Source organism: Gasterosteus aculeatus, chromosome 15 (genome assembly GCF_964276395.1).
Source record: "Gasterosteus aculeatus chromosome 15, fGasAcu3.hap1.1, whole genome shotgun sequence".
Classification (NCBI taxonomy): Eukaryota; Metazoa; Chordata; class Actinopteri; order Perciformes; family Gasterosteidae; genus Gasterosteus; species Gasterosteus aculeatus.
In genome coordinates, this window is record NC_135703.1 from 15,454,390 (window position 1) to 15,741,765 (window position 287,376).

Genomic DNA, 287,376 nt, shown 5'->3' on the forward strand with positions numbered 1-287,376 from the left:
ATAAATGAGGCCCCTGGGTCCTCATTTAGAAAACCTTGCGTAGGATTTACGCCAGAAGTGGCGTACGGATGAAACATAGGACTTGCGTGTCTATTACCAACGACCACAGAAATAACGAGTGCCACACACAACATATCCAGCCCTGTGTCTTTATTGGATTCTTCCTGAATTTCTGCACAAAAATGTCAGAACGTTTTAAGCGGAGCCATTGCATTATTTGTGGTCCTTTTGACAGGAAGGAATTTTGTTGAAGTGCAAAAACGCTTCAGGAGCCAAGTACATACAGTAACACTTTAAAACCATATTCGGAAGAAGTATTGAAGGAAAGGGTTCTAGGATGGAGTAGCAGCCGGTAATCCCTGAGATAGAACAGAAAAGGCCCTGAAGCAAGAGGTGATGAGGCCTACAGATGGGGAAATGCAGGCGTAGCAGAGAACAATACTTTAAGCTACAAGAAAGATGCAATTCTTTTCATTTCAAAGGGTGCCGTTTATTGACAATTATAGTTGAGTACTTTTGACAGCGAGCTAGAAGCAACTTCCAATCCAAATATGTACTCGTCACAAACAAACATAATGCTTCACATCATTCAAAACATTAGAGTCTTGGCTACAATGATCATTTATCCATTTGAAAATGCTCCAAAAAGCTCCCACAAGCACTAACAGTTCAAAAATATACATACGGTGGTGAATAACAATCGATCAAAGCTAAACCTTAACAACGAAAATGATGCGTCCGATCACCAGCACATTCAACGCTGAATACAATGATATCTTTAACATTTTTCTCAGACAAAAAAAAACACCAAGCACTCAATTGTATCAATCATAAATGCCCCTCACCTATGTCGTTTCAACAAAACTATGGATCCAACGTCTAGCAGCCATCTTGCATGATTTGCAAAGCTCTTTGTTGCTTTTAAATGGCATTTAGGAGGTCGGGGGGGGAAATTTCACAGCCAGATGCCACTCTCGAGCATTCTACCCGTTTTGGCTTCTGAGTGGCTAAGGGAGCTGTCGCTCTTTTCCTCGTCATACTAGACGTGCCTACCACAGACGAAAAAATTCCCTATTTTCACTCCTCCCGTTTCTCTGCCGTGAGTCCTCGACTAAAGTCTCTCTAGATTAGTTCAGCTTCACCCTATCATCGTAAAACTCCAGGTTTACTGTCCACGCACTAGGCTATTGCTTGGATGCGTTTTAGCCTGGTATCTCCATGTGTTATAGGGCTGGATACTCTGATTTCTCTTCAGCAAATTTTCAAAATTTGTGCCATTTTATCATGGGTATGCCATGTTTAGAGTAGAGGCCAAAAGCAGCGTTTGGGCTGAACAGTTAAAAAACAAAGGAACCACGGGAACATTTGTGCTTACAAAATGCTTCATGTTCTGTGTAAACAATGTAGAACCCCGACAACTTTATCACGCACACCCAGTACAGCACTAAACACTCCCATAGGTAATGGGACAAAAAATACCCCATATGAATACTAGTACACATCTACATTATATTACATGTCATAATAGCTGACGCTCTTATCCAAAACGACTTACATTGTATTTTTAACCCGTGGCTTTTTACATTTTTGCCCGGGAAGCAATTAGGGGTTAGCTGTCTTGCTCAGGGACATTTGAAAATGTCATATATATATATATATATATATATATATATATATATATATATATATATATATATATATATATATATATAAGTTCAAAAGGGAAGGCCTTTATAACCAAAGCAGAGAAAGGCAATATTTGGATAAATGTTAGTGTACTGGCATATATTCCTGCCTGAGGCAGCAGTTTGAGAGAGCGCACTCTTATTTCCTCCCCAGACCTTTCCGTTCGCTCAGCTGATGGCTATGCATCATTTAAGGAGCACTTTTTATATTAAACCGTTGCCTTAACTTTCTTCCCCGGCTTCCAGAGAAGATGTTATGGCATCTACTGCTTTATTATCTCCTCCCATACATAACTTTGTGGTGCCCCATACGACCACCGATACATTTTCCCCTCAGCTGAACTAAGTGTTTTCACATTGTGGAATTTTTCTTTATTAACTCCATAAAGCATTATGATAATTTCATGTTAATTAAAGTCCTGTGCACGCCATTGCCATTTACAGGGAATCGGGTTTCATCAACATTTGCATGTATATGGGACTTTTGCATAATTACATAGAATGTATCACAGTCTGAACATCTCACGTGCAAACTCGGGATTGTTCCACTTATTTAACGTGTTTGTCTCACTATGGACACAACCCCAAGATATCTGCTGTACTGTTACTGTACATGTTGACCTGTGATCAATATCAGTATCTCATTAACTTGCAGATTTCACGTAGGTCCTTTAGCAAGTTGCAGTGGACCTCATTAGTACTTTAGTTAGCGCTACATTGAATGAAAAAGCACTAGCACCTCCATCTTATAACTTTAATAATCTACTACCCTTATAGTATCTGGTTGGATGTTAAACTGCATTTCGTTGCCTCAGTACTTGTACCCTGTGCAATGACAATAAAGTTGAATCTAATCTAATCTAATTCACTCAAAAATGACAATTATTATCAAAAAACCTGAAAATTAAGATGCAATTGTTTGAAATTCTAATTTATACTTTGTTGTCATAGATCTTCCCACTGAGGCTTACATTGTTGATCTGGGTTTACGTTCCATCCATTGTCAAACTGCTTATCCTGCACACAGCGGGGGCTGAAGTCTATCCCAGCCAACTTCAGGCAAGAGACGGGGTACACCCTGGATTGGTCGCCAGCCAATCGCAGGGCTAACACAGAGACATACAACCATTCACACTCACATTCATACACCTACAGGCAATTTAAACCTGATCCCCAGAGCATGTCTTTGGACTGTGGAAGGAAGCCGGAGAACCCAGAGAGAACCCACGCAGACACGGGGAGAACATGCAGACTCCACAGAAAGGCCACTGGGCGGAGTCAAGCCCAGGACCTTCTTGCTGTGAGGTGACAGTGCTAACCACCACACCACCGTGCTGCCCTTGGGTTTACGTTACCACCTGCAATATAACTTATATTGCTGTGTTGTGTGATATTATAATATCACACAACATTGCAGTCCTTTTCTACTTAGGGATAAACAACTGCACATGAAATCCATGCAAATTAATAGAAGTTACTAGGGCACTTAAAGTGAATAGAAGAAGATGCCAATATTACTCTGCGTTGTAATTTGTGAATCTATTCCATTGAGTCATCATCACCAGTATGTATGTACAGCATGAGAACCCCTTGTGATGTATTTGCATAATAAAATGACAATAAATGCTGTCACCTGAGACATTATTTACAGCATTCGATAGCTTCCGTTTTTCTAATTCACTTTTGCAGCGCAGTAAAATGTTCCCTCCCTCGTCCCAGGCATTTTGTGCAAACATCACACCTCTCACTTAATTAATACAGCAAGTCGACAATTCCAAATGCTAATCGGTATAAAAGCTCTGTGTTTAAATGACTAAACTGGTTGAGATATATATTCTGGAATTACAAGATATTGATATATAAATTGCTGAAGCACTGAACAACTGTGGGAGTTGTTTCTTATCTTGCTTGCTTTAACAAGTAGTAGAACATTCCAAGCAATCTGCTGAAGGCAGATAGGAGCTCGTCCTTTTCAAGTGGAACAGGCATGACATGTTCATACTGCATCTATATGGATGATTCAACACAATCCTGGCATGTTATTGACGGCCCCGTCTTTGATGGCAGTCGTATGACTCATTGTGAGTTCATGGTGAGTTGCTTTGAATCAAAATCAAACGACGCATCCAATAGTATGTCAGGTTCCATTATGGTTTCTCATTGTGAGGATTAGAACTGGAGCAGGGAGGAGAAGGTGGCTGATTAGTGCCCATATGTTCTCATATGTGCCGTCCAGTTACAGGAGATTATTTACAGTGCATCCGGAAAGTATTCACAGCGCTTCACTTTTTCCACATTTTGGTATGTTACAGCCAACAGCAAATCTGTTATGAAAACATAACATGTACATAAGCATTCACAGCCTTTGCCATGACACTCAAAATTGAGCTCAGGTGCATCCTGTTTCCACTGATCATCCTTGAGATGTTTATACAACTTGATTGGAGTCCACCTGTGCTAAATTCAGTTGATTGGAGATGATTGAGAAACGCCTGTCTATATAAGGTATCACAGTTGACAGTGCATATCAGAGCATAAACCAAGCCATGAAGTCCAAGGAATTATCTGTAGACCGCCGAGACAGAATTGTATCGAGGCACAGATGTGGCGAAGGGTACAGAAAGATTTCTGCAGCATTGAAAGTCCCAATGAGCACAGTGGCCTCCATCATCCGGAAATGGAAGAAGTTTGGAACCACCAGGACTCTTCCTAGAGTTGGCCGCCCAAGCAGACTGAGCGTTCGGGGGAGAAGGGCCTTAGTCAGGGAGGTGACCAGGAACCCGATGGTCACTCTGACAGAGCTCCAGCGTTGTTCTATGAAGAGAGGAGAACCTTCCAGAAGGACAACCATCTCTGCAGCACTCCACAAATCAGGCCTGTTTGGTAGAGTGGCCAGACAGAAGCCACTCCTCAGTAAAAAGCACATGACAGCCCGCCTGGAGTTTGCAAAAAAGCACCTGAAGGGACCCCCCTGGCGGGCCGTGTATTTGACACCCCTGCCGTGGAATATGATGTTGTGTTGCTGACAATGAATCGCTGTAGACTCTGCACTATACCGTTAATGTATATTTCATGTATAACAAGATGATCCCTTATTTTAAGGGGATTTCATGCCCATCAGAGATGCGGAGCTGGTCGGCCAGATGTAGATGACTCAGACTGAAATAGATCAGATTGAATCAAATGAAATAAAGCAGAGGACCCTGTTCCAGGGGTAGGAGTTGAACATGAGGCTGTATTGACAGTCTTGCTGGTTCTCTTCCACCTGTTGGTTTCAGCATGAAGCGGTCTTCTTCCTAAATGCCCACTACTGTCTGTTCACAAGCTCGCATATGTGTCACATATTCATGACAAGATCTGCCAAATGTTTGGAGTTCCAAAATGAGTGTTGCAATATATAACAATATAAACAAAGTTGTTTTACGATTGTGCCATCATCATACAACTGTCAGCTTTCTTCTCGCAGGAATTGAGTTTGGGGAAGGCACCACAATTTTACATAATCTCCTTTCACAGCTGCATTTATGTACAGACACTACACTTTTTTTTGCAGGTGGGAATGTGAAAACCAATAAAAACCTGGTAAACCAAGCTGTAGGTGACGTGATCGTGACTTTGTCACCAGGAGGCTGAGTAGGGGAGATGTAGGCGACTTGCAGACGCGCTTCCTTCAATGATTCCAGGATCCAGTTACTGCGTTCTTCTTGTTTTCATTTTGATAGATTTGGCGTCATTTTAGCGGTCAACAAAATATGTGACTCCGTCTCTCAGCCCCTCTCTTTCCATTTCCCCAAACTAAACTGTGGACACACCTTTATCCCCATTGATACCAAACACCAAGAAAAGAAAAGGGGCGTACCAGGTGGCACCAAGAATACCTGGCTCCTACACAAGCCTATATTTCACATGTGGGTTTAGAAGAATAAGTCACTGGGCAGTTGTGTGCGGATGGAATCCCATAGGCCTAAGGGTTTTCATCATCCCGTATTCATATTTCCTAGATATCGTGTAAGGATCCTTCCACAGACATCCTGATCAGTGCTGATGATTTAAAGATTCCTATTTGCTTCCCTTTCAACCGCAATTAAGCGCTACATATGTAATAATTTATGAAAAGGAGTCAAATGTTCATATTATTAAATTATGCATTTTTGTATTTGGTGAGAGCAATTAGTCTAATATCTCTGCAACAGCTAGTGACTCATCTTAGGGCTTTGGAGAGAGAAAGCTGAAGTAGTGCTTGTGTTTCGTAGCACCCTTAATGTTGCATTGGATTAAGAGGTTTTGTATCCACCCCAGATTACTTTATGCCAATATAAAAATCCTCTGTAATCTTTTTGGCCTTTTTATTGTCTCTCCCTTTGAAAGTGTCCTCTAGTGTTGGATCACTAAATTACCTGAATGAGCATATTCCATTGAGTGTTTATTGTTATTATGCACATCTTTTGCGCGGATGACCCAATTGAATTACTCTCTATGGCTTTTTGCTCAAGGTACTTTTGTTCCGCAGACCGTGCTGCACACAATTGTGTTACTGTGCATGAATTTAGAGGCTCAGCTCAGACTCAGTCTCACGTTCAAGTTTATTGTCTCTTCCATCCAAATAAAAAGTAGGTTCAATGTATCCTGCCTCCTGAGCATCGTGCAGAACATATTATCTGAGAATTAAAATTAGATAATAAAAACAAGCATCTGGAAAATAGAACATTAAAATGAGAAATCATAACAGACCAACAAAATTATGCACAAAACAATAGGAGCTGAGAACTTGGAAACTACATTTTAGATTTGAGCGCAGAAACACCAACATGTTAGACTGCTAAGGTGCAATAAATCAGACAGCACTTATAGAGTAATCGAGAGTTACAGAACAGAAAAATAAGGCATTTGGATTTGGAATCTTCATTCAACTTTAGGAAAATAATATTCTTTAAATAGGCCTTTTAGGCTTCGATCTAGATTGCTAGTTAGTACGGTTTCAAGCTCAGCTCTATTTTACTTTGTACCTTTTGAGGTAAATAGGCTTGAAACATTTAGGGCTTGGGTACCTCATTCTGCAAATGGTTATTGAACTTTCTTCCAAACAGACCTCAGACCGTTTGGATTGGCAGCCAAATCTCCTCAACTGACTCCCTCCTGTTCACACTGTACACCCACAAATACTCCAGACATGAAGAGAACTCTGCTGTGAACCTTGAAGATGAAACAACACTGAGACTCGCAGAGTGCTACTCAGAGAACAACCTACTTCCCAATGTCCGTGAAACCAATGAGCCCATTGTTGAACTTAGGAAAAAGGTACTCCGCCCAGTTGACATCAATGGAGCTTTAGCAATGTGAGTGCATTATTTTAGGTGACTGGGAACAAGCATCAGCAATGACCTGATATAGTAATCACACATTCTAGCGTCAAGATCTTGTTAATAAATGTGAACGCAGGGTTAAAAGCACCCAGAACGTTATTGACACCCACCGTGCCTCGGTCATTCGTGCCTGCAAAACAGCAAAAGGGTATTAATGGACATATACAGAAGTATCAATAGCATGCATTATAGTAAGCATGCACACTGGAAAGTACGCAAATAAGTCAGCAATGTGATCTTCCAAATAGCTTACATTATCCACTAACTACAGTTATTAGAATTATAGTAAAGGCCCACACACACTTAAAGCAAAAAGTGTGTGTCTCATTTGACATGAATCAGTGCTGCTATGGAGCAATGGAGTAATGGCTACATTACATTTGAAATACCGATAAAACCGCACTAGCATTATTTTGGGGAAAAGGTTGCCATTTAGGCAATATTTGTCATCTTAAAACTTGTTTTAGATAATAGGTCTTGTTTCATGGACTGAATTATTCACCTAGAACTCTTTGTGGCCGAACACCTTGGGGAAGAGATACCAGTATTGCAGATTCAGCTTCCAGTTTTGTGGGAATTTACCGGTTCTGACGCTGAGGTTTATCAAATGAGTGATTGATCAGTGGGGACTGGTAAGTTGGTTAGTGACCAATTAGGTATATATGTAGTTTTCTAGTCTTGTCGGGGAGGGTGTGTGCTGATGACTCCGGGCAACAGCTCTCACATAAAAATTACATGATATAAAAAAATATATAATAAGAGAGCAGAACTAAAATGTATCCATTAACAGCTGGCATGGCCTTCAACATCTACACTAAACAATCCATTCACTCTTTATTACACTGCCAAATTTGAAGAGGCGGTTTGGCACGTCACGAATGGAGAAACCTTACCAGCTGCATTCACCCAGAGAATCCATGCACCTACAGTGGGAACCAGCTTTAGATGTGGGTGAGTTAGTGGCATGCTTGACAGGCCACTTCGCCCTGGTCGCTCTACCTTCCCTCTACCACAATATGCCATGCATGAATAGGCAGGAAAAGAATTGCTGGAGGCTTTTTTAAAATTAAATCACAGAGCTGGAACTCTGCTCTGCTTCCTCTGACATTGTTTACAGCTCCTATTTTCTCTCGCCTCCTGCAGCATCACCTGTAGTAACACATAAGCAGATGCTCTGACAGAATGGTCTCTTTTTGTCAAACTGTATAGACAGTGATGTGCGACAAAGGAAAAAGCCAACCCAAGGCCAGTCACGTCCCTACAGCATAGTTTCTTTGCCTTTAGAAACGTTAAGGGGAGTGAAGCAGTGCAGGCACCTGCTTTCTCCAGTCTCCCTGATGTGTTTATCAGGTGATGTCCTGGAGAAAAACTCAAGATCAATAAGGCAATTAGTGACTCCTCCAGGGAGGATTTATTGGTTGCGACAGCAGCCGCAGCACAGGGACCACATCCTTCCTACATGGCTGGCTGGATACGGAGAGCCACAAAGGTCTGTTGGCTTGGCACCGCCATATGGCACAGGAGATAGGGGCAGATGACGCGGGCTGAAATATCAGGTTCTGTCCCCATGTTAGAGAGGACTGACCTTTACCAGACGTCACATTAAGAAACCTCCAGATCTGCAAGCTCTGGTGAGGAATGCCCATTCTTTATCAATAGTGACAATAGTTTATCTTCAATGGAATTTGGATGCAATTCTTTATATTCCTTCTTCATGGTAGAGAACCTTCCACAACTGCAATTATGTTATTTAATGCAGCTGTCTAATGCATTATTAACAAATCCAGTAAGTAATCTAGTAACACAAATTCAATGGGTACATTTCAAACTGGACCGGATTGGAATTTGGTTCGCCAATTTGTCAAAATCCATACAAACATGGAATTATAGGGTCTACTCGCTGAATCCATGGAAATGTTTTACAATTTGTTTACACAACCCTGCCTACTCTCATCCCTTGGAAATTGTCAGTTAAATGATTAAAAATAAAATATTAGTCCACTGATCTGTGATATAAATGTCATTATTGTATGATTCCAATCATACCAACCATTGCTTTTTATACTCTGAATTTGTGTATTTTCCCTTTGAGGGGAATAAAAGTCTCTGCACGTCCCCTCAACCCAACACTCCCCAACAGGTTTCACAATTTAGGGTTCAACAGGATGTTTCTGAATGATTTGATGAATGCAATCCTAGCCGGGACGTGGACTTCATATATTAAATGAATCCAGTGTTTCTCCTACCAAAGCGTGGTACCGGCACCCCTGCTCGTTTTACAATTATCCACCGATGGCTGTGCACGAAGGAGTTAGGTCCTGAAGTGCACAGAGACATGTGCAAGACTACAACCTAGGGGAAACACTGTAACCCATTTTGTTCTTGAGCCTGGGAGGTGATGTAGAGAATTATGCAAAACTGTGTTGGTGGAATGTGGTGTGGGGGGTAGAGGGAGCGCCAAGACCAGGTAAGTAAGACTCCCACTCCCCGCAAAACCGGGATAATTTCTAATGAAGGAATCATTAAAAAACACACAAGTTTGGGGGGTTGGTAGACACACCAGACAGCCACATTAACATGTAGAAGACCTATAAAAGGGGTATTTTTATAATATAACCCCTTTTAGAAAAGAAGCAAATCAAGAGGCAGCATTAGTCCATGGCTGACACGTTGTTAGCCTGGTAATGATGCACCGTCTTTGATCAAAAAACCCTCTGCTTTAATGCCGTTCCTGTGCCCAAACCTGCAAATTAGCTTTCATCCCCTCCTGCTCTTACTTGTCCCACTATTTGTTCTAGTTGATTGTATTAAAGATCCCCACTGGCAGTAATGATTTCTTTGAAATTATTTGATTAGAATGTTGTCATTTCAATCAATATTTTCAGCAGATGATCTTTATTTGCTGTGAACTTGGCAGGCGATGGTGGCGTGCACCTGAGGATTATCTATTGGATGGTGAATTAATGCGTATCACGCCGCCGCCTCCTTTGAGAAATCACTGCAAACACTGTACAATGAGTCAGGCATCTTTAATTAAGTCCAGCTGAATGAATAACATGTGTTTGTTGCTGACCCTGGAGACAGCTGCATTCTTGCTGTGAGAACAGCAGCGTCAATCTGACCTTTCCTTTTGGGAGTTGTGGATACTGTCGCATGAGTCTCTCCATTTTCAATTTAATAACCTTTTGTATTTGTTGCTTTGTCATCTGTCGTGACTTGTGTCAGCGAGTCCTGCTGTTCACTGCACTCGTCTCTCCATTAGTGAAACAAGTACAACATACCCAGACAGCACAGTCTCATCTGCAGTAAAATATGTCTCCTCTGAAACTTGTGCATTGTTTTTAAAAGCTTGAGCTAGTGTCCCAATCCCGCCATTTGTTTTTTTTGTGTTTGCAAGTTGTACTTCAAAGCAGCATTTTTACAGCACGCTGTAGTAGAGGTGATGTCTGGCCGTCCTGCTGTTTGTGAGAGGGCACTAAGGACATCCATCAGCGAAGCCTGTCGATATTCTGTGGAAATAAAGCCATGACTCCCTCCTCCCTGGCTTTAGCATTGGGCTGCGGCCTTTCATCTAGTTCAATGCCACAGACAGTGGCCAGTGCGTCTCTTGTTGCAGTAACATGTTGCGACAAAGTACTCAGTAAAAGTGTCTGTGCATCTGAGCCGGCACAATTGTCGTTGCATGGAAGAAGACAAGCGGAGGGGATGACGGCAGAGGGAATAGATGGTATGGGGAGATTGGCAGACAGTAAAACCATGGAAAAGATCGAAGACAGGCAGGAAAGCAGGTACTATATCTCCGGGCACCTTGGAACAAACAATAAAAGAGCTTTTTTTTAAACATACAAGTGCTTTGCCTGAGGGGGGCTATCGCTGATTGTGGGTTTGGAATGGGTTGATTGCAGTCTCATTTCTGTATTTTCAGCAAATTATAGAAATTCATATCAGATTTTCTAATTTCTGTATTTTTTTTTCTGCAATTCTTTTAACTAATCTCAGCTCTCAGCTTTCTGAATGAAATGCATCTTCTAGTAATGTATTGTTTTATAGGCTTATTCTTTGGATATGTTTGTGCTAGCTGCATAGATTGTTGGTCAATTGGGGGAATCCACTGCTTTGGTCCAGGCACATATTTCTGTGTAGTTTGGATTACATGTTGGCCTGACTTTTATCTCCACTAGTAGGCTTAAATGGAAACATTACTATTAAGCAGACAATTCATGGGAATGCTGAAAGCCTAACGCTGAAATTAATTTTTAAAAATTGTTGAAAATACAGAAGTGACAAACGCTGAAATGAAATTCAAGATATGTCAGCAGCCTCCTTCCCTCTCTGGTTCCTCCACCTTGTCCTCCGTCAGCTCTCCTCATGCTCAGGTCTCTCCTGATTCAAAGATTCAAAGATTTTTATTGTCAGTAACACACGCCCTGTGTATTGAAATTCTTGTGCTTGCCTGCCATATGGAAACAAGCCTGAGAAGTCCACTGCAGGTGTCGCCGTCATTCCAGGACCTCAGACTGGTGAATCCGGAGGAGCACAGCATGTGTGCTCCTGTCTCACCCCTAACCTTCAGAACCAGCTTCTTCATTCTGAAGATCTCCCGATCTGTGAGACCTCCTCTGCCTGCACTGCTCATATGAGACCTGACAGACTCGGAGAAGGCCTCTTTGTCAGAGAAGTAGTCTTCCAATCAAACTCCTTATGTATTTAGAGACTTTCAGAAATCGCTTGATGTTCTCCACACTGTAGCATCCAGAGCTCCTACAGCTGCCAGCCCGGCATTCAGGGGACTCACTTTCAGCAGCAGAGTCCTCTCCATGCTCTCCTTGCATGTAGACATTGTAAATATTAGTTTATGGTCTCAATTTCTATTTTCAAGTCTTCTTAGATAATAGAGCGTGATGTTCATTTAGTAAATGATGGTCCATTTAGTGCTAAACAGAGCATAAAGCAGGGGATGCGTTAGGCCGGGGATACACGCTGATTGACAGGTCTCTAATAGACCATAAATCAGGGAATACTTAGAGCGAGGCTTACTGTGACTGACATGTTGGTTGCAAAACGCAATAACATGGCGACAGCAAAATCACAGAACTCAAGGCTACAAAACATCCGTCCTCAAGCAAAGAAGGGACATCGCCATGACAACGGATATGGTTGCACCGCCGTGTTTCTACAACAGCCCAGAATAGGAAAAAATACAAACAAACATTTGAGTTCTTGTTGTTTAAACACCCAGAACAGAAGTATTTCTTCTTTTATAAACTAGCCATAGCTCATATCGCAGTAAGCTTCTCCAGTCAGCCTCGTTACAGGAGGCACAAAGACTACAGCGTCCTCCCACTTTTGTTTATTACATTTTCATGGGTGCTAAGTTGCTAAGCAACAACAGCAGTACTTTCAGTGAAAGAACAGGGCAAGAAACAACAGACGCGCTGAGTGGGTTTTGATTAAAAGGGAATAGATCTTTGATATTTTTTCTGTTTAAATGTGAGATTTTTTTTTTAATTATCGAATGAGAAGTTCGAGGAGGAAACTAATAAGGGTTCACATAAAGGATGCTGATGTCGGAAGAGGGCTGACACAAACATACAGACTGAGCTTTTGTTACTTAAATATATCTCAGTAACTTTTTGTATTTTTTTGTAATTTGTATTCATTCAATCATCTGAGAAGCTAGTATTTTGTTGTTCAAACTCCAAACTTTTTAGAGCGGCCTCATGATCAGCATAATAATTAATTTGGCCTAATCTAGTTTTATTGAGGTGAGAGTATGAAATTATTTCTCACACAACCTTTAACGAACATCGGAGAATGTTGACGTTTTGAGAAAATGCAGTTAAACTAGCAAGCAGATATTCTATTCTCCAGTAAGCTTTGTGTCTGTTTGAGTAAAAACTATACTAGATGTAGGGTTGACAATGCAATATAACTCTGAGACTATAATCAGACACGAGGCCCTGAATTGCAGACATGGTACGTTTTGGTGAGTATGGGGTTGAATCAGGAGACTGGTCACGTGTTAAATCCAAAATAGCATTCATGTCAGCGCCAATTACAACTGAAAACCCTTCTAACTTGGCTAAGAGATCATTGATATTATTAAAGAAAATAGGATCAAATTGATTCGGTGCGTAAAGTGCAACAAAGGCCATTTGCGTCATGCAAAGTTTGTTTTAATATCAGCCATGCAGTGCTTCCATGGGTGAATTCTCCATCTTATTAGTTTTCTCTCCTGCCTGCCTGCTTGTCAATTAACTCTGTCATTACTGTCATTCCAGATCCTGTCATCAACAAGAAATCATCTCATTCTCTTCCCCTGGTCCTCATGCCCTGTGTGGGGACCTATTTAGGTCCCCACACTCGCACTTGTCCTCTGCCAGAGTGTCTTGTGTGTATACCAAGTTTTCCCAGCGTTTCTCGATTAGCCTGATATCCTGTTCTGACTTAGCCTGGCTTTTTGGATTTGTTCGTCTGTCTGATTGCCATCCTGGTTCTAAACCCCGCCTGTTCTCGTTTACGGGTTCCCTGCCTGCCCTTCTGAATTTGATTTCCTGTTGGACTGAAACCCTGGTTTTGACCCTGACTGTACTAGTAAAGACTAGTAAAGGAACTTTGATTGGATTTCTGTGTCCGAGTTGTGCTTTTGGGTTCTAATACCTGTAACCCTTACAATAGGTTTTTATAATGCTTAAGGAAAGATTACGTTTGAGAACACAATAACACAACTCAGCTCTTAGACTTCGATGAGGATATATTCCCATGTCGTTTGGAAGTAAAATTGCTTCAATACTCAAAGCGTATTTCCGTATCTGCGACAGTAACGGGTTCTCCTGGACACCTTAAGAAGTTTATCTTTGCTACAAGTTTAAAAACTGTTCTTCAATAAGAGAACAATGTTGTCGTGGAGGTTAAGGTTTCATTGTTAACGCCTTTGGACAGTTCTTGAGACATCTTACTACTCACACTGTTAGGGCTCGGAAAGCCCTCGAGGGAGGCCTCACTCCTTTGTTCTCGTCCCGGCCGGAAACGAAGATACAAAAGAGTCAGCTTGCTTAAATTCAAAAATCAAAAAGTATTTAACAACTAAACAATCGGCTGTCTTACATTCAGTTGCTCATTTACTACCTGACAGGAGAAAAAACTCAAAAACCCAAAAACCCTCTTTGGGGATAAAATTGGGAGAAATCCATAAAGGACGGCAATAAGCATCCGTCCCCAGGTTTTAACATCACATTGTGACAGAATGTTAATGTGTACAGTGTTTATATGATTTAAATGACTATACATTGTGTTGATTCAAATTGCATTCACTTCATCTAACATGCTTTTGTACTAACTAATATATAATAACACACAAACTACAATTCTAACACTAAACATTATTACACGTATTATAATTTCCACCACTAGGGGTGCACTTCTGGCTTAAATCCCTAACAACACCAACAGCTATTCCAGTCCGGATCGGATCCTTGTATATTGGAAAAAATGTAAGTTAGAGGTTAATTAGGGGATGCGAGTGAGAGCTAAAGTCTTAATTGGCCTTCTCATGTGGTCATGTGTACCGATCAATGTTTCAGTTGAATTCTCCTTCGTCGAGTCAAATGACCTCTCTCAAATATCTGTGAGCTCATGTGCTTCATGAGTATAATTTTGGCCAAAAAAGCATATATTCACTGCCTGGTGAGCATTCTCCCAGCACTGACGACATGCTAAATCCCTTTGAGGTGGAAGATTGTACAAATGTCAACTACCACATTTGGCTCATAATCCATCTCTTTGTATGAGTGCAAGGCAACGGGGTCAGCCACATTTCTCTGATAAAGTCAGCCGCACAGTGCTTGTCTGTTAATCCCCCTGTATCATAAGATTTAAAGACAACAGAGTGGATTCTGAGCCTTTTTGCTGTGGACTGCATGAAGATGTCAAATCAGTAGTGTAACAATGTGCATGAGCTTGGCAGAGTAAGTCCATCAATGGGACATTGACGGTCACTTGAGTCAGAGATACTGCAATCGTTGTTAATCGTATGTAGCATCCCAACCTTCTAGGACAGCGATTCCCAAAGTGTGGGCCGCGAAGGTACTGAAGGTGGGCCGCGAGAGGTCATTTACAATAAATAAATAAATAAAGTTTTTCATTTTCAATTTTGAAAAGTTTGAAATTAATATAAACGTATTTATGATGCAGCACATTAGTCATGTGAAACATTCATTGATGAAGCACAAACAATTTAAACGAACAGATTAATAAAACAATAAGGCTCTTGCTCGAAACTGCTGCTCTTGTCCGCCTGTCGTTGTTAAACAAATCGGGCGCCCTCATGTAGTAATAAAGTAAATATACCGCATAGGCGCACTTGAGTTCAAATTACTGACCCAAGACAATGCGTTTACTTTCAAAAAGAAATACAGGTTTGCTGACTGCACTCTCCAATTCCTATTTAACCTTTCGGGGGACAATACAAATATCAGTCTTCTGAACGAAGAAGAGGACGTAACAATAATAATAACAATTCTTCTAAACGGGGCCACACATACATTCATGCATTCACACAACTCAGAACTTTTCTTTGCCACAGGACCGTGTAGCTCGCGTGCGAATCCCAAACCTTGGCAGAGCAAGACCGTAGGGTAAAAAGAAAGTCTAACTCACTGTTCAGCTGTCCGGTCCGTATTAAAACTTTGGGAAGGTGACAACCACCTGACAACGACTGCGGTCAACTCAATTTTAGGGCACCTATAGGCTGAAATTTACGGTATTAAACATGTAACCGGAATTAAAGCTATTTAATTAATAATTCCAGATAATGACTGAGGTATGTGTGTTCAGGAGCTTGACTACTCTTGTTTTAAAAAATGAAATATTTTTGCTGTACAAATATAGAGAATTATCCAAGATAAAAGTCCTATATTTGCAGGTTCAAAAAGACTGTTTCTCAATATTAGAGCAGAACAATACTAATGTACATTTTTCGATATAAATTTCTCCAATGTAAAAGTCACAAATTAAAAATCACACTAAGCCTGCATCCACACATCTTGATGGCATACATATTTTGTTAAGGAGATGGATTGGTTGTGTGCTTACGTCCAACCGAGAAATCATGTGGCAGATTCTGCCTTTCGGGAAGGTCTTTTTCCCCCCACAGTGCCAACAATTTCACGGCCGCCTGCTGAAATGGTCATTAAATGAGCGTCCACCATTTTGTGATCCGTTTTAATTGGAAGCTAATGGACCGGGTGGACCTTGCCTGCACCGGTCCAGTGAAGCATGAGGTGAATGATAGCGTAATAAGGTTACTACGAACTGCTGTGTAACTTCCACTGGGACTGTGGAGTGAGCAGCACTGGCAGCAGCATTGAAAGAACTGCACGAAAATATGAATGAGTCTTGGGCGCACTTACTTGTAGCCATAATGCCAGCCTGGTTTCAGCTGAGCTGCCGGTTTGTGGAAGCAGACAGGCAGAGAGAGAATTGCGACCGTGGAGCCATGCTCTCATAATAAAAACATTAAAAAAGTTGAAAGAACACATGGAATGAGCAGAAGAGGGGGTGGTCAACCTACTAAATACATTTCTGTAGAATGAACTGTTTTCTTGGTTTGCAAACAATTTACTCTTGGGACAATTTTTTCCTCCAAACTGGACATCTCTCACAAGCTATTTCACTGTGATCAGCCATGCCCCAAATTGACATTCAGTGGCTTGGACTGTGGAAATTGGGGCCTAAGCAGAGCAAATAGCCATGCTATTACGACATGGACTGTTTTTCCGTCGCAGCCAAAATTTATATCATCCTTTCCTCCTGGTTCAAATATCTTTTCTTTTTTTTTTTGCTTGTCACTCCCTGCAGGCCAGGAATCCAATTTAATGGATGTATTCACCCAAACCTGTTGCCAGCGTTGAGGGGAGGCCAGGAGGCAGTGATGTAAGAAACAGGAGCCATCTCCTCATTTTAATGAAGACCTTGAGTCCCTCTAGGTGCACGTGGGTGGTGACGCCGATGCCTGGCCGTCGACCAAAGGGCAATGCGACCATATCTACCCTGGTGTCGAGGCAATAATTGTTGTACTCACCAGAGCAGAGTCCACAGATCTCATTGGCAAGTCTGAAGCCTCTTTATCTAAGCGGAAACTATAAAAGAGATGAGAAGAAAAAGAAAAAAGAAAAGTAGATCATCTTTGCATTTAAGAAGCAGTTACCAGAGAAAAACCTTGTCCAAGCAATATATTTTATATTATATTAATAAACTTTCAAATGTTGCAGCATCAATGACTGTTCTAAATCCAATCTTAGCGACCCAGCAAAAGGAATGACTGCAAAACAGGTCAGCGTGTTTTACATGCCAGAGATGTTGATGCTTTTCCAACTAAAAATAATTAGGCAATTATATTTTGTTTATTTTCTTACCGTGATGACATTTACATTGGAGCAATCTAATCAGTCAGAGAAAAGTTGCCACCAGCTGCAAAGAGCAAGTCGTGCACAAACATGACAAAATAACAGCCCAGAGGGGAGAGAAAAAGGCCCCGGTGATTCAGAGATCTTGAGCTCATCTGTTTACAAGGTATTTATCTCTGTTTTGACCTCCAGATTGTATGCACTTTTTGTGCATGCAATGTGCTTTCACCATTGTACTGTTTTGATTTCCTGTTGATGAAGTTTGAGCTTCAGCCGGTGTTGTTTTCTCAGATCGGCATCAGAGGTAACTGTCCCTAAACCAAGAGAGGGAGAGAGAGGGTGCAATCATTTCCACCACTGCAGGACTTTTCCTCTAACTCCCGTTTCATCAGGCCTGGGGGAATGTGGCCATATCTCCACTGTGCTCAAAGAGACAATAATGATGCTGTCATTTCAGCGCCGCAGACAGCGACAATGGGGAGGATGATCATTGGAACTGACTGTGCATAAAATCCCACAAATTTCCTCCCTGGCTGCACAATGCGTCAGTGATTAGATGCGACGGGGGCTTTTTGAGGAACCTTGCAGGCTCTTTTATATCAGAGCTCTGAATAAAGTGTTGTGCCCCCAAGGTTGATTCATATTTGCTGTTTTCATATTTTGTTGCTTGAAGATAATGTTCGAGTTGACCTCCTTTTTAAAAGGACTGGCATCACCTAGGATGAACCTTTCAAACATACGTTCTGGTTTAAACGCAGCACTGAAGGCGATTGGCTTTTTAGTCTCTTTTTCACAAAACTCTTGGAAAGATGATTCATGTGACCCAGAGGATAAACTTTTTTATCGAGCACCTCAAGTATCTCTTAGGAAATTCTGTCAGATTTAACAGGATAGAGATTTTAAGTTTTACCATAAAAATTACTAATTTCGGGGATTTATCAAATCATAAACGCTCAGCAGACATGTTGTGTGAAATAAATCAAACCCCGTTTGGGGATCAGATTTCATGGTCGGGGGGGGGGGGGCTTCCTATGTCATAGAGACATAGATAGAAATAAACTGAATTGATACTTATCAGGCAATGAATAATACACTACAGTGTTTCCCCTGGGTTAAGACCTTTGCCCCCCTACGATATAATGGAGGGGCAAACACTGCACTAGCAACAAAAAATATCTTCAAAATGAACATCATAAATTCATGTTTTAGTGAAGCAATTAATTGCTTTGTAATACTGTTAATGGTTGATAGGCCCTTAATGTGCCACACAATCCACAGAACTGCTCCCATAAGGCAGATAGTCCACATTCAGGAGAACTAATCATTCCCTGCATGTCCACGATACATTTGTCTTGTCCTGAACCTACTCTACTGCCGCCAACACCGGCAATTTTTAATAGCTTCTTCTTCCTTCACAGACAGGTCCCGCCTACCTATTTTTCACCCCGGTAGTGAACAACATGGCAGCATTTCACACTTAATCAATAAATCTGCAGGAACATACGGTGACAGTTTCGATTTCTTTTTGCGGAGGCTGCCACCAGAGACTCGTAATGCACTGGTCGGAAGACAGTTAAATGGGAGTTTTTCAAAGGAGGGAGTGAAAGCAACAGACACTGCAGAGGCTATGGCTGTAGATGATAAATAATATTCAAGTGATTGAAAGAAGAGGGAAATAGAGGAAATCCAGGCATTCACAAGGATCAATCCATATCTTTTTGTGGGCACTTTGAAGACACTTCAGAGAGTTTTCCTCCCCTGACAGTCACAGATCTGAGCTAGCTCTGTTTCGCTTACTTGATTGCTAGTTAATTGGTCCCAAAAATACATCAGTACCATCAGTTATCTTTACAAGACCCACTTTTTTTCCAATGGTCAAAAATACACCGTTTACCATTGCAAGAAGCTGAAGAAGCAAGAAGAAACACCCTACAAACACGTGGAAGTGACAATTTACTTTTTTAATGGTGGATGTTGTCTGGTAGTAAACAATATAGTTGTCATCAACAAGACCTGTTCATGAACACGCTCCGTCACACAGGACAGTGCGGACCTTTTAAGTGAGTTTTCAATCTTTATTCATGAACCATTATGAGTTTTTCCAAGCAGGTTTTTCTTGCTGTTGAATGCCTGCCATGAATTTCCTACTGAACCATTGTTTGTTCATCTGCTGCATTTGGAAATTAGAGAAGTATGTTATTTACAAATCCATTCCTTCTGCTGTGGGCGACAGGTATTTTTATCAGCATTATCATATTGATTTTGGCCAAACATTCTCATTCTTGGCGCTGTGGTAAAAGAGTAATTACACAAAGAAATCCTCCCCATGATATCCAAGTCTGCAGCTTAATGACAAAGAAATGATGACAAAGTAGATCATTCTGTTTCTCCTCTCATTCTAGCCAGACAAAACACATCATTTTGCAGCATTAGGCTTCATTTGGTGGAAGGTTTTCGGGCCCTGGTGTGTGTGTGTGTGTTGGAGGGAAAAGGTGCATGGGCATAGTCTCTGCCTAAGCTGTCCAGCTCATAGCAGGGTTGAATTAGAGGATGAATTTTTTTTTTCTTGGCACGCCATCATCAAGCCAGCAGCTGCCACTAGCTGAAGTCTGTAATTTCGTTATTCAGTACTTGCGTATCTGCCCTCGCACATTTCATATTGGAAATACAAGTTGTTGGTCATTGCATAGAAGTGATTAAGCATGTTTCTATCCCAATAGCTAAATATTTTGTATATTTTACAACACAAGTGAATGTCTTTTTGCATCCTGGAGCAATTGGCTGTAAGCCGACTTGCAATATAGAAGAGTTATTCAACTGCCGGCTCCCCGGCAACACTACCGACCAGAAGGAGCCTTGAATCCTTCAAACTTGTTTTGAAGGATTCAAGTACCACTAAACCTGTATTTCCTCTGTGGCCTTTTCTTGTACATAGTCCTTAAAAATAAAGTGGAAGTAAATGGAATTGTAACAGCAGAAAGTTCAAACTCTACACGCTGTATACGGTATATCATGTACGGTAGAAGAAAAGGTATGCTCATGATTGTATACAGGCTTACAGGTTGAATCAGATAGGTCTGAGAGCACAACCCACAGGTCTACAGAGGTGGATTTGTTACACAAAGCAAAAGGGGATTGATGATCTGCTCCGTGATACTTAGCAGAGCACAGGAGTGTATTACCACACAATATTCATAACCTTACCTCGGTAACCCAGGTTATCCATATAAGGAGTTTTAGGGATCAATGCAAACATTCCTATTATCATGTACGTAGTTATTACGGTTATAGTGGCTATTCTGTCTGTATATGTAACATTTCATTTCATTTTCACTGTAGACTCGTGTTTTATTACTGCTTATTTATAATACTTGTACGTGATCTTGTTTCTTTTAAGTCTCTTCTCTGCACCTTAACTGTTGTTGCTGTAAACCTATTTTGCGTCCTCGAAGAAGCATCATAGACTGGCCTGAGAGCATAAATATTTCGCTGTGTGAATTGCTCTCACATCCTCTCATAGGGGTTTGTCATATTTCTCACAGTTCGGGGGGAGAGCCCAAAATTGTAATGAGTAATGAGCAAACAATGCTTTGTGTAAGCGAGCCCCCACGACATCACACTGTATCATGCTGTTACGTCCCCTGTTCAGGTGGTACTGATCATCCATGATCTCCATTCATCTTGGCTCCACCCCCGCTCGTTACCCGGTTCAGCTGTTTCCACTCATCTCCAATCCCATCATGCCCTTCTGTCGGTATATGTACCCCTGTGTTTGTTTCACCCGGGTGGGTGTCACTCTGGTTGTGTGTATGTGAATGCTGGTGTATGGTGGGGTAGTTATTAGTTCTGTTGATTTGCTGTACTGTGTTTTCGATTAATTGTTTTTTCTTTGTTCCTTTTCTTACAGGGGGATGAGGAGTAGTTTAGCCCTGCTCCGGAGTTTACATACCTGCACGTAGGGTTACTCTCCTGTCTAACAACACTAGCTACACCCGGCTAGGCCACCTACTGTAAGTTTGGGTAGGGGGCCTTGTTAGTGTGCCAGTTAGTTAGTGGTTTTCGTTGGGAGATAGGACGGGTAAGGGGGTGGGAGACATTTTGTTCTCTTCTTTGCTTTGGTACTGCCAGCCCTCCTCATTTCCCCTGTTAACTGCGCTTAAATAAAAACCTGCTTACCCCAACTTCAGGTGATGTTTTTTCTTGCATCTACGACGCCATAGACGTTTACTGGCCACAGGGCGTCCTCGGGCAGTGGTGTGAATCCCACTCCCCTCCTGGGGAGTCAGAACGTAACACATGCAGAAACGTATAAACCCATACATGCTATCTGTCAGCACGCATCCTGTGAATCTACCCTGAGAATAAGTGAACCACAGCTGCGATGAAAGCACACTCCAAAACCTCTTTCAGAGCGTTCCTGTCATCAGTACGTGGACGCAGAACTGGCTCTGTACCGTGTGACCTGGTGTTAACTGCCCGTCCGTGGCCTCCCCACAACGCTGAATTACCTTTCCCCACATTGGTTGCACATAGCTGAAGCCCCTGCAGGAGATTCAAGCTGGAAATATTCCCCCCTGTGGGTTCGCCCCATTAGGATAAATGGGCACTGTAAAACACATGCTTCTATATAAAGGCTTTTCCCTACAGCCACAACCTGCCTGCGCCCGGCTACGTATTAACTCTGGCACCCGTTCATGCGACAGACACATTTTCCAGCTGTTGTACAGTACTCATTAAAAAGAACGTGCATTTCCCGGAGGAGATCCGCCGGGGATCACAGGGAAAAATGATAGCAGGATAGAAGCCTGGTTTCTAATGTCAGATATTCTTTTATTCCACTGACTCAATCCTAAATGTTGTTTTTAACACCAGGTAATGTATTATATATAAGTATTATTCTTTTATTAAAAAAGTTAAATAATATATGCATTTCTTTCTGAAAGTGTATGGGCATCTACAGTGAAGGAGAAAAAAGGAGTTTTTATCCATTTGCACCATAAATCCATCATAAAAATGTGCACAGAACATTCCCTGTAAACAAACCTGTGGTATTAAAATAAGCGTGAGTTTACTGATAACGCTGCTTTGTGGAACAGCCCTCCAGTGTAATGTTTATCACTCCCACTGTTGACAGGCCAGTCTTTTCCCCCTTTTTCTGGCTAAAGGCACAGCTGTGAAAATTCCATTTTAGTCACTCATGGAGATCAATTGATTTTCTTAATGGGGATCAGTCGCTGCATCACAGCATTCATCGTGTTTCCAGAGTCAAGAAATAAAGTAGCTTCTGTTCCGTAGAACTGGACAAAGTGAGTGGAAAACTCGGTTTCTTCGTATTGGCGTTCACTTTGATGTTTCTCACCTCCTTTCTGATATCTCACAGCAATGAAAACTCCACGAGACGGCAGCTATTAATACACACACTTCACCCTCGCTCTGTGTGTGTCTGTGTCTGATGGCTCAGCTCTCATGTTTTATATTTTTTGCCAACCAGCGAGCAACTGACTGACAATTACTGGAGGCTTTTTGCCAAAACTGGGAATTTTTCCAACGGTCTACTGAACACAAAAATTGTGTGGATATTTGTGAAACATATATCACAAAGAAAATGTGAATAACTGGTGCGAAAACAGATTTTAAATAACTGCACAGAGACAGAAGTTACTGTTTGAATGGAAAGTGAGTCTGAGAAGTCAAATCTCAGTGATAAAGTATTGATATATGTATATATGAACTGAAGTATTCAATATTTATTTGAACTTTGAACTTTAATTCAATTGATATGACAAATTACAACCATATTGTAACACATCACAGGAGACAGAAGTAGACCCAAGCACAGAGCGCAGATTTAATGAATAACAGGTACACAGGGATTAGGTTTAGTCGTATCCAGAAGACGCACGTAAACGCCGTTTACGCACCTCTAGAATTTTGGAAATAGCGTTTACGCACCTATAAATAGCGCTTACGCACCTCTAAGTGGCGTTTACGCACCTCAAAGTTCCCTGCGCCTTGTATTCTTCCGTTGGAATAATCCGAAATAAACTTGGTGTAATTTTAAAACAGCTAAGACTACGTTTCCTATTGTTGAACATATAAACGCCGTAGTCTGAATCATGTTCATCTGCGCTGTATTACGGTCTGTGAGCATCCAATCAGTGCCTTGCGGCTGCAGCAGCGACACCAATCAGGATCCAGGAGGTATGTAAACACACGTTGTGGATCAGCCCAGTGGTCCCCAACCTTTTTTACCTCACGGACCGGTTTCATGTCAGACAATGTTTCGCGGACCGGTCGAGAAGGACCGGCGTGGGGGGGGTAGTAGTCGTTGCGGGCGGAACGGGGGGTAGTAGTCGTTGCGGGCGGAACGACCAACGGAGGGGTAGTAGTCGTTGCGGGCGGAACGGGGGGGTAGTAGTCGTTGCGGGCGGAATGACTGACGAGGGGGAGTAGTAGTCGCGCGCTCTAAAAGGACAAGAAAAACGCCTGGTGACGCGTAGATTAGAAAACAAGTCAGTTCTCAATGTGAAAAAAAACCCTGCTGTATAGGCTATTTATGATGACATAGGTAGTACATGAGTGTTCCTTTAACTTATGTTGTCAGTGTAATTGACAGGCTGCTTAACTCTTAAATTCAACATATTTTTTCAGGCAGTGAGAGGACAGGCAATGATGCAGAGAGCACAGGGAGAGGAGAAACACCAGGTCCAATAGAGAGGAGAAGCACAGAGGAGCCATGAACCCCAGAACGCGTGTTTGGGGGTTCATGGCTCCTCTGTGCAAGGCAGGACCTGACGTGGAGGACAAGAAGGCCCTCTGGGCACTACTGTGAAAAGGAGACTCCATATGTAGATAGTTCTTAATCTGCAATTGTGTTGTTGTGTTGTGTTGACATACTTTTCTTTACTGTTTTCTTAAATTTAATAAACTACTAACACATGTATTCATTAGCATTGATTGTATATGACTTTTACTGATAACATAATGCAATATAGCCAGGACAGCCTTACAGAGTCGTGACACTTTGTGTTGCGTTGCTTCGCATCGCGTCGAGGTCTGTATGATCACAAAATTCAGAGTTTACCCACCTCTAATTTTACCACTACAGCACTGGATAAGGGGTATATATACAGACCAGCTTGATGGGAAACCAGACACAGGTGTGTAGGGATGAGTGGGCGTGCACAACAGACAGACACACAGTGGAACAAACCAACACAAAACGGGACAGACCAACCGGACAGCAAACAGCGGGGGAGTTTGGGGACCAGACATCGAAGGCCTCAGTACTCCGGGGAAGGGGAGCGCTGGATCATGACACATATTTACACATTCATCCCCATTTTCAGAGGATCAATCGAAGTAACATGTTTTTAGCCTAGTACTTCCAGATTTTAGAGCTTATAGGTATGGAAGTCATTTTTTTGTTTGTGTTATATCGATTTATTTATAGTATAAACTGATTTTTACACATTAGAACACTCACAGATGTTCCTCTTTATCCCATCACAAAATAAAAGATGGATAAAGTAGTTACACTTTTTATCATGGGTTTGCCATTTTCAGAGCAGAGGCCTAAAAACAGCTCTGGGTTCAACAGGTTTATAAACCAAATAAAAAAGCCCGGGCCGCATCTACCCTTCACCTGCAGCATGCTTATCAGCACCGCAGAGCCCTGGATCACCCATGTGTAAGCAACTATGACCGTGACGGACTGCCCGGGGCCAATGGTTGTGGGGTTGCACAACGCCACCCCAGGCCCATGATCATCGGTGTGTGAACGGCCACCGACCCGCACCAGAGAAGAGAGCGAGGGGTCATGTGGTTGGCAACTTCAGTGTTGTCAGTAGCCAATCATGTTTCCTTTTTTTCAAATATATATTTGTCAATATGTTTTAAGATAAGCACGCGCGCACACAGTAGCAGCATGCACCGTTTGGCGTTGCTGAGCACACTCGCCGCCCGCTTTACCTTCTACAATACGGCATGAAGTACAAGCAGCCCTGTTACTGCAGAGCACATTGCAACTTAAAGAGGAGAACCGATTTGCAGGGTCAGCATCAGGCTACATTTGTCTGCATCCCAAGACTCCCACCTGCAAACACTCAGCACCTGAACCGGAATCTCGGCTCTTCCTGACACGGCGGCTGATTTTGTTTGTTTGCTCCAGATATTTTTCACACATCCCCCCCATGCTGCTGGCCGTCTGTGTTTGTTTTGTTTAGGAATTCTTAAAAATAAACGTGTTCACTAATGACTTTTACACCCATGTGGTCTTCCACTCATGTTTATAAGAGTGAATAGACAACAGGTAAAATACGTTTGATATTTGTAACCAACCTCGGGTCGATGCTGTCACTTGTGTGTTGCTGAAGTAGACTTTTGACTTTTAACACATTTCACTCAGCTCCAGTTTCAAACTAAAAAAGGGAACAAAACCGCAAGTGCCCAGCACTGGGCAAAGAACAGTGTAAAGCAAAGACATGAGCTAACATCGATATGTGATGGTTTCGGGACCGGGGCGGACGGGAGAGTCTGAGGATGGATGCTGATTGAAGAAACCATGTCAGCTGTCAGTATGTTCTGTATCAAGACGCTGAAAGAAAAGACCCGAAGAAGTTAACTCTGCCTCCAAGGCAGAGAAAAGAAGATGCAAAAAGTTGTTAGAAGGGTATTTCTCTGCGAATGGATCCAGGGAGGTACACTGAAAAAACGAACTTGGTGGTGTAGTAAAATATACTAATTAAACTGTCCTAATGTCTACAATTAAATTTTTCGTTTCTGCGGGAACTAGATTTTGTCAAGTAAAATTACATGTATGTACACAATTTATATATGTATTTAAAATGGCTGTGTGGAAGGAGTAAGTCTTATTATGGATGTTTTCATAACATTTAAATGTTTTTTAGTCTCTGCTAGAAACACTAAAATACTGAGTAAATTTTACGACACTGTTTTAGAGTGCGTTTGAATCAGCGCATGCGCATTGGGACAAACGAAAGTACCGCGCAGATGTCCATTGTCCGTCCGTTCGTTGGCGGCAGACAGAGTTGTGAATATCTCCGGAATCTCTCAGGTAAGTAACAGCTTTATCCATTAAATAATTTATTATCAGTTTAAAACGCGTTTTGGTGATTAGTTTGAAGCACTGTATGGACTGCATACTGAGCGGTCTACACCAAGGTTTGTGTGATGTAGCTTGATGCTAGCTAGCTAGCTAGTTATTAGCCAGTTCATTCCACCAGAGTCGCACACCGCGCGGTTAATTTGCGAGATACTATATCTTATTCAGAGCTATTGTATTTTGTCTCATGTACTGTCCCGTGTAGTGCGAATATAACACAACGCTACGCCAAAGTTTTTCGTTTTTTTAGTTATTGTCTATGTGCTTTCACCTCGAAACATCATCTCAACTTTTAGCATGGCGGCCGCGTTGCGGTGTATCGTTGAAGCTGCGTGCCACGGTCAAGAGACAAACACAACATGAAAATGGCTGTAAATTAATCTATAAATTATAAGTTGCCCTTAAAAATATGTGTTTTCATTCACAGGCGACTGTTTTTGTATTTAGCCGGCTGGGACATGAGGTGACCAGAGAGAGTCAGGAGCGCTGGGCTGTTCAGTGACTAATCAAATACTGCACCGTTGTGATTAGGCAAGTACAAATACACTGCATGTATGCATGACACAATATTGCTGTTTTTATTGTTCATCCATTCTACAGTTCAGATCAAGATCTACAGATCAAGGAGGAGTTTTGGAGAATAACTACAATTTCTCTAGAGCAAAGCTTCATGTACAAACTAGACCACTATACACCAAAGCTTACTGCCCTGATGAAAGCCAAGGGAGGTGTTGGAGGCAGGCTGAGGCCCCATCTGGATAAACTGAGTCAGGTATGTTTGATGTATCTTCTGCAGGAAGACAGATCTACTGTGTGTCACAGTTTCACACACATTCTGCCCCTGTCCTAGACAACACAAATTCTCACTCTGTAACATACTTCTCCTTTCCACACATGGAAACAAACCACTGCTCCTTGCAAGTACAGTAATCCCTCGTTTATCGCGGGGGTTACGTTCCGAAAATGACCCGCGATAAGTGAAATCCGCGAAATAGAATTTTTTTTTTTTTTTTTACAATTAGCAACTATTACATGTATACAAATACAGTGACTCGCGTGTAGGCCGTTTCACTGCTCTTCAGACTGGGCCGCTGCATCCTGACTGCGCTCTGCAGTGTTCTCTTCTTCTGAAGCCCGCGGTGCAGGTGTGTTTGTTCGGGAGAAGAACATAGTGATAGGCAGCTGTTGTCGCTCTTTTTTCTTCTTTGCAAAAAGATCCTTGTACACCGACATGCCACCATCGATTACGTTGGAGAACTGTAATGAACGGCTCGGGAGTGAGTTTTTAGCGAATCAGAATGCAGAGCACAATGCACCAAAAAAAAAAAAAATGCATTATGAAAATCCGCGAAATAGCGAATCCGCGATAAATGAACCGCGAAGTGGCGAGGGATCACTGTATTCATATCTTCTGACATGATAGTATATTGTGTACAAATTATTGTTTGCAACTGATGCTATTACTCCTTTCACAGAACCCAAGCACTGACATGTGACGTGACGCAATTATCAGTGGCCTCATACTATTCCTTGGTGAAAAAGAAGAGAAACTTTTCGAAGATTGCCTGGTAAACCACGTTTTCTTTCTAAAATAATTTTTTGTCTCTTTACTTGAGTACGATATCTATGGGTGATTTTAATATATTTTTTTGCACCAAAGTAGTATTTAACCACCAAATTTAATTTTTTTTACTTAGGCATAACTTTTAAATACGTTTTACAACACTTCTTGTAATAGTCTATAGAAGGCTGGTATTCCTACTCTTGAATTGTTGTCAACTAAATAGTTTTCTTTTTTCTTGTGAATTTCATGCAGGAGGACAATCGCAGTGATGCCACTCAACACATAGTCAAGATCCTGGTTGTCCATGGTACTGATGGAGAAGAACCAGTAGATGTTTCCATCATTCTTGAAGGGAAGGAGGTATTGACACGATGCAACAGCACAGCCAAAGCTTGCACGTTGCTAATGGGACTGATTTATTCCCTGAACCTTGCCTACCCCTCGACTCTGCGCTACACCTTTGAGGTGTTTCAAAAACTTTTCCTGGAACTGAATGGGATAAAGTTGTCACCAAAAGTACATCTTTAAAGTTGAAGTTGCTGTCTGAAAGGAGTTTTCTTTCTTAAATGTTCCTAATGTTGTCAACAAAGGCAACTGCTGTCATTCATGCTCACAAGGTAAAAAAAAAGTTAAAAATAACCTTTGTTTTAAAGGTTTTAACAGAGGATTTGATGTTGTCCTCAAACTTTAATGTTTTAACCGAATGCTAATATAAATATGTTAATGGATGTTGTTGTTTAGAATGTTGTTCATGTCAGTACAGCATATTTTGTCAGGTCAAACCCTCAATCTGTTTTGTCACCTGATGTGCCCTGTTTAGTTTAATGCGTCCAGGAGTCAAAAACATTTTGATTTTCCAGTGATATGCTTTTTTTCTGTATAGCGTAATGATCACTCAGTAAAGGTAAACTTTTTTATTTATTGATGCTTGATTGATGCTTTATTGATTTACTGCTGCTGAGATTTCATTTAATTTTTTGTCATGTGAAATGTTGACTGCTGTTTCATGTACAGTTCTACATAGCTGTATAAAATGAGGTGTTACGTAAGGTACCTGACAAAGGTTTATGAATAAATAATGGAATTGTATTTTAGCCGTGTGATTATTAATAGTATTTGGTAATATTTATCAAAAGAGAATTTGCAACATTTACATAAATGAATTAGGTAATATAACTTCAAACAACCAAGTAATTAAAATGATCAAACAGGATAAAAAGTACTTGATAATTTTACGACAGTAAATATCAAAGATAAATAAAATCTACTCAATATTTTGATGTTGTAAATGTATATGTATACAAAAAATATAGTATATTGTACTTAATTTGTGTGTGTAATAAAAATTGAAACATCAGTTAAACTAAGTAACACTTACCTAATATTTTCACAAATGTTACCATCAGAAATAAGTAGATTTTACTTAATACTATTAAGGAACTTTTACTGGATATCACAGCAGTAAAATTTACTCAAAAATTTTGAGTGCAAATTGTTACGAGGATTTTTTTAAGTAAATGTTAATTGTCGTTTTTTTCAGTGTAGATGCGCAGTGAGGAACGAGTCAGACTGACCTTGTGCTGCTGGTGCTGCTGGCAGAGACTAGAGAACAGGGTCGACTGAGGCTGCAGTACTGACGCTTTGAATGCGTGTTGCTCTACAACAAAATGAATAAATAAATGACGCAAGGGGCGGGGTTAAGGGTCAGTGACATGCGGTCACTGGAGGCAGTGCCTCCCCTTGTGTCATCATGAAATGTGGAAAAAGAATAATGATTAATAATATATGTTTGTCCACTGATCTGTTATAGAAGTGTAATTATTAGGTTCCAATCAATCCGATGACTTATAGTCAAAATCGCTGAATTTGTGTATTTTCCTGTTCAAATACAGGTAGCGGCAGCGACGAGCTGCAGCTTCCTGCTTGTCACTGCTGCGGAGGCGGAGTCAGTACCTCTGCCTGCCTGAAGGGGGCGTGTGTGAGCACACGGGCTCGTTCCGCTGTTGTTTTTCTTCACGTATTACAGACTGATAGCATAGTTAGCATGCGCTAGCAAAAACAGTCAAGTAGTGAACGTCAAGTGCACATTATCAGTCCTTGAAAACTGAAAAATACAGTCTAAATCGGACCAACCAAGGACGACTTTCACCCTGAGCAATAATGTCTATTGAGACAAAGAGACTGAAGAAACTAAAAAGAAGATTAAGAGGACTTTTACACCAAAGTCAGAGATGTTTTTGCAGAAGTGGGGCACACCCAAAGATGTAAACACATCAATATGTATCTGTAATTTAGGTAGATATGTAAAACAGTGAGAGTAGTTATTGCAGGGTGGAATTTGAGCAGGTGGACCATACAGACGGAGTGTTGCATTCCCTCGGGGGGTGGGGGAGAACTAGGGGCACTACCAGTTGCACCCGGGTTGTTTGTGGCCGCTCGCTCTGCAGAAACAACGTGCATGTCGAACTGAATGCCTGGTGTCGTTTCTGCTGTTCAACTGTATCTGTCCTACAAGTTAATCACTTTTCTGCTGTGGTCCCAGGAATGGGACCACAGAAGGATAGGCGTATGGACTTAATGTAATATACAAGTAAAGGTAAGAGCATGCACACACTGCTGTACACGACAAAAATAAAAGAACAGCCCTATTTTTAATAATATTTAAAAAATATAAAAGAACATTTAAGCAATAAGGTGCGAGATGCTGGACTTCGTCAACAATGTTGTGTTGTTGGCAAACCTTATTGCTTTGGTTTGTCCATGACATTATTAGTAAGTAAATAGCTGCCTTTCAGCACAAAACAAGTTGTATCCACCAAATGTTGTGTGTCGCATTTCAGCAGCCTACAGAAAATCCCCGTACTGCTGTTACTATGCAACAGACAAAGAGCATTGGGAACTTCACGTTTGCTAGCTTAGCACCAGAAGTTGGTTGATGATTAACAAGGAGATCGACATTAATTTGTGCGTCTCATTCATTCACTTCGCTCATGACGTCCACCTGAATGTTGCTCTTTGGCAACAATGTGCCTTAAATCGGTTGCGAAAGCTCGCTTTTCACAAAACTGCTCATTTGCGCCGTTTCTGGGCTGTTTTTAGGTGATCGGCACCAAGCTAAAAACTTAGATGACAACCAACGGTCACGCAAAATCTAACTGTTATTTCACCGCACTGATATGAACGCTCAGGTCAATGTAGGTAACAGGTAACATTACATTATGGCTCAAATCAGTACACCCTGTGACTCACTCTCAACCAATCAGAACGCTTGATTTCATCTTCCCCGTATTATAAAAGAATATACGATACGGGATATGAAACATAACCAGTAGTCGAAGTGCAAGCAGCCAGTTGAATGGTTTATGCTACTTTGTTAAACTCATATATTTGTGAATCTGAAGGAGTCCGTGCCTCCCAGTCACGAGCGATCACCACACGTCACTGTTCAGGGTTGGTCAGGGCCTTTTGGCCACGCAGAACGCACTTCTCTCTCCTCTCAGTTTGGAAAAGCAAATCATGGCACTGCTCGCTAGCTGCTAAATGATGCAGCGACACCGCTTCGGGGAGGAGATACAATTCTGCCGAATGCATTTGAATTCACACAGCATCTCTTCTCCATTTGTAAGACAACGCAGGTCGGCCCTCTCGCTCGCAAAGGCAGTGAGGATATCAAGAGTGGGCTCGAGGGCGACTGGAAGCTACTGATCCTGTTAAACGGATAACTGGACGCTGGTATGGCAGATTCTGCATGGTCCGTGACAGTTACTGCAACTGGACAAAGACATACGAAACAGAATGAAAACAAATAGTTGCATTTTCTGGGAGATTGTATTTTCTAATGCATTGCATTAGTGCATTGCAGAGTGTGCTAGCATTATTACTTCTTTCTATTATCAACAGCTCTGACATTCCTCTCAGCTCTGCAAAGGCTTTTTGACTTCCTGTCCATCACCAAATGACTTATAATACGGGGGGCTAAAGAGACAGAAATTTTCCTAAAAGGAAATGGAAATGGAGAAAAAATATTCGACAACATCTACGTCACTTCTCCACATTCCAAACAAAGTAACTTTGTTCACGACATCCTGCCTGGTTGAGAGACTATTGCAGTTACAAAATCTATCTGCGGATATAACACCTTCGGCGCCATGCTGACACACACACACATACACACACACACACACACACACACACAGGCTCGCTTCAACGTCTGCGGATATGATTTGAAGTTAAGTAGTGCTGTCCTGAGGAAACAAAACTTGAGCCATACAACTTCAGTGAAGGTCAGCGTAGTCTCTGAGAGAGAGAGTGGGGGAAAAGATTTTCCACTGCACAGACAAACACACGCGCACCTGCAAAACAAGCTGCTGGAAGACGTTTGGAAGGAAGCCCAGTGCAAACTGAGTCCGCTTTAGGTCGGACAGCCTCAGTGCCTCTTTGCACACAAGGGCACAAACTCTTGTGTCATATTAAGCATGTACATATTAAGTACAAACATCATTTTTTAAATTAAATATTAAATTGACAATAATGAACAGCTGGCTGACACTCTAGTGGCAAGTGGGAAATGACGTGTTAATTATGTTTTTAATTCATTAATCACATGTTTTCTCAAGCTGTGGAAGTGAATGTTGTTTTCCAGAAGCCTCAGCACTGAACTGCAAAGTGAAGTGCAAATGCTTTCTTGGCTGCTTCAGTTGCTCAGACGTTCAATGTCAGGCTGACTGAGCCAAAACAGGATGGAAAAGCATTTGCTGAGCGATTTCTCCCACAGCTGATCCAAGAGGGGAGTTAAGATTCACATTTCCAAATGCCAAGAAGTAAGTATTTTTTTTTTGTAAATGTCAGGAGGAGAAAAAGAAGGCTGTAATTTTGTAGAATTCGATGCATCAGAGTTTCAAAATAGTTTTCCCACCTTGAACGAGATAAATATTTAATGCCAGTATAAATATGAATGCGTATGCCGAGCTGTGACGTTTTCCAGCTTGAATTACAGTGCATGCATTCAAACTTTACTGCAGGAACGAGCATCTGATTTGAGTTGTTTCTGCACAACCACTACATGCGTTCAGAGCCATTGGTCTATGTGTATTTGCTTGAAAATGAATGATAACTAAGTTATTCTCTGGTAAAAGTAGGACGTGCTGATGAGGCTTACGCCGTTTGCATAAGGGGTAACCGCTGCAGGATGACGCCCACTTTTACTCTAAGTTTGTTGATAACTGTTGTCATGAGTCAACAAAATAAACATTCGCCAGGTAAAAAATGCAAAACTGGTGATTAAGCTTGACGTGCTGAATGACTTTCCTGAGCCGCTCTCTCCAGAGTTTTTGCCTGAGAAGTTTTGCTACACACTCTAGCAACATATGCTGATGCCAGCGTGTGCAAGTGAATCACAGCAGCAGGCGGGGGGCAGAGAGCTGTGAATAAAACTAGCGGTGAGGTCGACGATGGTCCAAACCGTTCCAACACGCCAATGCAAAATCAACGGCGCCACCAGATGTGGCAGAGAAAGAAAAATAACTTCTTTTCACCCAAAAACTACTTTCACAGATGTAATTGTCAATAACATTGTCATGTAGCCTCAGTGGAACTAACTTAAGTTACTTACTATACATTCTTTACATTTGGGTTTAATTTTCATAGCAAGAGATGCTCCATAGTTGTGTAGCCTGTTACCTTCCAGCAAGGTATTTGTTCAGTCTTTGTCACCTTTTTCAGCCCTAATGAGTTTCCATTCCTGTTTATTTCATTTGAAGGGACTTCAATAAAAAAGGTTTGTATGAGCCTCGCCTTGCTTGCCTTGTTTTCCCCCCAGCACATTGTCAGTGCTCCTCCTGGTTATATATTGGTAGATATTAAGTAAGCAGCAGTTTGCTCACTTTCCCCTGGGTGTCTATTGTGATACAGCTCGCTCTTCTTTTATGCGTGTGTTTTTCCCGTACCTGCCATCCACCATCCAGCAGAGGATTTGATTAGCATTTATTTTGGCTCCCAGTGGTTTTCCAGCTCAGTTGTGCATCCCAGGCACATCCTTTCCTCTTAAAGAGAGCAAGCAGGGGAGAAAGTGAAGGAGAGCGATGGCGCCCTGTAGGAGGGTTGACAGATGATCTGTCCCTGCCTCACAGTTGGTTGTCAGTGTAAAAATGGCCTCGCCCTCACATATTTTCAATCTAAACTATAGCGAGCAGGCGGGGAGCTCGCGCCAACTCTGAATGCCATGCAGTTGCATGCGTCTGGTTTCAGCGGAATCCAAGTGACGGAGGCCAACAGAGAGGGTGATGGATGTTCCCCGTCACCTCCACTGGATGACGTAAAGACTAAATTACATTCCCCATTCCCTGTTTTGATGTAAATATGGCTTTAATTATCTAGTGGTACCCATAATTCAGTCTTCTGAAGGCTGTAGGAAGAATTTATCCTCCCATTTCTAGTGGGCACTTGATTTGCATTTGCCTCAAGACTTTTTGTGTGTGTGTGTGTGTGTGTGTGTGTGTGTGTGTGTGTGTGTGTGTGTTTTTAAAGGGAAATGCCGGTGTTCATTAACAGGGAAAAAAGGAAAAATGCACCACCCTTGATTTGACACATATTCCAATGTCTCATTAGGAATTCACGTCAACAGGTGCGGTCGACGTCGGCGCGGTGAATACCCCAATTATTAATGTTGAATCCTCCCTGCTAGGCTACAGTGCCTTTCGAGGAATAATCAGATTTGGCAGACGGAAGACCACGGGGGAGGCATTGAAACCAAATGAGGTAAAAAAAAATGATGGAGTGGGGGGGGGGACACAGGGATCAATAGAACTACAGGAATTTTACAGGCTTAAAAGAACGGATGTATGTGACAGCTCAAACTCAAAGGAAAGCTTTACAACAGCTTATGGTACAACAACAGAGCCCTTAGGAAGCATAGAATATACTAGTGTGTAACAGACCATTAAAGAGTACATATGCATGTGCAGTATATTCCTTACAACTCTCTCTTCATTTCAACAATCAAAAGTCTCCTCCTGTCAGTTCGTTATGACGATTAAATGTAATCGTGTTCATCCACTTTCCTCGGCAGACCATTGTTTATTTTGTTTAACAGATTTCTCAAAGGGATCGCTTTACAGTACAGATGCCGCGGGGTCGTGACACCCACTCTGGATTACCCACAGTGACGGGTGTTTTGTCTGTCTGTCACTTCATATGTCCTGCCGAATGAGACTCTCCGGCATCGGCGGCAACTAGAAGGAAGGATCTTGATTCTAGGGGGGTGAAATGGTGTAAGGGGGGTTGCCATAGCAACTGCTCATGCCCCCGTCTGCAATCTGATCTTGTTTATCGAGTTCCTCTTCTTGTCAGGGCAGCTGCATAGAGACAACCCCCGTTGTACAAAGGAACAGCGTCGGATTGGCATAGGAATTGATCACAAAGGCAAAGAAAAATGCAACGTCTGAAAGATCCCTGAGAAACTCCAGCCACAGTGTTAATAAGGTCAGTCATTTGTGGAGTCCACACCTATTGTAGGGCCACACAGACAGACTTGTGAAATTCCTCGTGCTCAAAGTAGTTAACTGTATTTTCTCTTTCAGTGCAGAGCGGGTAATGATCTTGTACCATTAACCTCCCTGGCCTGAGACACCTCATTTCCCTTTACCTCAGGCTGAAGTCAACCTTTTTGTCAACAGCTCTGAGATCAATTGAAATAATAAGTGTGCCATTAGAAAATCCATACCATGTCGGGCCCCATTGATAACATACGTATGTGTGTCTGTATATTTGATATGTAATAAAACAGTCTGCATGACAGTAGAAGCATGTTTCAGCATTTTACCCGTAGGCAGTAACTGAACGTGATGTTCCAAAGCTACCTGCGTACTACAGTGCAATAACCGTGTCTACCAATGTAGACATTGTGAGTCTGTCAATAACAGCGATGGCCGATATTGCCTGCCAGGCAGATGAGTGTAGGATGGGGTTGAAATCAAAGTTTTGAGGAGACCGGTCAATTTTGTGCACACCAATAATTGAAAAAAGGAAAAGATAATTGGAGCTTCCCCAGTCGCCTTTAAAGTTGACGGTAAACTATTGTTTAAAATACTGGATCGCATACATTTTTGTCCAACACAGCACTACGGTCGTATTAGCTGTGCTCAGGTGCCCAGTTATTACACCCCATTCATAGATGGAATAATTCAATAGCATGTCACTGATGAGAAAACATAACTGCTGTTGTGGACCGCTGCCTGTCCATGTGAATCACTGCAAAACCTGTTGGATTGAGTGAGCCATTTTTTAGCTCTGCTACCAACCATCTTTGCCTAATAAATGCAGAAGTACAAGTGACTAAAATAGCATTGTAGGCTGTAGCCGAAAAGGATTTATTTTAATTGGCAAAACAATTGGCTCTATACACTAAAATACAGTAATATTTAATTGATTCATAGCAGTAAAGGCAGTCCCTCGCCGCCCAGCATAGAAAAACCTCCAGAAAATACAGAAATTGTGTTGGCATCGTGTGGTCCAGATGGAGTTAGAGACTAATAATTCATGCATACTGTACATCTGAATTTATTGAAACAGAGAGAATAATTGAGAGAACGCTGCGGAGGGATTCACTGACTTTTAAGCTGAGGGTGCAGTAACAAAGTAACAGAAGTAACAAAATATACTTACATGCACTGAACAAATTTAATCAATTTCCAATGTCATCCTATTTCATTGGTTATTACTGTAATAAATCACAGCGTGTAGTGACAACCCTTGAATTCATTATGTATTTTCTATACCAATATGCTGAATATGTCATTATTTACTTGCTTTCGTCCTTCCGAAAAAGAGAAAACATTTTCAATTTGTAAGTAATTACCATGTTATCGGTTTGATTGGTGTAAAAAGCTCTTTTTAATAGGTATTTCACAGCATCCAGTGCCTCCCTGTCAGCAGGTCTTCCACTTGACTGTTTACCTGAACACAAACAAAAATGAGTTTGCCTAAATGCTGGAACTCTTCTCTTGTACAAGGACTGAATTCATTACTGAAAAGATATGGTTTTAATAGAAAGTCATAATACAAGTGTTGAGGGCACAGAGAGTTAGCCGAGGTTAATTTCATTCCTTCCACTCTCTCTGGCTGCAAACCGCTATCTCTGCTAAAACATTTAATAGGAGGAGTAATTGAATCATTTATGTAGCAGAGGCATTTAAGGCCCCACATTTCCAGACCAGAGTAGCAGAACGTAGGAACTTCTCAGGGACACAGGGGTTCAATAAGCTGCATTTTAAGGCAACGTCCAAGAAGTTAATTGAGCTCAAGTAACCGTGACTACCGCTTTTAAACAGCATGCTGGTTTGCATGTAACTTACGAGCAAAGGCTGAATCAACAGTTGGTCATGTTGAAAGCGGTAGGTCAGAGAATTACAATATCATGGTGCTTATTCATCTGGACCTGACTGAGTTACCATGACAACCCTAGGAAAATCCTTGCCGTGAATAGGAATTCCGATGATAATAGAAAGTCTCTATTGCAGTCTGGACCAACCCAGACGACACCCGAATAATGTGTTTGAATACACATTCATGCACTGATGGTCAGGGCGACCAATAAGGGGGCTTTCTGCCCATCCAGACACTTACACGTCGGGAAAATTACCTAAAACTGTCAAATACATGTTTTAGAGTAAAAGGTAGAATATTTGCCTCTGATGTGCTGGTGGAAAGAAAAGCAGCACTGTATGGGAACAATAACGTTAAGTAGAAAAGCGTTTTTTGAACACTCATTTAATTCTTGAAAAGAAAGCCCATTATTTTCCGAGCTGTTTCCTGAACTGCTGCCAGTGATGTCAGCACAGTCCGGTCCTGCCCTCCGTTAACTCACTGTTAGACAGTCGCGTGGCAAACAAGAAGAAGCAACATGAATTCACTTCCTGAAAGCACTTCAACAGCGAACAATGCTGTCTCAATGTCAGCAATACGAGGCGACAGCAAAAGGAGTGTGATTTGTCCGTAAAAGGAGGAAAAGACGGCGTGCTTGAGGGACTACTGCCATTTGTATCAGATTGCTTCACAGTCCACCACAAATCAGTGAGATCAGAGGTAATGTTCTGAGGCTGAAAAACACTGAGTTCTTCTTTACATCTATCAGAGGGATGACGACATGATTCCTCCTATCGTGTGTCTGTTTGAGATGATAATTAGCTTTGAATAATAAAATATAATACATGTATGTGAGAAAGCGTGAAAACTACTGAAAAACACACATTTCAAAGAATCTGTGAAATGTGAATATAATCAGCTTTTGTATGTGAAAAGTAATCTATAGTATCTGGGGTTGTGCTGTTTTTTCCCTTTTTGATTGGAAACACACCTGATCGTTTACAACTAACGGTGCTTCATCCTCAATAGGGGATTTTATGGACAGATCATGTTTTCAACACCACCTTGAGCTCGAGTGAGTGAACAAACCTCAATTTTTGCCTGGAGTTCTTCCGCACATCTAAATTCCGCGGCACTTGGCTGTGTATCAAAAGAGGCCGTGCCTCCTTTCCCCGGGAACGCCATCTTCCTGTCAGCCGCAGCTGCTATTTCCCGCACCATCTCAAGAAGGCTTCTGACAGCTCCAGAGAATGTGGCGACTGATAGCAGACGGTGACGGGATGGTGTCACACACTCAAACAAGCCAACACTAAAGACTCATCAAAGTGTCACAGCTCCACAGTGTGACAAACCCCGTGAGGCCTCGTCACAGCGTGTCACACTTTGACGAATCCGCTCCCCAGGAATAGGCCGCGACCCCATTTGCCCCAGACGATCGTGTTGTTGTTGTTGTTTTGGTTTTAGGGTGTGCTAATACCTGCTTTCATTTCCAGGCGGCCTCCTCGGGGTTACGTGGGAAACTCGGAGGGGGCGCAGGAGGGTCGAGAGGCACAGGCCTCACTCGTCATGGATGAAAACCATTAAAGCGCGATATGGCCACAAAAAAAAATCATACTCTCTCACAAATTGAAGCCTACAGACATATTTTTAGATTCATTGACTTACACGTAAAAGGTTATAGGACCTGCAATGTCTCAACTCACATAAATCTGTTTGAGAAGTTTTGAGCTATCCTTTAATACAGCGGTTTGTGATGAACACAAACTGCTAAAAGCTATTTGGCACACAAATAACGGCTGCAAACAAACAGGAAAAAAAAAAGAAAAAGGCTCTTTTTGCACATGAAAGAGCAAATCAGAACCACCATAGTCCTGCTACAAAAGCAATTTTCAGACTTGCTTCAATTGAAGTTGCGTTGTACATGATATGGTGGTCTTTATGATATTTATACCATCATCTAAAGTGCTCTAAGGTGCCTGATGTGAATACATTACCTTGCAGACGTATCACTTGTGGAGGACTGGAACGGGAAAATGGTGGTTCTTTTGTGCGCATTGCTGCCAGCCTTGTGTAGGCGAGCTCCCCTTAATTAGCCTTTTCGCTCGCAAAGGCATATGTGAGGAAACACTGAACTCATCTAGTTTGCTGCTGCAGACCGACACGCAATTAGGGATCCCAAAACCACATCTCTTCCCAGTCTCACCTTTTAGTGAAATTAAATGCACAGTGAAATAACCGTGCATAACAAATCTTAAATGTATTTTATTTTGTCTATCATGATGAGGAACAAATCCAACAGTTAATTTCTGATTATTGGTTCTGATGCAACATAACACGCTTGGTTTGTCAGATACATCCAAATCCAGACATTCAGAGGAACACGCGGTTGCAACAGCGAGCTGATTACCGCTGTGTAGAGTAAATTAAACCATTTAGTGAAGTCTCCACACTGCTCTGAAACACTCTGATGCCTTAAAAAATGTATTGCTCACTTAGTAGGCTTGGGAATGCCCGGGTCTCTGGTGGTAACTGGAAGAACGCTAAATCTAAATCATTTGAAGAGGAGGCCACAGTCCTGCTACAATTTGTGTAGCACAGCACTGCCCTCTGATGGAGGACTGCTGGACTGCCGCTACATGCATCGGACAACCCTACCGGAGAAATGTGTCAAGTCAAAAGGCCAATATTGTTTCCAGTTGCCTCACCACCAGGAGCCAGAAAGGTCACACGCACAACTCAGACAACTGGACCGGCAATAAATAAAAAGAAGCTGGAGACTACAGCGGGTGCAACAAACACAAATGAAATAGCCACACACTTCATATGGACTCAATGGCAGAATAAAATAACCATTAACGTAGATGACACAGACATGAATGTACTAACAATATAAACGCCACAGCTCAAAGTTTGTTAATTCTAGTCACGTCTTATTGCTGTAAAGGGTCACAAAATGGCTGAAAGGGTCTCATCATAACTAATTTTTACCTACGCCAAGGTACAATAATACAAAGCACAACTAAAGCCTATAATTGCTATTGTGAATTTCCCTGCATCATTGTGCTTTTCTCGTGCTGGCTCAGTGGATGTAAACCTCTACGCCATGCATGTCTTTGGGGGAGTTAGTTAGCTCTGCCCTCCTGCAACTTCTCAACACACCTGCAGCTTCTTCGCTGCTGGACATTGTTGATCTGTCTTGGCTGTCACGCCTTTTCAATGTTTCATAGGGGTTGGGAACATTGCCGATGGTCTCGCAGACCGGGGTGGTTCCCATTTTTAAAAAGGGGGACCGGAGAGTGTGCTCGAACTTTTAGGATGAAAAAATATTTTTCAACCCGGGTGTAAAATCATTAAACAGGACATTTACGAAATAATACTTACTAGGAGCAGAGTTGAAACACATACAAGTCATGCGTCAAGTTGCTGCTCGGAGGTCTGCGTCCCTTCCCTCGTTGGGTGGCCGAGCTCAGTCTCAGAGAGGGTGAGGAGTTCTGACATCAGGAGGGAACTTGGAGCTGAAGCAAGTCAGGTGGTTTGAGCATCTACTGTAAGTCTGATGCCTCCTGGACGCCTCCAGGAGGTTATTAGGGCACGACCGAGTGGTAGGAGACCCCGGGGAAGACCTAAGACACGCTGGAGGGACGCTGAAGGAGGATCCGAGCTCATTGCGTACAGTTGTTCTTCATTCCGCTCGCTAACTTTAAAAATTAAAGTTCACGAGGTAAGGGTAATTAATCACGTGTTGAGTCCTTTCTCTGTCCCCTCTTAACAAACACCTTGACATCTTTTCTCCCCAGCGCAAAGAAACTTGGTAGCTGTTGACAAACTATAACAAAAGTATAACACCAGATTGTATGTTAAAACGTTCAATCTCCATCACAATTTTTTTCAGCCGAAACGTTTACTTTTAAAAGATTTAATCCACAACTGTTGATCATTATTTTAATACAAAATATTTCCTTGAGAAAAAATAAATGATAATTTTGGAAGTGGTGGGATGTATTTACAGTGTTACAGTCAACATTTCAGAAGGGAATTTGGTCCTTTTTTGTCGGAATGTATTTGACAGTCATGCAAATCAACCAATTTCAAATTAAGACTCACTCAAGCCTAAAAAATGTATAAAAAATGCAATGCATTGTTGAAGATTATCACAATGATTTTTAAGCAGGGATCAGCTACCAAAAAAGGGCAGACATTTTAGGTGTCAGATTTGTTAGGATTTCCGAGGACAATGGCTACGTATTAAGTTTAGTCGGTTAAAACATTAGTATTATTATGATTATACTTATGTCTGTGAAAGTAAATTTGTTTTTCAAGCTGTTCCACATCACACATTTTTAAAGGTGCGTCTCAAACGAAGACTAAACTAAAACTATTAACTCAGTTTATTGAATGTCAATACGTGAGCCCCATCCGCCCGCTCCTTAAGGCACCGACCGTTATCTGCCTTATTGCCAACCCGGAGGAGGCGGCCACACTAAAAAAAATCCCATGGATTCAAACAGGGTCTACTCGTTTAGTGTGCAGAATTAAACATGCCGTAATTAATTTGCCATTAAGACGGGATTGATGTAGCCGTCACGATACACACAAGCAAGACATAATTGCTTCTGGTGTTGCATTTCGCAGCTTTGCCTCATTACTGAAACAGATGCTAATTTAGCAGAGCGGTTTCAGGCAGACAGGTGTGTGTGTGTGTGTGTCGTTCCACCACATTGGGCCACATGTGCTACTGAAAGGGAATGTGTCATAATATGCACGGCATCTCCATAAGGGGGAAAATAAATATTTTGAAGCATCTTCTATTACTAATGAATGGCACAGGACGGAATGTTTATGTGAGGTAAAAGGGACTTAACAGCCAAAACCAACCCAGTGCAGTTTTTGGACCCCGTAGTTTTTCCTGTTGTCCAATTCAGTAGGCCAACTGTCATCATCTACCAACATTTTCTGAAAAGCACTTAATAAAACTTGAAGCAAAACGGATATTCTTAAAGATGTTTTATTCTTTTCACAATAAACCCTATCATGAATTAAACGGCAAAGCCTTCCGCTAATTTGAGAGAAACTGTACACTGAAACTGTACCCCTCGTCACAGCAGTCCAGTCCGTTCATGACATTTACGTAAGCTTATGAAGTGGCTGTTCATGTTGGCAGCAGAACAGCTGGTGGGTTTCACCGTCAGCTTTTGTGTTCAGAGTTCAGTTATCAGCAGTTCCAGCTTCCTTGAACGCATCCTCACATCTTCCTCGTTCGCTTCTTGGGCCTTTGGTTGAAAACGGGCGACGCGCCCATCAAGGAATCGGGCGAATGGGACGCGTAGCTGGCGTCTGACGCCACTCCCCCAGGAGAGGCTGCCATGGCTCCCCCGGACTCACTCATGGTGGACATGGGCCCCCCCTCCTCAAACACGTCACCACCCAAGACGGCGTGGTGGTGGTGCTGATGGTTGCCGGCGCCCTGGCCCTCCTCAGCATCCTGCGGCTCCATTTTTACTTGAGGCCACAGAGGGGAGCTGTTGGTCCCAACACCACCTGAGAAGAGAGCAGCACCAATTTAGCAAAGGGGATTTTTCACAAAAAATAATAATAATATCCAGACCATTTAAAGAGAGGAGGCCTGCATACAAACGCATGTTAAAATTGCCCTCATAGGATACTTCCCAACAACATTGATCTAGCATGTTTGAGCTGCACCTAGTGAAGCCTTTTCCTATAGTGAGAAGTCCGACTGGTGTTAACCAGAGTAGGTCAAATGTCTCATGTTTAAAAAAGAAGGAATCACCGGATCCAATCAGTGGTGACAGCATGCTGTGTTTCTAACAGTCAAGGGTGGACGCAACCACAGATGCTACAACGGTCAGGGCCACGGAGATGATGGAGATCTACGATTGGTCGGCACGGGCCACTTACGTTTCTTTTAGAAATCCGTGATGGTAAATACGACGTGCAGAATGTTGCGCAAATGCCCAGCCATGCACTCCTTTACGGGACCACAGATTTAGGCCACATAATGGAAGCAGCCTTTTCACAAGCAGTCCAAGAGATTTTTATTAGGAAGACAACAAGGACCGTTAAGAAGGCTTAGAGCTACTTATTGAACGAGACACATCCAGCGATGAGCTGTGATACAACAATATCAAGCGGTACCTCTGGGGGTTGAGAAACCGGTTGGTGACGTTACGGTTACGCCGCTCACGTTTGTATAAAGTCGACCTCACCTGAGGTGTGAGGAGAATGGTCACCAACCAGCGCCGACGCCAGCCTTTCAGCGTGGGCCCCGAGGACCCCCATGGGCAGAGCTTGGTCCCCAGAGGCCAGGTCAGCCTCCAGCTCCTCGCTAACGGGGAACGAGATGTCATTCATGGGCTCCTCCTTAATCCTTGGGGGCTTGGAGTCCTCCAAAGCCTTTTCTGGGTTCACCAATCGTTCATATTCTTCTGACAGATCTTTGCTCACCTGGAAGAAGAAAATATTTTATTTGTCAAACCTTTCAGATGGAGGCTCGCAGGTAAAAATGTATACCTCTAGAAGCCCTGTTGGCACCAGACAGATTGAATCTCTCAGGCCACGTGCCCACTTCTCCCTTTCTATTTGAGAATGCATGTTTCCGCACTATACCGGGTGTTAGTAAAGGCACTATTTATTTCAGCTGAGGTGGGACATCTCCACTATAAGATACTGCCAAGAACCCTTTTCAAATGTCTTGTACAGTGCATCCGGAAAGTATTCACAGAGCTTCACTTTTTTCACATTTTGTTATGTTACAGCCTTAATCCAAAATGGATTAAATGTATTATTTTCCTCAACATTCTACACACAACAACCCATAATGACGAAGTGAAAATTGTTTTTTGCACATTTTTGCAAATCTGTTAAAAATAAAGAACGAAAACATAACATGTACATACATGTAAGTATTCACAGCCTTTGCTCAATACTTTGTTGAAGCACCTTTGGCAGCAATTACAGCCTCAAGTCTTCTTGGGTATGACTCCACAAGCGTGGCACACCTATTTCTGGGCAGTTTCTCCCATTCTTCTTTGCAGAACCTCTCAAGTTCCATCAGGTTGGATGGGGAGCGTCGGTGCACAGCCATTTTCAGATCTCTCCAGAGATGTTCAATCAGGTTCAAGTCAGGGCTCTGGCTGGGCCACTCAAGGACATTCACAGAGTTGTGCCGAAGCCACTCCTTTGTTATCTTGGCTGTGTGCTTCGGGTCGTTGTCCTGTTGGAAGATGAACCGTCGCCCCAGTCTGAGGTCCAGAGCGCTTTGGAGCATGTTTTCATTGAGGAGGTCTCTGTACATTGCTGCATTCATCTTTCCCTCAATCCTGACTAGTCTCCCCGTTCCTCCCGCTGAAAACATCCCCACAGCATGATGCTGCCACCACCATGCTTCACTGTAGGGATGGTATTGGCCAGGTGATGAGCAGTGCCTGGTTTCCTCCAGACATGACGCTTGGCATTCAGGCCAAAGAGTTCAATCTTTGTTTCATCAGACCAGAGAATTTTTGTTTCTCATGGTCTGAGAGTCCTTCAGGGGCTCTTTTGCAAACTCCAGGCGGGCTGTCATGTGCTTTTTACTGAGGAGTTGCTTCTGTCTGGCCACTCTACCAAACAGGCCTGATTTGTGGAGTGCTGCAGCGATGGTTGTCCTTCTGGAAGGTTCTCCTCTCTTCATAGAACAACGCTGCAGCTCTGTCAGAGTGACCATCGGGTTCCTGGTCACCTCCCTGACTAAGGCCCTTCTCCCCCAATCGCTCAGTCTGGCTGGGTGGAGTCCTGGTGGTTCCAAACTTCTTCCATTTCCGGATGATGGAGGCCACTGTGCTCATTGGGACTTTCAATGCTGCAGAAATATTTCTGTACCCTTCGCCAGATCTGTGCCTTGATACAATTCTGTCTCGGAGGTCTACAGAGAATTCCTTGGACTTCATGGCTTGGTTTATGCTCTGATATGCACTGTCAACTGTGATACCTTATATAGACAGGTGTGTCTATATATACCGTTACATATATATTTACTGACATGACACATTCATGACAGCTTTCAACAAATCCAGTGGATTAAATACCACCTCATCACATTTCTACACAAATAATTTTCAACGCTATGAAAACTTGATTTGAAACATTGCCACAAAAATCTAATACAATTACACAATAAAATAGATAAAACTGAGATAAAACAAATTGACTGTCTAATGGCAGAACCCCCGTTACCAACCTCACCTGCAGCATGTAGTTGTGATAGTCCTTGATCCTCACTTGCCAGAAGCGCTGCAGGGCCAGCACGCTGCCAATGCCCACCTCGTGGAACACTTGCTCCACCACGTCTGGGAAGGGACTCGCTCCCAGTCGGGCCTCGCGGTCCACCGCCACGCGGAGCATGCGGGAGAGCCGCATGTAGTGCTCATGGACCAGGTCCGTCAGGGTTTCCAGCACGCTCTCCTGGGCCGACTCAAAGCCAGCGTGGGCCAAGATGGTGGCCACTGACTGATAGAGAAGTGGCCTGCAAGAAGGCCAACTCAGCTCTGTGACAGGCTCGCCTTTACCCCTTAAGAAGACGATTGATAAATTGTGTGACATTAAATGTGTGAATATATTCACTTGGCACTAGTATTCATTCATAATATTCATCTTGGCTCAGCCACGTCAATCGGATCCACTCACTTGTAGAAGTCACTTTCAGGGTCACTGTGGCGGAGGAGGAAGGGCTGTCGCGGCGCTTTGCTGTCAACGGGCAGCAGGTCGTCTGGCATGACAGGTGGGGTGGGAGGACACAGGGGCAGGTTTGCCTCCGCCTCCTCCAGCTTGCTGCCCCCCTCGGAGGGTGCCAAGCTCTGACCCTGAGCCGCCGACAGGAGGCTACGGAGGCGGCGGGCGTGTTGACACAGCTGCACGGTGTGGATGGTGAGGCTACAGGGCTCCGAGGGGATGTCCAACATGGTGGTGGGTCGTGGACGCTGGGCCGAGGGCTGATGCAGGGGAGGGTCCTGCATCTCCACGGAGCGAAACTCCCGCTGGAGCAAGTCGAAGGAGCTGCGACTGGGCGGAGCCCCTGCAGGCCCAGGGATCTCGCCCCAGTAACGCATCATGGTGGGGGATCAAAGCCGAAAAGACAGACTCAGACTGTAATTAGATCTGGAGAAAGAGTGGATATTAGTGACCACCACAATCAGGGATGAAGTGGAAAAAAGGAACGGCCTTATTTATTTTTAATAAGAATAAATAAATAAAATTAACCTAAACTTAATTGCCATGGGACGATGACGCCAATCGAATAACTGATGACATGGTGGCAAATGTGCACAAGATTCATTCGTTTTCAAGAGACAATGCACTTGTCGGCACAATTACACACACACAAAATACATACATACAGTAGATTAGCATCGATTCGCGCGGGCACTGAAGTTACGGTTTAACACGTAACTTGTCTCCCGAACACCAAGTAAACAACGTGTGGCAGGTGTCTGCAGTTTGGTGCAACATGAGCATTAAAGAAAACATTAAAGTCCTTCACGGAGGAGAAACGACTAACGACCACGTTATGAAGGAGTAAGCTGAGCACGTTTAGACAGTTCAATTATACACAAATTAAAAAGTACACAACCACTCACACTGTACATGGATAGATAAAGCGCCTGCAATATTTGAAAGCAATGTCCGTTGTTGTATTTATGAAGGAAGTTGCACAGGAACTAATCACTTTAGTCCTTCTTATTAAAAGACTCGGCGAGCAGCTGGACCAGGTATTTAGTTCCGCAATAAACTATTTATTTAGACTTGCATAACACGAGAATTATAGTCACATGCCGTTTTTCATATTTTAAATAGAAAATACATTTTCAAATAATTTCTTAACTGCAATTTCTCGGAAACAAATTCTCCAGCGGTGCTTATAGAGGCTTCGACAACCCGGAGACACTTTGCAGTTGCGCCAGATAAACATGGACGCCTCCCCGCCGTCAGACGTGTGTGTGGGAACCTCGGAAGGAGGCTTGAACTCCGCGATGGAAACGGACGCGCACTCAGCCCCAGAGAACGAAGGCGACCAGGAAACAATGACTGAACCAGAAAAAAAAGACAATTTTAAAAAACCGGCCATTTTCGCGGTGCCTTCTCTCGCCAGCAAACGCGGTAACGACACCGCTGCGTCCAAATCCACGGCGGCAAAACCCGTGAAGGAACGCGGCCGAGCCGAGGCTGGACACGCCGCCGCGGAGGACTCCCCGGGTCCTGGAGATGACAACAGCACCACGGGAGCGGATCGAGAGAAGGACGGGGACGGTGGTGACGTTAAAAACAAGAACGTGGCTCCCTTTAAAATCAAGCCAGCGGCTATACGCACGGTGCTCCCATCTAAAGGCCCCCCGGTGGGTAAGTCGCCCCCCATCCCATACACTGAGCCGTCATGGGGGGGCAAGGCCACGGATGTCCCCTATGCTCTGGAAATTCTTAAAAACGGCACCATCGTGGACACGGTACCCCTCGCGCAGAAAAGCTACTTCGTGGTCGGACGCCTGCCCGTGTGTGACGTCTCTCTGGAGCACCCGTCCATCTCCCGGTATCACGCCGTGCTTCAGTACCGGGCACAGGCCGGGGAGGGGGACTCCGCGGGGGAGCAGAGGGGGTTTTACGTCCACGACCTGGGAAGCACGCACGGCACCGTGGTGAACAAGAACAAGGTCCCCCCGAAGACCTACATGCGGCTCCGGGTTGGACACGTCCTGAAGTTCGGGGGCAGCACGAGGCTCTTTATCCTGCAGGTGAGAACCTGACGCGGACGTCTACACCTGCACGTAAACCCCGTCGGAGGTCACACCACAACGTGACATTTATTCCACTCAGGGCAATGTTTCAGAGCTCATTTTGTATTTGTGCTGTGCAAAAGTATGTGTCCCTCGTACTTCTTAGTTACTCATGTACACACACAGGCAGGAATGGGGGGCCGTTAGGGGAGTCTGGGGGCCCGGCGAGCCGGTTTAAGATGACAAATGAGATCATTTAAAAACTACATTGTCTTATAAAAATGTTAAATCATTAGTTTGATCTGAAACCTCTGTGACACATATGCAAAAAAAATAAAGCAGGAAGAGCGTTAATACTTATTCACAGCACTGTATATATTTGATTATTAAGTGGAAATAATTTATCAAGACGTTTAACGTTCTGACCTTTCTCCTAAGGTTTTAGATTTGTAGGTGTTCTTCAAAACAAAACCGTTGAGCATCTAGATCGGTTATTTGTGAATCTTGATTCTACAAGAAAAATAAGCAGAAATCAGCAATTTACCAAACTTAACATAAACAACAGTAAACAGAGTATTTAAAAAAAGTTAATTAAGTAGTCCCCCCCAAGTGGAGCACAGAGCCACCGCACAATAGCGTGACCTGAAACTAACTTTTAGCCCCTTTCACATCTCACCGGACTCTCAGTGCTGCGTTGCATGCTGGGTCGTAGGCAAGCAAAATAAATAGTTGAGTTTCCTCGTCCCACAGGGTCCAGAGTTTGACGAAGAAGAGGAGTCTGAGCTGACGGTGACGGAGCTGAGGGAGAAGGCCCGAAAGCAGAAGGAAGAACTTGAGAAGAGGATGATGGGAGATGGTTCTGATGATGACGACGATGATGGGGGGCATAAGGAGGAGGAGGAGGCAGGAGACTGCCTAGGGGAAATCAACAAGAGCCAGAACAAAGACTCGGGCTGCTCGTGGGGAATGGGTGAGATGTTTGTTCCGCATCACGCAACAGTATGAACTGTGTGGACAGATTCTTGTGTCGCCGTCACAACCTGGTGTTAACCCCTTTTCTCGTCTCCTTTTTTAATTCCATCTGTCTTTGTTCATCCAACCATCAGCCGAAGAGGTCGTTCCGGAGGACGACGAGAACGAGGAAAACCCTTTTTCAACAGAGTTCCAAGAGGACCAGGAAGCGGCCTACCTGAAGGACCCAAAGAAGGCCTTGCAGGGCTTCTACGACAGGGAAGGTAAGAAGATTTCCTGTTAATCCGCCGCCATACGCGTTCCTCTTTTTCATTGTTTCTCCTTCTTGCTGCTCTTGAATTTCTTGACTCGGGCATCTTTCAATTTCAGGAGAGGAGCTAGAGTTTGAGTATGAAGACCAAAGTCACGGCACGTGGCTCTGCAGGATAAAGTGAGTGAAGTGAAAATGCGTACGTTTTAAAACCTTGCTGTCAGAAAGCTCGAATGGGATCACAGAGTTGACCTTTCTGTCAGGCTCCCGGTAGACGACGCCGCGGGCCGGCAGCTGGTCGCCGAGGCGACCCACACCGGCAAGAAGAAAGATGTGGCCGTCCAGTGCTGCCTGGAGGCATGTCGAATGCTGGAAGCCAGAGGGCTGCTCCGCCAGGAAGCAGGTGGCGAGCAGGATTATGGACCACCGTCTGCACTGCTTCCAGCTCGTACTTATGTTTACATGTTCTTCATTTTTGTCTCCTGCTGGCCTTCCTACGCGTAGTGTCTCGCAAGCGCAAGAAGAAGAACTGGGAAGACGAGGACTACTACGACAGCGATGACGACACCTTCCTGGATCGAACTGGCACCGTGGAGAGGAAGAGGCAGGAGAGAATGAAAAAGGCAGGAAAGGTCGAGGAGCGGCCCCAGACCTACGAGTCACTGGTAAATGAGACTCTGCCGCTATTTGTGCACCCGACTCGGGGATACTACTGAATTCTGCTCAATGCTCTCACTGAAAACGCCGACCCGCTGCTGTGGAGCCGGCGTGATGTTTTACCGTCGCAAATTGTCACACGACACAAAATACCTCCCAAACTAATAAGAATGTGTATTCCTGCAAACTGCACCACTACTGAGAGGTTTCTGTTCTCCTCATGCAGGTGGCCAAACTATCGGAGGTGGAGACTGAGCTGGCGGAGGCTCAGAGAAAGCTCAGCGGCGGGAGGGGCGGTGAGTCACGGTCGGAGTTCACCGCCGGCGCCACGGCTACAGCTGCCTGTTTTTAAACGCGCGTGTTCTCATCTTCTCCTCCTCAAGACTCCTCCGGCTCCTCGGCCGAAGACCCGCTGGACGCCTTCATGACCGCGGTGCGGAGTGAGGCGGCGATTGACGCCGTGGAGCGCAGGAAGCTCCACGTGCGCGTGGCCGACCTTCGCAAAGACGCGCAGAGGCTGCGCAAGCTGGTGGAGCTCACGCGGCCCGCCCGGATGCCCTCGCTGCTGCCGAGGTCAGACGCGCTGCTGGGAATGTTTCAGAGTGAACACAAACACATTATTCCCATACAGATATGAATGTGAAGCACAAGCACACCATGTAATCGGTGCCAGAACAGGATTATTGTGGTCAAATACAATACTTCACACCGATCAAAACATTAGAGTCTTACAAGCTGCAATCAGCACTTATCTGTTTGAAAACTCCAAGTTATAAAATATGATGTGCAAATTAGTCCACAATTTGCACATGGCGGTGCGTTTGTAACATTTCTCAGCAAGGAAAGGAGTGAACAAAGAAAACTGCACCCAGAAGAGCAAGACAAGCCACTTTGATATAAGTGTAATTTCTCTCTGACAACCCCAAAAATCACCAAACATCCAGCATATGAATCTGAAATAAATGAAAATGATTAAATGAATCTGCCGTTTCTTCAGTGCAGTACGGCCACCTGCCGTCTTGCACACCTCACACAGCTTCTTATCTCTTTTAAATTACGTTAGGAGGAGTTAGGGGGTCGAATTTCACAGGGAGACATTATCATTCTCGAGGGTCATTTACGCTCTACCCAGTTTGGCTGGTGAGGGGCTCGGAGCTGTGGATCATTTCCACGTGGGTTTAGTTGTATCCAATGGGACCAACACAGGCAGAGCGAGAGTAAAATCATGAGTTTGACTGTTTCTGTTTCACAAAAGCCTGTTCCTGAGTATTAATCCTCAACGTAAAACTCAAAGGGTTTTTTAGGGTGTTGTATCAATTTATTTCTTCACCAGTAACTTATAAACAGATTTTTACACCTCAGACGCCCCCCTTTATTCCCACATAAAGAGAGTTGTCCAGATAGACAAAGTAGTTACACAGTTATTACACTTGTTATGGGTATGCCATTTTCAGAGCAGAGGCCACAGAACAGGTTGGGCTCAGTCTCTAGCTTCTTCTAAGCGTTCGGCGGGTCAGCCTGTAAAATACAGACTTGAACACTATTTTGATGTGTGTTGGTGTGACAGTGGTAGCTCGGAGCCAGAGACGCCCAAAAAGACCTTACCGCTGTTCGGAGCCATGAAGGGGGGAAGCAAATTCAAACTGAAGACCGGCACCATTGGGGTATGTGTTGGTCGCTGGGCCTCTTTTCTTGCCAGGTTCTCTCTTTTTCATTGATGTTTCTTCATCTCTTGTAGAAGTTGCCTCCGAAGCGGCCCAACTTGCCCGCCGAGCTCTTCAACATGAAAGAACTTCCACCCAGTGGAGAAGAAGAGGAAGAGGAAGAGGGGGAGGAAGGGGCCGAGGGAAATGAGGATAAGGAGTATGCGGCTATTACTGAAACCAACTCTGAGGAGTCTGGCGTGTCTCTGTCGGTGCAGCAAAGACGGGAACCCCCGCGCTCACAAGAGCCCAAAGGTACAAGAAATGAAGGAAATAATCTGGTCCCACAAGTCTGCACTGCATCTCTTCTGCCACTGGGTGGCAGTAGATCATTGTGTGTTCACAATAGCATTTCTCACCCTGTGGCAGTTGTAGAAAGAAAAATGCACAAATCAAACACTCAGGAATGTGTAACCGTATGCGTGTGCTAATGGTTAGTCTTTGTTTATTTTTGTTTGTCTGACTTGAAATCAGAGCGCAGCGGCACACCGACAGAAGGCGAGGAGTCCGCTGAGGGAGTGGAGCAGGACTCTCAACGCAAGGAGGGCCCCTCGCTGGCTCCAGGTGGTTCCCTTGTTTTAACCGTTTCCATATCAATCTGCGCATGTTGGTTTTTGTTCCGAGCGTGGTGCCGGGTCACCACCTCTAATGCCATATGCATACCGACGTCCCCCACAGAGTCCAAAGCGGGAGGCGATGGAGGTCCAGCAGCAGAGCCCAGCCCCAGAAAGAAGGTGAAGAAGAAAGTGATGGGCCCCAGCAGGGTACGCAAGTCCCTCTCTCTCATTCATATATATTTATATTGTGCATAAATGCTTACCGCACAATTTGTCTCCACAGCCCCCAAAGCAGCCCTCGGGACCGTATCCAGAGGACGACCCTGATTACTGCGTCTGGGTGCCTCCCACAGGTAAAACCACCCGACTGTTTGCACAAAACCTGTTGACAATTGATGCAGGTCAGAGTCAACCGGTGTGACCGTAAACCCACCGCTCTTTGTCAGTTGAGGATGAGCAGGCGTGGACTCAAATGTCCGATTAACCCGATGATTGAAGTCAGGCTGTCACGGTTCCTCAAAGGCTGATCCGCACTCAAACAAAGTGTTGTTAATTTGAACCAGACGTCAGTCATCATGGTAATTGCACATGGCCGTCTTACTTCAAAAGGGGGAAGAGTCGATCACCGAAAACATGATTTTTAAACTCAAAGGAAAATGAGCATTAAGGCATATGTAAACGTAATATGTATATTTGAAACATTTCTGTACATCTTTTAAGTTGTTCATTCTGTACACGTGACATCCATCGCAGTGTGTCCATCCCAGGAAGCCTGGTGCCGATGTGAGGGTTTGGGGACAGAGGATGACTCATGTGGACCGACTGTAAAGCCCTCTGAGGCTAATATGCAATTTTGAGCTATACAAAATAAAATGAATAAAATTGAATATTTATGGCAATATGTAACCGCGCCACCGCTTCGAGGGCGAGACAAGAAGCATGGCTAAATATCGCAGAAATGTTCTACGCATAAGTGTTGGGAAACTGTAGGCTCATTTTAAGAGCCTCATCACAATAAATCAGATTCTATTTCTATGTGCCTGCTGGCAGTGGGCACCATGAAATGCATCATCCAATGAGATCCGGCTGGCGAAAATAATTAACACAAATAATAGTTATGAGGATATATGTACATACATGTAAATGACCATATAGAACTACTGAAAATGTGTGTGAGAATATGTTTCTGGGCGGGCCAATATGTACGTGATATTCATAATCTGAAATTCAATCAATTGAAGCAGTGAAACATGGAACATCGAGAAGTTTCTTAAGCGCTTAATAAACTTTACAAAGAGCACGGCATGCAGCGGCTTTCCAGATGCTGTCTGTACACTGGACATACATGTACCACTTGGAAAAAAGCTCAAGGCTATGCATCCAGTGTGTGGGACAGTCTGTGGGACAGTGACTGCTCGGAGTTGTGTGGGGTTCACCATGTACGGCTTGAGACGGTCTTCTTGTAAATGTTTCCTTGTCGGCAGCATCGACGGCGCTCGTACAGTACGTCATTGTGATGTGTGGAACTGAAAAACCTGACCTATGTGATATTGTCCTGAAAATGATCCGGCTAACTCCGGTTAGCCGTGTACAAGGAACCATGCCAGGTCTATAAGTTGACCAACACTCGTTGACACTCCCAAGACGGTTTGTTTCTGGCCAACTGTGGACAGGGATGAAGGAGGGGGACTTTTAGAGGACACGGGGAAAGGAATGAGGACTCGTGCAGCTGACGTGCAGCGATGCTTATGAGTCAGCGGCAACTCTGCTCGCTGAATTTGCTCTAGTGGGACATAAATGTATTTACTTCTATATGGGCTTCTTTTCTTTTAGCTTGTTAGATGAGTAGAAAGCTTTTGGATATATAAAAGCCATGTTTTTTTCTTCACTTTTAGATCAGAGTGGAGACGGACGAACACACCTGAACGACAAGTACGGCTACTGAGGGAAAACCTGAGGGAGGGAGCTTGTGTCTCTGCTCCACCAGCTCTTATCTGAAGATAAATCCTCCTGGGCTCTGACGGCCCGGCTCAGTCCTCATGTGTCGTTCAGCCTAGAAAAAAACCTAATTGCCGCAACTTTCATTCTTTCTTTTTTTTGTTGGGAGTGGGAGCGTTGGCCTTCTCCGCTCTGGGATCAACAAAGAGCACAGCGTTTTGATCCACATTAAACCGACCGCGGCGTTCCGCCTTCCGCTGGCACCTTTTCACCCATAACAGTGATAGAGATGGGCTGTTTTAAAAAAAATACATTAAATCTCACTTCGTCCAAGCAGAAAATAGAGAAGGGACAGAAGAGGAACTGTTCGTAATTCAGCTTTCTGCTGTGCAGCTGCTCCTCCTGCAGTTAAACCCACCTGACATCTGATCCATATCCCTCCCCTGGTTTGGCTTCCTTTTTTATTCCTCAGAAGGCGTGTGTGAGGGAGAGAGTTGAAGCCATTTTTATGACCATCTGGACACTTGGATGGGTTACTGGATCAAACGCAAGCTGATGAGGACTCTCGCTAAGTGGAGTGTGTGTGTGTGTGTGTGTGTGTGTGTGTGTGTGTGTCCACGCACGCCCACACACACCTTTTCAGAGTTCTTTTTAACAGGATTGTCTTTGTGAGGGAGCCAGCCATTGTGGTGTTTGCCTAGAGCAGGATTTCTCGCTGTGAGATCCCACTCAGTGCTCTTCTGTTTGCTTTACCACTCTCCTCTTTCCTGTTGGGAAGGTAAATAAACAGTTTTGTTATATAAGTGTAAAATAAAAATTGTCAGTACAAAGCCCCGGGACTCGCACTGATTTTGTATCCTCTCGGTTGAACACTTTTTGGTGTTCTAGTTTTGACATCGGACCCCTTTCTTCTATTTCCCGCTCGCTCGCTCACTCACATAGAAAACAAATACCTCCGTGTACCCAATAACTTGGCTGGTGGACAAACATCCAAGCTGGCTGGAAAGTATCTTGAATTGTATTAAAGGAAAGTGATTTGTAGGGGAAACCACACCATTGGCATGGAGCGGTTTAGATGGATAGTGGAGAATGCTATTCATTCATCGGGTTCCCCCTTGGTCACAACATGAATGGCATACTTATCAGAATTGACAATCTTCTAATCAAGAGGCCACAGGGTATTTATTGATTGATTCATGCCACAACGTTACATTCTTGGTTACAGTGGTGACATTGACCAGCTTTACACCGTTCAAGTGTGTTTAGTGTGCAGATTGTATGATTTCTGCGTCCCTCTGGAAGCCTCTGGGCTGTGAAGGAGGCACAATGCATTTCCTCCACAGGCTGTTAAAGGGGTTGTTGCGTTTATCGGACTGATTGGCTCGTCGGGAGCCCAGAACTCAAGTTTCATTCCGAGCGACAGGAATGTGATTTCAAGGCATTAAGATATCTCTAGAAAAACACTATCTCTGATACAACCAGTGTGGTTTTCTACCTGAAAAAAGCAATGAGGTACAATATTGAAAAAAAGAAATGGCACACAACAAGTCGGCTACGCGGAACAGAACCCCTGTAACTTTTTGCCAGATGTGCAGCGAACTATTCACAAACATCACTTCCTCTTTCTGATGAGCAGTGGAATGCATGCGAGGAGAGAAGATACGAGCACTTCACTCTGACCTGGACTAAAGTGACTAATTCATTGAGAACACCTACATGGCCACAGAGCTCGGCAGGTCATGCGTGTTTCACGATCGTGACCTGCATAGTCAGTGACCAATCCAAAGAACTATTTTCAGATTGACCACCACGTTTGTCTCAGTAACACAATATCCAATGACTCACGGTACCATGTTTAAAGTATGAAGTTACCAAGAACCTTACAGGACGTCCAGTGGCCACATCAACGGAGGAAACACCAGGACCGCTTGATTGTCTCACGTGCATTGTAACCCAGAAGTAATGTTTCAGAACACGTCTCTGTGCATGAGTGTTTCTGGATGCTCCAATCACAGCATCTTCTTCAGAGGCCAACGCGGAAGTATTGTGTTTGGGTCCGTTTTTATCCCCCCAATGGTCCCGTAGATTTCACGGGGGGAGAACGGTGATTAAAAGGGATAAAGTGGGATTACCTGAGTGTGCAATAGTTTGACCAGTCTTAGCGGTCGGTTTCATAAATGGTTGCTTCTCTGTCTCGCCACGGAGGCCGGAAAAAAAGAAATTCCCGTCTGGGAATGGAAAGACAAGGAGGACGAGAGCGGATGAACTAGCGCTGAGAGAACTTCCTTTACGAGCAGGGAGGGTCCTCAGACGGGGCCAGTGGGCTGCAGGGGGGCACCACGCTCAAGGAGCGGAAGGCGAAGATGGAGGGATCGTAGGTGTACCTGGGTGGAGGTCGACCGCCGGTCACATTCTGTATGCCGAGAGAGAGAGAGAGAGAGAGAGAGAAGTCAGGAGGAGGAGCGCTGTGGAAATGGCATTGATCACCTGATGACCTTCAGGTAAGATGTCACAGTTCAACAGCAGTGGAGTTGGGAGTTGAGCACTAACCATCACAGTGTGCCTGATCAGTAACATATGCAATCAGGACATGCTTCTCTGGCATGTGAACATGTGACATTGTGAACACCCAACAGGAGTTTAAATTGACAGGAGAGCTAGTAGCGTTAGCAAGACTGCCAATGGTTCAGTTTGGTTTCCTTATGGTCAAGCTCTGCTCAATGAAAATGAGTATACGGCTCAAAGTATAAGATTAATTATAACTATGTGTTCATATGCTATCCATATGCAAGCTCATAAAATGTAGCGTTATAAAAAACTTGACGTTTATATAATGTAATGGATATTAGAGATGAATTTACATTAACTCCAAACAGCTTATAATACGTCATTAAGCTACTAATGACAAGATTTCTTTTAACCCTCCCTTTTCTACTGTTTGAATTGTGTGTTTTTATGACAAAGGTCAGCCGCTACAATCAAACAGAAAATGGATCATGAATCAATGATCACCAAATACGATCCGTGTCCTTTGTGCTGATCCAGTCCATGAATGTGACCCAGACAATGAGCTGGATGATCGGTTGCACCACAAGTGAATAGTTTGTGTGGCCGTGTCACGACATCGGGATTGAAAATCAAACATGTACATGTTCACGCAGATTTGTTTTTTTTACTACATTCCCAGTAAATGGCTTTTCCCCCCGCCTCCTCAGAGCAGAATCTCGCTCCTCGTGGCTCTACAAGTCCGCTTTCTAAACTTGGCCGTCGTCATTTCTTTTTTTTTCTCCCTCCAGGAAATGGCAGGAAATTACTTTGTTGGATTTGGCAGTGAGGCAGCACTTTCTGCAGTGTTTGTGTGTGGGGGGGGGGGCATTTTTGAGGAGGTGGATTGGGACCTTGGATGTATTCACAGTAATTAGGAGCTGGTCCCAGGAGGGGGGGATGTGTGTCTGTATGGATACGTGTGGTTTCTCATTGTCAAACACCTCTCAGAGACGTGAGACATCCCTCTGCTCCTGGAAAAGTACCAAGTGCCACCAATGCATTTGAAACGGGGCCCTGTGAACAGTGCATGGGAGGACCCGGGCGTTGCCATGACTCCAGCCGACATCTCTAGGGATTCAGTGGTGACAACTGAGCAGCAGTAACACGGCAACAATTCCCAAGACCACTTAGTGCTCTTTTATCCACCAAAGTCTGTATAGACAGGCAAAAAGTGAGTGGAGGAAAATAGAAATGGTGGAGCCAAGAACGAGTTGCAGTAAACTTGATAGATGTGGTGGAGTCGGCCCCACTGCAGGAGGTGGAGGCGAACCATCAGTCATCCTGTGGTCACCTCTCCAGTATGGTGGACCTTTAGGGCCTGGAGGGCTCAAACTACGTAGAGGTCCAGAAAGTATCGCCATCCCCATGGGGTAAACATGTTAGTACACAGCATGTTGTCATGTGGATATAGATATGCTACCTATGTCTTATTCAGCACCTTTGAACCTGTCCGGTAGGTAGTATGTTAGTGGTGACTGTGCCACTGAGCTCTAGGAAGAAGTTGCCTTTCAACATCTCCACTATGAACAGAATATGTCGGACGGGTTTTACATGCACAGCATATCTGGCTGTAGCTTAATATTTAACACTAGTCGTATTGATCTTCTCAATCTAGCCGCTGCAAAAAAGCTCCCAAAGCGTCCGACTACACTTGTCTGCCATGGCGCCAAGGCCCCAAAACGTAGTTTACTTGAATCAAAAATCAAAGAGGTATGTGGCACGTTCCACCCCGCCCCCATTGCCCTCACTCAATCAATCTTTACTTTCCATTCTGCCCGGCTCTGCCGCCCCCCCCCCCCCCCCCACCAAGCACTTCCACACAACCACCGACCCCCTCAGCACCTCTAACTACGCCCATGCTTGAACCCAGCCTCAAAGCCGGGGGCCATCTAGATGCAGAGTCTCTTCTGGATCTGGGCCAGGAGACCCAGGACTCACTAATTGAGGGAGGGGGGGGTCTCGGTGTGCTCGGTGGAACCACGCGTAGAGAGAGTCACGACGAGCCTCCAAATGGTTCATCAATTCAAAGAACTCTCACTTCAAGAAAAATAATAATACAAACCCAGGAACTGGAACACACCCAGTGTGCACAGCCGTGCGGATGGGGAAGCAACGCTACAGAGTACACGCACGGGAACGGAGGATAATGAGCAATATCTCCATGTATCAGCCGGCCAGGCTATAAATGGAAAATGACTTCATCCCTGGAAATACAGCATAGAACCGACAGCGCTGCGCCTCCTCCCCTTCCCCCTCAGCTCTTTCTCAGCAACACTCGCAAATTCCTCCTCAAAACACTCGCAAAAGATCAGTTTTTACTTTGTTTGCACCGCTCATTCGTACTTTGACATGGAGCAATAGGGCAACTATGCGTTGCTGTGTGTGTGTGTGTGTGTGTGTGTGTGCGTGCGCATAAACGCGTTGTGTGACGAGGCTCCGTTGACACCAACCCACACAATGTGATACCAACGTCACTTCTCTCGGCACACTGCGCATCCTTCTGGAGAGCTCAGCTCTGTGCCAAGACGGCCAGGCTCTTCCCCGTCCCCTCCACCCGCCGGCCTCCCTGAACCCACCGCCAACCAGTTCAGCGCACGCAATGCTCACTCGTGTTCCAAGGGGAGGGAAGAGAAGGCAGTTTTACGGGAAGATCAGTCGGGAAAATAACTTTGTTTACAAAGCCACTTAAGCGGGTGAATGTGCGATTCCCAGAACACGATTGGGAGCAGTGGAAAGATCGGCTATTAAAGAGTCGTTAGGATCAAGAGATGAACCAAACTTGGAGAAAAAAATAGAACATGTTTTCTTCTTGTTTCATTTCCTTAGGCATCACAGTGTTGTTGTTTTTTAAAAAGAGCTAATGGTGCCATCAGGTTTTTTTCCCAGACGGCTCAGGCCACAAACGCCGTCGCTAGATGCCGTCCCAGGGTGCACTTGGATGGACATCAAGGTTTTGTTGACAAAGCGGGCCAGGCTGTTCACCGGGGCAAACCTGGCACCCTTATCTCGGCTGTAATGAACACCCCACCCTGATCCAGAGCATCTACTGTGTGTCTGCATTCAAGTGGTAAAAATCTGAATTCACACGCATACACGGCTGTGAAATGAATTCATCGCGCTAAATACTTGGTTCTTTTACTGTTAAAAACTCACCCGAATCTTTATGGTCCGTGTTTTCCCTCCACAGTTCTTTTTCAGCAGCATTTTCTGTGGACAAGAATGCACAGTGATCAACATGTAACAACAACACTTTTATGAACATTCATGCAAATCCAACAACCCCCCATAGCACAACTCATCAAGTTATGCTGTGTTCATGTTCATGTGCATGGTCACCCGGCCCTTTTGTGAAATTCAACCATCATTTGAAGAGAGCCCTTTACAGTAAGGACAGGTCTGATAGCGTGCCTCAGCAGTCACTGGACATTAGGCCAGGATGATGGAGGAAGTGAGGCACATCCAGCTGTCTCGCTCAACCAGTCAGTGGCGTTTATGCAATATCCTGTCTCCCACTCCACTATAAAAATAAAAAACACACACACACACACACACAGTGGGGGTGGAGGGATCACACAATCATTTGAATTGTCTGGAGTTTGGGGAGGTAGCTTCTGTAAAAGGGGGAAGGGAGCACGGGAGAGAATGGAGGCACGAGCCCCCTGCTGTTCTGAGAGTGAGCTGGTGTGCCCTCATGCTCTTATCTTTTTGGGGGGAGGGTGGGAGTCGTGTCAGCGAGACAACGGTACATGTGGGCACAAGCTGCTTGAAAGATGATTCAAAAACTAATGTTTGTACTTGAAAAGTTGTTGGAGATGCATTTCTTTTTGAAGTGACAATGCAAAAGGTCATATCTGCAGTTCCTTGAATGGCCACTTGAGGCTGGAGTCAATCCAGCGAGACCCTTCCAACACCCCATGTTAAGATCTCTAGAGCTAATATCCTCGTTCATGACAGCTGTACAGTGAAGTTGAAAGGATGGTATGCTAACGTCAGATATCATTTGAACCGTTTGTTAAGGTTCCAAATTTACACAGATATTTGGGCGCGGCCCTTTGGGGTGAGTGCCGTAGTGAGCCGCTACGTGCTACCTGTCTCTTCTGCTGCGTCAACATCCCCCCCAGCTCCTCCAGCGCTCCACCTCTTCGCCCATCTGCCGTGATGGCAACGGGACGAGCCACCCACCGAAGGGTGACGTCAAGGAGGCTACTTCCAAATCTTACACAGTGAGAAATCCCTTTAAAAAAGGCCATAAATGGGGCTGTAAGTGTAATTCGCTACAAACAACGAGCCGACACTATTCCACCCACTACCCAAACGAACACGTCCTTTTTGTTTTTCATCCTACACGTCCACCACTCTGACGGCAGCGCAATCATTCTGTCCACCCCACATTAACAACACTCTTTATGGTGGCTTTAGGGGGACTGATTTTAGAAATGTCTCAGTGACCATTAACCATGTGTCACTTTTCTTCATTCTACACTCCTGAATACATTACTACACAATCTGTTGTAGTAGCAGATGTTTACTAATACCTCTGAATTTGAGGGAAGCAGCTCAGTCAGCTTTGAAACTCATGGACAGCACGTGTGACAGGCATGACGTGGTCGAGGCTGAGGGAGACTTGTCGCTGGAAGCTGTCCAGCTAAAGGGTTAAAGGGAGACGGGAGCGGAGTCTGCAGGCTACCTCCTAGGCCCCCTATTGTATTCCCAGCAGCACCTCCCATTCCACTTCACTGGGTGTGTACACTCTCACATACATACAGACGCACTGTGACACACACATGGATACAGCAACAAACAGGACAGGAGGACGCACACATGCAGACAGAAATAGACGATACACACACACTCTACCTCTCCTTTTCTGCACCCCTGTCTTTGCTGCCCGCTGTCTCTCATCTGTTCCTTCCCTCTAAAAACCCCATGGACATATGGACCCCTGAAAACTGCAGTTTCAAACTGCAAACACATAAACACACACGTGCGCACACACAGTTTCCAATCTATTGGTGTGGGCCAGCAAGTCTATTGGATTTGAATGATTAGTGGACCAGCTTTACCATGACTCATTAGTGGCCGCCGTCTTTCTGTTGTGTGTTTAATCCTCTCCTTCTGCCTCCACCCCTTCGTCGTTTCCCCTCGCTCGCCGGCCTTTGTGAGAAACGGGGGCAGACATCTGCCGTCCGAGCCTCCCTCTCCTTCATCCCTCCCCTGCCAGACCACCGTGGCAGCGCGTGTCCGCCTATCAAAAGGGAACCCGTGTGTGTGTGTGTGTGTGCGTGTGTGTGTGCGGGCGGGGGGTAGCTAGTTAATAGTAGTCTTGGCAGTGCATCATTGTATTGTTGGGCCAAATCCTTGGCTCCACAATGACTGATTGAATTGGTTGGGGAGATAAACAGCTTGCTACAGTGACGAGTTAAATATCACTTCACATGCAGCAACTAGTTTCATATGCTAAGAAATGCACTTTATTTAATAGTGTTTTTCGAAAGGGGATACTCTTGGGTTTTTATTATGGGGAAGGAAAGGACCAAAAAGCGGATATCGCCCTGCCACCTTGCCGGTTGGTGTGTCATATCGTGTATCAGACGCTAATACAAATAGAGCAACAACATTTTATGGTGACTTTGGAGAACTATGGCGCTAACCCAGCTAAGCACCCCTCTGAGGGAGGAGTGAGCGACAATATGATGTATATTATAATTACTACTTTATCATAGCCCTGGTCAAAGAGATGGGACAAACAACTTTGGGATTATTTGTGATAATAATATTTTTAAATGGTGCGGCTCTATGCTAATGAGCTACTAACCTGTTGCATTTTCTCCAGATCCAGACTCGGCCTCCCCGGCTCCCCACCATAACTGTGCCGATACTTCCTATATGGTGCTGACTGGTCAAAGTGGGTCAAAATGATGGGCCGCGCCACCGGCTGCACCACCTGCAGCTGAAAGCGCATGGGGGGGGGCTTGACGCTACGCGGTGGACTGGAGCTGAAGAGCACGGGGCTCGGGGAGGCGGCCAGGCGCCCGGCCGGCTCGCCCAGCGCCCTGGCGGAGGCAGAGGGTGACCTGCAACCACAGAGGTCGCGCACCTCCTCGTCGCTGGAGGGGCTGCTGTGGTGGTCGCCGTGGCGCCGGGGAAGCGCCGACAGCCACTTCCTGTTGTCGCCGCGGCTAATCCGCTCAAGCTCTTCCTCCTCGGAGGAGTGGCGATCCACATTGGCGTCTAAGAGGAGGCGAAGGCGTCGTAACCGGGCTGGAGAGAGGAGCCCCTGGTTGTGCTGCTGGCTGGTCGCCAAGGGTGTGAGGCAACAGTTTCTCCATCTCTCTGGGGGAGTCGGTGAACAAGGAGAACGTGGTTTACAAATGTCATATTATCTGTTGACTTAAAACCTCTCATTTCCATGTGGAAGGAACAATAAGCGACGGGGAGGATCATTATCTATTTACATCAAAAATGATTTGGTTTGGGCCTACCTCTGTCAATCTGTGCAAGCTCCTGGTTCTCCCCCTCGGAGTCGTCACTCTCCCCTCCCTCTCCACGGCCATGGTAAGAAATCTGAGAAATGTTTAGAATATATGTCAAATACTGAAGGGAGTTTCAATTTCAGTATCTAACAAAATAAAGCAAGTAAAACCTAAACCATCGGATCGATTTAATAATAAAATAAGGTAAAATAAGGTCAACTGAATCCTAATTCAGAGTTCTGTATCATTTGGCCATTTCACACTCACCAACAGCGCAGATGATGGACGATTTGACAACATTGTCTGCATTGTTGTCTGATTGTTTTGCGTACAGATGATTTAAATGATGAGTTGAGTCACGTTTCGGTCTAAGTCCTGGCTACTTCCTGTCGCCAACAACCTGAACCAGCGAGGCTCTTTAAAATCTAATTCTAGACCACAAGCAACGATACAGACACCCTGCAGACCACACCACTAACAGTTAAGTAATTACCACCCAGAGGCCTCGCTGAGGAGTGGCCATCTGTGCTTGTGTGCATGTGCTTACACACATGTATCCACACTAACACAGTGTCAACGGTCCGCCTCTCTGACACACACACACACACACACAAAACATTTCATTGTAGCTCAGACATTCAAATTGTTTTTAATGTATGTCTCATGACATCAGAGATCATGAAAGAAGGCTAAGCAAAAAAAACACTGCAAAAAGTCCCAGTTCCCGTCCTGTGATCCAGTACAGATAGCAACAAAAAAAAATTTTGGCTCTCGAGCTAGCGTCACTTTGTGAAATCCGTCGGAAAAGATTACACCGAAGGAAAACTGTGGGAAGGAAATGTATTTTGGCAAGCCGTTCGCTCGGGGGTTTGGCTACACCGGCTAACCAGTGAATCACTGTGAAGCAGCATGGTTAAAAGTCACTGCCGCGGTACGCTAAGAAGGAAGGGATCGTTTGGAAACCTCGAGTCCCGTTCACAACTAAACTGCAGGACATTTACCTCTTCAGGACAATCGCTCATTACCCTGCATATTTTCCCTTTTAAAACGCTGGATCGAGCAGCTTTGCTTTGTCTCCACAGTCATTGGCATCATTGTCCGTGCAGTAACTGCGTGGCCTCTCCACTACTCGCACACTCATAAGGGGTGAAAAAGGTGATGATGGGGAGAGTTCAATTTAATCCAAAAAGTGAGAATGTAGAATGTAGAATAATCTATCATACATATTGGGTTCGGTGAAGTTTGATCCACATTGCGGCAAACCATGTTTGGCCGCCGCCCCTAATTCACTGTGGTGTGATGAAACCTCCAGCTTTTATAACTACGGTCTTCTGATCTGACCAAGATTCTAAACTGACATGATTAAGGTCAGAGATTGTACCGAAACGTGTATGGTGATAATAATAATTAATTATCGGCGCGGTAACTTCAATTTGAAGTGAAAGAATGACATTGCAAAGATCTTAATGCCGATTGGACTCAACACGTCACATGATTACAAAGATCAGGAGGACATCACCTTTTCTCCTTGTCTCACTCCACCTCAGAACTCTTCAGATCTATACGATTCCGGGATAAGATATTTTGTTTTCAAAGCGCCAGATATTGCCGCAAAGCGACCAGTTTGGGTTTCAGGCTGTGTCACAGTGTGAAGTAATCACGCCGTGCCTCAGCTCCGGGCCTGCACATTACACCACAAGGCACCACTCGCAGCGACTTCCTTCCTCCTTTGCCACCCAGATCCACCATTATCACTGTGACACCAACCACCACTCAGCCGGGTGGTACGCGACCCGAGACGAAACAGGTCGGGGTCAATGACCGAACATAAACATTTAACCATGCAAATCGATATAATGGGAGGGGAAACACTGCACTTGAAGGCGTTACACAGCGTTGATGCAGCCAACGAGCTACACAAACAACTAGTGGAGCCAAACCTCGGCAAATTACTTCGGGTGCGGCATGCGGGTCAACTGTCGACAAACCGACGCAAGAAAAATTTGGAGGAAGGGTTTCCCTTCCTCCAAATGTTTTCTTTCTCGATGTTAAGTTGATTTTGTCCTGTCACTGAAAGTGTTTTTTCTTTCTTTGACTGAGAATCCCAGTCGGTAATCCACAGGCTTCACAGACTGCATCGGTAAACTCTTGCTACTGAACACGCTACGCTGTTCCCTGATAGAAGACAAATGTTTCTTCTGGTAGATGTTCAGAAAAAAGGAAACAGCTGTATTTACTGCATGTTAACTTGCTGTTACACCAATAATATTATAATATATAATATAAAACAATTACGCGATTACTTGAGTTAAATTTCAGATTTAAATTCCATATATGCCAGGCACTATTTATTAATAATATAAATAATTATGCCAGTGTCATGTGGTGTCTAAGGTATTTAATTCTAGTATCGTATTGTAAGTATCAGGGATATTTAGGGCAACAATGGTACTAAAGTCATGATTTTTGTATCGTGACAAACCCTCCTTCCTCAATATTGTGCTAGATTTTTGTTACCATTCTTTGACCCATGTTAGATGTTAAGAGTCTCACACCGGTGTCTATTAAGACGGTGATTACAGACAGATCATTAGACAGGCATGAAAACGGGTCAAGGGTGAAAAAGGTGAGACGGAAATTACCCCTCTAGGGGTTTTCAAGTGGTTTTGTCCCAGGAATCATTTTTTGCGTACCGCCGAGGGGGGGGTGGGAATTGACAACAACTAATAGGGGACATATCATTAAATACTCGTCATGCATTATATTGCATTGCATATAATGTGTGCTGGTCAACTAGTCTAAAATACATTTTAGACAAATTTTTGCGTAGTTTAGAGTGACAAATCGTACCAGCGTACTTTGAAGTCAAAATGCGTATCAGGTTGGCAGGTCTGCTTATTGATAGAACGGTGGACCACTTTACCTTCTGCCTCGTCAGTCCCCTCACCTCAAAATCTACCTCCTCAAAAACGGTAGTGTCAACTAATCATTTTCCACGTGAGCTTTAGCTAGCTGGCCAACGTCGCGTCCTCTCCTGCTGTGTTAAATGACTCAATTCATCAAGCTGTAGCTAACGTTAGCTAAGTCTATGTCAACAAAGCTACTGGGTAACTTAACTTATACTTAACTTATATACCAGCAAATATTTAAATTATTGAAACCATCACTCACCTTGTTCGCAATTCACTCAATCTCACGTTCCCTTCTGACACGCGCACCTGTTCGCAGTTCACTGAATATGAATACCCCCCCCCCCAAAAAAACTCATTGAATCTACACGATTCACGTAGGTCACCTATTTGGTTACAAAACGGCGAATTTCGCCGAAAGGTGAGGGATTTTCATGCCTGATTAGAGCTGCGGCACGTTGTGAGAGTGCTTTTGTGCATGCATGAGATGGCACACAAAGACCGTGTGTGTCACAAACGTCTGAATGAAATCCTTGTCTGTCGTTCACGTCACTGAGCGGCTCGCTAAGCCGGATCCACGCCGATGTCACAGCGTACGCACACGGACCAGCTTTGCTCCGGACTTCCTCGCCAACACGGACCCCTCCGTCTCATGAAAACACACCAGCCGAGGTCCGCAGGAGGTCTTTTTCTCTAGCTCACAGTCCAGGGGATCCTCCTCAGAGCCGAGTAGAAGTAGCCTATGAGATGGGCCTTTTGTTGATTATCCCAAAATAGTCGTTTGAGCCCTCGGCCCCCAAGTGAGCCCTGGGGAGTGCATGTGGAACAGGAGCTACGGACCTGCTGTGGACCTTTACACACCGAGTAAAAGTGCAGTGTTGTAAATAATGATGCTGCTTTAATCCTCAAGCTCCATCCACCAGAACGACAATTCTACCTCACAAAAGGCGAGCACTGGACGCCTTTTGCAATCCCACTTCGAACACTGATCTTCCTGAGGATGGACACTATGCTACTCAAGCAGACTTCCAGAAAAAACAATCAGATGGCCAACAGCACCTTTCCTTTTTTTTGCCCGAGTCTTTAAACCAGATCAAAAAGCTGGTGGTTCATTTTCAAACAAGAGACACGGCAAAAACCTATTTGCTTGCCAAGACGAGGACTATTCAACCATTAAAATAAGATGGAAAAAATGTCCGTGGCTCGCACGTTGGATCGCTAAACTCCCCGTTTTGATCACCTGCAGTTTTTGAAGTTATTGAACTGATGATCAGAAACAAAAGGGAGCCAACATCATTTTAAGACCCCAATCCCAAACTTGTGCCGCTGTTACAGATTCATCACAAATGAGCCCCATTCACCAATACAGTCATTTATCTATGTTGTCTTATCTGTCTTGTTGTCCATTGTCTCACTGTCTGCTGCTACGCACCAATCACCAAGTCAAATTCCTTGTATGTCTGACATGTTTTGGTAATAAATGTTTCCTGATTCCTGATCACAATCAGTCTCAGTCTTGAACACACGACTGATATAAGTGGATTTATCCTTTGAGTTTCCTTCATAACCTTCAAAACTTGATGTGCGGGCTGATCCAAGATGGATCCATTGGACCGTGTGGATGCAGGTGCCTCCCACACCACGTGTCTTTGAAGCAGGCACACTGGCAACTGTCTCAAAAAATAAATACATGTCCTTTTTTTTATCTTGATCATTCCTTGGAAGCGGTACCAGTGACGCAGTCAGTCTGTGAGCACCAGGGCCCAGTTACTATTCTCAATTCCTTCTCCCCGTCACACACACACGCAACTTTTTCACTGAGCAAAGCAACACACACACAAAAGCAGACAACAGAGACGGCACACTTTAGCCCTGCACCCTCCAAACGAGGCCTTTGAACGCCGTCAGCTCTTTTGCTCAAAATGGCTGCCATGCGACCATGCAGTCGGTTGACACCCACACACACACAACATTGTTGTAGATGGAGCAAGTTGGTGACCCATGGTGGATACAATTGGACCCCCCCCAAAGAGCCATTATGCAAATCCAAGTGGGCAACAGGAGGGTAAAGACGTGGATGTCGGGACAGTTTTATGGCCCCCGACAATAAGGTTCTTTACAGAAAAGTCTAAATAAGCATGCCTCGCTCCCTGCTTGCACACCACACACACACACACACACACACACACACACAGAGCTAATTCCAGCCTTTTCTCTGTATAATCTTTGTATAAGAACCTGGAGTAGTTTTGCGCCTATCCTCTCACGTGCACACAAACAAACACACACCCACGAAGGGAGAATGAGGGTAGAGTTTCTCACTGCCTGCTAATGACACTCCAGTGCCAATGTCATAGTCAAAGAGAGTGGGAGACTTTGTTAACACACATGTTTGCTGGCGTGTTTGGTAGCAGCGTGGATCCCCATGGTTGTAGTTTTTTCCCGTCTTGTCGTTAGTTATCCCCTCTGACATTGTAATGAACAGGGTCGAGGTGTTTGGAAGCTAAAAAAAAAAAAAAAAAAGACTGCAAGCAACACATGCTTGAAATATCAGGACAAGGAGGCTGGCTGTTCCTCCTGTTCTCTGTGTCATGGTCTGTGTGAGTGAGACAGTGTGTTTGTGCGTGCGCTGCGTGCGTGAAACAGAAAGGGACGGAGTGTTAATGAGCTCACTGTAAATCCCAATCGGCTCTGAGCTCATTTAAGCTGCGCAGAAAACTGGCCCACGAGAGGAAGGAATTACAAGACAGAAGTAGAGACCCGCTGTGGACCAGCGGGACGCAGCCTGTCTGTAGCGGCCACGCGGTGGGACTCGCTGACAGCCTGTCTCTGCAGACTGAGCGGTCAGAAGGACGTCACATTACAGGAGACAGTGTTACACTACAGGGGACAGTGTTATACTACAGGAGACATTGTTACACTACAGGAGACTGTGTTACGCTACACGGGAGAATGTACAGTGTTACACTACAGGAGACAGTGTTACACTACAGGAGACAGTGTTATACTACAGTGTTACACTACAGGAGACAGTGTTACACTACAGTGTTACACTACAGGAGACAGTGTTACACTACAGTGTTACACTACAGGAGACAGCGTTACACTACAGGGGACAGTGTTATACTACAGGAGACATTGTTACACTACAGGAGACTGTGTTACGCTACAGGGGAGAATGTACAGTGTTACACTACAGGAGACAGTGTTACACTACAGTGTTACACTACAGGAGACAGCGTTACACTACAGTGTTACACTACAGGAGACAGCGTTACACTACAGGAGACAGTGTTATACTACAGTGTTACACTACAGGAGACAGTGTTATACTACAGGAGACAGTGGTATACTGCAGGAGACAGTGTTATACTGCAGGAGACATTGTTATACTGCAGGAGACAGTGTTATACTACAGGAGACAGTGTTACACTACAGGAGACAGTGTTACACTACAGGAGACAGTGTTATACTACAGTGTTACACTACAGGAGACAGTGTTATACTACAGGAGACAGTGGTATACTGCAGGAGACAGTGTTATACTGCAGGAGACATTGTTATACTGCAGGAGACATTGTTATACTGCAGGAGACAGTGTTATACTACAGGAGACAGTGTTACACTACAGGAGACAGTGTTACACTACAGGAGACAGTGTTATACTTCAGGAGACAGTGTTATACTTCAGGAGACAATGTTACGCTACAGGAGACAGTGTTACACTACAGGAGACAGTGTTATACTTCAGGAGACAGTGTTATACTTCAGGAGACAATGTTACGCTACAGGAGACAGTGTTATACTACAGGAGACAGTGGTTTCCAGTAGTTAGGGGACTCGAGTCAAACTCACCTTCAGTTGGAAAGGATGCATCTCGTTGAGCGAGTGTCTTCTTAGCTTCTTGGTCAGTGTCTTCAGCATGTCCCCTCTCTCACGTACTGCTTGTCAACGACGGTTTTAACATGAGCCTGACACGTTTAGAAAGAAGGCGCACGGGACTCTGACTGCCGACCACGACAAGGACACGAGCAGCGGGACACTTTAGCTCCTGTTAGCTGTTGTCACAGAAAGACACGCCGACATTCGTCGAGATGCGGCTTTGCTTTCAAAGGCTGCGCGGAGCAAACTTGTTATTTTCGACTTCATCGGAGTTCCGTTGTTGTGGAAAGTCTTTTTCATTTCCTCTGAAAAGATGCTTCACTCGCCGCAGCCTCGGCTTACTCCCGCAGCGCAATACTAAATGCGTTTGGAGGAAATTAAATAAAAAATATTAGCAACTTGTTGGTGACACGCAGGGACGCACACTCCCACATACATACACTCACGCAATTGCACGCCACCTGCACGAGCAGCACGGAGTTGCTCCTCCAGCCTCAGCGAGCCGCCCGCTGATTGGCTGCTCTGCCCAGTGACGTCACGTTTCTCTCCGGAGGAGGAGGTGCTGAGAGTTAAAGCCACATTATCTTGTCTGTTTTCTTCCTGTTTTCCTGACGGGATAATCATTTCTGATATGATAAAAGAATGTCCAAAAATGTGGGTGATTTAAAAAGTAGCCCCGCCTTTTGATTAAGTTAATTGCTAATCAACTGACTTTTTCACAGCACCTGTAGACAGATATAAAGAAAAGCAGAAGTTTATTAGATGATTGGAATACTTTCCACAAAATGAGTTATTAGATCATATGCAACAAAAGCAAATAGTATATTGGAACTGTCTATTAAGAAGGAAATATGAATCAGACCATGCTTTTTATGAGGTAAGATTAGGTTATTTACTCCCTCTTGGGATAAAGGTCTCAAACTGTACATTACCTAGTTGTGGGAAAGTTTTAATCCACATGACAGAAAATATACAATCACAATGAAAATATTTCAGCAAGTAAATTAGTTGAGGTGGAATAAATGTTTTTTTGCTGATTGACTTTTTTCACCAGTGCATCAAATTTGATTGTATTACATTTGATTAGCTATTCCAAATAGCAGCCAATTAGACTGGAGTCAAAGGTAAAAGGTAAAATATTCTCAACTAAATTGTACTATCAGTATCAATTCGCACCTTCTCTTAGATCCTCAGGTCTGAGCAAAATCGTTACAATGTTAGAATTAAGAGCCATTACCCCAGTAAGCAAATACATAAAGAAATACTAAGAATATGTGTATGTTGTGGGGGACATTTTTAACATCTGCACATTTGGGGAGCATCACGTCCATTCACTCTGGCCATTCCCACAGCCAGTAATAACCAGACTCTGTCTTGAAACTAGAGAGACAGAGACAGAGAGAGGGAGATGTGAAGATGAAGCGCATGCCAGGTATAATTGGTGTAAGAGGGGCATCCAGTTTCAATGATGTCATTCTTTGCAACCCCTGCTTGCTATTCTAAGATGTTCCATGCATTTCCTCCAATGTAGCAGCATTTGTTGTCTCAATTTGATTTGGTTTAGAAAACGCTTGTCTGATCTCTAAATTCTGCATTTCATTACACAGACACGGTCTTAAACTAGAGTAAGATTTCTTAATCGTTTCGACTTACCTTGTCAAACATGCATGCCAGAATGCTATGTCTTTAAAAAGCTTCCGGCTCACTTGTTTGTGTTGGAGCGGCGTTCTCACTTAACATCTCCAGTCAACTACCCGGTTAACTTTCCAGGCAACCTGTGGCTCGGCTCCAGGTCAAGCTCAGTTCGAATCAAAATACAAATACAAAATTGTGTTTTCTAATAATGTCCAATCAACATAAGAAAAGGGGCATCATGGTCATGTCAAGGTGTGGTCCTTGACAAATTACAAAATAGATTAAAAGGCTCCTTGAATTATATTGTGTGTTCTTTTCATGGCCACAAGAGGGCAGCAATCCAGTACATAGGAAGACTACAGTACATGGATAAGATTGGATCAGATACAAATATCTCAAAGACATACAGCATTGTGTAGGAATGGTGGAGGCAGGTGGTGTAAGTGGTTCCATCCTGCCCTCCATCTTGGATTCCTACACTTCCACAGTAAGGAAAACGGCAAAAAAGATGACTGCAGACCCTTCATTTTCTGGGCACAAACCTTTGCAATGCCTCCCCTCTGGTAGGCGCTACAGAGCACTCTAGGCCCAAACCACAGGAACCTGACAGGAACAGCTTCTTCCCTCAGGCCCTCAATTCCCGTGATTATGAATGGTTGTTTGTCTGTGTGGCAACTAATCCAGGGTGTACCCCATCTCTCGCCCGATGTTAGCTAAGATTGACTCCAGCCCCCCTAAAACTCTGAATGCAGGATACGCAGCTTTGAAGATGGATGGATGCACTCATCTCAGTGTTTTATTCACATACGTCCTTTTGGGGTATATATTATAGTTGTTGAACATCTATCTGTTCTACTTCTTAATCTTGTCTTTGTCTTAAAACTGATTCTTGTTTCCCAGTGCCTGCCACAGCAAGCTACCCACTACAGTGCAAGCAGCAGCCTGCTGGTAACTCCCAGACACGCCACAGACCACGTGGAGTGTAGGTCTGAGCAGGTCCTACGTCTTAAGAGGCGTTTGCACATGGGAGGGATGTGAGAGGTGTTTGTTTGTTCTTCTGTGACATTTAAAGAAAAAAAAAAAACGAATTAATTTATTAGGCACTGGTACTCTATCACTGAATCACATAGTGGTAAGATCGACCCTGTTCATTACAATGTCAGAGGGGATAACTAACGACAAGACGGGAAAAAACTACAACCATGGGGATCCACGCTGCTACCAAACACGCCAGCAAATATGTGTGTTAACAAAGTCTCCCACTCTCTTTGACTATGACATTGGCACTGGAGTGTCATTAGCAGGCAGTGAGAAACTCTACCCTCATTCTCCCTTCGTGGGTGTGTGTTTGTTTGTGTGCACGTGAGAGGATAGGCGCAAAACTACTCCAGGTTCTTTTACCTTTGTGTCAAACTTATTCCCAGTTATTCCATGAGGTGTTCAGAGTTCATCGTTGGCTAATCGGGGGAATTCATCGTTTATTTATGAGCTTTGGATGGAAAGTCTGTCATGACTCAGAGGGGAACAGTTCAAAGGTCAGACAGCAGAGGACAGCAGAGGAGAGGAGAGGTCGGTTGACACTCTCCACTCAGCAGCAGGACCAGAAAGCACCTAAAGGTGATGCTGTGACACAAGCATCTAGACGCGCTGTAGTGTCCTGCCTACCAGGTATGGCAGAGCCTTAAATCCGGGAAACAGCGTTAGATTTCTCTGGCCTTGATGATTGCACAATTTGAAGGATGCGGGGGCAAGAAAGGGATGTGAGCATGCACCAGTGATGTCAACACTTCTCCATCTCCCTCGTCAGTTGCTGTTAACAATGTCGAAATAGCTGATGACAAATCAGCCGGCTGACCTCTGAACGTCATCGCGTCTGTTTTTAGCAGAACCACGGCCCACTTGGCCTCGGAAGTCCTTGTCTTTCTCTCTCTTGCCGCCCACGCCGCCCACACTCTCCCCTGGATAGCGGCATACGGCCACATGCCTCTCCTCTCGCCTCCACTTCCCTCCACTCTTCCCTCACCCACTGACCCACTGGCGGAAAGCGTGGGTGCCATCAGTGGCGGAGATGTTACTTTTAGTCTACCGTGCTGCTATTTTCTCCTCACAGATCTTTAAATGTATTATTACGGCACAAAGCGAGGCTTGCTTAAACAACGCCTGTTTCTCTCTCTCTCTCTCTCTTTCATTTCTTTACAGGTCTTGTTTACACAACAGTGTGCACTTCGCCCCTTTGCAATACACCCTTACAGGAAAGAATGGCTAGTGACAAAGTTGGACCTGGGATGTTTTTATTTCCCTGGCGGAGGGAAGGTATTCATGTTTTTTAAAATTGCAGTCTCTGCACTGCAGAGGCATATTTCTATTCATATTTGGGGCATAGAAGCTGTCATAGAAGCTATGACCAAATGAAATCAACCAAATCTGCATATTTCTATCAGTTTGGAACTCAAGTTCATATGTGCCACATGTAAAGCAGTAGGGGGGAGCGGGAATGGTCGTCACACGGGTTGGTTATCACTCATTCATTATCTTCCGAAGGTGCTTTTTCTCAAATGCTGAATCATAAATTAGAATCAGAGCATACATAGTCTTCTCTGGAGTAAGTCACGGTAACTGAGATAGTAAATGTGTTAAGCCTATGAGTAAGCTTTCATAGTAAGACATGTTTGTTTTGATCTTAATGTTATTTATGCTGGCCAACAGATGAGTTTCCTGTTCAGGTTACTTGCTCATTCTGTGTTAAGAAGTATTAAGTTATTTATTTGTCCCCGTGATGGAGTAGTTTCAGTGTCTTTGACACTCTCAACACAATGAGCTTTAATTGAATGTCTATCCATTAACAAATAATAACAAACATTTAACCTCATGATTGTACTCGTCAAGAGATCACCAAAACTGTGAGATTCATCTTCTGGGGGCCTCAAATGTCTTTTCTAAATTGTAGCAATCGCTTTTGCTGAAACGCTCTGGATTAAAGTGGTGGAACGAGCAACAGACAAACCGTTGGGTTATCGCTGGAGCAATGCACCTTGCACAGCCAGTAAAAATATGGATTATGACTGTTTAAAATAGCTAACATTTGGAGAGTCTTAGAGGGAAAATATACCAGATTCATACAATATAACAAACTATATAATCAGAATATGCACATAAATTCCCTTAAGGTATTTGAAAGAAGCTCTCAGCATTTTAAATATCAAATGCATAGTGCAATGTTAAAAGGTAAAAATGTGGACTTGGCCAGAAATACTGGTCTGTAAACTGAAGCTGCGAAAGGGTCGTTTTACAGACTGAAGCATTTACATTTATTTAGGCTGCTTCCAGTCTGCAGTGTTATGTATCTGCTCTTCAAACTCTCTGCAAGAAACCCCAAAGAACATCTTTTCGAAATACGTCAAAGCCATATTTCAAACCACAACATATGATAATGACTACTGATAATATATTAAAATGCAACATATGTCAAATCAAGAAGCAACACCATGTGTTGACCCAAAACGAACTCCCAGATGTTCTAAGAACAGCAGTTTTTTATAAAAATTGATTTTTCAGAAGGAAATGTCCCTGTATGCTGTAGCACAGCGGCTTAAAAGGATGACAAAGTGCAGGAATGTATCGTACGAAGAAATTAAGTCTTAGTTTTAGTAACTGAATGGCTAAAGAAACGATACAAATTGCGCAAGGTAATACCGCTGATAGAGACTCTGTTGCTAAAGATAGCTTCTTGGTCTTTTCCATAAACTATAAATAAGGAACAAAATTATTCTTCTATATCTGAACAGTAACATTTTACAGTTTACTTCTGTGATTTCAGTTTATTTTACTCTGTTTTGACTAAGAAAGCTAATATTTACCTTCAGTAATACCTTGGTAGAAATCTCTCTCCGGGGGTTTAAATATACATGTGAGCCTTTTCCATAACATGTAACCTTAAGCCCTGCTGGCCTTTGGAAGCACATTTTCCTCCCAATCATGTTTCCATTTGAGTATTATTGGTTGTGTTCACTCTTGTGTGGGGACACTCTGAATTGCAATTAGAGCATCTCTCTCTGTCGACACAGTCTGGATTCATGTCCTGCACTCGGTTTGCAGTCAAATTAGTGTGGAATTCTGATCTGTCTGATTGCATTAACAGAGAGGACCATTGTGTGTGTGCGTGTGTGTGCGTGTGTGTTTCTATGTCTCCGCTAAGAATTGCAATTGCTGGTTTAGGCCGTGCTTTGTGAAAAAGCCCTTGAATGTCTGATTATGCAAAGTCTTTCTTTGGTAAAAGAGTATTATCTCTGATAACAATGTGTGTGAACATTTTACTGTTTCCAATGGGCAAAAGGGAAAATGGCAAAAGAATATATTGTGACGAGAAAAACATGGCTTCCATTAAATGCAAAACAACAACAGTTTATTCATTTTATTCATCAGCAAGAGGTACCTTTAAGGTGTTTAGATCACAAAGTTGATTTGATTTTTATGATGGTGATCTCAAATATGCAGATTAAAAAACGTCCCTGTATGTAAAAAAAAAAAAAAAAAAACAGGTTCTGCTTCGATATTAAAATGCTCCTGACAGTTGGTTCTGTCATTAACCATTTTCCATTATTCTAATATGATATGGAGCCATTCTGTTACATAATGGATGGATGACATACTGTGTAAAACTGCATTGAAAATTAAAGATTAAATCAATAATAAAGGTCCTTTTTTTTCTTTTGCACTTTTCAGTTCGTCCACTCAGTTATTCATTATTTTACCGAAGGTAACAACAGAGGGCAGTAGAGTGTTTTGGTGCGAGTCCCTCATGCAAGTCCTCAGCAGACAAATTCATTCCTGCAACACAAGAGAGCTGATTTAATGAGAGCAGTAGGAAGCGCAGCATGCTGCCGCGTGCTCTCGTCACTGTCTTGGTATGGGGGCACTGCACTTAGAGATGAGGGATGAAGCATGAGTGGCCACGGCCAAGAATAATGGTGGCAAGGGGCCTCGGGGTGCAACTTCCTCTACTCCCTCTCTTGGCAGTGGCATAATTGCTGACGTTGCCTAGCGACCGGAAGCATGGAAACAGAAGGTGTCACATGTTACCTCAGAGCTTGATTTAGCCAAAGTGTAAAATAGCCACCGATGGACCACGAGGGGCAACGGATTACTGAAAAGAAGCAGCAGAAGGTGGGAGGAGAGGGAGGGATCTAGAAATAGATGGAGGTCACTATGAGGGACATTCATTCATGACAGTGTTGTTTCTACAGGAACCTTTTATATTAGTCTGAAAAAGATAACTGTATATTGGGCAATAACGTGAATAAGAAAACACCATAATAATTCAATTTATTTAAAAAAATGGTATATGACCTTTGATTTTGTTCATCTTTCAAGACACTAAAGACTGATGAACTAACTATATACCAGCCACAGTTAATTACAGCATTTAACTAAAGAGCTAATATTTTGTCTCTTTAGGGAGGAGACCACAACAAAGTTGTAAAAGTCAATATTCCCTTACATTAATCAAGTGGTACACAACTCCAAATGGATTATACTGTTGCTCTTATTTGGTGAGATGGCTTAAATGTTTGCTAAGATGTTTGCTCTATTGACTTCAGCTTTTTAAAGCTCTTTTTTGTGCTGCACTAATGAGGGGAGAAGAATAAAAATATAAAAGGAAGTTTGTTTACTCAAAGAGATTCTTGGAGTTTACTGGACTTTATCTCACTGACATTCAATACTGTTGGTTATATTTTAGCCGATGCATATTACTCAGAAGGTAAACGGTGTGTTCCAAATATCAATGTTATTCATACTTGTTTTGCTAAAACTGATGAATTCTTTATGAACATTTGTTAGAGTTTGGCCTCAAACAGAAATAAATAAACGTTTTCTACATTTTACCAGAGCTAATATGCTATCTGCAGCTAACCGTTGTTCATCCATTGTAATCATTAAAACACTACTGACGATGCCCACGGGTCACAAATAATTAGCTTAAATCAATTCATGGTATTTCTATGTCCAGAAATTTATGTCAGAGGGCTTTATGCTGAGAGGGATTGGACAATTACAGTCCGAGGATTATTCCTAAATACATTGAGTATAACATTACGTAAATGAGCAAAAATATGCTGCGGTTTTAATTCAACTAATCATCTAATCAACTGAATTACACTGTTTTGAATACTGGCCACATTTGCATAGTGATGTGCAACTCCATGATACCATTGACTGGACCCCCCAGCCTTGGCATCAATTTCAAATGCATTTGTTCTGAGAATCATCATTCTGGTTCCTGTTTTTTTTTTCGAGCCATTCCTTTCCTGTCTGTCTTCCGCTTGCTTCCGCCCTCGCATCCTTATCTCCCCATTATTAGCATCTCATCCCCTCACCCCCCCCCCCCAACCCCACCCCTTCTCTTTCTATCTACATTTCCTCACTCTTCCACATCTCCTTCCAACAAACCCATTCGACAAGCTGTACTGACACTCCCACGGTACTGACACTCTCTCCTTTCCTATTCACCATTCATCCCCATTATTTACTTCTTTGCATCAATTATCATCACCTTCTCTGAGGCTTCCACTGGTGCCGTTCAAATTTCTCCCCTTCCCATCCATCTATGCCTCCGTTTCTGTTGCGCACGGAGCGGATGGCGTCGGCCCACTCAGTCCTCTCAGGGAGCAGAAGGTTTGTCCACTCCCACTCAGGCTTTGCGTCATGGAACACAGAGAAATAGAGACAGAGGAGAGAGAACAGATGGGAGGAGGACACACTTGCTGCCTGTTTTATAACATTACTCTTAACAACGCTGAGGTCTTCAGCATGACTGTGTACAGATGCAGGCTATTGTAAACTCATCAAGCAGGCCTATTTATAGGACTGAGCTCACTATAGTGCAGTAGGAATGTTTTGGTGTGAACAAAATATTTTGTCCCACTTTTTGGGAAAAGGTTTGATGGCTAACTTACTGATTTGAGAAGATACATTCATGGTGGTATTTTGTGAAAAAAGTGAGAAACACTGAAAGTGCTCCAACATGTGCTTTATTTCATATACACATTATGAAGTTATGTATTCCTTATGGACTAGATACAGCTTCTCAGATCATAAGTGCACCCCCACATGCCCGTTTCCTGTGGATTTCCAATGTGATGGGCTCCACGATCACACACATTGGTGTAACCATAGCAACCTGATGCATCAGCGCGTGACATCATAACTGACACAATCATTCCTGTTTACGCAAGCGGAGAGACAATTCAAGTTCAGACCCTCCTGCTCTTATTGTTTGTGTCTGGTCCATGTCCTAGCTATGACTTCAAACGAGCATTGCATAAGACCATAATAATACAAATTGTATAAACAGCACACAGAATGCTGTTATCAAAGCATGTTGAAATGCAAATGCTGTTCACTGGATTTACACAAGAACAAAACAAAAATTAGATTGTTGGCGTTTTGTAAACAAGAGAATAGATCTTCTCATTGCAAGCCGGACATGAACAGTCAAATCTGGGTCACACTGACAGAAGAAATCCACCCTGGGAGAAAATTCTAAATGATCTTGGACAGCTATATTGCAGTAAGATAAACATGCAAGTTGCTTGAAAAGCTCCAGCATAGACTTGCGTGTCATGTGATCAAGCAGCATTTTCTGGAACAGCCTCACTGATCATGAAATACAGACAGAATGTGAGGAAACGCTTTTCCACAGCGCTTTGATCAGCACTCAAATGTTAGTAAAGAACTCTGTGTAAAAGCAGCATGAAACATTCTAAAATTCCTGAAATTAACCAGCTAAAACTGGTGCATATTAACAGTTTGTTTTGATTTTCGGGACCCAGGAGCCGAGACTCAGATGTTTGATTCTGCCATTAATTTATTGAAACCAAAATGGTTAAAGAATCGGAATGTTACTTTAAAGACAAGGCTGGAATCCCCAAAGTGGCTAATGACAGACACACAAATCAGTGTGTCCATTGCTGCACTTTCAATTTATGATAGAGTAAAATTATTTGAGGTCATAGAAGTTATTATGCCAGGCAAAAAGCATATTAGCATTAATTCCAATGGCCCTAAAAGCCATTTAAGCCATTGGTTCCATTTTCAAGTTATTTGGCTACATACTGTAAAGATAATTGTTTAAATGCTGCCTATCATTTTAGCTGATTCCCCTCAAGAATAGACCATATGTCATTCTACAAAGGATGCTCCTTTGATCAGCTCCTTTACGCCGGCCTGATTGACAATCAAAAACATTTAACATTTTCGAGGTCTTTCCAGGTTTAATTCTACAAAACAAGTTTCATCAAACTAAAACCAGGCCATTTTACAAATAGTTCTGCTATTGTTGCTACTGAGATGCAAACAATCAATCCATGACTCATGTTGTTTCAATAGAGGTTATAGCAATATCTCAAAGGTATTTACAAATGGTTAGTTAGTAGGAAATGAAATAACAAAGACAATGTTCAGAAATGTTAAAACTACAAATAAAGTATAAAAAGAACATAAACACCACAACAGAAAATTTTGATCTTTATTTTTCAGGTGAGTTGATACTTAAATAGATTTTGCTTGTATTTTTGGTAGAGCTGTTTTGTGTCATCCGACCCTTGACATCTAAACACGGTTAAAAAGTGAGTGGAATGGCCTCAAACAGCATTATGTCATCAGCGTAGAAAGACATGCCTGTCGTCCCCGGAGGTCACCTCACGGTGCTCCGAGGAGGAGTCATCTACAGATACAGAATTGAAGCTGAGCATATATGATATTAGGTTATATCAGAGTGATTTAGTCTTTTAAGTTTTGACTTGATTTTCAGGAGTTTTAAATTATTTGTTACATAGCATTAAATAATATGCATGTCTTTACATTAATGATGAAGTCCAAACCCTTAAGGCCTATCATCTTTGGACAATTCCTCTGGTCCTTTTAAGCGGGGTATTCCTTTTTTAAAGGATCAAACCAGATTATTTGTTGGCAGTGGGAAAGATACGGACATGAGGTGGAGGGGAATAAAACAGGTTTTACAGTTCATCAGCATTGAACGGATGCAAGCTACGGAGTTGTGAACCAGTGTTGCCTCTGACTCTGAGTCTCGTGATCCGGCTGTTAGGTCAAAAGAGCAGCAAACCGCTGTTGTGGCAGCTGATAACGTGCCAGTTGCGGATTGTTTGGAGGCGGTGTTCTGTGTCTTTGTACGGGTGTGAGTGCAGGTGTGCTGTCAAGCTGCGCATGCTGCTTAATAATATGTTTTATTAATATCAATTTGGTTATAAAGATTTATCCATCATCTAAAATATTTGTTATATTTATCTTTATTTCTGTTTTTCATTTAAAAAAGGATCAACTATTTAATGTAAATAATTTTCCCTCCTGGTGAACTTCTGTCCGCTCCAATATACATCCCGTACACAAATTATTGTTGGCCATGAAATGTTAATGATAGTATTTTTTGCCTGAAGATGGTCAAGTTGAACTTTAACGTAATTCAACTTTTTATTTATTCTATCAAAATGTACGATTTGATGTTTGTCCTTCAATGACTTTCATAGGTATAAATCATAATTCTAAGTATAGAATTATACGGAGCGAGGGAGACAGTATCTGAGAAACGGTGAGTGTTTCAGGGTCAAAATGTAAGTGTCTTCAAAAGTAGCGTGTGCCTATTCAACGTTTAAAGGTCAGGTAGACTGACGAGTGCATGACATCTTTGAGTTGGCCCTGTTTCCTGTTGGGTGAAGCAGAATGTGAATTCTTTAGATCGTGACTATAGAGAGGCATTTGATTCTGCATTTACAGAACAAGTTTTGAGTTCTGTCCTTGAACTCTCTTGGATCTTTACTTATAAATACATTTCTGCTCCAATTTCATTTTTGTTCCCTTGGTTGTTTTCTTATAATAAACTGCCAAACATCGGGACACCATAGTCTTACTGTAAGGTCATTGGCCAATTAGAACTTGAGCTTCAGTTTTTAAACAGAATATAGCACATAAGTGAAACAGAAGCTGGGACATCATAGGTTGTGATAGAAAAGAACAGGATGCAGAGGGAAGAGCATAAGTGCAATAAAGCGGGAGAAGAATAGAGTAGCTAGCGTCCGGAGTGGCTGTGCTGAGTGGGTGGGGTGGCTGGTGGAGGAAGACGAGGAGGAGGAGGATGAGGAAGAGAGCTGAAGCTGGAGCTACTGGTCTCTGCCCCCTTCTCAGAATCATCCCTTGGTGACGTAAGCTCCTCCACTCACATCCTGACAGCTGCTCCCTGCCTGGTTACAGCGCTCCTGGGCCTGTCCAATAACATTTGTGTTGATTTCCGCTTTAATGCATGACTTCCCCCCACCGGGTTTACCAATGCAACTCCATTTAGGCTCATTAGCACATAATCACACACCTTTTTTGTGTTCGTCTAATCTATGCACTAGAGGGACCTCAGTGTCGCATCGGATCTGCTTTCTTTTGACGAAGGGAAGCTGTGAAGGAAATAAGACGTTATTCCTTATCCACTCGTCTCTGGCATTGAGACGGAAAACACCAAAATAAACCAAAAGGTCGATGGTAACCCAACGGCCTTCAGTGGTTTTATGTTGGTTCTCTTCTTCTCTATGTACGGTGGCAATGCAGTAATTACGTAATTACTAAAAGATTAGTGGAACGGTCTATAAGAAGTGACGTAAAAATGAGGCACTACAATTATAAAACTGACTAAAGAATACAACAGGTCCAAGAGTAGTTCAAATAAAAAGACTGTATTAAAACTTAATACAGACCGAATATTTGCAGTATAATATATAATTATTGAATTGATAATATATAGAATATATATATATATATATATATTGTATATTATTGTTTTGTAGGAGCTGTATTTTTCTGCCATCAAACAGGTTTGGCTCTTCTGCAGGTGGAGGTGTATTTGGGCCCAGCCTCACCAACCCTTGCACACAGCCATGACGGAAAAAAGAGAGGAAAAAACAAAGCGAAACCGACATGAGAACTTGACATGCGTTGCATTCGAACCGCGTCCCCCAAAGCGGCGCAAGGTACAAAGAGGGAGATAGAAGGAGGTGCAGCATCAGAAGTACAGCAAAAAAGACACTGGGCAACATAGAACCAACAATGGTTTGAAAAGCATCCTGTTAAATGTGGAGATATACGTTTTTGCACTGTTTCCAACTTCAAATTGATATTTTATGTAAATTTACTTGTATATATAAATAAAACGGTTAGGTGGAAAAGTTAAGTGATTATTTTATAACTAAAAACACATTTTAATAAATTATAATGCAATTAGTTAAAAACAAAGAAGGTAGGGGGAGGGGTAGTGGATCTTACAATGTCCTCAGGGTTAAGGGACCTTCTAAAATGGCATTATTGTTATGTCACCAATTCATTAGTATTTTAAGTGGGGGGATATGTTCTCCAATGAAATCTGAGTTGTTATGACCAGCAACAACAAGTGACATTATAATCTTTTACAATGCAAGCTGTTCTTAATTCTGTTATTCAACCGACTAAATCTACAGTAAATCAATCAGATGAAGATGTGTAAATTAAAAACCTCATCGGTTACAGTGAGACAGTTTGATAGCAAAGGGAAAAAGATGATGGGCACATCCTCCGCTGAGTTATTTGACGAGCCCATTTTGGTCTTACATTCTCAATAGGTGCTTGTTTGCTCTCATGATAACCTCTGATATTGTACCACAAAACAACAAGAAAGATGAGCCCCATTGTCTGTTTAATTTTTTTTTTAAACAGAGTCCTCTATTGGCTCTAGGAGCCAAAATACAACAACATCTTCCTGCCTCGACTCTCAATCATCACCATAGTCTTGTTCATGGTCTAAGCGTAGGATTTAAGTAGCTTTAGTGTTAAGAAACTCACTCTCTGCAATGTCTCCTGAACCCTTAACCAGGCAGTCTACATTTCAGATACACAATGCTGTAGGAACTGCCTTCAGCCGGGGAAAGGGTCATTTTGCTCAGTGGTTGTAAATTAAAAAATACGGGAAAAAGACAATAAACGATCAAAACAGGCAATATAAGAGTGAAAGGATCCTCATTCTATATTGTGGGTTTCGATCTTGGAGTCAGAAACAAGTGTTGTTAATGAACTTCTCCTTTAAGGCGACCCGGAAGTGATGATCGACAACCCGGAAGTGCATCCTTCCCAATGTGTCTCACCTTGGCAGATATTGTTATGTTTTAATGCTGTCTGCGTCTAGTGGCTTAAAGGCAACAATATGTTTCTTACCACCGCAAATTGTGGGTATTTAAGTTTATATCGTTGTTTAAAGAGTCGGCTGCATGCGTGAGCAGTGGAGTCTAAACGTTGCTAACTAAAAGTAGCATGTCGGTTTGCTAACCTTAGCTTAGCTAACGTCAGCTAACTTCGTGGCAGATGTTGTCTGTTAGTGTTGTTAACCTTTAGCTAACGTGGCATGCTCGTAACTTTCAAGTGTCGTGAAATACGTATGTTGCGTAACGTGGTTGTGTAATATTAACCAGTGGTTCATTTGAGTTACAGTAGTGAGCTAACTATCTTATCCATATTACTTGCTGTTAAATGTGTTCCGTTTGTCTAGTTTTCTATTAATCCTCTGCTCTTTTTAATGTTTCAGTGGCCAAGGCGAAATCAAAGTAAGTGAAAATAGTAACGTTATGATGCATTATCGGTGTCTTCGCTAGTGTCCCTGAGAAGGTTATAGCGACCGCTGTCTGCCGGCTGACATGTTCAATGTGCTTGTGTGTCAGAACCATCTTGGTTCAGATGATGAGCGCAGCCGGGACGGGCTACTTCTTCAACACCAAGAGGAACCGCCTCAGAGAGAAGATGGTGCTGCGCAAACATGACCCATTTGGTGAGACATGAATGCTCCATGATGCAATGTGTGAAAAATAACAATAGGAGCAAACGCACGTTCACGGTCATTTTACCAGTTCATGATTTCGACCGTGTTATTTAAAACGGCCCCGTTCCTCGTACGTGGCTAAATTAGCCGGATCATTTTTACATAGGTCAGGCTTGTCGGTTCCACAAAGCAAGTTATACAAAATCACCATAGTAACACACCCATGAACTTGAACCTGCTCCAGTGCAGGCTAACTTAAGTTAGCTGGATAAGCTTGCAGTGTTGCGGTGTGGAGAACATCTGGAAAGCCGCTGCATGCCGTGCTCTATGTAAAGTTTATTTGGCGCTTAAGAAACTTCTGGATGTTTCACTGCTTCAATTGAATTTCTGATTATGAATAATACATTCATACTGATCCGCCCATGTACATAGTCAGACATTCGTATTCTAACTCTAAATACAATACTCTTTGGCCTTGTTTGTATCTACTTATTCTGAAAGGCTTGAGGGCTGAGTTTTTTTATTTAACTATTAATATTGGATGATGCATTCCATGAAGCCTACTGCTAGCAGGCACATTTAAGGAAATAGAATCAGATTTCTTGGGGTGATGACGCTCTTAAAATGAGCCTAAACAGCTTCCCAACACTTACGCATGTAACTTGTCTGCGATATTTAGCGGTGCTTCGTGTCTCGCCCTTGCAGCGCTGGTGGTGTTGGATTTTCCCATGAATATTCATTTTATTTTGTATAGCACAAAATTGCCTATTAGCCTCAGAGGGCTTTACGGTTTGTACACATGCTACATCCTCTGTCCCCAAACCCTCACATCAGCACGGGAACAACTCCTAAAATTACGTTAAACTTTTGAGTTTATTTGCCGTAGTATTGTTAGAAAATCATAGTTTCGGTGATCGACTCTTCCCCCTTCTTGAAGTAGGACGGTGACGCGTGACTGTCATGATGACGGACGTCTGGTTTGAATGAACAAGATCGTTTGATCAGCCTTAGAGAAACCGAGAGAGCTTGACTTTAATCATCAAGCTCATAGGACATTTGATCAACTTAGTTGAACCACATACGAGGAACGGGGCCCTGGACTCTCAACACGTCAACAGAGACACGTGTGCACGTCTGTCCTGTAGCAGGAAACTTTCTTTCAAACGAATCACTGTGACAGGTCTCTATGACAACGTTGAGAAACACATGTCTGGTTTTACTTTTGCAGAGATGGGAAATACTGCTACTACTCTGGTGCTCGTAACTCATTATCCAAATTCAATGTAACATACAGACAAGTTGATATTTGAAATGTCTATTTTCAGACTGTTGGGTCGATGGGTATTCATTCATTTTTTGTATGGTGTAAATGTTTAGTGGGGAAAAACACTAAAGTAGGAAACTCTTTGATAATCTTTGTGTATACAATAAACTTAAGTAAATGTCATAAATCAAACATGTACCATGAATCTTTCAAAAATATTTATTTGTAGTCTTAATATTTTCCTTCCTAAATCACATCAGTCGCATGCACACAATCTTCATGGTATATATTGTGTCCAGGATCTAGAATTGAATTTAAAGTCGACTCTTTTGTCTTTGCAGTGAACAAGCACGTTTTGTTTTTTGAAAAGAGGAAGATCAAATCAATATGACAATGGACCAAAGTACATGGACAAATACCGGCTCAGTTTGAACCTTTTTTTTTTTGGCAAGGATTATACAAGCCGTTCCATTCAACGCTTCTGTTTGGCTACTTGAGGCGATTTCTACTGTGATCTACAAAATAAGGCCTCTACTCTGCCCACTGCCCCAGAACGACGTGACACTTGCCGCATCGTTATTGTTGTTGCTTCAGTCAACTGTTCCAACTTGTATTTAAACTGGATACCTGTTGTGAAACACAATTTATTTTAAGGGTAATAATTCTAACAGTTTGTTAATTATTAAACCGTTCAAACCATCAAGACTGTCTCTAAGAATGCTCATGACCGCATGGGCACCATTAATGTCTTATTTTCAGTCAAATTGGGATCAGCTTTCTATTCAACTAGCATTGACTAAACCATAAACTATCCACACGAGTTTGATTCTATTCAATCTGGGATTTCTCAGAAGCAGTTCATTTCATAAGACCGTTGTGTTCGTGTCCTGGAGAGCCACTCTGGGATCGCGGGCGTCTGCTCGTTGCTTTGCTGCTCTCAGAACAGCTCAGCTGGTAGGTCCCTTCTGAAGGGGTAAGACGACTGCGTGCCAACAGCCTGCACGCTCACTGCTGCCACCCGATTGGCTCTGCTGGCCATCTCCTCCAGAGGCATTGTGGGATAATGAGCCGTGTAAAATGCCAGCGCTCCAATAAAACTGTCTCCAGCACCCTGAGAAGAAACAGCATTACATAAACGCTTGATTAGATTCCACCTGTAGTTCAAGCCGTTCCACTGTAACGCTGCAGCTGTGAACGACTGCAGAATCCTGATTCTGATTCCAACAAACATTGTGACAAGCCCGAACGTTACCATTGGAAAATGGTTCATACTGATTTTGAGTTTAAGAACAAGGTAAATGTACAGATTGAGACTACTTTTTTTAAAGTATGTTTTTGTCTTTGTTCAATAAGTGGTCAACAGTAGGGGGTGCTATGGCATTTGGGCTGAGTTCCTTCCTGAAGTCTCTTCCTTTTCAATGTTACTGAAATGTTGTCTTAAGTGAAAGTGTCTCATTCAGAGCAACATCTGTACTAGAGGCCCTACACGCCCTCCTACAAAGCCAGCAGAATGTGTCCTTTAATATTTAGAGTACTTTTAACGAAAAACAAACTAAGTCTTCAATGCATTATCTGTTTAAATGATGTTTCAAAACACAACAACCCAAATGGTTGCTAAGGACAAATTAGACATTTCAATTTTTTGGACGAGGAACACAAACCCACAGAAATCCTCACTGAGTTTCAGTCACCTGAAAGGCACATTGCTTCTTTTATTAATTGTCAATTATTACTCTGTTTAAATGGATAAACCATTGGAATGGAGGAATGTGCCTTCGACTTCCGAGGGGGTAGTGTGGTTGGCTGGAACGTGATGGAGGGAGGAGGATCCCGTTGATGGGAAGATGCACAACGGTATGTGGCGACACGTCGCCCCCCCCTCCCCCCGATGCTGGTTCTCACAAGCCCGCTGCATTACTAATTGCTGCGCCTCTCAATCGAGTTCTTTGCGTCCTCTCTGCACCTCTACAAACGTAACCCTTTAAGTCGGGGGTAGGGTCGTCTGTGGAGCGATGATTCAGTGACATGGGGCCAAAAAAAAGGAGAGCCACGACCCCGATCCAGGGTATGCAGAAAACAAAGGGGCCAAACGAGATAGCCAGGGGCAGATGGGGGACGCGACAACACGTTCCGAAACTGGAATCATTCAAGGCAGCCTATGTTCAACCAGGCGATGGATAGGAGCAATGTAGGGAGGAAAACGAGTGCTCAGATTTGACATTTCCAAGGCCATTATTGCACCCCCGTCCCACGCAACTGCTGTGACTCCCGGGGAGACGCTGGAGAGAGTGGGATCAGAGCCGAAACATTTGACAGGCCTGGTGCATTTCCACGTCTAAAGCCACGGTGTGTTTATGTCTCCTGTCTGCGCCGGCCCACAATGCAAGGCCACCGCCGGGAATAAGGCTTCGGGGCTGCCCAACCGGTTTGGTTCTGGCCCGTCTCCCAGTTTGCACCGATGACTGGTGAGGTTGATGCTTGGAAACCCATAACCACTGCAGTATGGCTAATACCAGCATTAAGGGCTGAGCTGGGTAATAGTCATAACTTGTTTGTGCTTGAATTGGGTCTGTATACAAGAGGCGAAAAAAAGGATGTAACGTTTAACCTCAACTGAATATTTAATGATCTTACTATGAAAACCTAATAATCTATTTGAATATATTACCAGAAGGCTTTTTAGAACGGTGACATTTTAATGCAATTTCCAAGTATGTTATTTACAGTTATATCATTTAAGTTTAATTAAATTTCTGCTATATATGTATGCATACAGTTATTTTGTGTCTATTCCTGCTCAAACAAGCCACAAAAAGATGCAGATTTATGAGGTGCAATGTTTTGGAAAAATGTCCTCAAAAATGATCCTCAACTAAAAGCCTGGCAAGTATTACAACGAAAAAAATGATTAATTTGTGAATATACACTATAATTTGACAAAATAATTATAAGGCACAATTCATACTTTGAACATGCTGCATAGGCTGGTTTCCAGTACGTGGGGGCAACATATCACATCCACTGATTTGGTGAACACGTTGGCAAGGTTGCCTATAGAATACATTATTACGCCATTTGTCCATCAGAAGTACCAAGTCCTCAGGTACCCGCTCTGAACCTCAGGCCACTTGACTGCGCAGGGCCCCCCTCCGCCCTTTCTCTCTATCTTACTAACGTCTCCTCCGCTGAGACTGGCATGTGACGCTACCGGATCCAGTGGATGAAGCTCAACGAGGCTGACAAGCGCTACCCCCTTCAGCCCCCACCACCGCTGCCCTCAACACAGTTTGTTGAAGGTTAGATCTGGGGGCCTGTCAATCAAGTGACACAAGCGCTTGCCGTGGACGAACTGTGATGCTCTTGCCGGATCGGCTCCGTCCGCCGCTTCTTGACCTCCGCGCCGTTCCACCGCCTCTTCCCCTCTGGTACTCAGACGGGAGTTAGGAATCGAAACGGCAGGTGAGAGGCTCACCAAATTATGTTCTCTGCAGTAGCAACCCATCAGAGAGATGCTGAACTGTTTGCTCTGTGCAAATTCAACAACTTCCAAAAAGATAGCACTGGCATGTACGGCTTCTAGTTCAGTTTGATTCAATTGATCAGAAGCATTATTTCTTTCCCCGCCTAAAAAGTTGGGTTGGTTTAACACAACAAGCACGAGCCAGTAGAGATCGAAAGCTTTCCTTTTGCTTGGAACTCTGCATGAGACATTCATTTTTTTACTAGGGGACCTTTTTTTTTATTCTTCTGACAACAGCTTTAGTGGCACGTGTTTAGAAGAAAAATGACAGAAACGCAAGCAGCAATAGTCTCCGCGGCTGTGCAGACAAACAAAAGAAGCGCACACAGAAACTCACAAGTTCGTCAACGCTAAAAAGCCTGAGGACAAAAGATGACGACAGCACCCCCAGGCTGGGATTGAGAAGTGATCTTTGGCAAGTGCAGCGCAGAAACCCCACAGCCACGAGCGCTCGGCGGCAGAGACAAAAAACACGGGGAAAATTTGGATCTATTTTATTTCATCAATCTGCCTGCTAAATCTCCTGAGCCCCTGAAAAGCTGTGGCTGTGATTTGTCACCCGGAGGCCTCCTGGGACTCTGACTCCCATGTTAACTCCCGAAGCCTGCGGCCTACCGATGCGGTCGATGAAAGGCGTCCCAGGGGAGAGCAAACACCAACTGACGGGCAGCGGGTGACTAAAGAGGGACTTTGCGAACAGCAGGGGAAGAGTTGTCTGAATCAGCTACAGGGAAACCATACAGAGATCAGAAAGGCATTTAATTGGACCAATCAGGGCGCTTTGTCTATGTCCTCTTCTGTACTCTTGTCTGTGATTGAGGACTTGAGGACCAGGCCTAACATCTGTGTTACCAAACAGCAGCTGCTTTGGTATGTGCAGTTCATTAAAACCACCTCACCTTTGGGCTTCTGGGAAAGAACCAAGCATTTGGTTCTTGCACGTCTGCAGTCACAGGAGCAGACTTGGACCGTACAGACCGAGCTGTAATGTCTGGCTTGGTCACCACTGTCTGCCTTACTTCGTCCTCCAGAGGGGACCGCCCGGGGCAGTGAAACCAAGGCCACCCAAGTCCCGCTGTCTAACAGGCGCTGCCTGCACGTGTGTGTGTGTGTTTGTGTGTGTGTGTGTGTGTGTGTGTGTGTGTGTGTGTCTGTGTGCGCGCGTTATACCCTCTCCTAACCGTCCAATCCCACACACTCTCAGCAAGTGAAGCCTGAACTCAATTTAAGACAAAAGGGAGACAAATGGATGAAAGGGGAAGAGAACAGCCCCACAGTAGAGGATCTACTTTGTTGTTGCAGGGTGCAAGCTAAACGGTTTCGCCATGTCGCTGAGCCGAGCTTTCTACCGAGCTGGCGCGGTAGAAAAGGCGATCAAAGCAGTGAGTAACTTGAGAGGTGTTGCCAGAACGAGCACACAGAGTTGGGAAATTGTCTTGATAACAACCTGCCCCCCCCCCTCTCTCTCCAGTAAAAAAAGGAAAGAAAGGGCCTTACTGGAAGAGAGGATTATGATGTCCAAAAGAGTTAAACACTTCAGAATTTATGGGCCCTTCAAAGAACCGAGGGGGTGGGGGACACGCAGCAGGCCCCACCACAGCTTTCTGCTGACTGATGCAAGCCCGGGAGGTGAGTCACGGGAGGGGCGGAGGGGGAAGGGCAGGGGTGGCGGTTAAGTGCTGCTGGGGGGCTGCCGGGGAGGTGAATGAGGCTGGCGATGTGTGTCCACTCTGAAATGTGTTGCGGAGGGGGGGGCACGCTCGGGAAGGTCACAGGGAGGCAAATCCTTTAGTATCTGAAGCCAAAGTGAGACCCTGCTGTGTAGTTCAGCTGAAGTGGCTCTGGAGACACACACACACACACACACACACACACACATTCAACACTCACCGTCTTTACCGGTTGTCTCCTCTGCTTTTTCCCCAACCTCTGCAATGTCTCATGCGGCTTTCATGTAAAAACTAAGAGTGCGGAGCATAGAATTGTTTTCCTCCAGTTTTTACAATGATGGAAGACGAAAAGACATCAGAGACAATAAAAAGTCCAGAGCGGAACCATTCAGTAAAATAATCCATTACCCACTTAAAGCGATTTTTAATCAAACCGGGTAGCCAGCGTAAGTTGTGATTAACCGCTCGGTGTGATGACGTCGTTCGGCCCCACAAAAAAGCAACAACTCAAGGGACAGGAAACGCAAACTTCAAGCCGAGGCTTTTCTGTGACAAAGACAAGCCGCAGAGGCCGTTGTGAAATGAGTCAACTCTTTTAAAAGATTCAAATCCTCCTTTGAGGAGGGGAAACAGCCGCTGGTCACCACATCCACCGTGTTGTGGAAGCATTCCGATTCAGCGACACAAAGATCGCAGCACCCTAGTCAAAAGGTTCCTTGTGACAACGTTTTGTTATGAGGAGAAATATGTTCCTTTGTTATTGCAAAAATATCTATTTCTAAGATGTTCCCTTCAATGAGAGATGGGCAGGTTAAAATAATTTTCCATTTAAAACATTTTCCTTTTTCACTAACACCGTGAGTGCCGTCAGCCTTCCCATCAGTCAATTGAAAAAGGGGACCTTTTTCAATTTTTTAAACCATCTTCAAATAATTATCACATTTAAATGATTCTATGATCATTAACAATTATATATTGTGAATTTTAAGTATTACAAAAAGATGGCATAAGATTATTGTTTTGTATTGAATTTAAATGTTTGTAATATTCTATATATATATATATATATATATATATTTTTAAATGACATTTTCGACTTAATCCATTTGGAGGTGTGCTGCATTCCATACATCTTTCAAAATTAAGTTTTTATTGCTCAGCCTTTTATTTGTAATTACTTTTATTAATGATAAATCACCCAACTCGACTTTGTGATGGACTCCAACAGCCGGGAATAATGGGGTGATGATATACTTCAGTGTGGATATACATACATCCTACTCCCACTAATTTACTGAATACAAATAAACTCGGTATAAATATGGCTTGGTAATGACAAAGACGTTCAGAAACAACCCAACGTTTTGTGTTTATATTTTCTCATTTTCAACAAGCTGCATCTAGGGTCGAGTCTTGCACAGTCTTGTTCTCATTCTCAATTAAATTAAAGTTCCCTGTTATATGCTTTTGCAAAAAAAACCTTTGCAAAGAAAAAATGGTCAAAATTGTTAAAATTCCTGAACTTGCCGTGGCGATCCCTAAGGCCACGTCGCTAGCGTGAAACCTGATGATGTGCATATTACACTACCGTATGGCATCTTTCAAAGCAAAAAGTATTCCAACATGTATCATGTCACGCTCACCGTAGTGTCCACAGTTGCACAAGCGGTAGTTTGAACATGTGTTGAGGTCAACCCCTGTGCCTTGACAACCACACAGCCTTGGGGTCCCAAAGTGATGATGACTGAACCACAGCCACGCTTCAGCAGCTGCTGGCCGGCCTGATGTGCTTCCTCCACGTTAGCCACCGAGGAACCAGTCAGCAGCTCCGCCTGTATTGAGACCACAGGAGCACAGGTAAGACACTAAAGACAAACTATTCTGTGTAATCACATCTAGAGCACACACAGGTGCTTATTAGGATCGGAACTCTTTGCTTCTGGGTCAGGCAGCTAGATTAATCGAAACCAGCAGCATAGTGGGATACCAGGAGAATGCATTTTAGAGACTTGTGCCTTAAAAAAACAATTAACTAAAAAAAATGACCATGTCCAAGGATCGCAAATGAATAGTCAAACACAAGTCTTTAGCCTATTAGCTTTAGTTCACTGTCTTGAATTAACAGCCCTGTGATGAGTCAGCTCTTAATTACACACCAACTGTAGTCCGACGGACTCCAACACATTGTGTTGAGGCTTCGATGGATCCGTCTGTGGGCCAAACATTTACAAAGAGTCGCTGACCACGCCGGTCCATCTGGCTCCAGATGACTTGACACTGACAAAGCAGGAGCCCTTGGCTGATGTTTGAGGGATCTTCAATGCAAACTGGAGAATCACAGAGGTTCTCTTCAGAGTAAGTAACACCTTTAATAGAGATGAGCCAGCAAGCATGACTGAGAGAAAATTATGGGATACACCATTTATGTCACGCCAAACCCTGTGAAACTAAAATACTGTATAATAATGTATTAAAAACAACAAATATTTCTAATTTGTATTTATTCTTTTTATTTTATTTGCAAGGGGGGCAACTGACTATCTATTTACTCCGGCTCAGTTTTCACAAGTTTTGATGTGCTAAATTATTCTCCTTATTCATAGAAATGCACACAGCTCATTTACATTTCAGTGTGCATTGCTGTGGAGCTCTAAATAATAAAGGTCCATGGTTAATCCAGAACAGAAAAATATATATATCATATTATAAATATAATTTGTGTCTTGTTTCCTTTCCTAAAAACCGATAAACCTAATGTGTGATATTTTATTAAATTGATTCTATGTTTTATTTTGTGCACAATCTGGATACATTGAGAGCCTAATTAGGAGTGAACTATTTTGCATTAAAAGCTTTGCAAATTGTAGCTGAAAATTGATCTAAAAAAATGTGATATACTGCTATGTATCGTTTTTCATCTTTCACCATTTTATGATTTATTCCTATTATTTTAATAATTTAATAATTTTGTTTCCTTGTGTTATTGTTAGGGTATCTCCAATGATTGCATTTCAAAGGAATTTAATACAGCATCTTAAGATCTCTCTTCTCAGCATCTAAGTTCTCTTATCTGAAATCCAAACAATGACGTTAACCCATTCCTTCCATACTTGGTCAATTTATTTTCTTTTGGCTCACAGGATACACCTAACTATAGTCTTTATTCCTTAGTTTTAGTTTAGGTTCAACGTGTAGAAGTTGAAAATGTAAATCTTATAAATTCGTTATACCATCTGTAACATCTGTTCCAAAAATCATTGTTGTATTGCACAAATCAAAAAATAGATTACACTTATACATAAGAAAGACAATTTATGCTATAAACAATAATTCTAATAATAATTGATAACTGAATGATAATAAATACATTTCAGCAAGAGAAAACACAAAACCACAGGCAAAAAAAAGTAATTTGATTACTGCTCCTGTGAACAAAAAAAAAAGAAATAGATTGAAACACACTGTGAAATCCACTTTAGGGCAGACGTCTCCTTTGATCTGCTGCAGCAACTACACGTCTGAAATTGTCCCGTCTATGAATACTGGCAGTAGGGAAACACAGGAGCTGGTCTCTTAACGCGCTCATTAAAACAAGCGTGTATGATCCCTGTCTGATCTGTGCAGGATAGCGACATGGTTCCATTCGGGCAGGCGGCCCGGACATCAAACATAATTCCCCTCACTATGAAGCACTTGAGCGGAGAATGTGGGCTGAGGATCAAAGACTACTTGAACTTTGTCATCCCCCTACCTCCCCCTCGACCCCTCCTCTCCCCCCCTCTTCAGCTTGAGCTTGTGAGACCACCCTCACACACCTGTACGGAAGGTGTGCCAGCCATGACCCCCACAGGGGGCACAGCCCGACTCCCGCTTGTGTTGAATAGGGGTCTAAGTATCAGACACCCTCCCGCCCCCCTTTTGTGATCCGTCAAAGTAAACAATGACCTTGGACAGTTGAAGCATAACCCGTGTGTGCAGAGCCCGCAGCGCACCCCGCTGCTGTCGGATGCCAAGAGAGAAAAAACAAAAAAAGAGCCGTTTTGTTAGTCATCAGCTTCGCACCGGGGCAGGGAATCAATCTACCTCCCTCTGTTTACACCGATATGAGAAAGTTGAGTTCTGTCTCTCACGACGTGTGTGTGCTTATCTCACACACGTACTGCACATAGCATATGCAGCAGAAAGCTGTCGACACGGTGGGTGTAGGCATAGGTGGGAAGAATGGGTCACCATTACAGTCATTTTGTATATGTGCTAATCTGGGATTGGGATATTTTACTGCTCTTTCCAACACATACCACGACCGTACCTCCGTGACCTGGCACTGTTGGCGCTTTCGTCAACTCTCCCTTTCATGTCCCCACACCTGGCTAAGCTACTCTCCGCTCTGCATCACCACATGAAATACAGACTCCCGGTGCAAACTAGCACCACTTCACTCCACTTTACCCCCGAGCGGGTGGCTGACTGAGCCAAAGAACACATCTGCCTTGATGTCTTTTACTACCATTCACATCCGACCCTGCCCCCCTCGCCCTCTTACCCGTCGCTCGTCTGTCATCACCTGACGGTCGAGACACAAGGAGCCACACAATGTTTGAGAGCTGTAAAAAGGTGGAGAGATGCCGCCCCGACATACCAGAGGTGTGGCTAGAGGCTACAGTGGGGCTATTGATGTGCCGGCAGGGGTCATAACCCAGTGTAATCTCTGTGAAAATGTGTGCGTATGTGTGGGCGCGCGTTAACATTGCACACCTACTGATGCATTTGCTTTTATGGAGAAGATGAAAAGATATATTTCTAACTACCCGACAGGTCCTCCAATGTTTCTGTTCAACAAGCATCAATACATCCAAATAGCAGCTTCTGTTGAATGGAACAATCGGGACTTGGGTTTGCTATTTGCTAAGACAAAGGTTGTGTCTTTATTTCAAGCATTAGCCGGAAAGAAAAGTTAGTATGTACGGCTGGCTTACTACTAGTAGAGCCCGCAATTTATTTAGGTCGGCTGGTGGTGTTACAGGTTAGTTCAATGACCAGCACATTACTCACAATGGGTTAACCAGACTCATACTCCTCATCCTAGAAAGCCTTTTCTCTTGTCATAATAAAAAGGGAACTGCTTGAAATCAGCATAATGAAAGGCTGCAGTCGTTGTCTCGTCCCTCACTGGTTTGTGGACTGCTGTTTTAAAGCCCCTAGAGAGGCATTTGGTAAATATGGCTCTGGGAGAACCAGCCATTGAGACCATAAACGCATCAACTTCTAATCTGCAATGCCAAAACAATGCTGTTCCTTCATTTCAACGTTTTCTACACACATCTAGCTATAAACCTTTTAGAATAAATGTCAATTTAAGTGTCTTTTTGAACAAAAGATAAATCACTGTAAACTGCGTGAGAACAGTGCGACAACAGAAAGCTGCTGAACTTAGTACCAACAATTGTGTTGCGTAGGAGCGGTTTTATTTTTGTGTATACATGCTTGAGGACGAAGAGTTAATGTGTGAGAAAGCATAAATTCTGCTCTGGCAAAAACTGTGCTATGTGTGTATTTGTGTGTGAGTGTGATTCATCACCTCGGACTCATTACAGCAAAACACGTCGGAGGCTCTGTAGAATTCTGCATCCAAGTTGGCGATGGCCGGCGCTGGGTTGAATATTGTCTTCACTGCAACAAGAAACCGGGAGGCAATTTCATTTCATTGACTGAATTGCAAAACATTACAATTTACAGGATGCTCAGGATGACGGCGATCATTAACAGGCGTTTAAAAAACATAATTGTTCTCAGTTACAGTTGCCAGCTTGCATTTTAAGGAACACAATTGTGACAATGTCCCTTTGCTGAGAAATTCACATAATTGTCTTTCCATTTGCTAAGCTTTACTGTCAAGGTCTGACACTATACCTTAATTAAACTTCCAGTGTGAACAAAGACCAGTGGGCTGCCACTGGGGATTTCTCTCTCAGGCGACGCCCAAGTGGATGAGCTTCAATAAAAGGACACTTTTTTAAACGATTAAATTAGCGTTTCCCGGAAAAGAGGAGAATATATCAAACCCCGGTGGAAATGGCGTGTGTATAACCCTGCACATGCGTGTCAGTGTGTGGGTGAGCTGAGTTGTGACCCTTTCTCTGCGCGCCAGAAAGGGTGAGCGCGAAAGAGTGTTTGTCAGAAGTAATCCTCCGTACGGGTTGCACATCACTGTCTCGTGCATATTCATGAGCAGAGGGCATTAATGCGTCTAATACCATGATTTCTGTGTATGTGTGAGGATAAGCCCAGCTTGACGAAGCGATTCATTCTCATATCTCTGTGTACAAAATAAAGCCTCGTGCAAGTGTGTGCGAGAGTGTGCGTGTGTGTGTGTGAGGGAAATATATGTTCAACGTTGGTGACATCAAAGTCTGTTTTGCAGAAGAGTGTGCCTAGTTGCTGAGTGTGTGTGTGTGTGTGTGTGTGTGTGTGTGTGTGTGTGTGTGTGTGTGTGTGTGTGTTTGCGTGGGCACATGAGAGAGCAGCTGCGTGGGTTTGTGCAGGGCTTTGGCCACCTGGTGCTTTGAGGTGGATGCCGGGGTGCTCGCTAGTAAAAGTGGATATAGCGTCTCTCTCTTTCTCTTTTTAAACTCACACACACAGACACGCACACATATACTGTTTGTATACCCTACATGAGACAAGCCTGTGTCACAAAGGAAAATTGATGTAAGGTCGTTTCTTGCTCCTCCTCTTTTTTGTCCTCTCTCTCTCTGGACCGAATTGCACCTCAGTTTCCATCACTTTGGTTTCCAAGGCAAGTGCGAGATCTCTGAAATGACGCCTCTGTTTTTGCATAAAAGAAATGGGATCTCTGTCTTCCCCCCTCGCTGTTTGCGGCCCTCATCTCCTCCTCTTCCTCCCCAAATGCTGTAAAAGGGTATAATAATAATAAGCTTGTCATTATTCTAGTCAGTTCTTATTACCGACAAAGGCAAAACATGGGTCTCTTTCTCAATACCTTCCATCTACCCTCAGTTAGTGGCGCCCCGTTCAGAACCAGTTGGTTGGTTACAAACTGTGCATCACTTGCAACCTGCTACCTGCCCCAGTCACTAAACGTCTTTTAAGGGCCAATAATGTGTTGATCCGTATAAAGTGTATTCTTCATAAGACGGATAAAAGAGTTTGAGCCGAGCATGGCGATGCCATTTCACAGCTACGGTCACTGCTGACATGATCGCTGCATGTCTGGTGGAGACAGCCTTTCTGAATAACCTCCAATCCTCTGGAGACCCTAAAGTTTCCGTTGGAACCCACGCTCGGACATCAGCGGGGTTTTTTTTGCGTTGAAAGAGATGAAATTCAGGCCAAAAGTCTCCATATTAGCAAATCAAAATATGAGCAAATAGCAGTGAGGGGCCGTTTGTTTGCCAGCGCAGTCATGGTACGTTGTAAACTCTGGAAGTACTGTCATGAACTTGCCACTTACAACAACCCTCTAACAACAGTAAAACATTTTCTTTTTAAAGGGCTCACTTATCTCTGATTGAGAGCTGGTGCGGACCAGGGGAATCCCACTAATTAATTAAAACAAAGGAGGATCAATGGAGCTCTATGGTTCTTGTTAGTTAAATTAATTTCAAACATCTGTTCCAACAAGCTTAGATTTAGTTTTTTTCTCCTTGCCTAAGGAACGTTTCCTTTCTACAACTATTGTGTCCTCTTTTGCAAAATGGAACTGCATCCTGAAACATCAACAACCACGAATCTTGATGAATGCCTCCCCATAGAAGCCTGTTTATTATTATTTACATATGAACAAAACTCTATCCCTATCTTAAACCCAGGAGCACAAATCAGCACTTTTCTCCAACATTACTGAGGCGTTCGCCTGCATATTGAAACATGTGATGCTGAGTTGTACTGTTAATTGGGATTACTTTCACTTTGGTAGCATTAACAGACACTGATCAGTCGGTCCTGCATACTGTGTGAACAGGATGAAGACAGTATCCCTGAATCTTCAAAAAGGCTTACTCGTGCGTTGCTCTGTCGACTGTCAGCTGCGGTGGGAAGCACAGAGGCACTCTTCCACTCACTGCTCCCTCATCATTAACGGCATGATTCAGGCACTGATGTCCAATGCACAGGCCCCGACAATCATTAAGTATGCACACAAAGGGACTGCCGAGGACGGAGGCTTATCAATATGTGCACCAGAGCAGCTTGTGTGAAATCCCTCATACTCTGATTCATGAAGTAATCGGACTCTCCAATGCAAAGGACCTGCTACTGTGGACGTCACGGTAACCGGTGCGCCGTGATCAGGTTGCTTTTTTTTTTTTTGCTCTCCAGGTGTTAGTGAAACTGCACACACAATCTCACACAGACGCACACACACACAGCTACTGGGACAGATGTGGTAATACTGGGATGTGAGTCACGTCTGGCAGGAGAATGTGTGTGCATGTGTCATGACTGGGCTTTTTCATATTCGCACAGAGGTTCTGGTCGTGCGTGGACTGCAAGAAGCAGCCGGAACAGTTCGGAAAGTACAGAATTACTAAGGTCAATTTCGGAGGAAAGGAGGATGGAAAACAAGGGCGGGAGGGTGGGGAACAAGGCAATCACAAATACACACACACACAAAATAAATGAGTCATAAGTGAGTGTGTGAAAGGGCTTTAAGGGGCTCTAATTGCATCTGGTGAGAAATATAAAAGCGGCTTTTTGCTTAGACAAGGAGGGGAGGAAGACGGAAGCGTGTAACTGCACAACCACTATTTCCTCATTTATCAGTATTAAAGAATTGCATTCAACTCCTCAATATAAAATGGCAGATAGCATTAAATCCATATATGCATAGGTTTCTCTCTCAAAGATTCAGACGTAGAGGAAAATAAACTCATCCTGTGAGGGTTTTTCTGAGAGGTGGCATCTGTGCTGCGTGTGGCTCAATGGTGACATTTGCGTAATTCGAGCGGCACTTCACCCCCGCGCCATTAAAATTATATCACCGCCGCCAAACCCATTAACACCCAGTTCTCTCCGGAGAACTCCATTTACGCAATAAGCTTGGGCGGCAGCGTCGAGGCGGCATCTTTGCCAAGGCGTCTTTGCCCGCTCTGCCTCTCTCTCCTGGTGCCACATGCAGAGCCTGATCCCGTGGTGCGGTCGACGTAGTGACGGAAGGGCGGGGGGGGGGCCTCGGCGTGGCCATCTGGGCGTCCCATCTGCAACGCGGTTGTGGCTGCGACTTTCAGTTCTGGCAGCCTGCGGCGAGCGATTACCAGGCGACAGGCCCCGATGACAAGGGGCGGGAGGCTCCCCAGACGCACCCAATGACGCGGACGCTCGCTAATAATAGGACGCTGCTGGGGATGATAAGCTCAGTAACCTGGTTAGCACCAGAAAGGTGGCTGGAGTAAGGGACGTGGGGGGGGGGGTGGTGTCAAAATGGGCATTGTATGCTGTTAGCTTTTATTACTGTTTGTGCAGACGTGGTGGATGACGTAGAATGTGAGTTAACAGGGACCAAACAAACTCGCTCTTTGCTTGGTGTGTGTGGTGAGTGATACGAGTCAGTGGGAGGCCGCTCATTGGAGGACAGTGTAAACAGGGCTTACAAACAGAAAAGTCCTATACGTGATTAAGATAGATCATTTGGTCCTCTACGGTATTCAACGTGATTACGCTCTGCAGCTTGGGCGTACACCCAACAGTGTTGAAATTGGGATGGCAAAGGAAAACAAAAGAGATCTCAAGGCAGAAGTTACCATCTCATCTTCAGGCATCATTGCTTCTCGGTCTTACCAAGAAAACCTTTGATTAGAGGCGGAGGGGAGCGTGTTAAGACAATCCAGCGAGGCTCACCAGGATGGGATCACCACGTGAAAAACACGTCTGCGATTAAATAGTTCTGAAATACTCTATGCATCTGACATTAACCCCCATCAGCTACCTATCAGACAGAACCAAGGGAGGCTACTGTGTCAAGCTACTGGATGAGTAAGCTTGGCCAGAGAAGAGCATGCTCATCAGGGTTGTGCAAGTGGGAAATAATAGGCATGTAGTCATATTTTGGCAAAACATAATAACGTTTTGGATCCTGAGCACACAGATGGCGGTGGATAACGAATGGAACTGGATAGAGAAGTTTCCATAGAGTTGACACTGTTTCATCTGTTGTCGCTGCACGGATCCATTGCAACAAGAGGAATCCACACAGCTCTCAAACATTGTGTGGTTACTATTCCGCCAACATGGGGTGATTTTTTCAAAAAAGACTTTGGTTGTTGTATCACGTTAAGATGATCAAAAAGTTGAAACAAGTTCTGCCTTGACCTGTATACCTGTAACTTCTATGGTGAAACAAGGAGTCTTGGAAGACCACGGTTGGTTATTTTATCTCTTTTCTCCCAACACCTCACCGTGGCGTCCAGTACGCGACACCCACAGACCTTTGTTTTCCTGCGCCATGCGTAGCGCCCGCAAGGACGTCTGCGGGCAGATCTCCAGCTGGCACACCAGAACTTTTGCACGACTGACGGCTGGACGAGCTCCCTGCAGCTCCTCGACGCCCAGCAGCATGTTGGCACCGGCCACGATCACGATGGCGTTCTCGCCTGTCCAGTGTCACATGGGACGTCAAAAGTCCAGCTTCCATCAAAACTGTCATTCCATATAGTAAATATGTAGAATATCAAATAAACCCACTTGAGAACACGGAAACCCTTAAGTTTGGACAACCATTGGTTTAGTTTTCTGCTTTGGATGTTGTTTTTGTCACTTAAAGAAATAATACGTTTCAATGTACTGTACTGGCTACAGGACAGAAATTGCTCGCCTACGTGGAACACCTCGGATTGCTCCACTTTGGAACCTGTGGATCCTCAGCATGCTGGATGCATTAAGTATTGGTGAGTGTGTCCAGGGATTATAGTCACTGAAACAGCGGTGGAGCAACAACTGTATGCGTTGGTACACATGCATGTGTGCGTTAGTAAGAAAGAGTGTGCCGCTAGCACCCTTGGTTGTACGTGTATGACGGCCGTTACTTCAACTCAGAAGAGCTTTTAGGATCCGAGCGACAGAAGCATTCACCTGCATCGTTGACAACAATGGAGGCAGTTCCTGTGGCTGCGTCAGAGGTCTGGCCTACAAAGTCTGAGATGGAGAGAGAAGACAAGAAGCACCCGTTACCTGCCTTTCATTGAAAACTCCTCTGACAAACTGCTCAACACCAGAGTAACGAATCGCTTCTGACTGCTTGGAGTGCATTCGGCTCTCATCGCGGTTTCTCAGCTACGAAAGGGACAGACCTTAGAAGTCGGATTTATGCGTTGAACATAACTTTTGAAAAGAAACTTCCCAGAAAGTTTCCACAAATCCATGTTTTGCCATTGGCCATAACAACAGAGAGGCCTTGAGCCTCGAGTAACTAAAAGAACTAACAAATATAGATTATAAAGAAATCATTGCTCGGTATGTGAACTTTCTATCATTCGACCCAGAAATGTTGAAACCAAAAAACAACAACTGTACCTGTGTGTACGCCATTGTCTTTGAAATTGTGAATGTAATTGTCTCCAAAGAAGTCTTCACCAACCTAAAAAAGATTGAAAGAAAAAACGATTACAACAAAGAGAGTGTCAAGCAGGGTCAGACTTGGTTAGCGGCAACTTTTTGAAAAGTGGTATAGTCAAACCTCAGTTGGGTTGGATCTTTGTGTGGCCTGCCGGCTTACTGGCATGGTGCCGCCGGCGAAAATGTGCAAACACAAAAAGTCAACAAACGCATTTACGCGCAAACACACACAACCAGCTGCGCCAAGCCTCGAAGACACGATAACCCCGCCTTCACGCCTCTTCATGCCAACCTCGCCTTCGTTTCCTTTCTCTCCTCTTCCCCTGATCCGCATAGGGATGTCCACATCTGTAGCTACTTTGGGTTGTGGAAGGGTTCCCCACCTTGCCCCAAGGCGTCTACTTCGAACCCACGCTCTCCAAAAAACGTGCCAAAACACGGGCACTTCTAGCTGTCTGTGATAATGGGTTGGGCTGGTATTGGCTGCTTGGCCCCATTCTCTTTGAAGAGTGGCCTTCCGTCTTGGATGTTTTTTGACAAGACCGGGTGTCTATTTTTGGGTTCTCCCCATGCCCGGAGAGCTCCTCCCGCACTGGGTTGTTATCGATCGGGCCTCTTTGTTCTGACAGAGGTGGGGCTTCGGTGCTTTAGTGTTCAGGTTGAAAGGCCATGCTGAGCCTTCTGATTGGAGACTCGGGGTTGTATGGTATGGGAATTTGCCTGTTTGAAGGCGCGCAAGTGTGGGTGGGCGTATGCATGCTGTATAGTATTGATCAAGAGAAAATGAAGCATGCAGAGTTGATGTGCTGAAGTGTGAACGAAGCTATAAGGTTTTCGGGAGTCGTTTAGCTAGTTGGTGGTATGTGGTGGCTGACAGCTGATTATTTTTACTGGGTGAGATGTAGCTGAACCAAAGGTTGGGCAAGCAAGAGTGAATCTTTTCAACTGAATGGCAGAGATTCATGCTCGGATCCACGCCCAACAAACACTACAACAAAGACTGGATCCAGCGTCCTACCTTGCAAACCATGGCGGTTTTGGCCCCCAGTCTTGCCGCCTGTATGCACTGGTTGGCCCCTTTCCCTCCGAAGCCTATGAAGAACTTCTGACCATGGATGGTCTCCCCAGCTTTGGGTAGCCGTGGTGCCTGGCTGAGGGGCAAAATGAAACAGGCACAAGTACATCTAAAGTAACTGTAAAGTAACAACCATTGTTTACTTATGATTTGAATTTAATTTCACTTTTCTTCCAGTCTCTTCACTGTGCAGCTAAAAGTTGCCAAAATGCATCCTTGAAACTTTGGAAAGTGTTTTATTTACCAAGAGTGTTTTATGCTGGAAATCGGAGCGCAAAACAAGAGTCTAAAATGTAAAGATAACCTTTCATGGTGGAACCATTTAATGGTTAAGATATTCATTTATCAAGGAAAATGTGCAAGAAAATCCCAGACTGATGGTTTTGGTGGTAGCTGCTGAGGATTATATGTTTTGTTCTTGTGAAGGTGGCTGAACCAAATACAATCATAAGACCTCCCTCCCAGAGTGAACATAGTTTGCAATTGGCTCATCACTCCGAAAAGCTCTAGATATTTTACCTACAGTAGACATTGTCAGATTGGAGGTTTCTCCAAATTTGCAAATGGCACATTTAGCCAAAACCCATCGATGTCTCAGCTTGACACTGGCCGCACCACGAATGCCTGACTCATCGGGGTTGGGTTAAAGTCCTACCCCTTCTCCCTTTCTCCCTTCCTCCTCCTTCTTCTTCTTGATGCGCCACAGGTGGGTGTCTTCAAGAGGAGCAGCCTGTTCCCACTGATTCCCCCAATCAAGGAGCTAGGGAGGGCAGTGAGTAACATGGGTGAGAGACAGTAGACGGCTTCATTCTGTACGTCAGGGCGCTGTGGTCTGGTCCCGGGCCAGGGCTGCGAGGGTTTGCGGATGGCAAAATGTTGTCATAAACCTGTTTCTCACCCTGTTGTTGCTCTTTTTTTCACTGTGTGTGTGTGTTTATGCCAGGTGTGCTATTACAGTAAACCCACTCAATCCCAGGATTTCCAGTAACTGAGACGCTGGCGGCAAACACTGGAGGTTGCTATAAACGCTGCTGTTTTTGCACCAGCGTGTGAAAACAGTCAAATGCCTGAGGCAACAGGATGTGAGGTCAGCGAGACTGAATTGTGGTGAGAAGCAAACGACACAAAGGTCGGACATATGTAAATATGCCAACACACACGTACGCACACTTATGCCAAATCTACTTGAATATGTGCATTTTGTTGGGGAAAAGCTCTTTTATCATTGTTAAACCTCCATATAGACTGTAAAGGAATAGTTCATGTGCAACAGGTGAACTAAACACAAAAAACTACAATGTGTAATCTGAGTAGCAAATATATATTAAAAAAGGAATACATTCTTCATGAAACATTTAAGACCAGGCCTTGGTGTTACACCACTGTATTGTCTGAATGCCAAACATGACTGCTGTCTGTAGCTGGCTAGCTTAGCTTAGCATACTGACTCAACAGTTGGCCTGTTCCCAAAGGACAAAATACACCTGCTTCTATAAAGCTCACTGAATAACACATTTGATCTTGTGTGTTTAACTAAAACTCAAGGAGGACAGTAAAAGAAATAACCACTCAGCATTGCTTATACACACCTAGGTTTTGAGTTCAGATTATAGAGGGACAGCATGTTTACAGAGGTGTACATAAGCAGATTGTGTTTGGACAGTCTTCTCCCAGTGTCAGTCAGGGAGAAACAGCTACAGATGACAATGAGAACCACGCCTGGTGGAATGTTGTACTTAATCTAGTAGATATTCCAGTTTATCTGCTAGTCTATACATCTTTCTTCAGAGGAGTGCACCATGCCGACAGACAGGGTGGCTATTTGTCAGGGAGAGGGTGAAGGAATTGTACCAAGAGGCATTGATACGACTCACTTTCTCTTGAACATTTGGTACTATTGGTAAAACAATTATCACAACACATTGTAAAATATTGTATTATTACTCAAAGGGACCATACTCATTTCATAACTTCTGTAGTTTTGCAAGCATCATTGTGTACCATAGTTCCCATAGGTGTTTTTTCATTATAATCAGTTACTCTATGTAAAGTATAAAATATCCTGTTCCCTTAACAACCATGCGACATACGAAACCTTATCTTCCTTAAATGTGTACTTTACAAACTTTACACACCCTATCCAATTAGGGCAGTTTATATTCACATCACAATACATTGTAAAAATGTATTTAAATATCATGTGATACATTGAAATTATGTGAACTATAATACCCGGAGTATTGTATTCTTGATTGTGTATAATATGGTTGACTTTGTAAAATACTTCATATAACTATGACTGTGTTCAGATTATTTAAAAAAGCATTCTATGTTATCTAAAGCATGTTTTTTTGTTATTCAATGTTGTAACTTTGAATATAAAGGGCTATAAGCAGATTATAAAACATCTTAAGCATGTTTTAATGCATGGGTCACTAATCAGTTTTTTGCCTTAAACTGATTTGTTTTGTGTTATATTTTATATTTTTATTACATTTATTGAGGTATTCCTACAATTGTAACAAACAAAGAGCACAACCTTTGTAAAACTACATAACATTTGGCCAACAGCCAGCTCAAGCCGGATAACTGAAGGTAAAATAATCATATTTCCACGTTCTTAAATAAACCCACCCACACATTGTGATGCCCGGAGAGACACTCGACTATTGTTGTCTGTGGTGACTACGCCAAACCAACAGAGCAGTTACGTGCTAAAGTGCAACCTCGGTGCGTTTTCTCCCATGGAACCCAAAAGGCAGCGAAGCAGGTGTTTCGATGACGTGGTTTATTTGCTCCCATTTCCCTCTCCGCCGTCACTATGAAAGTCCCTCCTCAGCTGTCGGCTGAGCAGTGGACAGAAACAAAATTGAAATACTGGTTGTTGGAAAACTTTAAACGTAAGCTCCCTTCCAGTTCCAAACACACAAGCTCCGAAGTGAACATACAGATACACAAAGTGTGCTGATAGATGAGCACGAATACACTATGTTTTTCAAACCTGTATGCATCACTCATACAAACCTTCATCGTCTGCGATGGTCCCTTTGACGGAAGCTCCAGGAAATCAAGGCAAGGGGGAGGCCCCTTCACGCGGAGACAGCATGCGGTCATGTTAAGCCGTGCTTTCTAACAAGAAGTTGGATTACGACGTGCGTGGTTATTTTTGCGTGGTCCAACCGCTCAATTGGAGACACGTGCGTGTTGCTATTTTCTACTTGGCAGTCAGAAGTGGCCTCTATCAGCGGGTATAATAACAGGCCACCTGTCAAACTGTTCTGTGTCTGAATTGGTCTGCGCTGATGGAAACCGTCCCAGCTTACATTCAAAAGTCGGCACGCAGATCGGTATAGAGTACAGAATAAGGGATGTTTGTAATTTTAATTTATTAGAATCCCACAGCACATCACTGAGTTGAAAATGGCCAGGGGGCAGTTAGGGGCAGAAAAAACCTACATTTGAAAAGATATAAATAATATTTTTGCTTAAAAATGTGTTGATTTGCAGAAGAATTTTCTATCAGTGGACAAATTTGGGGCCGTCCTCTGTAGGTGCATGCATGGAGCTTCAGTCTAAAAACACGAGGTAAAGTGTTCCCTGTGCTTCGGCAGAAATGCTCCTGTGGTGCATCTGCTGGGAAACTGAGCAGGTGAACCGTGTCTCGGTGGAGTGAGGCAGCAGGGGGCACTCTATGGCTTTGACAATGGGTTAAAAGCCGCAGAGGCTGTGCCGCTCCTCCTCTCTGTGCACTGTAGACAGCAGGCAGACGGCCGGCCGTCTTACAGCAGCGTAGTACAAGCCTGACTGTTACATGTGTCGCACAAATGCCAAAGGGATGCCAGTTACACTTGTGTGTTTGTGGGGGTCTGGATGGAAGCGGGCAAGAGAATGTGAGATTTGTGTTTTTTGTGTTTGTTTGTCACTGAACTCGTGCTGCCGAAACAAACACTGCCATGCATGTCACTTTGAAGGCCTGCTAAAGTATTACAACTACCCGCCCCTACATGCATTCTGACCCCTGTCCAAAAAGCCCCATTCCACAAACACACACAGTCTTACACACACATTTCCCGTCAGCTCATTAGGGTCTTAATTCAACGCCTGCCTTTCAAAGCAGAAAGTCACTGCTTGAATTGCTAATGATCAACAAATCAAAAAGCTCAAATCAACCTTCCATCCCCCCCAAAAAAAACAATAGGAGAAGGCATATGTTTTTGATGAGTTGTACAACGGTGTGGTGACACCTTGAGATAGAGCACACGCACACATAACTTTTCTCCCGCCAGCACATTTTCTGCTGTTGTTCGGTTGAGACTCCAGGTGTTGGCAGCTGGTTTACAGTTATTTTTCTCACAAAAACATATAATACAAGATGTATGACACAATTGTCACACAGGCTGCAGCAGCCCACTCCAGAGGCTGTGACAACGAGGCCCAGCGCAGACACAACACTGCACCGTAAATGCATTCCACTCATCCATCTAGATTGTGTCACTCCTCACAGCGGTTACAGTAAATGAGGCTGACGAATTGTTTTTTGACTAACCCGTTGTGTTGCTGCTGATGACTAATGATTTGTGGGAATGGATGCTACTAGGTTCGGCAAATCTCACCACCTACGATGGTGATGCAACGCTAACATTTCTATGAGCGGCAGCCAGATCGTCTGCACACTTTGGGGCTTTTAAAACCGGGGTCCGATTTGCTTTGTGAGGGTCACACTTCCTAGAGCAATAAATACCTGCTGGAACATTGTATCTGTTGTTCTGACAGAAAACATTAGAAGAAAGATGGACAGATGCCTCTATATTTAAACAAGAAGTCTTCATGCTGTTATGGCCTAATGGTCTGAAAGCTGTTGTACCACACAAGGTTTTAGATGAGGGACGTTGGGCGTTTAGAACAAGTATTGAAAAGGCAGCCAGTGCCATCAACTAAGTTTAGACCACTTCCTATATTCTCATTACTGTGCAGACCATTTCAGTAATGGAAAATACCATTCAGCCTGTAGGGCTTTTTTCCACAAGCTTTAAATTTTAAAATAGAATACCCGATGGAAAATGGTGGTAAATAGGAAATACGTTTAAAGCAAAAGGCAACTGAGCGTTTGTTGGTTATTGTTGCTATGCCTGACGGATGGAGACATAAGACAAGGTGGCTGACCTGTAGACCAACCTGGAAGTGAGCATTGCATTGGTTCCCTTGACAAAAAGTCATTTGAAATTTTAGATTGGATTCATGAATATTCTGTCTGAATTAAACTGCTAATTAAACTAACATTAGCGCTACAGATTGGCTGAAATCACTCGTCTCCGGCTGACTTTCAACAGATTAAAAATAAATATACACGTGCGGATTTATTGCAGTACACATTTTCACGCTATTGAGCTGGGCTTGGTAATGATTGCAGCTCTGGCTAAACACTATTGCTCTTTGGTTTTCATCAAAAAGTTGATTTTTCAGATGAATGCTGGTACTAGCTAAATGCACACCTTTTCGGCATATGGAAATGTTGTTGGTAAGACACTTGCAAGTGAAGCACTGCTTACCTTTGTAACATTTATCCACAGATTATGGTCTTCATGTGAACATAATGAGAGATTTAGTCTAACTGATGAGTTACATTTTCCACAGTTGCAGGATTTTTTGTGACTCAGAGAGGCGAAAGTGCCCATAATTTCACAGACAAAACAGAAGTTGAAGTCAGACAGCAAGAAGTAAATATAATTGTGCTCTTCATACTTATCTTGTGACGTCTTTGAGGGGGTCCAAAACCACTGCCTTTAAATGCATATGGTAAGCCCTATACCTGTTTTTGAAATACTAGTCCCAATACTAAAATAAGTGTTTTACCTTTACCTACAGGTGTGCAAGCCGGTCGTAAGACATGTAATGCATTCACATTTGGTTTTCAGTATTAAAAACTATACATATTCAAAAAACGTGTCTTAGTTCCTGTTGGGCCGACCTGAGGAAGCACGTTTCCTGAACTCTGATTTAACTGGCGATTCTGTGCTCGGCCGCCTTGTGAAACATTGGGAGTATTTACAGTCAACTTGTGAAACAACTACTAGTGCGTTAGAGGAGTAAAGTTACTCACCTTACCAAGTCAGTCATACAGGAGCCGACCACCATCACGTCAAAAGCCTCCTCCGACATCTGATTGAGACACAAACAAGTTATTTATACAGCAGTAACACGCATTTATTGACCTGAAATCTTTAAGGATTCTTCTATTAAATGACACTGTGATGATTCTTGAATTCCTCAGTCTTTGTCCAGTTTTTTACTTACTTTACTGTTTTACAGTACAAGCTATTCATAAACAACAACAAAATATATAGCATGGCCTCCTCTTTTCAGGCAAAATATGTAAATTTGTTTTCTCAAAAGCCCAAACCAAAAATTCACTTGATATTATTTATCTCCCACATTAGCATTAGCTTGACTGAACAAGGAAGAATGTAAAAATAGCGCATTCATCGCTGGCTGAGTTGGATGGGTTCCAATCTTATTGGGGAATGAGGGAGGTGGGGGGCATTTCTATGCTACTCCACGTGACTGCACCGCGGCCCAGCAAAAGTCTATAATTAATTCAATCCTCGGCTTGTATCGCAGCTAATGCGAGTGCGTTAATCTCCTCAAATCTCTGCCGAGGCAGTGAAGGACTTGGAAAGCCTGGCCGCTGGCTGCACGATGGCTCAATTCTCTCTTCCCACACCTCGCAGCATATTGTCTTCCCTCAGCAGGCACCAAGAGCTCGCCCAGAAAACTCCACTGCGGGAGAATATTTTGCGATCTGCATTGTTCAATCACTTAAAATGAGCAAATTCCACCCGTCTTGTGAAATTTGAGTGTGGATTCACAATGAAGCAGATTGACCTCAATCTGTGTTTATAGACACAGAAATTAGTACAAATGCATGAAAAAATACATCATTAAAAGGTTCAGGTTCACATTTTGGGGGGAATGAAGAAAGCATTCTCTCCAAAGGCCGCATTCATGTGTTTAAAACCATTTAGTCTGAATGCTTGTGCAGAGTGGTTTAAACTATTTAGACTGAGCCATGAGCTGAATCCACAAGAAAATGGCATGTAAGATTACATATTTCGGCCATATCTGATTCGGCTGGATAATGATTGTTATAACAATGATTTGACCATTTAAGGTTGAAAAAAAAGTAAAGGAGTTTAGATAATGGCTATAATGATAGAAATACTCCTTATATACTCGGTCCACCCAAACACACACACTGAGTTTGCAAAGGCTCTTTTATCCACATTGTTCTAACCATTGCAGTAGACTCAGAAGACAACTGTAGCTAAACATTGTACCAATAACACAACATCATCGAATGAATTACTCCCCACCAGTAATTGCTAGACAATAATGAGCTTTACATTTATCTTGCCAGCCGTTTCCAATGAATACTTCATCATTCCGGGGTATTCTTACTTAATCTGAATCAGCCCAATGAGTCAAATTTCCCAGTTGTAAATCTGCTCCATTGCACTGTTGTGGAAATAGCACTGATCATATTGCAATACCTCTATGTGCTAATTTGATCCAGTTTAAAACGAAAACTAAAGTCAAATCAGGTTCGTCGAGACCAATTGTTGTTCAGATATGCAGCATAATAATTACCTTGCATTTATGTTCTTGTCGCGTTATAACCGGTTATAAGTCAAACAGCCAACAGAAAAGTGACGGTCAAAGTGCAACATGCCAGCTCCCTGACGTCACAGCTGTTGCCAGATCCATTGTTGCCACCAAATGAATGCAGTAGGAATTTATTTTTGCTTATACTCATTTATTCATAATTTAAAAAAATAAACAGATGTGTACGAGTTCTATATAACAGGAATATATGGCGCAGGTAGTGAAAACACTCTCTGTGCTAACAGGCATTATTATAGACTGCTGAGTCCACGGCTACCGAAAGGACCCAAACAACATGTACCGGAAATGTGAGAGCTTGAAGTAAACATTGGAGTTAATTCTTGAATTGTATGATTTACAGGTGTTTCAGGTACTGTAACTCACACTACGTGTTGTATCTAAATGGACAATAATTAATACTTTATTCTTTTGCCAAGCTATTTTCTCAAATTGCGGGAATTTGACGCTCTTTTCCGGGGAAAGCTAACAGAGGCTAACCACTGCAGTATCGTACACGTCGTACGATGGTGAAATGCTATTTTATAATCACCGTTTGTCACTTACGTTGACGTTAGATGAGACATTAGTTAACGTCCTTTTGAATTGTCTACGCAAATGCACGGTTCCATTGTGTCACATGCTACGTAAAGCATCTCCTCGAACGGTCGCATCTCTCCACAGACCCCGCAGCAGTGGATAAAATGAACAGCGTGTCCCCTGAGGTCGCGCTGCACCGCATCTCACCCGAGCTGCGGCCCTTGCTGTCCAGCGTCGTGCGGAATGGACGCGTGGGACTCGACTCCACGAGCCTGCTCCGTGTCACAGACCTCAAAACTGGGTGAGGAGCAGTTTGAGAGCAGGACTTAAACACGTGAAACAAACGCAGAGGTGTCCACCCGGTAGCCCTGAGCTTTACACTGCTGTGATGTTGCATTTTTATTATTATATAAAATAATAGTTTACATTTTCAATATTTGGTCCTGTTTTTTTCTTTTCTTCTTCAGCTCTTTGGAAAAATTTAAACACTGCATTCATGTAAGATTGGTTCAATACATCTAAGCGACATAGTTCGACTGTATTTTCAAAGTTTGTGCTTCGAAACTAAACGCTTCGGCGCGTTCTGTGTTGACTCTGGGGACAGAAAGCAGACCAATTCAGGAAGACACCAGAGGTGTGTGACTGAAGAGAAGTGCTTAAAAATCAACAGTATTATTGTGAAATCGATTCACTTGTAAATACGGCAGCACTGCGGTCTTGTGATCCATTTCATTGGTCTTCATGAGGACTGAAGCAGCAGCAGCACTCAAATTGATTTCTTAGTAAAGACACCGTTGCAGTGGTCTAGTAAAGCTTTTACAAACAATGCTGAACCATGAGTCCTTTCATCCTTGATATTTCTTAAGGTGTAAATAGGTTGACTTAGTGATTGTCTTAATGTGGCATTTGAAATTCAGTTCTGACTCCACGATCTCTGGTTTGGTTTCATTTGAATTGTTCCTCCTTTGATCCAAAGACAACTATCTCAGTTTTATCTCTATACCGAAATGCTCCTTAAAGTTATGTTTTTTCATCAACACAGGCTTGTACATTTATTTATTTATATATATATATATATATATATATATATATATAATTTTTTTAAATTGAAGTACTAACTAGATATTAGCATATTTCCTACAACATCTCTGATATTTCCTGTTATCTGACTGCTCACACTTACAATGGTGATTAAAGACTACTAAAATGATTCTGATATCATAATGTATGCTCTTGTATGCCAGGAAAATAGACAATCCCTGAGAAACACGATGCAGTCTTTGCTCTCTTAAAAAAGACAAAAAAAGGGTCAAACCACCACCATTGCTTTGTGCTAAAGGTAAACATTTTATTTACAATGCTTATTTACAGCTTTAATGGCTGTTCATACTTTGTCCATTTTTGTCCTAAGTGATTTGTACAGAAATATACAAAAATAATGATTGTCTCTTCAAAGTTTGGAATCTGTTCCACCTGCCCTCTTCAACACAAACCTCACCCGTTACAACAACCCTAACCCTAATAAAAACTAAATCCTAGAAAGAGACATTAATGGCATGAATACAAATGAATATTTTTTTCTGCTACAGAATGGGAATCTTCAGATTCTTTGAATTCACAAAAAATAAAATGTTCTCACTACCAGATGTCTCAGCAATACACCTTCATTCTATTATTCATGATTTTACATTTGAAAAAATGAAAATGAGAAATCTTGTTAATTCTAACCCCCAAGACGTTGCATGCAGGCTTAGTGGGAGAAAATAAATGGGCATAACCTAAATCCTTTTAAAACGTCAGTCATGAAGTTGATTTTGAAAAGTTGAATGCATTAAAAGTTTAGGTCGATACATTTTTCCTTTGTGTGTACCGCCGTGTTCTCGTATGAAGTGAACGTTGAGTTACAGAAGGCACATCAGTTAAAAAGGGACTCGTCTACACAAAAGAGTTTTACATGAAAAAGAAAGTGGAGCAGCTGTTAAGAACACGGTTTTTAGTTTGCACCGGTACAGTCAGAAAAACAATGTGCTTTGAATTATTCCTGGACTTTCAGGTTGCCCACTGCCCTCCGGCTTTTACATTAATTATGTCTTCTGTTGTTTCCGTTACCTCCCGTGTTCAGTTGTACGTCTCTGACCCCCGGCCCCTGCTGCGATCGCTTCAAGCTCCACATCCCCTACGCTGGAGAAACCCTCAAGTGTGAGTAAATGAGCCGATGAATCCGAGCAGTTTGGTGTGGGTATTTTATCGGAAGTAGCATAAACAACTATAATGGATGTAACCCCAATGTAAATAAATGAGGCAAATTAACATGATGACGGTTATGTTGATTAAAAAAAACACAATTTACAAATGAAATAAGTAGAAGAACCTGGTTTGTTCGTGGCCAGCATCGGAGCGGCAGTCTGAAACGCTGCCCTTGGACAGCCTCTCACCCTTTCAGAGGAATCACATCTGTTGGTGCACTTCTGTCGTCCAAAGGAGTTCTGATTCCTGTCCGATTCTGATTATTGGTGGAAATGAATATTTTGAACTTCTCTGTGGGAAATATCCATGATGGTTTGGAGGTCTGACATCCCCAATGATCTCCTCCTCCGTCTGCTCAGGCATCCACAAGGCTGAGATCAAAACATTGTTATGGTCTCTATAATAGATGTTTTTTTTCAGTTTGGAGTTTGGATGACCAGACCTATTGTGCATTTGTTCAGAGTTCAAGTTATTGAATAAGTACAATATAAATCCCCCCACAACCAGCACATGGGCTTCAGGTCAGCTGATTGTGCACAGCGCTCACATTTTCATCTACCAAGGCAGAAACCTGTTTGATGGTTTGACACAAATGAAATAACCATAACTGATTGAACAATTTAGTTCATTTGGATTCCATTTCTTTGTTCCCTAAAAGTGCTAACAGCATTTCAATTTGCCGGTCTCCGACTGCTCAGGTTAATTGATTCATTGTGTAGGCGAACAATGTGGATGTTATTCGAAAAAAAGAAAAAGACCACTGCTGAATTTGATTTCAAATACAACATTTCAATCAATCCAGCCTTGATTATTTTCAAGAGATCCACTTAGAAGATGACGGGTGGTTTCAATCTCGAACCCTGGTGCATAAATGAATAAATTCATTTTTCAAAAGAACCTTTATATAACCACAACAGAGATGAATGAAGACTGTGGAGACATCCTGACCTGTCGTGGTACCTTAACTCGAGGGATGAAAATGTAAACACACTGTACCACTGGAACCAAATGTACAATTAACCAAACAGCAACATGGGAATGTTTAGCATTTTAATAAGCAAGAAGTAGGACCTAAAGCACCCACAGGAATCTTACAAGCACAAAAACAACAACAATAGTTTTGTTATTATGGTGACGCTTCATTGGAACATCGTCCTCAAGTGCCCGATGGGCAGCATTGAAACAATGTTAAGTGATTCTACTTGTGGTTTTCAATGTTTTCTATTTGATTCTTTCTGAAATGACGTTGATGCTCGACAGCCAGCTCTGACATGTACGCACACATGTGCTACATCAGGGCCCCGTTGCGTGGTCCAACTTAGCCGATCAAATGTCCTATAAGCCAGTTTACATTAACCCGATGATAGACTTCAGGCTGATCCGCTCTCAAACAAACAGTCTCGTTAATCTGAACCAGACGTCAGCCATCAGGATCATTGAGCGTGGCCGTCCAACTTCAAAAGGGGGGAGAGTTGATCACCGAAACCATGATTTTCTGGCAAATAAACTCAAAGGAAGACATGCAGAGGATGATCATGAACGCATATGAGGAGTTAAAGACCATAATGTCTATACTTGAGACATTTCTGTTGTAGGAATTGAATGACAAAATAATGTTTGATATCAAGGCTTTTAAAACGTTAAGGCCAACGAATATAAAAGCACCCACTATATCAAATATTATCACGCGCAGTAGCAGTAGGGGAAACGCTGGGTCTGCAGTTTGGGAACATTCTGAAATGTAAGAGTACGTGTGTGACGTTTCCTTTAACTGTCGTTGAAGTTATTGTGGTCTTGGTTAGGGGGGAAAAATCAACTTTTTTAGCAAAAGGGAAGTATGCTTTGCTTATTTTGCAAAAAATCTGTCTGGGCAGATATGATCAAAACGTCAAGATGTAGCCAAACTTGAATCATAGATGTAAGGTTTAGGAATATGCAGCAAAGGAAAAATGCAGAGAGTCCTCCAATGAACATCGGACACTGAGAATAAAAATATCCAATAACTTTTTATTGCTTTTCAATGTCATTGCCAGTGTTACTTTCTTTACTGAATCGTATTTTCTATATTTACCTCACTCTTATTGCAATTATATTTTTCTATTTGATTTTTCTTACGCCTTTATATTGCCTCTTTTATTGCTTTTTGTTATTGTCAGTTAGAATCTTTGACTAATGTCTGGCACAAAAAATTCCCTGGGGACTGATACACTGTGATCTAACCTCGTGTGAAATTAGGGTTTTTACACGTACATCATGATGAAGCCATGTGATCTATCTTTGGTTTACCCACCCGCTGTTTTAATCAGGGATGCCGCTTTGCTGTCAGCCCGTCTCTGGACCAGCCCTCCCACTTCACCACTGTGACTGGCACTGCTAAACAACAATTTGTGGCCTTTGTTGTTGTTGTTCATATTAAGCCCTTATGACCTCAATAAGAGAAAAATGCTCTCGCTGAATTGGAAAGGCCCGGCATGCGGCGACCAGACGATACTTCTCTTTGCCGTCTGTATGAACAAAGCGGTGTTTAAATGTAACCTGGAATGGTTGCACTTCTAAGACCTCCCTTTTTTTTCCCTCTGGAGCCGAGCCAGCATGTCTCTGACAGACTGCCAGTGGTTTGAAACCGATCTACAAGCCCGTCCTCTCGTCTCCTCGTTTGACTCCTTTGTCCACTGGGAGGGATAAAACTATTTCCATGTGTGTGTGCTTTACCTCGTCGCGCTGGGGCTGGAGCGGTGAGAAAGGGGAACAGATCAGTCTTGCAGCACACAAACAGACTTGTGTAACGTTATATCAGAACATTGTGTACCAGCAAAAGCAGCATGTTATGTGATTGGATTATATGAGGATGTTGTTGGTTTCTCCATCCAAGGACAGTTGCTGTCTGTAGTTATATTTCTTTATTTTGTTTTCCTCTCGATGCATCCTTCAATTGTGGTGTTTTAGCACCTTAATAGGTTTTTGCATTGCCGAATACTTGCCATTTTAAAAGTATCTGCAGTTATCTTTACCAGATAGACTTGTTCAGCAGGATTTGAGTGGCTTCAATGGTAAATATGTAGTTGGCTCATTACTATACTCATACTACTAGTACAAATGGCTGGCTTCAGATCAAAGACTAGCCGGGTTAATATAAGGCCACTAAAAAAAAAAAAACCTCTCCATATCCTGAAACCACATGGAATGAGGCAGATTGCCATATTAATGAAAGAAAAAGATTACACTTTTTTTTCTCTGGTTGAAAGAAAATGACATTTTGAGGCTCACCGGAGACAAAATGATCTTCTTCTGCTGAGAGGGTGAAAATAATGCTGAAATTATGATTAGCTCATATGAGATTCATCTTGTATTGCACAATGGCAAGAAAGTAAAGTAAACTTTTTGAATTCAGGTTCTGCATATTAGTGTCCAATCAGCTGATGATTCCTCTCTTCTTTCCTCCCAGGGGATATCATATTCAATGCACAGTATCCTGAATTGCCGCCAGATTTTATTTTTGGAGAGGATGCCGAGTTTCTCCCCGAACCCTCTGAACTGCCGGTGAGTATCTGCACTCGTAGGAGAATCAATAATTACCAAGGGAGGACTTCAAATGTATTCGATATGTAGATCATTTTACAGTTGCTCCGATCGGAAACCTGTCATTAAACGGGACAAACTTTGGACGCGCCGCAATGCCATGGCAACTCTTTGTCGTCAAGTTGCGGCACGTGACACATCATACAGTTCTGCCAAACACGAGATTAAACTCATTAAGCTGTCTGGTCAATTGGCAGCAGCTAAAGTGTGTATTGGGAATGTTGTTAGCTGCCGGCAGTAAGCCCAACACTTACAGAACAGTGAGAGGGAGTTGCCTATTTTTACCTTTAGTTTACCTTTAGTTTACTAAAGGTAAAAGTTTAGGTTTTTAGTTTAATCGTTTTGGGGTTGGAAATGAGAATTTCTTGAATCAAACTAGACATCGTGTGCACTGTTTATTTATCTGCAATTACCGGTCAATCCATGATTCCCACACAAACCAGCCGAAACGAGATCAAGGGACTGTAGTACTTTGTGTAAGACCTGCACAAGTGTTGCAGAACTCAACTTCGTCTTGAGGCCTCAGGATCCTTTCTCAAGAGAGAAGAATAACAACGAAACTGATTCATTTTTGATTTAATTACTACCATAGCGCTTAGGAAACCAATGGAACACAAAACATGTGCCCCTGCAATGGCTTTTGATTGTTCTAGGATTTCACATGGTACATTTCATATCACGCATATTCAGTTTATATTTCAATCAAAGAGGTGAATAAAGAGGTGAATCTGTTTTTTATGATAATGTGGATCTTTCCGTTTAATTTGAGATGTGTTTTGCACGTTTTACATCGCTATATGATTCAAGGAGTGTAGAACTATAACTTTTTAAATATTATCATATTTGGTGTACTTTCTTAAAATGTTCGCTTAACTTTTAACTTACCAGAAAACATTGAGATAAAACCATCCAGAATCTCATACAGTAATTGCCTGTGTGGTATGAGAACTGGTTTTGTAGGACTGATTGCATCACAGCTGTCTAGCTTCAAATGGGGTGTGGTTTGAATGTTTGGCATTAGCCCCCAGCCGCAAAAAGTGGTTTCAACATGACACTTCCGTGAAGTTCCAGATACATTTTTTTCTATAACTAAACAAACAATGTGACGGTTATTTACTAAGACTTTGAGACTTCTATAAACCCAGGATTGCAATGCAGAGTCATGCAGACAAGTGAGATCTAATACAATTATTTATACGATCATTAAAAGTCTCCCACTGATGTCCATAAGAAGGAATGCACGTTTAAGTAACTTTCATTGTCTCGTGGCTCTAAACCAATCAATCAAATTCCGCTGTGTCATGACGAGGACGTACTGTCCACTGGCTCTAATGGAATCAGTGCACTGTTGACCAGGGAGATTATTGGGCCTTAATGAGAGCTGCAGTCTACTGAGTACTTCCTTGTTGTTACGATACTACCATGTAGTTATGTAGAGCTATATTTGAAGCCCCACAGCACGTAGAAGCTAAATTCCCCTGCTTGTGTCAGAGTCTGGGAGTAGAGAGGGGAGTATTGCTCACCGTCTCGCAAAATCCAGCTGTTCCCATAAGGGGAAGCACCTCTGCCGAGCCAGTGCTCGGCCGCCCAGACACATGTTTATTTTCCTCAATCTCCTGGCTGTTTTTTGCCGGTTATGCTCTCATAATCCTCCCTCGTCTGTCTCTCAGCCTGAGGTCATCCTCTTCTCATTCTTTCTTTTCTGTGCATTTTCAGTAAGTACATCCCCCTCCTTAAAACGCTTAGTTCCCAGCAGGTCCTTCATTTACCCTTTTATCCCCAGGGAAATGTTTACCGTCCAAATACAAAAAGAATCAAGCGATCAAATGTGTTTGTACAATGACTCGTCTTTTAATGGCAGTATGAACTGCATTGTGTGCCACCTCTGATGAGCGTGCTGTTGGTTCAGATCCGTGGAGAAGGACTTCTCTTTGGGAGCTGTGCGATCCGTCGGGGTAAACATTAGGCTAATTTTAGGTCCCTCTGTCAGCAGCTGGTTGGATTCTCGATGTCTCAGCAACACACAACTCTTGTTTACAGCCGGCCGAGGGTATCATTAGCCGCTCTGCATGGCCCCGTGGTTTTTCCCTGCTGTCACCGGGCCTCGAGTGGGTTAGTTATCCGTGTTTCTGTTTAGACAGAGAAATGTGAAATATGACAGGATTTAAACAATTCATGCAGTCAACTCTACATGGTATGATCGCCTTACAAATGTGGTTACAAATGTTCAATGTTCAGTTTGGGTTTGAGCCGGATCAAAGCTGTATATAACATAACATAGCTCTGCATAATCGTTTTTTTGGGGAGTGATATTCCACACTATATAATTTGTAGATAGCGAGGATGGCCTGTTTTTGACTGTTAAGTGTGGCAGTCAGTAGCAGTCTGTAAGCGTGTACATTACATTACAGGTCATTTAGCTGACGCTTTTATCCAAAGCGACTTACATTGCATTCTAACCCATGGTTTTACATTTTCGCCCGGGGAGCAATTAGGCAATTTGTACGTGTCCTTTTCCAGCCGTGCACCCTGTACTTAGATACCTGCTGAGTACTGGCCAACCGCTGAGGCTAGTGGATGATTGGCAACTGTCACACTATCAAGATCATTCAAATGATGTCAAACAGCAAATTATTTTATGTTAGCTAATAGTAGCCAGAGACCTCCCAAAAATCTGAAAGCTTTCCATTCCAAAATCTTGGCGTCTGCAGTCTAATGGGTTTATCTTGGGCTGAGAGGGAGCCATTGTTTTCTTTGTTTTTTACATGGAAGTAAATCTTGATTTGGAGCTGTGATCATTACTTAACCACTCTGACACATCAACTGCTGTCCAACCTAAAGATTTAATTGCTTCCAGTCAGCAGTTAAAAGGCGGCGTGTGAGGTATTACTGAACAGTGGTGATCCTGCAGAGACCGTAAAGTTTTAAATAGTATAGAACATGCCATGTTTATCATGGGAACTGAGTACATGATGTTGGACTGGCGTAGTCTGGGCTTAGAACAGGACAGCTATACGTACATGCACGTGTCCAACTCGGTTTCGAGTCAGGGCTTGTCGTCTAGTACAGCAGCCTTTCAAGACGAGCATGAACCTGAAACTGCTAACTCGTTTTTACAAAATGCCTTCCAGCCTTATCTAAAGGGAAAAGATTTATACGTCTTGGGAATCGGCACATTATAAGTGTGAGAAAAGGCCTGTACATTAAGTGGTCTGCTGTGAGGAACAATGAGGAAATTATGTCATGGTTGTGTTGTGGCATGTTTATAAAGACATTTTATTCAGAGCAATTGCAAAGTATAAACCGTGTTTAAATGAGATGCTGGTGTGATATCTGTGCTAATGTACAGAAGCTTGCTGGAAGTAGAAGAGCACCATGAAGGGTAGACGTCCACCAAGCCGCGCACCGCCTTGACTTACTTAAAACTTCAAATCCAATTGTGTATCTGCCCTGTGATTTTAAAAGGGTAGTGGGGTCCTCCGTGTTCCCGTGCTACACCCTTTAACCGAGTTCCATAAAAAAATTGGGCCTGACAAAGGATCATGGTCTTGAGTTAGTTATAAACTTCTCCATCAACAAGCGGTGGTCTACAAGGGACAAAGAAACACTTGATAAGTTCGTCCTATAATATTTTACATCAAGCAGCGATTAAAAACATTTCTGAACCCTCCCTCCCTCCCTACCCCCCCCTCTTGATTTTCTATCGTAGAGATCCACTGCATGGTGTTTTCTTTCCAGCTGGCAAAATCCTCCTCTCATATTCACTACTAGTGAAGCTCAGAGGCTTTTTGCCTCAAATTTTTTCTCACAAATACAGTTGATTGAAATGCTCAATTTTTTTTCAAAGTTTGCTTAAAACAGGCTCCATATGTCAATGGTTTCAGATATTTACCCTTTAGCAATAGCCAGCTTGACACAAGATTTCTGGAAGATTTCAGGACAACATTGATGCCTTATGATGTGATGAGTGTTTGTTTGACTGGGAGGCAGATAAACAAGACATGCATGGAAAATAACATCAGAAGTGTATTATTATAAATTATATGAATAATATAATAAGAGATTTTTCAACTGCGATATATTACCCCCAGTTATGAGACTATTATTATATTTATTTAAAAATAGATTACATGCAAACATTTCATGTAAAACAGACTGTACTACAAACGTATGGAGAAACTGTGCAGCCCTTTGTGATTCTTCTTTGATACAGAATTACTGTTGACAGCACAAACACAAATATTTACCGTGAGATAAGAGTGCATATGCCTTGTTACTTTACACACCTAATACCCTCACCGTCTCTGCGTAATACGTTATTCGTCTGGTCTAGACGTGTCCGGTCATGCGTGCGGGCACTAAACATTTGGGGAGTTCCCCAGTGTTAAGCACCTTTGTCAGTGGGTGTGTGTATGCACCTGGGACCCGAGCTTCGCCTCCATGGCCTCCACATCCAGCAGCAACATGTTTCTCAGCACTCCTCTGTGTGCAATAGGGACAGGCTCTGTCTAGTTACGCCGGGAACAGTAATGCTCTCTATTGGGGGTTTGATTGGTGTACAAGGCTATTTTGAACGTTAATCCAGCCCTCTAATCTAGTGAAGGCTTTTTATTTGTGGGTGGGGGGCATGTCCCACAATTTCAGAAGTATTGACTGGTTGTCTTGTAAAATCTGGGATGTGACTGTTCCTACGCTAACAGCTTTGTATTAAAGCATTAAACTTGTGCTTTAGTATTGTCAGAAAGCCCAACATTCTGAAGTAATTACTAATGTACGAGAGTTCTTTTACACATCAGTAAGCCCCACTGTGTACTAGAGGAACATTTGCCTCCATGACCAGTTAGTTTATATTTCACAGTTCCAAATGGTGTATCAATCTGCCACTGAAAATAGTCCAATGCTAACGACAAATTCCTCCTGTTTGAGTAACTTTCGTTTAAAGTTGCAACCCGAGCTGTTTTCTAAAAAGATTAAGCTTTTTAAAAAAACGTTAACTATATATTTGTGACCCATCTTTTAATGTTAACGTGTAGAGCAGGAGCCAGTGTGTTGTGTGCCGAGGACCATAAGTAGACTAAGGATGCTAGAAAGGGAGATAGTGGGACGGCAAAATGCATCATTTTGTATTTTCGTTGGACTTGCACTCACTGGCCAGTCACTCCTGCTCTCAAAGACCAAAAGATTATTTGCCCTTGCACTATTTTTAGAAGATTAAAACTCCTCAGAGAAATCCTGCCCTCAGACAATGAGACGTTGTCTAAAGTTTAGATATCAGGACCACTCCCACCCGTTCAAGCACTATTCCCGTTTAGGAAAAGGAAATATTCCCGTCCTCACGTTACGAGCGTCAGTGAGCGCTTCCTATCTGGTGCTCCAGCTCGTCCCCTGTTACCTTTTAACAATAGACCGCAGAAGACTCATAAAGCAAGATTATGTCAACCTGGGCACAGCGTACCAACTGTTGCTCCTGTTTCCTTCCCGCTGTGTGGAATAATGCATTCCAGCTTTTATTAGAGTTGATTATTGGCAGGGCCCACTGACAGCTCTGTGAATGCTTTCAGCAGACAGGCTATTGTTTGCTACCAGGACTGACTGGTAGACAAGAGACGTAAGAGCCGGACTAAGATGGGAGCACAGTATCGGTCCTCTTAGTGTCCGGTCCCAGGCTGGAGAAGTTACAGAACCACATTCAAAGTAGTCCGACAAGAGCTCATTCTGTCAACAAGTTGCACTGTGTTGGACACAAATCGCACAGCTCACAGTAAAAATATATATATATATTTCTTTTTTTTTTTTTAAACACACCGGGCTGAGAATGCCAAGTGTCTTAAACACATGACAAGAGCAATTTAGCATGATCTTAGACTTGGCACTCTCCAGGGGCAAATAGGGTGTGAGCCCACACTTGAATTAAAGACTAACAGAGATTAATTTAATACTTTGGAGTTTTTAATGCCTCACACTTTCAAGTCGACAGCGATTTATTGGATCTGGTTGCCAGCATCTATAAAAATCATATTTAAGACATAAAAACAAATATCTTCTCTTGGCCTATATAATTATCTTGCATTTTCAGATGCCAGTCCCTCTCTCATTGGCCTACGATAAATATTGGATCAGAGATGGTACAGACGGATGGCACAAGAAGACATAATTCTGTCAACTTGGGTCTATTCAGTGTGAAGAGTGCCCGATTTAGGTGTACATTTTGTTCTTAAAGGAAAACCCTGTTTTTTTGTTGAGTTCTTCTTTTATCGCCAACACGTTTCACAATACTTCAGGGTAGAATTGTTACCACGCAGTGATTCCACTAACCCACAAATGTCTGTCAATTTAGTGCAATAAATTGAACACTTAGTAGTTTTGTCTTTATTCAAACAAGACTACATGGTTGTCTTGAATTAGCAGTGCTGGCAGATTTCCCGTGCTACCAGTCTGTTAATCCGTAGTATCGATTGGCCTTTGGTGATCCTCTTTGGGGGGACCATGGCACATGGAGTAGAGAGGTTGTGCCGGTGACGGTAGGGTTGGCGGTTTGAATCCCAGCTGTTACAGGACCCATGTCAAAGTGTCCCTGAGCAAGACACCCAACCTCTAACTGCTCGCCGGGCGCCATCACAACAGCCCACTGCTCCCACTGTATGGGTGGGGTTAAATGCAGAGAATTGATAAGGGATACTTTCTATTTCTTGCTTTTGATTTCAAAGTAAACAGTTTTATTTGTCCATTGTGGGTGAGTTTCTGAACACAGAGTGGAGTGAACGCGTTCTGAACTGCAGAAGATGACGGGCTGTAGTCAATATCTCATGTTCATAACTGACTATAAGTAGTTCCCTGAAGGTTATCGGGCCTAGTTGGCTAATTAGACTTCATTTTTTTAAAATATCTGGCTCGAGTATTACGTGCATTCACTTTTTACACATTTCATTGCTTTTATTAATTGTCCTTGAAGACTAAACAATTTGATCAATTCTTTGTAATTTATTTACATTTTTAATAAGATATGAGTAAATCCGTGAGTAGTCTGTATGTGTTTTTAAAGACATTCATGTCAACCATCTATGCTATTCTGACTGTTTTCAACATTGGCTCGGACACACTGCTACAGGAATAGATGCTAAATGGTAATCCAATATTTTGGTGCAGTTTTTAACATTGATATTGAATCAATAATAATAATAGTATCTAAAGGTAATACGATTATACGTGGCTTCTTTTACAGATATGTGCTCTTTTCAAATAAGGAAAATATCAGTGATTTAAGAATTAGAGACGACAGGTTTTATCATAAGCCAAGTTTAGGCTTAATCAATTGACACAGGTTTAACCAGTGTGTTGTGTCAAAATAATTGGATTACAAGGTCCAGATTGAACCGGGGACTTTTGTTGAGAGCTACGTTATCTACCCCCTGTGGATAAAGCCTTAAGAAAGATGTTCCTTCCTTACAGAGGGATCGAGAGGGCATGTAGAAGGAATGTATTCCAGTTCTTTTCTTCAAACGCAACATTTTTACTCTCAAATAGCTTAGATTGCGACTATTGGGTCTTTTGTTTTTTATGTATCGAATGTGTACGTTTTCCACAGAGCTTATTCTATTCATAAAAAACACAGATTTCTTTTGGCACACACAGCCTTCAGCAGAGCGTATTAAATCAATTCAGCGAAGAGTCTGTATACAGACTCGCATGTCTGCACACATGCGCGGACATCGCTCTTTTGGTTCAGTGCTTTTCACAATATTTGCCTCTGTGTTCGACCAATGGTTTTCTGCAGCTTTACAGTGCTACCTTGTTAACTCCGAGTCACAAAATCCAGTACAATGCAATCCAGTCCAGTGGTGGGCTCTTTGTCTTTCTCCCCCGATAGAGATGGCAACGCTGACATGGGTCTGTCTGTCTGTCGCAGATCTTTCAAGGCCACTTTATCGGCCAATGTCAAGAGCTGATCGTGTTGTTTCATATATCCAAAAGGATACCTTCACTGTGCACACTTGAGGGACTGTTCCTTCTGCCCATCTCTCCCAAACACACAGGAAAACGTCACATGCTTTACCTTACAGAAAGCATCCGGTATGTGCCGTTGCTTTTGTCCAGTAATAAAACCGTACGCTTCACCAAAGTTGGGTTTGTGTTGGGCCTTCACCTTTTTCTTCATATTGGTGCTGCAGACGGTTCTCAAACCTCGAGCGTACACGAAAGGTGTGAAAGCCCACCGCGCTGATGTCGTGTTATTGTCCGAAATGGGCGCTCAAACAAAATGTGCTGTGAAGAAGTAAGAAGACCGCCATAAACCAACCTTCACAATGCCACGGAGGAATAATTATCTGGAAAATCAAATTTCATATTAATAAACGACTTTATAGCCTTCCTACAGGCCCTGTAAGAAATAAAATTGAGCCTAGTGTTACATGCATTATAAAGAAATGAAGGTTGAATATGCCGTCAACTATGTGATTTGGCTTCAAATGTTGAGATAAAGCGCTTGGAGACGGCTTGGCCTATTTGTATATCCGGACATGTGAGTGGGGCAAAGAGTCATGAAAAGCTTCACCACGTCGCGAGGACACTCACAGTAGCTTTCCCTCCCACTGGAAAAAGTCTCAAAGCCTGTTATCTTTGGCCTTGGCCTACTTGCCTGAGCTCTGCAACCCCCCCCCCCCCACACCCCCACTCTCCCATTTCAGATCTCTCCTCCTTGATTCTCCTCCTGTGGAGTCTGGCTGATATTTTCTGTCACAATCCTGACGCAGCACTTCTTCAGTCCCTCCTCGCTTTCAGCTGGCTCCTGCCCTGCAGCGCTGGCTGCCTCTTTTGGACAAAGCCTACCCTTGTTTGCGTTTGGCCCCTTGTTTCGGGAATCCCGACATTGCTGGTAACCGCCGGTTGGTTAGGAACGATGAAGTCACTGTCTGTGTTTAGACCCCACTCCCCTTCCCCCCAAGGCGGGCGTTTCTCTAAAACAATGGAGGCTTTCTCCATCAGTGGTACAATATGGGCAGCCAGACAGGAAGACGGGCGAACAAAAAGACAGAGAGTCAGGGAGACGAGCTAATGCAAGTCAAAGTCGTCTCGCCTTCGATTTGACACCTCTGTGTAATGCTTAGTAGTGGTTACGGTCTAATCCTCCCTCCCACTCATCACTCGGGTTGATCTGTGCTCAGTTGTCCCGAGGGCTGCGGGGGGGGGAGAAGGCAGCTACGCGCTCCCTTCGGCTTCACAGTTCTGTCAACAGGTCGCAACCGTTTGAGCCTGCAGAGCGGTGGTCCGCTGTGCCAGTAGATTGCCTTCCATTGGAAGAAAATCACGTCGGGTCACAAGTCATGCGCGGTCGACCGCGGGAAAAACTTGGTAGTGCTAATGACTAGCGATCCTAGCTAATGGACATTTAATTTCATTCAAAAGCAACTCTGGATGACTCCAATCAGTCATCAGAGTGAGGTAACGACCAAGAATGTGTGGAATGCTTGTGACGGCTCCCTACTTCTGACAGACGAGAGGCTCGTTGTTCGATTTGTTTTGCACTCACGGTTGTTGTTCCGTTTGGTGGGGGGATGGGAGGTGTAGATCGCCATGACTTGGTCGATTGAAAAGTAGCTTGCGAGACGAAAAAGTATGGGCGCCCCCTCCGTAATCTTTCTTCCCGTACATTTAATCTTTCCCCAAATTGATGCGAATCAAATCATATTCTTGTGAAAATATGGGGTTAAAAAAAAGAAAAACTAAGGCCAGTTCTTCAAAGAGCTCATTTAAAAGAGACGCTTCTCTTTTAAATGAACAAGCCCAGTCATTTCAAAGACCAAACAGTGGAACAAACTCATTAAGACATTTTCTTTTTTTTATGTTGTTGTATTATATTTAATCTTAGTTTTTTGCCTTGCTTTTGATTTGCGTGCTGAACTCCCCCATTATCAAGCTCTCATTCATTACCCAGGAACCGGGCCATCCATTCGTCTTCATTAGACCTGAGATGTTGCCTGCAATAATTTTTCCTACACGGTGCTGTTCCCATTAATTATATGCGATTTATTCCTCGCGCCTCGATGGACGGGTTCCCCTTAGAGTGGAAAAGGTTCCGTGTGGTAGAATGAATCCGGTAGAGAATTACTCGTCGTAGGTTCTGCTTACTCATATGTGACAAGTGCATATGATTATTTTTTTGATTGTTGTTTTTTTCCCTCAAATTTGCATATTGCTTCCTGTTTTTTCCCCTCAAATTTGCATATTGCTTACGGGCTACGGTTGGTCGGTCAAGTGCTGTCGGGGATTCCCGAAGTGGAGAGTGTGGAAGTCTGTGTGCGTGGTAGAGCTTTTCGGCATGCTTTTTTAAAATGATATCACCACGTGTGTAATGTATATCCATCCACATGCTGCAAACAACTCAAAGCACCCTATATCTGTTAATCAAAATGGCAGCAGAGGACAGAAAAGGCTCAGTACTTTTCCTCAAATCTCTAAATCTCCGTGGAAACAGGACTTCCTTTAGTACAACCCTTTTCCAAGTACCGCTTGTCAGGATTAGGCTACTGTGACATCTTTTTTCTTTCTCTTCTAAGCACAATCCTTTTATTCTTCTGCCATGTTCTTCCCAACTCCCCCTAGTACTCTTGTGTTCTGTCTGCCACACCACTAGTATTTATGAATTGCCAACTATTTCCACATGTTGTTCAAATTGATCAGGACTTTGGAAAAGTCACATAACCATCATGTATGCCGTTGAATTGAGATGACATGTTTGAGTGCTGTGTTCCTTTCAATCGTGCAGGAAACAAATGACTCGTCTACGGTCAAGAGAATCAGCTAAAACATTACGGATGTGACTCTCCACTGTCCTTTTTTATCAGGATGTCAGTGACATTTTGAAAGCTTAAAGTAAAAAACACATTTGTTTCTTTTCTCTCTGTTGGGGATTTTAATCCCTTTTGGATAATCATCATTTTTAATTATTGAGAACATTAATATCAGTATTCATGTCCTGGTTACTCCTGTTAGTCGACACCTTGTTGTGAGCAGTTTAATGAAGAAACTACATTTTTTCACCTGTCTCACATCAATAGCATCTAATACAAATGGCGGAAATAAAGCTCTTTGGCAAAGAAACATTCAAATACTTTCACGTTTTGCTCGGTAAAATGAGCGTGAATGCAAAAGGCCTAAGTAGGCCACATTCCGTTTTGAGGATTTTTTGCCCACGAGCCACAACGTAAAAAGGAGTAAATGCCTCCCGAGGCTCTCACAATAACCCATGTGTTGATTGGACACCCTGCCGTGTTGTCCGGATGATGAGTTGCCCGTCTCGTGTTTGTCTTCATGTCTCCGCAGCACTTGGTCCGCTGGGACGCTGGGGATCCGGAATGCTTGCTGCAGCTGGTGAAGGAGCTTCTGCAGCAATACCACCTCTACCAGTGCCAGCGTCTGCGCGAGAGCTCCAGGCTGCTCTTCGAGTACGACAGTCTGCTGGACGATCCCAACTACGGCCGCAACATGGAGATCTATGCCGGGCGCAAGAACAGCTGGGTAGGCGACCGCTGAAGCCATTCTGTTGGTGCTGACAGGCGTCGGGACAGTTTCACTGTAGAAGCTCTGTTCTCATGCTATTCCTGTAGCCGTGTCGGTTTGCAACATAAATACTTGTCATGTGTCAGGAACCACGGCAGCTAGGATTGACATGTCCTCGTTCTACTGTGCGACTATTCAATAAGCATCTTTTTATAGAATCCAGTTATAGTACATGATTGCACATTTTGTATGGAGCCCTCAGAAGACAATTTCAGAGGAAATAGAATGGAATAAAAACTTCCCGTTTGCTTGTAGAAAATAACTAGTGTCAGACGAGTCAGAATCATGTGTTCTGTTCTTTTTATTTTGGCCGCTCCTAATAAGCACATGATTTTCGGATCATTTTTCCATCATGTTGTGATCCGTGTGGCTCGGTGAGGACACGTTCCCAAGGACACGATCACGGTACTCATGGACATGTCCAAACACAATAGTGTGCTACGTTGTAGGTTGCCAGCACATTATTTGGTTTGGAGCTGGTTTGTGTCTGAAATAAATGTGCATATTGTTAAAGAAAGCGGCACTTGTGGTCGTTCGGAAGGGATTGCATTATTTCAAATCGTGTGTATTCAAACACAAACATGTTGGCATAAAAGGAAGCGGGAAGCAAATGAAAGTGATAATAAACCCAACTGCCTTGTGGCATGTTTTTTTGCTCAATATGTCACAGCTGGACATTGAGCATATCAGGTAGGATGTTTGAATTCAAACAAGCAGGACTCCAGCTGATGCTGTTCACAGGGAGTTATTTTCAGTACAAGCCTAGTTGAGTTCCTATGTGTTCCCTATTGTATTTGGCGAGAATTTGGAATTTCAGCCCTATGGTTTTTGACTGTGATTATACCTGCACATTTCCATATATTCTTCAACATCAAAACAGATTTTTTGTCAATGTATGAGCATGTATGTTCAAACCCCTGTTCCTCTTTCTGCAGACAGGAGAGTTTTCAGCCCGTTTCCTTCTAAAGCTACCCGGGGACTTCAGCAACATCCCTGTCTATCTCCTGAAGGTAATTAAACCCCCCGATTATTATTATTATTATCGATCAGTTTTTTAAAACGTGTTTGCATGTTTATATGTGTTTTTTCATGCATGCAACGGTAATGGCAGGGTCTATGAACCGCACAGCAAGTGTGTGTGTGTGTGTGTGTGTGTGTGTGTGTGTGTGTTCGTCTTGGGGGGCTGTGAGTTGACTAATCAGCAAGCCGTCACTCTCGATCTGCTCTGAGCCGCGTGTTGTCTGGAGGCAGCTTAGCCTCTCTCCCTCTCTCTCATCAGCGATTGCCTTAACCCCCCTTCTCCCACTCCCTCCCTTATCTCCAGTTCTCCTTTCACCCCTCCCCGTCTTCTACTGCCCGCATGCTGGAGGCACTGGCTCTCTGGCCTTTTCCAGCCCGACCTCGTGTTTGTGGAGGGAAATGATGGTAAACATAAGGGGAACGGCAACCGTCGTCAGCCTCACATCAGCCTCCAGTGTCCCTGTGCTTCTTCAAAAATCTTGAAGCAACACGACCCGTCTCCCTCTCTGCAGCCTTTGAGTGCGCTCATGCAGCGTTTAAGTTCTATTTTGTTGCCGCACTGGTGGTTGCGAAATAAAACTTTTACATGTTTCTTAACGTGTGTGTGCAGAGGAAGGAACGGTTCTACACAAGCGTGTTGCCACTTGGTGACGGTTCTCAAAGGAAAGTCTTTCAAAGTGGAGGCAGACTGACTGGGACTGTTAACTAGTGGGGGGGGAGATTTCATTAGAGACAAAGTCTCGGATAAGGCTGTACATTTTTGCCATCCTGATCACATCATGTGTCCGTTGCCACACAAACACACACAGGCATTCACAGTATTGTGCTGCATCTGGCAGCTTGGGTATACATAGTATCACCACGGGAGCACTGGAAGACTCAGAAAGAGTATTGACGCGCAGAGAGGAAAGTAATGAACATCAGCCCACACCTTGTCCTCCTACGCATTACAGGGGAACGGGATAAAGCAGCATACAGGCTGGACTCTAAGAACACAAATGTGCAGCGCGCCAAACCGCTGTGAAATTTTCAGTTTCACAGTCATTGTGCAATTAATTCTGCCAGTGACGACGCTTGTCTCAAGTGCATCCTTCTCCTGCATCTTCTGTTTCTGCACAAGACATAATTCCATATTGGTGAAGTGCAATATGTTCTCTCCTGACTGAGCAGACATACTGCATACATATACATACATACATAGTTTGCAGATTGGGGCTGCGAACATGAAAACAGCCTTGCACTACAATGCAATATGCAAAAAAGAAATCTGGTTCTTGGTACATCGCATGGAGGCATAATAGGTACTGTAGGTAGAGGTCAGACTGTTGACCCTGATTTGAATCAACCTCCTCATCAAGTCCATGGATGTCCTTGCTTGAGGAAGGGGGGGGGTTGGCAGTGAAGCGGAAATCTGTTCAGACGCGGTCGACTCTGCACTGCTCGTGGAAAGCCGAGATGTTGCTGGTGGGCGCAGAGCTGTGGAGGACAACTGTTACCTGGAGCGAGGCATCCGCGTGGTCTGAGCTCACCACAGTGGACATGTTTACCTTCCTGCGTTCACTGGCCAGCCTCGGGACGGGGGGGGGGGATGGGAGTTTATTCATTATTTTCCTTTTCTTTTTGTTTTTTTTAAAGGGGGCAGCCCCCCACCCTCCCTGTAAAAGGATGTGCGATCCTCTCTGGCACCGCTCGGGCCACTGATCGTACCTTGACCTCTGGGCTGTAACCCGTTTGAAGTTGCTTTCACTCTTACCTTCTCGTTCAGCATCGGCCTTTGACCTCACACTGTAGGATATTTGCTCCTGTCACTTCTTTTCCACCCGTTTGGTTGCAGTACAGTGTTAATCACAGTGCTATCGTCTACTTGACACTTCAGAGATGAAGGGAACATATACGATACTCATGATGTTTTATGACAGGACAATAGGGCAAAACGTTTTATAGATTTATTCAAATTAATTTTTTATATTTAAAAATGGAAATAGATTTTCCCGAAATGGGTTATTACTCGGTGCCCCAGCGGGGATATAAACATGGGTTCTCTTCAGACCACAGACTGTATAAAAGTGGACCCAGTCTTTGTGATGGTTTGTGGACTGCCACGGGGGAGCCTTGAGACTTTTTTTTATTTGCAAACACTCAGTGACACAGGAGGGTGGGGCTATAAGTGCAGCCGAATGCTGAACAAGACATTTTTACTATTAACATTCAAGTGAAAACACGCCGTGAAAGGGTTAAAGTTCTATGGTGTACAATGCTGTCATGGCAACCTGTCAATCAAAAACTAATTTTCTCATAGACTTCTACAGGACCAGAGGGGTCACCGCCTGATAGACGGTGCAAGTCTACTGCAGCCTTCTTCAGAAAATAAGCTGTTGCTGCACAAAAGTTGTTGGCTCAACTTTTGTTGCTGGTTCCAGGTCAGCTGCAGCAGCAAGAGAGAGCTGTGTATTAGAACAGCGCGGTGTGTTTGAGGTGGAGACGCATCCAACATGTTGAAGCACATTTACCATCACGCGGCCAGGAATTACCTCTCCATCGCCATAGGGCTGACACAAAAACACGTGCATCTTGTTTTCAAAATCTTTTTTAAGCACAACATTCACTTATTTCAAGAGGCATCCTTCATTTATTTTTGAAAAAGTAATCATTTATATTTTCTTTTGTGTTTTCCTATACTACTATTACTACTATATATAGGAATACATTATATATTATGATATTAATATATGAATATATTAACTTATATGGCATATCGCCCAACTCTAATTCTACTAAACATTTATCACCCAGCTTCTTGCAATTCCAGTATTCTTAACAGAACAACAACAAAAAAGCCTTATTACAGAAGAAGAAGATCCCCCTATTTGCGTCTCACGTAGCCATCGTCCGTGGGTCGGTCCTCGCTCAGGAGCGTGCGTAGATCTGCAGCGGTGGGTTGCCTCTAAGTCCCCCCTGATCAGGCCGGAGTGACGCCACCTTCATGACTGAGCCCATGCCGTGTGTGTTTGTGTGTGTGTGTGTGTGTGTGTGTGTGTGTGTGTTTGAGGTGCCTCAAGCAGCTGTCATTGATCTAACAGGGTGTTTCAGGTGACCTGTCTTGTGGACAAACTAATATCTGCTATATTCCGTTGCTGTGTGTGAGATAACCACACATGGAGCTGTTTCCCTCCAGCTTAAAGATTCCCTGATGATTCCCTGTAGATTCACAACATGACGGATGAACAGAGTTGTATGAGCTGCAAGCTGAACATCTAGTTAACTAATCAAGTAATACGACAATGGACACAGATCCTGTTGCAAAGAGGGTAAAAAAAGATCTAATCAGTTTGAAGATGTTAGTTTGTCGAGCTAGCCGTTCCCGGTCTTTGTGCTAAGCTAAGTGGCTGCTGAATGTGAGCTGAGCCTTCATGTGTCCTGGGTTTGTCTGCAAGCTGTGCATGCTTCAACGAGAGCACCCTGCATCTCTAATTATTTTATAAATAAATACAAATAATTATTTTTACTCTAATTATTTTGGGTAACACTTCCTACACACACACACACACACACACACACAGACTTTGAGGCTGGGGAGTGTCAGGGTTAAGCAGAGCATCAGGGTTCTGGTTACGCTTTCATCGTTTCGGCGCTCCCTTTTAATTTTCCTTCTTTTTTTCTATAATTTATTCTTTCATTCGAATACAAAATCTTGAATGGATCTCTAGCTAATACCCCGTTCCCCAAAACTCTTCATCAATTTTACTTTTCACACAGAACACTGGAATTAACATGAGAAATGTTTTTCACATACTGTCTCTTCCATACGTCGCTGTCATTGCAAGTTCATATCTTAATTGTAATTAAATCTTGCTTAGTGGTGGAGGCCTCTGGGTTCCCGACTTCCCATTTTAACACCACTTCCTTCTACCATTAAAAGAGATTGTTAAACGCATCACGGGGGGGGGCAAACATACATATTTCCTTAATTCCTTAAAACCTGCTGACCCCAGGGGCCGTGCTCAATAATGGCACTCTGTTCCACCTCAGCAGGGCGAGAGCACAGATACAAACAGTGAATGTGATGTAAGAAGTACGAATCAATAATGCTAATAGTAAAACCAACAGCACAGAAAAACACAGTGTTCATTGACCCCCCAGAGCTTAGCAATTCAAGCACAACTTGTTATGGAAATGCATCCGACCAATAATACACCGCACATTGCAATCATTTCCTATAAACATTGCTAAAGTCCTGTATTCATATTTCATTGTTTTACTTAGTTTATCTCCCCAAGTATTACAAAAGTATTTTGTTTTTCTGCAAGAATTGAATTAGGGGAACTAGTTGCTTTTCATTGAAGTTCTCACAGGGTTCACAGAAAAATGTCAACTTATGCACAGATTTTCAATATATATAATTTAAAAAATCACCAATCAACCTCCTGTTCATAAGGATATGGAGCACTAGTTGAAATTAATCAAGTAATCAAATGTTATCACGACATTCAAAAGCACAATCACCTTTATTGATTGTTGGTGACTCATTATAGAAATGATCACGTGCAGCAGTGTTTGAAATCGGAGGACCAGAGGGACTGTAGATCCGTCCTTTCTTTCATAATGGAGATTTCAATTGACTATACATTTAAACCACACAAGAATATATTAAATATGTTTTCGATGACACGTGCATGAAAATTCTACTACTTGTTACACTACTGATGGTTTGGTCAGGGTGGTTAGTCCTTTTTTAGAAAGCGGTAGAGGCATCTGTAGAGCGCTGTGCTAGCGTTCGCTGCACAGAATGAGCTGCATCACGTCCTCCTTTCACATTTGGAAACTGCACTGAGATAGCAGATTAGATATAATAACAATTCACTGGTCAGGACCCATGTTGTTTACATTGCTAAGTTGCTCAAAGTCACTCAGCACTACGGAGTTAAAAATATAATTTCAATGATTAACCTTTTCTCAAGCAGCGCCTCTTGGCACCGTGGCCTTTTATCCGCATTATTTCAGTTTGTACGGCCCGCAATGAATAAAAAAACTGAGAAAAATCCATCCCCAGCACCTACAGCCAGTTGAAGTGTTTTTGATGGTTTCCTGTTTAATCAGTTATGAAAGGATCAAACATGAAGGGTCACTTATAGCTTGGGGTCGGCTTCTGATTACTTCAGTGGGCTGATTAGGTAGGTGTTGTTTTTTCTAATCAATAGATTTCACCATCCCACTCTTCACCTCTGTTTCTTTATTTGCAATTGTTTTTGGTCTCAAAAAGAGGTTTTAGAATAAAATGAGAGTGTTGACAGCAGTCAGCCATGAGCATGTATTTAACTGGTTTTTTTTACTCATATTCTGGGCTTATTCTACCCAGATGTTGTTATTCTACACAGATCTGGTCTGGTTCGACAAGGTTACAAAGTTATTCATTTGTCATTGCAAAATAGATTTAATATGGAGTGCAAAGGTGCAGCAGATCAGAAGAACCAGTACTTTTTTCTCCACATCTGGTCCGGTCTAGATCAGGTCTACTTTACCCAGGTCTTATATATTTTATGTCCATGTGATCCTATTTTCACTCTACCCAGATCTGTTTTTTTTCCCCCGATCTGGTCAGAACAGCACCCAAACCTGTTTACAGCATCTGCGGTTCCCTTACCTTTCCGGTTGCCACATAATTGTCCCTCCTTTCTCAACCGCTGTAGAGCTTTTTGTTGTTGCGGTTTTTTGTCCAGCTTACGTCCTCCACTTGGAAGGCAGTTGAGCTTTTGGAGAAGTCGTGGCTGAAGACATTCGCTGCGTCACATGAGGATTCTTTCACAACCCCTGAGGCAGACCTTGAAAACCATACTGTGGTCACTACACACACACACACACGCATGCATGTAAGGACACACAACAGTACCTGTGATTACAGATCCATCAGTGCTATCTAATACAGACCATTTGTGTATTTTGCTGTGTCATGACTAGGGAACTACTGCCTCGTTCTTCTGTTGATTTGACCTGCTGGTTATGGCTTTAACCACATTGCTTCACATCCGGTTAAAAGAGCTGTTGTTGTGAGGGAGTTCAGTACAATTAGACGTTACTGGATTATGCAGACTCTAGTGTGACCAATTGTGGAAACATATAATGGAAAGAAGACAAAACAAAAAAGTGACCCACTGGCCACCGTGCACCCGTCACCTTTGTGTCTTTCTATTCTCGGCCCGTCAGCTTCTTTGAGCGCTCTCGCGTGTGCGTGACTGCTGAGTATTTGGTGCCAGAGCAAGTGGTTGTAATTTGTGGCCTTGCCGTGCCCTTGCACGGTAAACACTGACTAAGAGCTCAGGAATCTTAAGAGCTATAAAATAATTGCAGGTTACTCCCATAATGCCTAGAGTGTTGTGCTTGTTGCCTCAGCCTTGACTCTTCTGTCTCATCTGTTCTTTTGGCTGGTGCTCTGCACACAAGTGGTTCTTCTCCTGCTGCAGCTGTGCATGTTCTTGTTGCACGGCAGCTCCCCGATGACACAAAGGGGACACAAGGCGCCATTGAGGTTCCACTATTCTTTTATATTAAAAAAGTGTTAAACCCAACATTTTATGACAATCTGCAGTAATTTAGAATTTGTGGAAATGGGTAGAATGTTGAAAATAAATCCATATTAGCGTTTTTGATGAATCTGATAAAATAGTAAAGGTTACTGTATTGCTTGAAATATTTAATCAGCGGTTACTGTCATCCAACATTTGTTCCTGTGTAAAAGCCAAGACCACATCTGTCAGAACCAGCCCGCTGTTATCGGGTCGTCTACCATTTGTTTAATGGGTCCATTGGAAAAAACATTTGTTACTTTCAGCGTTAAAAATGCAGTGTCAATCTGCAGCAATATTTTTAAATACATTCAGGGTCAAAGCAAAGCATGTATTTAGTTTTTGGAAAGTCCTGCTGCTGAGTGATAGCTTATCTGTATAGTATTGAGACATGGCATTTTGTAGGGAAGCAAGTTGCCCAAAAGACATCGTCAAGTAATTGCCAGTTTGGGCTTCACTAATGCAGTGTTCCACTGGAATGGGAAAAGGCCAGCCAATGCTTCCACTCAGATAAACAATTATGTGGCTTTTAAATGGTGGATGTACTGTGGCTTGCTATGCTGGTGAAGATGACTTTAAATGTCAGGCGTAACAGCTCTAAAACGGAAGTATTAAGTGTTCACATATAAAAAATGTAGCATGATAGTATTTTTGGTTCCGTATTATAATACTGTAGCAATATCACAATTACAGACTGTCATTAGCAGATGTGTATTTTCAATTAGTGATTACCTAAGTACCAGCACTTGATGATATGACCATACATAATGATACCATATATGGGTATATTCTGATGGCAGGAAATGCGCACTCCTCCCCTGAATTTGCTTGCACAGCAAACTGAAACCTTTCTGTTGCAAGAGTTCTGGATGCAGTTGCAAAAGACAGGGGGTCAGGGGGTCAGTGGGTTGCGAGTTATTAACTGACCCTACTGCTGTTTTAAAAAGAAAAAAAGGGTCCTATGTTATTTAAGCTAATTAAAAGGTAAAAATGGATTACAAATGAAAGGCTAGTTAATAGACTGACCATTGTCTGTAATGTTTTCCTATATTAGTAGAAAGCAGGACATTGTGCTGGTGGCTTATCAGAAGATGTCTGTATAGTCAGTCATTGGGCCTTCTTGTTGGAGGTCCTGACCTTTGTATCTGGTTTGTCTTCTTCACAAGCTCTGTGGATTTGAGAACCCTGCTGCGATTACTACCAGGTGGGTTGACATCTGCTACTCCATTGCTTTGAGCTCTGAGTAAAATGTCACACAAAGTTAAAGGGAGTCTGGATGAAGTTGCCCGCACAGTCATACTTTCCCATTGTGAGCATAGCGCTGAAATTAAAGAACACCTGTGTACTAGCGTGTTAGCAAATAATGTTTGGGGCTCACTATCACAGGCGCATACTTTATATAATGTTTTTAATCATAAGTGCATGTGACTGGTCTCTTAGGCCTCCGTGAAAAAGCACCTGTTGTAGTCAAAGCGTTTGATTCATGTTGCAGCTGCGTCTGTGAGGCTTTCTCTCCAAAAGATAAAAGGTAAGTTGTGCAATAGCCTTCGTGTCCCTGTGCTCTCTTAGGTGTCCAGGGTCTCCACTTGGTTGAATCAGCCCAAAGCAGATGCCTGTCAAACGACATGTATGACATGTAATTAACTTCCCCTTAAATTCTGTGCTTTTTCCTCCTTCTGCAACCGCTGACGTTTTTGTTAAAGTTTCTATATACGGAATTCATGGCGTATCTATTGCCCCCACGCCTCTGAGGGGGGCACCATTATTCGCTCTAACTGCAGTATGAGTGCATTGCAGAGCGCTGGCCGTTAGCAGGCAAGTTAGGCGTGCTTTGGGGCGACTGTGGGTGAGTGGGGAGCACGGTCGTCCTCCAATCAGAGGGTTGTGGGTTCAATCCCAGGCCCGGCTAACCCGCATGCCGTTGTGTCCTTGGGCAAGACACTTAACCCAACATTGCTCCTGTAGCTGCGACTACAGTGTATGAATGGTAGTTACTGATGGCAGGTGTCACTGTGTATGGTTCTCCTGTCATCAGTGTATGAATGGGTGTGAATGGGTGAATGATGTCATGTAGTGTTAAAGCGCTTTGAGTGGTCGGAAGACTAGAAAAGCGCTATACAAGTACAGTCCATTTACCATTTACCATTTGAGAGCACTAACGTGGCTTCTATAGGGGTTTCTGGTCAACTATAAAATTGCTTTATAGTTCATTTTAGCTGAAAGTCTAAAGTTTTTGGCTGAAAAAAGTATTCAGTAATAGCATGCTGACAATATGTGCAAAAGTGACTGTGAAAAGAGTGTGATGTCATTATAAATTATTGAATTGGCCTGGAATAGGTCATGACTCCACATGTCAACAGCTGGATATACTGAAGGCTTCATCTGAATCCTAAACATAGAAAGCCTGTGAGAAACCAGAGCGTATCAATGCTCGAGTAAATATCAATTTGTGGTCAGTCATGCCCACACCCAGAAAAACCCAGTAGAGCCAATGTAAATATTTGACTTGACCTTTGAGTTACGATATAGCCGTTACCATTAATCTCAGGTGGCACCCTGTGGGCACAACAAGGAGGCCACCAATGTCAATATTGAATGGCAAATCAGAGTATTTTTTAATTTTTTTAATTTGTAAACTTCAAGCTGTTTGCCATTTACCCCTTTGGTAAGTCACGTTTAAAGAATGTACACAATGAACTGGAACATTACAGGACATGGCACATAATACAGCAGTATATCACTTCTGCTTCATCAGAAATAAGTGCGTGGGCATGTGCATTCTCTGCCTAATTCACATGATCACTTGTGCACCGGGCCAGACGGCTTTTCCTTCTTATGAGTGGATCCTTGTTTGGTTTGTTCTCAAACACTCACGCAAGGAGACACAACATTCCAGCCTTTACTGGAACGTCCACATAACAGCCGAAATGGGGTCGCATCGTTGGTCGCAGCTCTGCTTTTCCTGCTTTTTACGTCAGAATTCCCTTCATGATGGAGAGGGATAATGATGGGACATTGTATATTTGCAGGTCCGAGTCCAACAAAGGTCACCTTTGGCCTTCATTACAGCTTGAGCAGAGCTCACGTCTAAACCAGACGAACATTCTTACATACAGCATGTCAGTCATAAAACAGGAACAAGTGTATGATTGGGGACTTTATCATTCTTGTTTTATTAGATGGCAACCTCCTGTTTTGGAAAGTGAAGCCTATACAGTTAGTTAGAAAGTTAATTGTGACATTTTTGTTTGCCTAAAGTTCAGCATTCATTTGTACTTAGCTCCTCCCCTCTTGCCGCTTCTGGTTCTTTAAAACCACGATGGCAACGGTCACAAAACCAACAAAAACACGTTTGCATTGGCGTCAGGGGGTCTTCATCCACTTGTTATTTACATTCTGAGGTTGGTAAATAATGTCCAGAGATGTCCTGTAATTTACAGCATCACTGCACCCAATTTCAACCTGAGCAGAAGCCTTAACTAAAACTAATAGCTGGAAACATTTATGCAGATAAATCAGGTGCCATGATGATTTGATGAAGGTTATTGAGATTTTACAGTTTGCATTCAGGAGATTAAAATGTAAATAAAAAAGGTGGTTTGGATGTTGCATGTCTTCCCCTCTGTCAGTGCGCTTCCATCCACTGAGCCGTCACCTGCGGCAACGACCCCTGGTGCTGCATTGGCCGGCCGGTTGTCAGAAAGGTCGTGCCCCGGGGTAGAGGAGTCAGGCATTCTCCTTCATCCCTTGTTGTGACACATGACTAGTGGCACCAGACCCCGGCCGCAAGACGTGGTGGTTTCCGACAACGTGAGCTCCTCGACCTTTTCATTTCTTTCACCTTCACTCGGCTTTGTGACAGCTCCCGTCTCCTCGCCGCCTCACTCCTGTATTTTTGTTTTCCACTCTTACATACGGCGCTGCTGTATTAGGCGTGTAATTCTCTTTATCAGAGACACCTCTGAAAAACTCCCATCCCACCCCTGATGACGCACGCTGGGCCCATCGAGTTGCCTCATCATATCATGACTAGGTGTGGGACCATATGCAGTGAGTAATGCCACAGAATGCCTCTGACGCCGATGAATTGTTGAACATGATAAACAACTTATTTCTCACTGTGGCTGAGTCATCCTTCACCTCATGATGTCATGGCAATCAGGAAGCATATTTCCACCATGAGAGTCAATGTTTTTTATTGAATTGAGGTTTTTTAATTAGTAGTTTTGTTCATTTTGGCTAGCTTTTGTTTCCACGGTTGTGTGGATATGCTGAAAACGTAGAATAAAGGCAGTGGCTGTTGGTTTTTCTTGCACTTTAAGGATTGGGTGGGATTTTGGGGGTCTATGGTCATTTAAATGATTACGAATTTGTACATATATATGTGTATATATATATATATATATATAGAGAGAGAGAGAGAGAGAGAGAGAGAGAGAGAGAGAGAGAGAGAGATTTACAAAAAAACAACAGTTCATCGATTAGATTATAATCCAACATTCTCTTTAATGATCAAAATCCTGCAAATATACTTAATACATGTCTTACATCAACAACACATACTCGTCTTGTATTGTTTGTCTTTAATTACTACAAGGAACATACATTTCTGCTGTCTATTTAAGGAGCTGCCTGTTGGGGAGAAAAAGAAAGAGAAAATAGTCCACCATCCCCCCTAACTAATGTTCTTTACATCCCTATGAAATCATATAAATAAAACACCACAGGATGAAATGTCAGGTGCCTTTTATAGAAGACGTTTTTTTTTAAGTGTAGAAGTAAATGCCCAAAGATTGTTTGAGGAGATGAAGGATAGCGCCTCGGCATACTCTCTGGAGTCTGACTCAAACCTACTCCCTAATGCTCCAATGACCCCAACGTGACTCCCTGATACCAAAGGTCACTCCGCCTCTTTTTCCGCATCGGCTAATCTGCAATCCGCAATCACCTAACACCCAAAAACTCGCCCACACCCTCCCTGATAACCATCCACATCGCGTCTCCAAACAGGAGATTCGCGCCCACCTGCTTGTACCCCCAGCTGAGCATCAGAGGGTTCCAGCTTTACATTCTCAGGAGAACACCCCTCTCCCCCCTCTCCAACTATTCCTCCGCCGCCCCCACACTCCTCCAACGCCTCCATGGAATTACTTCTCTCTGGCCTAGTTTCCGCCTTCGCTTTACATCAAGTTGTACACAATCTATATGTGATGTTTTTGTTTCTGTAACGAATTATGTTTTTCCTAATCCTTTTTTTTTTTCTGACTTCAAGCCTGATGTAATCAACTTCCATTTGACGCTCAATTCCTTGTCCTCCTGCACGCCTTATTTTGTCTTCTCTTGGCTTTTTATTAACACATTGGTAGCTTGGGGGGGAAATTGTGTCTCTCTATGTTGCCTGTCTGTGCTCATTTGTCTTGGCCTTTATTTACCCTTGGCTTACCGATAACTTGAAAAGAACAAAGAATCTGACTTTTTATGTGTGTTTCTTCTGTCTCCTTTTCATTTCTCCAAAGAAATGTACAAAAGCGCAAAGAGAACGCATCATGCCAGGTTGATATTTGTATTTTGGGTTTCTACTAGAAAAAGGTTTGTATGAAATAGGCTTCGAGCCTTATGGGCGACACGGTGGCATGGTGGTTAACACTGTCGCCTCACAGCAATAAGGTCTTGGGTTGGACTCCGCCCAGTGGCCTTTCTGTGTGGAGTCTGCATGTTCTCCCCGTGTCTGCGTGGGTTCTCTCCGGGTACTCCGGCTTCCTCCCACAGTCCAAAGACATGCTCTGGGGATCAGGTTAATTGGTGACTCTAAATTGCGACCAATCCAGGGTGTACCCCGTCTCTCGCCCGAAGTTGGCTGGGATAGACTCCAGCCGCCCCGCGACCCTGTGTGCAGGATAAGCGGTTTGACGAACGATGATGGAGGCTTCGAGCCATGCATCTCGCTGTATTGAGAAAACAACATGACATGATTCTAACCAGTAAAATGTGTAAGATACCCAATCAATCTTCTTGGACTAACTTTAGGGAGGATACTGTTTTTGGGAATGTTTTGACTTGCATAGCTCCCTCGTGGTATCACATGTTACTGTTATCAGCAACTAAGATAACAGTAAATCCTATACTGTCAGCAATTCATCGTAATAGATATCAAACTTAGTGTTGTATTCACACAGCTTTTTTCGCATGTGAGATACTAGAAAGACTTTTATCTAAGATTGATTGTGAATTGCTTATTATAAGGGAAATTGTACCTTTCAATGGAGAACATTTTCGGGCTAGAAGAGCATTATCTTTTTTTCATCCAATAGCATGGACCAATAGGCATTGCGTGCATGTTGAAATGCAGTAAATGCCTTTATTTCACGGCTATTTAAGCCCAACATCTCATCAGTCCCAAATGGGGTAAAGGGCTGCAGTGGTTCAAATGACCGGATTAGTCTCATTAACGGCGCAGTGGGACAAAAACACCCTGCAACACTGCCAGTGAAGCAATATTAATCCAATTACAATTATCACCCCCATAAAATGCCACAACCCAGTGTGCTCGGCTCTCCACCCGAATGTCCGCCCTTTTTTTTAGTGGAAAGTTTGCAACGAGTGCTCTCGTTGTTTTTACAAACGATCTGAAGCACAGAACTAGTAGGAAAAATAGTTCTAGTTTTTTCCCACAATGCCGTCACCACAAGGTCTACCATTCGGATGGCACTTGACTTAAAAGTCACCCCGCGTTGTGCCGTCAGCACGAACATATGTGTATTTGCTCATTTCTCGAAACACGCAGGCATGCTCATGCAAACCCACACTTGAGTCACACACACCCTCTCTTGATGTTCGTACAGCGAAGGCCAGATCGCTGCGGTGACATGCTATCAGTGACACACTGTCGCTGACACTTGGCCACGGACACGCACATGACTCCCGTGGTGGTGTCCGTATTGGTCATCCGCCAGTTAATGACGAAAGCCATTGCAGAGTGGAGCACTGAAATTATCAAAAGGTAGTATAGTGTACTCCGCCCTATTGCAAAAAGCTGTGCTCTAAAAATGTTAGCATCTTTTCCCATTTGATTCTATGCATTTTCGTGGTATCTAATGGCTGTTATTGAGTTTACAGTTGACCCAGCACGATGTTTTGAGATATATTTCGTCCATAGTTACGACTCAGTAATAGGTATCTCCTTCCATCTCATTTCCAAGCAGCGGAGTCTGTGTGTGGTTTGTTGGTGTGGAGACCCCACTCGTGAGGCATTTTGCTACACACTCTTTCTACACAATCTTTGGTCCATGGTCTTTCAATGTCAATGTTAATTAAATAAACATGGGCACATAACACCAGTGCTTTCCTCTCTCCATTGGCTTCCGGTTAGGTTCAGAATTGATTTTAAGAGTCTTTTATTTGTTTTTAAGTCTCTGCATGGACTGGTCCCAGAATATTTATCCAGCCTTATTAATGTACATCAACCCCAGAGCCCTGAGGTCAGCTGTCCAGTTGCTTCTGAACATTCCTAGGTCGTTCCTTAAAACGAAAGGAGATCGAGCCTTCGCAGTAGCGGCTCCCACACTGTGGAATGCTTTGCCGTTTTCTGTGCGGTCTGCGAAGACCCTTTCTACTTTTTAAACACGCCTTAAGACCCACTTGGTTACCTTGGCCTTTGGATGAGTTAAGTCACCTGTTTTGGATCTTTTATTTGTTTGCCTTTTACTATTTTAATGTTTTTTGCTTGTTTGTTGTTTTACTTTTGCTTGTATTGTTTATTGCTGCTGATTATTTTTTATCCTATAAAGCTATATAAATAAAATTGACATTGACATTAATGGTCCTCACTCAATTTCCCAAATCTTACATTGTATTTAAGATGACCTAATAGAAGGACCTTTTACTCTATAGTGTGCTTCAGGCTGCAGACGTTATGGATGCAGTTAACTTGGGAACTTTCTGTTTCCACGCCCTGTCGCTCTAACTGACTTGCACGCTCATGGGTGTACTCCCATTCTTCAGTTTGCAAACACACCCCGTCCACAAAGCCTTTGTGGCTGCAGCAACAGGGCAGTGTTTAGGTGTGTTTGGGTCCTGTTCCACCACCACACTTGCAGGTGGAGCATGTGTGCTCTGTAATCTCTTGCCTATTGTCCTCCTGCTAAAATAAAGCCCTTGGACTCGGGGAAACTATGCGGTTAACAAGCAAAGTTGCCTAGTTAATCATCCACCATCGCTGTCTTAGATCAGTTTAAACGTGAGCTGAGAAAAGAGAGTTGGAGAAAGAGAGGGAAAGGCGTGGGACGGGTCCGACATTGCAGAAGAGGACGTTCGGTCCTCTTGGACATGCGTGCCGAATTAGGTTGCGGGACTTGTGCTTACGCTTGCATGTTGTATATTTGAGATGAAGTGAGCGGGATCATCATTGCCCTTGGAGTACCACACATCTCCACTCACCCCCCTCCCCACAAGCAGCAGCAGCAGCTCCACATCATTAGGAACAATATCCTCAACTCTCTCTCTCAATCAGAACGTTTCATGTCATGCAATAAGACATTTTGGCAGCGGCCACCTTGACCCTGTGCTTTACCGCCCTCGGGTGAGTCTCTGTCAAACGTATAATTCAGTACGTGAGATCTCCATTCATCTAACTCTGTAGAGCTCAGTATTGTTTAGTATGTTGTACGGAAGGGAGCGTAAACACAACCATTGGCTCCCTTCCGTGCTCTTGACGTTGAGCAGGGAATATACATTTTAGTGCTGCTATGTGACTCTTGCACAACATTGACGTTTTTTGTCAATGGAAGAATGGCAAAAATATCTGGAAGTGATGGTGTAATAATAGGGCTTGACTTTGTCGCTGCAGCCATTATTTGAGGGAACAAAGGAAACAGAAAGGAATTTCTGCAATTTAAAAAATAATTTGTAAATGTATGTAGCAGAATGTAGCAGCAGAAATTTGGGGTTGTGTCTTGCCCAAGGACACATTGACATGGAGGCTAGAGGGATTGAACCAATGACCCTTTGATTGAAGGAGGACATTGTCCCCCAGTTAGCCACAGTTCCCCCTGAGGTAGAAGAACAATGGTGTGCCCATCCAAATGCTAATTTTACCAGTGCTAAGTAAGTCGCTCTACCTAAACTCCCAGTCATTGGTTCGGTTTGCTTTCACACCACAAGCAAACTGCATCAGAGTCCACTGGAAAGCGGACTGAGACACGTATTTTCCAGTTGCCTGGTCCATGTCAAGACAGCTTTCAAATGAACGCAAGATAATCATATAAACAGGGTGAACGCACCAATGTTTGCTGCAATGTATCCAAGCAAGCTCTGATCACCAAGTGAAGATCCAGAGTTGCTCAAATGTTACTACCTGAATGGCAGCCACTGACCTGAACTCATTGTGTGTCCAGCACATGTACAAGGGCCCTTGAAGCTGCTCGCCTAAAAGCTGGACATGTCCTTGCACAACAACCCTGCTGTCAGTCAAGTCGCCCCATTACGTCGGGCATGACATTTAAAGTTGGTCGAAGAAGGCGGACAAAGTGCCCTTACCTCCTTCGTACCAGCCCTGCAGTGGAGCCCCCGTGTAGCTTTTGCAGATGAGTGTGTTTGTGTGTGTTGCGACTTTGGCCAGACTTGGTCTGGCATAAGGACAGCTGTCACATCTCCAACCTGTCACATGCCACACAGAGGATATGCCAGAGGCCGGGGCATAGGAAGACACAAGGGCGGACACAAGGAAGAAGGGCCCTGTGCGTGCACCCATGACTGAAGAAGTAAGGAGGCTGGAAGAAGCAGGGTGGCAGCGGCCACGTGAAAGTGTTTGACTCGGAGGCACCCTCTAACCTTGATGTCCACGCACACGTGCGCGCGCACACTCCTCGCCTGCTTCCTTAAATACAGTCCTTGAGCAGTTGAGTCAGATCCCCCCCAGGGCCATGTAGTAAATACTGCTTTAACATCTAACCATCACCCCTGCAGGAGCCTCCTCTGACCCAAGCCATTTTTAGTGCTCATTACTTACCAATGAAGAAGTCTCTTCATTAAGGTCCTGCCTGTGGCCTGTTGAGCAGAAGCTTTTTTTGAAGCTGCTTCTCTACTAACTCTTTACATAAGCAAGCAGCAGTTGCCCTCAAGTGTATTTGGTTGAAAGGGCTTAAGATGTGTATATGTGCACGGAAACATTAGCGGACATTTGGGGATTTTTATTTTATTACAAAGGGAAGAGCTTGTCCGTTCAATTTAAATAATGGTTTCAAGGCATGCAGGTTATAAGGTCATTTTTTATCTTTACACAACTTCCTGTAGTGGATTTGGAGTTTTTTTTACAGAGGATAATCATGAGAGTTTTTAAATGCCTTTAAATTACCATTGCGCTGCTAAGAACTAGCACACTGTGTATTCCATAACAAAAAACAGCTGTCAAATAAAGCATTTGTATTGGCCCTCTACACTTTAATTTACTTTAAACATGCCACTTCAAGGACAGCAAGAACATTTTGCCCATAAAATGGGATCATGAAATTTGAGCAGTGCAAGAGCTTCAGAGACAAAAACATTTGTTTTTACTTATCAAGCGTTTGTTTACAAATCGCAGCAAATGGTCAACAGCAAATTTCTCTATTACAACCCTAATTTTTGGTCTCTCACTGACTGATGTTCTATCCCCAATTCAGAATTTACAATAACCAAAATGACTGCAGTTAGTCGTTTCACAATTTTGGTCCGAACTGAAATATATGAAGTGCCGTTGGATGCATCGCCATCACATCTGGCCCAGATATCAATGGCCCACAGAATAAAAAGTCATGGGGCCCCATTTCTTTGATGAATTGATATAACTTTGCTTCAACTCTCGACCAATCATCAGGTTATGTCTTGATATTCACGGTTATGGTTCAATGCTAAACCTTAATAACTAAAGGGTAATGCTTCACCTTAGCCTTTAGAGGTCAATGCCTGACCTTCACCATCAGAGGTCAATTCTTCTAAGCTGCACTTTTTCGTGCTAATTAGCACATAAGTGTGCTAAACGCAAAGGTTCAAGATTGTGAACACAGTAAATGTTAGGGATGGTGAACACCATACAGCACTCATCTCCAGGCATACACGTAGCTTTGTGACTGTACCAGGACTACTTAAAGTGCAGCCTTACAGAGCCAATAATGTGACTGTAGATTGTTTAAATGCTGATATGTTTTAACTGGAGATCATACCTGGCTGACACGGTTTTAGTGTTACTTACCAGTTTTATAGAAAAGTTAAGTTTATGAAACAAACATGTCAAGTTTGGAGGCCAAAAATAATATTTTCCTGTACATAGCCGTAGCAACTGCGTCTAGCACATTTGATTCAAATTGGCATTGGCTAGAAGTTAAAGGCTCTGCCTTTAGTTTGTGTTTCTTTGTTCCTTTGATGCAATATGTCTTGTGACAGCCCTTTGCTGTCTGCTGAGATGAGATGAGTCTGAATCATTCCACAAAAAGGCTCTCTTCAATAGCGCCCATAGTCTGACCGAATTGGGGGATTGGTCAGCTACAGCCCGTACAGAGCAGCCCTCTGTTCCTCCCCTTGCCCTCTTACCTTCCTGTTGGGTCTCATCTGTCTGTTTACTCCATCGTGGTCCTAAGGGAGCACCATTAAATCACCTTTAAAGATGAGAACGGGACTTGACAGCGACGAACTGGAGCAAAACAATCCTTACCCAAACCCCCCACCTCCATCCCAGCGTTGCATCTCCACGCCTGTTCCTATCTGTCCCATATTGTCAGCGGCAGAAGCCGCGAGCGCTGCTGTAGGACAGAGGGCAGTTCCTGTGTACTGATACACACTATAATGATGTGAGCTGATTCCGTCAGGCAACACTTTTGGATGCCACACACCCCGCTGTCTTTCATAGCCTCCCATCTACTCTATGTCTTACCCCCTAATGCATCTGCCACGACAAGTCCTACTGCATGATAGTCAGCAGAGCTGCTGCCATTGTTGTGACTGTCGCTATCTGCATGTTCCTTTGCAGTAATGCACTGCGCATTCACGATCTGTTTATTAAGGTCCAATACATTGTATCCCATGTTCATGTTGTGTTTTCTTTTTATTAAAGTTATTAGATTGCATGCAGAAAAATTAATTCCACTCCACTTGGAGAGGAAATGTGCAGTGAAGGAATTTATTTTTCCACCCACTCAGACGTATTTTTCTTAAACCAATGGTCAGTGTGGTTTGGTGGTCAGCAGAGTGTGTGTGATCAGCTAATGAGCACGATCACGTTTGAGGCGGCCGTGCTGCAAACTGGTTGCTCTGCGCCTCTGTCCATCATGTGTGGTGGTTAGCTTCCCTCTCACCACGGCAAGGAGCAATTATAACAAATGGATGACTTCAAACCATCTGTAAGACATTTGATTAATGCCGCCGAGCCTCTGTCGGGAGAGAGAGCCCGGAATGGTACTTGATGTGGAATTGCACTAATGGCAGTGCCTGCGAAGTAGCCCTGCTCGAGGAAAAACATCACAGAATGAGAAATTAGAACCTTGGAGAGGCAGACGATGTTTGCAGCAAGCAGCTCCGGGTGGCCTCTGCATCCATCTCACACATGATTTGATTGGTGCTCCCAGTCATCATCTCAGCCACGTAGTGCAGCTGCTGAAGCTAATGTGGCATGAAACAAAACAGATGTTTCATCTGGTGTCTTTCCTCTTCTCTTTTCCATCTCCCTCCAGATTTTGGGACTTGCCCACATGTTGTGCACACATTGGAGTGTGTGATCCCTGGGGCCGGGTTTAAATCAAATCATAATCTGTTTTTTAATCTGAATTCTTTCAGATGTCTGATTAAATAAGGCTTTCATTTGAAATGTGGATTTTCCCAAAGTTCAATATACTTTTAGGAACTATATTGATTCTCTAAATGCTGCCGCAAAACCCCAAATGTCTGCTACATAAATAGCTTGTTTTATGTACTCGTGACTACCTTGAAACTTTTAACTGGAACCCAAAATAAACAGTGTGCCTGAAAAATCTACTCGATTGAAGTCCCACCGTCCCATCCCCTACACCATAGACTGCAGTAGTATATATAAAACATTTTTGTCTGACGTCACCCATTGGTTTGTTGACTGGGGCTTTGAACTTTCCAGTTGGTCATTTTGTCCGGCGTCATATTCAAGGTCGTCCGTTGCCATCTTGTTTTTCTGTAATCAGTGAATGAAAGTGACCAAATATTTACTGCATTTACGTAGTGATGCTAGGCTCTGATAGTGGTAGCAACCTGTCAATCACAAGGTAGCCCCGCCCGAAAGCCTACCCTACATTTAAAAAATAAACATCATGCTGTATTGAAGACTTTAAACCGGAGATTGAGACCATAAACTCATGTTTACTCTGTTTACTGAGGGAATACATATAGAAAGAATTAAAGTCATTCGCTCATAGCCTTCTATACAATCTGTATTCTTTTTGCAACTACAGGAGTCATTGGCTGGTATAGGTGGTGGTTTTACCAGGTAACAGTACCGTCCTTGCTTTTTATTTCTCAGGACACAGCGGTGGACCCTGGAGAGGACGTGGCTCTTCTCTCTGTGAGCTTTGAGGATGCTGAGGCCACCCAAGTCTTCCCAAAACTCTACCTCTCTCCCAGCATTGAACAGTAAGCCTACCACGTATGCAATTAATTGTTTTATGTTGGACCTGCTAATTAATTCAGTTTTCACAGGGATGGTGTTTTTGTTGTGACACCACATAATTAGGAAAATCGATTTGACACATTTTTGGAACTTGAGAACCTTGAAGTGCAAATGAACTGGATTTATCCCCATCTAAAGTAAGAATATCAACATGTTTTTCTCTCGATAAAGGTGGATGTTATGTGCTAATTGTGGGAATTTTACCATCTCCATCTGAACTGATTCTATTTTATTTTTTGCTGAAGAATCCGCGTACTGTAAATGCAATGTATTAAACATGCATGCTTATTTTTCCTCTCAATTACAACAGCTAGATAATGGCAAACTATTTTGACAACAGAATCACTTTTAAATATATAACATTAAACTGAATTTCTTTGAAACACATCACAGTGGACTTTGAGAAACTCGTGTGGACATAATTCATCATTTTTATTTTTTATTTTATGCCCCACACTATTAGTCGACAAATCTTGAAAATAATCTGGCGACGAGTCTATGATGAAAATAATCGTTAGTTGCAGTATTGTGCCATTCCCACTGTCTAATAGTTTCATAGTAGACACCTGCAGAGCCACATGGCGGGAGGAGACGGGTCAGCCCAAGGTAGACGACAAATTAGTGCAAGTGTGCTGTGAATCTCTTGCCATGTTATGAAAAATCCCACATCCCAGTGTCTGTACTCATCAGTCTGTTCCTGGAAATACAACAAGGGAAGAACAAACAAAACAAAACAAAAAAGCGAGATGGATGACACACCCCGTCAGAGCTCGGGATGACTGGGTGTCTGCAGACATCTGGGGTGTTAACAACAACAAGAGACGCAGCGTGCGTGCACGCAGGCTTGTGTGCAATTTCAGTGGGCACTGTGTGAGTGGGTACTTCAGCAGTGCTTACTCTCTTTGTTTAAGTCCACTTTTTGGAATCGCTCATTTTTTGTGTGCGTTTGTCACTCGACATGTGTGTGCTTGTGTCTGTGTTTGCGGATGAGTGTGTTAAGATGCATGCATGCTCATGGGTTTTTTAAATCGCAAATGCGTGCGTCTTTTTGTGTGCATGCACCAGTGTTTGAATAGGTTACAACACAACATCTATGTGTTTGGTGTGGACGTAAATAACAGGGTTTGTGTGTGTGTGTGTGCATGTGTGTGTGCGTGAGACAGAGCCAGGTATGGGCCTACTCTGACCTCAGGGCCCCCCGGTCTAGGCCTTCGTGCTCGGAATAATCTCAGGCTGATGTTTATTTACAAGCACACGCCCCGTCGCACAAGGTTAAGAGACCTCTGCTTCCCCCCACACCTCCACTACTACTTTCTCTCCCTCTCTCCCCTCCCTCCCTCCCTCCCACCCTCCTGTCTCTCCACGTTGCTATTTATCCTTGTTTCCCATGCTCATTTGTGGCTCTTCTCTGTTTTGTCCCCCATCTCCAGTTGTTTTTTTTAACTTTCCCACAAATCAAGTCCCTCCTCTTCGATCTCCTTCCATTTCCATCCCATGTTTTACAGATGACATCCCTCTCTCTTTCTTTCTCTCTCGCTCTCTCTTTCTCTCTGTCTCACACTCCAGCACAAACACTGAAGCAGATATATGCACGGCCACGCACACACACGCCTCCTCTCCAATATGTAAAGAATAAACTGTGTCTGAATCCTACAGTATTCTTATTTGATTATCCCCCCTGCTGTGCACATGTTTGAGCAATACCAGCAAGCAGTGCTTTGAGAGCGACTGCTATAACTCCCTCACAAAACCCACTGTACTAACCTTGACGTAGCACAACCTCCGAGATGTTTCACTTTATGTTTCGCTTCACATTTTAAGTCACAATGTTTCCTTGGAGACCCGGTGGACGCAGGGACTGCGAAGTGCCAGGGCGCGATTACATGTCCTGATTTAAAAACAAATAAATTGGACTGCCGTCTGCTACCTCTTTGTTTTGTGATGGATCCAGTAACAATAAGTATTTTTTTAAAGCTAACGCCCGGCCAGATTAAGCCGTCACCAAAAAACACAGCAAGAATGTCTCTGTCTTGTGTGTATGTTTTTAAGTTACACTGTAATTGTCGAACGAGATAGGAACCTGCTACAGGGCGACTGTGGGTGAGTGGGGAGCATGGGTGTCCTCCAATCAGAGGGTTGTCGGTTCGATCCCAGGCCTGGCTAACCCGCATGTCGATGTGTCCTTGGGCAAAACACTTACCTCAACATTGTGTGAATGGTAGTTACTGATGGGCAGGTGTCACTGTCTATGGTTCTCCTGTCGTCAGTGTATAAATGGGTGTGAATGGGTGAATGATGTCATGTAGTGTTAAAGCGCTTTGAGTGGTCGGAAGACTAGAAAAGCGCTATACAAGTACAGTCCATTTACCATTTGCTCAGGGATGCACAACGTAACCTGAGAGAATTTTTAGATTATTAAGTACGATTGGGGAAAAAGGGCTGTTGATGAATTAAGTATTTAAGTATTTTTGGGATAAAAAAAAGTCAAAATATCCCGTGCATGAGGCAGTGACTACAAAGGCCTTCCTGAGGACTTGTACTGACATCCAGACTTTGACTCTCTGTGGCTGTCACGTGCAGAGCATTCTTGCTCCTGTGTTCTTACCAGGGAACGTGTTGTTCTGACGGACCCCCCCCCCTTCCCGCAGTGAACATCCATTTGGTTGAAGAGGCTTTCACCCAGAGTGCTGATGGGGTGGTCGGAAAAACTGCAATAACCTCTTTTTTTATTTTTTTAAATGCGCGTGAACATTGCATATGTGTGTGAGGGAGACTGACCCCTCGCCATGCCTCCAGACCAGAGCGAAGCGGCTGCACCCCCACCCCCACCTCCGCTGGCAGTTGCGTGAGGAGAACAGACAGAAGAAGGCTAAAGGCGCGTAGAAGTGGAGAGCCGGGAAGCTGTGCGGATGGAGAGGGATGGTTGCCGGCAAAGCAGCATGGGGGGGTGGTAGGTTGCTATAACTCCCCCACCCCTCTCCTCATTAAACCCCCCTCAAGAAACCTCTCAAAAATGCAGAGGCTGAACCGTGTTGGAGCCAAGCGCTGGTTTCCCCAGCCCTCTTCTCCTGTTGCCTCTTTTGTCTTGTGAGATCTGTGCACATATGCATATCAAGGCCGGGCACAGATACGCTCCGCTCACATGCCTTTGTGCACCTTTTCTGTCAGCTGTGTGGGAGTGTGTTAATTCATGACCCAGGGCGGTAAAAAATAAATAGAAATGTATGTCTTTTTCTCCGTTGTTAGAAAACAAACCCCTTGCGCGTAGTGCATCTGCTGTGGCTGCTTAGCATGCGGGTGTGTAGCAGCAGATCGGCTGGCTGCGCGTCAGCGTCCTCGCTGACCCTTGTTAGTCCTCGTCCTCGGTTTGCGGCCCGCCCATTGTGTCCGCGCGGCTCCAGTGAAGAGTGAACATCCTGTTGGATAGACGGCGACATTCAAGAGCTTCCTGCGTCAACTCGAGCTTCTACGAATGTCCCCAATATCACATAATGCCAGAATGAAATTCACATCAAGACGGCTTGGGGAATTGTTTAAATCACCTCTTACGAGATGTTGAAAGGTGCTGCAGCTGCAGACTGCTCCAGAAATTGGTTATGCTTCTTTTTTTTCCTGTGTTGGTAGATGCTGTCACATCAACTGCATTTATTCAGCGTCAAAATCTTCTCACGTTCTTGATGCTTGCATCTTCCTATTGTAGCAACTTTAAATCAATTGTCATATTTCTTTCTTGTCTTTTTTTCTCTTAGCCTTCCTCCTCCATCAGTCCACACACATCTATTCATCCTATACTGCTAGCCTATCAGTTCAATGTACAGTTTTTGCCTATTGGTAATTTTACGAGCATCTATCCCTCAACTTCCATAATTTGAAATCTTTAAAGCTACAGACACACACACACACACACACACACACACACACACACACACACAACTTTCTCACCTGCTGTTAAACCAAGAGGAAAATGAGCGAGAGACAAAACTGGATCTCAGCCTAATTGTTTTGGAAAGCATATCTCTCCGTCCTCTCTCTGGGATTGACTGCAGTGCAGTTGTATTTAACGGCTGGCAAAGTAGTGGCACCTTTGATTGGACGATAACGCTGCTCTAGGGGCCACGTGGAGGCGTTTTTTGTTTTTTATCTAACATGTGACACCAGAACAGACATCTTGTCGTCAGGTCTTTTATGATTTATGTCCCGGTTGACTTGATGACAACAAAGGGGTTCTCCTCTGAGTGCATGTCATTTTATCAAACATTTGGTCCATCATCTTGTTTATCCGTCTGCTCCTCCCATCCTTCCATCCCCCATCCTTCCATCTCTCCATCCCTCATGCTTCCATCCCTCATCCCTCCATCCTTCCATCGCTCCCTCCTCCTTCACTGCTGTCTTGTCTGCCTTTCTTTTATCCTGCCCCCCACACTTTCTCATGTCTGCCGCCCGTCTATCTTCTCCATCCTTCTCAGTTTTTATTTTTTTCCATCACTCGCTCTCCTCGACTGATCCCTCTGGCTGATCCTCAAAGGGAACCGAGCGAGTGAGTGGGACTTAAAAGAGAAAGAAGAGCCGTGCTCTACCCAGCGAGGTCGTCCCTCGCTCCACTGAAATGCAGCAAGGAGAGGAAGGAAGGAGAGGAAGAATAAAAAACGACAGCACACGGGAGAAGAGAGCTTTTCCCTCACTCTTCTTCTCTCTTTCCCGCACCTCTCCTCTCTTTCATCGCTCCCGAGTTGTTTGATATCTCTCTTTTCCTTGGATCTGGGGGCTCTGAACGAAAACTTGTAAACCCCCCCTGAGCTACAGCCTTCTAACTCTATTTCTATTCCCTCTTCATCTCCCTTTCTTGCCTTCTCCGTTACTGCCTCTTGATTGTCCATTGTCTTCAAACAGAACTGAAATGTTTTCTGCCTCACTGAGCGGCAAAGGGGAGAAAAGAAAAGATGAAAAAAGATGTCGTCTACATTTATTTTTTTCTTTTGCAGAAAACGATTGATTAGCAGAAAGTCAAAGTACGGTTTCTTCTGCCGGCTTACAGATTCACCTGCTTAAGATTCAGTGTTTGTTTGTTATATAACATTTTACAGGGCCGCCTAGAAGGAAATGTACTGTGAACGCCATGGTGGTACGCTGCCTGGCTGCTGAGATTTATTCTCCTCGCTCGTTTAAACTCTCTGTTAAGTGTTAAATAGATTTAGACATTTAGACAATCTATAAATGTTAGGAGGAGGAGGCAGTAGATTTTGTTGTCAAGCCAAATCATGTATTTTTCAACTGCTGTTGCCGTGGAGGCCCAAACAAAAAGGAAGACTCGAGTATGGCAGAGAAACAGAATAGTTATGAGACAGGGCACTAGCGGGGTCACTGGTATCAAGTGGGTTGGGATTTTATTAACTTGGCTTTAATACCAAGGAGACAAGTCCAATTAAAGATACGAATAGTAAGTGGTTTGGGCAGAGATGTTGCAGAATGCATTTCAAATGTATCCATCCCTGTGGAATATATTTTCTACATAAATCTCACTCAAGGCATCAAAGTGGTTCTGCTGAGCTAACAAAGACAAGCGTGTCATTCTTTGGCTTACGGCAATATTGTACTCACTTTAGATTTTAGCTGTATCTCCCAGCAAACTAAATTATACAACTTTATTAACTTACACCAAATCATCTCATACAAACAACAAACAGTAGGGCTTTTAAAAATGACAAATAAAACCTAATTTATAATACGGTTAACAACATTTGAAACTAGCTTTCAATCAAGCTCTTAAGTTTGTTAATAAATTATTTGTGATTTAAGCGGTTTAATTTAAGGGGAGGAAAGCTCTAGCCAATTTACAGCCGCCAAAAGCAAGCTGGCAGCGACAGATCTGTCCAGTGCAAAGGACAGCAACACACCTTCCTATGCATCACAACTAACGTGGATGTGCTATCGTCCCATGAAGAAACTGGACGTAACATTTACATTATATCTGAATAGAATCTCATTCTAAGTTGTAACAAAAATCAGCAGTTTTTAGTGCTTCATCTTGTGCAGAATAAATGTCACATACAGCAAAAACAAAACCCGACCTGATTAATCCGGTTTGACTATTTCTATTCATAATTGGGAGCCCCTCTAGTACAGAAACCGGCTTCACAGTGAGCTCACACAGCCTTCAACAGGCTGCTGTTTGTCCTTCTGTCGTTGCTGAAATCCTCATTGTGACCCAGCTGTAAAGAAGCTGCTATAAGGGTCTAATCTTTATTCCTTTATTCTGTTACTTAATTTCAGTGTTCAAAATATACTTAAAACGTAAAAATCATCACAAACAACACATTCGCATTCGTGAAAAAATTACGTTTGTTTGAAACTGTCTCCTCTCCTCGGCCGCTCCGCAACCAGACTCGCTTTTGCACCTTGTTTACCTGATTGTGCGATGCCCATGAGACGAGTTGGATGCATCTCTCCTTCCCCCAGAAAACCTGCTGCATGGCATAAAAGAATCGAGTGGGCACCGTCTCTGCCCCCAAACCAGATTTAGGAGCCCAGAAAAATCAACACAGAGAGACAGTTTTAGGCTGCGGTGCGCTAATGTTTGTGTATCTGCATTTGCCTGTAGGTGCCTGTGTGTGTGTGTGTGTGTGTGTGTGTGTGTGTGTGTGTGTGTGTGTGTGTGTGTGTGTGTGTGCCTGCCTGCCTGCCTGCCTGCCCAATATGTGTGAGTACGTGTGGGTGTACAGTTTGTGTGTCCCTTCTCTGGGGTCTGTTGAGGTGTTTTACAGCCTTTGAAAAACGTTTGCATTTTCGATTGGAAATTTTTCAAGGTTCGTGAAACGTCTCGTCACAGTAGAGAAATTGTCTGCCTGATGAAATGAATTCACCACAAAACCCACTCAGCAGTCTTAAGAATATCGTTGCAGACACTATCTCAGCAGCTCAAAGCGCTCTGCCACTTCTTGCCTTCCTCTTGTTCTCCTTGAACACCTCTTTGTTGTGTTGCTTTGTTCCTGTGGTTCCGCTCTCTTTTGAGGATGTGTGGGGCGCCTCGAATCGTGTTTTTGTGCGTGATGCCTTCATTTGAAGTCCAGTCCAGACATTTCGCAGGATTACGTACAGTAATCCGTTACCCTAATGTGCAGGCATAATATAAACTAGGATTTTCTGCTCCATTTATTAGTTTCATTAGGTCGTCAATCATGGAGGCTCTCAAAAACCATTGTCCATTTTTCCTACTAAGAAATAAACTACATTTATGACTAAATATGTGGCATCAGAATTATTTTTACGCTATCTGTGTATTTCACACAACTTTTCTATTGACAGCCGCCAGAGATGCGCAAAAATAAACAAATAAATGTATTAAAATAAAATTCAAAATAATGGTGCCGGATTTTCCATTTTCTCACAACTTCGGTATAGCAGAGGTGTAGGCTGTATAACGTACACAAAGCTCTGGTGCAGCCCTAAAAAAGCAAGAACAGTCACAGAATGTCAGCGAAACTAAGCAAGGCTATTAAAAGACAACAACTTGATTGATTATGTATGTTTAGAATACGGGTAGGCGAAATCCAGCATTCAGATTGGTTGCGAGTGAGTCACGGGGTGGGCAATATTGAGTGGTAATGTACAGTACCTGTTCACACTGACCCGAGCATTCCATATCACTGCGCGCTCAAAGTAACAGGTTAGATTTTGCGCAAAATAAATGACTACATCAAGTTCTGCACAGAGAAGTGTATAAAAATAAAAGGTTAAATAGTAAATCAATCACAAAGGGGCGTAGATGTCTATTGGCTATCATGAACATACAAGCTAACAATGTCCCTCTTTCAATAGCTAGCTACTCGGCTGATGAACAATAGCTTAGCCTAGCACTAGCTTAGACAGCATGCTGGTGTCATTAGAATGTTAGCTTTGATCGCTAGCTTGATATTATAACCATCGCCATGTAAATACAATAAGCAATTTAGCCAAATCCAGAAATTATACATCAAGCTAGTTGACATCTGTCAACCTCAGATAAAATATTTACCTTGACAGACAATCCGTTGAACTGAAAGATCAACTAAAGTAATTGAAATACATATTTCAAATACAAGTATTAGAAATACTGCCCATCTCTGACAACATAAAACCACTTAACCCCACAACTGTGGTGACGGCACCTTCAGCCCTTCCCACTTTGATCTGTCTTGAAGAGCAAGCAACTGAGCCTTAAAGTCAGTTATGAAACCCGTCCGTGAGGAAAAAAGGGTTTGGGGACCGTTATAAAGTATTAGTAGAATAAAGTATAAATGACAGAGGGTCATGTTGAGCAATAGCACCCACACCGCTGCCAAATATAGTCTACATTGCCAGTTAAGCTTGAGTTGAGCTTTTTCCCACCGTTGCCTGACCTAATCATAATATACAATTGAGTGTTTAATGGCTGAGGCCTGGAGCTCATATTGATCGTGTTGCATTCAAATAGAGGACGAATATAGAATCCGAGACAAAATTCAGCACTTTTATTGGAGGATGGTCACCTCAACAGAAAGGTTACTGACTTCCACAGGCAACGGACGCTTTCTCCAGTCCCAGAGGAAGAATAGGATGTTATTTAGTCCAACGAGTCAACAAGCGCAGTCGTGCGCGGGCCTCCTCCCAGGCTTTAGGAAATGAAGAAGGCAATCAAAATGGAAATGTTGCTGCTTTGAAACCATATTTGAATAACAGTTCCTCATAGCCTCATCTTTCACTTTGATAGTGAATCATGTCTGCCCTCTTTTCCAATTGAGACTTTATCTGCTCACCCGCCGTTACTGTACTCTGTCATGCATACTCTCCCTCTCTCTCTCTTTCTCTCACACACACACACACACACACTCGTAGGTTCAAAAGCACGCACAAATAAACAAACTGTGCTTCGTCACCATCCACCTGAGTCACAGAGTATAATCTCTTTGGTTGATGAAGTCACAGGCAGGCCTGTCGCTTTACTGCATTTGTGTGTGTGTGTGTGTGTGTGTGTGTGTGTGTGTGTGTGTGTGTGTGTGTGTGTGTGTGTGTGTGTGTGTGTGTGTGTGTGTGTGTGTGTGTGTGTGTGTGTGTGTTTACAGTCAGGCATGTCCCACTGTCTACTGAAAACATGTCCTACAGTGGGTCACCTTGCAGGCACTGTGTCAGGCAGCATGTCTGCATGGTGACTCCGGTGTGTGTGGGTAGAGTCGAGAGCGATGTCACCGGTGGAGACTGAAGCGAGGACTCTTCAGGGTGCCACTCGAAAAATAAAACACCATTATGTCTGGATGGTGAGCCCACCCACAGGAAGCTCAATTTCAAGCCAATTAAAAGCTCACACTGGCCTGAGAACATTATAAATATAGATGTAGTACAATTTCAGGAAAATGCTACCTATTGCTTCACTTGATAGATTTTGATATTAGGATAGGAATGTATATGTGCATGGACACGGACTCCCTTTTATTCACATTTTACCTCGAGCACGTCGCTGTGGGGAGATCTGCCAGCCCTCTGTCTGGTTGAAGGGGAACATTTTTCCCCACCACCTAGTTTGTACCCCTTGTACCTCAAAAGGCGAACGTTGGTGCGCATGGGGACAGATGATACAGAGTTAAATTGGGTAACAAACGGGTTGTTGAATGTTGAATTAACCAGATAAGGAGCGTCTAATAGAATAAAGGCCTTTTCATTGTTGTTTTTTAAATTCCCCCCCCCTGATGCTTAAGTTATGCTGCCTAATGTAATTCTTCCCCTCAGCTTGACCCTGAGAGAAGTGCAGCTTCTTAAATGTCAGATTCTTCCTTTTTCCTCCTAAGTGCAATTCATACAGCTTCCTGCCATAAGGCGTGGCTCGTGTTCGATAAATGCACGCTGCCGCCAGCTCTGTTGGTTGTTGAAGGTGGAGAAACTTTACTTTCAATTATATTTTAAAACAGTAATTCTGAGCTAGTGGGTGGGATCCATTCTCAGGGGGGTTTGAGTACGTCAGCTTCAGAAAACATTTCAGGACTATCAATTTGATTTGTCCCATTTATCACTTCTTTGCAAGTAGAAATGCTGACAGTAGATTATTGATACCAGCTCTGGTGATCATGTGACCCTCGCCTGCCCCGCACAGCTGTTGACTGTATCGGTCTAAAGCAGCTTGAGCTGAGAGGAAACTATCCGCTTCAAAACATGCTGACAATGGTTACCTACTTAAGTTGAACACAACTACTGTAAGTAAAGGTTTATTGCAAGTGTTCTGCCAAGGACTGCGTTGAAACCTACCTTTAAAAAGCCTGTTCTTTTCATGAGGCCTTGATTACATGTTCTGCTCTATCAATGATTTGGCTTACCTGAATTAGCTGGACAAAAGTTGTAGCTGCCATTGTACAGCTATTAATGTTTTTTATGTTGGTTTTGAGCCCTCATTGCACTTTTTTGCCACAACATTTATTTTAAGCCGAGTTTTATCTCAAGATGGTTAGAATCCACTGGCCAACAAAATGCTTGAATAGATTCAAAGTGAATGGGTTTTCAGTGGGTCTACATTCTCAGACCAGTCTGCAGTAAATGGATTTGGACTCTTCGATAAAGTTAGTGAATGTTGGATGTTTTAGTACATGAGGTCGGTCTCATGTTAGCCTCCATTCAATTGAGGGGAAAGGGGAAAAAAACATTGAAATCCAAATGCATCATATTCTCTTCACATGACTACCATTAACACATCTATTTTCTTTCCCTTGTCTGCATTTCCATCTGAATGATATGGAGCTATTCTTAGACATGTGGGAGGATAGATGGGCATCCCATTTTGAAAGGTTCTCTGCTCATTGCTGCAAGCCATTTTCAGTTGACCATTTGTTGCTGCACAGCAAAAGCACAAGCTATTACTAATTATGTGCACAAAGCCCACTGTAAATGGTGGCTTTGGAGTTCTGAAGAAAATGATTTAGACAATGAAAATGACTGTATTGCATCTCTGAATAACACCTTATTAATATTCAGTTGAGTGTCATTTGGCAAAAAAGACACAACTTGGACTGGGGAGCTGTAGTAAAACTGTTGAGAAGCTGTTAGTTAGTTAAATACCCCTCCCAGGCCGGGCAAGACTATGAGTCAGGTGGCTGTTGACCTTTTCCTGAACTCTGGTATGACGTAATTTTCCCATAAACATTAGTATTTTTTGGAAATGATGACAGGTTGAGTTCGCGATTCGCTCCACCTCCACATTTCCCACATTTCTTTGGAATTTTTTTAATTGTGCAATCCTCATATTGTTGTCAAAAAAATAATTCTACACAGTAAAAAGCATTGTCAAACCCAGTAAAAACATTATCTGATACAGTAAAAAACATAATCAAACATAGTGAAAAACATTATTCTACACAGAAAAAAAGCATTAATATTATCATACCGGGTAAAAAAAGTATCATCCACAGTAAAAAGTGTTATCAAACAATCCAAACATAATTATTTTTTATTTTTTATTTTTTTTTGACTGAAGAGTGAAATGATGATGATGATGAAGAGCTGTCGACTTGCGACCCATCTGCTCTGTCGACTAGAATTGAAGGCAAGCTGCCCATAACTGATTGAATTGAATATATCTGTCTTTTGAAATGTCTGCCAATCCTTCATGAATAATTGATTACAGAATGGATTCTCTGAATGTCTCCATAAACTAATGCACACCAGAACAAAAAGGAGAAAACTGGTCAATAAATGACCCTTAAAACAAAATGTAGTATTTGTATATTTAGTTGTTTCAAGCATATTGTTTATATCTCCCCCCACAAAAGCTGCATGTGAAAATGATTCTGATCCACATGACTGGGGTCGAAGGTGACGAAAGGGTAGAGCGGGTGCGCTGGGAACTGCAAGGTTGGCGGTTCGAGCCCCGGCTGCTCCGTGTCCCATGTTGAAGTGTCCCTGAGCAAGACACCTAACCCCTAATTGCTCCCCGGGCAAAATGTAAAAGCCACAGGTTAAAAATGTAAAGTAAGTTGCTTGGGATAATTAGCGTCAGTTAAATGGAATTTAATTATGCAACAGTTTTATTTATTGCCAAATAGAGTTGGTTATCCACGGAAACCTTGCACAGCAATGCACTATATTAATGTGTTTGTTCTGAAAAGGAACTTCAACAAGGAAAAGCTGAATTAATCATAAGGGTGCAATGGATAGCGCTAGTCCTCAAAGTGACATTCTTTAGCTGCCTACGGCACAATCCTTATTGTCTAGTCTTTTGTGCATCCTTTGTGTTACAACCCTTAAATTCTTTCATCCCTTTTCTCCGCTTTTGATGAATGAACCAATCAAACCATCTTATCGGATGCTGTTTTGTATGATTACTTTTTAGCTAAGCTTGACTTTAAACTGAATATTCTGCTGAATAGTTTGTTTATCATTTTGAATATAGTGATTTAACTTCATTTATTCAACAAGACGTTCATTTTGCTTAACCTGCAAAAAACTTGAGGCATGACTTGGACTCGGTTCAAAAGGCCTCCGAAGCACTGTTGGATGATTGATTTGGTGACTCACTATTGTTGAATTTGACCTTTGTGGCCTTTCTGGTAAAGCTTAAGGATGAGCAGGCGGGGCTGCATCTCAACATACCTGATCTTAATGTGGTCTATTTACATGCAGCATTGAAATAGAGTCGCAGCATCTCTGAATGCCCTCCAACTGTCCTGCTATAATGAAGAATTAAATAAAAATAGAAAGCAGCGGAAGAAATCCTCTGCCGTGTGTCTTTAAATGAGCATTAAAAGCTAATAAGCAGTTCCTTGAGACCTTTAACTCATCCTCAGGGTATTCCCTCAGTTTTGTTTGCCCCAGATCTGAAAAAAATGAGGGAGTGACTACTTTAGTTGGTTAGTCACTCGGGAGCTGCGGCAGATTTCCTGATTGAACAAGCATGCACTAATCACTAATGGAGCTGTGCTGCAGGATGGAATCAGGATGGCAAAAGAATAACTGGATGAGTGACGGAGAATGAGGAGGATTTCGCAGGCTCAAGCCACTGCTGTTGTTTTATATTCCATAACCTCGGTTGTTGGCAGCCAACTAGAAGAGCTCGCTTCTGGTTTTGGTTTTGCTTAGTGGTTTACACGCATTTTCAAAAATGACAAACAAGCTTTGAGTTGTCCTAAAAAATGATGTATAACGGCACAGAGAACAAACTAACAATTGAATGTAATCTGCGTTTGGGCTAACTTCCGTCTTCTTCTTTTTCAATCAGTGCTTTGGGAGGCTCCTCTGCACTTCATATCCCAGCATTCCCCAGTGGAGGATGCCTAATTGACTACGTCCCCCAAGTGTGCCAGTTACTCAACAACAAGGTAAACAATTTAACTCATTTTACCTTTGCACAGTATCAATTCAGTGTCACATCAAATTATTTTGTGGCCCCTAATGTTAAGAGACTTTTTTCTGAGAGTTTTTACTGTACCACCCACTACTGGACCGCCACTACTAGAGCCCCACAGCTGGGGCCCCACAGCTGAGGCCTCTGGTTGTTGATTTTTTTAGAGTCTGAGCTGACGGAACCTACGTGATTTCATCTGTTTTGAGCAGAATCCGAGCAGGCGGCGCCGCTGACCACTCGTCCTGCTGATGGTCGGGCTTACTTGTGTGAGTCATGAGGAGGCATCCGTGTTGAGTACGGACTGTTTCGTAATCAGTTAAAAGTTCCTCGCAGTAACTTTAACGTGTGTGACAGGTTTGGGAATCATTCATTTGTGTGTCCACTGAAGGATGTCTTTTGTCAAGCTGGGTGTGTGTGCGCTAACATGTGTATGGGCACTCATGCACATATGTCTGGCATCTGCCGACGTGGGCGTACTGGCCAACCTCCATATTCTGTCTGAGCGCTCCTTGGACTCTGCAGGTTGACAGGTAGATATGCAGCGCGGACAATATGTCATGCCGTTCCCCTGAGGAGAAATGCCCATCCCCCGCTGAACGCGCATACACACCCACACACAGATACTTTCCATCTCCTGTTCCTGGACTCTGACCAGCATACTGGAGGTGTTGTCCCAGATTGACCTCCGTGTGTCCGGGTGTTTAGGTTCAGCAGTGTCACGACCGCTCCCTTTTCCTCCCTGAAAGAGTCACGGAGGTGGCGGCCTGCATTTGGAAAGGCATGTTGCAAAGCAGCGTGACGAGCAGATAAAGGCAGCGTGACACAAACAGGAGGGGTCCTGCTGCTCACAGTGTCACCATCAACACTGTCCCGACCCACTCATTGCTTTGGACTTGGTCCAAATAGTTCCAGCCACTACACAACGTTGTGAAGTCCAAAAGTTGAGGTAATGGCAGATTTAAAGAAAAAATAAATAAACTTCGTAACATGAATATATCCAGCCAAATATTTTTCTTTCGATATTTTATTTAAAATGGGGAGTTTGTTTTCATTGTTAAAAGACATTCTGCGTTTTATGCTGTGCCTCAGTAGAAGCTTGGCTGGTTAAAAAATGACATTTCGTAGCAAAAATTTAAAAATATATATTTATATATATATATATATATTTAATAATTGTAATAAATAACTAAATTGAGTGGAACAGAGGAAGACAGCAGCTGGACAATTAAACAGAAACGTAAAACAACCTTCAGCTTCTTCTCTTGTTGCCTTCATTCTTGTAATTTTCTGGAGAAGACGACGTGCTGTGCAGTCATTTTGCTCTTTTAAAACCATCAATTATTCCCTCCCACGCACTCCAGATGCTTTGATTCTATTGACACAACTTATGTGCAGCGCACTGGGCTCACAGCTGTGGCTCTGACGAGGATTGTGCTGGGTGATGGTGGCAGCACCTGGCGTCTGCATCATTAAAGAATTACTAACGAATATAAGCTCCAGACCTTCCTCAGCCATTGCCTACAGAATGTACATACAAGACAAGGAATTCGTTGCTTTCAATCAATCGGTTGCCTATGAGAGAGATTCAACAGAGAAAGCAGTTTAATCCAAGTTTTCATCTTCAGCTCCTTTTTCCCAGTTAACAGGTTTCTCGTTCCTGCGTGTGCTCAAGGTCATTAATGGCGCTTGGCCTCTAGTTGATGGCATCAGCGATATTTATAGATGGACGTTGTGTCCCCACTTCCTCGCGCTGTACAAAATACCCTGTATACGGCACTGCCGTCTTGCGTTGGTGTCGTTGTTTAGGGCCAAAATCTCCACAGTGGTGATCGGAGGGCAGGGAGGGGAGGGGGGGGAGGTGTCTGGAACCACAGTATCAAGGTGCGCCCGAGCCAATCATTGCCGCAGCGTGTTTGGGGAGGTGCCCGGCTGGCACGTTAGCCTCACATTAGCTGTTGGGTTAAAAAGACAAAACTGACCGCGCAAGCCTCACAAGGTTTCCACCTTGTGAGGCTCGCTTGTGTTCGACCTGGGACCGGTTCATCATAAAAGCATCTCGCCCGTGCAGTCCCAAAACAGATGTGTAGCTCAATCCAAATCTAAGCGAAGGCCTCTCTGCTGGTGTGGTCCACTTTCACGCTGTGGATGGTGCTTTGTTCCAAATAAGTAGATTACATTACATTACAGGTCATTTAGCAGACGCTTTTTATCCAAAGCCACTTACATTACACTTTAAACCCATGACATGGAACATGGGGCAGCCTGGACTCGAACCACCAACCTTGTGCTTCCCAGCAACCTTCTCTAACCCCTGCGCCACGACGACCCCGATAATCTGTAGAATTGCTGTTAGATTAGATAGATCCAATTTAACTGCCATTGTGCTGGGACAACAATATGCAGCTCAGCATGCAACCAGAGGTGCAGAGTAATGTACAGAATCAACACTAATATTTAGAATAAAGTGTAGAATAGATGGTGAGGCCAGGATATTAACATGCTGATCGTACCAACAGGATATCAATTCTTTGAAATGCAGCTTTCACTCTTTATGAAATGAAAGCAGGGGGCGGTGCGAATGCTTATGTGAGAGAGAGAGAGAGAGAGAGAAGATGAGAAGAGATTTCTCAATAACACGGCAGGAAGCACTTCCGGCTTTATTGCATCACAACCCTCCCCTCCCCCACACATACACACACATACACGATAATGGGCGAGTGGGCGGGTTTGAATACCTGCAGAGCGAGATCACCTGGCTTGCATCACTCAAACCTCTATGCAGCCAATAGAGAGACCTGGCTGCAGGTGACGGTGGAGGTGGGGGTGGTTGTCCTTTCTCAGTATGAGTGCAACAGTTCAGTGATCCACGATTCCCTTGAATGCACACACTAACGTAGCAGATAAAAAAGCATATTTCATATTTCTGGCTCTGCAGCTTTTGAGAAAGCCTCCAATGTCCCATGTAAACACAATTGAACAGAGGTCTGTCATAATTATGTGTATGTTTAACAGCTCTATGAGATGCACCGCTCTCACACACACAGGCCCACACATGTGTGGATCAGAGATGACCACTTTCCTCTTTCACAAAATGCCCTCATTCATACATGATCACATCCATGCAGTAGCGGTGGGTGAGGGTCTTCAGCTGTATTTATTGTGTATGCACTCAAATAAACACGTCCGTTAATCATGCAATATAGTATAGATGCGCCAGTATATGACATTATTCTTCTGCAGGGGCTGTTTATTTCCAGGAACTTCCCCTCTTCCCAGAAGTTAACCCTTTTTCCAAATTATTGCTGGTATTTGAAATTTGATCAAAAAATAATGTTTATAGTAATTTATAATAATGAAAGGAGATGTTTTTCGTCTACTTTTACCGGTTGTAGGGGCTTCCCTTTCTGTGCTTGGCTTATTGTTTGTATTCCGATTAGCAACTTGAGACAAAAGTTAAGTTAAGAGGCCACGTGTACGCCTGGATTGGCTCTCGAGTGGCCGTTCTTCACACGCACGGTTTACATACATTCAAACCAAGCCTGCTAAACCTGCACTTATCAGACCTAAAGAAAGCATCCAAGGGTCTGACTGCCAGAAAAGCTACGCTGCCAAGCAAATAGCACGTGGTGCTCCTGTGCTATTTGAAAATTAGGTGAAGGGAGACAGACAGTTACAGTCATACAGTCTGTCACGTGGTCTGAAGTTTTGAGGAAGACTTGAGCACTGCGTTCGTCACTTCAGTCAAAAAAGATTGAGTCATAGTTATTTTCCCCTCTGCCACTATGTTCTTGCTGGCAACTGGCTGATTGCATTCAGATGCAAATGATTCCGAAAGGCAAATTGAAGGTCTGCGCTGTAATATCATTATGTCAATAGCGATCACAAGCGATGCACTATTCATGTTGCCGTCAGCAACATGAATAGTGCATCGTTCATTACATTACACTTTAAACCCATGGCTTTTTACATTTTTGCCCGGGGAGCAATTCGAGGTTAGGTGTCTTGCTCAGGGACACTTCGACTTGAGACAAGGGGCAGCCGGGACTCTAACCACCAACCATGCGGTTCCCAGTGCACCCGCTCTACCCCCTGCTCTACCGACGCCATGACAACGAGTTGAATGGAGAAATGTTCAGACAGCATTTGACAGACCCTGTGGAAGAGCTACTTCCTCCACATTATTTGGCTGTCAAGTGGTAAGCTCGGGGACACTTTAAATTCACCTGTTCATCGATTTTGTGCTCTGTGCAGTCGGCTTTTAGAGTGAAGAAAGTTCTGCTCTCTTAATCTCTCGACACGCCAGCGATTTATTTACCTTCTGGGTGGGCTCTGTGATGTGAGGAGTACTGCCGGCAGCCTGAGAGTTCTTCCTCTGCAGACGGACCCATAAACCAGGCATACAGGACATGTGGTGGTGGGGGGGGTAAAAGATGCAATGTAGTTAAGATCGTCTACAGTATGCATAGGCCGCCGTTTTTTATTGGTGGTTGGTTGGATTCCCTTCACAGCATACGATGTCATGCTTTTTTTACTCAACAGACAAGGCACCTTAGCACAACATGATGTTAAGTGTTATTGGGTTAATCATTGTGTGTTGGCTGTCTTTTTAATTGTCTTTGGGTGAGAATTAACTTGTTTTCCTTTACCGTAGAGACCTGTTGTTGGGTTTTAAATGATTATAGTATTTCTAGGATAATTGAAATGAGATTTGATCAGGTGAGTAGTACTGCGCTCACTCCAAACTTCCTAGTAGAGTTTCCATCGCTGTTTCAGAGCCAAAAAAGAGACGTTCTGGCTTAAGTGTCAAACACGCTAATATGATCCGGTTTTCCCAGGTCTACCTGTATATATAATATATATGTATAGTATACATAATACATTACAGGACTATGATAACATGACCTGTAATCGACAAAATCAACAATGTATTGTCAACAGACTTTTGGCACTTATTGATAGTAGGACATCAGCTGGGTTGTGGGTGTGGTGTTGATCGGTGTTGTCTGGGCAAATCTGGTTAATAGCTAGTGTGAAACTAAATATGTGACATCCACAGATGTATTAATCACTAAGATATTTCACAAAATAAATAAATAACCGGTCACCACCCTAAAAAGGCACTAATAACCAAACTATGAATCAGGTTTTATAATTGATATTGACTCTTTAACAGCAAGGATACCCACAAAGCAATCATAGGAAACTATAACATCATTTATTAACAGAAAACTATTCTTCAATTTCCTAATATCTAAACAATAAAAACTTTAAAAAAAGATTAATTCCTGCATGTCGAGGGGGAGGAGTGTGTGTGCGTGTGCATGGATTTTACCATGGTAATACTACTGTCTTAATGTAATATTTGTAATAATTAACTCATGGTAAAATATGCTAAATTTGTGTAACAACTTGTATAATCCCCTTAAAGCAGCTGCAACAACTTATGAGACATAAGACAGCGAATGGCCAACACATTGTTCAATTGTAATGTTTATCCCCTCATACGCTCTAAACCTTCAACTTCTGAATCCAACTAAAACACGTTTATTCCCGATGTATGACGAGACTATGTTGACACATGTGTCTCAAAGGAGTCTTCTGGCTCCCAGCTTTCATGTGATGCACGGCAAACGCAGCAGACCTAAAGGTCCCTAAATGCAGCTCCCTGGGGTTGTTTTGCTGTTTCCTATCTCTTTGTTTGCTGAAGCTGCACTTTGTTCCCTACAGGTGCAATATGTCATCCAAGGCTATCACAAGAGGAGAGAGTACATCGCAGCCTTCCTCAGCCACTTCGGAATGTGAGTGGACTAGAGAGGACCACACTGTCCTCTGAAGTGGTCACAGCGTGGGTCCAGCAGCCAGCCATTCGTCACCTCCCTGACGTTTTACAAGAAACCAATGTGTGTGTGTGTGTGTGTGTTTTAGGGGCGTGGTGGAGTATGATGCCGAGGGATTCACAAAGCTGACTCTCTTACTGATGTGGAAGGACTTTTGCTTCTTAGTACACGGTAGGAAAGCCAGAAGGTCTGTTGCTGTTCTTCCTGGAGTCACAAGCAGATGGGTTGAACTTCTAGTCTTCTTTTACTCCTCCCACCTCCCCCGCTGTGTCTCTCTACTCCTCGTAGTGGACCTCCCGCTTTACTTCCCGAGGGACCAGCCCACCCTCACCTTCCAGTCCGTGTACCACTTCACCAGTAGCGGCCAGCTGTATTCACAGGTGCAGAAGTCGTATCCTTACAGCCCTCGCTGGGATGGCAATGAGATGGCAAAGAGGGCAAAGTGAGTTTGGAAATTCCACAATTTAAAACATTTTGTACACAGCGAGTTCTAAAAACTGAAAAGGCAACAGAATGCTTTTCCAAACAAGGTAATTTATCATGATGGATATCACATATGAGCTGCACTGCACAGGGGCGGTTATTCAATGCTCACAGATTTGATTGCACCTTCAATCAGTCCATCTATAGGTGTCAGCAGCAGCCCAGTGTTTGCTCTGTGCGAGGCAAAGGTTAATGACTGCTCTAAATATGTGAACGATCTTACCGACTACAAAAGGCACGGAATGCAATGCATAATGTGTACTTTTCTCATACTCTTGGTTTCTTCTTAATACCTCGGGAAGTCTCCTCAAGAAAGCTAGAAGTTTGTGAGCTCCTGTATTTAACTACAATAACTTTGGAAAAAAATGTTTAGCGGAAACGTTAGTTGTTTTTTTTACCATAATTGATTAAAACCATGTCTGTAGGACAAAGCAATGGACAGGCTGTCCAGATAAACTAGTGGAAAACAGTTTTTCCATTAGTTTAACTGTTTTTCTTCGCCGTTTGATTGTGTCTCCTGCAGATACGTCTCCTTTGTTTCCCTCCACAGCGCTAACGTGTAGCGAGTAGCACGCACTGTCATAATTGTAACAAGTATACACATTCTGCCTTTTATCTGCACTTTTGGTACATGCTGGGACCGACCCACTGGATGTGTGAGATGCTTTGATGCATTTTTTCTGTTTCATTTGCTGTTTTCTCTCTGCCTCTCTCACCCAGGGCGTACTTCAAGGGCTTCATTCCTCAGTTCCAGGAGGGAGCCTTTGCCAACGGGAAACTCTAGTACCCTCCTGGTGGGCTGCCTGAGGGAGTGTGTGTTTTGTCCTGTGTACCTGTATGCACAGACTTTATATCTATGGAAGTGTTCTGTACATGGACAGCACAGTGACAATGTTTTGCACACAGCTTCTGCGAATTCCACATTCTTTCAACTTGCCTCTCATTACTCTGGTTTTATTTGAGTTATGGTGTGAAGCCACTTTGGTGTAGAAGTCTACAAGATGTCATGACACTGCATCACGCTACATCAACAACAATATAATAACAATATAGCAGACGCATTTAATGGGATTGGGCTGAAATGATATGAATGACCTTTATTTTGAAGAGAAACTCCAAACTTCGACAGGAAGACGATCAACCTCTTAGACCCAGAGTTGCCTCGCTGTGAAAGATCTTTGATGGAATGTAAACTATGACTACATGTTAATCACAAAGAGCTGTTGGGACAAGGCAAAATACCATTGTTTACCATTTGTTTGTATTGTCGATCTCAAGCGTCATGTTTAGCTCCACTGTCGATGTAGATATGCTCTTTTAATGCTCCATTTGACCGTTCACAGCCCTGTGAAGTCTATTACTGACAGTACTGTAAATGTTTAGTAAAACGTTCTATCCATTAAAGAATTCTGTTTCCCTGTGATGTTTTTGTAGTTTGTCTCCACTGGTTGTTGTCTTGTACTACTTTGTATTATTCAAGCAAATCTAAAAATCTAGTTAGTGGGCACTTGTTTTGAACTCAAACTCAGAGTGCGATTGCCTTTTTCCATTCAGACAACAGCAAAGTTGACATCCTAAAGGATGTTAAAGATTGCAGGAGCTGCGGTAGGCAATATATTTTAGAAATCAACTGGACAGTCGATGGTACCAGGACGCTTTATCGATAAGCAGTTATTCACCATGTCCACTCCAGATTTCAAGTTATTTATGGCAAACTAGTCTGAGCATCACAAAGAGCATCAGGATTCTTTGTTGGGAAACCATTTAAGTGGTTTGTTTCTCTTATAGGTGTTAAAATATGTGACATTTTACCTGATTTAGTATCACAAATAAATTTGGCTTCATTCTTGTGGGGACATGTCAAAAACAGAAACATCTTTTTTAAACTCTTTCAGCAGAACAGATGATCTTCATACTTGTTAGCTGCCCTTCAAATGTTTAAAGGTGTACTTTCATGTGTCGTATCTGCAGAGCATTTACAAACCCTCGGGATGCTGTTCCTTTCACAGGCCCCTAATGCGCTTGTGTAATAAGGAGCCAAAGCACACAATGTGTGTGTATGTGTCTGTCTGTCCATGCACACGCACCCACACGCCCATGCATGGATGTGCACATGCATGCGCTTGCTTGTTTTCATCATTAAATATGAGGGTCATAGTTATGGGGTCCTTTCCGGCCCGAGGCACAGCCCCTTGCTATATTTATTGTTGGTAATGCAGCAACTGTCAGGTTTAATTGGGAACTATAGGCTGAATGTATCTGGGGCATTTTAATAGCATCAAGGCTCCTAATAAAAAACATATTTTTTTTTAAAGCAGGATTCTTTTTGTCTTTTTTACTGCCCGGCTCCATGTGTCTTGCTCTAACCTTTCCCGACCTGCTTTCAAAACGTCTCAGCTGTCAGCCGAGGGACAGTCCGCTCTTCAGTTCTGGATGGGGGGGCGCGGGGGTGTCAGAGAAGGAGTAGCATCTTTAACAAGCATGACTGGACTATGCACTTGGAAACACAGCGATGGATCCTCCACAGCGGTGGATGAGGCGTTCACCTCAGCCTGCCAAATCGACAATTAGTTGGTTTACAAAGAGTGATTGAGTCATTTGCCTCCAATAGGTGGTAGCTTAAACCGATACTTTGAATACGGGCCGTGACATCGCAGTGTGTAGCGAGCCAATTTCATCACAAGAAACGTTCCCTCAGGCCTTGACGCTGACCCAAGTCGACATAAGCCCTTTGAATAACTTGTAAACAATTCCTCCCCAAAGTGGCTTTAAACAGTGTCGCCGTGGCGAGCGACGTCCCTGTCGCGCTCGGTTAGCCTCCTCCCTCAAAAGTGTCTGCGCCGAAACACGGCTCACCTTTACACGCTTTTAAGCACCTTAGCGTGGATTTATGTGTAATGATCCTGTGGAGGTGCTGCTCAAGGTACCTTTTGAAGATGCGCCTCTCAGCTCCCCTGAATCACAGTGCAGAGGTCTGCCAACCCTCCCAGCTAATACTCCCAAATCCACTAATCCGGCAGTCGGGTGGAATAATTAAAGGGTGGAATAATTAGCTTGGAAATATGTGGACTGGAGATGATTAAATTGATGGAAGGGGATTTGGGTTCTTTATGTGGTCCGTCTGAGTTCACGCTTTGCTGGACCGGGACTCGATTTCAGGATTGGTGGAAGATTGCAAAGATCATTTCCCCTCCAGAGGACGAGCGGGGCGATGGAGTGGTGTTTGGACGTCTACTCCGCTGTGTAGCTCGGGGTGAGAAGGATGTCATCTTCAGCCACGTCCCGGCCAGCTAGCAAAGTAATGAGCGACCGATGGATGCTAACAGCCTTGGTGCTACCAGAAGCCGGCCTGCTCAAGAGGCAGGTGTCCTCTGCACCAATGTTAGCATTGGATTAACATTAACCGCTCCGCTGACAGCCCTGCAGCGCAGCTGGCTCGGAGGCAGCAAGGCCCCGTGGAAACTGACTGAAGTGTGTGAAACAGGATCACTTCAGAGGCTCATCAACGAGCACCTCTTCCTGGGCAACAACCCCCCCTCCACCCTCCACCTCCCACCCTGGAGTCCGCTCTTGGCATCCATCGCTCCCACTTCGCCTAAGAAGTGAAGAGTAAAGGGAAGCGCACGTGGAGATGTGCTGGGAAGGGTGCGTGGAGAGACGTCAACAGGAAGGGAGGGAAAGTTGAAAAACTGAAAATCCTGAATCATCACCTTGCGAGTGGAGAGGGTAAAAGGATGAGGTAATCACAAGGAGCAACCAACAGGCCTGAATATGTCAGGGCACGATGAAAGGCCTTATTCCAGAGTGTTTACTTTCCTCTCCTGTCCCTCCAGCCCAATCAGCACGTCTGACATCCTCGCATTGCTTTTTACATTTCCTATTTCGTACAGCAGCATTCTGACTGAACGCATTACCCAACAGTGGGCAAGTGGAATAGAAGGCAAAATCACAAACTTTAGTGACTGTAGGGGTACTTCGTTCTTTAGCCTGTATTTACAAATTCAGAGTGACACATGAGAAGTTTGTCCTTGTCATCGCATGAAAAGTGTGCGCACACGCGTGCACGTGCGCGAGAGGAGTGGATTTCTGAGGCTATGCGGCGTTTGTGATGCAGCGTAGGGTTTGTTGATGAGAGCCATCTTGAGGATGTTGGAGCTGAGAGGCTTAACTAATTTTGGAAAGAGAGAGCAGGAGGAGTGCGGAGGATGGGGAGGGGGGATTTGGGGCCTTTTGTTGTAGCCTGTTTGATCTGGGAATTTAAGAAGAAGGGGGAAAAATGGCCCAGAGATGTCGTGAAAGTGAGAAAATGACTGCTCGGGTCCCTCGCTCTTCTTTCTTTCTTTTTTTCCATTTCAAACTCGAGTAGCACAAATTCTAATGCAGTCCCAACTTAAAACAGCAGATATTTCTCTCCAACCCCCCTTGCTTATAGATAATAACTGGATCTAGTTAAACCCCGATTGTTAATTGCTAATTAGTCCTTGCACATGAGAAGCCAGGAGAGCTCGGCTAAGCCGATCAAAGAGCTCTGGAGCTCGTAGGTTTTTCCCGTTTTGGCTCGGCCTCACGTCGTTGAGGCGTTCTGGATGGGCATGTTATTCCATAGCTTTTGACAAGATAAAGGCAGATTTTTATTTACTTTTTGTCGAGGGAGGGAAATGAGCTTTTTTCCCCCCAGGTGTGATTTGGGTTAAACCAAAGCACATCCCGCAGGTGTTTTTCCTCTTTCCTGGAACACGTACAAGCCTCTGCGGAGAGGTTTGGCCTCGGTTCAACGTTTCTGATTGTCGTGAAACGATGAGACTCAATTTGCTTAAAAATAGTCAGCAATAAGAGGATTCTGTTTTGGGCTTTTATGGCAGTTTTAAAGGTAACGTCTTGCCACAATCAAAGCGTTATCTCAGGAGCTATTCATTAGCAGATGGTGGGGGGGCTCTTATTTCAGGGTGTTCGCAGACTTTATCTTGCTCCCCTTGTGTTTGTGAGTGTTCTTTTACTCCTCAGCCCCCAGCAGCTACCTGAGGAGCTGTCAGTCTGGATTGCGGCACTGTCGGTTCAGCCTGTCAGTCTGAGGGATGCGTTCTGATCAGCTGTGGACACTGATAGACCTGTCAGGTGAGATGACAGCTGCGAGGGGAGACGCGCACAGACAGGTACATGTAATGTGACAGGACTCCTTCAACCCTCCACCAGCCAACCCCCCTCCTTCTGAAAAATAAATATCCATGCATTGGAAGTTGCCGAGTTGAGGAGAACTTTTCTTTTGAGCCTGAGCAGATGTGATTCAGCCACATAATGAGCCGCTCGGCCCTCGGTCCGGTGTGTTGTCATTTTGGTATCCTGATTGAATGTTGTTCCCCCACATTGTCTGTATGAAATTAAAGTTTTCTGCTCTCATTATCAGCATTTTTAAAGACCATTCAATCAAAGAGACACTTGATGCGTTGCTGACATAAATCCACCACAGTATTAAGGATTCACAGTGGAGATGATAGTGCAGTCAAATTTAAATACCACATCTCATATTTTTGGAAATGAAACCGTGAAATGCAACAAATTCTCCGCTTCAGATCGTTAACTAAATGACACGAGCTACAATATCAGGAATCAGGAAACATTATTACCAAAATGTTGTCATACATATTGGTGCATAACAGCAGACAGTAAGACAATGGACAACAAGACAGATAAGACAACGTGGTGCGAGAGGAATAAAATATAAGGCTACGGGGTCAAGTCAAGTCAAGTCATTTTATTTTGTATAGCCCAGAATCGCAAATTACAAATTTGCCTCAGAGGGCTTTACAGTCTGTACACATAGGGGTTAGTTTAGATGTAAAGAAATACAAGTTAAAGTGCATCCAACGTGTGTTTGATTGAGTACACCTTCCCTACGGTTGGAAAGGCTGCTCGCCGCGTTCTCAAGAACTCTTTGACTTCAACTCGCCGATGGAAGATGAATAAGGAACGTCTTCTCAATACCCCCGAAGGACACACACTTAAAATCGGACGGACTTGATTTGTAGTTAGATGAGTCTGCCTCAGCGAATGGAACCACTTCAATGAATAGCACCTAATCCGACATGGTCACTGAGGCATCTCATGTCCGCTGTGCAAGCTGACAACACCACAAAGCTGGACTTTCAGGAGAAATTACATTTTTGGTATTTAAGGCCTGATCGCAGCGCTTGAGCTGGCTTTGAGGGCCATCGATTGAAAGATCGTATGGAACGTCAAAGATCTGTAAATGTAGCTATGCTGCTGCTCTAATTTTGGTATTCAGTATCTGCGCTAAGTCTGTAAATAAGGCACAGAAATGCAAAATAATAAGGCCAAATGTTCCAACTTTGCGACTCCAATCTATACGCGAATGTGCTTGAGATAAGTACTGGAACGGCAGATACAAAACCACATGTTGGCCTTCTGGTATTGGTGTTTGCATATCCTGTCTGATACAAGTGAGCCTCGTGTTTTAATGTTGAATGCAGCAGCAGAGGAAAATGTCAGTGTGTGTGTGTTTGTCCCTCTCTCCACGCGGCAGCCACACTGCTTCAGTGTAACCGGCAGCTGGCAGCTCCACCACAACCAGGTCTCACCCGCCTCACAACCTCGGTGCAACTGTTGACCTCTGTCTGCTCCTGTGGACCAGCGGGTCAGGTCCCGCAGGACTGCGGGTAAAAAGACAAAGAGAGGAGCAAACGATGTGAGCAGAGGGTAAGCGAGGGTGGAGGGGCTGTTGGTGGTAGTGGGTGTGGGTGTGACGGTGGGGGGAGGCTTCATGCCAAGTGACACAAACCCCCCTTGGCAGCCTAATTAAATTTTCCACTTTCCACACTCACATTAAGCCTCCATTGAGCTGTAAGTAATGGACGCACCAGAGGAGTCGACCCCAGGAAGAAGATCAACCCCCCCTCCCCCTTACACATCTCTGTTTAATCAATGACTGTCAAACAACATAAGAGTTTTAATTGATACCTTCCTTAACTGCTGATTTTCCCTGTGCCATTTTCTTGTTTCATTCAGAGGATAATAAGGGTTAAAGAGGTCTTTCTTGATTGACAGTTGTCTCCACGTATCACGATTCTTTAGTCGTGATTGTTGTCTTCCTCAGCTCAACTCGAGCTCTACGCTGCCAAACAAACTAGTCCCTTTTTTATGCTCCAAATGACTGATAACATGGGAGCGAGATTAAAAAGGTCCCTCCAGATATGCTCATTGGAAATGATCTAATGTTCTTTTACCTGTTCTCCAGTTGTGAAAAATGATAACATTGGAATTATTTTTAGATGCGCCGCTGGATTATTTTTCTTTTATTTAAGCTTTGATGATGTGAAGTTGGCTGTTAGCCGAGATCCGGATTCTCGCACTGGAAAACAGAGATTCCATCTCGTTACCAAAGATGGTTACACACATTGCTTTGTCTCATACATTTGGCTAAACTTTGTTATATAAAGATGATAAATTCGATATTCAGAGCAGAAAACTTTGTATCGCTCCACAGCGGAGATAAGCCTCAGAGCGGCACACCAGAACACAAAGAAATCTGTGTGTTAACACAAACAAGAAATGCAAGATTGCTCGTAGAGACAAGCCAACAGCTCTAATCCTCCCTGAGCTCCAACATGACGTGAAGTCAAGTTTTCCCGTACAGCACAGCTTGATGAACAGACTCTAGATAAGTGGATAAAACTGTATCTTGCAGCCACTTTGTTTTTGTTTATGTTTCTCTATGAAGGGGACGTATCTGCCTTTACAATAATTGATAGCATGATTCAACCTACACTGCAGAAAACGTCTCAAACTGGTGCTTCAAAAAGCTCTTTTGCACTTTGTTTGGTGCCCATGAAGTGATGCGTTCGTGTTTCCAGACTCCCAGAAGAAGAAAGGCCTTGAAGCTCAAATGTACCGCCCACCCTTTTAGTTTAACATGTGATTTCTGGGAAGTGCAGTAAAACAGCAAACTCACGCATTACGTCTTTGACATTTTATATGTGGCTTCTTCTTTAACCTTCAGAGGTTGGGGGTCGCCGGCCGTGAACGTGGAGGTTTGAGGTCAAATAGCAGCCGGACAACACGGTTCCTCGACTAAAACGCATTAACATTCCAAGCAGCTCTGCCCCTCAACCCGCTCCCAGACCAGCATGCTCGTAAATTATGCGGATTACCTTGTTGACGAAGTGAGATAAACTTGCCCATTGTTTGCAGGCTGAGCTGGACTGAGACGAGGCCATTTCATTTGACTGTTTTGTGCCAACGACGCAGAAAAACAACACCCATGCAGAGCTGCCGAAATACCCGAAAGATGTTTTTTTGTCTGGCAGCCAACATTTTCCTTCCCCTGGTTTCTAATATTAAGTGTGTCTAGAGGGGCGGATTGTTTTCTTCCACTGAAAAAAGGCCGTCCAGTAAAGGTGGAACCTGGTCCTGTTTGTTTGCGAACTGCGGCTGTGTTGATCGCCCCGAAGTCCCCCGAACCTCTCGCTCTCCTTTCTTCTCTCAGAACATGTTATATGTTATTTGTTCACTTCTTCCACTACACGCTTCCAACATTTCCCCTTTTCTCTCTCCGCTGTTTTTCGCCCGAGCTGCGTTCCATTCTTCTTTGTCTCGAGGTGTGTGACGCACTTCCTTCCATTGTATCAGGAAACGATACCTTAACGCTGGTGAAGTTACAGTCAGAGCGGGTCGTGCTGTGTTGATTGGAAGGTACTGTGTGCTCAGCGCAGGTGTGTGCCTCCACTCACTTGATTAAACAGAGCTACGTGCTAAATTACAGAATAAAGCACCTTGCTTCACGGCAATCTCCCGTGACAAAATGTATTTCTCAGGTTTGCCAGCGAGTGACATGAGAACTTATTGCTGAGTTTGAGTTTGAGTGGGATGAGGTCACTCGGTCTATTTCTCGGCTGCAGCCGCAAACAAGCATGAAAACATTTGGTTGCTACGTGATGGCATTTAATAAGACGCTCCCACCCCCTAATTCCCACCTCGCGGCCATTCCGGCGCTGCTGTCCTTTTAGTTGGAGGTAAAGCGAACACTTAAAGGGTTTTCTTGCTCAAATTCAGATTGGCTTACTGTTTTTTTTTTGAGCGTAGAAAATTATATTTTTAAACTTAATAGTCATGTTGCGTTTCTTTTGAAGGGCACAGTACTCTAATACACTAATATACAGGGAAGCTAAAATAACCTAACTTAACCTAACTTTTAGGCTTTTGTAGGGGCAAAAACATTGGACATTACAATTCCCATGATGCAGCGTGTTGGAATGATGATCCCTGCAAGGCAAGCGTCTACTTATTTTACGCTTTTGACCTTAGAATCTCCCTCCAGAGCCAATGACAAGGACGTTGAACGTTGGACGTTGTTCCCAGGAAGAGTCGTACCTTTCATCAAGTTATTCTCATATATAGAAGTGACGGCTTGTAAACCGTTAGTGAATTGCTTGTACGCATCTGCCACACAAACAGAAACCGCACCACAGGATGTTGATATGTCATGTACGTGGTTTCATAAGCCATCCATTTGGAAGGCATGCGTTGCTCCCTGCCTACCTGAAAGTGACCGACCTTATTGGAGGATACGTAGCAAATGAATTCCCATTCTTCCCTCTGCAACGCCACTCCAGAGGTTAAGAGCGATCAAATTATCCCACTGTGCTGTTGTATTCCACTGCTTTACATGAGTCACCAAGGCAACCGGTAAATGAAATCATCGAGGGCTGGTTGCTTTAATTCACGGGAGCTGTCTGACATCCAGCCTCTGTTTTGTTTTTTAAAGACATGTTCTAGCACAGTGGGAATCCTGTTGAAACTGCTGATTAGATAGACATTAGTTAGACACTATGACCAAGGAGCTCGTGGTTGCCACCACATTGTCAGAGCACAGCGGGATGGTTTCAATGGTTGTTAATCCATTGTCGACAGTTTGTGTGGGGGGATGCTGCAAGTTGACCCAACTTGCAGCATCATGTAGCAGGAAAGCATTGCGGCTAAACTGCATATTAAGTGTGTTCCTGAAGCACTATAGCAGGGTAATAAATCCCACTGTCCGTCACGCTGATTGTTCATTAACTCCCTCCGTGCTCCCACAGTCAGCACTTTGGTGCCTGCGTGTGTCCTGTTAGCAGCACCTGAGCTGTGAGATTAGCCATGACGATCATGCAGAGCTTTTATCCAGGTTGAGGTATTACAACATGACAGGTGAATGACGCTAAAGGGAGGCACACAGAGAGAGACAGGAGCAAAAAAACGTTTTTGACAAGCCGTTGAATGAGTAACTCAATGTTTTTTGTGTATTCTACAAGAACTTAGCCTTTGTACCTTCACGGGATACTGGGCATGCTCATGTGGTGGTTGTGAATACTTTATATGCAGTTGATTGGAAAACCTTTGAAAAGTAGTGAAAAAAGTAGTGAAGTAGTGGCTGTACAGTGCCTCCGACTTGTACTTCACGGGTTAAATTCAGCACCTTTCATGTGGATGTCCGATCCATGTTAACGCTAAATGTTGTCAACTGACAACGTGATCTACAAAACCTGTTCGTAAAAATGTATACGAAAATCTTGAACATACAAATTCGTAACAATACATACGAACTGGCGGTGGTTAACCACGCCCTTGAGTGAACAACATGGCGGACCATGTTGGATTCTTGAGTGAACGTCACGTTGGGTTTTTTGAGGGGGTTAGGGTTAGTAGTGTATTCTTACAATTTAACATTGATTTCTCGTTAAAAATGCAATCATAACACGTTTATTTTACATCATTAGACTTCACAAAGTGTGTTTACGGGGTGCAGGTCCCCATTCACTTTGATTAGGGTGACGTCATCAGTTGCACTCCGTATTTATTTCGTATGTATCACTACAAATTTGTATGTTGAAGATTTTCGTACACATTTTTACGGACAGGTTTTGGAGATCAGGCTGCAACTGAAGCGATGCAAACGTCATTATGTGCACCCAAAAAGCCAGGATCTCCTGCTCAAGCAGCTGTGGCAGCGGTACGTGTGCATTTGGTGAAGGCTTCTGCCATGATCCCCCCCCCCCCCAGCCATACTGTCATACGAGCAGCATACAGCTAACCGGAGAAATCCACACTTAAATAGCTCATAGTTCTTCCTTGCATGGAATTATGTCTCCCCCATTTAAAATGCTAGACGCAGGAAGAGCATCCAGAACAGATGTTGGAGCTGTAAACTCCACTTTCCATGTCAATATGGCACAAAAACATCCACATATGAACTAGTTTTCTCTTTAAATACATTTAAAGTTCAACACCAACTTATGCACTAAATGTATTTATGGCCATTAAAAGATATATATAAAATATTACAAGAATTTGAGGCAGCAGAAACTCGGAGTGGAGTTTGACGAGGAAGAGGTTGTTGTTTCATGTTTCGCCTGAAATGCAATGCATGTTCCCTTCCGCGTACAGCCTCTTTATAGGCTCTCCCATTTAGCTTTAATGTCGCCAAGAACCTCATTTCAATATTGCCATTTGTTTCACCGCCCCCGGACAAAAGCATTTGACTGCCCTTAATTTACAATCTGCCATCCGGTTTTGGCAGACGGACTGATGGCGGCATTAGGGCCACGTCAGCCCTGCTTGCGTCACCTGTAGCGGCCAGCTTGGTAAAACCCCACGTGCGCATCGCCCGTTGAACGTAATACCTGCGTGGACTCCATGGCGGGTTCTACGGCACCGACGTCTATGAGGTGTGACGGAGGCACACCGACGAGTCCATAGTGCACCACCTGCGAATCAGCCGAAGCAGGTGCGCACAAGCATCGACGAGCGCACCTGTTCACGTGACCTTATGGCACCGCAATGCCCGTTTTTTAGAAGTTTTATTTAATAAGCCTCTCATCTACACTCAACCCCCCCGTGACACTAATGACCGATTGGAGCAACGACGTCTGACTGATGGGCGTCACATAGCGCTGCGCGTGATGATATCTCATTATGTACTTAAAGGATCCAAATTAGACTGGTATAAGGAACAGAACCTGTCACAGTGCCATACCTTTGCTTCCCCCAAATCGACGCCGACGGGTGCGTCTCAAATGATATTACGGCATTAATTATAGGACTATGGCGGATTAGAGTCGCCCCGAGCAATTTACCAGGAAACTGTGTCGCTTAGCAACACCGTCGCCCGCTCAAAAACCTGGGTCGCCTGTGGATGGATGAACGCTAATTATTCATTAATATCGTTGAAAATAAAGGTTTACTGAAAGTCCGCGTGCGGTCGTGTTGTGTACCATGGCACAGGTCAAAAGGTAACGCCTGCAACAAATTAACACAAACACCCCCTTACTTCGGAAAGGGTGACATATTGGAAGAACTGTAGCAGTGTAATTGAAGTGTTCGCGTTATGAGCAATCGCATACAAAGCCAGTCGCTCCGCGGTGGTCACCTCAGAAAATCCCCCTTTAGATTATTTTCCCTCGACCAAACTTTCCCCCTGAAACTTTCTATGCGAGCGAGTCTTTCTGCCAAAGACGCCCGCCGCAAAAAGAAACCAAAAACAGCGAGAGCCGCGTCTGCGGTGATGCAGATTAATTAGGCGGTCGCGGCGTATTGGATTACGATTAATACGTTACTCCATCTCGTGTAACGTGTCACATTCTGGGCGCCGGGCCCTTCTTCGGGAGCCGTGTCCGAGTCACCGTTGGCGCGCGTTTGTCTCCCTCCCGCCGAGTGGCAACAGCGGGCGCTCTCCACGCTGCAGCGCCGTGGAATTAACACAAATGCCCACTGTGGGAGACACGCGTCCGTTCGGCGTGAGCGCTGCTTTGGTGACAGGGCGCAGAGGCTCATGGGAGCCGTCTTCGCGGAGTCTATACATGCGCGTGCCCACCTGCTGCGCGAGGCGTTCAATGCGCTCACAGATGCGGATCTGCGATACATTGCAGCACAGAAAACCTACACGGCGTGTTTTTCTCTGCGCCACGTGTGGTAATAAAAAAAAAGGCGCGCGCGTTGCACGGGCTCTTACAGCTCAAATTTGAATAGTTGCCTTTTCCTTGCAACGGCCAGTAACCGGACTCCGGAGTGCAGCGCGCGAGGGGAGGGAATCCCTCCGGTGGCTGACGTTTTCCTTTACCAAGGAAACCCACACGCGCTCTCTGACGCAACTGCCCATTTTAGGAAACATGCGTCAATGGGCCGAGGCAAGTCACAACCAAACAGTGGACTGCGCAGCGGGCGCTGACGTTCGCATCGAGAAATAAACCTGTCCACGTGTGTCCGGGCTGCTCGGACTGTCCCCGTCGCGCCTCGGTTCGGTCTCCGGTGTGCGCGTGGCGACGGGTGCTCGCGGCGGATCTGTCTTCAGCGCCGCCTTATCCAGAGCGCAACCCCTCCCTGGGAGAAGTTGCAACGCCCCGGCCGTGACGTGGGCTGTTCCGTTGGTGTTGAAAAGCCGTTGCAGTTTCTTCATAGTGCCATTGAAGTGAGTCATCTCTAGGAAGTGTGGTTGGAAGAAGAAAAAAAAAAGGAAAAGACAGGGCGAAAAAAAAGTTCGAACTGTTCCGTGAACAGCGGAGAGCTGAGATCGTGCGCAGAGTATCCAGACGAGGCGGCGGGAGGTAGTCAGACGATCATCCGGCCAGAAGCCTTGAAAGCGAACGTTAACCTGCGTGAGTCACTGTCACTACGGAGCCGCTCGCCTCCTCTAGATCCGCCCGGGGAAGGAAGGAAGGACGGTGTGCTGCTCACTGAAGTTTGCGCACCTGAGAGAATAGTGTCCACCTGCGGCTCAGGAAGAATTAAAAGCACAATCCGAAATAGCGCGCACGAGCACGGAGAAAGCACTAATTCTATTCGCTAACTAGCAATATCCGTCAGATGCTTTAGTTTAGTTTTCAGCAGCGTGATCGCACTTTGTCTTTGCCAACTCTTCTCTGGATATCCTAAATCAACAGCTTCTCGGGTCAGAGGATTTTTTTTCTTCTCTCTCTTGGTGCCTTTTTTAAACTGCGAGGATTTTAACGAGAACAAGAGGGGGCGCAGGGTTCAGATCTCAAGCGGGCCCCTCTTTCCTGGACCATGTACCAGGACTACTCCGGGAACTACGACACCTCGTCCCGCGGAAGCAGCACGTCTCCGCCACAGCCAGAGTCCTTCACCAGCGGCAGCAGCACGATCGGAAGTCCAATCTCTACCTCGAGCTACCAGGTAACAGCCGGGCTTCCGCCACATCGCCCATAAATAACCCCAAAGCGCGTCAATGTCAATGCGCGACACCGGGAACGCACACACCGTCCCCGTGGATTGATCACCGGTTGATATCATTTGTAAAGTCATTATCCGGGTTGCTTGGGGTGCGGTGGGGGCAAGGGGGGGGGGGGGGGGGGGGGGGGGGGGACAATGACACGGATTGTATCGATAAGGCAACAGATGGACGACTCGATCTCTTTACAAGTAATCGATTATTCTATTTGAACAATGTCACCGTCAGATGTGCTTTTGGTCAGATCTCAAATTGGCGCACTCGCTTGTGCGCACAGCAAATGGCAAATATCCTACGTGGTGATTTTGTACATGTAAATGAAACTCCACATTTTTCTTCTGTATGATAAAACCAAAGTTCAGCAGCCACAGAGGCGGGGGTACCTGCCTGCTGATGCTGTGCGGGACAAACGGGACACAATGATTGGAGGGGAAATAGCTCTCTGTCCGTCGCTCTAATTTCTCCTGTCCGTGCGTCGAGCGGTTCGTGGGGGGGTCCTTCTCACCCCAGCGGGGACGGCATTTTACGCGCATCACAAGGTCTTTTCCGTCACAACGCACAGCTCTGCACGCATTAACCACGAGCTGTTCAAACGTTGCGCCAGTTGGGTGAATGCAACAGGCAAGTAGCGCTCCATCGACAGAAGGGCCAGGATGCGACCAGCTGCACTCCTGGAGGACACCAGACACCGTTCTGCAGTTGCAAAACATGATATACATTCACTTACGGTTGGACTGATCAGAAATGACCACGGGTCAGATAGTTGTCCGATTTTCTTCGATTCTTCTTTACATGTCGGATTTCTTGATGTCCTGACAGATTTTTTTCAAACATCCCGCAATCGTCTCCTCGATGTCATCAGAGGTTTCGTACCTTTTCAGTGAGTTGGACCCTCGGCTACTGTAGATCTGCCAGAGTAATGCCATGTGTACGCCGTGCCCAAATATTCACAAATGATATATATCATTATCCAGGAGGCTTGTTGTTCGCTCACGGTTAATTCTCGCCGTAGTGCAACATTACGGTAAAATACTTTTGGCCCGTATCTCTCATTGCTGAGGTTCCCTGTAATCACACTGGTCTGTTTCCCATTACAGCGGCCTGGAACAGGATTCTGCTATTCTTTATTTGAGACATATCAAAGCACAGCCTTGTCCCCCTCTTTTTAATTAGACCAATATATCATTTAAAATTAGATGAGAAGATCAACTGTATTGGGGGTTCTCTAGAATTACTGTCATAACTAAATAAATGTTTGGTGTGATTTACACTCCATAGTTAGCCATAGCCAAACTTCAAAATAGTTCTGCTCACGATATTCTAGCTAACTGAACCTCCCCCCCCCCCCCCCCCCCCCCCTCAACACACACACACACACTCTTAACCACCCCTTACTGGAACTGCTCGCGTTTCCCATGTGGTTAACGAATCCCATACACTGTGAGTCATAAAGATAGATAAACAAAGTTCCAATAGACTGCCGGGATATCCAGCGGAAAGTTGGGAATAGCGGCGATATAAAGACGTGCGTGTTTTACGTCCGCCTGTCCGTGTGTGGACTCCAGAGGAAGGAAGTAATACTGAGCATAGAGACATACTTTACAAAGCTTAGCGGGATTTGATCCGTAGTTTGAGAGGTTGGTGCCAAAGGTAGAGAGATATGAACTCCTAATATTTACGTCTTCTTCATCACGGCGTGGCTACAGGGCAAAAGACAATTTTTGTCAAAATAAATGTTAATTCCATAAATGTTAATTAAATCGTCGTCACTTATCATTTTGCTTCCCAAAAAAAACAAATAATTTTTTAACAGTTAATTTTCTTTAAACACAATGTTAGAATAATTATAACATTGTATATATATATAATAATAAAGTCCATGTCCCCATACAACCCATGATACTATATCCATCCAGTCCATATTAATGTGTACATTCACTCTCGTGCAATCCGAGCATTTGCAGCTTTTCGGCGCAGTGCTCTGTGTCATGGTTATTGTAGTAGAATTATATGCTGAGGACACCTTGGGCTTTCCCTGCGTGATTCACAGCATGTGTCACTGTTTCACTCCAGGGGTTACATACAAAGTGTTTGGCCTGTGTTGGATTGAATCATTACTATAAGCTGGAGAGTGTGTGAACTTGATAATGGTGGCTGGCGGTGTGGGACACATCGATAGAACCTCAAATGCTTAGCGGATACTGCCCGACCCGCTTTACCGGGAAGGTCTCCTCGGATGTGACCATGCGTCCCCTCTCATCCCGTCTCTCTCGTTCCCCCTCCCTCCAGAAGTACAGGGTCGACATGCCCGGCTCCAACAGTGCCTTCATCCCCACCATCAATGCAATCACAACCAGTCAAGACCTGCAGTGGATGGTGCAGCCCACAGTCATCACCTCCATGTCCAACCCTTACTCCCGCTCCCACCCGTACGGCCACCACCTGCCCAGCGGGCCGGGGCTGATGGGGCACAACACGTTGGCTCGGCCCGGGGTCATCCGCTCCATCGGGGACGCCAGGGGCCGACGCAAGAGGGACGAACAGGTGAGGGGCCATGTTGGACAGCATAAAAGCATTTAAATAGTTAGACGTTGGTTTCTTTTTATAGAGATTTTGCTTCGGAAGGCCTCCGACAAAGAAACGTGAAGTGTGTTCATCCTGAAACAAAAGCAGAGCACCGTGAAATAGCAGAAATCTTGAAACATGAGACAGTTTGTTGAACAGTGAGTTTATTTCATCACACCAATAAATTCGATGTGGTGGAATCATTATCAGCCAGTGCTTCCCAGCTTATCCTGCGCTCGTTGCTTCATTTTGATTTAGTGTTTGCCTGTCAAACTGCTTATTATATACCTGCTCCGTTTCTTCTCTACTTCGTCCTCAGCTCACCCCGGAGGAAGAAGAGAAACGAAGGGTGAGGCGAGAGAGGAATAAGTTGGCGGCCGCCAAATGCCGCAACCGCAGGCGAGAGCTCACAGAGATGCTCCAAGGGGTGAGTGGTCGCGACGCATCAGATCACACGTCTCTTATTGGTTTCCTCTTCAATCACAAAGGCTTTCTTCTAATGCGACAAACACCTCTAGCTAATCATCTTCTGCTTCCGGTTTTGGGGGGCAATTTTTCCACTCTAGCAAAAAAAAAGGAAATTTGGATAGAAATGTATAATAAAAGAAATGATTTTCACAGAGAGAATATTTTCTCGCTGGTTGAGACAACTGGCAGAAATCCAGATTTTTTTGGTGACTGACTGAGCACACCTAAATTGAAAAGCTTGCATTACTGGTTCGACTCTCGCCGTGTTGCTGAGTGTGAGGCCTGAGCGAGGAGATGACAGGCGATGAAAGGCTTTTTGTCTCGGGCAGCTGCAGACAGAGGTAGGACTGTCTCGCAGGATCTAAATGGACTAATTAGCTGAATTACAGTGAGGTGGAGCTTGTCAGGCTTTAGAATTTTTTTTTAAAAGAGCAGGAATGGAATTTGCTGTAGGCAGCTGTCTCCGTAAATGAACGACATTTTGTAAAACGGGGCCAATTGCTCGTCTCACAATCCCGCATGGAGACATGCTGCATGCACACACAACACACACATACACACACACACACACACCACAGCCATCGCCTCAAGGGAAAGACAAAAAAAAAGCCTCTGTCTTCACAGGGCTGTTTTTTTTTCTTCAAATTTCCAAATAAGGAAGTGTTGCGTTCCCAGTAAAAACTACTAAGCAGTATTCCTGCAGCCACTCCTCTGTGACTGAAGTGTTTCAGTGGGCACCTCCCCTGTCTCCTCTGTGCTACTTCCTCATACCTTGACTGTGAGTCAAAGTTCTCAGACAGCATGTCAGCTTATCTCTATCTGCCCCATGTCTCGAGCTGTTTATGGCTCTTTAGTTCAGAATGTGTGCTGATTCATGACATGCAGATCTCATATCTGCTCAGACACCAAACACACAGCTTCATTATGGGAGAGTCTGATGAAGCAGCGAGCCCTTGAGATTATGTCTTGGAAATGGAAATGGCCCGGTTTCGGATTGTGCCTTCTTGCGTAAACAGAACTGAGCAAACGGACAGTGCCCTCTTGTGGCAACAGTCCCACGATACTGACAAGCCTGTCAGTATTTTTGGAGCCATGGAGTAAACTTCTTGGCCTTGTTTTCAGTATCCACAAAAAAATGTTAAACAAAAACATTCAAAACCTCAACCTTGCTCAACCGTACCTCTTGTTTCTCCTGCAGGAGACAGAGAAGCTGGAGGAGGAGAAATCAGACCTGCAGAAGGAAATCGAGAACCTGCAGAAAGAGAAAGACAAGCTGGAGTTCATGCTGGTCGCTCACAATCCCGTGTGCAAGCTCCCCGTCGACGAGCGCCACCAGCAGCACCAGCACCAGCTCCATCAGCACCACCAGCACCAGCAGCAGCAGTGCGCCCCCCTCCCACTGACCATGCGCCCCAACTTGGCCGGCCGGCCCCACATGAACCACGTTGTCGTGAAGCAAGAGCCCGATGAGACCAATGAGGGGGGCAAGACCCAGCGCTCCGTCATCAAACCCATCTGCCTTGGCGGCGGCATGGTCGGCGGCGGGATGTACTGCACGGACGGGGACAGTCTGAACACGCCGGTGGTGGCGGCCTCCACCCCGGCCGCCACGCCCAACGCCCCGAGCCTCATATTCACCTACCCGAGCCTGCTGGAGCCCGAGAGCCCCTCGCCCTCCTCCGAGTCCTGCTCCAAAGCCCACCGGCGCAGCAGCAGCAGCGGGGACCAGTCCTCGGACTCCCTCAACTCGCCCACCCTGCTGGCCCTCTGAGCGGGGGCCGCGCCCGGCACAGCTGAGAAACGAACACTGTGGCTGACCACCAGAGGCTCCCCGCGTCTCCCTTTGAAAGACCCAACGTTCAAAGGTGCAGACCAAGCTGACCCCCCCCCCCCCCCCCCCCCCCCCCCTGCAGGGAGACCCACAAGGGCTACGCTGCGTGTTCCTTCTTGTTATGCTTTTGTGTAGTTATCCTAAAGAAAGGTGTCCTACCTACCGTCACCATTTCAACTCCAGAGGGTCGACATGTTTACTGGGAAGACAATTCTGAAGAGAAACACGCTGCAATCTGGTAATTGTGTGTCGGCGTGACCGAAAGCAGCCAGCGCGTTAATATATATATTTTTCTGCAAATGTTTCAAAAGCCATTGCGGCAGACACTTGCACTCCGCCAAGACAAATCAATAAATCCCTAAACGAGGTCAGCGTTCTGCTGGGTTTTCTGAGGAGACAACGAGCAAAGACTCTTTTTCCATTTTGAGTTCCCTACTTGGACTATGATTCAGGAATCGATACGAGCATTGTGTTCACGTTTCTGACACTATTACCATCTCTTTAATCCTATCTACGGCCTGTGCTGATTCCCTTTTTCCCCGTGTTCTGCTAAGACATCGTCCTTAATCCGCCTGTAGAAAAGCAAAATGGTCGCCTGCGCAGCGCCCGAGGCGCTCCTCGGTGTTGCAAAGGATTACCAGCCAATCAATGGCTAGTTCCTCAATACTCTATACCTTCTATTTTTGCCATAGCGGCTCAACTTTACAGTGGTATTGGTGTGCTTTTCCTCAGTGATTCAGTACCTGAACTTTTACAACCTGTTTATGACAAAGTGTATGTGATTTACATTGATGTCAGGGATATCTCTCATGTGTAGTACAACCCAACGTGAAGAGCTTTGCGCGACTGCGGGGCGGCTGTGTGGTCTAGTGTTACAGAGGTGGTGATACACTGTACGCCGAGGGATGAATAACTTAATTTCCTCGCTGTGTCACGTCTGGGGGGGAAAAGGTTTGACTTTTTCCGCTCGGATAATACAAAAGTTTGAACAAAGCCCTCCTCCTGGATACTGACCTTCTGTTCTGTGTCTTACACATTCTGGAGATAAAGGTCTTACAGCCTCTCGGGCAGGTCGGATTTCAAAACGCCCCCAAAAAAAGGTTGTTTGACACGCGTAATCCTGTAATTTGTCCGTCTTTGTCTAAAAAAAAAGAGGGAATTTTGCTCAAATTTGGAGAAGAAAAACAAAAAAGCCACTGTGGTCTAGACCGTCTCCAGCTGCCAATGATGTCAACCGTGTTTATACTGTGTTTGTACATCTGTCACTTTTAGTAAAGACAGTCAATGATGTTTAAATCCAAGTCAGATGTGCTGATTTTTTGCGGGTGTGTGAACTTATGCCAACAAGGAGGTACCGTGCCGGCTTTCAACAAGGGGCCAGACAATGTCCACTTTCTTACCAGAAAGGGACCATTTCTTTTCTTACAGCTGGCCTGAGATGAAAGAGAGCACACCGCGTGAAGATTTAATATCTCTGAAATTCTAAGAAGCACTTCTTTTTTTGTTGTTTTTACATGTGTGTATCTTTAAAGGGATGAGGATTTTCAATACTGTGCACTGAGAGGGACACAACAGCGATGTTCGGGGGGGTTTGGGAGGGGGGGGGGGGGGGTTGCTTAACTTCAAACATTCCTAACGTCAGTGGTTTAGAAGGGGGATGTTGTCTTTACTCTGAAATGTTATTAGAGGAGAAAAAGTTGTGCTTACAAAGAAGTTTGGTTGTGCCGGATGCAGAAAAACAGACTTCGCAATTCAATACAAGCTGCTGCTACTTTTGAAAGAACACATCAGCTGTTTGTCTTCTGATGATGATGGGTTTAACATCAAAGGACGGAGGGGGGGAGTGTCTACGATCCTGTATGAGAACATAAAGAGTAACCAAAAACATTACTGTGGGCGAGTCTGATATGTCTGTATGTTGATTCTGCAGCCCCTCGACACACATAGGAAAGCCATTGACTGTAGATCTTCTGCTGTACATGTCATCGACTGTCCGTCGCTTGTTTTCAACTACTATTACTTCTTTTCCAAATGCTTTAACTGTTCAAAATGATCCAAAATGAAAAAAAACAGCAATATGTATAGCAGTGTTTGTTAATTTAAATGAATGATAATTAAAAACAGATGATTTTCGACCTGAGATTGTGCTATTTCGTTTGTGAGGATGCACTTACGCAGGTTAATTGCCAAAACACGTTTTCCTAGATTGTAATAATACCACCATCTTGTTTCTCAATTCTTCTTATTAAGTAAAGAGTATTTGACACAAAAGACACCAAGCTAAAGCCCAGGTTAACACCAAGAAGCTGTTTTTTAAAGAATACATGAGAGCTAAGACAAGAAAGCCATTTCAGAATTCATTCACAGAAACGTTGTGACAAAGAAAATTATATAATTGCCAACAATTCAAATCGTATTGATATTATCAACCTATTATTTCACATGTCACTTTCTCGTGGTGTATTTTGAAGAACAGATTTAATTAAATAATAAATATGGATAGATGTTCAACAATACAAATAAAATAAAAATAGAAGCGGAAAATGAAAATACATTTTAATACACAATTCACGGATAAAGTGTCACCTATAATTCTCTAGCAGATTGTAAAAGTGAACTAGCGACCATGAAGTCACTCAACTGGGAAAGGATTCTTAGTAATAGACGACAAATTCGAATTGAACATCTCAGTCGTAAACATTCTAACATCTAGAGAGATGGCTTATTACTCGAATATCCACTGTATAGTTTAGTTTTACCTTGAAGGGCAGACAATGAGTGCGTGCTGCCCTCGTGTGGCCACTGAGGGGAATTACACCACTGGTCTACACAGGAATAATGATCAATGATAAGTTCTTTTTCAGCGGACAACTACTAACGATAATGATAAAACTTTACACTGTATATGTGAATTATAACGTTGAATTATTGCAGTTTAAAATAGTGATGTACATGGTTCACGTTGTACATTATGTCTTACAGTCATACCAAAAAGTTAATTGTGACAGAATCTGGTGAATATCTTCAACCCATCACAGCTCAGAGTGAGAGGCATGTTAGTGGCCTTTTTCTTCGTTCGTCGTGATGTTTCATGTGTGCTTGTATATGTTTTTTCCAAACTTTTTTTTGCTTATCTTTTGTTTCCAGACCACGCGTTCAATGTTGGTCAGCGGTTTAATCCCCATTTCACTGGACATCCAGAGATTATTGGGATTGGGCCAACGTGTAGGTGCTGAATAAGCAGAGTTGCCCCACAAGGACAATTAGAAATACACATTTTCATTCTTGAAAAGGAACAAGCATGGCGGAGAAAATCAACTACCACAAAAGCTGCTAATCAATATCAATACACATGGGTCATGGTTGGACCAGGTAAGGCCCATTCCCGAGCCCTGTTCCATTACAACATAAAAAAGATTACAATCACTACATTGTGGCGTAACTTCGAGCAGTACAATCGTTCGTAGTCCGATTATATCACGCTGCCGACCCAGCACGCTCCACCAGAAGAAAGCAATGGCATTCAAATCAAACATAATACATCGTTGCCAATGTATTTTCTTTGTTTTGTTCATTTCTTATGTGTGTAGTCTAGTTCAACTAGAAACGAGTGCAACACCAAATCCTGCTGACCTCATCTATTTTAGTTTTTACTTGACGTATTTATCAGTATATCACTGGGAACAGTCTGTGAAAAGTAAACTGGACAGCATTTTAGACAGGCAAATAAAAGGATCAGTGGCAGGGCAAAGAACAAACAGGACATTAGAAAATTGAGGTCATATACTACTACAAACAATGTGAAAGGTGTAATGTTGGGCACAAGGATTAAAATATGGTAAACCAAATATTGAGTTGGACACAACTAATTGAAACTTAACTGACTGCTTATGATAACACATGCTAATCATCTCCTGACAGTAGGTGGCAGGAGAACCTTTTATCAGCAGTGCAGAGGACAGCAGAGACGTGATCATTGCGTTTTGCATGACATTCTTTCATATGATTTGGAGCAAACATGGGCAAGACCCTGCAGTCAATGTTGTTGGACATTGCTAGTTTTGGATGCGTGTGCAACTCCAACTGGAAGCCCCTCGTACAGTCGCCTCCACATGGCGTGCAGTGATCAAATATGCATCGTTACATTGAAAAGCATGTGTTTTTTAATTAAAAATAATAATAATAACCAATCAAATATTTAAGACGTATAACTTAAAGTATACTCATCTTTTGACTGTGGACAGAACATTTTATGGAAAGTTTCAGTTCAGTAACTTAAAGGATTAAGAAGAAAGCAAGTACAGCTTTCCAATAGTAAAGGATTCTGGTTCATATGATGCAAACAGACTCAAACAAATATATAATGTATGCAGTTTATTGTACAGTACAATGCTTTTGAAAGTGAAGATGAACTTTTATTTTGAGATTGAGCTTCATGCTACAGGAGTGTGACACAGTGGGCAGCAGCTATATTTGCCGATCTCGTGCCCGAGGGCACAGTGTTTACACACACTGCACATCCACAGCTGGAACTCCTGGATCGGGAGACCCGTCACAATGCAAGTAGGAGATTTCCCTTCTGCCCTACAAAGGAAGAATGAATGGAATCAGTAGGGCGATACAGAATCTCAGTGAAAGGGTTAAAGGAAGGCAGAGAGCTCTTAGTCATAATTACATTTGAATGCTGAACAAATAATTCATCGTCTTTCATTTATCGTTAAGCAAACTTCACCATGGAGCATAATAGACAAAAACGAATGCATGAAAAAATGGCACCATTACGACTTCTGAATAATACAGTGGTGCCATTTTGTAGCCGTGCAGTTTAGGCCAGCCTCCCTTCAGCGTTTGGTAGGCGCTCACCCCTCTGGCGAGCCATCCAGCTCCATCGCGCGGCTGTCCTTCGGCGCGTGCTTGGTGAAGATCTCCAGGGCCAGGTCCTCATAAAGCTGCCGCTGCTCGAGGTCCAGACTATCCAGGGACTCCAGCTTGATGAAGGCCTGCGAGCACGTACCGAAGGCCATGTTGGCCGCGGCGCAGACAGCCAGCAGCGAGTAGATCTGCACCGCCGGGATGATGTCCTCGTACTCACGCAGGTGAAGGGCTTTAAGAATGGAGGGACGAAGTAAAAGTCTAAAAAGAGGGAACGCCCACATGAACTAAATAATAGCTCACAAACTCTTCTCCTCTTTGAACCAGTGAGATGACGACATCACCCGGGGAGGAGTCCTGTGCGATCTGGTACCTGTACGCATGGCGTTCTCCATGTAACCGTCGTACAGCTGCCTCTGGGCGAGCAGAAAGAAGTGATACGCCTCGGCTCCCCGCCACGCATTGTCCACAATGCGGTTGTCTTCAGAGGTCGCATCTTCCTCCAGCAGCCCGGCGAGCGCAGACATCGCCTGATCACAGTATATTGTGGTATTTCAAAGCTTTTTTCTCTCCAAAGTAATATAAAGTATATAAAGGTATCGAGGATTAGTAGTGATTTATTACCTCTGTCTTCTTCCCTTTGCTCTGCTGTGACATCTTCACCTGCTCGTGGTAACTTTCAACGAGTCGTGCTGCCAGCACATAGAGCTTCTTCACCCGCAGTGGTCGGGTCCTTTTTCCCGCCTCCTCGTCAGCTATCTGGAATAGGAGCCATTTGAGTCCATGCCCACAAACAGGCTGAGCCAGCAGTCAGTTAGCAAAATGTCCGAACGGAACATGTATGTTACAAGATGATCGCTCTCATCTCATCTTCCACCGCTCATCCGGATGCCACGCTTGCCCTGGCCTGGGAACGCCCTGGGAACGCCCTAGGACCCGGTCAGGCTGGTAGAAGTGGCCCAGGAAAGGGAAGTTTGGGTTCCGCTGCTGGAACGCTTGCCCCCCGGATAAGGAGTTGAGGATGAGACACGGGAAAGATGATCTTGTAACATACATGCTCCTTTCTGATATGTTGCTAATTCCACTAATGGCGTGATTGATCTTTATTCAAATCTCAGGGGGCTGATGAGAAGAAGAACATTAGATCTCTTCATCTGAACGTGGAAGCATAGCCCTACCTTGAACATGAGCTTGGCAGCATCGAGGAAGTGGTGGGCTTTCCGATACAGCTCCACCGCCTCTAAGGTTTTATTCTTCTCAAGGAGATGCGACGCATATTTGGAAAGAAGAGACTTGATCTCTTTCATGTTGTGCGTCCGGGCGAGTTCCACTGCTTTGTTCCACTGTTAGAAAACCACAACGTTCCTTCAACGTTCACCAACAACGGGAACAACGTTCCTTTTTAAATGACATTTTGTGGCTTCCAACAAATAGAAATCATCATAGTCATATAATTACAGCACAAGTGAAACATCCTTTGAACTGAAGCCAGCTGTCGTTAAATGTTTTCGCACTAATTAAAACAACATAATTATGAACGTAAGGAAAGTTCTTTCATTTGCCAAAACCATCGGGAGCCAAATGTTAAAATTGACATTGGAAGAGCTGCAGTTGGAGAGCAGCATTTACACTGGAAGGCTAAATATCACCGAGCAAGAGGATGAAGGTGGGAGGACAGCAGGTGCCCCAGTGACTGCTGCACAGCCGCCAAAGTGCGCGTGGCCGCTGAAGGGCCGCCGCCTCGTTTGTTTACTCCGGCGCCGCGGCTTCTCTGTCCGTCTCTCACCTGGTTCAGATGGACGCAGGTGTCGACGGCAGCTTTGGGCTGGCTGCACTTCAGGTAGGCCGTCACGGCTTGTTCACACATGCCCACGGTGGCAAACATTTGTCCAATGTCCTGAAACACGGAGATGAAGAAAACGGAGTATTTGGTTATCGAGGATTCAGAACCGCTGCCGTCTGAAGCGTCTGTGTGAAGACATTAACAAAGACATGGGAACACTGGTCTCACCAGTAAAAGCTGATGATTCTCTGGAAGCACAGCGGTGAGCTTTTCGAGGCCGTGGTAGTCCTCTAACATGTAGTAGCACTCCGCCAGCCTCTCCTGGTTACGCCCCTGAACGTAGTACTGCACCGCATTGAACCTTTGACACACACAAGACGTACATTTCAAACCTAAAGCGGGGAAAGGTTTTCTCTGATGTTTAAAGTTCAGGTTTATATGTTAAATCCACTCAGCGTTATTGGTCGCTCTCATAAATTCTAGTGTCAAAACGCATTCTAAAGTACATGAAACTAAAAATCACCTGGCAGCTGCAGTAAGGACTTGGCCTTGGTACACAGGGCAGCAGCTTTATGGACCTTTTAGATGTCTAAAACACATCTACAGCAGCACATTACTTTGCTCCTCTGCTGTTTTCTCCACAATAAATACACATCGCCGGACCTTCTCACATCGAGAAGGTCTGGGAGGTCAACCCAACCCAGACTTCTAACATGTGGGTACGTTGTTTCTTTACCTAACACACTAGATGACTGGACAAAGAAAGGGTAACGTTCATTTCATTACCACTTCTGTCTGTCAGCAAAGTAGTCTCCGATTCCATTGTAAGCCTGTTCCAGCAGAGTGTCATCGCAGTCCCCAGAGCCCGTTTTGAGCAGCTGGAGCACCCTGAACCAGTCTCCCAGCTTGATCCTGAGGCTGATGGCAAGGTCCCTTCAAGAAATAAATCCACTGTCATCGGGCGTAAAGAACTGTTGGCATGGTGTAACGAAACAAAAGCAAAGAGGGACTGAATCGGAGGAGGTCCGCATCAACAATGTACCTGCGGTCCATATCCAGGTACATCCGCTCAGCTTCCTCAAACCCGCTGAAGTAAGCTGCCACCTCGGCCTGCTTCATGGGCTCGCTCTGCAGGTTGCCCAGCCGCTTGACAAACTCGATGCCCTGGTAGTCTTTGCAGCGGACGAAGGCCTGTTCAGCCGTCTTCAGATCCAGTTTCTGGAGGGCCGCCTCAGCCAGAAGGCGCCTGGCATATTGGTATCGCAGATGGGGAGACAGAGCTAATTATGCATTAGCTTGATGAGCATCCATACATCCCGCTGCGCGCTCCAAAAGGATTTATTCCACTATTTGGCTGTATGAAGTAAAGCCGTACTATCTGTAATCAATGACTCCATGTTTTTGATGTTGCCAAATTCTGAGGGACGCTGTGAGAAGTGACGCGCTGTCCAGAGGAGACACGAGCTGGAGCGATCACACTGTTGCTTCAAAAGATCTAAATCTGAGATACTCAGCAGCAACCCTCCCAGAAAGAGTGTAAGCGCTTTACAGCAGCTATCAACTGTGCCGACCTCAAACGTCTCAAACTGAATGTTTAGGAATCCATCCTTTAGACAACTGTTTTTCTGCTTTATATCACCCACAATCTTTTTAATCCTGTGCAACAAACTACTAAACCAGCTTTTACAAAATCAATTGTTTGTGTGTCAGAATGATGAGAATAAAACTGTTTTATATATATATATATTATAATTATCTGTCAAAAGAAAAGAAAAAGAAAAAGAAAAGTGTTGCTTTTACCAGAGTCTTGGGTGAGGATTGTCTTCGATGAACTGCGTGGCATCTTCAATCCCCACTTTTTCAATCAACGCACGACTGTCTCTCAGGGAGCGGATCTCAAAGTTGATGAGGTTGTCTTTGTTGGGCCTCTCTGGATCCTGTGGAGCAAGATTCCACCGCTGAGCGTTTTGTTAAATTAAAAAATACAAACTATGCTGCTCATCATGTTCAAGGTTTGTACAAGTACTTGTAAGGGGAAGCCTCTCACTACGATGGGACAAGTTCTGTCCTTTTCCAATCACCTGCGATCACATGAGTCAACAGTTACATCACGATAAGTCAGTATAAAGTCTAAACAATCCATCCGCTGTTTCACCCACAAAATGACCATTTGTTTACCAGCCACTCACACTGTGTAATCTTGAATGCATGAAGAAAGCTTTCTCACTCATGCTTCCACGTCTTCACTCAAACTGTCTCATTTAAAACCCTTCCACAGTCACATGCATGTACAAGAGTTCTACTAAACCGGAAGGATTTAAATAGATTTAGTGAGAATGCACGTGTTTGGGAGGCAGTGAGCGTACGAGTGGATGAATGAGACTCCTTCCAGACTTCCCACATTCATTGTTCATCATGGAGGAATGACAAAAGGTTTTCTTCTAGAATTGTAGGTGACAATATAAAAAGTATTTTGATATGAGCGTAGACGGTTATGTTTCAGATTTAAAACTGGACTGTTTGTGTTGGCACAAACAGTCCAGTTAGGGCAAACTAAAGGGCCCTATTTCCTTTTCATCTAAAGTTGTACCTTCATTATTTCATCCAGCAGAACAGATTTTATTTCCAGATCTTCAAAGCTGCAAATGTAGCCAGATGTTTGGATAGGCTCCTGTTAAGGGAAAACACCTGAAATAAGTGCCAGTTCTTGAATCCAGTAACAAGAAGGAGGATGCAGGTGACCATCACACACTGACATAACACTGAGCACTCACCTCTGGGTCGAGGTTCCTAAACACATACATCCTGGTCTTCTCCATCATGGCGAAGAGGTCCGGATTGTCATGCGCCCACTTCATGTCCCACACATCCTTACGCTCAAACTTGGATGGATCTCCTGCAGACGCCTGGTTTCCGGAGCTGTAGTCTGCGCTGGCACGGACCTCCATGTCCAACAACGTCAGCATGCCTGCAATGTCGATTATGGCCAGGCGGCTAAATACAGAAGAATTATGAAATGTTTATTAAAGCTTCACCAGCTGTTTGGGCTGGTAGCACGTAACAAGCTCCATCTGCTCAGCAGCAGTCCACACTCGCCTGGAGTTGCAGTTGAAGGACAGGTGGAAGGCTCTGTTGTTCAAAGTGTGTTTCTGGATGAGAACAACATTTGGGAGGCTGTATCTATGGATGGTGCCAGACTCCCGGCCCTATAGGCACACATGCACCCAAACTCTCAATGTTGTATTCTGATACTATGATATAGAACTGTGGATTTAAAAAGGAGATCTACATACCACTACCAGGGTTTTGTCTGTTGCTGTAATACAACAAATGGGATCTCGAGTTGCCTGAAACAGAAACATACATTATGAGAGGATGGGTTTACGCAATTTATATGTAGCAACAAATTCTCATTAAAATAATTTGTTTGTAAGCTGACAACAGTGACACTGACAGCAGCAGCAGTTTAATTACTAATAATAATGATTAGTAATAGTCATTTTACACGTTAATGAGTAATCTAAGTAAACCTTTTACTACTATTTTTTTATTTAAAAAGTAAAGCTCGTGACAGTTTAAGTAGGCAGAAACTAAGAGAAAAGGTTTTTTTTCTATTTCATACAGTGGTTGGAGAGATTAATTATAAAGAATAATTGAATGTACTAGTTCCATAGTTCAAAAAAGGCCTGTGGGTGTAGTTTGTGATTGTCTGCTCCCACCTGGATGTTACTAAACCACACCTGAAAGGTAAAACTGTCTCTTACCGTGAAGGCCTTTGCATAATCTGGTGTGCTGTCGCTGACCGCCGATGGATTGCTGTCAATGTGATAGACCCTGGAGAAGCAGGAAGGGAGAGCCAATGAGAAAGAGCCAGAGACACAGACACACAGGTGCCCTTTCCACTGAGGTGACCTGTGGTCTAGGTGCTATGACAGCCCTGGCAGAGCGGCGGGCCGCGCCCGGCCTGTCTGGAACCTCAGTGGCATTTTGATTCGGATGAATGGATCCTTTTCATGGCGCTGTCAGTAAATACAAACCCCCTCCACTGAAACCGTGAGCCAGTAAACCTGAGGTTTCATCCGCTGACTCACAGAATAGAGCTTTGTGGTTATTCTTGCCTACCTGTAACTTTCCATGATCAGCTTCATGTGTACTGCTAAGTTCTGATGTGGCCGTTCCATTTGGATTAGCCACAGCTCTAATGTGCTGTCCACGTTAGGGCAATGCCTGAACACACAAAAACGCACCTCTCTCTTCCCTCCTTCTTAGTTCTGGTCACTTGGTTGATCTCCAGAGCCGTTAATTTCTTTGCCACTCTGTACTGCCACAAGTAGAAGGCCTCTTTGGATGCGGCGATCACGTGTGTCTTGGTCATGGTGACAAACAGTGGATCTGACCGGATGGACAAGTGAGAAAAGAGTTCATTTGGGAGTGAATCTGTCTTTTCTCTAACTTTGAACAGAGAAACGCTCTGCATGTTTATGAGTACAATTAGATGAAGCAAAGTGTTTCCAAAAAGATACACACCAACTGGTCTAGCATAAAAGGCAAGAGGAGACTCCTCCAAAAGCAATGCGTAGGAACTGTCTCTCTTATTATTTACCAAGATGACCTGAAACCCACTTTGCCCTACTAAGCCTCTCAGATGTGCAGCATTTGAACTGTCTTAGCCAGAGGCCTGAGCTCGGAAAAACATTCAGACACGTCCTGCAGAGACAAAATGCTGAACATTTGTGAGGTATAAAGACACTGTCTGTTGACTATAGGGTGCTGTGGGCATATGCAAGATGTACCTGTGGGCAGCAGGTGGCAGAAGGCCATATACAAGGGGGTGCAATGTCGATCTCACATTGGCTTGGAGAAATACTGCGCGTATGGTATATTAAGACTGAGCCCACTGTTACACACAGCTCCGCTCTGAGTGCTCCCTGAATGCTGGCCTACATGCATTGTTTGTGTAGGAAAAGTTATATTTTTATGTAGTATGAACTCACCAATCTCAATGTATTTGGAGTCCAGGGGAGTCCCAATGGAGTTGCACAGAATCAGGACATACTAAAAAATTAAAAGCAGTGTAAAGTTATTCTGCAGGTCATGTGATTAGAGCACATTGTTTATCAAAGCAAATACTGGTAATTTTGAGTGTGCACTCCTAAATTGTACATTACCCTTGCATGACTGCCAGACTCTGACTCAGCATCCTCGTGTGTGGCAATGAAGAAAAAAACGGAGGCAAGACATTGTGTGTAAAAAAACAGAATACATGTGGATAACTTGCTCTGAGTCACACAGCACGCATCACGTCAACCTGCAATGCTTATAGTCACCAGTCACGTGACTATAAGCACTCACTGCTGCCATGTTAGTACATACAAGACGGACATGCCTGTACCTGAGGCTGAGTGTCATCTGCTTTGCTGGCTAAGATGCAGAAGTCCCCTGAGGTGGTGATGGACATCAAGCTTTTGACATATTTGACAAACTTCTCGTTGTTTTTGGTGTCCCAGAATACCACGCAGTACTCCTGTCGCTCCGGTTTTGTGTATGCGTACACTACTGTGCTGCAGCAGTAGCCCCACTAAGAGGAGACACACAGGAGCAGCTTACGTGTGGGGGTGTGAACTCTGGGAATGTATATGATCAAACAAAATACAGATTTCTTCATATAGCCCTTTGGTCAAAATATAGTTACCTGGGAGTGAAGTACAATTATGTTCCCCCAAATAGCCACGTTTACTTTAGGTTCATTAATTAATATGTATTAATATGTTACCTTGTAGTCTGGTCTTATGTTGGCAAAGTAGATGTAGGAGTCCACGGCGAGGCCGATACGCAGCCCTCCTCCCTCCCAGCCGACTCCTGTCATCTGCTTTCCAGGCACTTTAAGAGTTCTCAGATGCTGCGGAAACAAGACAAATGCAAAATCTCAAATGAGTCCTGTCTCATGCCATACAGTATCTACAGTACATTACATTACATTACAGGTCATTTAGCTGATGCTTTTATCCAAAGCGACTAACATTGCATTTATAACCCATCGCTTTTTACATTTTTGCCGGGGGAGCAATTAGGGTTAGGGTTCTTGCCCAGAGATCAGTATCTACAGTACAGAGCCACTGGGGACACGGGCATGCAAGGGTTGATTTCTAATCAATATCAAAGACTCAAAAATTGGCTTTCGATTACTTTTTTCAACTGCCACAACCATGTAGATCATCACAACAGAGAGATCTGCAATGTACCAGGCTCTGTAGCGATTACGCACTAGCAGAAATATAATAGAATATTAATGGGTATGATTCACTTAAGAATCCTTCGCTTTAGACAGGAAAACACCATGTTGCCCCGGCATGCTTCTACAGCAGCCCAGGACGGACAAACCAAATGATGGCTCTAGCTGGGGCCATTCGCATTTTCGCTTCATGCACAATAGACATCCTACACGCTTGACGCATAGGAGGAGATTCAGTTAGCTGCAAATGAAACAAATCACAATCTACATTGTATTCATTAACAAGTCAGTCGATTCCATGTACATTCTTCTTCCTGGTCCTATATTTGATACCAAAACACCACATGGCGCTGTATGCCTCACCTTTTTGCACAAAACAACGTCTAGGGTAACATAATCTTCACCCTCACCTCTCCAAACGGTGTGTAGAACTGCACCACATTGACCTCTTTCTCCAGATTTGAGGACCTGAGGGAACCTGCTACCGCCAGAGCACTGCCACAATGATTCCACTGGATACTGACCACATTCATAAGAGTGTCGATACACACCGGGTCTGAAGAAAAGCGCAGCAGCACAGCTCAGCAGCATCATTGGAAAACATTTCATGCAAGTGGAAGCTGGAGAATACACAGTAGTCTTTGAAGTTTCTTACTTTCATCATTCTCGTAGCGCATGACTTGGCATCGGCCATTGTCAAAACAGATGGCAAGACAAGGACAGTCTGGTTCGACGTAACCCCCAGTTCCTGCATACCAGTGGATACCTGCGATACTGATAGCGCCATTCACATTGGTGAGACAGCTGATGGTCATTTTCATCTGAAACACAACATCAAATTATCTGTTTTTCTCATATCACCAGGACACATTTTTTTCTCAAGTGTGACACTCTGTCGTACTTTACAAAAATTCACATTAACCGGATAGTAAAATACAGCACCATTTCAAACCTACATGGGGCGAATGATTTGGCAACAATATGCCCTCTAATAGATTCTTCCTAAATGTGCTAGTTCCACATGGGTACATGCTAAAAGGACATTTCTCTTTTAGTTAACATTATGCACTCACTATGAAGTTTCCTTGATTGTCATAGATGTGTACTTCTCCGTTAGCCATGCCGAAGAGGAGAATCTTGCTTTCTGGCGACCACGCCACATGTGCCAGCTGATTTCCCTTTAGCTCCTTCCCCCAAATCCGGTTCCCTACACACACACACACACACACACACACACACACACACACACACACACACACACACACACACACACACACACACACACACACACACACACACACACACACACACACACACACACACACACACACACACACACACACACAAAGGTTAGGTCAGTATGTGAATAAAGCAATCCTTTATGCTAAATATGGTTAATGAATCCCACAAACACTGTAAATCTGTTATCTACCATCTACAGATCCAACAATGACCGCTCCATCTTCATACACAATGCAGATCTTCTGACCGCCAGCGTTCCAACTCATGCTCCTCACCACAGACTTGTTCCTATTGTTGATCATCTCCTCGTACCATGCACCTTCACAAAGGGGAGAAGACAGACAACTGTAAAAGCCAAATTCATCAACAGACAAATGGCATTTTGGATGTGAAGGTATTAAACACCTTTGTAGAGCATCCACACGATGATGAGTCCATTCTGGTCGCTGGTTGTCAGCTTTTCATATTGCTCGTTCCACGTGACCACTTGTACTGCGCCTGCAAGTGTAGTAGTAATGGTGAGTAAATATGGGCGCTGCTGTTACTGAGTACAAGGATTTAGTAACAGCTGCATTTGACTTACCACTGTGTCCCTCTAGAGTCTGGTTCATTGAAAGGTTACTGGGTGCAGCAAGACCTTTAAGTTTGGCATCATCTGTTGATAAAGCAGAAAAACAGATTGAATTCAGAAAATCACGTCCAGTGAGGAAACTGTTAGAGCAGTAGTTTGTAGGTAAAACCTGGACAGAGTGTTCATTGTTTCCTCCACTTAACTGTTGGTGGTCTCTGTCTGTTTAGCAACATAATAACATAATCGCAGTGGATACGTCTAACAGACGAAGTGGTACGATTTGTACTTACAGTGAATGGACATTGAGGCACCAGAACAGAGCCAAAGAGATTCTGAAAGTTTCAGACTGTTTCTGTCGCTGTAAGAGCCGTTCTAAATCATATGGGTATGACATAAGGGCATCGACTAAAACAAATACATTTTCACTGTATTCAGCATTTTTTATTAGGGAGAAAATAAATATACATCTATATAATTACATACATGTTGTCTTTAGCTGACCAATTTTATTCTATATGTAAATAATTATCTGGCCGGTCATACTACTGTTTCTCACCTCGTCAAAGAAGACGAGGTAGAGGAGATGGAAGAGATGGGAGCAGAACTTACCTGTCTGAGTTTCAAGCTTTAGCACCTTGAGGAGACCATCGTCTCCCCCGCAGGCAATGAAGCCTTGGTCTTTGTTCCACGAGACACATTTCAGATGGATATTGTTGGGAATAGCAATCTGTGAAACAGCAGACAGTGACGTTGTTAGCAAACACTGGAATATGTGTTAACGTGTTGATAGCTAGCGGACTCACCTTCTTGCTGAGATAGATGAACATGGCGCTGTCGCTAACGTAACGCTCCTCTACCAATCCGACATGAGCTGCAACTGTAAGTAACACTGAACTAACGTCACTTCACCCACAAGGAATCTGAGCAGACGTGGATCGCAAACCGGAGAGCCGAAGTGAGCTAACTTTTACAAACGAGCCCGGGTAACGTTAGCGTACCGCGTTAGCTTCGCTAGTGATCGGTTAACTAACGTTAAACGTTATCACACCTAACTGTTGGTGCCAAAGGCGGCATGTTGTGAATGTAGAGAGCTTGACATAGTTGGTACACGTGTTAGGGAAAATGCTCCAGTTCGACGTTTCGTTGCTTATGTTGAATGACTGGTTATGGTTTAGGTCTCAGCCGTTGTAGCTTTCCCCCGTCTCCCGTGGTAACCGTAAACCGGAAGTGGGATTAAGGTCTTTGTGGTCGTTGTAGTTTTCATGTTCCCTTTCTAGTGACGTGAAGGGCCGTCCTGTCCCTGCGGCTGCATTACTCGTGAGCCGCTAATTTCTTTATTATTTGGGATTTTCTGACTAATCCTACTTTGAGTAGCTGTGCAGTGATGCGAAGTCCTCTAACGTACTGTAGATCTCAGCATAGGCCTACATACAGCAATTCTACATCATTTAATGCATATTTAAACCAGCAATTCAACCAGAAAAAATATATATATTTAAAACGTCTGTCAATTGAAAGTATCATTCCTCTCAATCTTCATTTATGAAATGATAAAAGCCACATCATGATTTTGTTTATTTTAAAAGGGCTTTATGCAACAAAACAAGACAGATTGGACCATTTTGAGAATATTTATTTTCCATTTGCAACTATACACCCAATAGAAAATAACCAGACAAATACAAACATAAGATAAACAATAATATCAGTCTACACAAAGATCGGTGCACCACAAATACTCTTTTCAATCGGTTTCACATGTGTTATAAGAAAGCAGAACAGTACTGTATTGTATAGTGTAAATGCTGTCCGGTAAAATGTTGTTGTTTTAACTGAATTCAAGAACTTGGTGGATCTTGACTTAAATTAAAATCTTGAAAATATGCATTTCATTGCTGTGACTCCTGCCAGATCCTTTGGTACAACACTTGCCAAGTGTGCAAAGTATTGATGCCATCCAATAAATACATTGTTTTCCTTCTCCCACTTAAACCACTGTAGGCCTACCTGTCTGCTGCTAACAAAACTGCATGTATGAAAGAATGGGATTACAGTAATTCACTGTGATGTAACAAAGCTATATGCCAATTAGAGTACAATGCTCTGGTTGTAGAAGAGATTAGTTGTTGTGTTATGCTTATGGATGGAGGCATTGTGTTCGACAATCACAACAAGGAACTGTTTCCTACGAAAAACATCAACATCGCTGAAAGTTTGCTTTTAACATGTTTATCGTGAAGTGGGGACTCTATTCCATAAATTCCCTAATTATATTCCGTATTTTGTGTTCATACTCAATGGCTCACACTGCTAAGTAGAAATGGATCATCCCATACAAATATACAGGTGCGGTATGTCAACAACGACATCAGTTTTATCCGACTACCCGAAAAGAAATAATATACGGTGTTGCGGATGAAAATGCTTGTTTATCATATAAAATATTCACAAAATCAGTATACTGCATGAGAGATCAATAGCACGCCGAATCTTAGACATTCTTACTGAAGGGTTCAGTCAAAAGATGCAAGTCATGAACATGTCTTCATTGCTGTCCTTAATTGTGCTGTTGCTCCTCAATCAGGCTCACTTTGTCTGAAAGGTCATCAAGTGAACATGGGCTGTCAAGGAATCCAAATGTATTAAAATAGAAATGCTCATCATCAGACTGTCCATCATCACATTGGAGCATGATTCAAAATTGTGGATTCAGATTAAACAAATTTGTATTAAAGGTACTAATGAAACAAGATCATTGTAGCGAGAGCTCGGTATCTAGCATTTTTAGAGGAACAAACCAAATATTTCTCTTTAATGAAAACAAATTGAAACCACCGACCCTTCTTTCTCGTAGTCAAAAGGATATTTTTTCTGCCCAGCTCCTGAATGGCATACTGCACCTTTTTCTGGAACACAATCTGGGCTTCACACATGCAGGCGTCTTGAGTTATTTCACTTCTCAATTCCTCTGAAAGGATGAAAAAACAACAAGAAGGAGAAGATGTGATGGTGTTTCACCACGTTTGGCACAGCCTCTTTTTAATCATCCATTAGGCTCAACAGCTCATCTTCAATTCCTCCATGCCGGTTTCAATATGGGAACATTTTGGAGCTGACGAAATCAGACAGGATCGAGTTGTTATTAAAAGTGGATACCTAAGCAAAATGGATATTGATTGAACACTGTAGTAGATTTTGGTCAAAACATGATTTTTACTTTCATCAGTGAGATTAGGAAATATAGTAGTGAATCACAACCCGAGAGTATTCAGTTACTGAGTTTAGTCATTACAGAGGACGCATGTTAATAACCATTTGAACAATATACTCACCTATAAATACAAAATCAATTACTGAAAAATCACAATACTCAACAAGCAAATCAATTACAACGAATAACTGTGCAGCACTGCAACTTCCAGTGCAGTCTCTCTTTCCTGAAGCCAGCCTCACAGCACACAGTCCTACAAACTGTGCTGTTAACGGCTGGACCAGTGGAGGTTTTGCTCGTCGTTGGACAGTGGCTTTGGTTGCTGTCAACAGCGGACTTATCCAAAGCTAAAGAAGGCAAAAGGGTAGACATGAAAGGTATGATAACTATTCAGGTCATTATGCACTGTAATTAAATGATATCCAAAGTCCCCTATCAATTCCATAAGCAGTGCATCCACATGGGAGAACACGTAAGAGAGAGATTTTGCACGAGTATATATAACAGTACAGAAGTTACGTAAATGACCTGTTTTTCTACTTACAATATATCCTGTTGTTTGCTTATGTTTGCTGCGCAGCCTAAACCTTACTGTATTTTATTTTGAGCCAGAATATCAACAGACCATAATCCATCCAGATGATCTTTTCAGCTGCTTAATGTAGGCTTCGGAACTTTCCATGCTGCCAGTGAGGCCAAAGTCAATTTTGCTACTACTTTGCTTTGGGAAATTAGTCAAGTATATACTCTTTACAAGTACAAAGCCTGGGTGAAATATAGCATGATAGTAACATGATATAAACATCATAACAGATCACAATTGGAAACATGTTACTCTCACCTTAAATCTTTCTACGAAGTTTAGAATGGCTCTCGTCAAGACCATCACCGGGTCATGAAGCCTCTTTGAGTTTTATAGGGAAAGAGTATTCAAAGAGCCCCAGGTCCGCTGTCAAAACTTGGTTGCTCGTAGTTTCTTTGAGGACACCAAACCATTGTCAGTCTGGCACATTTCCTTAGTTGGGCTAAGCTCAACACTATTTCTACCACGCAGCTCACAAAGCAATAATGTGAGAGGGTTGAAACTGAGGCTGGAACTGATTAGACACGGGGGGAAACATTATGCATGTTGGGGAAAAACTCTAAGTCCTTACGTGAACATGTCTTCTGGTCTGCATTCAACACATATCCCACTTGACACTTGCAGTTGAATGAGTGACCGTTGTTGATACAGATCTGCTGGCAGTCATGTCCCTGAGCACATGTAATTGAACCTGGAAAGAAATATGCACACATCTATCTTGATATTTATTAGTGTAAAGCGCAATACAATTACTATTCAAACATTCTCAAGGTGCCGTGCCAATGTCTTGTTTAAAGGAAGACGTTTCTTACGTGAGCAGGTCTTCTGATCTACGTTCAACACGTATCCTACTCCACACCTGCAGATATAAGAGTTCCCATTTGTGACGCAAATGTGCTGACAGTCATGTCCCTGGGCACAAGCATCGGAACCTGAAAAGAAAACCCGACATTTCAGTTCCAGTCCCTATGACATAACAACAACCCCTCAGCTTTTTGCAGAGCCTTCGGTCACAGCTCTCTTGAGAAGAAGCCGATGCCTTAGCCATGTGACCAACACATTTCAGCATTCCCAGTCTCTATTTCTCTTTCTTATTCCCGCCAACCTAAATAATATAAAATAATATTGGCAAAAACAGATATCTTGTGTGTCTAAAAGGGAAACTGCCTCATCACGTCCTATTTGTGGGATATTTGTGTTGCTGGATCACGTCACAGATATGAATCAGCCTTGCTGACAGTCCCGTCCCTGGTCACATGTATCCAAACAAAAGGGACTAAAAAGTCATTCCCACTGCAGTAGGACAATATTCTCTCAATATTTCAAAACCCTAATAGTCCAAAGAATGTCCAATTGGACCTAAAACACACCAAATGTAAATAAATGTCCAAGTTCTTACGTGAGCATGTTTTTTGGTCGGCATTTAACCTATATCCCTCTTGACACTTGCAGATGTAAGAGTCATCGTTGTCCTCACAAATGTGCTGGCAATCATGTCCACGGGCACATAGATCAGAGCCTGAAAAAAGACAGATTTCCACATTGCTCAATATAACTGATCATAACATAAGTCAAGGAGAGAAGTTCTGGACAGTTGGAGCCTCAGACTTTTTCTATGCAATTGACTTCACTCCTCTTTCTGTATCAATCAGTCTCCAGAGTCTCTGAAGTACTGAGGCAGCGAAGAAAGTCTCCTCATTAGCCTCAGATTTCCAGTCGCTTCAGAGAATCATGGGATACATGTGCCTAAAAAAACACATGAAGTCTACCTGAAAAGTCTATGTTCTCATGTGAGCATGTTTTCTGGTCTGCATTCAACACATATCCCTCACGACATTTGCAGATGTATAAATCATCGGTGTTGACACAAATATGCTGGCAGTCATGTCCCTGGGTACAGGAATCCAAACCTGAAATGAAAAAACTGCCACACGTGACACAAAGCCCTTATTGTAGAACATAGTGTGGAACGTTTGCTTGGCAATGATTATTTTTACAATTCATATGTACGTCCACATTACAAATAACCGATAGAAACGCAAAACACAAATCTATGGAAAATATTTGCGTTCTTACGTTGGCACGTTTTCTGGTCTGCATTGCACACATATCCCTCACATCATTTGCATGTATAAATCAATGACATACTTGCTGACACAAGTATGTCATTTCATCATTTCTACACAGCTTCACACTCTGAACAGTCTAAAAATGCCATAATACACTTTTTGGGAGACCTGAAATGCTACACCAAGAGTGGGACATGAAATCTAACAGTGAGGGTTCTTACGTGAGCATGTTTTCTGGTCTGAATTCAACACATATCCCTTGCGACATTTGCAGATGTAAGAGTCATCAGTGTTGACACAGATATGTTGGCAGTCGTGTGCTCGGACACATGTATCTGAAACTGAAAAGACATTCCCAGTCAGTTCCGCTTCATGCATGTGCACATCAGCCTTTAAACGGGAGCTAACTACTCATCTTTGAGGCCTTGCTCAAGAACAAACCAGCAGCAGCCAGGATGTGGACTGGCACCTCTCCAGCTATCGGTCACTCATTAATTAGTCCACATTGGAGACAGAACCAACAACCCTCCAGTTCTCAAGCCAAGTCCTAGTGGACTGAAATTAACTTAAAACTGAGTATAAGACAACCTAGTCTGGCTTTTGAGGGGGGTTTAGTAGAAACATAAGATGCACCATATTTTTCTTGCAAGTGAATTAGAATAGACTTTAGGCTTTTTCAGGAGTGGGGAGGCTTAAGAGACAAACGATGAAACAGTGGTTCACAACTTGTGGGTCGCGACCGCATGCGTGGTTCATATGCAGTTGGGGCATCTGACCTACTGACACGTAATATTCAGTCAAGCTAGTAATTTAGCTCAAAGTTCAAACAAATATCTACTGGTTGTCTCTAAGTGGCCATCGTTTACTTCTATGTGTGCCTCTCATCAGCACAGGTCTCACTTTTTCCTATTCACTTAATTTGTGCTGAGTTGTGTGTGTCCATCTGTTTGGGGCAACCAAAAGTAACTAATTTAAAAGTTAGAAATCTGTTGTTGTTGTTGTAAGGCTTTTAGCATATTTAATCACAAATTTATTAATATAAAACCATGTTTAACCATTTTAGTCATTTAAGGAGTTGAAAACCACACAATGGGGGTTTGTCACACTGACACTACTAATAATAATGATAAAACAAAGATAACGATACTTACGGGAGCATGTTTTCTTGTCCGGATTCAAGACATAGCCCTTGCGACACTTGCAGTCGTACGAGTAGTCATTGTTGACACAAATGTGTTGACAATTGTGTCCCTGATCACATGGATCCAAACCTGAAAAGAAACACTATTGTCTGATTGGCTTGTGCCCATTGAAATAAATCATTTTGTGTTGTATTTATGTTAGTAAGTACACAGGAAGAACTGTTCAATTATGTAATTCTAAAAAGCCACGTGCAGATTAGTTAGCTTAATTTCTTGGTTTCATTAGATGTTATAGTACATTCATTTTGTTGTTGTAAAAATTAAAGGAAGAGAAGTAGTCACATGGCCTTTTCCAATGTTACATTGACTTTTCAATGCAAGACGCCTGAATAACCACCCAGCTTCATTTTCCAAAGGAATATCCCAAGCAAACACAATACCTACCGAGGCAGCCCTCTGTTATTACTGTTGCACGTTGTTGATAGTGACGTGGAAAACATTTCTAGAAATCTAGAAGTCATTCCTAGAGCTATTATTATTAATATTGTTATGAAGCCTTTCAGCCACATTTTTCAGTCCAACCGACCAGCTAAGCAAGGGCTTAGCAGAGAGCAGCGCGTGCCACGTGAAAACTACAGGCAGCATCGTGTTAGCTTTCAACAGTTAGAGTTATCATAGGATGTTTCCTCTTCGTTGAGGATGTACATGTCTTATTGGACATGTTTAAAGATGTATGCATCAACTACCATCAACAGCTTGTCAACACCTCTTTGTTGGACAAGTGGCGGCAAATCACTCTGGTTTCTTTGCCCTTGTTCTTGTGACTAAAGAAAGACCAGCGACTTCAGAATGCAGATTGCGTCTATGGTGCTGCCCGTATGATTACAGGGTTGGAATTTAAAAGGACGGACCGGACATACCGTTGTTTCCTTTATCGTCATTGTCATGATTTATTCCTTCCCCGTCAACTGCGCCAATAAATGGAATATCCGCACTCCCGTTCTCATCATCCTTACCGCACAAGGTCTCCCTAAATTTGGAAGTGAGCTTCTCAATGACACCATAGGTCTCCACATAAAAGACGTGGTCGTCGTGCGGGAGGCTGGCCATGAGGCGGAGGGACGTCATGTCGGCCCTGCCCACACCCACCGCGTAGATCTCAATCCCAGAGGCCCTGGCCGCAGCTGATACGTCCTCCACCTTGTCCTGGGGCCTCCCATCCGTCACTATGATGGCTACTTTGGCAATGTTTTCGGAGCTAGGTCGGGCCCCCCCCTCCTCCGTGAAAGCTTTCTCCATGGCCGTCTTGATGGCCGTGCCTGTCATGGTGCCCGAGGCGAGAGGCTCGACGCGGGCCAGAGCCTGCTTCAGGGCGGACTTGGCGTAATAGGTCTTCAGCAGAAACTCGATGTGCACGGTGCTGGCGTAATTGACGAGGCCAACCTGCGTGGCGCCCGGGCCGATCTCCAGGCTGTCCACCATGTCCTGCAGGAACTCTTTGGCCTTTTCAAACTCACCAGGGCGCACACTGCGAGAGCTGTCTATGACGAAGACCAGGTCAATGGGACGGTTTCTGCAGTTGGATCTTATTGCTGTAAAAAAAAAAGATTTTAATCAGATTTAAAGTGTGTACATTCCGATGCATTTTGATCGACGATACATAGTTAGAGAGTTATACATTCCTGCACACACGTGATGAACCTTCACTCACTAGACACTTTATGAAACAAATGTAACCAAATGCTCAAGGATGTGGGGATACGGGACAGGGTCACAAGGGGGAGCCACAGTAATTCTGGAGGTAGCGGGTGGGACTCTTGTTCTCTCTTCTGTGGTCTAATCAGATTGATGCAGGGCAGCTGGGAGGAGTGCACTCATCGCTGGCAGCTGCTGCAAGTCTTCAGGGAGCAGTTAAAGAGGGACATCTTTCAGAGGTTCGGCGCCGAGGGATTGCCGAGTACAGCCTTCCAGACACGCGTTTTCCTGGGTCCGGAGACTTCAGTGGCTTCCATTCCTACGTCACGAGGGAGACACGGGACGCCGCCGCCGACGACGGCGGTGCATTGCCGGAAGGCCTGAGTATTTGAGTTGTCGTTTGGAAAGAGAGACAATAAATACGCATTTTGTGTTTATACTTTACCTGGTTCCGGTGTTTGCTTTTGGATCCCTCTCACGAGCCGTGACAGAATCCCTCGGCCATACAACATGGATCCAGCAAACCCGGCATCCGTGCAGGAGGCTCTCAGCGCCCAGGGAGCGATGGTGGGGAGGCACGAGCAGATGCTGGTGCTGATGATGGAGTCCTTGGAGAGGCTGAATCGACGGATGGACCGGCCTGGGACGTCGGGGGCTGCGGCATCGGGAGGTCCGGATCCTCCAGGGAGAGAGGAGGACCAGGGTCCGACCAACGCCGCCAACGACCGGGAGCCGCGGGTTCCACTGCCAGAACCGTATGCAGGGGAAGCCGGGGGGTGCGGCCGCTTCTTACTGAACTGCGAGCTCGTGTTCGACCTGCAGCCCCGCAGTTATACCACCGACAGAGCCAAGATAGCCTTTTGTATGAATTTGTTTCGGGGAAGGGCGGCCCAGTGGGCGACCGCGTTGTGGGGGGGTCAGTCCTCGGCGTTGAGCTCTTTCGCGGGTTTTTCTGAGGAACTGCGACGTGTGTTCGACCACCCGGTGCGGGGGCAGGATGCTTTGAATAGGCTGCTGTCGCTGCGGCAGGGGTCTGAATCAGTGGCGGACTTTGCTATCTCGTTCCGGATCCTTGCCGCCGAGAGCGGTGCCAACGAACACACGCTAAGGACCATTTTTGCGCGGAACCTGTCGGAGACCCTGAAAGACGAGCTGCTCTCTCGCGACGCCACCACCACTTTGGAGCAGCTTATTTCGTTGGCAATTACGATGGATAATCGCATTCAGGAACGTGAACGCGAGCGGGGGAGGCGGCCGTCGCGTCCGCAGTTCACGGGGGGGGAGGTTTCGAGCCCGGTTGGGTCGGGGGGGGAGTTTTCGGGAGGCGCGGGCGAGCCGATGCAGTTGGGGCGGGCTCGGTTGACTCCGTCCGAACGCGAACGGCGGTTTAGTCGTCGACTGTGTTTGTATTGCGGACGCGCGGGACATTATGCTAGGAACTGTCCGGAGTCCCCAAACGGGGCTCCTCACCAGGCGGAGAGGACCTCCTGGTGAGTAACGCAGCGTCCTCTACTATCCCATCCCGTATTTCCATTCCGGCCATTCTACTGTTTCATTCCCATAATCACTCGACCACCGCCCTCGTGGACTCCGGTTCTGATGCTAATTTTATGGACGAGGGACTAGCCGCACGGTTGCGAGTACCGTTAGAGACGCTCGAGAGCGCCAGGGCAGTTAACGCGCTAGATGGTCGACTGATCAGCCGGGTCACGCATCGCACAGGCCCCCTCACGCTCCGTATATCGGGAAACCATTCAGAAACCATTCAGTTGCTAATTATTCCGTCTCCGGCGAGTCCGATCGTGCTGGGTCTCCCGTGGTTAAAACTTCATAACCCCATGGTGGATTGGACAACTATGGCCATCGCGGGCTGGAGCGTGGGGTGTCATGCCCGGTGTCTGCGGGCTGCGGGGGGAACACCAGCGACGTCAGTGGTACCATCACTTCCTCCAGACTTATCCACGGTTCCATCAGTCTACCATGACCTTGCGCAGGTGTTTAGTAAGGACAAGGCTTGTACTCTGCCACCGCACCGACCTTTCGATTGTGCGATAGACTTGCTCCCGGGGGCTCCGCTGCCCACTAGCCGTCTTTTCAACATCTCCCGCCCGGAACGGTTAGCAATGGAAAAATACGTTCGGGAGTGCCTGGACGCGGGTTTCATCCGTCCTTCGTCCGCCCCGTTAGGCGCGGGGTTCTTTTTCGTTGAGAAAAAGGACCACTCACTGCGTCCGTGCATTGACTATCGGGGCTTGAATCAAATCACGATAAAGAATAAGACTCCATTGCCGTTAATCGACCCGTCATTCGAACCTCTCTCTCAGGCGCAGTTTTTTACCAAGCTGGATCTCCGAAACGCCTATCATTTGGTTCGTATCCGCGAAGGTGATGAATGGAAGACGGCCTTTAACACGCCCATGGTGCAATTCGAGTATCGGGTCATGCCGTTTGGGTTGACAAATGCCCCGGCCGTCTTCCAGTCATTAATGAATAATCTGTTTCGGGATATCACCAGTAGCTTCGCTTTCATTTATCTGGACGATATCCTGATTTTCTCCCGGTCCCTCACCGAGCACCAGCAACAGGTGCGACTGGTGCTGCGGCGACTTTTGGAAAACAGGCTATACGTTAAACCCGAGAAGTGCGAATTTCACGTGGCGTCGGTTCGTTTCCTCGGGTTCGTGATTGCGCGGGGGCAGGTGGAACCGGATCCTGATAAGATTCGAGCGGTAGCAGACTGGCCGATCCCGGGCACGCGGAAGGACTTACAGCGGTTCCTGGGGTTCGCAAATTTTTATCGCCGGTTTGTGAGGGACTTCAGTAGAGTGGCCGCACCTCTCACCGCGCTAACATCCACCAAGGCATCCTTCTGCTGGACGCCAGAAGCACAGGGGGCGTTTAGTAAATTGAGGTCTCTCTTCACCAGCGCCCCTGTTCTTAGGCACCCTGATTCCGCTCGGCAGTTTGTGGTGGAAGTGGATGCGTCGGAAGCAGGGGTCGGGGCCGTTCTGTCTCAGCGAGATCCGTCAACGCAGAAGTTACATCCATGTGCTTTCTTCTCCAAACGGTTGAGTCCGGCGGAGAAGAATTATGACGTCGGGAATCGGGAGCTGCTGGCAGTGGTCCTCGCGCTACAGGAATGGCGGCATTGGTTGGAGGGTAGCCTGCAGCCCTTCTGGATTTGGACGGATCACAAGAATCTGGCGTACATCCAGGCAGCTCGGAGGCTGAATTCCCGACAAGCACGGTGGGCCTTGTTCCTCAGCCGTTTCCAGTTTACGTTGTCCTATCGCCCGGGAAGCAAGAACGGCAAGCCGGACGCCCTTTCCAGGATCTTCCCGCCGCCGGCATCACCGGATTCCACGCCCATACTTCCGTCCGAGTGTATTGTAGGTGCGGCAACTTGGGAGATCGAGTCGGTGGTGCAGGAGGCGCAGCGGGGGGAGTCGGTGCCAGAGGGGGGACCAGCGGACCGCCTGTTCGTGCCACGGACGGTCAGATCGCAGGTACTTCAGTGGGGCCATTCATCGAAGCTGACGTGTCATCCGGGGGCGAGACGGACGGCTCTCTTCATTCGTCAGCGGTTTTGGTGGCCGGGACTGGATCGAGACACGAGGGCGTTTGTGGCGGCGTGCCCCGAATGTGCCAGAGGTAAGGCCTCGCACCAGGCCTCGGCGGGCCTGCTGCAACCATTGCCTGTCCCGGGCAGGCCGTGGTCCCACATCGGGGTGGACTTTGTTACGGGCTTGCCTCCATCCGACGGGAACACAACCATTCTGACCATAGTGGACCGTTTTTCCAAAGCGGTTCATTATGTTCCCCTCACCAAACTGCCTTCTGCGTTGGAGACCGCCGAGCTGTTGGTCTTGCATGTGTTCCGGATTCACGGGATCCCTATGGACATTGTATCCGACAGAGGACCGCAGTTCGCGTCTAAGGTATGGGGTGCGTTTTGCAGGGCTGTGGGGGCAAGGGCCAGTTTATCTTCAGGGTATCATCCACAGTCCAACGGACAGACTGAGCGGGCAAATCAAGACCTGGGGTCGGCGTTGCGGTGCATCGCGGCGCCGCATCCGGTGTCATGGAGCAAGTTCCTGCCGTGGGTGGAGTATGCCCACAATTCCCTGTCACGTTCTGCTACGGGGATGTCGCCATTTATGGTCTGTTTCGGTTTTCAGCCCCCGTTGTTTCAGATCCAGGAGGCAGCAGTGGCAGTCCCGTCCGTCGATGACCATCTCCGGCGGATTCAGGAGGTGTGGGACTCGGCGCGGGCAGCTATCACCCGGTCGGGGGAGATCAACAAGAAGATGGCTGACCGACATCGCGTCCCCGCACCGGCGTACAGGGTAGGACAGCAGGTGTGGTTGTCCGCGAAGGACCTCCCCCTGGCAACGGAGGGCCGCAAGATGAACCCAAGGTACGTCGGACCATACCCTATCGAACAGATCGTCAACCCTTCGGCGGTTCGTCTGACCCTGCCGGCGGCCCTGAAGGTACATCCGACGTTTCACGTCTCGCTGTTGAAACCGGTGGGGGAGAGCGAATTCAGCCCTCCGGCCAATGCTCCCCCGGCTCCCCTGGTCATCGAGGGGCATCCAGCACACAGGGTTTCCCGGATACTGGACGTCCGGCGTCGGGGGCGGGGGTTTCAATATCTGGTGGACTGGGAGGGGTATGGACCGGAGGAACGATCTTGGCTGCCCCGCCGGCAGATTTTTGGCTCCACATTATTCCGGGAGTTCTATCGGGACAATCCGGGTAAGCCCGGGCGGCCGCCAGGAGGCGCCCGTTGAGGGGGGGGTACTGTGGGGATACGGGACAGGGTCACAAGGGGGAGCCACAGTAATTCTGGAGGTAGCGGGTGGGACTCTTGTTCTCTCTTCTGTGGTCTAATCAGATTGATGCAGGGCAGCTGGGAGGAGTGCACTCATCGCTGGCAGCTGCTGCAAGTCTTCAGGGAGCAGTTAAAGAGGGACATCTTTCAGAGGTTCGGCGCCGAGGGATTGCCGAGTACAGCCTTCCAGACACGCGTTTTCCTGGGTCCGGAGACTTCAGTGGCTTCCATTCCTACGTCACGAGGGAGACACGGGACGCCGCCGACGACGGCGGTGCATTGCCGGAAGGCCTGAGTATTTGAGTTGTCGTTTGGAAAGAGAGACAATAAATACGCATTTTGTGTTTATACTTTACCTGGTTCCGGTGTTTGCTTTTGGATCCCTCTCACGAGCCGTGACAAAGGATTTCCTTTATAACGTCATATTTAACACACTTTTAACGTAATATCGTTTTCAGCTTGATGAATAAAAAACAAAACTATATGAGGAAAATATCTTGTGGACATCTGATGCTTCCCTGATATTTTGGCAAAAAAAAATCCACCCACGACTCATGAATGAACAAATTTGAATGATGGATGGGCCACTGGAGGCTGCTTTGTGCTGCAGCTGGGAGAACGGCTGGCTTTTCTTTGGCGGGTGGTAAAACACGGAATTAGTTCTATACCAGCTTTACAAAGGGAGGTGGGGAGAGGAAGAGGGGGAGCATGAGGAGAAGCAGTTACTTGGGTACAATGATTATTGGCCTAATAAGAGTTTTTAAACGTGAATATCACAGAGGTGGAAATGGGTTTGCAATGTGTGCTTTTTGGTCCGTTATATTCATATCTTGGTAATAAATCTACTTTACTTTCATCAAATTAATCTATTTAATTATTATCCTTATTTTTTATTACATATATATTACACATGCAATTCTTATTGAAGGCAAAGCTAATTTAATCATTTTGAATTCATTTTTAGTTATCTCTTAATTTTGTTTAATTTGCAAATAGACAACGCATGTCACTTTAGCAAGAAATAGGTGGTCTCTAACCAATAGAAGTATATTTTTGCTTACAGAACATCTGCAGCACCAACTGACCTCCACTGTCGGCCTCCGTGGCCCTCCGTCTCTCCTGCGCTGGGTTGATGCGGGCCCCTGGCCTGGACCCCTGCCGGGGGCCTCGGGCCGTGGAGCCACTCGGCTGGTCCTCTTGAAAAGTTTCAGCACTCGGTGCTTCGTCAGAGCCTTGCTCGCTGGATCTGATCTCTTCAACGCGTGGACGGACCGGCGGGATCAACAGACGGGTCGAGCGCATCTGCTGGTTCCGGGATCCGAACTGCGGGGAAGTCGCTGCCAGGATGCCACCGAGGCAGAGCAGTCCCCACGTTACAGAGGTCATGTTGCCGCCGCGCACAGGTCTGTCAGTTCGCCCGGGCTCTGGAGGTGCACCTATTTATGTGGTCTCGTCCACTTGGGCGTGCACAACACAGAGGTCCAGGGGGAGCGGGGGGGGAGGAGTGGGCGGAGGAGTGGACAAGTCACGGCAGCAACGGGAGCTTGCACTTCTCCATGATTGTATTTCTCTTGGATTCTAGGACTTGCTAAAATCTTAAATAATAATCTGTAAACAAACCTTCAGTCCACAAAAACATAAAATTGCATTCAAATGCAGCTGTGGTATTAACTCAATAAATAAGGATTGAGAGAGGGCCAATGACTTCTTATCCTTTTGAAACTTTTGCTGCTAAAACGTTTGTAGTACATGAGTCATATTGTGATTGCGTCATTAGTATTTGCCTACTGCAGTGTTATTGTAGTTAAGACTACTTAACTACAATAACACTGCAGTAGTAATAAGACATTCTAGCAGTTTTTTCTTCCACGGCTAAACTTGAATGTGAATGTGAACACTCGTTAAAATTCAATTTTAAAGAAGAAAAAAAGAAGAGTGACTCTAAACGTCCAATTACAACATCACAGTCGATTCCTCGTCAGAGAGGCAACAAGACAACAATCCCAAATCAAGGTTTGACTGTTCAGTTGTCATGGAAATGTTCAAAGGGCCTCTATTCCCAGCACGTTTAGGACGTTTTGTCCAACAATGACATTCGGCCTGAATAGCCCTACAACATAAAGTATAATGTCCGTAACAAAATGCAATGATGGTGTGACTCACAGTACAGTAAAACCGACGGCATCGGCTACATGTAGCATGTGGCCCTCTGGTGGTCTCTTATGCCAAACACACCACATTTATTCCGTTTTGGGCTCAACGAAAGGAGCCATTACATGATTCAAAATGCAGACAACGGGGATGTGCTTTTTCACAGACCCAAGCTAAGACGTTGTCCTGACAGCAGCGTAAATGGGTAAAAAAATAAGATAAAACCATCCCACTTTGGATGGAGCTGAACTTATTTCTAAGAACCTGACCCAGTTTCTTAGTGGACTTAATCCATGACTCAGAGTTCAGACCAGGAAGCAGAGTCGCAGTCTTACACACTTCTCTGCGCTTCAATCCAAGCAGTCACTCACCAAAACCATAATTAACCCTATAGAGACCTTGTCTGCCCCACGGACACAGTTATCTAAGTTAAAGGTAAACAACTGAGGAGTTATAGTAAAAGTGAAGCGACTCCTCCGAGTCATGTTACTCTCATATTTATTACTCATATTCCTCGAGGCACAGGCCAAGGGGGGGGAGTGGCAGCAATTTATGACTCCTGGCTTTTAATAAACTTTAAATCTAAGGTGGATTATAACTCATTTGAAAGCCTGGTTTTCAGTCTTTCGCAACCAACCTGGAAAATAATCCAGGCGGTTCTCTTTGTAATAGTGTACAGGGCCCCAGGTCCTTATTCTAATTTTTTTTCTAAATTTTCACAGTTCTTAACGAGTTTGGTCCTTAAAACGGACATAGTAATTATTGTGGGTAATTTTAACATTCATGTGGATGTCGACAGCCTTGGTACTGCATTTCTTTCATTGTTAGATTCAATTGGTTTCTGTCAGTGTGTAAATAAACCAACTCACTGTTTAACCACACTCTCGACTTGGTCATTGTGTATGGGATTGGGATTGAACATTTAACAATTTTTCCCCAGAACCCTCTCCTGTCGGACCATTGTCTGATAACCTTTGAATTTCTACTATCGGAACCACCTCCTCCTGCCAAAGGTTTCTACAGTCAACGCTTATCGGATACCGCTGTAGCCTTATTTAAAGAAGCCATTCCTTCTGCTCTAAGTTCAGTGCCCTGCTCTGGAAAGAAGAATAGCTACAAGAAGGAAGTCTGCTCCTTGGTATAACCCTCAAATACGGAACCTAAGAAAACTGTACGGAAACTTGAACGATTATGGCGTTCCACCAAATCAGAAGGATCTAGGTTAGTTTGGCAAGACAGCCTTAAAACATATAAGAAGGCTCTCCGTAACGCACAAGTACCTTATCACTCATCTTTAATAGAGAAAAATTAAATCAACTCCAGGTTTCTCTTCAGCACTGTAGCCAGACTGACAGAGAGTTCTGTCGAGCCGTGTATTCCTTTGGACCTCAGTAGTAACGACTTCATGAATTTCTTCAATGATACGATTCTGACTATCAAAGAGGAAATTGATGGTCTCCTGCCTTCAACCAGTGCCGACCTGTCCTCAGATGTAGGAACTTTGGATGCAGCAGTGGGCCCTGATGCCTGTTTAGATGCTTTCTCTTCCATCAAACTTGATCAACTGACTTCTTTATTTTCAAAGTCTAAATCTTCTACTTGTCTCTTGGATCCGATTCCGACCAAGCTGCTTAAGGAAGTTTTTCCTTTAGTTAGCACATCCTTATCAGATATTATGAATCTGTCTTTGTTGACAGTACCACAGTCCTTCAAGGTAGCTGTAATTAAACCTCTTCTTAAGAAACCTACTCTTGCTCCAGAGGTGGTGGCTAACTACAGACCTATCTCTAATCTTCCCTTCTCTTCCCTTGAGAAATCTGTCGCAAATCAATTATGTGACTTTCTACAAAAGTCAAGGATGTTCGAGGATTTCCAGTCAGGATTCCGAGTGCATCATAGCACAGAAACAGAACTGGTGAAAATTGCGAATGATCTTCTACTTGCATTGGACCAAGGACTCATCTCTTTTCTTGTCTTGCTGGACCTTAGTGCTGCATTTGATACCATATCAGCGGTTGCCAAACTCAAGAATGCCGCGCCCCAATTTGAAATCTGAAAATCTTTTGCGGCCCACCCAAACCTTTAATCACAACTCTGATCAAAACATAAACTAGGGGTGATTAAATGACCTTAAGAATTTAACCGATTAAAAATGTATTAACCGACAATGTATGTTTTGTATACCATTTTCTCCGGAGCTCATGTGCCGGGTTTTCCGCACAATAATGCACATACGTTTTTTTTTTTGTGCTTTCTCCCCTATCAGGTCTCCGTAGATCGTAGTTCCTTCTGGACCCTGGTCCTGACACCTGCCGTGGCCCTGCTGACGCCGGCTGCTGCCATCATCATCATCATTATTATTTTAGATATTAATCATATTACTGTAATCATAAACCAACATTACCCTCTCCTAAAGTCATTGAGCTTTCCCTCTCCACAGGCTTCTGTGGATGGTGGTTGTCCCTGCAGTGGTCCTGCTGTGCGCCTGGCTTACTACTCACAATTACTTTAATCATTTCTGTCATAGGAATTGCATGTATTATACATTGTTCATTCTGTACACATGGCATCCATTGTAATCTGTCCATCCCGGGAGTGGGATCCCTCCTCTGACGTTCTCCCTAAGGTTTCTTCCCTTTTTTCCCTCTTGGAAGGGTTTTTTCATTTATTTTTTCCTGTGCCGATGGTGGGTTTCGGGACAGAGGATGTCGTATGTGTACAGACTGTAAAGCCCTCTGAGGCACTGTTAATCTGTCCATCCCGGGAGTGGGATCCCTCCTCTGACGTTCTCCCTAAGGTTTCTTCCCTTTTTTCCCTCTTGGAAGGGTTTTTTCATTTATTTTTTATTTTTTCCTGTGCCGATGGTGGGTTTCGGGACAGAGGATGTCGTATGTGTACTGTAAAGACTGTAAAGCCCTCTGAGGCAAATTTGTAATTTGCGATTTTGGGCTATACAAAATGAAATGAATTGAATTGAATTGAAACGTGGAAGTCATTATTTGAGTATAACTCGTGAAACAACCCTTGATTTCGAATTGAGCTCATAGAAAAAACGAATGATACACTAGAATTTGACCTTGCAAACTTCAGACCCATAAGAAATGTTTGTCATACTGTCATACGGTCAAAAAGCCTCACGCCATTTAAAAATACTGCAGTATACCAGATATCAAATGGAACTGTTTAAAATTGTAAGTTGGACTCAAATGATTTTTAAATATTCAAGCAGTTATTAAAAATTGCCTCAACAGAACATGGATTGCAACCGATCCGTGGTCCACCTCAGTGACGCCATGTAGACTGCCCGGCATTAGCAGAGCTGGGGAGGTTCTCAGGTTTGTCTCCACGAAGAACGAGCTGCCTGGTTTCAAAAAGCCGGATGTCATCCGGGCACGTGCACAGCTAGACCCCTAGTGGTGCGTCTGCCCATTTGCCCTGGACAAGAAAAGTGCCCCTTCTGCTGGAGCACAATTGTTTCTTCATTCATCAATATTTAAGAATAACAATTACTCTTTCTGTCGTCAATTCCCCCCAAATGTGTTTTGGTATCCGACGGGGCATTTATTTGATTGATTTATTCCTGTGAGAATTTCGCCCCAACACGCTCCGCGGCGCTCACAAGCCCCGCCCCTCCCTCCTCCTCCGCTTAGTGCTCGTGCAGCGCAGAGCGCCAAACGGCTGCAGCGTCAGACACACAGGTGATGACAGTGTTTGTGAAATCCCCCGACGTTGTTTAGTGGTAAATTAACCGCGTCATAAGCGCCGCTGAAAACATTACGTTGCAACTGGTCCGACGTTTCCTAAAAAATAAACAAAAAACTCACGAAATCCATGATTTCAAAGCCTTGTCCAGCTGTTTACTGACGGTTGTCGTGTTTAATGAAGAGAGAGAAGTAGAGAGAGAGACAGACCTCAAAGGCAGTTTTACTGTTTTACCGTTTACTTTACTGTTTTACTGTTCTACAAATTAGACATGGTCACTAGTTCACTATTTTTTTAATATACAAATGAAAGGTAGGTCTTAAGTTGAGCTACATGACAGTCTGGTGAGGTGTGTTGTGGTATGTTATTAGTGTAATGCTGCTTATGCTTCAACAGAAATGATGGTGGTTCTATCTGATGGTGGTTGTCCCTGCAGTGGTCTTACCGTACGCCTGGCTTGCTACTCAGAATTATTTTAATAATTTCTGAGTGGAATTGAATGTATTATACATCTTTTACATTGTTCATTCTGTACACATGGCATCCATTGTAGTTTGTCCATCCTGGGAGAGAGATCCTTTTCTGATTCAGGTTTCTTCACTCTTCACAGGTTTTCGTTTTGAGGATTTTCGAGTTTTTCCTGTGCCGATGTGAGGGTTTCGAGATACAGGATGTTGCATGTATACAAAATAAAATGAATTGAATTGAATGCCAAGAAAAGAGGGCTTGCTCAAGTGTGACAATCACTTGATCTTGATATCAAGCTTAATGTGTAAATAGACCGATCACATTATTGAGGAAGTGGAAACGTTTTAGCATTCTCAGCATTATAGATTTTAGGGGTGAATTGGATACAGTCAACAGTAAAAATGTTTTGTTTGCGGACAGACCAAGCCTCTTCTGTTGGACATCTCATACACAAAGATGAGATATTGGCCACAGACAGATTACTAGGGGTGTAACGATTCATTTTAACAACGATTCGATTCGAATCGCGATTCATGATTGCGATTCGATTCATGGACGATCTGGTTTAATTTAGAACGATTCGATTCAGTGACTTGAAATCGATTCAGTAACTTTACTGGACAGTGCAGGCAAAGTTTCCGAGATCCCTGTTGTTTCTTGTAAGGAAATCAGGTTTAAATTAATTATGGATATTATAAACAAGCAAACAACAATTAATGGCAAATATTAACCTTTTATTTGAATCAAGTGCTATTTTCAATGTAAACATTACACAATGATTACACAATGTTTGGATCAATTTACAGAACCCCGGATTTTCAACCACATTGTCGGGTCGCATGTCTTTACAGCTAAACTTGGCAATTGTTACTGTGATGTTGAATTTCGTGCTGGCGAGGCCTGAGGTGTCTGCAGGTTTTGAGCCAGTCCAGTACCCAGATCCACTCCAGAGTACAGTCAGACGCCACAAGGGGGCGTGCTCCCAGTCTGGACTGCTGGAGGCCAGGGTCATGTCCCCTATTGGTGTCCTAGGGGCCATCTTGACTTTCTTCACAGTCACACAGTACTGATACACAGGGACACATCTGGCCCACGTTCACCTTAGAATGGTGTTACTTTGAAATTACTATTACAATCAAATTTTTATCATTTTTATCAAATGCTCAATTATATATAATATATAAATAGAAAATATATTCTTATTGATACTGGTTTTGAATGGGATGTCACGGAAAACTGTCACACAAACAAAAGACAAAGTCACACTGCAACATTCCAGTTGCTGTTGTGTAAACTCCAGAAAGGTCAGGACTGAGCTGCGGAATTAGTTGCATTCCCAACCACATCTGATGATGAGCGCTGTTTGAGTAGGTTTGTTTAAAAGGTGAGTGTTGAGCAGTTAGCGTGTCTCAATCCGAGTTGAGTGAAGAGAACAGAGGGACAGTCCATGTGTCTTAACCACTTCCTGCTGCAAACAATAGATGGAGCTCCAACAATATCCTGTCGTTTCACGATGCATTTTGCTTTACAAGTGGTCTATTTCCTGTCACACACACAACACACCACAGCCAGATGTTGGTTCTGCACCTAATGCTTTATTTATTAAAAAAATACAAAACTTCAAAAAAAGTTTCCATAGGAAAGCATTATGAATTTGCAATCCCATCTCTTTCGTATCCATTTCAAATACATGGTTTTCACACCTGTTCTTAAATCATATCAAAGCAGACTCAAGACATTAGAAATCAAATAACAATTTAAAGGTGGAGTAGAGGGGAGGTGCAGTCTGTGTCTCGAGTCCCTGCGTTTTAAGTATTAATTCATGTTTATTTAGTGGAAACTGTTTTGTGAGGGGAGCAGAACAAATGTGGGAATAACAGGATGCTTAATGTGTGCACCTTAAGCGGTCTGATTCATTCAATGCCTCACACTTCAGTGCCCGGACACACACACACTACATATTGCTATGACATGCAGATGTTTTCCTACAATTATCAATACAAAGTTATTTTTTGGTGCGTTTTTTGAAACATTGACATCTTGAGGAGTTCTGTACAGTAGTGGAGATCATGGAAAATGTAAATATAAACATAGCAGCCATTTCTGAGGAATTAAACCAACCCTGTAACTACCTAGGAATGTGACTCCAAATGTTAACAAGGCTTTTTCCACCGTTTGCCATGGTGTGAGCTTTACAGGGACAGGTCAAATTCAGTGGAGTAGATTTCAACTAAACAAGATTATCTACCTGCACGTGTTAGTTAGGAAAAATGCTTTCTTGATTACTCCAGTAATACAGAACACTTCCATACAGAACACAGACAGTTCTGCAGCAGCTGGTCCCTCTCCTTCTCCTGCAAGTTACTGGCCTTTAAATGTTGATGCACATTTGGGAAAAATGAAAAAATAAGACTTCAACAATTAATAACCAAAGGGTGCTGATCCATAGAAGATTGCTGTGATGTACAGCATGTGTTTAAACCACGTGGGCCTGGCAGGGCTTAGTGGGCAGCTCCAAGTTGCTCTCTCGACCGCAGCAAGCTGGCACATCCAACACACAGGACTCCTCCGCAGGAGGTGGCAAGCCCTGGGAACAGATCCTCTGCACCTGTTGCCTGGAGAAGACGATGCAGATACAAGTTAAGACTGTCCTCAAGAAACACTGAAAATCCTCACAATTGATGAAAGTGCTCTTTTATATCCAAATCTCAATGTAATTATTTTCCTCAAAATAAATACAATTGAAATGAAAAAAATACTCCAGAAAGTGTCCATCGCACAACACAAATGAAAAGTTGCAAGTGGTCCTCACCAGGCAGTGCGGGACATGACGTAGTAGATGTCTGGTTTCTGGAAGCCGTTGAAGGTGGAGGAGGCAGCCACGGTGTAGGCGCCCATGTTGTCAAAGACCAGCCAGTCGCCCACCTGCAGGTCAGGCAGGTCACACTGCTCCACGATGCGGTCAAGGCCGTCGCATGTCGGGCCCCAGATACTGCAGGTGTACATGGCCTCATCCGGCTTTGGCTTCTATTGGTACAAAGACAGGGGAGACACACAAACCGTTACCCTTTGATTCACCTTCCACTGAGCTACCTGGCTGAGTAGATCTGCCACTTTCTCTTACCTTAAGTAGTGTTGGCAAACAGTGAGCGTGGTCATAGAGTATACAGTTGAAGGATCCATAAACTCCATCATTGACATAGTACATCAGAGTCGTATCATTGGTCCCTTCGTCTTCCTCTGATGAAAGCAGAAAATAACGTCTTAATACTGAGAAATGTGACACACATGCTATCAAAATAAATATGTCCTCCTAGATTATGGCTGTTACCGTCAGAGGCCGACTCGTCGTCCACGATGGCCTTCTTGGCAATGATGTTGACCACTAGGGTGTAAGCAGAGGCCACATAAAAGCGCCCTGGCTCTGCAATCACCTTAATACCAGTGTCAGCAGGAAAGAACTTGTCCAGGGCCGGGCTGATCACTCCGGTGATCTACAAAAAGAATAACAACATTCTATTAAAAATGGTAACAATGAGCTAGTACCACTGCTTATTTGTCCTGTTTTAATTCAAAAACAGACAGAATTGAAAATAAATAAGAATGAAAAGAAAGATACCTCTTCAAATTTGAGTTCAGCTTCGTCAGAACCGGGGAAACCTCCTCCAATGTCCAACAGGTCCATGTTGAAGCCAAGCTCATCCTGGAGGTCACAAAAATCCGATGTTTAGTTAATCACGTTGCATAAAACCCTAAATCATTTTGCCTTTCTTATATCCAGTTGCATGGGCACGTCTGTCACAACTCACCCCCATATCGAAGACGCAGCGGGCATCGGCGATAGCCTGGCTGTAGGTCTGCGGATCGGTGCAGCCACTGCCGACGTGGAAGCTGACGCCGATCACATCGAGCTGCAGCTTCTTGGCACACTCCAGAAGACCACGGCAAGCTTTGAGTGGGGCCCCAAACTTCACACTCAGGCGACACACTGCCTTTGAGTCATCTGTGGCAATACGCAGCACTAGTCTGGGCAGGTAGCAGGAGTATGGGTTAGTGGAGGAGGAAAAAAATATGTGCAGATAATTGAGATATCAACCAAAATCTGTTACGGCTAAAATGTCTCACTTGGCATTTTCATGACAGCGGGCCACTTTCATGAGTTCCACCTCGCTGTCAAAGGTCATCATCCGCACCCCATGGGCAGATGCATACTTGATTTGAGAAACTTGCTTGCAGGGGTTTGCATAGATGATTCTGCTTGGATCCACTCCCAGAGACTGGACCAAATGAATCTCATTCTAGAGGTGGAAGAGGGAGAGAAAAATTTAGTAACAAGACCCGCCAGTGCCATTTCAGCTTATTGCCACAACGGCTTTGTTGTGTCGTTATTCTTGGAACATCTAGTGCTACAGGAAGTGTCCAAACTCACCTTGCTTGCACAGTCAAAGCCGGCTCCCAGGGACGCCAGGGTCATGACCACGGCCCGGCTGTTGTTGCATTTGACGGCATAGAAAGGAGTGACTCGAGGCAGGGCCCTCACCCAGCGCAGATGTTTCTTTAGCACATCTCCCAGGTCACAGACGTAGAAGGCATCCCGGTCATCCTGTGGGCAAAAATAGAGGAACAGGTGCGTTTAACAAAACCATCTTCAGTCATAGAAGTGCGTGATACACAAACAAGGACAAAACAAGGTTTTAAATGTTAGGTAAAGGGCATACAATTCACTCAATGCTATACCTGTAACCTGAACACTGGTATAGGATGACAGGTGCATCCTGTTTATATTCATCAGCCAACCCAGCGGGACTATTCTGTTTATCCACTAAACAATGTCGACACAGGATGCTCACCGTGGTGGATGACTCGTTGATCTTCTGCTCAACAATATCCCGGGCAGAGAAGCCCTCTTCCAAGAAAGAGAAGTCAAACTCGGTGGAAGTAGAAGTGTTCATGGTCACAAGAAGTCCTCTTAGTCACAAGTAAACTGAAAGAGGGAGAGATTATGTTTCAGCATTGAGAAAGTGTGTCTTTAATACATGTTTTAATCCCAATTTATATGGGAACGGCTAAAACAAGGGAATGTAAAGGAAATTCTCTTAACGCATCACTGAATTGAATGACAATTTTGTCAGTCGTACCTGCCAACATGACTCAAGATAAAATCCAGACGGTGGGACAGCGAACACACTTACTTGGATAGGAAAGAGATGGAATATAGAGTTGGTGGTTTCTCAGGTGCAGAGAAGCCAAGGCGGCTCACCAGTGAAGTTAAATCCCTTCAAATACAACTCAAGGCCCGGGCCTGCTGAGTAGGTAGTGTGAGTCTTTCTAGACTGATGATTCTGTGAACAAAATAATTTGACAGAGGAAATAACCATCTACACGTATAATAAAAAGGTGTAGTCTATTTTTATGTTTATATAAATCAATTCAACACAACGTGGCGGTTATTTTCTTAAAACCGGTTTAATTCGTTTACAGAGGAACAGACTTCCGAGATGCCCATACAAAGTCTGTAATACCGCTCCATTTTATAACTATGTCATGAGTCATGAGTAACGGTAGTAGACGCCATCTGCGGGGAGTAGTCCCACAAAGTGTTAAACCCCGCCCAGCGCAGATGTAATCCAATCAAAGAAGACCCGCCTTAAAACATCAAAAGAGAGGCACATAAATGAACCAATCGGTGAACGACATACGAGGACAACGTCACTATGCCGGTTCCGTTTAGACCTCGTCGTTCCATGAGGCGAATTTGCACTGAAGTTAATAGTAACGTGGTTTAGTAGAGCACACGCAATTTAAAAACGGTGAAGAAAAAACGTGTTCAACGTGGCGCAAACACACCCATGTCTGAAGTCCATATTACAGGCTAACGTTATGTGGATTGGTTATCAAGGTATTCTTATTATATATTAAGGTAATATTGCTAGACAAGATTTGCTTACTTTTTGATTTGATACGTCGTACCGGGAAGTAGCGTAAACAATTAATATCGACTAAATGTTGTAGTAAACTGAAATTACGGTGAAAAATAGAAAACCCGTATTTCATTGTCCTCCTTAAGCCGCCATAAACGATTTAGCAAGCTAATAACCGTTAGCTAACGTCAAGACGCATTTAACGTAAAGGTTTAAAATACGTTTACCATCGAACATCCTTAACTTACCTTGAAAAGCATTTACAAAGAGTGTGTCCATTAGACCAGAATGCTGGGATAAAAAAAATTAAGCTGGCTGTGTCGCTTCCGTGGTGGGTGAGACTGGTGTGCAAGCCGGTAAAAGGATCCCGACGGTATTTATAGAGAGCTCGTTGCTACAGCAACGCAGCCAGCTGAAACCGGCCTCCCATCCACGTATGAACCGGTTTTGTCTCGTCACCTCGTCCACATGGTGGGGGGGGTGGCGCAGAAAGACGGACGGGCGGGATAATTTCACTGCATACACACGTTCGCCCGGAAGATAGGCGGTCAAACGGACCTTTCGTAAACGTCTCGCTACTGTTCGGGCAGGGCCCTAAAACCCAAACATTCACACGACTGTCTGACCTTAGTAATACACTCCTCGTGTGAAAACGTTACCTATAAGTTTCTGTCTCATTCTCCGCCTTTACTTACCTCGCTGAAATAAAATAAAAGAATGAAGGAATGTTAATTTCACTCAAAGTTTTATTTCTTTCGAGTCCAAACATTCAGCAAATGGTGCTGCCATACTACTACGGACCTCAGATGAACTTAATGCTTCAGCTGATCCACAGTACAGCAATGGAAGAAGCCTGCCCAGTGTTTGTGTTACTCCCACCACTGTCTGGCTCTTACCTCCATGTCTCCATGGCAGTCTGCTCAGTCTCAATTTGACTTATTCACCTACTTCATGGGATTGAAAGGTCGTCACGAGTTGACTTAGAGATGTCAAAGGTGTTACAGACCCAACCCTCCTCTATAGCCTAGTTCTATACATGTAGGTGTACAAATAATATTTATCCTTACAGATAAATGTCTGCTACGATTAAAATAACAACTGCCTCTGTAAAATACTGAATACTATGCAGGGGTTTAAAAGAAGAAAAACAGGTTTCTTATGCTTCCAAGCAGAAAGATGCCATTTTACCCAGAGCCCTTAAATTCCTGTCCCATTGATATTTCCCCTTGCTGCAGTCTAATGGTCCAAAGGTTGCTTTCAAAGACATTTGGTTCACAAGAGAGACATTACCAAATAGAGGAAAATGAAGAATTTGGTTAGTGTGACCTCGACTACACGTGGAAATGTTGCACAAGCATGGGTTCCAGGCCACTAACGTCCGGACCTTAGGGCTTCACGAGGACCACATATCTGCGCGCTCAGCTTAATATCTTTTCCAGGTCGTGAAGCCTCCATCAAGATGGCAGTCAATACTTTGCACAGTGGGGAAAGAATGCAAACATTTTGCAGGCCCCGGTGAGTCAAGCCATACTTTCCGAGCAGTTTAATTGTTAAAAAACAAAGTGTAGGCCTTTTCTGCCCTGATCAGAACGTTGAAGCAAGGTTAAACGGGAACGTTGTGCAATGACATCATCTGCAATCGTTTTCACACATTTCATGCCGTTTGTCCCGTGTAACAGGACACACGTCCTACGCACTCAATCCCCGTCCGTCAGGAAGTGGGCCCCGCACATTCACAAATTCATTTTCAACGGATGTTCATCTGCCTTGTTTGCAAATCACGAGATCCCAGAACACATCTTAGATGTAGAACCCCCCCGTGTTAGACTGCAATCACTTCCTTTTTTGTTGGAACTGTTTTTGTCAAAAAAGACCCACAACAATGCCCCTCTCCTCCCCCTGTTATAATGTCCTCTTCTCGTCTCTATGTGCACCGTCTGTTATCGCTACTGTGCACTGTTGTGTCCTCCCCCCCACGTCTCCGTGGCCTCGCCAAAGACAAAGATGAGGATTGTTGTTGGCGACCCACAAGATACAGTGCAGTGTTACGGGTCATGTGTACCGCTGCATCTGGCTTTGTGTTCTTCTACACTTTGCTAGGTCACTTTGTTAGGTCACGGTCACTTCCACCGTTTCATGACAACGTCGCCGTGTCATCTTTGTTTCTGCAGGGAAAAAAATAGAAAGACAGAAAATGGGTTACATACTTGGGTTGTTTACTTTAACCAAGCTGAAGTTACCCGGTGACGCCTCAAGAGTAGTCCCGTGTATTGGTACTTACTTACTGGAGTCGGCGTCACGTGTTTGTAAAAGGCTTGACCTCGATTTGTGCCTGAGCATTTCCTGCTGGTCCAGAAAGCTGCTTATGAAACCCGAGTCCAAGCAGATGCTACCTGTGGTTATTGTATACAGTGCGGTCAATGTGACTTCATTCGGGGAAAGACCCTAACAGCGTGGTAACGCTCAAACAACCTAATGAACTCAAATGTGAAACCGTAGCACCGGCCTGCTCCCGAACCAAGACCAGCCAGCGATTTCAAATTTGCAAAGCAAGCCAAAACTCCTTCACATGAAATCAAAACACTTTCGCACCATATGACCAAATGTTCAATGCTAAGTTCTGGTTTTGTTATGAGAGGGAGATGCAGCGCCTCAAACAAGAATTAAGAGAATTTCTGTGACTGATACCTCGGGGGAAAAGAGCAAAAGAGCAGAGGGTAAATGTCATTGAATACACTGGTGGCTTGTGGCTGTGAAGGTCAGTGGAAGTATACCCGAGAGGAGGAAAACAAGAAAGTTCTCATTCTGGTGACGTTTCAGCCCCCCCCCCCATACACACACACTTTAATTCTGTAGTGTCTGGCAATACCTTAAAAAAGGAAGCAAATGGAAAGTTTGGTCTTGTGGGCTCATTCCTGATTCCTCTGTACTCCGACCACATTGACCACTCTTCTTGTTAATCTATTTCTACATGCGAGTCCTCACTCTCTGGACCACACACATAGAGAAATTGCAGAATTTAGAAAAAAGCCCCAATTTGAACTTTCCAGAAATTGAGGAAACACTCTGGCCTCCCCTTTGTCTCTGTTGGAGCAGCGGCCACTGTGGCCATGGGAAGCATGTTACACGATGAGGAAGAAAGTGTTGCTTCTTCTTTTCAAAGCGCTTCTAATCTCAGAGACGGGCCACTTCAGTGAAACGGAAGTCAGAGTGTGTCTGCCTTCTGTTACGGTTAAATCTTTCATGACTTGCTCCTACGCTCACTTTTATGCTCACCTACGTTCGCTTTTACAAAAAAAAAAAAAATTACAATAAAATGATTAGTAGAGCCTGGGGAGCTTGGATCATAGAGGCAGCGGGGAGCCGTTTACCAGTACGGGTTGATGGTTCAACAAGTGAGGCGGGTGTGTCCCCGTGTGTGTGCAGCCAACAGTCCTCTTCAGCCTTCTAGCTGTTTCGCAGCCCAATCAAGGCTAAAGATCTGATTTGAACTACTATTTATACCGCTCAATTGTGTTGTGAATTAAACCACATGACATTCAGTTAGAAAGAATACATTCTTTCACTTGGTTCAGGATTCAGCAAAGGGACCTCATACCATCAGACGATGCCAACATCTCCTAACCACGTGGACGCTGATAGCCGGAGTCATCAGAGAGCTTCCAGGGGCGTGAAGAATGTCGGTTTGCCACGAGGAGATAAAAGATCCCAATGTTTCCTGGTCACAATCGTGTGTCCTTAAGGGAAACAATTACCACAGCGTGAGACAGCTGGAGACATTCAGAAATCATCCAAAGCCCGTGGATAATTGCTCTGGCCCCGCCTGTGTAGACAGCACACAGTAACACAACATGGGCCAGAGGAAACAGCCTCCAGCAGCTTCCATACACATACAGGCAGACAACCACGGAGGAGAAACTAATATATTCCGTCTTTGGCAGCCTGTGTTTTTTTTCTCCTATTTTGGGATTTGAATTGTCAGAGAATTTCTGAGTAGTTTCAGTCAAATTTATAACTTCATGATCACAGAGCATAGCGAGGGCCAACAGAGAACGCAGCCTTTGGGAGCGGATTTCAATCCAGGCAGCGGTTACATGCATTGTTATTGTCTAGAGTTTGGAGACAACCTTGGCGGCGGTCTGCACTCTGAGTGTCCTTCTAGTTTGGAAAACGGCACGGTGATAACGTGGGGATATGGTGTGTTTTGTCGACATCACGGTGTGATCTCCCCGCGGCGTGCTGGATGGATTCAGTGTGTTAGATAAATGACATCGCTTTGCCATGAGGCCACGAGGAAAACACTTCTACCATGTTATAATCTGCACAGATAAAATACATCGCTCAGCCCTGGTTGTCATAGTGACATGTTTGACCCTGAAGCCGCCCCACTCACCCACTTGTCCGCTCTGTTCCTGGAGTGATGAGAGGAGAGTTGTTTAATCAGGCTCTCTGCTGACTCATCATGTCTTCATCTTTCAAGGTTGAGTTGCCAACAGTTGGTCTGCTCTGGATCTTCTTTTCAGCGGCCCAGCTTTCATGCTTCCCTGGGCCGGCCTGAATGCTTGGGAACAGACTGTGTCAGCACATTTCACAGGGTGGAGGGGATGGCGGGGGAACTCTTCTCTAACAATGTGCACATCATGGTACCATTAAAAAAAAGGTTTCAAGCTGTTGCTGCGACACTCAAGACTCTCATTTATAGATTCTTCTCCCAAAATAAAGTTTCCTATAAATGTTTCCTGATTCCTGATCCTGAAAACCCAGTGTGCTGGTTACTAGAATAGACTTCTTCTTATAGTTTGCAAAGGCATTCCATCCTACCCAAGAAATAGTTAATTGACAGTGTCTTCTGTGGATGATCCACAGCAATGGACACCAGCTGAAACATTTGTGTTTTCAATGAAACCCGAATCTCCACCAAATGTCCCTCTGCTATTGAGCTGGGATTTGCATGGAAGTGATGAATTCCACGAGACGTCTCAGCAAATCTCAAACCACGAGGTGTCCACAATGGTTACATAATGGCTGGCCATACAGGGCCGGGCATATCAAATAACACATCCTTGCCTTCATGATTGGCTCTGTGACTGTCAGCTTCGGTTGACCCACTTCCTGTGACCTGGTTGCCAGTTGTCATGGCCACAGCAATGTGAAAGACAAGGAAGAGCGATCAAATGGCAGTTTGCTAAAAGATTTCAATCTATTCTACCATCAAACTGGTGCAAGTCTCAAATACCTGGATAACTGTTCAGCCTGTAAAGACTTTGTACCATGCATTTCTGATCCCAGATCCTGATGTAGTTAGCTGTATATAAAGTGACAGGACAATCATAGCTTGTAGCTCGTTGACCCTATGGAGGTAAAGACGAGTTTGGCGTCTCAGCATCTCAAACTCCGGCCCTTTTTATTCATATTAAACACGTCTAGTTCAGTTTATATTGAACAAAAAACTCCACACAATGCGTTAGTCAGAGAGCTTTAGCGATACTGGGGTTAAAGTTTTGATATCGTTAGACAAAGCAAGTCTAGCTTTTTCACTATTTTGACAGCTTTGGCTTTGCATTTAATGTACAGGAATGAGTGGCATCAATGGATTCCCAAACTGTTTGAGCCTTTCCAGTGAGTTTACAGTGTTGAAATCTAGTTTGTTTCTTGCGACATTTGTTGTTCGACCTGCTAATTTAATGGATTTCTCCTCAATAAGATAGATTGTCAAGATGTTGCAAAACCTGACAGATGGGTGAAGGTGCAAAAGTGCTGCAAGATCAAAATGAGTGGAGGCCCAGGATTGGAATGAAATGGGTTGAAACGCCCCTTCCCAGATTTTTTTAATGGACCAATGATTGAGCACATGGGGTTCACACCATCAGCACACTGGGAGAAGGGAAGGACCCTTCGGCAGTCCTTCGTTTTCCACGAACTGTGGTTGTTGGCGGGGATAGGAGAATGAATAAAAACTCAAATTTTTCTTCCAGTGACCCCGGCAAGGCGTTAGCTGCTGCTCAAGTTTGAGGAAGATATTCGGCAATAAAAGCAAAGACGACGAGTGTTGTTCCAAATATAATATACAAGTCTTATTAATTCGGTGTTGGTTTAACAATCTACAGTACAAAGAGCATTAAAATACAAACGTTTTTTTAGGCCCAAGCATACATTTTCTTCCCTCCCATTAACTGAAATAGTTGGATCAACTGAGGAGCCTATAGCTGCCTGAGACGAGGCAAGTCCTTTCAGCTACTCGTTCCGTCTGGACCATCCCTGCTTTAAAAAAAGTAGTCCTGGTACTTTTGTATAATGGAATAAGATGTATGTGCTGGCAGTGATAGGGTGGTCTTTTGTGCTCTGAACCTGCACAGTTTTGCACCACACAGGAACACCTCGTCTGTTCATCAATGTCTTTGCCCCTTTGTGCAGCATCTCCGGTCCGTCTCTAGAGCTGTAAAACCTGTACACTTAGAAGACGAGCTGATGAAAGCTGCAATGTGAGCTGAGGACTGCGCCACCGACGCCAAGTCCTCCACCCGAGCCCGAAACTGGTCCCGGGGAGGACTAGGCCGCCCCTCTCAGTAGCGGCCTCTGCCGCCGCCTCCTACTGCTCCTCCTCCTCCTCTTCCCCTGCCGCCTCCCCCTCCCCGTCCCCTGCCTCCCCATCCTCCTCCGCGTCCTCTGCCGCCGCGACTGCTGCTCAGGTGCCCGGCCGAGCGCCTCAGCTTCCTCCTCTCTTCATGGTGATCGTGTTCCGCCTGCTGCTGCTTCCTCTGCTGCTCCGACTGAGAATGAGGACGGAACAACACATGTTTCAGCAATACTATCCTTCATACTAGTCACACCGAGGGGACAGTGTTAAGCATTACCGTCTTTCAGGTTGGGTCAAGCCAGGGCACGAGAAATAAAAGCATTCAGTTTAGTTTTTGTAAAACAGAAATTTGTACATTAATGATTTTTTAAATCCATTTCCTCTGTATATTTTAGTAGGTAATGAGTCCCTTATGTGTATTACATTTTTGTTCAGTGGGAAGTTTTTGGTGGTCTGTACCTGATGTCATTAATCACATTACAGTGTTTCAATAGTTATGTCTACAGTGTACAAATGCTTGTTTTTCTTAATGATATTTTTCACACCTACATTTGTGCACGTACGTTTGTTCTTCTATAAAGCGAGAAAAACCTGTCCTCTTTCCCCAGGGTCAGTAGACTAGAACTCCACTACAGGGTTTTTATCTGGTGTGCCATTTTCAAAGTCAGTACACAGGCAATATGACTATTTTTTTTAAACTCTCAAAGCAGAGATGGTAGCTGGAACCACAGAGAGACTTGTCTGACTGGACCGTGCTAGCTTGGAAGAGACAATTGTGCTTTTTTGGTCTGTTAATAAACTATAAATGTCCAAATCCCTGTGGACAAAAAGGGCATGCTCTGTGGCCAGCTTTGACACTTGGCTGCACTAAAAGTAGGGCTGGGCAGTACGGCCAAAAATCCACATCACGGAATTCAGAAAGATTCTGACGGTATGTGACTGTATTGCTTTTTCAATTAAACACATTAATTCATTGACCCAGAAAAGGACCGTGGCTACCCGAATAAGCTTGTTCGCAATTGGCCGGCGAGTTAGCTCGTTAGCGTGTTAGCTTGCTGTGGCTGCTTGTGTTGCCACCAGAGGCTCGACAGACTTTGCAATAAATCGTTTTCTAATCTAACGTAATGTAACGTTGTATTTTCCAAAACCAGAAACCCTCCAAACAGAAACAGCTCCTCTCTTGGGCACAAGTTGTGTTGGTGCATCTCTGGTCTCTCGTTCCTCCTGTATCGCTCGAGTTACTTCTTGTTGTGAGCTTTACCCGGGATGCAGTTCAGCAGGATCATTTTTATAAATGTGCAATTATTAGGGTTTCAAATTGTTTATGTGTCACACACGTAAGACAAGTTGCTCCGACCACTGGTCGCTTCTCAGATTTTAAAAATAAAATCTGCCTCCCGCCAAAGAGCAACGTCAGTTGTTATGGCGCAACATATGTACGGTATGAACGGTACAAGAGAAATTCATACCGTACGGAGATCTTATACCGGTATACCGCCCAGCCCTAACTAGAGGTTTCTTTTTTTGGGGTTGGCCGGTTGCTCAAAATTTGTACGTCATTACATTAAACCCCTGAGTGATGTACGGGGAGAGTGACAGTACTCTGCGCCACATCCACAGGGCACCTTTTTGAGCGTGAACGTCAGCTGCTTGCTGCCGACTGCGGTGTCGGCCACGTTGCTGGTTCCCGAATGCTCCTCACTCTTCAGACGATCCTCCAAAGACGTCCTGGGGGACAAACAGACATTCCTCACACAGTGTTCAGTCATTCGTGTATCATTGTCATGAATATTCATACTTATTGATAAACATACTTTTGTAGTCTCTGCTTGCGGGCCATGTCGTTAAAGCTTCTGAACTCCTGCCCGGCCTTGATCTGATAATACTGTGGCTGACTTGTCTTCTCGCCCTCGGCCATGTTTGAGGTTCTCTCCCCCGCGCTCTGGTCCCTTTCCAGCAGGACGGTGTTGCGGTCCCCTTCCTTCTTTTGCCTCCGGCGGTCCTGACCCTCCTCCCAGATCAGCCTCCGCTGCTCCCTCACCTCCTCCACCCAGCCCTTGTCGTCATCGTCAGAGCTCTCCTCCTCAGAGCTAGCTTGCCCCTCGGGCTCCTCGGCTTCCTCGTCCGCCTGGATGGGGACGTCACAGAGCCAAAGTTATGTACTCTGAGGTTGTCTAGAGAACACTGCGTCTGCAAACACGGCTCGCTTGCAGAGACGTGTGAACCAGAGAGAAAACGGACCACGCAGAGAACGGCATTATACAGAACTGATTTACACATCACTCCTTTCTGACACTTAGTCTTGGAATAAATGTCTCCCTTTGATAACATACATTTTCTCTTAAACGGTACAATTTGGTACATTTTTTCCATGCTTGTGTACTTTGGTTCCGACTGGGGAACCGATAAATCCATTAGGACGGACATGCATCTGTCGGCGGGGGCACTGCCACCCGTGCGTTACCTTTTTGGAAGCGGCCACCTGCTGGGCCATTAGACGCAGCTTCTTCTGCTTCTTCTCTCCCACCTTTGAGACGATGGGGTTGAGGAGGCGGAACTCAATGCTCTGCTCATCCACCTGGTAGTCCGGGTTTTCAAACATCACCTTGAAGCGGTCATCTCCCAGGACGCTGGGGAGAGCCTGCATGTGTGAAGGGTTGTGGTGGGGTGTGATGAACGGGGGGGAGGGTAGAGTTGAAACTTGATATCAACAGCGTCAGCCTGGTTTCTTTAGAGACTTAAGAAATGCAAATGGAGTCCGAGTATTTTGTATTGTGTTACGGTATTGTGTTAAGGTCCAGCCATGTCACATGTATGCGAGGGTGGCATCAGAAGGAGGAATAGGAAGACTGCATGTGTATGTGTGTGTGTTCTAAACCGTGTGTAATACAGAGAGCAGGGAATTGTAAACACGTGACCATGTAGAGACAGAAATTACATAAGATGAATGACATAAGGCTAAATACCATGTTTAATAAAATAACACAATTCTATACACAAAGTTAACCTTTAATGACTTCTGTTATTTTGCTAGTGTTTCAGCCCTCGGGAGTGTTCTCCACTGAGATGGCGGTTGTTATCAGAGTGTGACACATCGTCGACAAACACCTTGATTTTGCAATAAGTGCTCTCTTACCTTGCCCTTCTTTTTCCTGGTATTCAGCGCTGCCTCGTCATCACCCTGCTCCATCAGCTTGAGGGCCAGCTCCTTGTTCACCTTTGGCAGCTTCTGTGGCAGTCAAAACACACAGCATGGGGGGGGGGGTCACACGGGGCGCAAGAACGGTGCTGCCTTCGCCAACAGCGAGAGGAAAGGCGAGCCGCTCACCTTAACCGGCACTCTCTGGGTCCTGGACTCCTCGATCTTCTGGCGGATCTTATCCTTGCGATACTCCTCGTATGCAAAAGGATTGGCCATGCTTTTGACCTGCAGCCGAACAAAACCAAAAAGTTTAACCTAAACAACACACATATTTGGTCCCAACTAGGGCTGTCAATAGATTTTAAAAAATTTGAAATTTGAAATTCATTCATCTTGATTAATGGCGATTAATGAATTTCAATGAATGTTTCTTCCAAAGACTAAATCTTAAAAGTAATGAGTAATCACCTTAGAAAGTGTGTATTTTAGACACTGTTGTTTAATTGTTGGTGTTATTTTAAACACAAAACTACACACATTTAATGATCTTGAAGGCAGAATGGAAACCTGTTGAACTAGCCACTCGTCCAGCTGTCCTTGTCCACTTTGCTCTTAACTCGCCATCATTTAATGGTTGTGTTTGAAGTGCCAGGTATCTTCTCACATTTAGCCAGCATGTTTTCAAACCACAGTCTTTTAGGGACACAGTGGTGGTCCTCTGCAGACTGTGTGCTGCGCAGGGTAACGTATGTTGAGATGGAAGTAGCATAGGAGCTAGCTCAGCCTAGCAGCTAGCTTAACATAGCGGTGCTGTAAGTGGTCCATTAGCCACTCACCCCCCTTCTGTTTGACAGGTGGAGTAATTCCTCTAAAGTTCTCCGCTGTATGTCGCACCACTACGACATAGTTTGTTTTAGCGGCCGTTTCTTTCCGCGGTCAACGTACGTTATGTACGTTAAAATAAGTTGCATTAATCTTGACCACATTAATCACATAGATTAATGCGTTTATGTTGACAGCCCTAGTTCAAACTATTGTTACACCATAATCAGTTCAAACTGAACAACGGGCCTGATTATTTGTGTTTCTTACCTTGTGGTAAAGCCGGACGTCCATGAAATAGCCGTGCATGTAGGCTCTCAGGAGAGATGATCCAACCAGGTGAGACAAACCTGGCAGACAGAAACGCAGGAATCAGGAACTGGAATTGGCTGAATGGATTAATACAATTTAAATCCAGTCGATATAGGAGAGAACACAGAACTTATAAACAGTTCTGAGCAGAGGCGTTACTTTGCCACTTTGGTCAAGGTTTTTTTTTTGAACGCCTCCAATGTACTGTTCTGAGAGTTAGCCCAATTCAATGTTTGAGTATGAAAACTAGTACTTCAAATGCTTAGAGAACAACCCACTAGCCAACGTCAGTAAATAAGGAGCAGATTGTTGACGCACGCCCTTGATTGAAGATCAAGTTAACAGCTTTAAGTTCCTGGAAAAAAGCATCGCAGATGACGTCAAATTGTTCCCCAAACTAGTGATACAAGGTCATAAATGGCTGTATTATGGACACTTAGGGAGGTAGACATTCCTGCCTGAAACAAGTAGGATCGTGTAGATAAGAGGCAAAACGTTGAGTAAGCGCCCTTCCCTGGATCCCCGGTTCTCCCTCCAACATTACATAACCGGGCCACGTTACACGGCGGCTGTAGACGCCTCCCTGACCCTTCCTCGCCTTTTATTCAACGGCAGCCAACCACCTCTTTGCTTCTTGTCATTTGATCTGTTAACTGCTGCCACTGCATTCCAATGTTCATTCAACCCCTCCTGTCTACGCACCCTCGACCCTCCTTCCCCACTCTCACACTCTCTCACACACACACGCACGCACGCACGTCTTACGCACACAAGCACGTCTTACGCGCGCACGCGCGTCTTACGCACGCACGCACGTCTTACGCACGCACGCACGTCTTACCTAATACCGCTCAATCATTCGCTAGGCCTCTAGTTAGGTCGTCTAGACAACAATGCAAACCCCTTAAGTGGCTCAGTTGATTTATAGTTTGGGGTTTCCTTCAGGGCCGGGATTAACTTGTTGGTGGGGCTCCTGGCTTTGGGGAAATATGTGTGATGTGGCATTGGTTGTATGACTTTGAGATTTGTTTCCACATGGAATGAGGTTTGTGAGGAAGAATTGAAGCAGCAGGCTCTCACCCAGATTCTCCAGATCCTTCCGGGTCACAAACTTGTAGTCATCGTACACAGTGCTCTCGGGGCTCTCCTCCAGCTCCTCTGTCAAGTTGTCGAGGAAGGAGCACCATCGAGGTGCAGGGCCCAGGGCCTAAACACAAACGCACACACATATTTATCCCTGGTCTAGATGTAGACTGTTGATTATTTATTTGTTACCAGATAGAAACAACTTAGCGCTTCCGTTATACAAGGAATTGTTGAATTGTGCCGTCATACAACCGCCAACCAGTACCGACAAAGCATTGAGTGTCACTGCTTCATGGGAACGGGCTCTGAACCGCAAAGGTTAGTTTACGTTGGCAGCTTTTCCTAGTTTCCAAGCAACCATCCCGGTCTTTGAGTGTAAATCCACTTGATTTGTGGAGGTAAAATGTAAAAAGGCTCCCTGTGCTGAAGAAGTTGGCAGGGCGGTGTGCGTCACTGGGACATCTATCTGAAGGCCGACTGGACAAAGCGATGAAACACTTGGTTACACTTGTCTTCTCAATGTGTCTTGGGTGATTCAACTGGAATTGCATAAGTGCGTCTCAGAATTTGACACTTCAATGAAGCCTGTCTGACCGGGAATAAACATATTTGATTTGACTAGGAATTCCTATTATTTTTTGCTTTAAAGAGGAACAGCCGCAGACAAAGCTCGACTCATACCGTGACAAACACACCATGGATCCCTATGTTCGATAAACTGTCCTGATGGTGTTCCCATGGTGAATGGTCGGAATGGGTGAAACCTGCAGTAAGCCCACTCAACTCCGATTGTATCACCACTTTCAGCTGCTTGAAATGTCATCATTCGTCCTGTCTGAAGTGGCTGCTGTGTGGGCAACAGGAACGAAATTCACAACCGTTGATCTGTTTAAAAATGTCTTTTATAGCTATTATCTCACCCCAGAACTCGGAATACACCAAAACGAGCAGTTATCTTAGTCACGGCAGTCGTTTTGGATGTTCATTGATTGAGAACACTGTTTGGGGAGAAAAACAACCAAACTCGAAGGCAAGGCATTTTGTCCCTCGTGCCGTACCGTAGAGTCCCTGCGAGCGGTCAGCAGAGGACGAGGGTAGGACGAGGCAAGCAAAGTGTGGGCTGTTCATTTTCCGTTTCATTAGTGTGGTTCTCACATAGCTGCTGCATTCCCACCCAACCAGTCGTGACACGTACATACACGACAGGCCTAAATATCTCTCAACACTTTCGACTTTGAATCATCATTGCGTTCGGAGTTCTTTAATTCTTGTTTGGCAGAGTCGGTTCAATCCTCAACATGAGCCCCACACGGAGGACAAAGTCAACAAAATGCTGGCTATCCTGTAGTTTCATTACGGCCCAGCAGAGAGCTGAGAGTGAAAGTGGTGATACAATCGGAGTTGAGTGGGCTGACGGCAGCTTTCACCATCTGGACTCACATCCGGAGGTTTGCTTTCAGAGACCATAAACAAATCCCATAAAAAGTATTCCCAAGGACATGGGCGGTTGGCAAAATCAAAATGTGTAAACTCATCTAAGGGTTGCACGCAGGCTGCCTTTCTCAGAAAATTAAAACAAATGCTACACGCACTCGCACGCCCTTCTCAGAAAATCAAATGGAATGCTGCACACACGCACGCACATGTCCTCTTCATTTATTCACGTGTTTATGTTGTTGCTGATGATCAGTTCAACAACGACGTTTAATGTTTTAAAATACTGTCTTAACCACAGTATTTTAGGGAAAAGAGTGAAAACCTCTTTAGATCGTGATGACGACCACATTGAAATGCACCGGCTGGAGAACGAGACATGGCGATGTCTCCCAACTGATCCTCTGAGCCAACAAGGGCTGCCATGTCATCAATTCATTGTTTGACCAATTCCATTGCATTGATCAATTAAGAAAGTGTGAAAAGCCTGTTTCAATCAAGGCCATCGAAGGAACCTCGCCTCTGTAACGTGTCTATAATGCACGACAGGCATTAATGGCTCAGCAAATCTGTGTCCGTCCCGTCTGGAAAGTTCTCATTGACACGAAAAAAGTGTAGTTGACAGTAAAGACAGACTCATTGCAACATTATCTGGCGTGTGGACTCTTTCTGGCAACTTTAACAAGCTTGTCCGTGCCTTGGTCTAAACTTTTGTTGTTGTTGCTTATTCCGAGCGAAAGCACACCAATTAACGTATTTTGTCCCCTCGTGGCTGGGGTGTGCAGCGTAGATGAGGAGTGTAAATGCGCGTGCACTCACCGGCACGTAGAATGTGTTCATCTTGGGATCCTCATTGGCGGTGAAGAGCATACCTGACAACGAGACACAGGATGCAGGCAAAACAATGTGAGAAAGGAAAACAGGTTCCAGAGAAATTGAGCTCATCTCCAGATTTAGTTCCAGTAGAGTGTGTGTGTGTGTGTGTATGTGTGTGTGTGAAGGCCAAATTGCATTTAAAGAGGAAACTTTGCAACGTTTTTTGTAGACACACAACAGGGAAAAAGGCTAGTAAAGACTTTAAAATGTAACACTTCCACATGAACCGTCTCAGGCTAGGCGTGACACTTAAGATGCAAGTAAAGCCAAGTAGTGTGTATTAGTGGTGTAAGGGACCACTTTTGACCTGCACGTAAATGTGAACCACTGATTATTCAAACAGCTTAACACCAACCACCACGGTGTAAAATAAACAGAATAAAGTGTTGGACACTGTTATCTGCTGATAGTCAGATAACAGTGTCCAACAATCAGATCAGGACGTCTATGGGCTGATCACATCGTGAACAACCAATGGCCATTTAAGTTAAGAGAAGGAGAGCCAGTCGCTGCTAGCGACGGTTTACTTCGGTCTCATTATGATGCGTTGAAGCTTGTATTCCGTGAAAATAAGTATTGGGCAAAGGTCAATTATTATAATGATGTGACGACATCTCTAAAAATGTAGCATTTTTAAGAGACTTGAAGTTCACACAACAGCCTAAGTGGAATTTTGAGCTGTACAAATCAGCTAAATAATAATAATACATCATTAAACTACAAGTGTGTTTTAATCAACTAAAAAAAATCTGATTGCATTAGCATTTGAATTATAATTAAAAAAAAGAACTAGCAGAAGTAAAAGGATGCTATCATCAAACAAATTAATATGTATCTGCCATTATAAAAGTAGAACCTCTTTAAGGTTGAAACCTCATCAAAAAGAGTCTTAGAATAAAACGACAATCAGGATAGGACCTGGTTGAGAAAAAAAAAATCACGATTTTGGAGGATTTAAAAATAATTTCAATTTGTATGCGAGAGTTCACCTTCTATGTCTCTTGACACTGACACAAGACAGAACTCGGCTGCGAGATGGCGCCACCCAGAGGTCAAAGGCGGGTGTAACCCCACAAACCAACTTTTCTTCAAACCAACATCACTCCTTTTACTTTTCTATGAATCTCCCGTTGTTCTGCTGCTCTGGCACGTGGCTGTGTGGGACCAATGCAGCTTAACTTTTGTCATGACCCTGTGTGGAAGGTTCTTCTCACCTGAGTTGGGGTAGACGCAGACATCGTTGATGTTGGTCTGAGGCTGGATGGAGGAGAAAGCCTTGCCCTGTGGTGAAGAAATGAATGATATATAAAAAGAACCCTGAACACATCATCATTCTCGTGGGTCACGAGTCGGTTGGAGGCTTACTGTGTCCTTATTCCACATCTTTATGATTTTTGCGTCAGCGGACACAACCAGGTCCAGCTGGTCGTGGAAGTTGAGTGACTTGATTGGCAGGTTGTAGTTGTGGTCTCTGACCAGCAGCGGCTGGCTGGCGCGCAGGTCATAGAGCAGCACCTACGAGACAAAGAAGCAAGGCGGGATGAGAAGATGGGCTTCTGAATGTGTGCAGGACAAACAAACGTATCGTCTCAAACTCCACACCTCGGCTATTTAGACATTTTATCACCAGTAGTACCGGCGCAACCAGGAAATAGGCCCCGTTTTTTAAATTCACCATCACATAACATGTGAAAAACCACAAGGGAGCAAGAATCTGTATTTGTCGGCCGCTTCTTTGCGATAGTTCACAACATGTTACAGAGCGCTGTGACAGGCAGCCCAACAGGACTGGTGTCCACGTGAAGACTCAGTTGGCGCTCACCTGTCCCGTGCTGGTGCCCACTGCCATGGTGAGGGAGCCATTGAACTTCAGCGCGCTGATCGAGGGCAAGCTTTGCACTCTGGCGAGGAAAAAACACGAGAAATATTTACACCAGCGAAAAACAAAGAGAAAATGTGACGTAACGGTCAAGGCCGCAAAGCAAAGGAGGCTATTGCTACAGATATACACCATGGGACAAAAGTGTGGCCATGTGGCCACGTATGCGCAGTCACGCTGACATCAGTGCTGGACATGTGGGAACGTGTCTGCGTGTGTCGGCCTGCTACGTACTCTGCTCCCTCTGCGAGGCTGCTGAGGGCGCAGTCCAGCGTGCCCACTCGGTTCCGGACGCGAGGGTCCCAGCATTCCACCCGGCCCTGACGGTCCAACACGAGACATGTCAGACAAATGCGGGAGAAAATAACTGAGTTAACCAACTGGGATTATTTTTAACACCAATAAAAAAGGCTGCAATGGGGAACTTCTTAAGTCAGTGAGAGGTATCGGTTTGAAACACTTCAACACTGAGAAATTATGTGACACACTTATTTGGTATGTGACCAAATATATACATACCACATATATGTACCAGAGAAAGAAATGAGGAAAAGAGCGACCATTAGAAACTATGTATACTAGGGGTGTAACGATTTGTATCGATACTTGGAAACTGCACATTGGATTTAAGCACAAAAACTGTATGGATGGGTGTTTGTTAGTTTGTTTTTTAGCACTTTAGACACGTTAAACGTTACTCGATTCAGTCTGCCCGTCTGTGACGTCATCAGTACGCAGCGGCAGCCGCGCGAAACTCTGAACAACAACAAAACACAGGAGGAGATGACTGCGAGCAAGACATTTACAAACCAACTTATCGATCCAGCGTGTGGAAACATTTTGGCTTTTGCAAACACGGAGGTGTTCTAAATAAGTCGGTCGCTGTTTGTAGAATATGTAGAAGACAAATAAAAAAAAACACGGAAACACAACTAATCTTTCCAGCCATCTACTAAGGCGCCATGGGATTAAACAAAACGGCGACAGTCCAGGACCTCTAGCAGCGTTACCGCTGCAGCAGCAGCAGAAGGTAACTCCAGCTCTGCAGACACCTCAGACCCCGCCAGCACGAAACTCAACATCACAGTAACAATTAAGGCCGGCGCATGCTTCTGCGTCGTTGTGTCGACGCACTTGTTTCAATTCATGGTTCTGCGTGTGTTGCAGAGCAGAACAACAGGCGGAGTAACGTGTTTTTGTTGAAGACGACCTAGAGAGTCACGTCTATTTATTTATTTGTTTATTTTTTTATCATAGACTGTATTGTCCCGTGCATCGCCACTGCTGCTTTTCATCGCGGACACATTTGTCCCGCATTTTCCTCCACAACTTTGTGCACCTCTCGACCGGCAAACCGGCGTTTGCGGCGATCTCCCTCCGTGAATCCAACCCGCTTCTACAACCCGCCAATGACAGCTTGTATAAGCGGTCATATTTCTTCCGACAAAAGTTCTTCAATCTGATCCGTTCTCTCGTAAACATTCTTTGTTTTAATAATGGAGGTATCGGGCTATGAAAGCAGAAATGTGAGACTCCGTAAGGACGTAGTTAGCAGACCAATCGCAGCCTTGTGCGCTGCGGGGAGGCTTGCGTTGCTTGCTCGAGCGCGAGCAGAGACTAACCCTGCGAGCGAGAAAGTTCACGCTCCGCGAGCGGGGAAGTTCACGCGCGAGACAGACTTTTTTTTAAATTCCGATTATTAACTTTTCTGAATCGAGACCGAATCGTTCTAGAGAGAAATCGAAAAATCCCACCCCTAGTAACAATTGCCAAGTTTAGCTGTAAAGACATGCGACCCTACAATGTGGATGAAAATCCGGGGGTTTTGTGAATTGGTCCAAACATTGTGTAATTATTGTGTAATGTTTACATTGAAAATGGTTGTTTGCTTGTTTATAATATCCATAATTCATTTAAACCTGATTTCCTTACAAGAAACAACAGGGATCTCAGAAACTTTGCCTGCACTGTTGAGTAAAGTTACTGAATTGATTCTAAGTCACCGAATCGAATTGTTCTAAATTAACCCAGATCGTCTGATACTGTATGGGCGTCATTTTCGTCGGGTTTGCTCGGATTAAGCCCCCTTTAAAACAACAAAACTTCAAAATCTAGGAAAATAAAGAAAGAAATCCTGTAAAAGAAGAACATCTTGGACAGGAAGCAAGATCACGCATTGCATTGCATTACATGTTGATGTGTAGCATAAATGAGCTGAACAAACTAGCATCTGATTAACTTATAACTAGGGCCTCATTTCACACACATCCTGTCATAGCACTTACCTCAGAGGTTCCTGTAGCAAACAGGTGATGGACGGGGTTGATGTCACACACATTGTTTTCCCTGAGAAGAGAAAAAGAGAAAAAGGGCCCGTGAGCATCAGCCGAGGACACCGACGACGAGCTCACAAGTTCGTCAGGCCGCATCGTCGATGTAAATTGTTATTATATCATATTTCCCTCGGCGGAACCAGGAGTTAGCCATCATTGGCTCACCGCTGTACATAAACAGTCATGGCCATTGTTATACTCACACAGCATCTGTCTGAAGGGAGTTGAGGAAGCGCCCTTGTTCCAGATTCAGCCTGAACACCTGAGAACTGAAAAGGGAAAAGGCTGAGCGCTGTCGCCCGACATGGGCAGGACCAACATGAAAGCATGCCAGAACAACAAAGTTCCCTCAAACTCACGTCGAGCCTACAAAATAGAGGTCACAGGAGGGGTAGTGGTACGAAAAGTCCCGCCCAAACTTGGGAATGCGCGTCTTGTAGTAGTTTCCGTGTTGGGAGTGGAACTCCACATAGCGGTCAGCGTGCAGAAACACCAACTGTGACACAAGGGGAATGTTAATGCAAGTGTACCCAAACAGGCGATTCACTTGAACTTTTAATTGCATCCCATTTTGACAGTTAAGTAACATAACTATATTGAAAGCATATCCAGAGGCTGAGGGAAAGCACAAATTGGATGTTTTTGTCGGGGGCAGATTTATTGTTTTAGGCTTTTTCTGACTTTACTATTCAGAGAAGTATTCAAGAATGAGTCCAAAGTAAACTATGAACTACTTCAAGGCAAACCAGTAATGCTGCACAGTAAAGGTCCTGCATTCAAACATTACCTTCATGTAAAAAGTGAAAGAGAGGCCTCCTCAGCACGATGTACTGAAGTTGAGTTTCTACCCTTCGATGAATAATAAAGCATTATATTCTAATTGTTATATTTCGTAAGTTAAATCTGAATCTTTACTCTAACCAGTAACATTTCTGTTTTCGGGAAAACTGTATACTGCTACAATGTTTTTCTCCAAGGTAAAAGGAACACAGTGAGAAGTTTACAGTTTAGATGCACATATTTTAAGTATTTGGGAGGCCTTTTGATATTTAACAAAAAAACCTACAGACTTGGAATAGTGATAATAACTCCACACACCATTATAAATCGAAGACAGCGCAGTGTTGAGCGTGAACATGAAAACAAACTGTTCCGATGTCAGCCGTTAAAAGTGTCTTACCTTAGAGTAGTCATCCGATAGAATGTCAAAAGCCACAACTGAGAGAGAAAGAGAGAGAGAGAGCAAGAGCACAATAGCCATTGATGAAGAGCAATAGTGTACATCCAATGAGTGTGTCTACTAACTTACCATCTGAATCAAGACAGCGCTCAAACTTCAGGGACAACTGGTAAGTGTCGTAGCAGCGGACCCTGGGTTTGTAAGTGCCTGAAATGAATGGAAAGAATGTTCATGGCGGCCAGTTCACAACTGATCATGATCAGACGTGCGTCTCACTCAAACGGCAGATTTGCTGCACTGTGTCCGTCTCACCTGCTGCTAGGATGAACTGACCGTCCCTGGACACTTTGATAGAGGTGCACACTGTGGGCATCTCAAAGTCCTGGATGAGCTCAATCCTGCGCTGGATGTCTAAAAAAAACAAGGAGAAGACAAGCCAGGCCAGTTGAAATGCATTCTCTTGCAGTGTGGGATGCTGAAGCTGTAGTACTCAACTCACCAACATCTTGTTTTTGTAACTGCCTCTTCTTACGATCGGACAGCCACTGCAGTGAAGAGGAAGAGATTATGAGATTATGCATAAAACCTGACCAGTGTAACACTGCTTAGATACAGCAATACTTTGATATCTTACCCATGGTGGACTATTTTAATGTAAGTCAACACTTCTGTACTATTACTACTGAGGGTGCAAAATATATTGAGTCTCAAATGATATTCCCCCTGTGCTCATTTACTGACACTTTCTATCAAGGTGGTGTGTCGCTAAATATACTTTAATATTGATAGGTTATTTTCAAAACACAATGTCAGGACAACTCTTGTCACGGCTAGCTGTGTTAGCTAGCTAGCTAGCCTCAATGTAAGCAGGGACTTCTAAAGACTGCTTAACGTTCACGTGCGTCAGGATGTAGCCGCTGCTCTTACCTCTGGAAGGGACTTTCCGTGGCTTAAATTGTAAATTTTCACGTCATTCACGCTGGATATCTGCATTGTGGGGGCCAACGAGACTCTGGTCACACATAACACAGATACCGCACACCGGCGAACAGCACTGTATCCACGTTGTTGCTTCGGAGTGAAAACAGGAAGTGAGGAGGAGTTCTCCGAAATTGGTCCGTGTAGAACACACACTGCCTGAACTGGATTCCCCCCTCCTCTCTTCTCCCGAATCCAAGGTATGGAGGCCTAAGGTCCCGAAGACGATGTTTGCATGTAATTGTTGGAATGCATTAACGATGCATTCCAAGTATTGTTCTTCGAATCTTTATTTCCGACTTATTATTAGTTGGAATGCTTTAAGCATTCCAAGTATTGTTCTTCTAATCTTTATTAGTTGGAATGCTTTAAGCATTCCAAGTATTGTTCTTCTAATCTTTATTAGTTGGAATGCTTTAAGCATTCCAAGTATTGTTCTTCTAATCTTTATTCCGACTTATTCCTCTATTTCTTCCGCCGCACCTTTCAACTCCTTCATACTTTCAGCTATTAAAACCATTCAAATATTAAAATGTTCAGCTTCTTTCTGGCTTGGGGGCTATGACTTTTCAGCTTTCTACCTCTTAAGCTTGAATTTATATAAATCAATAATCATTAATATTTTAACATGGTTTTCAAATGGAGTTTGTATTCAAATCCTCTTCAACTTCTTCAACTTTCAGATTTTTCAGCTTCGCCAATCTTTCAGCTACAGACACCATTTCAACTCTCAAATGTTCACACAAGTCTCAACTATTTTATGAAAAAAACTGCTTCTTGATATCTATTGTACTTTTTTCATAATCACTGATTATGTTTCACTAGTTTTTCGCTCCGTTTCTGACTTTTACATGAGTGTGTATTGCGTCTGCTAGAGTGGAGAGCTCGAGGCTAGAGTGTGGGGCATCGCAGGAATCTGGTTAAAAAAATATGGAACTTCTGTCCTTGCAGCCAAAGTATACACTCTAGAGGCTTCATTTCTTCAGATTAATGAGGGTATGGTTGTGCTGATTGGATTAATGTGTTCATGGAATCCCAGAGTTTTTTAGTTTTGGCGCAAGGAGTGTTTGAGTGACACAACCTCTGCCAAAAGCCCCATAGGCTCCAATACAAATCTGCCGACATATTTCTCACAAAAATCCACAAGGTACACGTTCTGTCAACGGCCATAGGAGCCGTATTCATTACCGGACAGACATAAAAACACATCCACGCGTTCGGTAGAGTCTTGGGTCTCATACAAACGCCGTATTTTTTAGATAGCTGTTATAGTTTTGCGCTGGTTCTCATTTGTTTGAGGTGTGGATTCTGTGTAACTCGCTGTCCTGTGTCTGCACTTTTGCAGCCGCACAGGTGCGTCGTTGTCGTGGTTACGAGCACTCACACGCTGCAGGATCTGTCTGTGACTCACAGCTGCTCCTTGTGACCTGATTAGTGGAGTCACATGACGCAGCTATGCTTTCTGTCAACAGACCAATATGATAAAGACACTCGCCCCCCCTCCCCCCTCCACCCTGACCTCTACTTACTGTTAATCACTGTCAGTCAGTCAGTCAGTCAGTCTAATTCTCCTCCCCTCTCCCTCTCTTCCTCACCACCATTCCCTTCCTCACCCTCTCACCCTCCCTCCCTCTATCTACACCCCCCCACCCCACCCAATCCAATAGGTGCGCCGTTGCCGTGGTTACTCGTAAACACGCTGCAGTATCTCTGTGTGTGACTCACAGCTGCTCCAATGACGTGATTAGTGGAGTCACATGACGCAGCTATGCTTTCTGTCAACAGACCAATATGATAAAGACACTAGCCCCCCCTCCCCCCTCCACCCTGACCTCTACTTACTGTTAATCACTCTCAGTCAGTCAGTCAGTCTAATTCTCCTCCCCTCTCCCTCTCTTCCTCACCACCATTCCCTTCCTCACCCTCTCACCCTCCCTCCCTCTATCTACACCCCCCCACCCCACCCAATGCAATACGTGCGCCGTTGCCGTGGTTACTCGTAAACACGCTGCAGTATCTCTGTGTGTGACTCACAGCTGCTCCAATGACCTGATTAGTGGAGTCACATGACGCAGCTATGCTTTCTGTCAACAGACCAATATGATAAAGACACTCGCCCCCCCTCCCCCCTCCACCCTGACCTCTTCTTACTGTTAATCACTCAGTCAGTCAGTATGTCTGTCTATTTCTCCTCCTCTCTCTCTCCCTCTATCTCTTCCTCACCACCCCTCCCTTCCTCACCCTCTCACCCTCCCTCCCTCTATCTACACCCCCCCAACCCACCCAATCCAATAATTTCAAAATAAAAGCCACATGGAGGGAATTTTTACTGTAATGTTTGTGATGAGGCCTATTAATTAAAAACTTCTTAGTTTGAATAACAAACATTCTGTCTCCCACTACGAATATTACTCGTACTTCTAGTACTACAACTGATACTTCTACTACCATACTACTAGTATTTCTACTGCTATTAATACTACAACTACTACTAATGTTATTACAAATACGACTATGGCTAATAGTATTACAGCTGTTTCTACTGCTATTGATACTAAACCTACTATTACTGCTAGTACTACTAATACCACAATTATAACTAATACTACTACTAATATTACTACAAACAATTTTAAACAAATTTAAGCTCCTGCAACTTCTGTTTTTAGAAAATCTATTGAAATTCAGCTTCCCCACTTCCTGTATTTTCAGCAGTTCTTTAAAATAATTTCAGCTATTCTTATGCCTCTATCAACAGCAATTTTTCACTATTCATTTCTGTATTTTTTTGCAATATTTCAAATTTATTTCAGCTGTTTTCATTTCTGCTTTTTCAGCAAATCTATTGAAATTCCTTTCAGCTTCTCCCATTTCTGTATTTTCAGCAATTTCAAATTCATTTCAGCTTTTCTAATATCTATAATTTCAGCAAATGTATTCAAATTCCCTTCAACTTTCTGTATTTTCAGCTATTTTAAAAAGTTCATTTCAGCTTTCAGCTTTTTGCATTCCAACGCATTTTCAGCAGGAAATGCCTTTTCTAGTTTCAACTTATTCTTATTCTATTTCTTCCGTGCCACCTTTCAACTGCTTCCCATTTTCAGCTATTTAAACCGTTCAAATATTAAAATATTCAGCTCCTTTCTGGCTTGAGGGCTATGTATGTTCAGCTTTCTACCTCTTAAGCTTGAATTTATATAAATCAGTAATCATGAATATTTCGTCTAATGGTTTTCCTATGGAGATCGTGTTTAAATCCTCTTCAACTTCTTCAACTTTCAGATTTTTCAGCTTCGCAAATCTTTCAGCTACAGACACCATTTCAACTCTCAAATGTTCACACAAGTCTCAACTATTTTATGAAAAAAACTGCTTCTTCATATCTATTGTACTTTTTTTATAATCACTGATTATGTTTCACTAGTTCTTCGCTCCGTTTCTGACTTTTACATGAGTGTGTATTGCGTCTGCTAGAGGCGGGACCTCGCAGGCTAGAGTGTGGGGCATCGCAGGAATCTGGTTAAAAAAATATGGAACTTCTGTCCTTGCAGCCAAAGTATACACTCTAGAGGCTTCATTTCTTCAGATTAATGAGGGTATGGTTGTGCTGATTGGATTAATGTGTTCATGGAATCCCAGAGTTTTTTAGTTTTGGCGCAAGGAGTGTTTGAGTGACACAACCTCTGCCAAAAGCCCCATAGGCTCCAATACAAATCTGCCGACATATTTCTCACAAAAATCCACAAGGTACACGTTTTGTAAACGGCCATAGGAGCCGTATTTATTACCGGACAGACATAAAAACACATCCACGCGTTCGGTAGAGTCTTGGGTCTCATACAAACGCCGTATTTTTTAGATAGCTGTTATAGTTTTTCGCTGGTTCCCATTTGTCTGAGGTGTGGATTCTGTGTAACTTGCTGCCATGTCTCCCCTTTTGCAGCCGCACAGGTGCGGCGTTGTCGTGGTTACGAGCACTCACACGCCGCAGGATCTGTCTGTGGCTCACAGCTGCTCCTTGTGACCTGATTAGTGGAGTCACATGACGCAGCTATGCTTTCTGTCAACAGACCAATATGATAAAGACACTCGCCCCCCCTCCCCCCTCCACCCTGACCTCTACTTACTGTTAATCACTCTCAGTCAGTCAGTCAGTCTAATTCTCCTCCCCTCTCCCTCTCTTCCTCACCACCATTCCCTTCCTCACCCTCTCACCCTCCCTCCCTCTATCTACACCCCCCCACCCCACCCAATCCAATAGGTGCGCCGTTGCCGTGGTTACTCGTAAACACGCTGCAGTATCTCTGTGTGTGACTCACAGCTGCTCCAATGACGTGATTAGTGGAGTCACATGACGCAGCTATGCTTTCTGTCAACAGACCAATATGATAAAGACACTCGCCCCCCCTCCCCCCTCCACCCTGACCTCTACTCACTGTTAATCACTCAGTCAGTCAGTATGTCTGTCTATTTCTCCTTTCTCTCTCCCTCTATCTCTTCCTCACCACCCCTCCCTTCCTCACCCTCTCACCCTCCCTCCCTCTATCTACACCCCCCCACCCCACCCAATCCAATAATTTCAAAATAAAAGCCCTATGGAGGGAATTTTTACTGTAATGTTAGTGATGAGGCCTATTAATTAAAAACTTCTTAGTTTGAATAACAAACATTCTGTCTCCCAACCCCCCCTCACCCAATTCCATCATTACAAACTAAAAGCCTGAATGATTATCTGTACCTTAACCATGAAGCGGTTTCGTTGAAATACGCATTGCTCTTTCAAATACTACTATAACCACTACGAATATTACTAGTACCTCAGTAGAACTACAACTGATACTTCTACTACCATACTACTAGTATTTCTACTGCTATTAATACAACTACTACTAATGTTATTAAAAATACTACTATGGCTAATAGTATCAGTATTCCAGCTGTTTCTACTGCTATTGATACTAAACCGACTTCTACTGCTAGTACTAATACCCAAATTACAACTAACATTACTACAAACAATTTTAAACCTCTTTTTATTCATCTCAGCTTTTGTTATTTCTGTACTTTTTAAAATTCATTTAAGCTCCTGCAACTTCTGTTTTGCAATATTTCACATTTATTTCAGCTGTTTTCATTTCTGCTTTTTCAGCAAATCTATTGAAATTCCTTTCAGCTTCTCCCATTTCTGTATTTTCAACTATTTCAAATTAATTTCAGCTTTTCTAATATCTTTTATTTCAGCAAATGTATTCAAATTCCCTTCAACTTTCTGTATTTTCAGCTATTTTTAAATATTCAGCAAATGTATTCAAATTCCCTTCAACTTTCTGTATTTTCAGCTATTTTTAAATATTCAGCAAATGTATTCAAATTCCCTTCAACTTTCTGTATTTTCAGCTATTTTTAAATATTCAGTGCAGCTTTCAGCTTTTTGCATTCCAACGCATTTTCAGCAGGAAATGCTTTTTCTAGTTCAACTTATTAGTTGGAATGCTTTAAGCATTCCAAGTATTGTTCTTCTAATCTTTATTGTTGGAATGCATTGAGATGCATTCCAAGTATTGTTCTTCTAATCTTTATTTCCGACTTATTGTTGGAATGCATTAACGATGCATTCCAAGTATTGTTCTTCGAATCTTTATTCTTCAGCTTCTTCTATTTCTTCCGCGGCACCTTTCAACTCCTTCACACTTTCAGCTATTTAAAATGTTCAAATATTAAAATGTTCAGCTCCTTTCTGGCTTGAGGGCTATGACTTTTCAGCTTTCTACCTCTTATGCTTGAATTTATATAAATCAATAATCATTAATATTTTAACATGGTTTTCAAATGGAGTTTGCTTTCAAATCCTCCTAAACTTCTTCAACTTTCAGATTTTTCAGCTTCGCGAATCTTTCAGCTACAGACACCATTTCAACTCTCAAATGTTCACACAAGTCTCAACTATTTTATGAAAAAAACTGCTTCTTGATATCTATTGTACTTTTTTCATAATCACTGATTATGTTTCACTAGTTTTTCGCTCCGTTTCTGACTTTTACATGAGTGTGTATTGCGTCTGCTAGAGTGGAGAGCTCGAGGCTAGAGGCTGAAGCAGCGCAGAAATCTGGTTAAAAAAGTATGGAACTTTTGTCCTTGCAGCCAAAGTATACACTCTAGAGGCTTCATTTCTTCAGATTAATGAGGGTATGGTTGTGCTGATTGGATTAATGTGTTCATGGAATCCCAGAGTTTTTTAGTTTTGGCGCAAGGAGTGTTTGAGTGACACAACCTCTGCCAAAAGCCCCATAGGCTCCAATACAAATCTGCCGACATATTTCTCACAAAAATCCACAAGGTACACGTTTTGTAAACGGCCATAGGAGCCGTATTTATTACCGGACAGACATAAAAACACATCCACGCGTTCGGTAGAGTCTTGGGTCTCATACAAACGCCGTATTTTTTAGATAGCTGTTATAGTTTTGCGCTGGTTCTCATTTGTTTGAGGTGTGGATTCTGTGTAACTCGCTGCCATGTCTCTGTCTTTTGCAGCAGCTCGTTAATGAGCACAGGTGCGCCGTTGTCGTGGTTACGAGCACTCACACGCTGCAGGATCTGTCTGTGACTCACAGCTGCTCCTTGTGACCTGATTAGTGGAGTCACATGACGCAGCTATGCTTTCTGTCAACAGACCAATATGATAAAGACACTCGCCCCCCCCTCCCCCCTCCACCCTGACCTCTGCTCACTGTTAATCACTCTCAGTCAGTCAGTCTGTCTAATTCTCCTCCCCTCTCCCTCTCTCTCTTCCTCACCACCATTCCCTTCCTCACCCTCTCACCCTCCCTCCCTCTATCTACACCCCCCCACCCCACCCAATCCAATAGGTGCGCCGTTGTCGTGGTTACTCGCTCACACGCTGCAGGATCTCTATCTGTGGCTCAAAGCTGCTCCTATGACCTGATTAGTGGAGTCACATGACGCAGCTATGCTTTCTGTCAACAGACCAATATGATAAAGACACTCGCCCCCCCTCCCCCCTCCACCCTGACCTCTGCTCACTGTTAATCAGCTAGTCTGTCTGTCTATTTCTCCTCCTTTCTCTCTCCCTCTATCTCTTCATCACCACCCCTCCCTTCCTCACCCTCTCACCCTCCCTCCCTCTATCTACAACCCCCCACCCCACCCAATCCAATAATTTCAAAATAAAAGCCCCATGGAGGGAATTTTTACTGTAATGTTTGTGATGAGGCCTATTAATTAAAAACTTCTTAGTTTGAATAACAAACATTCTGTCTCCCAACCCCCCCTCACCCGATTCCATCATTACAAAATTAAAGCCTCAATGATTATCTGTAACTTAACCATGAAGCAGTTTTGTTCAAATACGTATTGCTCTTTCAAATACTACCACAACCACTAAGCAAGTTACTAGTACTTCTAGTAGTACTACAACTGATACTTCTACTACCATACTACTAGTATTTCTACTGCTATTAAAACTACAACTACTACTAATGTTATTACAAATACTACTATGGCTAATAGTATCAGTATTCCAGCTGTTTCTACTGCTATTGATACTAAACCGACTTCTACTGCTAGTACTAATACCCAAATTACAACTAACAATACCACAAACAATTTTAAACCTCTTTTTATTCATCTCAGCTTTTGTTATTTCTGTACTTTTTAAAATTCATTTAAGCTCCTGCAACTTCTGTTTTGCAATATTTCACATTTATTTCAGCTGTTTTCATTTCTGCTTTTTCAGCAAATCTATTGAAATTCCTTTCAGCTTCTCCCATTTCTGTATTTTCAGCTATTTCAAATTAATTTCAGCTTTTCTAATATTTTCAGCAAATGTATTCAAATTCCCTTCAACTTTCTGTATTTTCAGCTATTTTTAAATATTCAGAAAATGTACTCAAATTCCCTTCAACTTTCTGTATTTTCAGCTATTTTTAAATATTCAGCAAATGTATTCAAATTCCCTTCAACTTTCTGTATTTTCAGCTATTTTCAAATATTCAGTGCAGCTTTCAGCTTTTTGCATTCCAACGCATTTTCAGCAGGAAATGCTTTTTCTAGTTGTTGGAATGCATTGAGATGCATTCCAAGTATTGTTCTTCTAATCTTTATTTCCGACTTATTAGTTGGAATGCTTTAAGCATTCCAAGTATTGTTCTTCTAATCTTTATTAGTTGGAATGCTTTAAGCATTCCAAGTATTGTTCTTCTAATCTTTATTAGTTGGAATGCTTTAAGCATTCCAAGTATTGTTCTTCTAATCTTTATTAGTTGGAATGCTTTAAGCATTCCAAGTATTGTTCTTCTAATCTTTATTCAACTTATTATTATTATTATTATATTTCTTCCGCGCCCCCTTTCAACTGCTTCCCATTTTCAGCTATTTAAACCGTTCAAATTTTAAAATATTCAGCTTCTTTCTGGCTTGAGGGCTATGTATGTTCAGCTTTCTAGCTCTTAAGCTTGAATTTATATAAATCAATAATCATTAATATTTTAACATGGTTTTCAAATGGAGTTTGCTTTTCAAATCCTCTTCAACTTCTTCAACTTTCAGATTTTTCAGCTTCGCCAATCTTTCAGCTACAGACACCATTTCAACTCTCAAATGTTCACACAAGTCTCAACTATTTTATGAAAAAAACTGCTTCTTGATATCTATTGTACTTTTTTCATAATCACTGATTATGTTTCACTAGTTTTTCGCTCCGTTTCTGACTTTTACATGAGTGTGTATTGCGTCTGCTAGAGTGGAGAGCTCGAGGCTAGAGTGTGGGGCAGCGCAGAAATCTGGTTAAAAAAGTATGGAACTTTTGTCCTTGCAGCCAAAGTATACACTCTAGAGGCTTAATTTCTTCAGATTAATGAGGGTATGGTTGTGCTGATTGGATTAATGTGTTCATGGAATCCCAGAGTTCTTTAGTTTTGGCGCAAGGTGTGTTTGAGTGACACAACCTCTGCCAAAAGCCCCATAGGCTCCAATACAAATCTGCCGACATATTTCTCACAAAAATCCACAAGGTACACGTTTTGTAAACGGCCATAGGAGCCGTATTTATTACCGGACAGACATAAAAACACATCCACGCGTTCGGTAGAGTCTTGGGTCTCATACAAACGCCGTATTTTTTAGATAGCTGTTATAGTTTTGCGCTGGTTCCCATTTGTTTGAGGTGTGGATTCTGTGTAACTTGCTGCCATGTCTCTGTCTTTTGCAGTAGATCGTTAATGATCACAGGTGCGCCGTTGTCGTGGTTACGAGCACTCACATGCTGCAGGATCTCTGTCTGTGACTCACAGCTGCTCCTTGTGACCTGATTAGTGGAGTCACATGACGCAGCTATGCTTTCTGTCAACAGACCAATATAATAAAGACACTGGCCCCCCCTCCCCCCTCCACCCTGACCTCTGCTCACTGTTAATCACTCAGTCAGTCAGTCTGTCTAATTCTCCTCCCCTCTCCCTCTCTATCTCTTCCTCACCACCATTCCCTTCCTCACCCTCTCACCCTCCCTCCCTCTATCTACACCCCCCCACCCAATCCATTAGGTGCGCCGTTGTCGTGGTTACTCGCTCACACGCTGCAGGATCTCTGTCTGTGGCTCAAAGCTGCTCCTATGACCTGATTAGTGGAGTCACATGACGCAGCTATGCTTTCTGTCAACAGACCAATATGATAAAGACACTCGCCCCCCCTTCCCCCTCCACCCTGACCTCTGCTCACTGTTAATCACTCAGTCAGTCAGTATGTCTGTCTATTTCTCCTCCTCTCTCTCTCCCTCTATCTCTTCCTCACCACCCCTCCCTTCCTCACCCTCTCACCCTCCCTCCCTCTATCTACACCCCCCCACCCCACCCAATCCAATAATTTCAAAATAAAAGCCCCATGGAGGGAATTTTTACTGTAATGTTTGTGATGAGGCCTATTAATTAAAAACTTCTTAGTTTGAATAACAAACATTCTGTCTCCCAACCCCCCCTCACCCAATTCCATCATTACAAACTAAAAGCCTCAATGATTATCTGTACCTTAACCATGAAGTGGTTTCGTTGAAATACGCATTGCTCTTTCAAATACTACTATAACCACTACGAATATTACTAGTACTTCTAGTAGAACTACAACTGATACTTCTACTACCATACTACTAGTATTTCTACTGCTATTAATACAACTACTACTAATGTTATTAAAAATACTACTATGGCTAATAGTATCAGTATTCCAGCTGTTTCTACTGCTATTGATACTAAACCGACTTCTACTGCTAGTACTAATACCCAAATTACAACTAACATTACTACAAACAATTTTAAACCTCTTTTTATTCATCTCAGCTTTTGTTATTTCTGTACTTTTTAAAATTCATTTAAGCTCCTGCAACTTCTGTTTTGCAATATTTCACATTTATTTCAGCTGTTTTCATTTCTGCTTTTTCAGCAAATCTATTGAAATTCCTTTCAGCTTCTCACATTTCTGTATTTTCAACTATTTCAAATTAATTTCAGCTTTTCTAATATCTTTTATTTCAGCAAATGTATTCAAATTCCCTTCAACTTTCTGTATTTTCAGCTATTTTCAAATATTCAGCAAATGTACTCAAATTCCCTTCAACTTTCTGTATTTTCAGCTATTTTTAAATATTCAGCAAATGTATTCAAATTCCCTTCAACTTTCTGTATTTTCAGCTATTTTTAAATATTCAGTGCAGCTTTCAGCTTTTTGCATTCCAACGCATTTTCAGCAGGAAATGCCTTTTCTAGTTAGTTGGAATGCTTTAAGCATTCCAAGTATTGTTCTTCTAATCTTTATTCAACTTATTATTATTATTCTATTTCTTCCGCGCCCGCTTTCAACTCCTTCACATTTTCAGCTATTTAAACCGTTCAAATATTAAAATATTCAGCTCCTTTCTGGCTTGAGGGCTATGTATGTTCAGCTTTCTACCTCTTAAGCTTGAATTTATATAAATCAGTAATCATGAATATTTCGTCTAATGGTTTTCCTATGGAGATCGTGTTTAAATCCTCTTCAACTTCTTCAACTTTCAGATTTTTCAGCTTCGCCAATCTTTCAGCTACAGACACCATTTCAACTCTCAAATGTTCACACAAGTCTCAACTATTTTATGAAAAAAACTGCTTCTTGATATCTATTGTACTTTTTTCATAATCACTGATTATGTTTCACTAGTTTTTCGCTCCGTTTCTGACTTTTACATGAGTGTGTATTGCGTCTGCTAGAGTGGAGAGCTCGAGGCTAGAGTGTGGGGCATCGCAGAAATCTGGTTAAAAAAGTATGGAACTTCTGTCCTTGCAGCCAAAGTATACACTCTAGAGGCTTAATTTCTTCAGATTAATGAGGGTATGGTTGTGCTGATTGGATTAATGTGTTCATGGAATCCCAGAGTTTTTTAGTTTTGGCGCAAGGAGTGTTTGAGTGACACAACCTCTGCCAAAAGCCCCATAGGCTCCAATACAAATCTGCCGACATATTTCTCACAAAAATCCACAAGGTACACGTTTTGTAAACGGCCATAGGAGCCGTATTTATTACCGGACAGACAAAAAAAGCACATCCACGCGTTCGGTAGAGTCTTGGGTCTCATACAAACGCCGTATTTTTTAGATAGCTGTTATAGTTTTGCGCTGGTTCCCATTTGTTTGAGGTGTGGATTCTGTGTAACTTGCTGTTCTGTGTCTGCCCTCTTGCAGCCGCACAGGTGCGGCGTTGTCGTGGTTACGAGCACTCACACGCTGCAGGATCTGTCTGTGACTCACAGCTGCTCCTTGTGACCTGATTAGTGGAGTCACATGACGCAGCTATGCTTTCTGTCAACAGACCAATATGATAAAGACACTCGCCCCCCTCCCCCCTCCACCCTGACGTCTTCTCACTGTTAATCACTCTCAGTCAGTCAGTCTGTCTAATTCTCCTCCCCTCTCCCTCTCTCTCTTCCTCACCACCATTCCCTTCCTCACCCCCTCACCCTCCCTCCCTCTATCTACACCCCCCCACCCCACCCAATCCAATAGGTGCGCCGTTGTCGTGGTTACTCGCTCACACGCTGCAGTATCTCTGTGTGTGGCTCAAAGCTGCTCCTTGTGACCTGATTAGTGGAGTCACATGACGCAGCTATGCTTTCTGTCAACAGACCAATATGATAAAGACACTCGCCCCCCTCCCCCCTCCACCCTGACCTCTTCTCACTGTTAATCACTCAGTCAGTCAGTATGTCTAATTTTCCTCCCCTCTCCCTCTCTATCTCTTCGTCACCACCATTCCCTTCCTCACCCTCTCACCCTCCCTCCCTCTATCTACACCCCCCCACCCCACCCAATCCAATAATTTCAAAATAAAAGCCCCATGGAGGGAATTTTTACTGTAATGTCTGTGATGAGGCCTATTAATTAAAAACTTTTAAGTGTGAATAACAAACATTCTGTCTCCCACTACGAATATTACTCGTACTTACTAGTACTACAACTGATACTTCTACTACCATACTGCTAGTATTTCTACTGCTATTAATACTACAACTACTACTAATGTTATTACAAATACTACTATGGCTAATAGTATCAGTATTCCAGCTGTTTCTACTGCTATTGATACTAAACCGACTTCTACTGCTAGTACTAATACCCAAATTACGACTAACATTACTACAAACAATTTTAAACCTCTTTTTATTCATCTCAGCTTTTGTTATTTCTGTACTTTTTAAAATTCATTTAAGCTCCTGCAACTTCTGTTTTGCAATATTTCACATTTATTTCAGCTGTTTTCATTTCTGCTTTTTCAGCAAATCTATTGAAATTCCTTTCAGCTTCTCCCATTTCTGTATTTTCAGCTATTTAAAATTAATTTCAGCTTTTCTAATATCTTTTATTTCAGCAAATGTATTCAAATTCCCTTCGAGTTTCTGTATTTTCAGCTATTTTTAAATATTCAGCAAATGTACTCAAATTCCCTTCAACTTTCTGTATTTTCAGCTATTTTTAAATATTCAGCAAATGTATTCAACTTCCCTTCAACTTTCTGTATTTTCAGCTATTTTTAAATATTCAGTGCAGCTTTCAGCTTTTTGCATTCCAACGCATTTTCAGCAGGAAATGCCTTTTCTAGTTAAACTTATTATTAGTTGGAATGCTTTAAGCATTCCAAGTATTGTTCTTCTAATCTTTATTCCGACTTATTCCTCTATTTCTTCCGCCGCACCTTTCAACTCCTTCATACTTTCAGCTATTAAAACCATTCAAATATTAAAATGTTCAGCTTCTTTCTGGCTTGGGGGCTATGACTTTTCAGCTTTCTACCTCTTAAGCTTGAATTTATATAAATCAATAATCATTAATATTTTAACATGGTTTTCAAATGGAGTTTGTATTCAAATCCTCTTCAACTTCTTCAACTTTCAGATTTTTCAGCTTCGCCAATCTTTCAGCTACAGACACCATTTCAACTCTCAAATGTTCACACAAGTCTCAACTATTTTATGAAAAAAACTGCTTCTTGATATCTATTGTACTTTTTTCATAATCACTGATTATGTTTCACTAGTTCTTCGCTCCGTTTCTGACTTTTACATGAGTGTGTATTGCGTCTGCTAGAGGGGGACCTCGCAGGCTAGAGTGTGGGGCAGCGCGAAAATCTGGTTAAAAAAATATGGAACTTCTGTCCTTACAGCCAAAGTATACACTCTAGAGGCTTCATTTCTTCAGATTAATGAGGGTATGGTTGTGCTGATTGGATTAATGTGTTCATGGAATCCCAGAGTTTTTTAGTTTTGGCGCAAGGAGTGTTTGAGTGACACAACCTCTGGCAAAAGCCCCATAGGCTCCAATACAAATCTGCCGACATATTTCTCACAAAAATCCACAAGGTACACGTTTTGTCAACGGCCATAGGAGCCGTATTTATTACCGGACAGACATAAAAACACATCCACGCGTTCGGTAGAGTCTTGGGTCTCATACAAACGCCGTATTTTTTAGATAGCTGTTATAGTTTTGCGCTGGTTCCCATTTGTCTGAGGTGTGGATTCTGTGTAACTTGCAGCCATGTCTCTGCATTTTGCAGCCGCACAGGTGCGGCGTTGTCGTGGTTACGAGCACTCACACGCTGCAGGATCTGTCTGTGGCTCACAGCTGCTCGCTCCTTGTGACCTGATTAGTGGAGTCACATGACGCAGCTATGCTTTCTGTCAACAGACCAATATGATAAAGACACTCGCCCCCCCTCCCCCCTCCACCCTGACGTCTTCTCACTGTTAATCACTCTCAGTCAGTCAGTCTGTCTAATTCTCCTCCCCTCTCCCTCTCTCTCTTCCTCACCACCATTCCCTTCCTCACCCCCTCACCCTCCCTCCCTCTATCTACACCCCCCCACCCCACCCAATCCAATAGGTGCGCCGTTGTCGTGGTTACTCGCTCACACGCTGCAGGATCTCTGTCTGTGGCTCAAAGCTGCTCCTTGTGACCTGATTAGTGGAGTCACATGACGCAGCTATGCTTTCTGTCAACAGACCAATATGATAAAGACACTCGCCCCCCTCCCCCCTCCACCCTGACCTCTTCTCACTGTTAATCACTCAGTCAGTCAGTATGTCTAATTTTCCTCCCCTCTCCCTCTCTATCTCTTCGTCACCACCATTCCCTTCCTCACCCTCTCACCCTCCCTCCCTCTATCTACACCCCCCCACCCCACCCAATCCAATAATTTCAAAATAAAAGCCCCATGGAGGGAATTTTTACTGTAATGTCTGTGATGAGGCCTATTAATTAAAAACTTTTAAGTGTGAATAACAAACATTCTGTCTCCCACTACGAATATTACTCGTACTTCTAGTACTACAACTGATACTTCTACTACCATACTGCTAGTATTTCTACTGCTATTAATACTACAACTACTACTAATGTTATTACAAATACTACTATGGCTAATAGTATCAGTATTCCAGCTGTTTCTACTGCTATTGATACTAAACCGACTTCTACTGCTAGTACTAATACCCAAATTACGACTAACATTACTACAAACAATTTTAAACCTCTTTTTATTCATCTCAGCTTTTGTTATTTCTGTACTTTTTAAAATTCATTTAAGCTCCTGCAACTTCTGTTTTGCAATATTTCACATTTATTTCAGCTGTTTTCATTTCTGCTTTTTAGCAAATCTATTGAAATTCCTTTCAGCTTCTCCCATTTCTGTATTTTCAGCTATTTAAAATTAATTTCAGCTTTTCTAATATCTTTTATTTCAGCAAATGTATTCAAATTCCCTTCGAGTTTCTGTATTTTCAGCTATTTTTAAATATTCAGCAAATGTACTCAAATTCCCTTCAACTTTCTGTATTTTCAGCTATTTTTAAATATTCAGCAAATGTATTCAACTTCCCTTCAACTTTCTGTATTTTCAGCTATTTTTAAATATTCAGTGCAGCTTTCAGCTTTTTGCATTCCAACGCATTTTCAGCAGGAAATGCCTTTTCTAGTTCCGACTTATTATTTTTCTTCTATTTCTTCCGCGCCGCCTTTCAACTCCTTCACACTTTCAGCTATTAAAACCATTCAAATATTAAATTATTCAGCTCCTTCAGGAGAGGGGTGCTATGACTTTTCAGCTTTTTAGCTCTTAAGCTTGAATTTATATAAATCTATAATCATTAATATTTTAACATGGTTTTCCAATGGAGATCGTTTTTCAAATCCTCTTAAACTTCTTCAACTTTCAGATTCTTCAGCTTCGCCAATCTTTCAGCTACAGACATCATTTCAACTTTCAAATGTTGACACAAGTCTCAACTATTTTATGAAAAAAACTGCTTCTTGATATCTATTGTACTTTTTTCATAATCACTGATTATGTTTCACTAGTTCTTCGCTCCGTTCCTGACTTTTACATGAGTGTGTATTGCGTCTGCTAGAGGGGGACCTCGCGGGCTAGAGTGTGAAGCAGCGCAGAAATCTGGTTAAAAAAGTATGGAACTTCTGTCCTTGCAGCCAAAGTATACACTCTAGAGGTTTCATTTCTTCAGATTAATGAGGGTATGGTTGTGCTGATTGGATTAATGTGTTCATGGAATCCCAGAGTTTTTTAGTTTTGGCGCAAGGAGTGTTTGAGTGACACAACCTCTGCCAAAAGCCCCATAGGCTCCAATACAAATCTGCCGACATATTTCTCACAAAAATCCACAAGGTACACGTTTTGTAAACGGCCATAGGAGCCGTATTTATTACCGGACAGACATAAAAAGCACTTCCACGCGTTCGGTAGAGTCTTGGGTCTCATACAAACGCCGTATTTTTTAGATAGCTGTTATAGTTTTTCGCTGGTTCCCATTTGTCTGAGGTGTGGATTCTGTGTAACTTGCTGCCATGTCTCCCCTTTTGCAGCCGCACAGGTGCGGTGTTGTCGTGGTTACGAGCACTCACATGCTGCAGGGTCTGTCTGTGACTCACAGCTGCTCCTTGTGACCTGATTAGTGGAGTCACATGACGCAGCTATGCTTTCTGTCAACAGACCAATATGATAAAGACACTGGCCCCCCCTCCCCCCTCCACCCTGACCTCTACTTACTGTTAATCACTCAGTCAGTCAGTATGTCTAATTCTCCTCCCCTCTCCCTCTCTATCTCTTCGTCACCACCATTCCCTTCCTCACCCTCTCACCCTCCCTCACTCTATCTACACCCCCCCACCCCACCCAATCCAATAGGTGCGCCGTTGCCGTGGTTACACGTAAACACGCTGCAGTATCTCTGTGGCTCACAGCTGCTTATATGACCTGATTAGTGGAGTCACATGACGCAGCTATGCTTCCTGTCAACAGACCAATATGATAAAGACACTCGCCCCCCCTCCCCCCTCCACCCTGACCTCTTCTCACTGTTAATCACTCTCAGTCAGTCAGTCTGTCTAATTCTCCTCCTCTCTCTCTCCCTCTCTCTCTTCCTCACCACCATTCCCTTCCTCACCCTCTCACCCTCCCTCCCTCTATCTACACCCCCCCACCCCACCCAATCCAATAGGTGCGCCGTTGTCGTGGTTACACGTAAACACGCTGCAGTATCTCTGTGGCTCACAGCTGCTTATATGACCTGATTAGTGGAGTCACATGACGCAGCTATGCTTTCTGTAAACAGACCAATATGATAAAGACACTCGCCCCCCCTCCCCCCTCCACCCTGACCTCTTCTCACTGTTAATCACTCTCAGTCAGTCAGTCTGTCTAATTCTCCTCCTCTCTCTCTCCCTCTCTCTCTTCCTCACCACCATTCCCTTCCTCACCCTCTCACCCTCCCTCCCTCTATCTACACCCCCCCACCCCACCCAATCCAATAGGTGCGCCGTTGTCGTGGTTACTCGCTCACACGCTGCAGGATCTCTGTCTGTGGCTCAAAGCTGCTCCTATGACCTGATTAGTGGAGTCACATGACGCAGCTATGCTTTCTGTCAACAGACCAATATGATAAAGACACTCGCCCCCCCTCCCCCCTCCACCCTGACCTCTTCTCACTGTTAATCACTCTCAGTCAGTCAGTATGTCTGTTTATTTCTCCTCTCTCTCTCTCCCTCTATCTCTTCCTCACCACCCCTCCCTTCCTCACCCTCCCTCCCTCTATCTACACCCCCCCACCCCACCCAATCCAATAATTTCAAAATAAAAGCCCCATGGAGGGAATTTTTACTGTAATGTCTGTGATGAGGCCTATTAATTAAAAACTTTTAAGTGTGAATAACAAACATTCTGTCTCCCACTACGAATATTACTCGTACTTCTAGTACTACAACTGATACTTCTACTACCATACTACTGGTATTTCTATCGCTATTAATACTACAACTACTACTAATGTTATTACAAAAACTACTATGGCTAATAGTATTACAGCTGTTTCTACTGCTGTTCATACTAAACCTACTATTACTGCTTATACTGCTAGTACTACTAATACCACAATTACAACTATAACTACTACTACTACTAATATTACTACAAACAATTTTAAACAAATTTAAGCTCCTGCAACTTCTGTTTTTAGAAAATCTATTGAAATTCAGCTTCCCCACTTCCTGTATTTTCAGCAGTTCTTTAAAATAATTTCTGCTTTTCTTATGCCTCTATTAACAGCAATGTTTTAATATTAATTTCTGTATTCTTTTTTGCAATATTTAACATTTATTTCAGCTGTTTTCATTTCTGCTTTTTCAGCAAATCTATTGATTCCTTTCAGCTTCTCCCATTTCTGTATTTTCAGCAATTTCAAATTCATTTCAGCTTTTCAGCAAATGTATTCAAATTCCCTTCAACTTTCTGTATTTTCAGCTATTTTTAAATATTCATTTCAGCTTTCAGCTTTTTGCATTCCAACGCATTTTCAGCAGGAAATGCATTTTCTAGTTATTATTCTATTTCTTCCGCGCCCCCTTTCAACTGCTTCCCATTTTCAGCTATTTAAACCGTTCAAATTTTAAAATATTCAGCTTATTTCTGGCTTGAGGGCTATGTATGTTCAGCTTTCTACCTCTTAAGCTTGAATTTATATAAATCAATAATCATTAATATTTTAACATGGTTTTCAAATGGAGTTTGCTTTTCAAATCGTCTTCAACTTCTTCAACTTTCAGATTTTTCAGCTTCGCGAATCTTTAAGCTACAGACACCATTTAAACTTTCAAATGTTGACACAGGTCTAAACTATTTTATGAAAAAAACTGCTTCTTGATATCTATTGTACTTTTTTCATAATCACTGATTATGTTTCACTAGTTCTTCGCTCCGTTTCTGACTTTTACATGAGTGTGTATTGCGTCTGCTAGAGGGGGACCTCGCGGGCTAGAGGGTGAAGCAGCGCAGAAATCTGGTTAAAAAAGTATGGAACTTCTGTCCTTGCAGCCAAAGTATACACTCTAGAGGCTTCATTTCTTCAGATTAATGAGGGTATGGTTGTGCTGATTGGATTAATGTGTTCATGGAATCCCAGAGTTTTTTAGTTTTGGCGCAACGAGTGTTTGAGTGACACAACCTCTGCCAAAAGCCCCATAGGCTCCAATACAAATCTGCCGACATATTTCTCACAAAAATCCACAAGGTACACGTTTTGTAAACGGCCATAGGAGCCGTATTTATTACCGGACAGACATAAAAAGCACATCCACGCGTTCGGTAGAGTCTTGGGTCTCATACAAACGCCGTATTTTTTAGATAGCTGTTATAGTTTTGCGCTGGTTCTCATTTGTGTGAGGTGTGGATTCTGTGTAACTTGCTGCCATGTCTCTGTCTTTTGCAGCAGATCGTTAATGAGCACAGGTGCGGCGTTGTCGTGGTTACGAGCACTCACACGCTGCAGGATCTGTCTGTGACTCACAGCTGCTCCTTGTGACCTGATTAGTGGAGTCACATGACGCAGCTATGCTTTCTGTCAACAGACCAATATGATAAAGACACTCGCCCCCCCTCCCCCCTCCACCCTGACCTCTACTTACTGTTAATCACTCTCAGTCAGTCAGTCAGTCTAATTCTCCTCCCCTGTCCCTCTCTTCCTCACCACCATTCCCTTCCTCACCCTCTCACCCTCCCTCCCTCTATCTACACCCCCCCACCCCACCCAATGCAATAGGTGCGCCGTTGCCGTGGTTACTCGTAAACACGCTGCAGTATCTCTGTGTGTGACTCACAGCTGCTTCTATGACCTGATTAGTGGAGTCACATGACGCAGCTATGCTTTCTGTCAACAGACCAATATGATAAAGACACTCGCCCCCCCTCCCCCCTCCACCCTGACCTCTTCTCACTGTTAATCACTCAGTCAGTCAGTATGTCTATTTCTCCTCCTCTCCCTCTATCTCTTCCTCACCACCCCTCCCTTCCTCACCCTCTCACCCTCCCTCCCTCTATCTACACCCCCCCAACCCACCCAATCCAATAATTTCAAAATAAAAGCCACATGGAGGGAATTTTTACTGTAATGTTAGTGATGAGGCCTATTAATTAAAAACTTCTTAGTTTGAATAACAAACATTCTGTCTCCCAACCCCCCCTCACCCAATTCCATCATTACAAACTAAAAGCCTCAATGATTATCTGTACCTTAACCATGAAGCGGTTTCGTTGAAATACGCATTGCTCTTTCAAATACTACTATAACCACTACGAATATTACTAGTACCTCAGTAGAACTACAACTGATACTTCTACTACCATACTACTAGTATTTCTACTGCTATTAATACAACTACTACTAATGTTATTAAAAATACTACTATGGCTAATAGTATCAGTATTCCAGCTGTTTCTACTGCTATTGATACTAAACCGACTTCTACTGCTAGTACTAATACCCAAATTACAACTAACATTACTACAAACAATTTTAAACCTCTTTTTATTCATCTCAGCTTTTGTTATTTCTGTACTTTTTAAAATTCATTTAAGCTCCTGCAACTTCTGTTTTGCAATATTTCACATTTATTTCAGCTGTTTTCATTTCTGCTTTTTCAGCAAATCTATTGAAATTCCTTTCAGCTACTCCCATTTCTGTATTTTCAACTATTTCAAATTAATTTCAGCTTTTCTAATATCTTTTATTTCAGCAAATGTATTCAAATTCCCTTCAACTTTCTGTATTTTCAGCTATTTTTAAATATTCAGCAAATGTATTCAAATTCCCTTCAACTTTCTGTATTTTCAGCTATTTTTAAATATTCAGTGCAGCTTTCAGCTTTTTGCATTCCAACGCATTTTCAGCAGGAAATGCTTTTTCTAGTTAGTTGGAATGCTTTAAGCATTCCAAGTATTGTTCTTCTAATCTTTATTAAACTTATTATTATTATTCTATTTCTTCCGCGCCCCCTTTCAACTGCTTCCCATTTTCAGCTATTTAAACCGTTCAAATTTTAAAATATTCAGCTTATTTCTGGCTTGAGGGCTATGTATGTTCAGCTTTCTACCTCTTAAGCTTGAATTTATATAAATCAATAATCATTAATATTTTAACATGGTTTTCAAATGGAGTTTGCTTTTCAAATCGTCTTCAACTTCTTCAACTTTCAGATTTTTCAGCTTCGCGAATCTTTAAGCTACAGACACCATTTAAACTTTCAAATGTTGACACAGGTCTAAACTATTTTATGAAAAAAACTGCTTCTTGATATCTATTGTACTTTTTTCATAATCACTGATTATGTTTCACTAGTTCTTCGCTCCGTTTCTGACTTTTACATGAGTGTGTATTGCGTCTGCTAGAGGGGGACCTCGCGGGCTAGAGGGTGAAGCAGCGCAGAAATCTGGTTAAAAAAGTATGGAACTTCTGTCCTTGCAGCCAAAGTATACACTCTAGAGGCTTCATTTCTTCAGATTAATGAGGGTATGGTTGTGCTGATTGGATTAATGTGTTCATGGAATCCCAGAGTTTTTTAGTTTTGGCGCAACGAGTGTTTGAGTGACACAACCTCTGCCAAAAGCCCCATAGGCTCCAATACAAATCTGCCGACATATTTCTCACAAAAATCCACAAGGTACACGTTTTGTAAACGGCCATAGGAGCCGTATTTATTACCGGACAGACATAAAAAGCACATCCACGCGTTCGGTAGAGTCTTGGGTCTCATACAAACGCCGTATTTTTTAGATAGCTGTTATAGTTTTGCGCTGGTTCTCATTTGTGTGAGGTGTGGATTCTGTGTAACTTGCTGCCATGTCTCTGTCTTTTGCAGCAGATCGTTAATGAGCACAGGTGCGGCGTTGTCGTGGTTACGAGCACTCACACGCTGCAGGATCTGTCTGTGACTCACAGCTGCTCCTTGTGACCTGATTAGTGGAGTCACATGACGCAGCTATGCTTTCTGTCAACAGACCAATATGATAAAGACACTCGCCCCCCCTCCCCCCTCCACCCTGACCTCTACTTACTGTTAATCACTCTCAGTCAGTCAGTCAGTCTAATTCTCCTCCCCTGTCCCTCTCTTCCTCACCACCATTCCCTTCCTCACCCTCTCACCCTCCCTCCCTCTATCTACACCCCCCCACCCCACCCAATGCAATAGGTGCGCCGTTGCCGTGGTTACTCGTAAACACGCTGCAGTATCTCTGTGTGTGACTCACAGCTGCTTCTATGACCTGATTAGTGGAGTCACATGACGCAGCTATGCTTTCTGTCAACAGACCAATATGATAAAGACACTCGCCCCCCCTCCCCCCTCCACCCTGACCTCTTCTCACTGTTAATCACTCAGTCAGTCAGTATGTCTATTTCTCCTCCTCTCCCTCTATCTCTTCCTCACCACCCCTCCCTTCCTCACCCTCTCACCCTCCCTCCCTCTATCTACACCCCCCCAACCCACCCAATCCAATAATTTCAAAATAAAAGCCACATGGAGGGAATTTTTACTGTAATGTTAGTGATGAGGCCTATTAATTAAAAACTTCTTAGTTTGAATAACAAACATTCTGTCTCCCAACCCCCCCTCACCCAATTCCATCATTACAAACTAAAAGCCTCAATGATTATCTGTACCTTAACCATGAAGCGGTTTCGTTGAAATACGCATTGCTCTTTCAAATACTACTATAACCACTACGAATATTACTAGTACCTCAGTAGAACTACAACTGATACTTCTACTACCATACTACTAGTATTTCTACTGCTATTAATACAACTACTACTAATGTTATTAAAAATACTACTATGGCTAATAGTATCAGTATTCCAGCTGTTTCTACTGCTATTGATACTAAACCGACTTCTACTGCTAGTACTAATACCCAAATTACAACTAACATTACTACAAACAATTTTAAACCTCTTTTTATTCATCTCAGCTTTTGTTATTTCTGTACTTTTTAAAATTCATTTAAGCTCCTGCAACTTCTGTTTTGCAATATTTCACATTTATTTCAGCTGTTTTCATTTCTGCTTTTTCAGCAAATCTATTGAAATTCCTTTCAGCTTCTCCCATTTCTGTATTTTCAACTATTTCAAATTAATTTCAGCTTTTCTAATATCTTTTATTTCAGCAAATGTATTCAAATTCCCTTCAACTTTCTGTATTTTCAGCTATTTTTAAATATTCAGCAAATGTATTCAAATTCCCTTCAACTTTCTGTATTTTCAGCTATTTTTAAATATTCAGTGCAGCTTTCAGCTTTTTGCATTCCAACGCATTTTCAGCAGGAAATGCTTTTTCTAGTTAAACTTATTATTATTATTCTATTTCTTCCGCGCCCCCTTTCAACTGCTTCCCATTTTCAGCTATTTAAACCGTTCAAATTTTAAAATATTCAGCTTCTTTCTGGCTTGAGGGCTATGTATGTTCAGCTTTCTAGCTCTTAAGCTTGAATTTATATAAATCAATAATCATTAATATTTTAACATGGTTTTCAAATGGAGTTTGCTTTTCAAATCCTCTTCAACTTCTTCAACTTTCAGATTTTTCAGCTTCGCCAATCTTTCAGCTACAGACACCATTTCAACTCTCAAATGTTCACACAAGTCTCAACTATTTTATGAAAAAAACTGCTTCTTGATATCTATTGTACTTTTTTCATAATCACTGATTATGTTTCACTAGTTTTTCGCTCCGTTTCTGACTTTTACATGAGTGTGTATTGCGTCTGCTAGAGTGGAGAGCTCGAGGCTAGAGTGTGGGGCAGCGCAGAAATCTGGTTAAAAAAGTATGGAACTTTTGTCCTTGCAGCCAAAGTATACACTCTAGAGGCTTAATTTCTTCAGATTAATGAGGGTATGGTTGTGCTGATTGGATTAATGTGTTCATGGAATCCCAGAGTTCTTTAGTTTTGGCGCAAGGTGTGTTTGAGTGACACAACCTCTGCCAAAAGCCCCATAGGCTCCAATACAAATCTGCCGACATATTTCTCACAAAAATCCACAAGGTACACGTTTTGTAAACGGCCATAGGAGCCGTATTTATTACCGGACAGACATAAAAACACATCCACGCGTTCGGTAGAGTCTTGGGTCTCATACAAACGCCGTATTTTTTAGATAGCTGTTATAGTTTTGCGCTGGTTCCCATTTGTTTGAGGTGTGGATTCTGTGTAACTTGCTGTTCTGTGTCTGCCTTTTGCAGCCGCTCGTTAATGAGCACAGGTGCGCCGTTGTCGTGGTTACGAGCACTCACATGCTGCAGGATCTGTCTGTGGCTCACAGCTGCTCCTTGTGACCTGATTAGTGGAGTCACATGACGCAGCTATGCTTTCTGTCAACAGACCAATATAATAAAGACACTGGCCCCCCCTCCCCCCTCCACCCTGACCTCTGCTCACTGTTAATCACTCAGTCAGTCAGTCTGTCTAATTCTCCTCCCCTCTCCCTCTCTATCTCTTCCTCACCACCATTCCCTTCCTCACCCTCTCACCCTCCCTCCCTCTATCTACACCCCCCCACCCAATCCATTAGGTGCGCCGTTGTCGTGGTTACTCGCTCACACGCTGCAGGATCTCTGTCTGTGGCTCAAAGCTGCTCCTATGACCTGATTAGTGGAGTCACATGACGCAGCTATGCTTTCTGTCAACAGACCAATATGATAAAGACACTCGCCCCCCCTTCCCCCTCCACCCTGACCTCTGCTCACTGTTAATCACTCAGTCAGTCAGTATGTCTGTCTATTTCTCCTCCTCTCTCTCTCCCTCTATCTCTTCCTCACCACCCCTCCCTTCCTCACCCTCTCACCCTCCCTCCCTCTATCTACACCCCCCCACCCCACCCAATCCAATAATTTCAAAATAAAAGCCCCATGGAGGGAATTTTTACTGTAATGTTTGTGATGAGGCCTATTAATTAAAAACTTCTTAGTTTGAATAACAAACATTCTGTCTCCCAACCCCCCCTCACCCAATTCCATCATTACAAACTAAAAGCCTCAATGATTATCTGTACCTTAACCATGAAGTGGTTTCGTTGAAATACGCATTGCTCTTTCAAATACTACTATAACCACTACGAATATTACTAGTACTTCTAGTAGAACTACAACTGATACTTCTACTACCATACTACTAGTATTTCTACTGCTATTAATACAACTACTACTAATGTTATTAAAAATACTACTATGGCTAATAGTATCAGTATTCCAGCTGTTTCTACTGCTATTGATACTAAACCGACTTCTACTGCTAGTACTAATACCCAAATTACAACTAACATTACTACAAACAATTTTAAACCTCTTTTTATTCATCTCAGCTTTTGTTATTTCTGTACTTTTTAAAATTCATTTAAGCTCCTGCAACTTCTGTTTTGCAATATTTCACATTTATTTCAGCTGTTTTCATTTCTGCTTTTTCAGCAAATCTATTGAAATTCCTTTCAGCTTCTCACATTTCTGTATTTTCAACTATTTCAAATTAATTTCAGCTTTTCTAATATCTTTTATTTCAGCAAATGTATTCAAATTCCCTTCAACTTTCTGTATTTTCAGCTATTTTCAAATATTCAGCAAATGTACTCAAATTCCCTTCAACTTTCTGTATTTTCAGGTATTTTTAAATATTCAGCAAATGTATTCAAATTCCCTTCAACTTTCTGTATTTTCAGCTATTTTTAAATATTCAGTGCAGCTTTCAGCTTTTTGCATTCCAACGCATTTTCAGCAGGAAATGCCTTTTCTAGTTAGTTGGAATGCTTTAAGCATTCCAAGTATTGTTCTTCTAATCTTTATTTCAACTTATTCTTATTCTATTTCTTCCGTGCCACCTTTCAACTGCTTCCCATTTTCAGCTATTTAAACCGTTCAAATATTAAAATATTCAGCTCCTTTCTGGCTTGAGGGCTATGTATGTTCAGCTTTCTACCTCTTAAGCTTGAATTTATATAAATCAGTAATCATGAATATTTCGTCTAATGGTTTTCCTATGGAGATCGTGTTTAAATCCTCTTCAACTTCTTCAACTTTCAGATTTTTCAGCTTCGCAAATCTTTCAGCTACAGACACCATTTCAACTCTCAAATGTTCACACAAGTCTCAACTATTTTATGAAAAAAACTGCTTCTTCATATCTATTGTACTTTTTTTATAATCACTGATTATGTTTCACTAGTTCTTCGCTCCGTTTCTGACTTTTACATGAGTGTGTATTGCGTCTGCTAGAGGCGGGACCTCGCAGGCTAGAGTGTGGGGCATCGCAGGAATCTGGTTAAAAAAGTATGGAACTTCTGTCCTTGCAGCCAAAGTATACACTCTAGAGGCTTCATTTCTTCAGATTAATGAGGGTATGGTTGTGCTGATTGGATTAATGTGTTCATGGAATCCCAGAGTTTTTTAGTTTTGGCGCAAGGAGTGTTTGAGTGACACAACCTCTGCCAAAAGCCCCATAGGCTCCAATACAAATCTGCCGACATATTTCTCACAAAAATCCACAAGGTACACGTTTTGTAAACGGCCATAGGAGCCGTATTTATTACCGGACAGACATAAAAACACATCCACGCGTTCGGTAGAGTCTTGGGTCTCATACAAACGCCGTATTTTTTAGATAGCTGTTATAGTTTTTCGCTGGTTCCCATTTGTCTGAGGTGTGGATTCTGTGTAACTCGCTGCCATGTCTCTGTCTTTTGCAGCAGATCGTTAATGATCACAGGTGCGCCGTTGTCGTGGTTACGAGCACTCACACGCTGCAGGATCTGTCTGTGGCTCACAGCTGCTCGCTCCTATGACCTGATTAGTGGAGTCACATGACGCAGCTATGCTTTCTGTCAACAGACCAATATGATAAAGACACTCGCCCCCCCTCCCCCCTCCACCCTGACCTCTACTTACTGTTAATCACTCTCAGTCAGTCAGTCAGTCTAATTCTCCTCCCCTGTCCCTCTCTTCCTCACCACCATTCCCTTCCTCACCCTCTCACCCTCCCTCCCTCTATCTACACCCCCCCACCCCACCCAATGCAATAGGTGCGCCGTTGCCGTGGTTACTCGTAAACACGCTGCAGTATCTCTGTGTGTGACTCACAGCTGCTTCTATGACCTGATTAGTGGAGTCACATGACGCAGCTATGCTTTCTGTCAACAGACCAATATGATAAAGACACTCGCCCCCCCTCCCCCCTCCACCCTGACCTCTACTTACTGTTAATCACTCTCAGTCAGTCAGTCAGTCTAATTCTCCTCCCCTGTCCCTCTCTTCCTCACCACCATTCCCTTCCTCACCCTCTCACCCTCCCTCCCTCTATCTACTCCCCCCCACCCCACCCAATCTAATAATTTCAAAATAAAAGCCCCATGGAGGGAATTTTTACTGTAATGTCTGTGATGAGGCCTATTAATTAAAAACTTTTAAGTGTGAATAACAAACATTCTGTCTCCCACTACGAATATTACTCGTACTTCTAGTACTACAACTGATACTTCTACTACCATACTACTAGTATTTCTACTGCTATTAATACTACAACTACTACTAATGTTATTACAAATACGACTATGGCTAATAGTATTCCAGCTGTTTCTACTGCTATTGATACTAAACCTACTATTACTGCTAGTACTACTAATACCACAATTATAACTAATACTACTACTAATATTACTACAAACAATTTTAAACAAATTTAAGCTCCTGCAACTTCTGTTTTTAGAAAATCTATTGAAATTCAGCTTCCCCACTTCCTGTATTTTCAGCAGTTCTTTAAAATAATTTCAGCTATTCTTATGCCTCTATCAACAGCAATTTTTTAATATTCATTTCTGTATTTTTTTGCAATATTTCAAATTTATTTCAGCTGTTTTCATTTCTGCTTTTTCAGCAAATCTATTGATTCCTTTCAGCTTCTCCCATTTCTGTATTTTCAGCAATTTCAAATTCATTTCAGCTTTTCAGCAAATGTATTCAAATTCCCTTCAACTTTCTGTATTTTCAGCTATTTTCAAATATTCAGTGCAGCTTTCAGCTTTTTGCATTCCAACGCATTTTCAGCAGGAAATGCCTTTTCTAGTTTCAACTTATTCTTATTCTATTTCTTCCGTGCCACCTTTCAACTGCTTCCCATTTTCAGCTATTTAAACCGTTCAAATTTTAAAATATTCAGCTTATTTCTGGCTTGAGGGCTATGTATGTTCAGCTTTCTACCTCTTAAGCTTGAATTTATATAAATCAGTAATCATGAATATTTCGTCTAATGGTTTTCCTATGGAGATCGTGTTTAAATCCTCTTCAACTTCTTCAACTTTCAGATTTTTCAGCTTCGCAAATCTTTCAGCTACAGACACCATTTCAACTCTCAAATGTTCACACAAGTCTCAACTATTTTATGAAAAAAACTGCTTCTTCATATCTATTGTACTTTTTTTATAATGACGGATTATGTTTCACTAGTTCTTCGCTCCGTTTCTGACTTTTACATGAGTGTGTATTGCGTCTGCTAGAGGCGGGACCTCGCAGGCTAGAGTGTGGGGCATCGCAGGAATCTGGTTAAAAAAATATGGAACTTCTGTCCTTGCAGCCAAAGTATACACCCTAGAGGCTTCATTTCTTCAGATTAATGAGGACATGGTTGTGCTGATTGGATTAATGCTTTCATGGAATCCCAGAGTTCTTTAGTTTTGGCGCAAGGAGTGTTTGAGTGACACAACCTCTGCCAAAAGCCCCATAGGCTCCAATACAAATCTGCCGACATATTTCTCACAAAAATCCACAAGGTACACGTTTTGTAAACGGCCATAGGAGCCGTATTTATTACCGGACAGACATAAAAACACATCCACGCGTTCGGTAGAGTCTTGGGTCTCATACAAACGCCGTATTTTTTAGATAGCTGTTATAGTTTTGCGCTGGTTCCCATTTGTGTGAGGTGTGGATTCTGTGTAACTCGCTGCCATGTCTCTGTCTTTTGCAGCAGATCGTTAATGATCACAGGTGCGCCGTTGTCGTGGTTACGAGCACTCACATGCTGCAGGATCTGTCTGTGGCTCACAGCTGCTCGCTCCTATGACCTGATTAGTGGAGTCACATGACGCAGCTATGCTTTCTGTCAACAGACCAATATGATAAAGACACTCGCCCCCCCTCCCCCCTCCACCCTGACCTCTTCTCACTGTTAATCACTCAGTCAGTCAGTCAGTCTGTCTAATTCTCCTCCCCTCTCCCTCTCTCTCTTCCTCACCACCATTCCCTTCCTCACCCTCTCACCCTCCCTCCCTCTATCTACACCCCCCCACCCCACCCAATCCAATAGGTGCGCCGTTGTCGTGGTTACTCGCTCACACGCTGCAGGATCTCTGTCTGTGGCTCAAAGCTGCTCCTTGTGACCTGATTAGTGGAGTCACATGACGCAGCTATGCTTTCTGTCAACAGACCAATATGATAAAGACACTAGCCCCCCTCCCCCCTCCACCCTGACCTCTACTTACTGTTAATCACTCTCAGTCAGTCAGTCAGTCTAATTCTCCTCCCCTCTCCCTCTCTTCCTCACCACCATTCCCTTCCTCACCCTCTCACCCTCCCTCCCTCTATCTACACCCCCCCACCCCACCCAATTCAATAGGTGCGCCGTTGCCGTGGTTACTCGTAAACACGCTGCAGTATCTCTGTGTGTGACTCACAGCTGCTCCAATGACGTGATTAGTGGAGTCACATGACGCAGCTATGCTTTCTGTCAACAGACCAATATGATAAAGACACTCGCCCCCCCTCCCCCCTCCACCCTGACCTCTTCTCACTGTTAATCACTCAGTCAGTCAGTATGTCTGTCTATTTCTCCTCCTCTCTCTCTCCCTCTATCTCTTCCTCACCACCCCTCCCTTCCTCACCCTCTCACCCTCCCTCCCTCTATCTACACCCCCCCAACCCACCCAATCCAATAATTTCAAAATAAAAGCCACATGGAGGGAATTTTTACTGTAATGTTTGTGATGAGGCCTATTAATTAAAAACTTCTTAGTTTGAATAACAAACATTCTGTCTCCCAACCCCCCCTCACCCAATTCCATCATTACAAACTAAAAGCCTGAATGATTATCTGTACCTTAACCATGAAGCGGTTTCGTTGAAATACGCATTGCTCTTTCAAATACTACTATAACCACTACGAATATTACTAGTACTTCTAGTAGAACTACAACTGATACTTCTACTACCATACTACTAGTATTTCTACTGCTATTAATACAACTACTACTAATGTTATTAAAAATACTACTATGGCTAATAGTATCAGTATTCCAGCTGTTTCTACTGCTATTGATACTAAACCGACTTCTACTGCTAGTACTAATACCCAAATTACAACTAACATTACTACAAACAATTTTAAACCTCTTTTTATTCATCTCAGCTTTTGTTATTTCTGTACTTTTTAAAATTCATTTAAGCTCCTGCAACTTCTGTTTTGCAATATTTCACATTTATTTCAGCTGTTTTCATTTCTGCTTTTTCAGCAAATCTATTGAAATTCCTTTCAGCTTCTCCCATTTCTGTATTTTCAACTATTTCAAATTAATTTCAGCTTTTCTAATATCTTTTATTTCAGCAAATGTATTCAAATTCCCTTCAACTTTCTGTATTTTCAGCTATTTTCAAATATTCAGCAAATGTACTCAAATTCCCTTCAACTTTCTGTATTTTCAGCTATTTTTAAATATTCAGCAAATGTATTCAAATTCCCTTCAACTTTCTGTATTTTCAGCTATTTTTAAATATTCAGTGCAGCTTTCAGCTTTTTGCATTCCAACGCATTTTCAGCAGGAAATGCTTTTTCTAGTTATTCTATTTCTTCCGCGCCCCCTTTCAACTCCTTCACACTTTCAGCTATTAAAATCCTTCAAATATTAAAATGTTCAGCTCCTTTCTGGCTTGAGGGCTATGACTTTTCAGCTTTCTACCTCTTAAGCTTGAATTTATATAAATCAATAATCATTAATATTTTAACATGGTTTTCAAATGGAGTTTGCTTTCAAATCCTCCTAAACTTCTTCAACTTTCAGATTTTTCAGCTTCGCAAATCTTTCAGCTACAGACACCATTTAAACTTTTAAATGTTGACACAAGTCTTAACTATTTTATGAAAAAAACTGCTTCTTGATATCTATTGTACTTTTTTCATAATCACTGATTATGTTTCACTAGTTCTTCGCTCCGTTTCTGACTTTTACATGAGTGTGTATTGCGTCTGCTAGAGTGGAGAGCTCGAGGCTAGAGGCTGAAGCAGCGCAGAAATCTGGTTAAAAAAGTATGGAACTTCTGTCCTTGCAGCCAAAGTATACACTCTAGAGGCTTCATTTCTTCAGATTAATGAGGGTATGGTTGTGCTGATTGGATTAATGTGTTCATGGAATCCCAGAGTTTTTTAGTTTTGGCGCAAGGAGTGTTTGAGTGACACAACCTCTGCCAAAAGCCCCATAGGCTCCAATACAAATCTGCCGACATATTTCTCACAAAAATCCACAAGGTACACGTTTTGTCAACGGCCATAGGAGCCGTATTTATTACCGGACAGACATAAAAACACATCCACGCGTTCGGTAGAGTCTTGGGTCTCATACAAACGCCGTATTTTTTAGATAGCTGTTATAGTTTTGCGCTGGTTCTCATTTGTTTGAGGTGTGGATTCTGTGTAACTTGCTGTTCTGTGTCTGCCCTCTTGCAGCCGCACAGGTGCGGCGTTGTCGTGGTTACGAGCACTCACATGCTGCAGGATCTGTCTGTGGCTCACAGCTGCTCCTTGTGACCTGATTAGTGGAGTCACATGACGCAGCTATGCTTTCTGTCAACAGACCAATATGATAAAGACACTAGCCCCCCTCCCCCCTCCACCCTGACCTCTACTTACTGTTAATCACTCTCAGTCAGTCAGTCAGTCTAATTCTCCTCCCCTCTCCCTCTCTTCCTCACCACCATTCCCTTCCTCACCCTCTCACCCTCCCTCCCTCTATCTACACCCCCCCACCCCACCCAATCCAATAGGTGCGCCGTTGCCGTGGTTACTCGTAAACACGCTGCAGTATCTCTGTGTGTGACTCACAGCTGCTCCAATGACGTGATTAGTGGAGTCACATGACGCAGCTATGCTTTCTGTCAACAGACCAATATGATAAAGACACTAGCCCCCCCTCCCCCCTCCCCCCTGACCTCTACTTACTGTTAATCACTCTCAGTCAGTCTAATTCTCCTCCCCTCTCCCTCTCTTCCTCACCACCATTCCCTTCCTTACCCTCTCACCCTCCCTCCCTCTATCTACACCCCCCCACCCCACCCAATGCAATAGGTGCGCCGTTGCCGTGGTTACTCGTAAACACGCTGCAGTATCTCTGTGTGTGACTCACAGCTGCTCCAATGACCTGATTAGTGGAGTCACATGACGCAGCTATGCTTTCTGTCAACAGACCAATATGATAAAGACACTCGCCCCCCCTCCCCCCTCCACCCTGACCTCTTCTTACTGTTAATCACTCTCAGTCAGTCAGTCTGTCTGTCTATTTCTCCTCCTCTCTCTCTCCCTCTATCTCTTCCTCACCACCCCTCCCTTCCTCACCCTCTCACCCTCCCTCCCTCTATCTACACCCCCCCAACCCACCCAATCCAATAATTTCAAAATAAAAGCCACATGGAGGGAATTTTTACTGTAATGTTTGTGATGAGGCCTATTAATTAAAAACTTCTTAGTTTGAATAACAAACATTCTGTCTCCCACTACGAATATTACTCGTACTTCTAGTACTACAACTGATACTTCTACTACCATACTACTAGTATTTCTACTGCTATTAATACTACAACTACTACTAATGTTATTACAAATACGACTATGGCTAATAGTATTACAGCTGTTTCTACTGCTATTGATACTAAACCTACTATTACTGCTAGTACTACTAATACCACAATTATAACTAATACTACTACTAATATTACTACAAACAATTTTAAACAAATTTAAGCTCCTGCAACTTCTGTTTTTAGAAAATCTATTGAAATTCAGCTTCCCCACTTCCTGTATTTTCAGCAGTTCTTTAAAATAATTTCAGCTATTCTTATGCCTCTATCAACAGCAATTTTTCAATATTCATTTCTGTATTTTTTTGCAATATTTCAAATTTATTTCAGCTGTTTTCATTTCTGCTTTTTCAGCAAATCTATTGAAATTCCTTTCAGCTTCTCCCATTTCTGTATTTTCAGCAATTTCAAATTCATTTCAGCTTTTCTAATATCTATAATTTCAGCAAATGTATTCAAATTCCCTTCAACTTTCTGTATTTTCAGCTATTTTAAAAAGTTCATTTCAGCTTTCAGCTTTTTGCATTCCAACGCATTTTCAGCAGGAAATGCATTTTCTAGTTAGTTGGAATGCTTTAAGCATTCCAAGTATTGTTCTTCTAATCTTTATTCAACTTATTATTATTATTATTATTATATTTCTTCCGCGCCCCCTTTCAACTGCTTCCCATTTTCAGCTATTTAAACCGTTCAAATTTTAAAATATTCAGCTTCTTTCTGGCTTGAGGGCTATGTATGTTCAGCTTTCTAGCTCTTAAGCTTGAATTTATATAAATCAATAATCATTAATATTTTAACATGGTTTTCAAATGGAGTTTGCTTTTCAAATCCTCTTCAACTTCTTCAACTTTCAGATTTTTCAGCTTCGCCAATCTTTCAGCTACAGACACCATTTCAACTCTCAAATGTTCACACAAGTCTCAACTATTTTATGAAAAAAACTGCTTCTTGATATCTATTGTACTTTTTTCATAATCACTGATTATGTTTCACTAGTTTTTCGCTCCGTTTCTGACTTTTACATGAGTGTGTATTGCGTCTGCTAGAGTGGAGAGCTCGAGGCTAGAGTGTGGGGCAGCGCAGAAATCTGGTTAAAAAAGTATGGAACTTTTGTCCTTGCAGCCAAAGTATACACTCTAGAGGCTTCATTTCTTCAGATTAATGAGGGTATGGTTGTGCTGATTGGATTAATGTGTTCATGGAATCCCAGAGTTCTTTAGTTTTGGCGCAAGGTGTGTTTGAGTGACACAACCTCTGCCAAAAGCCCCATAGGCTCCAATACAAATCTGCCGACATATTTCTCACAAAAATCCACAAGGTACACGTTTTGTAAACGGCCATAGGAGCCGTATTTATTACCGGACAGACATAAAAACACATCCACGCGTTCGGTAGAGTCTTGGGTCTCATACAAACGCCGTATTTTTTAGATAGCTGTTATAGTTTTGCGCTGGTTCCCATTTGTTTGAGGTGTGGATTCTGTGTAACTCGCTGCCATGTCTCTGTCTTTTGCAGTAGATCGTTAATGATCACAGGTGCGCCGTTGTCGTGGTTACGAGCACTCACATGCTGCAGGATCTGTCTGTGACTCACAGCTGCTCCTTGTGACCTGATTAGTGGAGTCACATGACGCAGCTATGCTTTCTGTCAACAGACCAATATGATAAAGACACTAGCCCCCCCTCCCCCCTCCCCCCTCCACCCTGACCTCTACTTACTGTTAATCACTCTCAGTCAGTCAGTCAGTCTAATTCTCCTCCCCTCTCCCTCTCTTCCTCACCACCATTCCCTTCCTCACCCTCTCACCCTCCCTCCCTCTATCTACACCCCCCCACCCCACCCAATCCAATAGGTGCGCCGTTGCCGTGGTTACTCGTAAACACGCTGCAGTATCTCTGTGTGTGACTCACAGCTGCTCCAATGACGTGATTAGTGGAGTCACATGACGCAGCTATGCTTTCTGTCAACAGACCAATATGATAAAGACACTAGCCCCCCCTCCCCCCTCCCCCCTGACCTCTACTTACTGTTAATCACTCTCAGTCAGTCTAATTCTCCTCCCCTCTCCCTCTCTTCCTCACCACCATTCCCTTCCTCACCCTCTCACCCTCCCTCCCTCTATCTACACCCCCCCACCCCACCCAATGCAATACGTGCGCCGTTGCCGTGGTTACTCGTAAACACGCTGCAGTATCTCTGTGTGTGACTCACAGCTGCTCCAATGACCTGATTAGTGGAGTCACATGACGCAGCTATGCTTTCTGTCAACAGACCAATATGATAAAGACACTCGCCCCCCCTCCCCCCTCCACCCTGACCTCTTCTTACTGTTAATCACTCAGTCAGTCAGTATGTCTGTCTATTTCTCCTCCTCTCTCTCTCCCTCTATCTCTTCCTCACCACCCCTCCCTTCCTCACCCTCTCACCCTCCCTCCCTCTATCTACACCCCCCCAACCCACCCAATCCAATAATTTCAAAATAAAAGCCACATGGAGGGAATTTTTACTGTAATGTTTGTGATGAGGCCTATTAATTAAAAACTTCTTAGTTTGAATAACAAACATTCTGTCTCCCACTACGAATATTACTCGTACTTCTAGTACTACAACTGATACTTCTACTACCATACTACTAGTATTTCTACTGCTATTAATACTACAACTACTACTAATGTTATTACAAATACGACTATGGCTAATAGTATTACAGCTGTTTCTACTGCTATTGATACTAAACCTACTATTACTGCTAGTACTACTAATACCACAATTATAACTAATACTACTACTAATATTACTACAAACAATTTTAAACCTCTTTTTATTCATCTCAGCTTTTGTTATTTCTGTACTTTTTAAAATTCATTTAAGCTCCTGCAACTTCTGTTTTGCAATATTTCACATTTATTTCAGCTGTTTTCATTTCTGCTTTTTCAGCAAATCTATTGAAATTCCTTTCAGCTTCTCCCATTTCTGTATTTTCAACTATTTCAAATTAATTTCAGCTTTTCTAATATCTTTTATTTCAGCAAATGTATTCAAATTCCCTTCAACTTTCTGTATTTTCAGCTATTTTCAAATATTCAGCAAATGTACTCAAATTCCCTTCAACTTTCTGTATTTTCAGCTATTTTTAAATATTCAGCAAATGTATTCAAATTCCCTTCAACTTTCTGTATTTTCAGCTATTTTTAAATATTCAGTGCAGCTTTCAGCTTTTTGCATTCCAACGCATTTTCAGCAGGAAATGCCTTTTCTAGTTAGTTGGAATGCTTTAAGCATTCCAAGTATTGTTCTTCTAATCTTTATTTCAACTTATTAGTTGGAATGCTTTAAGCATTCCAAGTATTGTTCTTCTAATCTTTATTCAACTTATTAGTTGGAATGCTTTAAGCATTCCAAGTATTGTTCTTCTAATCTTTATTTCAACTTATTCTTATTCTATTTCTTCCGTGCCACCTTTCAACTGCTTCCCATTTTCAGCTATTTAAACCGTTCAAATATTAAAATATTCAGCTCCTTTCTGGCTTGAGGGCTATGTATGTTCAGCTTTCTACCTCTTAAGCTTGAATTTATATAAATCAGTAATCATGAATATTTCGTCTAATGGTTTTCCTATGGAGATCGTGTTTAAATCCTCTTCAACTTCTTCAACTTTCAGATTTTTCAGCTTCGCAAATCTTTCAGCTACAGACACCATTTCAACTCTCAAATGTTCACACAAGTCTCAACTATTTTATGAAAAAAACTGCTTCTTCATATCTATTGTACTTTTTTTATAATCACTGATTATGTTTCACTAGTTCTTCGCTCCGTTTCTGACTTTTACATGAGTGTGTATTGCGTCTGCTAGAGGCGGGACCTCGCAGGCTAGAGTGTGGGGCATCGCAGGAATCTGGTTAAAAAAATATGGAACTTCTGTCCTTGCAGCCAAAGTATACACTCTAGAGGCTTCATTTCTTCAGATTAATGAGGGTATGGTTGTGCTGATTGGATTAATGTGTTCATGGAATCCCAGAGTTTTTTAGTTTTGGCGCAAGGAGTGTTTGAGTGACACAACCTCTGCCAAAAGCCCCATAGGCTCCAATACAAATCTGCCGACATATTTCTCACAAAAATCCACAAGGTACACGTTTTGTAAACGGCCATAGGAGCCGTATTTATTACCGGACAGACATAAAAACACATCCACGCGTTCGGTAGAGTCTTGGGTCTCATACAAACGCCGTATTTT

At 43.5% G+C, this 287,376-nt stretch overlaps 11 protein-coding genes and 4 long non-coding RNA genes across 39 annotated transcripts; 6 read left to right on the forward strand and 9 right to left on the reverse strand.

Annotated features, from left to right (window-relative positions):
- The first annotated feature begins 26,412 nt into the window (after window positions 1-26,412).
- LOC120812250 (uncharacterized) lies at window positions 26,413-29,231 on the forward strand. Its single transcript, XR_013452682.1, has 5 exons — window positions 26,413-26,530; window positions 27,006-27,109; window positions 27,179-27,350; window positions 28,054-28,146; window positions 28,395-29,231. It is a non-coding gene; the product is annotated as an uncharacterized LOC120812250 (long non-coding RNA).
- A 913-nt stretch (window positions 29,232-30,144) lies between these two features.
- Window positions 30,145-35,934, forward strand: LOC120832423 (uncharacterized). Its single transcript, XR_013452683.1, has 4 exons — window positions 30,145-30,738; window positions 31,769-34,898; window positions 35,233-35,621; window positions 35,720-35,934. It is a non-coding gene; the product is annotated as an uncharacterized LOC120832423 (long non-coding RNA).
- Window positions 35,935-42,491: 6,557 nt separating this feature from the next.
- supt7l (SPT7 like, STAGA complex subunit gamma) lies at window positions 42,492-47,416 on the reverse strand. 4 transcript variants are annotated; one of them, XM_040199439.2, is made up of 5 exons: window positions 47,132-47,416; window positions 46,182-46,652; window positions 45,741-46,065; window positions 43,727-43,964; window positions 42,492-43,040 (listed from the first exon to the last, which is right to left on the reverse strand). In XM_040199439.2, exons 2-5 carry the CDS (start codon window positions 46,604-46,606, stop codon window positions 42,745-42,747), a joined length of 1,284 nt encoding a protein of 427 aa, XP_040055373.1. In that variant the 5' UTR covers window positions 46,607-46,652; window positions 47,132-47,416; the 3' UTR covers window positions 42,492-42,744. The 4 variants fall into 4 exon arrangements, with proteins under 4 accessions (XP_040055373.1, XP_040055374.1, XP_077945231.1 ...); XM_040199440.2 differs by having other exon boundaries at window positions 46,755-47,416; XM_078089105.1 differs by having other exon boundaries at window positions 43,727-43,959; window positions 45,736-46,065; window positions 47,132-47,243.
- Window positions 47,417-47,445: 29 nt separating this feature from the next.
- Window positions 47,446-55,169, forward strand: slc4a1ap (solute carrier family 4 member 1 adaptor protein). Its single transcript, XM_040199438.2, has 14 exons — window positions 47,446-48,280; window positions 49,013-49,232; window positions 49,369-49,497; window positions 49,604-49,664; window positions 49,748-49,887; window positions 49,989-50,149; window positions 50,368-50,437; window positions 50,525-50,714; window positions 51,709-51,805; window positions 51,880-52,099; window positions 52,319-52,408; window positions 52,523-52,608; window positions 52,685-52,754; window positions 54,297-55,169. Exons 1-14 carry the CDS (start codon window positions 47,462-47,464, stop codon window positions 54,344-54,346), a joined length of 2,403 nt encoding a protein of 800 aa, XP_040055372.2. The 5' UTR covers window positions 47,446-47,461; the 3' UTR covers window positions 54,347-55,169.
- Window positions 55,170-55,502: 333 nt separating this feature from the next.
- Window positions 55,503-70,665, reverse strand: LOC120832823 (uncharacterized). Its single transcript, XM_040199441.2, has 5 exons — window positions 70,124-70,665; window positions 63,369-63,450; window positions 62,702-63,219; window positions 60,040-60,093; window positions 55,503-56,752 (listed from the first exon to the last, which is right to left on the reverse strand). The coding sequence occupies exons 1-5, from the start codon at window positions 70,190-70,192 to the stop codon at window positions 56,627-56,629; spliced, it is 849 nt and encodes a 282-aa protein (XP_040055375.1). The 5' UTR covers window positions 70,193-70,665; the 3' UTR covers window positions 55,503-56,626.
- A 5,505-nt stretch (window positions 70,666-76,170) lies between these two features.
- Window positions 76,171-78,464, reverse strand: LOC120832448 (uncharacterized). Its single transcript, XR_005714211.2, has 2 exons — window positions 78,336-78,464; window positions 76,171-76,612 (listed from the first exon to the last, which is right to left on the reverse strand). It is a non-coding gene; the product is annotated as an uncharacterized LOC120832448 (long non-coding RNA).
- A 5,354-nt stretch (window positions 78,465-83,818) lies between these two features.
- mrpl33 (mitochondrial ribosomal protein L33) lies at window positions 83,819-86,590 on the forward strand. The gene is made up of 4 exons (XM_040199056.2): window positions 83,819-84,036; window positions 84,393-84,411; window positions 84,526-84,632; window positions 86,229-86,590. Exons 1-4 carry the CDS (start codon window positions 84,015-84,017, stop codon window positions 86,276-86,278), a joined length of 198 nt encoding a protein of 65 aa, XP_040054990.1. The 5' UTR covers window positions 83,819-84,014; the 3' UTR covers window positions 86,279-86,590.
- On the reverse strand, window positions 86,091-112,114 carry rbks (ribokinase). 6 transcript variants are annotated; one of them, XM_040199053.2, is made up of 9 exons: window positions 111,944-112,114; window positions 109,821-109,879; window positions 103,664-103,796; window positions 102,604-102,667; window positions 102,163-102,225; window positions 101,520-101,684; window positions 96,656-96,747; window positions 92,721-92,909; window positions 86,091-86,998 (listed from the first exon to the last, which is right to left on the reverse strand). In XM_040199053.2, the coding sequence occupies exons 2-9, from the start codon at window positions 109,877-109,879 to the stop codon at window positions 86,825-86,827; spliced, it is 939 nt and encodes a 312-aa protein (XP_040054987.2). In that variant the 5' UTR covers window positions 111,944-112,114; the 3' UTR covers window positions 86,091-86,824. The 6 variants fall into 6 exon arrangements, with proteins under 6 accessions (XP_040054987.2, XP_040054986.2, XP_040054985.2 ...); XM_040199052.2 differs by lacking the exon at window positions 111,944-112,114 and adding an exon at window positions 111,365-111,616; XM_040199051.2 differs by lacking the exon at window positions 111,944-112,114 and adding an exon at window positions 111,121-111,374.
- babam2 (BRISC and BRCA1 A complex member 2) lies at window positions 111,615-171,620 on the forward strand. The gene is made up of 12 exons (XM_040199050.2): window positions 111,615-111,749; window positions 112,061-112,217; window positions 114,039-114,115; window positions 117,609-117,703; window positions 129,062-129,256; window positions 130,234-130,308; window positions 150,395-150,504; window positions 163,752-163,851; window positions 169,605-169,675; window positions 169,803-169,885; window positions 170,003-170,156; window positions 170,918-171,620. Exons 2-12 carry the CDS (start codon window positions 112,081-112,083, stop codon window positions 170,979-170,981), a joined length of 1,161 nt encoding a protein of 386 aa, XP_040054984.1. The 5' UTR covers window positions 111,615-111,749; window positions 112,061-112,080; the 3' UTR covers window positions 170,982-171,620.
- Window positions 171,621-183,382: 11,762 nt separating this feature from the next.
- Window positions 183,383-191,437, forward strand: fosl2 (FOS like 2, AP-1 transcription factor subunit). Its single transcript, XM_040199301.2, has 4 exons — window positions 183,383-184,378; window positions 186,723-186,977; window positions 187,318-187,425; window positions 188,665-191,437. Exons 1-4 carry the CDS (start codon window positions 184,250-184,252, stop codon window positions 189,235-189,237), a joined length of 1,065 nt encoding a protein of 354 aa, XP_040055235.2. The 5' UTR covers window positions 183,383-184,249; the 3' UTR covers window positions 189,238-191,437.
- Window positions 191,438-193,656: 2,219 nt separating this feature from the next.
- On the reverse strand, window positions 193,657-205,272 carry wdr35 (WD repeat domain 35). The gene is made up of 28 exons (XM_040199290.2): window positions 204,801-205,272; window positions 204,607-204,724; window positions 204,010-204,081; window positions 203,832-203,924; window positions 203,617-203,745; window positions 203,258-203,391; window positions 202,840-203,005; window positions 202,595-202,740; window positions 201,726-201,851; window positions 201,345-201,530; window positions 201,121-201,153; window positions 200,947-201,007; window positions 200,200-200,344; window positions 199,717-199,786; window positions 199,246-199,299; window positions 199,049-199,158; window positions 198,727-198,946; window positions 198,543-198,623; window positions 197,753-197,889; window positions 196,995-197,198; window positions 196,739-196,885; window positions 196,181-196,313; window positions 195,956-196,066; window positions 195,348-195,512; window positions 194,794-194,928; window positions 194,543-194,699; window positions 194,161-194,401; window positions 193,657-193,881 (listed from the first exon to the last, which is right to left on the reverse strand). The coding sequence occupies exons 1-28, from the start codon at window positions 204,822-204,824 to the stop codon at window positions 193,731-193,733; spliced, it is 3,549 nt and encodes a 1,182-aa protein (XP_040055224.1). The 5' UTR covers window positions 204,825-205,272; the 3' UTR covers window positions 193,657-193,730.
- Window positions 205,273-205,614: 342 nt separating this feature from the next.
- Window positions 205,615-218,955, reverse strand: LOC120832752 (matrilin-3). 15 transcript variants are annotated; one of them, XR_013452687.1, is made up of 10 exons: window positions 218,617-218,955; window positions 212,019-212,594; window positions 211,012-211,131; window positions 210,082-210,201; window positions 209,191-209,310; window positions 208,604-208,723; window positions 208,363-208,482; window positions 208,050-208,184; window positions 206,864-207,555; window positions 205,615-206,607 (listed from the first exon to the last, which is right to left on the reverse strand). XR_013452687.1 is itself a non-coding variant. In XM_078089108.1 (10 exons), exons 1-10 carry the CDS (start codon window positions 218,915-218,917, stop codon window positions 206,555-206,557), a joined length of 1,773 nt encoding a protein of 590 aa, XP_077945234.1. In that variant the 5' UTR covers window positions 218,918-218,955; the 3' UTR covers window positions 205,615-206,554. The 15 variants fall into 15 exon arrangements, 10 of the variants coding, with proteins under 10 accessions (XP_077945234.1, XP_040055227.1, XP_040055234.1 ...); XR_013452685.1 differs by having other exon boundaries at window positions 211,923-212,594; XM_078089108.1 differs by lacking the exon at window positions 208,050-208,184 and adding an exon at window positions 209,561-209,701 and having other exon boundaries at window positions 206,864-206,965.
- Window positions 218,956-225,427: 6,472 nt separating this feature from the next.
- odc1 (ornithine decarboxylase 1) lies at window positions 225,428-230,421 on the reverse strand. 3 transcript variants are annotated; one of them, XM_040199538.2, is made up of 11 exons: window positions 230,022-230,421; window positions 229,045-229,194; window positions 228,703-228,836; window positions 228,282-228,455; window positions 227,978-228,150; window positions 227,662-227,878; window positions 227,472-227,555; window positions 227,184-227,346; window positions 226,977-227,092; window positions 226,665-226,879; window positions 225,428-226,467 (listed from the first exon to the last, which is right to left on the reverse strand). In XM_040199538.2, the coding sequence occupies exons 3-11, from the start codon at window positions 228,802-228,804 to the stop codon at window positions 226,329-226,331; spliced, it is 1,383 nt and encodes a 460-aa protein (XP_040055472.1). In that variant the 5' UTR covers window positions 228,805-228,836; window positions 229,045-229,194; window positions 230,022-230,421; the 3' UTR covers window positions 225,428-226,328. The 3 variants fall into 3 exon arrangements, with proteins under 3 accessions (XP_040055472.1, XP_040055473.1, XP_077945238.1); XM_040199539.2 differs by having other exon boundaries at window positions 228,991-229,194; window positions 230,022-230,251; XM_078089112.1 differs by having other exon boundaries at window positions 228,703-229,194; window positions 230,022-230,251.
- Window positions 230,422-230,501: 80 nt separating this feature from the next.
- Window positions 230,502-234,343, reverse strand: LOC144388354 (uncharacterized). Its single transcript, XR_013452688.1, has 4 exons — window positions 234,167-234,343; window positions 233,372-233,510; window positions 232,055-232,166; window positions 230,502-231,938 (listed from the first exon to the last, which is right to left on the reverse strand). It is a non-coding gene; the product is annotated as an uncharacterized LOC144388354 (long non-coding RNA).
- A 1,218-nt stretch (window positions 234,344-235,561) lies between these two features.
- On the reverse strand, window positions 235,562-250,635 carry nol10 (nucleolar protein 10). The gene is made up of 21 exons (XM_040199537.2): window positions 250,342-250,635; window positions 249,914-249,959; window positions 249,727-249,825; window positions 249,544-249,621; window positions 249,415-249,452; window positions 248,594-248,730; window positions 248,438-248,503; window positions 248,187-248,247; window positions 246,136-246,221; window positions 245,845-245,923; window positions 245,388-245,537; window positions 245,237-245,303; window positions 243,966-244,018; window positions 241,707-241,833; window positions 240,585-240,664; window positions 239,679-239,777; window positions 239,487-239,579; window positions 238,815-238,991; window positions 238,165-238,478; window positions 237,976-238,078; window positions 235,562-236,543 (listed from the first exon to the last, which is right to left on the reverse strand). Exons 1-21 carry the CDS (start codon window positions 250,405-250,407, stop codon window positions 236,337-236,339), a joined length of 2,226 nt encoding a protein of 741 aa, XP_040055471.1. The 5' UTR covers window positions 250,408-250,635; the 3' UTR covers window positions 235,562-236,336.
- Window positions 250,636-287,376: the final 36,741 nt, after the last annotated feature.

Excerpts from the sequence above, each read along its gene's own strand:
- supt7l (XM_040199439.2), bottom strand. The coding sequence starts at position 46,606 with ATGATGCGTTACTGGGGCGAGATCCCTGGGCCTGCAGGGGCTCCGCCC. Across the intron at positions 46,066-46,181 it reads CCTGAAAGTGACTTCTACAA|GGGTAAAGGCGAGCCTGTCA; the intron begins GTGAGTGGATCC and ends CGTCTTCTTAAG. Across the intron at positions 43,041-43,726 it reads CCATTCTCCTCACACCTCAG|GTGGTGTTGGGACCAACAGC; the intron begins GTGAGGTCGACT and ends CTCTCTTCTCAG.
- slc4a1ap (XM_040199438.2), top strand. The coding sequence starts at position 47,462 with ATGGACGCCTCCCCGCCGTCAGACGTGTGTGTGGGAACCTCGGAAGGA. Across the intron at positions 52,409-52,522 it reads GGGCCCCTCGCTGGCTCCAG|AGTCCAAAGCGGGAGGCGAT; the intron begins GTGGTTCCCTTG and ends CGTCCCCCACAG. Across the intron at positions 52,755-54,296 it reads CGTCTGGGTGCCTCCCACAG|ATCAGAGTGGAGACGGACGA; the intron begins GTAAAACCACCC and ends CTTCACTTTTAG.
- LOC120832823 (XM_040199441.2), bottom strand. The coding sequence starts at position 70,192 with ATGCTGAAGACACTGACCAAGAAGCTAAGAAGACACTCGCTCAACGAG. Across the intron at positions 63,451-70,123 it reads TGCATCCTTTCCAACTGAAG|ATTTCTTACCATGGCCGTGG; the intron begins GTGAGTTTGACT and ends AACATTTCTCAG. Across the intron at positions 63,220-63,368 it reads GCTTGCACAGATTGACAGAG|AGAGATGGAGAAACTGTTGC; the intron begins GTAGGCCCAAAC and ends CGACTCCCCCAG.
- mrpl33 (XM_040199056.2), top strand. The coding sequence starts at position 84,015 with ATGTTTCTTACCACCGCAAATT. Across the intron at positions 84,633-86,228 it reads GCGCAAACATGACCCATTTG|TGAACAAGCACGTTTTGTTT; the intron begins GTGAGACATGAA and ends TTGTCTTTGCAG.
- rbks (XM_040199051.2), bottom strand. The coding sequence starts at position 111,159 with ATGATGAAGTATTCATTGGAAACGGCTGGCAAGATAAAT. Across the intron at positions 101,685-102,162 it reads CATTGTTGTCAACGATGCAG|GCGAGAACGCCATCGTGATC; the intron begins GTGAATGCTTCT and ends GACACTGGACAG. Across the intron at positions 96,748-101,519 it reads CATGGCGCAGGAAAACAAAG|TGAAGACAATATTCAACCCA; the intron begins GTCTGTGGGTGT and ends TTCTTGTTGCAG.
- babam2 (XM_040199050.2), top strand. The coding sequence starts at position 112,081 with ATGAACAGCGTGTCCCCTGAGGTCGCGCTGCACCGCATCTCACCCGAG. Across the intron at positions 114,116-117,608 it reads CGCTGGAGAAACCCTCAAGT|GGGATATCATATTCAATGCA; the intron begins GTGAGTAAATGA and ends CTTTCCTCCCAG. Across the intron at positions 130,309-150,394 it reads TCCCTGTCTATCTCCTGAAG|GACACAGCGGTGGACCCTGG; the intron begins GTAATTAAACCC and ends TTTATTTCTCAG.
- fosl2 (XM_040199301.2), top strand. The coding sequence starts at position 184,250 with ATGTACCAGGACTACTCCGGGAACTACGACACCTCGTCCCGCGGAAGC. Across the intron at positions 184,379-186,722 it reads TCTCTACCTCGAGCTACCAG|AAGTACAGGGTCGACATGCC; the intron begins GTAACAGCCGGG and ends CCCTCCCTCCAG. Across the intron at positions 187,426-188,664 it reads TCACAGAGATGCTCCAAGGG|GAGACAGAGAAGCTGGAGGA; the intron begins GTGAGTGGTCGC and ends TTTCTCCTGCAG.
- wdr35 (XM_040199290.2), bottom strand. The coding sequence starts at position 204,824 with ATGTTCATCTATCTCAGCAAGAAG. Across the intron at positions 204,725-204,800 it reads TCATCTATCTCAGCAAGAAG|ATTGCTATTCCCAACAATAT; the intron begins GTGAGTCCGCTA and ends GCTGTTTCACAG. Across the intron at positions 194,402-194,542 it reads GGAGAACGCCATGCGTACAG|CCCTTCACCTGCGTGAGTAC; the intron begins GTACCAGATCGC and ends CCATTCTTAAAG.
- LOC120832752 (XM_040199292.2), bottom strand. The coding sequence starts at position 218,917 with ATGACCTCTGTAACGTGGGGACTGCTCTGCCTCGGTGGCATCCTGGCA. Across the intron at positions 212,595-218,616 it reads CACGGAGGCCGACAGTGGAG|CAATAAGATCCAACTGCAGA; the intron begins GTCAGTTGGTGC and ends TTTTTTTTACAG. Across the intron at positions 208,724-209,190 it reads CGACCAAAAAACATGCTCAC|GTTCCGATGCTTGTGCCCAG; the intron begins GTAAGAACTTGG and ends TTTTCTTTTCAG.
- odc1 (XM_040199538.2), bottom strand. The coding sequence starts at position 228,804 with ATGAACACTTCTACTTCCACCGAGTTTGACTTCTCTTTCTTGGAAGAG. Across the intron at positions 227,879-227,977 it reads CGCTGTCATGAAAATGCCAA|ACTAGTGCTGCGTATTGCCA; the intron begins GTGAGACATTTT and ends CTACCTGCCCAG. Across the intron at positions 227,347-227,471 it reads CTGAACTCAAATTTGAAGAG|ATCACCGGAGTGATCAGCCC; the intron begins GTATCTTTCTTT and ends TTCTTTTTGTAG.
- nol10 (XM_040199537.2), bottom strand. The coding sequence starts at position 250,407 with ATGCAGATATCCAGCGTGAATGACGTGAAAATTTACAATTTAAGCCAC. Across the intron at positions 249,960-250,341 it reads ACGGAAAGTCCCTTCCAGAG|TGGCTGTCCGATCGTAAGAA; the intron begins GTAAGAGCAGCG and ends TCTTCACTGCAG. Across the intron at positions 249,622-249,726 it reads TCAGTTCATCCTAGCAGCAG|GCACTTACAAACCCAGGGTC; the intron begins GTGAGACGGACA and ends CATTCATTTCAG.